This window comes from Xenopus laevis, chromosome 8L, assembly GCF_017654675.1.
Source record: "Xenopus laevis strain J_2021 chromosome 8L, Xenopus_laevis_v10.1, whole genome shotgun sequence".
Classification (NCBI taxonomy): Eukaryota; Metazoa; Chordata; class Amphibia; order Anura; family Pipidae; genus Xenopus; species Xenopus laevis.
In genome coordinates this window covers 11,090,256-11,378,613 of record NC_054385.1, presented here as the reverse complement: position 1 = coordinate 11,378,613, position 288,358 = coordinate 11,090,256, and the positions used below count along the sequence as shown (strand labels likewise).

Genomic DNA, 288,358 nt, shown 5'->3' with positions numbered 1-288,358 from the left:
TTGTGACCTGTTTCCTTGATACTTTCAGCAGAGGGGAAGTTTAATCTTGGTGCATTAGATACAAAGACTGACTTAGGTGAGAATCAAACTCACAACCTAAGAAAACCTTCCACCTTTAAAGCTAACGCACTAGTTATCCTGATAAACCCATCTATGATTATGACAAAACCTGTATACAAAGTATTAACCAAATTTAGAAAGTGCAAAAATGTCCACAAAGGTCTCAATCATACGTGCTCCATATTAGAAAAGTGTGAGTGCTTGATTAGATATACATATTAAACACATGTGAAAGTTCCCTGGTCTGGTGGAAAACGTTTAAGGAAAACGGCTGCCATGAGGGGGGACGGGGGGAGCACAAGTCTAATTAGTACCAATATATCAGTTGCAACACTGTCTTTCCTGGTCATCCCCGGCAGCATAATCAATTACCTTTGGGTTAGCTCTCCCCATCAGTAATACAGAAGAAACACAGGCCCCCAACGTGCATAAAGGTCCCCTCCCCCAATCCTCCCCGTCTTTTGTTTCTTAACAGACTCATCGATCCAAAAGGATCTGAATTACCGGGTGCAGTTCTTGCTGACTCTCTCCACCCAAAAAACCCAGCCTATAGCCTAGTTGTGCAGAGACCCCATGTGGCAGGTTTATCTTGTTGGTGCGCATATTAGCTTCAATTGTGACATCATCGGCGCACTTTTCCAAGTTAAAGCAGTTAAAGTATAGTTATTGTATAAATAAAAAGGCAACATATAACGCTAAATAAAGATAGATTTTAGAATAGTTAGATTTGGGAAACGTATACTGAGAATGAAGATTGTCATTAGGCGGGGGGGGGAATTGGTTGGGTTGCCTTTTAGTTTTGCCAATCTGTCTATGGTGCTCTCCTGTCCAATGGCTCAGGAATGGGGCTCACATAGGGACAACTGATTGAGAAGTTGGATTTTCTCTGCAAATGGCATCTAACAGGTGACTCAAACCCACAACCTTTGAATAGTTTCACCTGGTCAAATAGAAAGCCAACACACTCTCCATTGTACTACAGAAGCGGCTGACATAGCAATAGGACAACTCTGGGGAGCAGGGATGCAGTGGTTATAAAGTGGGGTCTATTGAGGGCCACTATGTTGGCTGTGCGAGTTTAATTCCCCTTTAACCATTTCATAAAACTCCACAATGCAAGTACAAAAATGACTATAATTTATTTCTGAACATAAGTAACTTTTTCACCAACTACTGTATATGTACAGATATGGGACATGTTATCCAGAATGCTGTGGACCTGGGGTTTTCCAGATAATGGATCTTTATGTCATTTGGATCTTCATACCTTAAATCTACTAGAAAATCATGTAAACATAAACCCTATAATCTGGTTCTGCTTCCAATAAGGATTAACTATTCTTATTCTTAAGGAGTGTAGGGGAGACGGCCTTTCTGTAATTCGGAGCTTTCTGGATAAAGGGTTTCCAGATAATGGGTCCTCTACCTGTATAACCTTCCATGACTTATGTTTAAAACAAAAGTCTACTGCTGGGAAATGAATATTCTGAAACTCAGGGAAGTCAGCAGAGTGCACTGTCATGAGACGACTACAGAACTGATGGCTCTAAGTACTGGCCATAAAGCGAGCAAGCTCTGTGGCGCAATGGATAGCGCATTGGACTTCTAAATGAGTGAAGGTGTTCAAAGGTTGTGGGTTCGAGTTCCACCAGAGTTAAATATTGAAATCTAAAAAAACAGAAAACCCTGTTGACTCAAGCTCAGGCCTGGACTGAGAATTAAAGTAGGCCCTGAAATTTCAGGTACACAGAGGCCCACACCAGTCCACTGAATTTTGCACTTTATAGCAGCCCCTCTGGCATTTGCCAGAACCAACAGATAGCCAGTCTGGGCCTGCCCTCGCTCTTATCACCAAAAAAAGCAAGTGCATTAGATGCCAGATTGGTTCTGGATTGTTCTAGAGTGCAAGCTCCTGCTCAGCAATCATGCAAGAGAGCGGAACTCAAGTGGCCTCCAACCCAACTGCACAACTCTGCATTAGAAAGGTGGGTGCAGGGAAGCAGGACTGTTTTGGGGAGCAAATTTGCGATGGTTTGGGAAGGGAAGTTCTTTGTTTGGTTAAGTGGGTTTTGTGCTTCTTAAATGAGAATTCAACCCTGTAATAAAAAACCCTGTACCCCCCTACCCCACGTAGACCCCCCTACCTCCTCCGCCCAGACTAACTGCCCCCCGGGGAAATGCCCCATACTTTATACTTACCCCTCAGGGCAGATTCAGGCAGTGGAGATCCACGCAGCCATCTTCCGGGTCTTCGGTAAGCTGACTGGGAGATCAGTATGGCGGCGCAGGCACAGTTGGAGCAATTTGCCGGTTTGTGACGACTGCGCATGCGCCGAAATGAACAGAATTTGGCAAAGGCTATACCCGGGCAGATTTATGCTGCCAATGCAATCTATTCAGTAGGCTACATCAGTATAGATACAAATTAAAAACGATTTAAAAAATGATTTAAACTCACAACTAAGAAAACCTTGCATTTTAAAGACTAAGGCAACGCTGTTGAAACAAAATAAAACTGGTTTGGATGAAAAGTATAGTATGACTAAATGGTATAGTTACATTTCAGCAACAGTTATTGTGGAAACACATACTGGAAATAAATTGGCAACATATAACACTACCAATAGATATTTCTGAGAGTTATCAATAATCATAGAATCCCTGCCTGAAACCAGCCAACTAAAAGCACAGAATATAAGCTGAACATGAGGAAAAGACACCTATATACAGAGAAAAGCAAGGACACCATCAGGAGGGACTCCTGTCAGGGATGTTATACACAAGTCTTATCAGAAAATCAGGTGGAAACCTTTGTAGTTTTGTCCATTTGTCTTTGGTGCACTCAGGAAGGGGCCTCACATATTGACCTCCTATGATTAACAAGCTGGGTATTACTGTCAAAAGTTAACTGTGGTGGGACTCAAACCCACAAGCTTTGAATGCCTTATCTTAATTATCTAGAAGCCACAGAGGAAAGGAGCCTCAGAGCTCTAGCACTCTAAGTGGTGCTAAGTGGCAACCAGTTTGGACACACAACCCCCCAATTTCAACAGCCTCCCCAACAGAGCTTACCTAAACTTCTAAAATCTCTTATTCATAGGGGTGTGGAAAAATAATAGGCACCACCAGAGAACTGAATCTCTAAATTTTCTTCCCCGGGTCAAGGAAGTTTTGCACCACTGTCATTCTTACCTTTCCTAGGCCTCCCACGGCACAAATAGACTCGACCATAGAGTGACAATTTCCACAGTGACTCAAAGAATGGGATTTCTTACCTTGTTTTCTAGAAGACTGAGACATGTTCCATTGTAGCACAGAGCTGCTTGCTGCAAGATAAATAGAATACTAAAGTCAGGCAAAGTCTAAAGGACCAAAAAGTTACTCTGCCCAATGGTACCCAATGGTATAGTGAGTTATCAAGATTCACACAGTCCCACTGAGACCAGACAACTAAGGACACAGAATACAAGTTGATGACTAAGGAAAAGGGTCCCATACATAGAGGAAAGCAGGGCCATCGGGGGGACATCATACACAAGTCTAATCAGGACATCAGTTGGAAAGCTTTTTAGTTCTGGAAAACTGTCTATGGTGCACTGCAGTCCTGGCTTAGGAAGGGGCTTATATATGGACCAATGATTTACCACGGTTAGAATTTAACTCTGGGGGATCTGAACACACAGCTTTGTATACCTTGCTCTAATTACATAGAAAGCTAACATACTGTTTGTTGAGTGTAATTGCAGATTATTCCGTATATAGCTCGATACAAAGATTGCCTCAGGCAGGAATCAAACTAACAACCCAAGAAACCTTAGATCTTGAAGGCTAACGCACTAGCCAATGTGCTATAGAAAACCAACAGATAACTCAAGTGTAACATAACTAACTTTTATAGCAACACTTCAACTGCAATTACTGATGAACCAAATAAATACTGAGAATAAATAGGGCAACATATAAAGCTACAGACACATCATTCTGCCAGTTTGCACCCAGTTTGAGCAATGTATAGTGAGATATTAATATTTACACAATCCCTGACTGAGACCAGACAACTAAGAAGACAAAATACAAGCTGAACACTAGTAAAAAGAGGTCCATACATAGAGGAACATTGAGCCCCATGAGGTAGACAGGTGGGACCCCTGGTAGAGACGTCATACACAAGTCTAATCAGGACATATATTGTAATGCTTTTTAGTTTTGACAAACTGCCTATGGGGCACTCAAAAACCAACTGTGGTTGGAATTGAACCCACAACCTTTGAATGTCTTAAGTTAATCACGTAGAAGTCCAAAGTGCTATCCATTGCGCCACAGCGCCACCAGCCCTCCATTGTGGCCCCAGGACCCTCACACACAAAGCGCGTACAGTACATCACATTTCTACTTACTTACTAAGTAATGTTATCATGCTCAGTAACACCGAGTTTGGCCATGCAATTCCCAATTTGGTTCATCTGTAGGAGCACCACAGAGTGAGCTTCTTCTGCTTCTTCATTCTTCACACCGTGGGCATGCATGTAGTAAAGTGAAAAGCCAAACTTAAAGCAAAAACCCAGACTTTTCACTCTACTGCACATGTACTGGCCAAGGCTGTCGATAAATGAAGAAGTGGAAGAAGATGGTCCCTTTGTGGTGCTCCTAGAGAAGAACCAGGGGTGGTGCAGTTTTAGCAAACAGGAGCACCTACCCAGGGTATAAGGTAAGTGATTACAACCAGAACACATGCGCGTCTAGTTATCTTAACAACATGACCAGTGTCTAAAGGTGGCCATACATGGGTCAATATAAAATGAAGACAGACCAAGTTGGCAGCATATTGGGCAGTGTATGGGGCCCTCTGAATGGTCTTCCTTGATAGATATCTGGGCAAACATTGTGCAGATGTCGATTGGCCAGGTTTAAAAATCCCATTGGATCAAGGACCCCATTGGTTCATTGATGCTGTTCTCAATCCGAACACCTGTTTTTCCAGTGTTGTGATCTCTAGGGCCCACGATCAGATCAGTCTGATATCTCCCAACTCAAGGTGGGCATATTGGGGTGATCTGCTAGTTTGACGACATTAACTCTGTGGGGGGAGGGTTCAAGGAATACAAGCAGAATGCTATAGAAATGGGGGTCATATAATAAGGAAAACTGATGCCAAGAGGGGGGACAGGAGGGAGCACTGTCACAGACCTCATGTACAAGTCCAATCAGTAGCCACACACACACTGTGAGACATTATGGCACATCACACTTCCATCTATAGTCACACCCTGATTTTGTTTTTCCATTGGACGAGGGGAGTTAAATACGGAAAACCATAAAATGGGGGTACATAAAATCAGACTTTTCCTGTAAAAATGGAATAAACTGCAAGAAAGAAACTTAAAATGAGGAAAAACTAACATTTGCAGGGGATAAACAAATGTTTATGTGAAAATGTCATGGCTCCACTACAATTATTGAGAATAAACTGGGCAACATATAAAGCTACAGACACATAATTCTGCCAGTTTGCACCCAACTTGAGCAATGTATAGTGAGATATTAATATTTACACAGTCCCACTGAGTCCAGACAACTAAGAAGACAAAACACAAGCTGAATACAGATCCAGTAGCCAGATAACAGATCTTTCTATAATTTGGATCTTCATACCTTAAGTCTACTAGAAAATCATGTAAACATTAAATAAACCCAATAGGCTAATTTTGCTTCCAATAAGGATTAATTATATCTTAGTCGGATCAAGTACAAGCTACTGTTTTATTATTACAGAGAAAAAGGAAATCATTTTTAAAAAATATGGATTATTTGGATAAAATGGAGTTTATGGGAGATGACCTCTGTGGATAATGGTTTTCCAGATAACAGATCCCATACCTGTATTGCACACTTAGGGCAACATTTCAGGCTATACAGACCTATCAAACTGACTGGACTACATTAAAAGCCATTTGTTATCCTGTTGCGCCATCTAGTGGTTATTAGTGTACAAAACAGTATACAAAGTCATTACAATTTAGAAAGTGCAAAAATGTCCACAAAGGTCTCAAACATACGTGCTCCATATTAGAAAAGTGTGAGTGTTTGATTAGATATACATATTAAACACATGTGAAAGTACCCTGGTCCGGTGGAAAATGTTTAAGGAAAACGGCTGCCACGAGTGGGGATGGGGGGAGCACATATACAAGTCTAATCAGTACCAATACATCAGTTGCAATAATTTTAAGTTTTGGAAATCTGTTTTTCCTGGTCATCCCCAGCAGCATAATCAATTACCTTTGGGTTAGCTCTCCCCGTCAGTAATACAGAAGAAACACTTGCCCCCAAAATACATAAAGGTCCCCTCCCGCAATCCTCCCCGTGTTTTGTTTCTTAGCAGACTGGACACTCACTGATCCAAAAGGATCTGATTATCGGGTGCAGTTCTTTTTGACTCTCTCCACCCAAAACCCAGCCGATAGCCTAGTTGTGCGGACACCCCATGTGGCAGGGTTTATCTTGTTGGTGCGCATATTATCTTCGGCAGTGACATCATCGGCGCACTTTTCCAAGTTAAAGCAGCCTCGGCGTCTTTGCCCTAGAGAGCACTTGATTCAGCATGGATCCGGCTGCCGGAAGATGTGCCGCCTCCAAATCATCATGGCCATCTCGACTGAAAATATAGAGCAGGTCATTTTGGAAGATTCTCCTAAGTTTATCCAAGTCCAAGAATGGATCGTTGCCCAGTCGCCTTTTCTGAAAAGGAGCGGAAGAGGAGTTTCGGTGAGTTATTTCTTAACAAAGGCTTTGCAGTTTTAAAATTTAGTTTGTCTTGGTGTTTTTTTTCAATGTATACAAAGTCAGTGTTGAGCAGGAGTCCCACTCACAAACTTAGGAAACGTTACATCAGGAGTCTAATGCACCACAGATACACCCGTATAGCAGGGACGTATAGTATCACTAACTGTTATATCAACATTTCAGCTTCAATTATTGTTGAACCAAATAAATACTGAGAATAAATTGGGCAACATATAAAGCTACAGACACACAATTCTGTCAGTTCCACCCAGTTTGGGCAATGTATAGTGAGATATTAATATTTACACAGTAGTCACCACTACAACTGCTTCTCTTTTCTTGCCAGTGCACCTGTTATCCAGAATGCTTAGGACCTGGGGTGTTCCAGATAATGGATCTTTTTGTAATTTGGATCTTCATACCTTAAGACTACTAGAAAATCATGTAAACATTAAATAAACCCAATAGGTGGTTTTGCTTCCAATGGATTAATTATATTTTAATTGGGATCAAGTACAAGATACTGTTTTATTATTACAGAGAAATTTTTTTTGGGATTATTTGGATAAAATGGAGTCTATGGGAGATGACCTCTGTGGATAATAGTTTTCCAGATAACAGATCCCATACCTGTATTGCACACTTAGGGCAACATTTCAGGCTATACAGACCTATCAAGACTGACTGAACACATAAAACCATTTGTTATCCTGTTGCGCCATCTAGTGGTTTATTAGTGTACAAAACAGTATACAAAGTCATTACAATTTAGAAAGTGCAAAAATGTCCACAAAGGTCTCAAACATACGTGCTCCATATTAGAAAAGGTTGATTAGATATTAAATACATGTGAAAGTTCCCTGGTCTGGTGAAAAACGTTTAAGAAAACGACTGCCATGAGGGGGATGGGGGGAGCACATATACAAGTCTAATTAAGTACCAATATATCAGTTCCAACACTTTTTAGTTTTGACAATCTGTCTTTCCTGGTCATCCCGGCAGCATAATCAATTACCTTTGGGTTAGCTCTCCCCTCAGTAATACAGAAGAAACACAGGCCCCCAACACACATAAATGTCCCCTCCTCCAATCCTCACTGTCTTTTGTTTCTTCTGTCAGTAAGTTATCAGGCTGGGAACTCACTGATCCAAAAGGATCCGATTACCGGGTGCAGTTCTTGCTGACTCTCTCCACCAGAAGCTCCGCCGATACCTAGTTGTGCAGAGACCCCATGCGGCAGGTTTTTTCTTGTTGGTGTGCATATTAGTTTTGGCAGTGTTGTCATGGCACGCTTTTTCAAGTTAAAGCCTCTGTCGTCCTTGTCCTAGAGAGCACTTGATTCAGCATGGATCCGTAGATGTGCCACCTCCAAATCGACTGAAAATATAGAGCAGGTCGTTTTGGAAGATTCTCCGAAGGAGAAAGTATGTGAAGCCATTAATGATCTGAAGGTGGCAGTTGCAGCTCGAGGGGCTCTATGGCTCTGCTCCTGGTATGTGGATACAGCATCCAAGAACACATTATGAAGGGAAGCTCCTCTTTGACAAGCAATTGGACAACATTATTTATAAATCCTCTGGAGGAGAGAGAGTGAATTCCTTACTCAGACAAATGTTTTCAACAGAAAAGGCAGACTGAGAGTTTCTCATCCAGGTGTAGGCATGAAGCTAAAGTCTACTGACTGGGAAAAGAATATAGGACATTGTTGTGTTCCGGACAGTCGGGATTTTTTCGTTCCTCCAAGTCCAAGAATGGATCGTCGCCCAGTCGCCTTTTCTGAAAAGGAGCGGAAGAGGAGTTTCGCTAAGTTATTTCTTAATAAAGACTTTTTGATTTTAACGTTTAATTTGTCTTGGTGTTTTTTTTCAATGTATACTAAATACTGCATTTTTTAAAACAATTTATGATGTTACTGGTCCTTTAACAAGTGGGGATTTTATCTCTTCCCCAGTCTCAAAATCCAACTCTGGTGGGACTCAAACCCCCAACATTTTAACTCGCTTTACTAGAAGTCCAATGCACTATCCATTGTGCCACAGTGCCAGTAGCCAACCACGAACCATGAGCCACACACACTGTGAGACCATACAGTACATTTGGTACAGTAGTCACCACTACAACTGCTTTTACTTTCCCCTCTCTATCTGCCCTAAGTCTTTGGTGCCCTTAAAGGGGTGGTTCACCTTTAAATTAACTTTTAGTATGTTATAGAATGGCTAATTCTAAGCAACTTTTCATTTGGTCTTCATTATTTATTCTAAATAGTTTCTGAATTATTAGCGTTATACACACACACAACTGGTCAGAGAAATGACCCAGACTCAGAAACTGTTGAACTCATCACAATACAACTCTCTCTGATTTGTTGAAGCATCAGGGCTTTCTTTTTTTTAGCTTTCAAAACTCGACTCTGGTGGGACTCGAACCCACAACCTTTGAATACCTTCACTCATCTAGAAGTCCAATGCGCTATCCATTGCGCCACAGAGCCACCTGACGATGTCCCCTATATTTACAGCCATTAGACTCTGTTCTGTAGTCGTGTTGTGACAGTGCACTCTGCTGACTTCCTTAAGTTTCAGAACATTCATTTCCCAGCAGTAGATTTTGTTTTAGACATAAGTCATGGAACAGGTAGAGGACATATACAGAATACTTTCCAATGGGTAGGAGCGTCTCTTGTTACACATATTCTCCAGTGCAAGTGGGATGATTGTGACACAGTCAGAGAAATGACCCAGACTCAGCAACTGTTGAACTCATCACGATACAACTCTCTCTAATTTATTGAAGCGACAGGGCTTTCTTTTTTTTTAGCTTTCAAAACTTGACTCTGGTGGGACTCGAACCCACAACCTTTGAATACCTTCACTCATCTAGAAATCCAATGCGATATCCATTGCGCCACAGAGACTTCAGACTATACGTTCTGTACTTAGAGCCATTAGACTCTGTTCTGTAGTCGTGTACTCGTGTTGTGACAGTGCACTCTGCTGACTTCCCTAAGTTTCAGAATATTCATTTCCCAGCAGTAGATTTTGTTTTAGACATAAGTCATGGAACAGGTAGAGGACATATACAGAATACTTTCCAATGGGTAGGAGCGTCTCTTGTTACACATATTCTCCAGTGCAAGTGGGATGACTGTGACACACACACAACTGGTCAGGGAAACGACTCGGACTCAGCAACTGTTGAACTCATCACAATACAACTCTCTCTAATTTGTTGAAGCAACAGGGCTTTCTTTTTTTTAGCTTTCAAAACTCGACTCTGGTGGGACTCGAACCCACAACCTTTGAATACCTTCACTCATCCAGAAGTCCAATGCGCTATCCATTGCGCCACAGAGACTTCAGACTATATGTCCTGTATTTAGAGCCATCAGACTCTGTTCTGTAGTCGTGTTGTGACGGTGCACTCTGCTGACTTCCCTTAGTTTCAGAATATTCATTTCCCAGCAGTAGACTTTTGTTTTAAACATAAGTCATGGAAGGTTATACAGGTAGAGGACCCGTTATCAGGAAACCCTTTATTCAGAAAGCTCGAATTACAGAAAGGCCGTCTCCCATACACTCCAAATTTTTAAAATTGATTTCCTTTTTCTCTGTAATAATAAAACAGTAGCTTGTACTTGATCCTGCATAAGAATAGTTAATCCTTATTGGAAGCAGAACCAGATTATAGGGTTTATTTAATGTTTACATGATTTTCTAGTAGATTTAAGGTATGAAGATCCAAATTACAGAAAGATCCATTATCCGGAAAACCCCAGGTCCCAAGCATTCTGGATAACATGTCCCATATCTGTACATATACTGTAGTTGGTGAAAAAGTTACTTATGTTCTGAAAAAAATTATAGTATTTTTGTACTTGCATTGGGGAGTTTTATGAAATGGTTAAAGGGGAATTAAACTCGCACAGATAACATAGTGGCCCTCAATAGACCCCACTTCATAACCACTGCATCCCTGCTCCCCAGAGTTGTCCTATTGCTATGTCAGCCGCTTCACTTCCGCACCCTCGCTCTTATCACCAAAAAAAAGCAAGTGCATTAGATGCCAGATGGGTTCTGGATTGTTCTAGAGTGCAAGCTCCTGCTCAGGAATCTGCATCAGAAAGCAAGAGAAGGGAACTCAATGGCCTCCAACCCAACTGCACAACTCTGCATTAGGAAAGTGGGTGCAGGGAAGCAGGACTGTTTTGGGGAGCAAATTTGCGATGGTTTGGGAAGGGAAGATCTTTGTTTGGTTAAGTGGGTTTTGTGCTTCTTAAATGAGAATTCAACCCTGTAATAAAAAAACCCGTACCCCCCTACCCCACGTAGACCCCCCTCCCTCTCCCCCCAGACTAACTGCCCCCAGGGAAATGCCCCATACTTTATACTTACCCCTCAGGGCAGATTCAGGCAGTGGAGATCCACGCAGCCATCTTCCGGGTCTTCGGTAAGCTGACTGGGAGATCAGTATGGCGGCGCAGGCACAGTTGGAGCAATTTGCCGGTTGCGACAACTGCGCATGCGCCGAAATGGACAGAGGAATAATATTAGGCACCCCCAGAGAACTGAATCTCTAAATTTTCTTCCCCAGGTCAGGGAAGTTTTGCACCACCATCATTCTTGCCTTTCCTAGGCCTCCCACGGCACAAATAGACTCGACCATAGAGTGACAATTTCCACAGTGACTCAAAGAATGGGATCTCTTACCTTGTTTTCTAGAAGACTGAGGCACGTTCCATTGTAGCACAGAGCTGCTTGCTGCAAGATAAATAGAATACTAAAGTCAGGCAAAATCTAAAGGAGCCAAAAAGTTACTCTGCCCAATGGTACAGTGAGTTATCAAGATTCACACAGTCCCACTGAGACCAGACAACTAAGGACACAGAATACAAGTTGATGACTAAGGAAAGGGTCCCATACATAGAGGAAAGCAGGGCCATCGGGGGGACATCATACACAAGTCTAATCAGGACATCAGTTGGAAAGCTTTTTAGTTCTGGCAAACTGTCTATGGTGCACTGCAGTCCTGGCTTAGGAAGGGGCTCATATATGGACCAATGATTAACCATGGTTAGAATTTAACTCTGAAGGGATTTAAACACACAGTTTTGTATAACTTGCTCTAACTACATGGAAAGCTAACATACTGTTCATTGAGTGTTCATTATTCCGTATATAGCTAGATACAAAGACTGCCTCAGGCAGGAATCAAACTCACAACCTAAGGAATCTTATATCTTGAAGGCTAACACACTAGCCAATGTGCCACAGAATCACAAGCAAATCAAGCGTTTATAACATAACTAACTGTTATAGTTACACTTCAGCTACAATTATTGTTGCACCAAATAGAGACTGAGAATAAATTGGACAACATATAAAAAGACAAATAATTCTACTGGTTTACACCCAACTTGAGCAATGTATAGTGAGATATCAAGATTCACACAATCCCTGACTGAGACCAGACAACTAAGAACACAGAATACAAGCTGAACACTAGAACAAAAGGCCACACATAGAGGAAAGCAGAGCCACCATAAAGGAGACAGGTGAAAGGCCTATGAGAGAAATCATACACAAGTCTAATCAGGACATCAGTTGGAAAGCTTTTCAGTGTTGACAATCTCTCTATGGTGCACTCTTGTCAAATGGCTGAGAAAGGGACTCACATATGGACCAGTGATTAACAACTTGGAATTTTATCTCCACCCCAGTCTCAAAAGCCAAAACTGGTGGGACTCAAACCCACAACCTTTGAATGCCTTATCGTGATTAACTAGAAGTCCAGTGCACTATCCATTGCACAACAGAGCCAGTAGGCAACCACACACCATGAGCCACACACACTGTGAGACCATACAGTACATTTGGTACAGTAGTCACCACTACAACTGCTTCTCTTTTCTTGGCAGCGCACGTTCCCCAATGGCAACTTACCATCGGCACACAAATGCAGGAGCAACTGTAACAGCACCACATATTCATTAAATGCCTTTACAGGTATGGGATCTGTTATCCAGAATGCTCAGGACCTGGGGTGTTCCAGATAATGGATCTTTTTGTAATCTGGATCTACATACCTTAAGTCTACTAGAAAATCATGTAAACATTAAATAAACCCAATAGGTGGTTTTGCTTCCAATGGATTAATTATATTTTAATTGGGATCAAGTCTATGCTAATGTTTTATTATTACAAAGAAAAATTTTTTTGGATTATTTGGATAAAATGGAGTCTATGGGAGATGACCTCTGTGGATAATAGTTTTCCAGATAACGGATCCCATACCTGTATTGCACACTTAGGGCAACATTTCAGGCTATACAGACCTATCAGCTGACTGAACTACATTAAAAGCCATTTGTTATTATGTTCAATGTTATTAGTATGTACTACACATATATGTGCACTTACTTAGTGAAATTGTTATGTGATATGGCTCACTTCGGGAATAAAATAAAAATTTAAAAAAAAAGCCATTTGTTATCCTGTTCGCCATCTAGTGGTTATTAGTGTACAAAAACAGTATACAAAGTCATTACAATTAGAAGTGCAAAAATGTCACAAAGGTCTCAAACATACGTGCTCCATATTAGAAAAGCTTGATTAGATATTAAATACATGTGAAAGTTCCCTGGTCTGGTGGAACGTTTAAGGAAACGAATCCATAGGAGGGATGGGGAGCACATATACATTCTAATCAGTACAATATATCAGTTGCAACACTTTTAGTTTGCAATCTGTCTTTCCTGGTCATCCCGCAGCATAATCAATTACTTGGTTAGTCTCCCTCAGTAATACAGAAGAAACACAGGCCCCCAACAGCATAAATGTCCCCTCCTCCAATCCTCACTGTCTTTTGTTTCTTCTGTCAGTAAGTTATCAGGCTGGGAACTCACTGATCCAAAAGGATCCGATTACCGGGTGCAGTTCTTGCTGACTCTCTCCACCAGAAGCTCCGACGATTACCTAGTTGTGCAGAGACCCCATGCGGCAGGGTTTTTTCTTGTTGGTGCGCATATTAGTTTTGGCAGTGTTGTCATCGGCACGCTTTTTCAAGTTAAAGCCTCTGCGTCCTTGTCCTAGAGAGCACTTGATTCAGCAAGGATCCGTAGATGTGCCACCTCCAAATCGAGTGAAAATATAGAGCAGGTCGTTTTGGAAGATTCTCTGAAGGAGAAAGTATGTGAAGCCATTAATGATCTGAAGGTGGCAGTTGCGTCTCGAAGGGCTCTATGGCTCTGCTCCTGGTATGTGGATACAGCATCCAAGAACACATTATGAAGGGAAGCTCCTCTTTGACAAGCAATTGGACAACATTATTTATAAATCCTCTGGAGGAGAGAGAGTGAATTCCTTACTCAGACAAATGTTTTCAACAGAAAAGGCAGACTGAGATTTTCTCATCCAGGTGTAGGCATGAAGCTAAAGTCTACTGACTGGGAAAAGAATATAGGACATTATTGTGTTCCGGACAGTCGGGATTTTTTCGTTCCTCCAAGTCCAAGAATGGATCGTCGCCCAGTCGCCTTTTCTGAAAAGGAGCGGAAGAGGAGTTTCGCTAAGTTATTTCTTAATAAAGGCTTTGCAGTTTTAAACTTTAATTTGTCTTGGTGTTTTTTTTTTCAATGTATACTAAATACTGAATTTTTTTAAAACAATTTATGATGTTATTGGTCCTTGAGACTGGGGAATTTTATATCTTCCCCAGTCTCAAAATCCAACTCTGGTGGGACTCAAACCCCCAACATTTTAACTTGCCTTACTAGAAGGCTAATGCACTATCCATTGCTCCACAGTGCCAGTCACTAAATTCCTCACACACACTGAGAGACCATACAGTACATTACATTACTGGAATTATTTATTCTCCTTTAATTTATCTCATAGCAATCTGTACCATTAGGGCAAGATACAAAGTCAGTCATGAGCAGGAGTCCCACTCACAACCTTAGGAAACGTTACATCAGGAGTCTAATGCACCACAGATACACCCGTATAGCAGGGACGTATAGTATCACTAACTGTTATATCAACATTTCAGCTTCAATTATTGTTGCACCAAATAAATACTGGGAATAAATTAGACAACATATAAAGCTACAGACACATAATTCTGCCAGTTTGCACCCAGTTTGAGCAATGTATAGTGAGATATTAATATTTACACAATCCCTGACTGAGACCAGACAACTAAGAAGACAAAATAAAAGCTGAACACTAGTAAAAAGAGGTCCATACATAGAGGAACTTTGAGCCCCATCAGGGAGAGAGGTGGGACCCCTGGTAGGGACGTCATACACAAGTCTAATCAGGACATATATTGTAATGCTTTTTAGTTTTGACAATCTGCCTATGGGGCACTTAAAAACCAACTCTGGTGGGACTCAAACCAACAACCTTTGAATGCTTTATATTATCTAGAAGTCCAATGCACTATCCATTGTGCCACAGAGCCAGTGAGAACTTATCCACCAGCCCTCCATTGAGGCTCCAGGACCCACACACACAGTAAGACTGTACAGTACATCACACTTCTACTTACAAGTAATGTCTCATATAACAGAGCTACAGAGCACATCTAGTTATCGTAACAACATGACCAGTGTCTAAAGGTGGCCATACATGGGTCAATATAAAATGGCGACAGAACAAGTTGGCAGCATATTGGGCAGTGTATGGGGCCCTCCGACCGGTCTTCCCTGATAGATATCAAAATTCTACAACAAAAATTGTGCAGATTTCTTTCGGCCAGGTTTAAAATCCCACTGGATCGAGGACCCCATTGGTTCATTGATGCTGTTCTTGATCTGACCACCTGTTGTTCCAGTGTTGTGATCCCTAGGGCCCACGATCAGATCAGCCTATCTCCCACCTCAAGGTAGTAAATAAAAAAAAAAGTAAATGAAAATATCATGTAGTGTTGCCCTGCACTGGTAAAACTGGTGCGTTTGCTTCAGAAACTCTACTATAGTTCATATAAACAAGCTGCTGAGTAGCAATGGTTGGAAATTGAAAAAAGGCTATATGGCACAGGTTAAATAGTGGATAACAGATAGCACCATTATGTCCTACAGAGCTTATCTGCTGTGTAACCTGAGCCTTTTCGCATTTAAATGGATGTCCCCATGGCTACACAGTAGTTTATTTATATAAACTATAGTAGTGTTTCTCAAGCAAACACACCAGTTATACCAGTGCAGGGCAATATTTGTATTACTTTAAAAGAATTACATTTTTTGATGTTACGGTTCCTTTAAGATATGAAGATGCAAATTATGGAAACATCCATTATCCAGAAGACCCCAGGTGCTCAGCATTTTGGATACCAGGTCCCATACCAGTACACTGTGTGGGGATTGCTAAAACCCTTTGTACTGATCTCTGAACTCAATGTATTCGTTTACAGATGCAAAGGGAATTTTTTAGATTTTCGCAGAATCCCGGCACTGTCCCTTCTCCCCAGTTGCATAATGGGGCAGTTTGGCCACTTCCCTTCCTGTCCCTGGCAGCAATCACATGCACACGTGAAGCAACAGATTGGCTTCCACGACCCATGCTCCTCTTAGGCAATCAGTAGCAGTGATGGGAAGTCTAACTGCCAGACATGGAACTTTCACTAAACATGCAGTACAGCTCTGCCTTATCAGTTCAGTTATGGGCAGGGCCATATAAGTGCTGCTATATTGCTGGTCATGGTTGAGGCATTATTCGTCATTGTTTGTATACTGGAAAGCAGGATCAAAGGCAGTGGTGGCCAACAAGTGGCTCACAAGCAACACACTGCTCACCAACCCCTTGGATGTTGCTCCCAGTTGCCTCAAAGCAGGTGCTTATTTTTACATTTTTCAATTCCTGGCTTGGAGGCAAGTTATAGTTGCATAAAAGCTAAGGATGCACAAATCCAGGGTTTGGCATTTGGCCTTTTTCAGCAGGATTCGGCCGAATCTTTCTGCCTGGCAAAACTGAATCCGCATATGCAAATTATGGCCGGGGAGGGAAATTGCGTGACTTGTTGTCACAAAACAAGAAAGTAAAAAATGTTTCCCCTTCCAACCCCTAATTTGCATTTGCAAATTGGATTTGGCCGAATCTTTCGCAAAGGATTTGGGGGTTCAGCCGAATCCAAAATAGCGGATTAGGGGGATCCCTAATAAAAAGCCTGTTTATAGCCTCCTGTAGGCTGCCCTCCACATAAGGGCTAGGCAATCATAGCCGCTATTTGTCATCCTTAAAGGGATCCTGTCATGGGAAAAAAATTTTTTTTTCAAAATGAATCAGTGAATAGTGCTGGTCCAGCAGAATTATGCAGTGAAATCCATTTCTCAAAAGAGCAAACAGATTTTTTTATATTCAATTTGAAATCTGACATGGGGCTAGCCATTTTGTCAATTTCCCAGCTGCCCTGGTCATGTGACTTGTGCCTGCACTTCAGGAGAGAAATGCTTTCTGGCAGGCTGCTGTTTTTCCTTCTCAATGTAACTGAATGTGTCTCAGTGGGACATGGGTTTTTACTATTGAGTGTTGTTCTTAGAACTACCAGGCAGCTGTTATCTTGTGTTAGGGAGTTGTTATCTGGTTACCTTCCTATTGTTCTTTTGTTTGGCTGCTGGGGGGAAAAAGGGAGGGGATGATATCACTCTAACTTGCAGTACAGCAGTAAAGAGTGATTGAAGTTTATCAGAGCACAAGTCACATGACTTGGGGCAGCTGGGAAATTGACAATATGTCTAGCCCCATGTCAGATTTCAAAATTCAATATAAAAAAATCTGTTTGCTCTTTTGAGAAATGGATTTCAGTGCAGAATTCTGCTGGAGCAGCACTATTAACTGATTCATTTTGAAAAAAAAAATTTTTCCCATGACAGTATCCCTTTAAGGACTTTTTTCATGCTTGTGTTGCTCCCCATTTACATTTGATTGTTGCTCAAGGGTAAAAAAAAGTTGGGTGTAAGGTGTACTACAAACTGCTGGAGAATGCTTCTACCCCAGCAGCTGATCTAAAAATTCTAGAACTGCAGGTTATACCAGCTGCTTCTCATATCTAGTTGTGTTTTGTCATCACTAATTCATACAAGTAAGTAATACATTATTATTATACTTTATTTATATAGTATTCCATAGTGCTTTAGAAAGATTATAGGTCATTCCCATCAGTCCCTGCCCCAGTGGAGCTAACAATCTAACACACACACATTAGGGTCAATTTTATCAGGAGCCAAGCTGGTTGTATGTATGTATATATATATATATATATATATATATATATATATATACCCAGCGCTGCAAGGATGAATGATCGGCTTGGGCTTGTTTCTAAAAAAAAATCAAATGGCTAGAATGGAGTGATTCCAATGGGAGTTTTAGCAAAACACATGTTTATACACTGCCAATCTTGGTGCATCTTTATCCTTAGAGCGGAAAAGACAACAATATGGCGCCACAGACAACCTTGTCATTTCTTTATTCATACGGTCGTTGACATTCAGGAATGAGTTGCAGCGTCAGTCCAGGAAGCCAAGGTCTGCGGCTTCTGAATACTGTGGGTGTAGAATCCGCGTTGCTAGCCGTTCTATATCATCCAGGCTGAGAAGGGATAAACTACGTTCATAGTCCTAGGAGGAAACAGATTTTGGATTAACACTTGAGAAGAGAGGGAAATCAGGAGGTCATATTGGCCGTGACAAGCACACCTCTAGTTTATTCTTTTTGAGCAGAGGTCTTCAACCTGATATACAGTATCAATAGGGGCAGATTTATCAAGAGTCGAATTGAAAATTTTAATTTGAATTTTTGAGGTTTTTTTTTATGGTCAAAACTTAGAATTAGATTTCCGAGATTTATCATACTCTAAGAACTCAAATTCGACTATTTTCCACATAAAACCTGCCGATTTGCCGAACCTGCCAAAGTCAATGGGTGAAGTCCAGGGATCAATTTTAAGTTGCTTGCAGCCTTCCTGACATTCAAGTTTTTTTCTGAATTCGATTCGAGTTTTCGGGTCAATTCTATTCATCCGAGTTTTGAAATTACATTTTATTAATACATTTTGATTGTTGGAATTTTGAGTTCATGGGAGTTTTAATAAACTCACATGAATTCGAAATTCATATCTTGATAAATGTGCCTCTAGGTGTCCGACCCTAACCCACCCTTAGGATACACACTCTCACAACAGGAAGGTCAGAAGCACAACTTTTTCCACTGTCATTGTCATTCATCACAACCCACAGCATTCCCTACTTCTTATTTTTCCTTTCCATTATCAGTACGGATCAATGAGTCCGCCTCACCTTCTGTACATATTCCAGCACTCTCTCTGCATCAGCTGGGCTGAAATGCTTCCTCAAGATTACACTCAGAGATTTCCATGCTGTATTATTCCCACTGTGGCCCTCTGGAGCCACTTGATCTTTCACCATGAGGTTTAGCCTTGATCCAGGACCGATAGAGTAATGGGAGAGGCAATGCTCATCTAATAGTGAAAAAAAGAAAATGGTTTGTTAAGCTGCTTGTCCCTGAAATGATGTATGAGACAAAGCATGAACACGCAAAGCTCATCGTTTTCACAAAAGTCCTAGAAATAGGCGTTACCATATTATTTCCCTAGCTGAGGAACTGTCTGTACCGCTTTCGGATACCTGTAAAGTCTAGTGATAATACAATCGTATCCCAGGGTATAAAAAATGCAGTGAACCAAGGAGAGTGATTGGAGATGGTTCTGTACCTGCTAAGGATTTGCCTCTGAATAACAAACGTTGCTGTGACACCGGCACTTGCAGCTTTTCTTCCACTAGTCGTTTCACTGCTAGGACTGTGTCCCCTTCCGAGACCTGCCAAGCGAGAAGATGGAGAATCTTCATTAGGCAGTATTTATAATTAACACGACTAAAGCAGTAATAGTTTTATTTTACTTGCCCTATAAAAACTAGGTCTCACTAGCAGCTACTATAGGCACTATCTGTCCCTACTATACCTGCTATCCCACAGTCACACTCCCTTCCCAGAGACTATTATTTCACTGTTACTATAGGCACCATCTCTCCCTACTATACCTGCTATCCCACAGTCACACTCCCTTCCCAGAGACTATTATCCCACTGTTACTATAGGCACCATCTCTCCCTACTATATCTGCTATCCCAGTCACACTCCCTTCCCAGAGACTAGTATCCACTGTTACTATAGGCACCATCTCTCCCTACTATACCTGCTATCCCACAGTCACACTCCCTTCCCAGAGACTATTATCCACTGTTACTATAGACACCATCTCTCCCTACTATACCTGCTATCCCACAGTCACACTCCCTTCCCAGAGACTATCATCCCACTGTTACTATAGACACCATCTCTCCCTACTATACCTGCTATCCCACAGTCACACTCCCTTCCCAGAGACTATTATCCACTGTTACTATAGGCACCATCTCTCCCTACTATACCTGCTATCCCACAGTCACACTCCCTTCCCAGAGACTATTATCCCACTGTTACCATAGACACCATCTCTCCCTACTATACCTGCTATCCCACAGTCACACTCCCTTCCCAGAGACTATTATCCCGCTGTTACTATAGGCACCATCTCTCCCTACTATACCTGCTATCCTACAGTCACACTCAATTCCCAGAGACTATTATCTACTGTTACTATAGGCACCATCTCTCCCTACTATACCTGCTATCCTACAGTCACACTCCCTTCCCAGAGACTATTATCCACTGTTACTATAGACACCATCTCTCCCTACTATACCTGCTATCCCACAGTCACACTCCCTTCCCAGAGACTATCATCCCACTGTTACTATAGACACCATCTCTCCCTACTATACCTGCTATCCCACAGTCACACTCCCTTCCCAGAGACTATTATCCACTGTTACTATAGGCACCATCTCTCCCTACTATACCTGCTATCCCACAGTCACACTCCCTTCCCAGAGACTATTATCCCACTGTTACCATAGACACCATCTCTCCCTACTATACCTGCTATCCCACAGTCACACTCCCTTCCCAGAGACTATTATCCCGCTGTTACTATAGGCACCATCTCTCCCTACTATACCTGCTATCCTACAGTCACACTCAATTCCCAGAGACTATTATCTACTGTTACTATAGGCACCATCTCTCCCTACTATACCTGCTATCCCACAGTCACACTCCCTTCCCAGAGACTATTATCCACTGTTACTATAGACACCATCTCTCCCTACTATACCTGCTATCCCACAGTCAACACTCCCTTCCCAGAGACTATTATCCCACTGTTACTATAGGCACCATCTCTCCCTACTATACCTGCTATCCCACAGTCACACTCCCTTCCCCAGAGACTATTATCCCACTGTTACTATAGGCACCATCTCTCCCTACTATACCTGCTATCCACAGTCACACTCCCTTCCCAGAGACTATTATCCTACTGTTACTATAGGCACCATCTCTCCCTACTATACCTGCTATCCCTACAGTCACACTCCCTTCCCAGAGACTATTATCCTACTGTTACTATAGGCACCATCTCTCCCTACTATACCTGCTATCCCACAGTCACACTCCTTCCCAGAGACTATTATCCACTGTTACTATAGGCACCATCTCTCCCTACTATACCTGCTATCCCACAGTCACACTCCCTTCCCAGAGACTATTATCCCACTGTTTCTATAGGCACCATCTCTCCCTACTATACCTGCTATCCCACAGTCACACTCCCTTCCCAGAGACTAATATCCCACTGTTACTATAGGCACCATCTGTCCCTAATATACCTGCTATCCCACAGTAACACTCCCTTCCCAGAGACTATTATCCTACTGTTACTATAGGCACCATCTCTCCCTACTATACCTGCTATCCCACAGTCACACTCCCTTCCCAGAGACTATTATCCCACTGTTACTATAGGCACCATCTCTCCCTACTATACCTGCTATCCCACAGTCACACTCCCTTCCCAGAGACTATTATCCACTGTTACTATAGGCACCATCTGTCTCCTACTATACCTGCTATCCCACAGTCACACTCCCTTCCCAGAGACTATTATCCCACTGTTTACTATAGGCACCATCTCTCCCTACTATACCTGCTATCCCACAGTCACACTCCCTTCCCAGAGACTATATCCACTGTTACTATAGGCACCATCTGTCCCTAATATACCTGCTATCCCACAGTAACACTCCCTTCCCAGAGACTATTATCCCACTGTTACTATAGGCACCATCTCTCCCTACTATACCTGCTATCCCACAGTCCACACTCCCTTCCCAGAGACTATTATCCACTGTTACTATAGGCACCATCTCTCCCTACTATACCTGCTATCCCACAGTCACACTCCCTTCCCAGAGACTATTATCCACTGTTACTATAGGCACCATCTCTCCCTACTATACCTGCTATCCCACAGTCACACTCCCTTCCAGAGACTATTATCCACTGTTACTATAGGCACCATCTCTCCCTACTATACCTGCTATCCACAGTCACACTCCCTTCCCAGAGACTATTATCCACTGTTACTATAGGCACCATCTCTCCCTACTATACCTGCTATCCCACAGCACACTCCCTTCCCAGAGACTATTATCCCACTGTTACTATAGGCACCATCTCTCCCTACTATACCTGCTATCCCACAGTCACACTCCCTTCCCAGAGACTATTATCCACTGTTACTATAGGCACCATCTCTCCCTACTATACCTGTTATCCCACAGTCACAATCCCTTCCCAGAGTCCCTCCCACCTGCAACAACTGAACTACAACTCGCACCTGCCCCAGTAACTGACTATACAAGCAAGTATATCGTTTCAAAGCTAACCCCAAAGCACCAAGCTATCCATGGGCACCTGAATATGGGCCTCTTTTCCTTTCAATGCTTTCACCGTCAGCTGCATCTCAGAATCTAGCCGAAATAACCATAGAGATTAGTGACTCCCTGTAGCAAGAGCGCCCTTCAAAAAACACAAAGACCGGCGAGTCCTCCAAAAGGAAACAAATGTAAGCCACTAGGTGGCGCGATAGCCGCAGAGTCCTTCCCTCTATGGTAGTTACGTCACTAGTGCAAGGCGCTTAGAAAATGCGATTTATTAGAGGGCCAAATAGCCTCGAATGTGCTATTTCTGTGGTGAAACATGTCAGTGTGCGCTTTAAATGGCGCTGCTTTAGGGGAAATTCGTGCATAGCTGCTGCAGTGTTTGAGAGATAATTCCCAAATCCCAAATGAGGTTTTATAGTTGGGCTTAGGACCGTGTAATAAACCTCTGGCCGAGGTGCTAATTTTAGTACAGGGCCCATTTTTTCTAACCATTAATTAGGGGCTTTTTGGGGTGTGGCAGAGAGGCTATTCAGATGCTACTCTCAGTTTACTTCATGTCAAGTTGGGAGGGGACTCATCCTTATTTGCCCTTCTCTCTCCTGTAGAATCTTCACAATCATTTTACTATCCCATCACCATTCACAAGGGTGGAATAGTACAGCGCTGCGATATATGTTGGCGCTTTAGAAATACATGTTAATGTTAATAGTGGCTAAGGCACCACTAAGGTTGCCACCTGGCAAGTAGATTACCAGCCTGGCCAGTAAAAACGCTGCTTGATGCCAATGTTATTAATAGGGGAAAACTGCAAGAATATGGGAAGGCCGTTATTTATTTTTTTCAGAAAAGGTGGCAACCCTAGGTACCACCAGATTTTAAAGGAGGCATATTGTGTAATAAAACAAGATTGTTACAATGCATTGCACAATTAAATAAAAGAGGAATGTGCTTCAAAAAGTAGCAGTGTGGGGTTACATAGTTAAATCAGGTTGAAGAAAGACCATCAGGTTCAACCCCTCCAAATGAAAACCCAGCATCCATACACACACCCCTCCCTACTTTTTACACATAAATTATATATACCCATACCTATACTAGGGGCAGATTTATCAAGGGTCGAAGAGAAATCAAAGGAATTTTCAAAGTTAAAAAATTCGAAATTCAAAGTAATTTTTGGATACTTTGACCAGCGAATAGGCTACTACGACTTCGACCTTCGATTCGAAGTAAAATCGTTCGTCAAGTCTTTCGTATTCGAAGGAAAATCGTACGATAAAATCGTTCGAATCGTACGATTCGAAGTACGATCGGAGTACGATCATGCTACGATCGGAATACAACCGGCGAGTCCTCCAAAAGGAAACAAATGTAAAACACTAGGTGGCGCGATAGCCGCAGGGTCCTCCCCTCTATGGTAGTTTACGTCACTGCGAGCATGAAATAGTGCAAGGTGCTTAGAAAATGCGAGTTAGTAGAGGACCAAATAGCCTCAGATGTGCTATTTCGACCGCCGTTCGACCATTCGATAATCAAAGTACTGTCTCTTTAAAAAAAAGGTTGACTTCAATACTTTGCCAACTTAAACCTGCCGAAGTGCTATGTTAGCCTATGGGGACCTTCCCGAGCATATTTTTAAGTTTTTTGTATTCGAAGGAAAATTGTATGATCGTATGATAAAATCGTTTTTAAGTTTTTTGTATTCGAAGGAAAATTGTACGATCGTATGATAAAATATGATACGATCGGAATACGATCGTACGATGCAAAAAATCCTACGAATTCGACTTCGAATTTCGTAGTATTCAATTCAATGGTCGAATGTACTAACTCATGTATCATTTAGTATCACAATAGCCTTCTGTCCAAGAAGTCTAAATGAAACGCTGATAAAAATAGGTCATTGTAGATGATATTAAATGTTGATTTAAAGGTAAACTTTCCTTTTAAATACTCATACAGTAGTAATTTGAGGAGAGCACTCAGTAGCAATTCTGCTGTGAACATTGTATTCAGAGACTACATAACACACTGGGGCTCATCTATCAACACTGGGCAAATTTTGCCCTGTATATAGGGCTTGCGGTAAGCCTGATGAGGATCGATGCACCAAAACTCTAAAGAACAACTTCTATTGTCTCTTTCCTATTAACTAAATACTGACACTGTATTAAACATCCTGCCCAGTACCTGGTATATTATTAGGAGAACAATTCCCATGGATGAAGGGTCCACAAAACAGCAATTTCTCACATCCTTATTATTTGTTTTAACTTAAATGGCACTTATCATAGCAAACTGTTTCCCCTACTGGAGTTGCAGGCTATTAAGAGTCCACGGTATGGTTGAAGGAAACACTACAATTTGGGCCAGAAGATGCCCCTAGTGAGTGAAATGTTGCCAAATATGAGAAGTCATGTTGAGGCATAACATATGCACATGATGGGGAGAGTCCCAGCTTGCTCATAATAGTTTGCCCAACCAAAGTGCAGGTTCTATTAGCCCGCTCCTCCAGTGGGGGAAACAGTTTTGCAGTGATAGTTGCCCTTCAAGTGAGCTCCATGCCAATGGCAGAGGATAGGGATACACGTGTATAACTATAAAATATCAGCCAGAGATAACTACTTACAGAGGTGCCTGTCTCTCCTTGCTGTTAAATGCACTTGTGCTCAAGCTCTTCTACTCACTCCTTCCACTCTCTACTCCATCTGGTCATATGATTGGAGCTGAAAACAGATTTATGCATAGAAACAGAAGTCATTAAAAAACAACAGCCTAAGGCCTTATTCCCACCCGCATTACCAGTTGGATTGACTGTTTGCATGTAAAATCGATTGCAGCCTGGAAGCCCATAGACTTCCTTCTTCTATTGAATTCAGATGGAAGTTCAGAAAGGATGCAGTGACTCACGTTACTATAGGGCCAATATTGAGTATCGGCCTATCAATATACCCCTGTCCTCTATATAAACAGCCATGACAAAAGTCCTCATTAACTTATAAATGGTATCCTCTATTATGTGAGGCCAAAAACATCCAACAGAGCTAGTCACACCACTGCAAACATCTACATGTAAAGTACATAGGCTTTCCTGTTTCTCTCATGATCTTTTTGCATTTGTAACTTCAAAATCCAAACATCCCTCCCAGTCCCAGTACAACAGTACAATCTGAAGCAGCGAGGTGGACCTGATAGAGAGCGAGAACTGAAGTCTGTCTTTACTTGTGTGACTGCAGGGCTGTGATTGGATATCCGTCTCCCACTGTGCTTCTGGCAGGGACCAATGGAACAAGTCCATCCCTCATTTCAGGGACAGTACAGTACATTATACCTAATTGCATTTAAAGGAGAACTAACCCCTAAAAATAAATATGGCTAAAAATGCCATATTTTATGTACTGAACTTATTGCACCAACGTAAAGTTTTAGCATCTCAATTGCAGCAATGATCCAGGACTTCAAACTTGTCACAGGGGGTCACCATCTTGGAAAGTGTCTGTGACAGTCACATGCTCAGTGGGCTCTGAGCAGCTGTTGAGAAGCTAAGCTTAGGGCTCGTCACTAATTATCCAGCAGAAAATGAGCTTCCCTGTAATATAAGCTGATGCTACAGGGCTGATTATTAAATTCTGATGCTAATTGCACTGGTTTCGGTGCTGCCATGTAGTAATTATCTGTACTAATTACTAATCAGCCTTATATTGTGACATTTCTATTTAATGTGTACTGTATATTGTGAGTGGGTACTAAGCTCAGTAAGTGACAGCAGCACAAAGCATGTGCAGTGAATCAGCAGAAAAGAAGATGGGGAGCTACTGGGGCATCTTTGGTGACACAGATCTTTACTGCTAAAGGACTGTGGTTGCCTTGGGCAGGTACAGAAACACAAAACATAATGTACAACATTTCTAGCTACTTCTTTAGTTAAGCTTTAGTTCTCCTTTAAAATCGGATTCCACAGGCTATTCTATTTCCATTTGTGCTGCAAGTTTGGGCTTAGTGGCAACCCACTAAAGTCACAATAAATATATTCTGCACATTTTCGGTTAGAGTCTGGGTGCAAGTGCTCTGTGTCCATGGGAGAACTCTCATTCATTTTTTCAATACAAGTAGTAGCAATGCTATTGCATATAAAACATATCTGTGCAGAAAGCTACTGAAGAGCAGCGCTGTATCTAACTGTGTGTGGACACCCGTTTATTTCTTCTTCTGTACTAAAGTTCCAAATTGTTGGTTCTTTGAGGCCATGGGGTATATTTATCAAAGAGTGAAGTTAGAGATCACCACAGTCCTTCCGCCACTCTCCATTGATTTCTTTGGGAGTATTTATCAATGGGTGAAAGTGAAAGTTCATCCTTTGATAAATACGCCTTTAAAAACCCCATAGAAATGAATGGAGAGTTTCGGAAATTTCACTCTAGAGGGCTGTGGTCATCTCTAACTCCACTCTTTGATAAATATACCCTCTGGGTTACTTGGCATAGAATCATTTTCTGCAGAACAGTAAAAAGTTATGGGGCCCTAGAATGGCGTACCTGTACATAATTCAGCACTGCTTATTTGTTACGGGTTTTGTTTAGGATTGTCACTGTTTTGGATTGTCACTAATAGAACGTGTAGTTCCCGGGTACAGGCCCAGGTCCCCTACCCCCTAATGCAACTGTTGACCCCAGCAACTAAAACAAATTGACTGTGAGGCTTTCATTTTATCATTATTCTTTATCCATTGCTTCTATTCCTCTTCGGCCCTCTTCCATTTATTCTACATTTGACTTCCACCCAGCTGATTAGCTGCTAGGGTAAACCCATATAACGATGGCTCAGCCTTAATAATAATAGTCAGTGAGTTAAAAAAAGTACACCGGACAGCCCTATGGTCGTGTATGCAAGCCTGTATTTATTATGAGGGTGATATTATCACCAAGTTCTTCACATAACAGGTCTAATCTTCATCTCAGAATGTTTATAGGAGTAGTGATAGCCCTTGCCAGAAGCCCAGTTGATACCATCAGCATAGGAACCGTGCTGTCCCAGCAGATATAATCCATTGAGGTTGGCATGATGACAGTCATTGTACCACCAGCCTCCTTTGTACTTTGCAACACATTTGCCTGGACTCACATCATTGTCCAAGGTGGAGAACGGCATGTTAAGATGAACATCCATGGAATTCCCTGGGAATAAAATCCATAAATCACTTATTGAAATAGATAATTTCAATACTCAATTTTATAAGACAGTTCAGCAGGGCTTCTTAACAAAGTCTACTCACTACTTCCTAGTGAGTTTAGAATGTAGCCAATGGGCATACAGTATAACAAACTAGATACTAGTGGGGACAGGGTGACTTACAGAATATAGATTAAACTGGTATCAAAGGGCCAGAACCTAGTAGGTAGAGCAATGGCATCCCTTCAGATTTTAGGATTCAGCCAAAGTACACAAATGAACCTAAATAAAAGTGGGAACATGCACAAGTATAGAGTGTAGCCTAATATGCTTCAGAGGGATAGTTCACCTTTGCCCTATTCATCTACTCTTGTTTGTAACGTCTATCTATCTTGGGGCATCTACTGTAAGAGATGTAAAATTTCCACGTGATGATGTTGGAGGCATGGTTATTGTGTCACAGGGAAGCCCATTAATTGTTTAATTGTTGAAACCACAATTAAACTCTATTTCTCTAAAACCACGAATGCCATGAACGTTTTTGAAAGCTCTGAATGTAAAAAGCACGGGGGGAAAAAAGGAAAAGCTGAATGATGCGCTAAATAATACAAATACCTCAAAAAAACTCTGTATATTTAGTATTTAAATCCTTGAGTACTCTTCTCTGCTCTCACTTACCTGTGTTACCTTCGTTAAGGTTTCCAAGCAATAATTTGTACTTGTCAGACTCTCCCAAAAGTTTGAAGGAGGAGTATTTGACAAAATGCTTCACATTTTCAAAATCTTGTAGATCAATACGCAGTTCCCATGTGCCTAGGGAGAATGAAAAGCATTTATAGTTTAAGATATGTGTATATTTTTTTTTCTCTCCTGAGCCCTGGCACGTATACCATACAGGAAGGGGATTTATTATACAGAATGCTCAGGACCTGGGGTTTTCCGGATTCTGTCATTTGGATCTCCATACTTTAAGTCTACTAAGAAATCATTTACACATCAAATACATCCAATAGGATTGTTTTGCCACCAATAAGGATTACTTGTATCTCGGTTGGGATTAAATAGAAGCTACTGTTTTATTATTACAGAGAAAAAGGAAATCATTTTTTAAAATTTTTATTTATTTGATTAAAATCGAGTCCATGGGAGATGGCTTCCCATAATTCAGAGCTTTCTGGATAATGGATTTCTGGATAACAGAGCCCATAGCTGTACAATATCAAGTCGTTTGCCTTCCTGTATATGTAATTTTGCAGTAGATGAAGTTCCTGTTCCCTGTATTGATTGATTTTGGAATCAGGGCCACCATTGAGAGAGGGGACGGGAGTCTTGTAAGGGCCATTGTCCCAGTGGAGCTCATACAGACAAATTGTGTAGATTCACAAAATGGTGGACTTTTCTTTGGTTCGAAATTGGAGGAGTTTGGCAAAATGTGGTTGGGTGTGTTCTGTTTAGATAACCCAGTTTTATCCCAGAACCCCAGAGAGGCTGTAGGCTAATTACCCCTGGTGACTGCCGATGATGGGTCATTGAGACACACCCTGATGAGGCTTTGCACCAGAGGTCCCTAACCTTTTTTCACCCATGAGCCACATTCAAATGTAAAAAAGCTGCAGAACATGAAAAAGTTCCAGGGGGAACAAAATATGAACTATGATTGGCTATTTGGTACCCTCTATGTGAAGGGCAGCCTATAGGAGTCTCTATTTGGCACCTGATTTTTATGTAACCAAAACTTGCTTTCAAGCCAGGAGTTCAAAAATAAGCACTTGTTTTTAGACCACTGAGAGCAGCATGCAAGGGGTTGGTGAGCAACATGTTGCTCATGGGTCAATGTTTGGGGATCACTGTTCTAGGGCAATTACAGTGGCGGAACTACCGGGGGAGCAGGGGGTGCGAGCGGGCCAGGGCCCGCACCCCCTCAGGGCCCCCCGGCAGTCCGTGCGCCACTGAGAAATGCGGGCTAATGCGGTGGTACGGAGGGGGGCTGGACCCGGCTGCGCGTCACGCATCAGGGCCCGCCCCCCTCAACGAACGCTACTGCGCAATTATCAGCAGTAGGAACTATTACCTGATGATGTCAGTTTATGAATATTTTCATTCCCCATCCAGAACTCATTCAGGCGGTTTCCAAACCCCATCTTGTAGGACTTCCAGTCACGATAGAAATCCACGGATCCATCCCAACGCCTCTGGAAAACCTAAAGTGAGGGGGTGGGGAGCATCTATGAAGATTTTCATTCATCCAGGTTTATGATATACAGTGTCTAGCAGAAATAAATCAAAAGCAACTGGACTTTCTTGAAATGTTTCCCCACTCATCCGAGCAGCTTCTTTGACAGTATTGCCTATTCACATAGCCAGTGTCGGACTGGGACACCAGGGGCCCACCCAAAAACCTTAGACCAGGGGCCCAACATAAAACCTTAGACCAGGGGACCACTAATATTCTTTATCTTCTTTATTTGTCTCTTTTCTTTATACTATAATCTATTATTCCATCTATTTAGCCTCTTTGTTCTCATAGAAATAGGGAATGGCCATGAAATAGGCCAAAATTTTAGCAGCATGAGGGCCCACTGACACCTGGGCCCAATGGGGGTTTTCCTCGTATCCCGTTGGACCAGTCCGACACTGCACATAGCACTGAATGCCAGGAGCCACAGTAAGGAATTATTTGTTTAAGCGTGAGAAGATACATTATAGGGATGTGCCTTCCAGAAGAAAAGGTAACGGCCAACGGAAGTAATTTCTCAAATAAGTGACTGGTTTTCTTCTCCAAAGCCCCAACATTATAATAGGTGCAAACATTTATTACATTACCCCTAAAAATTCCACTAATGGAACAATTGTGAAATATTAAACAGTTAAGTGGAAAGCCATAGCATCTTTAACACAAGCGATGGACTGTTTAGTGTATTGAGATATTAAATATATAATAGGTATATAGTGATATTGCCTTACAATCCATCCTCCTCCATCAGTGTGCATATCACAGTGCACCTTCATTGGGTCAGTATTTTCTGGGTATATTGTATACCAGTCACTTAGAATTTCCCCCTGGTCCAGGAGCTCCTTGCAGTTCTTTGCATCTGAAAGATAATGATCAGAAAAGAAAGAATGACTATTGTTACTTTAGTGAGGGCACTGTGTACCCCTGCCAAGCTGCTACTTAAACTACTGATTAGAGCAAGGCAGGTGTTGAGTGGTACAAAGTGCTCTCCAATTTGCTAACTAATTGCTTAACTGCAGATAAGCTTTTTGGGAACATGATAGGTCTATAAATGTAGCCTCAAGCTAATGCACTGGTTCATGGTGAAGAAGTACCGCATGACCGTTTATGAGTTGTTTTTTTAAAAAATTGTGGTCTCATTTTACTTGTTGGGAGGCCCACCACCAGCCTACCAGGTGACTGATGGGTTAATATTTGGGGCCCCTGGGGAGCCATTTAATTTAGTAGGATTACTGACGGCCACCACGTTTAACACAGAACTGTATATACTGTAGGGTTCCAATGGCATAGCACTATAGTGATTGCTATACACAAGTAGATACACACATTTGTATAACTAGAGATGCACTGAATCCACTATTTTGGATTCGGCCGAACCCCCGAATCCTTCACGAATACCGAACCGAATTTGCATATGCATATGCAAATTAAGGATGGGAAGGGAAATTTTTTTTTACTTCCTTGTTTTGTGACAAAAAGTCATGTGATTTCCCTCTACATCCCTAATTAGCATATGCAAATTGGGAAGCCTTAATTTGCGTATGCAAATGAAGAATCCTTACTTTGCATATGCAAATTATGTATCCTTAATTTGCATATGCAAATTAGGATTCGGATTGCTTTGCCCGAATCCGAATCCTGCTGAAAAAGGCCGAATCCCGGCCAAATCCCGAACCGAATCCTGGATTCGGTGCATCCCTAGTTATAACCCCATACATATCCATGGCCAATGAGATTTCCAAACCTTCCTTATGATTATCTAGCACAAAACAGGTCAGGTCAGGGAGGCCACTCAACTAGGCTCAGATTTGCGGCGAGGCGTGCACTCAACTCAAGCAAAGATGCAATAAGCTTCTGACTCAAGAATCAAGAATGTGCAGGTTGAGCCAATAAAGACTTAGCTATGGATTGACACCTTTGTTTCCTCACAAGTTAAGTTTGAGGGTAGTAAATACTACAAAAACTGGAAGAGTTAAGGGACTGCACACATTATCCACTTACCATACAATTGGTCAAGTCTCCCACTGTCACCTTTTTCTCCTGTTGGGGAATAACACAGTCCTGTTAAAGGGCCACTATACACATACAAGATCATTTTTTACTCTGGTTTCAGATTGCTCCTTTGCCTAAATTGTCATTGTATGGATCATGTGGATTTTGACCCATATGGATGGCCAAAGTACACTGGCTAAATGGTCCAACTTAATATTATTATACAAGAACTGTCAAGGAAGGTGCAGAAGCTGATTTTTTGTTTTGTCTCTGGCAGTTTGAAGTTTTAGCTAGTGGACCATGCAGATCATGTGATTCTTATTACCCTTTGGTTAGGTTTGGGACAAACTCAGGTCTGGTTATAGTAGTGCCTCCCAACCTGTGGGGCTGGACTCCCTAGGGGGCCCTGCATAGTAACTGGAGATGGGGGAATCAATGACATCAAGTGTCTGAATTGGTGGAGAGTTCTTATTAGTTCTTCTAAATATACCAGGAAGCCCAGTTCGGGGTGAACATTTTTATGCCACCCTGTATATTCTTGGAACTAGTTAAATGGGTGATTCACCTTCAAGTAAACTTTTAGTATGTTACAGAATGACCTATTTTTAGTAACATTTGAATTTGTCTTTATTTTTTCTTCTTCTTAGTTTTTTAATTATTTGCCTTCCAATTCTGATTATTTCCAGCTTTGAAATGGGGGTCACTGACCCTAGAAGTCAAATAAACCTATTGCTCTGCGAGGCTACAATTTTATGGTTATTGTTTAGAGAGTTCACTATTTTAGGATTTGGGAAAATCCCGAATCCTTTGTGAAAGATTTGGCTGAATACCGAACCGAATCTCAACCCTAATTTGAATATGTAAACTACGGGGAAAGGGGGAAGAAAAGAACAAAATGTTTATAAAAGAAACCCTCAAATATTTTGCACCTGAAAAACAGTTAAAGTGGGCATAACATGTGTTTGATTTATAATTGAATATATTAAACAAAATCATCATACAACTTTATAACTATAGGTATTATCTATTATACAACAACCCATTATCAAGAAGATATGGCATGGTGTATACTAGTGTTTCAGTGGCAAATTAAATTGCATATGAGCACCTCTATGCATATTCTGCTTAGTACAGGTATGGAATCCGTTATCCAGAAATCCGTTATCCAGAAAGCTTTGAATTACAGAAAGGCCATCTCCCATAGACTCCATTTCATTCAAATAATCAAAATTTTTTCAAATGCATTCCCCTTTTCTCATAATAATAAAACAGTAGGTTGTATTTGATCCAAACTAAGGTATAATTAATTTCCTTATTGGAATCAAACCCAGCCTATTGGGTTTATTTAATGTTTACAAGATTTTCTAGTAGACCTAAGGTATTAAGATCAAGATTACGGAGATCCATTATCCTGAAAACCCCAGGTTCTGAGCATTCTGGAGAACAGGTCCCATATAAATATTTATTATTGTTTATTTATAAATTTTACAGCCCTCTGACACTCACCTTTTTCCCCTTTTAGTTTTTCACCAGGTGCCCCTGATATGGAAAGAAAAATACAGAATACAAACATAGTGGTATAATTCAGAGAGGATATGTGATTATAGGGAGGCATAGAGAAGTCCATTAGCTCTAGGTAAAATAGCTGATAGGATATGCACCAATGACTTTGTAAAACAATGGACCACTTATGTTAGTACAGCCTCTTTTTTTAAATTTTTTATAATTCATTTTGACATATTTGTAGCTAACCTTTCGTTCCTGGTGGTCCAATCTTCCCTGGAGGTCCAGCTGGTCCCACACTACCTGTGGAATGAACATGTACCTACAGTTTTTATTATGGTCTCACACCATCTAAAGATTCATACATGCATCTACTGCCCACTATGGTTTCATTATCCATCATTGCTGTTGCTGTGGTAGATGTACCCTGATACTTGCTGCCATTATAATTATCATTTATGGAAGCCAAAAAGCCTATACTGAGGCCTATGTTCTTTATGTATTGTTGTCAGTTTAGGTTTCCATAATGTTGGGAGTGCCCTTTTGGTACTATCACCCACATACAGCTCCCCTTCTCTAGAATTCTGGGGAAATAGCATTGTGGGTAAAAACATGGCTTATTACTCAGATCATTGCCTTTTTAGTAGGTTAGTCCCAGGAACAGCAACTGTAATACATTTTATTTAGGTATAGGTAGTTGTGTTGTTGAGATCAGGACAATGCTGAAAGGATTACTCACCATTCTCCCCCTGTTCTCCTTTTTGGCCAGGAGAACCAGGGTTCCCAGGGCATCCTCGGATGATGGACAACTTGTCTGATTCTCCGATTCCTACAACCTTCACTTCTGTAAATATACAAACAGGGTGTATAACCATCAAGGCAGCTATCAAAGTGTCCGGGCTTCAAAAAAAGAGTCACGGTGCACCAAGGAGGGAGGAACTCAAACTTCAATAATCATTAAAAGTCCATATTTATTTGTTCCATTAAAACAGGCACTCCATATCATAAGGAACCATTGCTTGATGCGTTTCGTGGCTATCCAGCCACTTTCTCAAAAGTGTCCGGGACATTCAGTTAACCGAGACTACTTGAAAAGACAAAGTTTCTTTGGCAAAAGCTCCATGGATTCTGAACTCACAAAGAGTCAGAACCCTAACAAAAGGAATCACAAAGTTTTATAGACTTTTAAAAGGGTGTTACCATTGGGAAAGCATAGATATAATGCTCCACAGCACAGAAAAACAAAGAACTTCTCTTACAGCCAAACAGGTGGCTCTGCCTCAAGGCCAGGGTATTAGTGACCAAGGCAAGCTTGGTAACAGAATCCATCCAAGTCAGGGAGCTCCTGGAGAAAGGTACACTAATTACATGATATACCCAGAGATTGAGAAAGCAACTCGTAAAGGGTAGACATGAAAGACAAGAGACCCCTGTCTGTAAAATTTCACTCACTGTGGGTAATGGTGGGTCCAGGTGCACATGCCCCAGATTTTCAGATTAGGGGAATAATCACACGACCATGTAGAACAAAGGCTGGCACAAAAATTCCGCTTAATTAAAGTTTTATTAACAAAAAAATATTACATCATATTGTTTTGCAAAAACTTTATTCAAGAGAATAAGATGTAATATTTTTTGTTAATAAAACCTTTTTTAAGCAGCATTTTTGACTGAGGTCCGGTTTGTGCCATTCTTTGTTCTACATGGTCATGTAATTTGTATAGGAGTTGCCTTGTTTTTTAGCTCTCTTAACTCTGAAATAACACCAAACATCTGACTTACTTTTTGGGTATGGTAAACTATGAACGTCTGCATCAACAAAGATTAAAGGCATGAGGCTGCAGGCTAATTACCATGACCTGTATACAAGCACTCAGCCTTCAGATGATGGTCATATGGTCATGGAACTCCTCTGAGACTTATAATATCCTTGTATATTACAGCAGGAGCAACATTATTCATAAAATAATTACTTATTAATTCAGCAAAGTAACTAGGCTCATTAAGGCTCGCGCTGTATATTGATCCCTTACCTGGACAGGTGTTTGTAGTTTTTCCCAGAGATACTGCAACCCAAATTACCCAAAGTGCCACCCAAAAAGTCCACATATCTGTTAGGTTTCTCCGTCACTCTATAACAGTTTGGCAGAGAATCGTTGTCATTAATAAGAATGCCATTTAGCCCCTCCTATCCGCCGACCTCCCTTTTATTTAACTACCCATGAAAATCTCATTAAAGGTCAGTACCATACAATTACTTCCCTCTGGGAATAAGAATGTTTATTTGCCCTTGATATTTTCAAGGTTGCCAATATTGCAGGTGGGAAGGGTTGTGTGGTTAAAGGTTCAGTAAAGGTTTTAGAATTTCAAATCTAGAATATATAAATATATTATTTATAATATAAATTCATTTCAAATTGACATATGGTTCTATAAATACTTGTATAGTGCAGTGAGTAAATTTGACTCTTCCTGCCTTACTTTTTGGTAGGGATCTGCCAAACCCATAAGTTATGTAACTAGACACTTATAGAATGCTGTATAAACAGTGTAGGACTGGGCTGCGGGACACCACGAAAAAAACCCTGTGGGCCACAGCGACCTAACCTGCTCCCCTGCCCGAAACATAGCCTCTCCCCCACCCTGGATCCAATAACGGCAAAGAAGGAGAAGGTAAGCAGGTGGGGGGGGGACCTAAGATGGATGCTGGGAGCCTGAAAGAGGCTCCTTCGGCCACAGTCCTGGTGGGCCCCGGATGACCCAGTCCAATAAAAAACAACCAAATGCAGTCTCTAATTTGAGAAATATTAAGCAATAATGTATAATTTCTGTAAAGAGCTGTGGAATGTCTCAATGCTATACAAATAAATGGTAATTGCTGAATAATCTGTGCACATCTGTGCTCCTTCCTTTATACAGAGCTTGACATTTAAGGTATCACTATAATCCTGTTAAACACTAATGGTCTGGCCAAATCCAAATTCTGCTGTTCAGTCCAGTCCAGACAAAAGCCTGGCTGTTCCCAGTATTACATTGGATAATGTCCTGATGAATATGGTTCCCTATTAGTAGTTTTTTGCACCCATCCAACCCAGGCCAAGGTTGAGAAGGAACTTTTCTACTTGTGCCCAACCAGTGTTCCGTGGGAGCATCAGTGATGACCTAAAATTGGTAAAGTTTTGGCATAACGACATCCCACCAACTATTGGTGTCTTCTAGTGGTTTTCATCCACCTAAGAGCTCCTCATGTGACATAGTCCTTATTCCTGAAGCAGTGTAAGGATGCTGCCATTCCTTTACAAGAGAGGAAAGAGAGTCACATGAGTAAAGTTGGGCATATATGGCAAGGTCTGATAGTTGACCTTGGGTGCCAAGATTAGGAAACCACCATAAAAGGCTGAAGGTTTGAGTCTTTGCACCCAAACTCCACTGTACACCACCACCCTTGGGGTTCATTTTTTTTTTTTTTTGTAAAAAAAATAATTCTGAAAGGAAAACAGCAATGAGTCATTTAAGTTTATAATTAACCAAACACAGCTATTAACTGTTTTATTAGGTGCCAGCGGCACTTATGAGAGTAAATGATTGCTAGTCTTAAATTTCAGACTTGTTGGGTTTCCCACTGGTTCTTTGCAATTGGCCAACTTACTGATCTGTGTGTGGTTTTTTAACTCTCTGTGGTCCCTGTCTCCCCTCTGCATAAGAAACCTAATTGCCTACTATTTCAAAAGCTATTCTTCTAACATAATATATATACATTATATGCTGGTTATGTTTTTGTTCTGAATATGTATTTCTCCTCCCAGGCTCAGAAGAGTTTTGCTTTGGTAGTTCTGTTTGCTTTTTGGTAACAAGATACTTCTAGGACCCAAATGTCTCTTTTTCACACACATATATATTACATGCTGCCTTGCTACATTATAGGTCTTTGTTTTCAAGTTCCTGGTTCCTATTTGCTTTGTTTATCATCCTGCTTTGTATTGTGTAACTTTAAATGTCTGGTCTCCACCTGCCAGAACTTTTGATTGATTTTTCCCACACATATATTCATATATTATTATTGGTGTTTGTTCTTCCAGGTTCCTGGTTCCACCCGTCAGCTTGTTTTGCATTGGTGTAACTTGTTATTAATGGGTTCCAGACAATGTTCCTACTAAGCAGGGTCAGACTGGGGGATCATAAAATGGAAAACTGCGTTCCAACGTCTCTTTTGAATAATTTGGGGTCCCCAAACGAAAAGGTTAAAGGGGGAATTGATATGTCTGACTGCTACTACTGTTCCACTGATACTCTGCCATGATATTCTTTCCTACTTCTGAAAGAAATTCTTGCTCTGTGCATGTTGGAATCATACTTCTCTCCATCAAATGGTATCTGGAATAGTAGAAAAGTATTTGGTTAGGAGATGGTGTTGGAGATGGAGATAGTGTGCCATATAGTTCTAAGGTTTTCCATTAGTGCATGCTCCTGCATATTACGATTCTACACTACTTTTTAATTGATGTTCATTATTTTTTTTTTTATTGTATTTATAAAATATTTGCCTCCTTCTTCTGACTCTTTCCTGCTTTCAAATGGGGGGTCACTGACCCCATCTATAAAAAAAACAAATGAGCTGTAAGGCTACAAATGTATTGTTATTGCTACTTTTTATTCATTGACTTTCCATTCAGGCCTCTCCTATTCATATTCCAGTCTTGTATTCAAATCAGTGCATGGTTACAAGGGGAATTTGAACCCTAACAACCAGATTGATGAGTTTGCAAACTGGACAGCTGCTGAATAAAATGCTAAATAACTCAAAAGCCACAAATAATAAATAATGAAAACCAATAGCATGTTGTCAAAGAATAGCACTCTCTACATCATACTAAAAATTCATTTAAAGGTGAACAACACCTTTAACTGCAAGTACCATGACTGCAGAAATGCTACACCTTCCATTTAGGGCCTGGTGTTGGGTTGAACTGGACAAGCTCTGTAAGTGATTAACAGTTAGTTAATAGAATAGCCGCCAAATAACTTCATGTTGGGTGGCATCGTGTGTGAGCAGTAGCTCGGGCTCCTCAGTGTTGGGCTCTGAGGTTTGATGCCATCTGCACAATTCACACATATTGAAATGATTACAGTATATCAGGTCTGTACTGGGAGTAAAAATAGGCCCTGGCATTTCAAGTACACAGAGGCCCAAACTGTGCCCACCAGCCCAAATAAATAGTGACTGTCTATGACATCTTACAGCAGCCCCTCTGGCATTTGCCAGAACCCACAGATTGCCAGTCTGGGCCTGCAGTATATATCTAACAATAGCATCTCTCCATCTGTTTGCTAAGGTAAGGGAACCCAGCAAGCAGATACTAATGAAGATGGATTTTTATTGCCATCATTTAAGTACAAAAAAAGCCAAGTGGAATGAATCACAAGTCATAAAAATGTAATTGCAGAGTGGTGCAGAAGGGCATTGTCTCCATCGTCCTGAGAAGTAATTGAAAATTTAAATTTCCTTGTACCCTCCAATTTAAAATACAGCGAGCCAAGACATCAGAATTGTTTTATTCCCTTCCTTTAGAAGTGGAACATGGAGATAAAACCACATAGAACAAAGCCGACCTTGAAAGCAAAGTCATTTCTTATTTGCTCACTGCAGTGCCTTCTGCAACCCTGCCACTAGGTGACAGTCAGGTAACAGACATATTATGGGAACTCTATGGTTACAGCAGAATAAATATGTATACTCCTGATAAAATACTTACTGTTATGGCTGTAATCAATGTGCCACAGATATTTACTGGAATTACTACACCTTGCAACAAGGTAACATAACTGAACGGGTGCTGCAATGTAAATATTTTGAGGGTTATGTTAAACTGTCGGAAGGTTGCCCTGGTCATCTAAACCATAGTAAGCAAACAGCCGTTCACTTTTACTGTGAATATTAAAAGCAAGAATTGGATTGGTTAGTGTACGTTTATGTGCTATGGCAAATGTTGCCTTTAGGCTAGGGCCAAATGATGTTTACCATTGTGCAGTGGTCCCCAACCAGTGGCTCCTGAGCAACATGTTGCTTACCAACCCATTGGATGTTGCTTTCTGTGGCCTAAAGCAGGTGCTTATTTTTCAATTCCAGACTCAGGGGCAAGTTTTTTAGCCAATCATATCCTTTATTTGGCACCCCAGGAACTTTTTTCATGTTTTTGTTGCTCCTCAACTATTTTTACATTTGAATGTGGCCCATAAGTATAAAAAAGAAAAAAGGATGAGGACCCCTGCCATAGTGGATTCATTGCTGCTTTGCTGCTCCCCTTGCCTATTCAACTGCGGACAGAATTCAATGCGAAATGCAAAATTATGTGTGTCAGGGCCAAAACCTGCCCCGTCTGCCTGCACCCAAGAGGAAAAATGCTTCCAGGTATAGGCAGAGCAGGAAGATAATTTGCACAGGAATCGTTTCTGGGCTGGTGGGGCCAACAAGAGACGGGTTTTTTGTCGGTGTCCCACTGGGCCAGTCCGACCCAGAGCGGTCTGGCTGGAGAGTTAGGTGTTTAAATTGGCCCTTGTGTTTAAATCCCCTTGCATTAATCAGGCACTGCAGGTTTAAATTTAGAGGATCTTACTAGGGCACATAAATATTGAAATTGTCACTATTTAGGTGTGATAGTTTTGACTCATTGACACTACACAATGGGTGTTGATTACCTAATGGTGGTGACATCGGTGGTGTTTTTTTTAAAAAGCTCTTTATTTTGAGAGGTGCCCAGTGATATAACTATAGCCCCAAAATTTGCACCACCACCTCCACCTTACATTCAAACACACATCATATCCTCTTCCTTCCTTACCTTGGTGCAGTCTCACCAGGCCCGGACTGGCAATCTGTGGGTTCTGGCAAATGCCAGAGGGGCTGCTATAAGGTCCCATAGAAAGTCAGTATTTAGTGGGCTGGTGGGGGCTGTTTGGGCCTCTATGTGGGCTGATTGGGCCTCTATATACCTGAAATGCCAGGGCATATTTTAATTCTCAGTCCGGGCCTGAGTCTCACCCCCATGGTAGTTTATGTCACTGATCCTGCCCCCAGGTACTTCTTGGTAGTTGGCTCTAGGGATTATAACAGTTGTTAAAGCTTTTCCTAGGTCATTGTGTTGTATACTCGGATTAACAAATTTCTCCAGCAGAGGACTGGGCCTCCTGGGGCCCATCAGAGAACCTGAAATCCCAGGCTCACAAACATAGAAAATGATATAGGTTTATGGTGGAAGTTACAAAGGGTTACTATAAATTTCCCTAGTCTGGGTCCACTACCAATTATGCTGTTGAACTTTACCTTCAAGAATACCCTTCAACAGCCATAGGCCTTAACAGCTAGGTCGCCATCTAAGTTCCAAAACTGAATTCCAAATTAAATCAGAACCCTAATCAATTATCTCTTTTAATTGCCATAGCTGAACAGAAAGCGCTTGACCCAATCCTGCAGGAAAAAAAATACTGGGATCCGGGCAGTTTCTATATGAAGGATGGATTTAGAGCATCCCTGGTGGGATGTGAGACGGGAATGAGAATTCCTGGAAAGCCACATTACAATAACCCAGTTCAGCAGTAGGACAAATGGATACAACTGGTGCATGATTTAGACGGAAAATAAAGAGACACTCTTTCAAATGTAGCTGTACCTTTGCAAAGCAACACCCAAAGGTGACAGTCACCTATATTCTAGTAGACAGTAGCCGGAGAATAAACAGCCCATACAGTGGCATACTGGGCCCCACAGCAAATTATTTTTCAGGCCCCTAAAATATCTAGAATTTGACCTGTTTTACCAATATTTCTTGTCGGGCCCCTATATGGTCTGGGCCCCCCTGCAGTCACAGGGTCTGCTTCCTCTATAGTTACACCCTGAGCCAATAGCATTTCATGTTATCTAAATTATTCCATGGATTCAGCAAACTATGAAGTACAGACAGGGGCCAGGGTTAAACTGAACCACCAGAAATAAACGCCGCTGGCCCCGGGCCCTGCATGCCTAGCTCTGCCCATGATGGGAGGATTGTTTTTTGGTGACGTGAAAATTTGTAGGCATTTCTGACTTCTGACCTTGAAGTGGTGGCTCCCAGTTGGCCCCGGACATCCCAGTCCAACACTGAGATGGGTATAAATATAGGAATTAGACTGGACAACTTCTGGGGGGCCCAGTGGGACACTTATTAAGGAAATTTAGGGGGGACATTTTTGGTCACATCCCAGCAGTACTTGGGTTTGGGCTAAACAATTACGTTGGGTCCGTGTTGGGTGTGGGTAATAATGGTGGTGCAATTTCCTTACTTCTTTGTTGGTGGCAAAGTATTGCTTATGTCAGCCTGGGCTGGTTTTCCAGGTTTTACTAGGAAAGTAAATAAGAATTTAGCCCAGATCCTCAATAGGCTTCAACTAGTAACCCCACCCCCACCCCCCTATCCTGGCAACCCCCCTACAAGTTCAGGAGGAACCTACGGCTTTGACAGTTCTACAGAGGCCCGGTTAATGGACAAGTGGGAGAGGGGGTCGGGAAATGTTCAGCAAATGATCCCCCAACAAAGTATGTTTTGTTCCACCATATAACACAGCCCTAAGCACACGCATTTTACTTTTACCTCTGGAACGGCTGCGCCTTCCTTTCCAACACATCATGTGATGATCTGCCCCCTTGGGGAACGGTGCTATTTCCTGCTCTGCCATTACTGGTTTTTAAATTATCTCCATGGAACAGAAGGAATGTGCACTTAGCACTGAGCCCAGTTCTGCTCCATGGCACGTAGCAGCCGATACAAACTGTTCTTGTGCTGTTTGTCTCTCACAGTCAATTATACAGATTTAAGGGCAACTGAACTTCCCCTGTGACTTAATTACCTTAAGCCTAGCATTTTTTTTCTATCATCAGGATGGGCCAATGGCTTCATAAACTCAGACACCATTATTTTAATACAATACAATACGACCCATAGACTTTTGGTGTGCTGGATCTACACCGGCATGTTGTAAAGAAGCTAAATGGTCAAATATAAGCCTTTGTAGGAGTATCATCAACATTACATAAAGCAAACATAGTGGGACACATTTACTTAAGTGCAAACATTAGGGAAATACTTCATCTTATTCCCACAATGCCATATTTCTAGCCCAGAATGTCAATGCACCCTATTGTATGTGAATGTGTTAGTGACCTTAGATTGTAAGCTCCACTGGGGCAGGAATTGATGGAAATGACTAGAGGAGACAAAGGAGGGCCCACCTGTATATATTCCAGTATCCCGGCAGGCCAGTCCGAACCTGCTGAGTGTATCTTGCACTTAACTGATGTTATCTACCAATATCGGAACTGTCAGTGCTGGGGACAACCCTCACCCAATGCATCGACATACAATTCGAATTTTTGGGTCGTAACCATTCGATCGAATATTACCCATTCTAATTTTTTCTTAAATAACCTCACAGTCGAATTGTGAGTATGTTCGAATTAATAAAAATTCACATTGATTCCTTTGATAAATGGGCCTCTCTGTGTGGCCAAGGCTTTAAAGCAAACTTACATATTGTATTATTTGATGCAGACATGTTTTTTATGCAGATACCTCAAGCTGTTTCCTTAACTCCATTAATATGTTGTTTCCAGGTTTGATATTGATTTAATCTTTTTGCGTCATTCACCCTGGGTTGTCCGCCTTTGAAATGGGCTTTGCATTAACTGGAGTCTAATAAACGGCATTAGGATTACCGACTATTAATCAGCTTGTGCAGGTTCCAATAGCCGTCACGTGGTGTAATGATTTTCTTTAGTGACTACACAACTCGAGATCTTATTCCAGTTGGATCAGTTTTACGTTAGGCTTCTTGATCCTGGAGGGACCATGTACCCATGTTGGAATTGAAAGGGTCAATCAAGGGATGAATGTAAATTGTCAATGACTCAACTCTTTAAACCCTGGTCAGTGGTACAATGGTGTCTGCTTGACCCCATCACTTTGCAGTTCATAATGGCATAGTGTAACCAGAGTTTATCAGTGGAACATTCTATGTTGTAGATGTAGAGTGAAGGGTTGGTTTCCATTGTATATTTTCTGAAAGATGTTTGATGTGCTATTGCCTTATCTATGAGAATAAAAGGGGTTTGCAGTTATTAGCAATGGGTGTTAGAGCTTAGTGTTGCTCAGCTACAACACTAAACACAACCATTTACATCAGGGATCCCCCCAACCTTTTGAACCCATGAGAAATATTTAGAAGTAAAAGGAGTTGGAGAGGAACGCAAGAAAGAAAATGTTCTTGGGGTGCCAAATAAGTGCTGTGATTGGCTATTTGGTAGCCCCTATGTGGATTGTCAACCTACATTGAGGCTCTGTTTGGCAGGACACCTGATTTTCATGCAACCAAAGCTTGCCTCCAAGCCTGAAATTCAAAAAGAAGCACCTGCTTTGAGGCTACTGGGAGCAACATCCAAGGGGTTGGAGAGCAACATGTTACTCACAAGCTACTGGTAGGGCATCACTGATCTACAGCAACATTAACCACAAAATATGGGGTCAATAACTAACACATGTGTATTGGGCAAGTTTGAACCAAATTATCATGATTTTTACCCAGGGTTGGACTGGGCCAGTGGGACACTGGGGAAAAAAATAGTAGGCTTCGGCCCTCTTGGGCCGCCGTTCCAGACCTGGAAAGTATATTGAGAGAAAATGTTATGTAGGAAAAGATCACTCATTTATATGGACAGTATGCATTAATATCCCATGACACAATTGTGGCGGACACAACTTGGAGCACGGCCCAAAATGTTGCATTATGGGTAAAAGCAGTGTTGAACTTGGGGGGTACAGGGCCCACCACTGCCTGCTGAGAACCCCCCCCCCCAGACTCCATGCCCCAGTCCCAAGCCCCCTCTGGTCCCCCCCTTTTTTTTATCTGGGGGGATGAAGGTACGGGTGTAGTGCCCAGGGCTGACAGGAGGTCTGGGTCAGAGGGGGCCCACAAGGGATGGGCCTACTGGGTTTTTTCCCAGTGTCCCAACAGCCCAGTCCAACCCTGGGTAAAAATCATGATAATTTGCATCCAAAATTGCCCAATGTACATGTGTTGGTTATTGACCCCCAATTTTCTTTCACCAACCTTTGATTTTTATTTGTAGCTACCTTGGTCTGGACTATGTAACCCAAGTCCCCTGAAAGAGTCAAAACAGACAAATAAAGACACACAGACGCTCCATAGAATATCCCAGCATAGGTATTTCCCTGTACTAAGCACATTTGGGAAAATGTCAGTGAATAGGATCCCTTTAGCAATGCAGAAAAACAGGAAATGTTCAGGATGTCTTTTACATCATCGGAATGCACCGTGATTTATAAATCTCCCAGTGACCTCTCTCTTAATTAAGGCAACACATTAGAATGTGGCCAGAAGGAGGAGAGGCAGTCATCTGCAAGGCCTTATTTATGCCCATTTCTGCACTCACAACTGCCCAATCAACCGCACAATGACGCATTTTACCGTCATTGCTGCTTGTCAGAGCCATGTGCATAAGATGGATATGAGCATATGACCATGGCATGATCTGTACTCCCTGTAGTTCCTCCACAGCTTCATTCCCAGGCTCCCTGTCTTCTTAATCTTCTACAGGTTGGTAGGGTTCAAGCTGATGTCCTGGCTACAGGAATGCCATAAGAAATAATTGGACCCTATACTAAATAATATAGATGGTCCAACATCCTCAGGAGCCCCCTGGGCAATGAGACCTGTCAACTAAGTAGAAGGAGGTCCTGCTCCAACACTTTAATGAATGTAGTTTTGACGATCCAAAGTCTGGGCCCCCTACTCCCATGTGGCTTTTACAGGACTCCCCCCCCCGTTGGTGGCCTTGGGAGTGGGTCACCGACCAAACTAATCACAAGACCCATCTAGAGTTGGCGCCTTTCAAAAATAATTTTACCAGCTGGGCTGTGGTGGGTGGGTGGTGAGACAAGGGGGCAGCGATGTAAAGGGGCAGAGTAATGACACAAGAGCGTGTGACGATGATGTGATTCTGGATGGATCAGGGAAGGTGTAAGATAGACTTAGGGGTTTAAATAGGTATTACACGTTTCATAAAAATAACATAAACTGGTCCTGGTCTTGCCACCCTATGCCGTCAAAATACCAGCTGGGTGACAAACCCAGTTCAAACCCCATGATAACCTTTAATTCCCATTAACTCAATGACACCATCTCTGATATTATCAGAGGGGTGGTTGAGTGCAGGTATTCAGTGTAGTCCCCTGGAAAAGGGGCAAGTGCCAGGGCAGTATTTTTTACATAGTCACCCGAGGGTATGTGCCTCGGGCACCAGCCCTATGGGTGACAATTGGGTCCCTATAATAGAAAAACAAATCTAGATTTCTTGAAATCCCCACTGGGCATGTGTCTAAATCTTTCAGCAGAGCTAATGGGGTATAGGGGTACCCCTCTTTTATCCGCCTGTTAGGAAATCCCATGGCTACAATTGGGACTATATATATATATATATATATATATATATATATATATATATATATATATATATATATATATATATATAACACACACCATTTCCATTTGTGGCTGCAGCTCTTAGCGGAACTCGATGTGCTCCGGTCCGGCTGAATACATCAATAGAAATTAGGCCAATTTAATGAAATACTGTACAGGATAATAGATAGAATTGATACAGAACTCCGCTTCTTTGAAATAAATTGTAACAGAGCCGCCAGCAGCCCCGGAATTTAAAGAACATGGAATAATTCAAACAGATTTAACCCCCGGTGGTTATCTAATCATCTCACCTTTGTACAAGCAGAGACTCATTTTAAACTCCAGGCCAGTAATGGTTCTCCGAGGGCCGGTTAGAGAACTGTCAATACAGCTTATTCTCTTTATTAATCTTGCTAGAAAATGGGAAATATACAGTATAAATAAGCTGGATTTACTGCCCATTTTACCCCTTTGAGAGCGCAATTGAATGCATTAAACATTCCTTATAGTCGTATTTATACATATGGGTGAGAACTACAATATAGATTAACGAGGGTAATGGTAATTATGTACATTCCTTTTCTATAAAAGGTTGCTCACCTTTAGAGTGATATTCTCAGAGTATATAATTGGTTTTCATTTTTTATTATCTGTGTTTTTATTTAGCTATTTAGCTTTTTATTCGGCAGCTCTCCAGTTTGCCATTTCAGCAATCTGATTGCTAGGGTCCAATCACCCTAGTAACCATGCATTGATTTGAATAAAAGACTGGGATAGGAATAGGAGAGGGCCTGAATAGAAAGATGAATAATAAAAAAGTCGCAATAACAATAACTTTGTAGCTTTACAGAGCATTTCTCTTTTAGATGGGGGCAGTGATCCCAATTTGAAAGCTGATAAAAGTCAGAAAATAATTAAATTATAACAAAGACCAACTGAAAAGATGCTTAAGCTGGCCATAGACGCAAAGATCCGATCGTACGAATCCTGGATTCGTACGATTTTCGGACCATGTGTGGAGAGTCCCGACATTTTTCGTCCGTCGGAGATCGGTCGTTTGGTCGATCGGACAGGTTAGAAAATTTCTGTCGGCTGCCGATAATATCTCTGCGTGTATTGCCGATCGTACGATTTTCAGTGGGAGACTGTCACTAGTGTTGTCAGACATAAGTATCGTACGATTGCTGTCAGGGGCAGAACATTGGGTGATCTGTTCTTATTTGATCGGAATGGTAAAGACTTTGATCTGAATGGTTAGTGGAGGGTCGGGAGATGGGAAAGTCCGATCGTACGTTGATTCGTACGATCGGATCTTTGCGTCTATGGCCAGCTTAGAATTGGCCATTCTAAAACATACTAAAAGTTAACGTAAAGGTGAGCCGTTAAACTGGCCATAAATGGTAAAATCTGTTTGGCATGGTTCATTGTACTCACCTTTTAAAGATAAACCAGGGAGCACTGGGTGGGTGGGCTAGTGATGGAGGTGGGGCTAATATGTTTGGCCTCAATGCCAACAATCAGATTATAAAGGAGGCCTATGGAGACCTGTTGTTTATAAAACCTGCCCCATTAATATCAATGGGGCACGACCTCCAAAAGGCACGCGGACAGCTTGGTTTTCAGATGGGCCGTCCAAATGAAAACTGGCAGTTTTCCGAAGCCAAGTCATCCAACCAGGGAGCATTGGGTGGGTGGGCTAGTGATGGAGGGGGTGGGGAAATTATTTAGGGGTGGGACTAGTATGTTTGGCATCTTTGAATACAATCAGATTATAAAGGAGGCCTATGGAGACCTGTTGGTGATGGTGGCAGTCCTCATCCAACGGGTTTATCAAACCTGCTCCATTAATATCAATGGGACAGGACCTCCAAAGGGCCTGAACCTGGTTTTCAAATGGACTGTCCAATTGAAAACTGACAGTTTTCCAACAACTGGCAGATTGCCATGTCACCGATCCGCAAAACATCAGACCGCCCCTCACCCAGACCCCAAAAGCTGACAAAGATGGCAACCCTACCATACACGGGTCCGGAGGTGCCAACTCAGTAGCTGTGCTGTGAATTCCCCTATCCTTACTGTTAATAAATGTAATGGCATATTCCCATCCATACATCTCCAGAAGACAGTATGCATTCATTGCGCAGCTGTATTTGCAATGGAGTCAACAAAAGCAAGTCGTGTTGTGACAGTGTCTGATTTTAGGGGGAATAGGAACAATGTACTCACCAGGCTCTAATTACTCAGTGGGATACTAAAGATTCCGTATCTTACAACCAACTTATTTGGTGGGGAAGGGGGGAGAAAGGATGGAGAAGCTGACAGGCAATAAAAGCTGTTCGACTCCTCCGATGTTCCTTAACTGCTTTATATCAAAGTCTCAAGCAATTTGATGAAGCGACTTTCAGGCATTAAGAAAATTTCAGATTTTTTTTTTACTGTCTTTAAAAGCATAATTATGACAAAAATCCCTCTAGGTCTTTCTAAGTATTTATCTACCCAAAAACTATAACACTGTAGCTTGTTGCATGCACAGTTGTCTTTATGGGACCTATTATCGAGAATGCTCAGGACCAGGGTTTTCCAGATAAGGGATCTTTCTGTAATACAGATCTTCATACCGAGAAAATCATGTAAACGATAAATAAACCCAATAGGCTGGTTTTGCTTCTAATATGGATTAATACTATCTTAGTTGGGATCAAGTACAAGCGACTGTTTTATTATTACAGAGAAAAAGGAACGGATTCCATACCTGTACCTATGAGTGGGAGCTGCTTAGACAGAACAGTATAAGGGTATAACTTGCTGTGTGTATATTTGTATTTATATATAGGAATGGAAGCTGCCATATTGTTTCCCTGAGACAGTAGAGTACAATGTTGGACTGGAGTGTACTGGGGTGTACTGGAGCTCTTGTCCACCACCCCAGCTGTGGAGGCCCCCCAAACCTATGCAATCTCCCCCTCTGGCCCTAATGCACACTTCTTTATGCTGTCACCAACATTGTGGTTTATTTCAGTTTGTATGTTTTGGCATAATTGATTTGAATAAGAGGCTGGAATATGAATAGGAGAGGATCTGAATAGAAACAGTAATAAAGAGAAAGAGTAATAAAAAGTAACAACAACAATATATTGTAGCCTTACAGAGCATGTGTTTTTTAGATGGGGTCAGTGACCCACGTCTGAAAGACGGAAAGAGTCAGAAGAAGAAGGCAAATAATTCAAAAAATTATAAAAAATAAAATAACGACGATCAATTGAAAAGTTGCTTAGAATTGTCCATTCTACAACATACTAAAAGTTAACTTAAGCTCCCCGTAGACACAACGATTCTTCTTGCCGAACGACCAATTTTAGGGAAGCCCGACCAATCCTTCGAAATTATCGTGCGGTTAGTGGGATTCGAACGATCGTACATCTTACGATTTTTCGGCCGACATCTGTCAGGAAATTGGTCGGCCAGGTCAAAAAATCTTTGTCAGTCCCAGTGCAATCTATCTATGTTTGCAGGGCCAAGCAGGCAGCTCCCCTTTGTTTTCCTGGCAAATTAGTTTTTTTTAGTTGATGGTCAATTCGTACGATCGTACGATCGCTCTGAGAAGATCTCACGATCAGGATCTGATCTTTTAGAAATCTCAACATCTATGGCCAGCTGTAGAGTTGAATACCCTGTTAAAGTAGTATTGCCTCTATTATAAATGGCAGCACTGCTTGGGGTGCACATCAGGTTTTTGGGTTTAATAAATGTAGCCATGCTTTAATGTCTATGGAGTGAACCCCTCAAACAGGGTCCTTGTTCAGCCTGCGACCCTCTAGCAGGATAATGAAATTCAAGACAATATGGGCGCTCTGGACCCTTTTATTCCTGTAATGGTTACAGGGCCATGGGTTGGCTAACAGTTCCATGGTGTAAGGCAGGGGTGCCCAAAAAGTAGATCGGAATATACCAGTAGACCTTTAGCTGGTGATCAGTTGATCTCATTACACTGTCAACAAACAGCTTGTCTATATTACCCTCCTGTTTCATGCTTTTCATTCAGATATTTATTATGTTAAGGTTAAATAAGAAATACATGTTTGTTATATATAGCAATATATATTTTCTCAAAAATCAGTATTTAAGTTATATTTTCCATGAAACCGAATGCTAACAATGCTTTTATGGATGTAGATCCTCATGTGACAACATCACGAAGGGCTCTTACACACAGGCGTTTTTTCCTGCGCTCCCCTGCGTTGCGCTTTCTTCAGTTCAGCCACAGGGGAGCGCAAGGGTGCTGAACTCACACAGACGCATGTATACGCCGAACGCAGGTGAAATGCAACATGCTGTGTCCCACCTGCGTTTGGTGCTTCCATGCATCTGTACAGCCCCCTTCACAATAATTGAGTGCATCTACTCCTGCGCTCCCCTGAGGCTGATTGAAAGAAAGCGCCACGCAGGGGAGCGCAGAAAAATCTGCCCGTGTGTAAGAGCCCTAAAAGTAGACCTTGCATTAGAAAAGTATGGGCACTCCTGGTGTAAGGCAACAACCCTTACTATGATAATAAATCCACAGGCATTGGTGTATGGAGAATTCCCCCAGGGTGCCTGCTTTTCTGGTACACAGGAAGGTTTCAGATTCGGCCGCACCCCTGGATTCAGTGTCGGACTGGCCCACTGGGAGATCAGGAAAGGTCACGGTGGGCCCAGGTGTCAGTGGGCCCTCATGCTGCTAGACATTTCATAGCCATTCCCTATTTCAATGAGAACAGAGGCTAAATAGATGGACTTATAGATTATAGTATGTAAAGAAAAGAGACTAGGAGAATAGAGGTTGAGTGAGGAGAGGAAGAATAATAGTACTGAGAGTGGGCCCCTGGTCAAAGGTTTTTGGGTGGGCCCCTGGTGTCCCAGTCCAACACTGCCTGGATTAGTTCAAAACCTGAAAAGCTTGGTTTGATGCATCTCTAGTGTATATATATGTTACCTTTCCCCCCCCCCAACCTTCAGTAATAATATTATAAAATATTGTAGTTTAAGTCATTATCATAAGAGTAGGGTCAGCCGTATACCCCCTCCACGTCTCTCCATTCTGCCTCCACCTGCCCTTCACATTCTCCCCTTGCTGCACATATTTAGCAGTAATTACAGGCTGTAAAGGTCACGTCCAATTCCCAGTGTGATTTTTCCATGACACAGAGTAGCCTCGGCCCATCTCCCTGCAGCCTCTATGCACTGTGGGTTCCTACTGTGTAGCAGAGCCACTTCACATGGTCTCAGCCCAGGGGGCTATTATCTGATGTGAGTCAGTGTGAGTTAATGCGGGCGGGTGGGCTGCCAGTGCCGTGTGTAGGATAGGGGACGTTGTGCTTGTATGTGAGAATCTGCAATGCTAATGTACTCTCCGGGGATACATTACTCACAGACAAGCGTGTGCGTGTGCATGTGCGTGTGCGCTTACATGCCAATCAGATTGATGAGATTGTATTGGATAACTACAAGTCCAGTCCAATGTAATTATGCAGGTGATCAGAACATTCTTCTAATGGAGAGGAGTATTTATAAACCCTAAATGGAGAGACTGAGGATGAGTAGCTGGCTAAGCTACATTTGTATTTGAAGCCAAGCTCTCATTTGCAGGTACCAGGAACTGGTAGGTGTGAGGTTGGATAATAGTGCCAAGGCAGTGCATAGATTGCTAGGTATGGAGGACAGTTGGTGATCAAAGGATTAGTAGATTGGTAGTTGGGTGAGAGTACAGAGGTCTCAGACAGAAATATGTAACCCTTTGTCAGAGGCCTTACTTCTACCCCTTGGTGAAACTCACAGTAAAGATTTGTGCAGAGCTGCTTTCTGCCAGCGTGTGGGTGGGCGCAGACTTTTTTTTTTTCTTCACTTCTCACACCCCTGGCTTCCCCTCCCCTTTCTGCAGGCATGTGGGAGTTTGCACATTGTACTACTCTGTGCCTTCTCCCAGAGATTAGTGAAATGTAATGAGTATAGGACGTGGAGTAGCTCAAGAGCAGGAGAGGGGGGCAACAATCTAAATGCTCCCACAGTCCAGAAATATTTGGTATTGTTCATTGCTGTCTGTAGGGTCCAAGCCAGAGCAACATCCCTGCATTTAGTTGGACAGGAGGTGTAAGAGTCTGAGTGTAGGAAAGCTAAATAATAAGCCATAAAATTACCTCTTGAATGACTATGCAGTGCAGAACCTTACATAGTTCCTCAGGAGTAATAGTCTCTAGGAAGGGAGTGTGACTGTGGGATAGCAGGTATAGTAGGGAGAGATGATGCCTATAGTAACATTGGGATAATAGTCTCTGGGAAGGGACAGTGGCTGTCGGATAGAAGGTATAGTAGGGAGAGAGACTGTGCCTATAGTAACAGTGGGATAATAGTCTCTGGGAAGGGAGTGTGACTGTAGGATAGCAGGTATAGTAGGGAGATATGATGTCTATAGTAACAGTGGATAATAGTCTCTGGGAAGGGAGTGTGACTGTGGGATAGCAGGTATAGTAGGGAGAGATGGTGTCTATAGTAACAGTGGGATAATAGTCTCTGGGAAGGGAGTGTGACTGTGAGATAGCAGGTATAGTAGGGAGAGATGGTGCCTATAGTAACAGTGGATAATAGTCTCTGGGAAGGGAGTGTGACTGTGGGATAGCAGGTATAGTAGGGAGAGATGGTGCCTATAGTAACAGTGGGATAATAGTCTCTGGGAAGGGAGTGTGACTGTGGGATAGCAGGTATAGTAGGGAGAGATGGTGCCTATAGTAACAGTGGGATAATAGTCTCTGGGAAGGGAGTGTGACTGTGAGATAGCAGGTATAGTAGGGAGAGATGGTGCCTATAGTAACAGTGGGATAATAGTCTCTGGGAAGGGAGTGTGACTGTGGGATAGCAGGTATAGTAGGGAGAGATGGTGCCTATAGTAACAGTGGGATAATAGTCTCTGGGAAGGGAGTGTGACTGTGGGATAGCAGGTATAGTAGGGAGATATGGTGCCTATAGTAACAGTGGATAATAGTTTCTGGGAAGGGAGTGTGACTGTGGGATAGCAAGTATAGTAGGGAGAGATGGTGCCTATAGTAACAGTGGATAATAGTCTCTGGGAAGGGAGTGTGACTGTGGGATAGCAGGTATAGTAGGGAGAGATGGTGCCTATAGTAACAGTGGGATAATAGTCTCTGGGAAGGGAGTGTGACTGTGAGATAGCAGGTATAGTAGGGAGAGATTGTGCCTATAGTAACAGTGGGATAATAGTCTCTGGGAAGGGAGTGTGACTGTGGGATAGCAGGTATAGTAGGGAGAGATGGTGCCTATAGTAACAGTGGGATAATAGTTTCTGGGAAGGGAGTGTGACTGTGGGATAGCAGGTATAGTAGGGAGATATGGTGCCTATAGTAATAGTGGATAATAGTCTCTGGGAAGGGAGTGTGACTGTGGGATAGCAGGTATAGTAGGGCAGTGGGAATAATAGCCTGTGAGGATAGAAGGCAGCTGTGGGATAGCTGAACTATAAACAGAAACAATTCCACAAGGATCAGGATATTTCAGGGTACAAGCACAGAATGACCTCCAGTGTTGCATTTACAATGAAGTGAAGACTTCCTCATCCAAATTTTATATCTTTATCTGAAGAAGACACCTCAAGGTCATTTCTCAAGGGCACCCAGCAAGCAAGGTTTTCTGTTCCTTGATGCTCAGCACTTAAAGGGGAACACCCCCTTAGAATAACAATAGGAAATTGCAATTCTAAGCCAAAACAGTCCAGAGAAAGGGGTGAAACCCTGCTTATACAGAGCTCATTATCTACATTCAGCTCATTACAGGGAAGTTAGTAAATGTTAAAGTAGTCCATCACTCCACTTTGTCTTTAGAATGGATTTTTAAAACTAAAATAATAGGCAGTTCTAAATCTGGGGAAATCTGGGGACAGGGGAGAATATTGTGGCGCACGTGGCAAAAATTTTAGACTACGCCCACCCCACCCACTTACCACTCCCCATTTTACAAATACACCCTTGGTGAATATATTAATTAATTAATGTAGTGGCAATTCCGTGTATAATACCCCAGAACTCAGCAGGACGGCACAGTAGCAATTCCATAAATAAATACCCCCAGAACTCATAGCAGGATTGCACAGTGGCAATTCAATATATAAATACCCCCAGAACTCATAGCAGGATGGCACAGTGGCAATTCAATATATAAATACCCCCAGAACTCATAGCAGGATGGCACAGTAGCAATTCCATATATAAATACCCCCAAACTCATAGCAGGACGGCACAAAGGCAATTTCATGTATAAATACCCTCGGAACTCATAGTAAAATGGCACAATGGCAATTCCATATATATACCCCCAGAACTCATAGCAAGGAGTCATAAAGCTGGAGTAATTATTCTTACCAGCATTCTCTCTGTCTTTATTGATTTGTTGTTTTTTGGGTGGGGGGGAGAGAGGGGGAACTGCCAAGCTGAGAGCCACCAGGATTTCTCACATAGTGAGTGAGGAGCAAAGTTTTTCCCTCCCCTAACTAAAATGAAGCTCTTCTACTTCCTACTTCCCCAAGTTCTGGCTCTTCTACCGAATAAAGGCTCCCGCTTGCCCTCACGTTCTCTGCCCCCCTATTGGTAAAAAATGCAGTGCAGGCTCTAATAATATTTCTGCATGAGCCACATGGATTTTTTATAGTTATTCTGCCAGACGGGGACGCTTCATAAGGACCGAAGTCCTGAAACGGGGCCTGTCCCTGTGGGATGGGGACAGATAGTCAGCTTATCTTAGATTTTAAATAGATGTAGGTGCGTACTGCCCCTTTAAACTTTTATGCAGATCAGAGAACTCCTTGGAAACTACAGCACTAGCTACATTCTCTTCTGTATATATATATATATATATATATATATATATATATATATATATATATATATATAGATATATATATAGATATATATATATTGAAATGAACTTCTCTGACTGGGAAATAGAAAATATGAAACAAAGCAAGGCCAGGGAAATGAAAGACTGTTGCAGTGTTGTATACACAGAGGATAATTACATCTCTACACAATGAGCGCTTTGTTTCAGGGAGTATCCTGTAGCAATGAGACAGAATATACACGTTTAACGGCACTGTACATGTAGATCAGTTAATGCAATACTAGGCATCTCTTTCACCAGCTGCAAGCTGGCACATTAAACTGCCGTTTGCTCAATGGTAGAATGGTTACGATTAGAGGCATCCTGCTTGTCTGCACAGAAATCGGTGTAGTCTTCGGCAGGCAGCAAAGTAAAGTCAGTACATGAGTTAGACATAAAGGATGTGGTTTAACATGTCTGGCCTTAAAGGGCCGTGGTGTGTCGTGAATGAATAGATTTTCTTATTTAACAGTCTAAGCAGCTGTACATGGTGTTAGTGAAAACCAGCTTGTCTTACTGTCCAGAGCTAGGGTAAATAGCATTAGCCCCACCTACTCGGTAGGCAAGTGCTGTTGCTCTTTCCCCTGCACATTTTTTGATTACTGTTCCCCACCAGGCTTGGACTGAGATTCAAGTTAGGACCCGACAGCCCCACACAAAATAGTGACTGTCTATAGAATCTCAAATCAGGCATTTGCCTGAACAGATTGCCAGTCTGGGCCTGCACCCCACACAGAGTTGGCTGGACACTGAGAAAAAAACCCAGTGGGCCCTGGCCCTCACTGACCCAGAACGACTCCCCGTCTGAAACTCTGGGTGCTGCACCCTGACCCCGATTGCAACAGCAAGCAGAGAAAACAAAGTATGCATGAGGGTTGCAGCTGATCCAGGGTCAGAGGTGGTGGTGGCCCCCGGAATCTTGTCCCCAAAGAACCCTCTCCTCTTCTGCCGACCTTCTTAGTTCCAGCTCTGATACTATAACTATTTTGTTCTAATACACTAGGAATGCATTGAATTCACTATTTTGGATTCGGCAGAAACCCCGAACCCTTCAGGAAAGATTCAGGCCGAATACCGAAATGAATCCTAATTTGCGTAAGCAAATTTTTTTTTACTTTTTTTTACTTTCTTGTTTTGTGACAAAAAGTCATGCGATTTCCCTTTCCGCCCCTAATTTGCATATGTAATTTAGTATTCAGATTCAGTTCACCAGGGCAGAATCGGTTGAATCGGAATCCTGCTGAAAAAGGCTGAATCCTGGATTCAGTGCATCCCTATAATAGACGCATACATACATGGGGCACCAACCCACACCCTCAGCTCCCCCTGCTTGCTGCATATGATCAAAATATGGCTGGAGAAAATGTGGGTATCACAAGTTGTGCACCGGTTGGGGGTTCTTACTGGTCCCCTTATCTCTGTAGGACCTAGGGTTGCCACCAGACCAGTATTAAACACCTGCCGGGGCCGGTATTACAAATTTACCGGCAATGTAGCTGCCGGTAATTTGTAATACCCTTTACAAAAGCCCTTGCCCTCCAGTAAAAACGTACATTTCCTTTGGCTTCTGTGATGTGGCCCCGCCCCCTTTGCGGTGCTACCATGTGGCTCCGCCCCATTTACATCACTGAATGCCGGCTCCGCCCCCCTTTGCACCACGGCCCGCCCTTTATTATCCGCCCCCACCACTGGCCAGTATTTTTTTTTTTTAAAAGGTGGCAACCCTATTAGGACCCCACAAGTCTATAGCCACTGGCCACAGCCATAATTGCCTCTCACCATTGGTTAACTGCTCCCCTATTTGGGGGTGGGCCCTATTGACAAGTATAATTTTAAAAAAAAAAACATGCGTAAGTGACCACATCCCTGCCCCACCCCATTATGGTGAAACTCCACCCGCAAGCTACAGAAATCCCATCCACTTACTACAATCCCTTCAAACCCATCAGTTGGTCCTTTTTTGTCTTTTGGGGACCCCCCTCTGCAACAGACCCCCCTAACTGAAGTCCCAGCCCCGGGCATTTCAGGAACACATACATGAATATATCCTTGGGTCATGTGACTAACAGCCCAGGTCTCTTTAGGTTGGAGGAGGCTGTACTATGGGTCCAGTGATATTTGACATACCATACCTCCCATCATTTTGGAAATATTTTTTTGACCACGCCCATTTGTGTGGCCACACCCCTAATTACCATGTTCATTTTACAACATTTGGCAGGTTATGAAAGTTTGAACATATTTCTGTGTTCTTTTCAGTTATTACAGTTTTGCTAATGAAGGTGAATTGCCCTTTAAGCTGTGAGTCTAACGTCTTCCAAGGGACCTGTTATCTAAATTGTTACAATTACTTATTTGCTTATCTGAAAATTGTTACAAAAGTATCTTATCTGCGGCTGTTCTGGGCTCTCTGCCAAAAGCCAATTAAGTTAGAAACTTTGTTTCTTTTTCTGGCTGTTCAGTGCAGAGAAAAACGGAACTTTCCAGTACAAACGAGGGACTGCGGGTTGAGCTGTCAAAAGAGGGACTGTCCCTCTAAAAAACGGGACAGTTGGGAGGTATGAATTTTAACCCTGTCCTCTGGATGCCGCCAGACAAACAGGGGAAATTGCAGCATCTGATTCCAGGGGAGTTGCTGAGATCAGGGTGTAACTAAAAAGGAAGCAGAGGGGGCCCAGTAGGTATTAGGACACTACGAGCCCCTCATTAATATACAATTTCAATAAATATTGATAAAACAGATCAACCTCTAAACATTTTGGGGCCCCAATAATAATCGGCTGTGGGGCCCAGTGATATCTATCTAAATGAGATGCATTTGTATTACTGGGAGAAGGCCTTTCCAGCTGTAGCAAGCTGGGAGTTGTAGTTCGCACGCTGCTCCGCAACATCTTGCATTGACAGGTTGCACGCGAATTCACCCCCAAACCTTCCGAGGCCGGTGATTGGCTAAAGAACTTCCATGCGTCTGCCTTCCAGCTCCCCGCCTCCTTGTTATGATTAGCGAACGGCCAGCCTTTCAGCTCTGATTGGCTGTGTTCAAGGAATGACGCTTTGGCTCGCTCGCTCGTGGCTCCTCCCGCCTGTCAGCGCGCAGTGAGTCTGCAGCAGCCGCCGCGGTAACATCGTGCGCTCCTCCCCCGGCACCATGCCCGGCGGCCTCCCACCCTGAGCAGCCCCGCAGCATCGCTCCACCGTCCTGTCGTCCCCCAGCGGCTATGGAAGGGGGAGCCGGCTCTGGCTCTAACCCCGGCGGGCAGGAGTCGCCGAATCGGGCAGTGGAGTATCTCCTGGAACTCAACAACATCATCGAGAGCCAACAGAAACTGCTGGAGACCCAGCGGCGCCGCATTGAGGAGCTGGAGGTGCAGTTGGACCGGGTCAGCCAGGAGAACCGGGAGCTTCGCGAGCAGCAGCAGTCGGTCCGGCTGGAGAGGGAGCAGCACCGATCAGAGTACCGGGGGGAGTCAGGCGGGGGAGGATGCGGCACCTACGGGCATCACCATCACCACCGCGGGGGCGGCGACAATCCGCAGGGATACCACGGGCAACCGCACCAACATCACCGGCTCCCACACAGGGGCCCCACCCGCAGCTCCAGCCCCGGCGGAGGGCACAGCGCTAACAACAGTCCGGCCACCACCCTACAGAGAAAGTGAGTATTGTCGCAAGTGACAGGGAGGCGACAGAATGGGGTCAAGATTCTTTGTGGTGTTAGATATCATTAGGGGAGCACCAGAAGACAATTAACTATTAGGGTCCAGAAATTGTTAGACTACAACTCCCAGCGCTCTTTATTCTAGATCTATGCACAAGTGTGTTGGGAGTTATAGTCGGCATTGCTTGGGGACCCATGGGTAAGAAACATGGAGGCAGTGGTCCCCACATTGTGCAGTTACAGGGGGCAGTCTGATGACTAGTGTTGGATATTCCTGCAGTGATGGGGGGGGTTATATATCCATAACTACAGAGGAAGCAGACCCTGCAGGGGGGCCCTGGAGGTATAGGGGCCCTAATTCATATACAATTTCAATAAATATTGGTAAGCTGGGGCCCTACAATTAATTTGCTGTGGGGCCCAGTAACATCTAGTTACTCCACCGTCCATAACCTTACTATGAGCTATTTGGGGAGGCACATCCTAAACGTTTGTCCAAAACCCAAATACCTCTTGTAATCGGGTATGCCAACAGGGAGCCAACTGGCATCACCCGACTGTCCTGTCACTGGTGGGACCTATGGACTCCTCCTATCGTCTCCAAGGAGTTGAGTTACTGGCTGCGAGTAGATTCCTGCTGGCGAAACTGTCACTTTGCCATTGGGGGATCGGTTGAAAAATTGCCAGGCCAGATTTCAGCCTATGTGCAAGTATTTTTGTAATCCGCAGAGGAGTTGGGCAAATCTCAAGTGTGGTTTGTTCCTCTCTGTCTGCAATATGGGGCAATACGATGGGCGTTTCTCTGTGATAACGGCATGGAATGCTAAATTAGGCCAAACTGTCATATTACATTTAAAAAATGCCAGATATTGCCTAAACAGCTGGTTTCTATATAATCTGTCCCATCTGCAGCATTTGTACTACAATTCTCAGCATCCTTCTTTCAACGAAGCTGTTGAGATGAGTAGTTCAACAACACTGGGAGGGGGCTGCAAGTTAGGCAGCTGTAGAATAAAACTGTTGTGAAAGCCCTGACCCTGCTGTTTTGTACACGAGCTGGGCCTGCCCCCAAGAGATGTCGGTCCAGTTTACCCTGCATTTGCTAGAATTATACTGTGGGTTTTGTTATGTGAATACTAAATAATGGTGTTTGCGGTAGGAAAGCTGCTCGCTCTCAGGCCCAACCCCTGCAGGGGAAGTAACGATGCACAGGGGCTCGGGTTTAGACTTACACAAACATCGTACAATGAGCAAAAAAATAAATTTGTTTCAGTATGACCATATAGGTGGCTGATGTCACAATGGATCCCAGGTGGTGATTAGTATATGTCCCTATACCTGCCCCTCTTGCTGCTGAGACATCTTTGATAGTGATAAACTCAAAGCCTTGCCTGGGAGGCGGTGAGCAGAGGAATGCATTACTCACTGCTACATACAGGACATATGGTATCTGGCACAGTTCTGTGGATAACAACACTGTCACAGAGTAGGTTTGCTGGTGTTGCGTGCCACAGATTGTGACGTCACTAACTTTTCCCATATGGAGCTTTCAGCTTGTTGCGTTGACTGGTGGGGCCTGTGTGCCATTGCCGAGGGTACTGGTTGTTTTCACAGCTGTTGCCAATTTATTTTTTGGCACCCTTCAGAAGTGGAGGATCGTCAGCGCACAGTGGTTATTACATATAGCTGTGGGCAGGGGGGTGGAATGCAAATATCTAGGTGCCAATGTCTGCCCTCTACACCATAATGAACAAACTTGAAATTACTCATTCCAAATGGTGCAGTGCATCAGAGACTTGCATGTTCTGATGGCGTAATGACCTGTCCAGGTAGGACTGCACTGTGCTGAACTACAACTCCCAGAATCTTGCCTCGGAGTTTATGGTATAGGTTTGCCTGGAGATGAAAAACAAGTGTACACGCTATACTATTGGCTGTATATAATGGCCAATCACATGGCAGAGCAACCTTAGGCTGGCATGTATCTACTAGAGTCTATTTGCAGAATCCAGTATGTGCAGGAGTCGGGAGTTGTAGTTGAGGCCCTACTTCACCGAGCTACTTGGGGGAGAGTAGCAACATGGCAGCCACTTAGGGCAGGGGGTATCCAGAGAAGCAGCTGTATCGGAAGCAGTGGTGGATGCACAGCCTGACTCCGGCAATTAGCTGAGATTGCAGCGTTCCCAGCTGGGCTACTAAGGGCAACCCATAGCAGCAGCTTTAAGTAACCCCTTCCCTCCCGCCCCCTAATCCCTGACGACGATCTCTGTATGGTACGGTCTGCCTGTAAGCCGAGGTGGGTGACCAGAAAGGATGACACAAATAGACTCGAATAAGTTAGATTCTTGCAACTTTATCTGCTTGTTACCTGTCGCATCTGGAATTGTACCTAGTGTATCCAAGCTGGGAATGCACACTGGCCAATAACTGAGCTGGAAAACCAGATCCCTTTGCGGGACCAGTGCTGCCAGTTTGGCTGAAGTCCATTTGTGATTATTGTCCTATTTACCGACCAATCAGAAACTGGTTTGGGCCCAGGTATGGACAAGCTTTGGGAGAACTTCCCAAACAGGAGGCCATCATGAAAGTGGGGCAGTTGTAGAACCAGAGGCAAATCCATTCCCTCAATGAAGTCACGGTTGGGTTTGGGTTATATATAGAATAGAAGGAGTTTCAGGCCATTGAAGAGTGGGTTAAAGTTGAGCTTTTTCTGACCCTGTATCACTAATGAACAGTAAGAAATGGCTACTGCTACAGGTCACCTGTGTTGGTTTTCTGCACTGCAGGTTCTGACTTGAAATAGTGTAATAGAAGTCAGACCTGTGAATAAGCATGCCAATCGATGTTGCCTCGGGAGTTACAACCAGCAGTGCAGAAAGTGGCAAACAAACCCTGCTTTCAATTTTAAATAACTTTATAACCATTCTGAATTGTTTGTATTTACTGATCTGATGCCTAACTTGAATAAGCCCAAACGAGTTCTTCTTGGGAATGCACGATGCACAATTGCGCCCTCTAGCTGAGGTTAAAAACACAGCCTTTGCCATGTAGTATGATGGGAGAACCTACTGTACAGATCCACTGGCTCTACCATTCATTGGGAGGTGACCGCACAGAATTGGGAGTGTTGGTGACAGAGTGATGTACAACTGCTTGCAGATATATCGCTTGCCTTGCTTGAACCCATGAGTAATCCTCGTAGGAACAAGCTGCATTCATTTCTGTGAGCTGCACTAGAATTCAACAGCCACAATGCTACAGAGACACGACCCTGGCGCTATTATCCTATCACCACTAGAGGTGCTGTTGTTTGGAAGACTTCAGCCAAAATCAATGAAGACTTATTGAAAATTACAGGCTGGATCTTAAATGGGCTGTTCACCTTGTCAACTTTTAGTATGATGTAGAGAGGGATATTCTGTGACGATCTGCAATTAGTTTTAATTTTTTATTATTTGTGGTTTTTGACTTATTTCGCTTTTTATTCAGCAGCTCTCCAGTTTGTAATTTCAGCAATTTGGTTGCTAGGGTCCAAATAACCATTCGTTGATTTGAATAAGAGACTGAAATATGAATATGAAAGGGCCTGTATAGAAAGATGAATCATTTATGTAGCAACAGTAACAATAAATGTGTAGCCTTACAGAGCATTTGTTTTTTAGTTGGGGTCAGTGACCCCCCTTTTGAAAGCTGGAAAAAGTCAAAAGAAGAAGCCAAAGAATTAAGAAACTATAAATAAAGAAGACAAACTGAAAAGCTGCTTAGAATTAGCCATTCTGTAACATACTAAAAGTTAACTTAAAGCTGAACCACCCTTTAACATTGTCTGCATTTTAAAGGGGTTGTTCACCTTCCAACACTTTTTTCAGTTCAGTAGGTTTCAGATTGTTCACCAGAAAAAAAAGACTTTCTATTTTCTATGTGTCACCGTTTTTCTAATATTAAAATGTAAAGTGTCACTTTTCACCTTCTAAAGCGGCTCTGGGAAGGGGTCGCTGACCCTGTAAACTGTTCTGAATTGATTGAGCAGAATCCAAGTTTCATTACAGGCAGCTGTTAGAATTGATACAATAGTTGCTAATACTTCAGAGATGCTGCTGAGAAATGTATCCACTAAATGTTGCAAAATTGTAAGTCCAGAATCTGCACCTGAATTACTGAGCTGTCAGACTGAAACTAGTGATGTGCAGGCCGGCCCCATACCCAGGGGACCCACGGGTCGGTCGGGTTTGGGTCGTGGGCAGGTTCGGGTTGAGCAACCTTCCAAATGCCATCTTCCGTGTTGAACTTTTATAGACGCGTGCCTCTCGCCCTGCCCCATTTGTGACCAGTGGCGGAACTACCAGGGGAGCAGGGGGGTGTGATTGGGGCAGGGCCCGCACCCTATCAGGGCAGAAAATCATGTACGGAGGGGGGTCCGTCCCACACCGGGGCCTGCCCCCTCTAGTTACAGGTATGTTACTGTTTGTGATGTCATCAACGGGGTGGGTGTATAAAAGGAACCTGGAAGACGGGCTCGGGCTGGCGCAGGTGGCAACGGGTCGGGAAAAGCCGACCCGCACATCACTAACTGAAACACCAGAGACGGGGACATTAAAGGAAAAGGAATACCATTTTACCCTTGGTGGTGCCAAAAGTTAAGCACCCCCTAAGTGACTACTTTTACTTACCTGAAACCCTAGGCCTGTGCTTCTATCAGCAGAAAACTGCACCGTGTTGGGGTTCTTCTAGCAAGCATCACGGAACAATCCTCTTCCTGCTTCTTCGGTTTTTAAAATTCCCGGGGCAGACGCATGCGCTATAGAGTGAACTAGCCGGCTTTTCCGATAAAGTTTGGCTTTCCTCTCTACTGCGCTTGCGCAGCCTCTGGAAGAAAGAAGAAGCAGGAAGACGATTGCTCCGTGGTGCTCACTGGAAGAATTCCAGGCATGTGCAGTTTTCCGCCTCCTTTAAAATTTAGATTTTGGAAAAACGGTAAAAAATTAAAACGGTGATTGAAAAAAGTCTTTTTTTTCTGGTGAAAACCAATTGAACTGAAAAAAAGTGTTTGAAAGGTGAACAATCCCTTTAAAATGCAAACTAGGCTAAAGGGGTGGTTTAGTATGTTACAGAATGGCTAATTCTAAGCAACTTTTCAGTTGGTCTTCATTATATATTTTTTTTATAGTTTTTTCTCAATTTCCAAACTGTTTCCCACAGGTCCTATAAATAATGACAGTCAATGGCATCATCTTGTGTCCACGTGCCCTGGTTTATATTATAGAGCAGGTTTAAACACTGGGCCGGGTTATTTGGGTACAAAAGAAGTGGCAACTGCTTTTAAGCTCATGGCGGGTAGGTACAAATGCCCACATGATTGGACTTTTGACTTTCATAGCCTTTAGTCTTGTATTCTCATATAATGCCAGCGCTCGTACGAGGATTCTTTACAGGTAGCTATTGCACATAGGTGTGTGTTTCACCTAAGGCAAGAAGCACTGGTTGTGATCATCCAAATCCTTGTGTTTGTACAACACTGGCTCTGCCCACTTGTACATCAGTTTGTTTGCAGGTGTGTCATGATATAACTCACTCTGTGATGGAAAAACACACGTAGTTATAACAAACTACCCCGTCAAATGACATTTTTCTGGACTCCACCTACTTTTTTTTGGCTTGCTCAGGCAATGGAGACTGGAGACCAGGCAATTATTGCATGTAAATCAGAATAATTTGACTGCATCTAAATGTAGTTGATATGTTTCGTGCCACACAATGGGGATCATTTAACAACACCAGGCAGTAACCCATAGCAACCAATCAGTAGCTGCAACAATAATGTCATGGTCTTAGCTCCTTTTCATTTGGTCTTATTTTTTTTTAATTATTATTTTAATTAATTGCCTTATTTATTTTTATTTATTTGCCTTGGTCTTCCAATTGGGGGGGGGGCACTGACCCTGACAGCCAAAAACCTTTTGCTTTGTTAGGCTACAATGTGGTGGTGGTTCCTTTTTTAAAAAAAATCTTTTTAATCAGGCCTCTTCTATTTATCTTCTCATTTAAACCACCTCTGGGTCACTTGGGTAATGTGGACCCTAGTAACCAGATAACTACTGGAATTCCAGACTGGAGAGCTGCTGTGAGACTGATGTTACTTGACCTGAATATGCTGTAATTGGACAAATAGGAGATTTAATTAAAGGAGAACTAAACCCCCTTACTAATAAAAACACCTACCCTCCATAGTCCCCCCTCCCTGCCCCCCCGCACAGGTGTTAGCAGTAAATGCCCCATAGTCAGCACAGCGGAGCTCGCCGGCGCCATCTTCCGGCACTTTGGCAATCTTTGGGTCTTCCGGCGCTTCGATAATTTATGTCACTTTCGCTGCATGCGCACTTATCACGAATCGGAAGCACCGAAAGGCTGAAGATGGCGCCCGTGAGCTCTACTGTGGTAACTCTGCAACGAGGGGTAATTACAGGCTTAGGGGCATTTACTGCTGTTAACACCTGTGCGGGGGGGGGAGCAGGAAGGGGTACTATAGAGTGTAAGGGTTTTTATTAGCAAGGGGGTTTAGTTCTCCTTTAAGGTCCCCCTGATTTGGGAGCCGCAGAGAAGATAGTGCTTTTTGGGGGTATAAGCGCTATTTGGATGCACCATATTGGGGTGTTGCTGGGATGGATCTGACAAGTCATGGGCATATTATTGTTAGAGCCCCATTCTATTTAGTTGCCAATGCCTATGACCTGGGGGGTGGCCTGTGGGCCTCTTATGATTTCTGATGGCCATCTATTGGGCACCTTTGACATTCTCCACGGACAGAAATAGATGCCACTGCTTGAATGGCCCTGTACCCTGTATCCGACAGCTTGTGAGACCTGCCAGTCTGAAATCCCTGCCTTTAACAATATCAAAAGAGTGATTCAGACACCGTTTCTACCCCCCTTCCCCAGCCATTGTCTATCTGGACCCCCCCTCCCATCTGTCCCCTGCCTCCGTTCCTCCTCGCCTCCACACGTTTCCCCTCTTGCTTGATGACCCGTCAGCTGTAACCTATCACTAAAATTCACTCGCCATCCCACGCAGACTTCCTTCACTCCGGAGAAGCACTTTGCTGCTGAGATAGACACAATCGGTACTGACAGAACCAGCCGCTGAGAAGCTATCCAGGTGCCGTGTGTGCGTTTGTCATGGCAACTGGCACTGCGGGGATGTCATTAGCAACCAGTCAGTGAAAGAGCGAAAAAGGGAAAAATTACAGTGAAAAAGGAGAATGGCAGACTGAAAGGGTTAAAACGAGGCATGGACTCTATTTGGTGCCACCCAACAGCCTGGTCGTTAGATTGAATCCTTAAGGGTCACGGCAGCTAAATGAACATGCTTGCGACTTTATGAGATGCCAATAGCATGTTGTTCTCGAATCCTGGCACCCACAGAGAGACTGGTATTTCACCCCCTGCTCGGCCCGCCAATGAGATATGACATTTCTTGGGTTCCTGCCTTGGCAAGCTGTGAATTAGGAGGATAATAGGGTTCTCTTGCTGCCGCTGTTGCCTGGAGATGCTATTTTCATTTTGCCAAATGCTGCTTTTTATTTACTTGCCTTGGGATTTGGGGTATATTTTGTCTTAGAGTAATTTCCGTTGGCATCCCATCTTATTTTTCAATTTTGAACTTAAGCACTGCTGTGCCATGGAATCCTATAAAACTTTTTTTGTTGTTATGCACAGCTTGATCCGGGACCCATGGGTTTTACAGGGATAGGTTTAGGCCAACCAATTGCCCCAAAATCAAGTTTAGGGGAAGCAGTATTCGCCCCTCTACTGTTGTCTGAAGACATTGTGGTGCTTTCTTATATACTTATGCATATGCATCAGTGGTTAGGAGTGGGTATATAAATTAGTTGGCCTTTGCTTGGGTCAGAGTCATCCACTATTTGCAGTAGTATTCACCTGGCCTTGAGGGTGCAATCATTGGTCAGCTATAATCAAGCGACCCATGAATGTACGCTGGTCCAGGTGAGCTGGAAATCACTCTGACAAATGAACGTCCCAAATCGCCCATTTGCATTTCCCTATTAGAGCTATTAGTGATATTGTTCCTCACCAGTGTGGCAGTTTTGTTTGCCATTTTGTATTTTGTGGATGCAGGGGCATAATTCTCTGCAGGCCCTAGAGAGCTCATGCCTGGGGAATCGGCTTAAAGGAGAATTCAACCCTTTAAGAAATTAACCCGTGCCCCCCGGGGAAATGCCCCATACTTTATACTTACCCCTCGGCGGAGTTTCTGGCATCCGAGTTCCACGCAGCCACCTTCCGGGTCTTTGTCTTCTTCCAGCACGTCGGCAATTTTCGGTGCATGCGCAGTTGTCGCAAACTAGCGAATTGCCCCAACTGCGCTTGCGCCAACATGCCGATCTCCCACTCAGCTTGCCGAAGACCCGGAAGATGGCTCCGTGGAACTCGGATGCCAGGAACTGCGCTGAGGGGTAAGTATAAAGTATGGGACATTTCCCCGGGGGGGGCAGTTAGACTGGGAGGAGGTCTACGTGGGGTGGGGGTACGGATTTATTTCTTAAAGGGTTGAATTCTCCTTTAAGGAGAGGTGACCTTCTGGATAACGGATCCCATACTTGTAGTCGAAATGCCCAAAATCGACCCTAAGGCACTACAAAGCTTGTCCTGATTGGATGCAGTTATTTTTCCCAAGACTATTCTGTACATATAATATTCATATCTAATGCAATTCCCTGCAGTATCATCACAAACACTTTCCTCTTGTTACTACATTTCGGCGACTTTGTCCCACAATTACGGAATCTTGTTCTTACCCGGAGAAAAAAAAAGGCTAATGGAGCAGATTAATGGCGCTCAATTATGACTCGCTATAGAAATAAATTACGCATTGATGTTACCCAGCCATACTCTGCTCATAACCTTTTTTCCTTTCAGTATAATCATCATGATGGTTTAAGTGCACCGGGGATATGATTGGCCATTCACGTGTGATAATGCGACTAAAGTCTCTTTTGTCTGTGCTGCTTTTGCTCTCGGGCTTCATGTGCCGCATGTCTATGTAGTCTCTTCTCTCTTTTTACCTGGGCTTTTGTGTGTGTATTGTAAGGCAATGTGGCAGGGAAGATGCTTCAGGTATGGGACCTGTTATTCAGAATGCTCAGGACCTGGTGTTTTCCAGATTAAGGATCTTTCTGTAATTTGGATCTTAAGTCTGCTAGAAAATCATTTAAAACTTAAATAAACCCAATAGGTTGTACTTGCTTCCAATAAGGATTAATTATATCTTAGTTGGGATCAAGTACAAGCTACGGTTTTTTTTATTACAGTGAAAAAAGCAAATAGTTTCTACATTTTTTTTTAATTATTTGGATAATTTTCTGCTATCTACAGGTGTCCCCTGCATTAAACCTGCACATAATGGAGCTCATTTATGAACACTGGGCAAATTTGCCCGCGGGGAGTATCCCATAGCAACCAATCAGTGCTTGGCTTTTTTCAGGCAGCTGCAGGTAGAACAATGAATGCAACAATCTGATTGGTTGCCATGGGAAACTGCCCATGGGCAAATTTGCCCAGTGTTCATAAATGACTCCTAATGTGTATTACCCATAGGCAGAAAATATTTTAATTAGGGATGCAACAAATCCACTTTTTTGGATTCGGCCGAACCCCCGAGTCCTTTGCGAAAGATTCAGCGGAATACCAAACCGATTCCGGATCCTAATTTGCATATGCAAATTAGGGTTGGGAAGGGGAAAACATTTTTTACTTCCTTGTTTTGTGATAAAAAGTCACACGATTTTCCTCCCCTAATTTACGAATCCGAATCCTGCTGAAAAAGGCTGAATCCCGAACTGAATCCTTGATTTTCTCGACTTTTTTGCTGCAGTCAAAATAATTTCACCCTATGGGCAATATACATTATGTGCAGGGGACACTGTGCTTGTAGATTTCCGGGTTAGAATTGGATCCTGTTCGTTTTACCTTTTGCCTAAATACATCTCTCTCATACTTTTAATGTAATTGCTGTAGGAGGGTATCCGTGGGGGCGCAATTTGTTTTTTGTTTTTTTTCTCCCACGTTATATCATTCCATGTGGTTTATGAACCATCCAGTTTGGACGAGCGTCAATTTAACTGTATCCTGGAACTGTATCTGCCCGTACCTGGAAGATAGGTAGAAGCAAAAATGTAGGGCTAGGAGATGGTTAAAATGTGTCATTTGTGGGCACCTTGTAAGCCTGAGACGCACCTCCACAGAGGCCTTGATAAAAGCTGTTGCAACATCTGTTTCTGGCAAGTGAAAGCACAGAAAACATGCCGGCGCCTATTGTGCATACCACTCTGTTTTGCTGCGTTTGTAGAATAAAGCCGCCCAGGCTGATAAATGCTGCCGACTCACCCCTCTATACCACGTTAATAGCTTATTGACCTGTGTATGGTGTCCTGCCCAAACAATATTTCATGGATATCTGGATACCAGATATATATGGAGCAGCTTAGAAAATCCCATTGTCAAGGAGAGAATCGATGCATTAATTTGGTCCTCTCCCAATGGGTCCCTTAGACTTGGCTAGGGACAGACAATGCGGATCTCAACCTGAGGAGAAAGGCCAACAACCCTCTCTTTTGCTAGTTCCCTGCTACCCAATGTGCCTGCACCCAAATACACTGGGGTATATTTATCAAAGCGTGAAGTTAGAGATCGCCACAGTCCTCTAGAGTGACATTCCGCCACTCTCCGTTCATTTCTATAGGATTTTTAAAAGAGTATTTATCAATGGGTGAAAGTTTATCCTCTGATAAATATGCCTTTCAAAATCCCATAGAAATGAATATAGAGTGGTGGAATTTCACTCTAGAGGACTGGCGATCTCTAACTTCACTTTTTGATAAATATACCCCATTGCCTCAGGTACAGACACACACAACGGATTTTGTAGCAAAATCTTGTGTTTCTGCAGTGAAATCCACCCCTCTATACCCAAGTTGAGGCAATGTATTCGGGTGCAGGTACATCGGGTGGCAGGGCACCAGCGGTGGAGCAGATTCTTTCCCTAGCCTTACATTATGATCTGATCCTTGATCCGGAATCAAAGGATCAGCCTAATTTGCCAAGCATATTGCAAGCATGCCAAACAAGTTAATTGTAAGGTTTATGACCAGCATATGAACAATGATCCACTGGCTGGGTAAAAGGTGGCCATACTTGTGCAGCTGCAAATTCGGCCATGTATGGGGCCTCAACAGATCATCCATTGGGACCTATGGAGACCCATTGGATGAGGACTGCATCAACATGCCAATGGTATTTTTACACCTTGCCCAACTGATCCTTCTCCAACAGTTTTTTCCCCTCTGTGCTAACAAACAGGGGTGAAATCCGTAACAAAGCAGCAGTTGTGCTTTGTGGCTGAAATGCTAGGTTTTATTCTAATGAGGAATTTTTTTTTAGTTACCAAAAGCAGCTCCCCATAGGAAACTGGACTAGAGTGCAATGCGGTAATATTGCTTCTAACTTCAGGCCCTTCTTTACACTGGAGGAGTAATATGAGCAGCAGACAACTGTCCTATCCCCTGAATGACTTTTATTACATCTTTATGATTTCCTTGTTCTCTGAATATACTTAACAGCCGTGCATTTACCATTCCTTCCTTATTATGCATCAGAGGAGCCTTGCCTTGTGCCAGCCGTTTCTGTGCCATTGGCTTACCCTGCAAGGTGAAAGGCACCCGTGCAGAAAAAGGAATTTATTGCCATCCCTCTTGAGTTAATGTATTACACCCAATCCCATGATTTGTATTGGGAAGGGAGTATTCCAAGTCCATGCACAGAAGGGATATTCAGACAGTGGCTGCTGCTTTGTACGTATGGTTTAAGTATACTTCTTTATAGGCATGCAGACTAAAATAACTAAATAGCCGAGAGCAAAGGTTTTGCAGGAAATCTGACCTGGATTGAAAGCTCTGCATGGCAGTAGCTTACTTTTATAGCACCTCCCTGGATCTGGCTGACCGACTGACTTATACGTTTATGTGTAGTGAGTGCTGCACCTCCTGCCCTCCCCCAGCATAGTCAGCCATGGAAAGGACCTTGGATATCCTGCTTTGCTCTTCCTAAACTGTGTCCTGTACGCCCCCGAGAAGCCATTGAACAACCGGACAGCACAGCGATCACAGGTATATACACACTGACACCCAACCTAAACATGGCAGTAGGGGTAAGGAGCCAAGGTGGGGGGAAACTAATTTTCTGAGCTCTGACAGTCAGTGGAAAGTCTTTCTACAAAGGCCATAATAATAAACAGTGGGGATTTGCTTCCACTTATTTTTCCTTAAATGGTCAGTTAGTAAAGGGCATCGGCACGATGGGGGACTTCTGCCATGAGAAGAAGAAAGTTGGCCAGACAAATCTTAGAAAATAAATTGCAAATGTTTTATCTTCTGGCGACTTTCTGAAAGTCTGTAGCGTATAGTAACAACTTGAGAATATGCTGCAGTAGGCCCTTACGCTTGTGGATTTCAGTCCCTGGTCTACCAATCTAAGGTCCTTATCACATTCACACACACTAGGGTCAATTTTATCGAGAGCCAATGAACCTGTCTGTATGTTTTGTAGTGTGGGAGGAAACCAAAGTACCTGGGGGAAACCCATGCAAGCCCTGGGAGAATATGCAAACTCCTTGCAGTTCGTGCAGTGGCTGGAATTGAACCTAGGTCCCCAGTCCTGAGTTCAATTCCAATAAAACCACTGCAGCCTTACTGTTGTTTCTGAATTACAACTCCCATCCTCCAAACATTGATTGAACTTTCCACAGCTGGAGGGAAGCAAGCTAGTTCTAAATAAGAGCGGCCCATCAGCGGTTAGGGTCTATGGCTCCAGCGTCCATAGACAGACTTGCTGGAGGGATCCTGTATAGATGGCCCGGGCAATTTGCTATTCCCTGATGCTGTACTGGCTTAGGGTAAGCGTATGGCAGTTCCCAATTGTGTTTAAATACAATTATACAGAGGAGTAATGTACTGTTCTTTCCCTCCTATTGTTTTTTTACTGGCAAATAAATAGGTGATCAAATTGCTTAAAAAATGATTCTGCATTCCCTTTTTAATATTGGACTGTATGAATACTTTGAATTTAGTTGTTGCGTTTGCAGAGCGCCTTCACTTGTCAGTTTAGTTCCTAAGGTGAGCAAATATTTATTGCTATTTTGCATTTTTGTGTGGCCCCCTCCCCATTGCTGGGCTCCCTATGTGGCTCCCCTGACAGCCCTTCGCCTTGCTGATTTGCATCATGGCAAGACCGCTGTCAGGCTGACTCTAATTGGCTCTGCCCGAGTGAGTGAAGGGTCTGCTGAGCCAGTGAGTTTGCTTTGTGCCAGCTTGCTAAAATCAGGGGAAAAAAAATAATTAAAAAGAAAAATAAAATCAATGTTTTTTTTCTTTTTGCGGATGTCCTTAATGAGCTTCAAAGTTCTTTTGGCAGTTTGTGCTCAGCACTTAAATACCTGCACTTGCTCTCTGATAATCAGGGTATAACAGACAGGGAACCCCCTTAGTTTGCTGGCCAATAGGAACTGACTTGAGTAGAACTGCTACCCCATTGCATCATAATACTGTGATGTAACACAACATCACTAAGTTATTACTTAATTTCTAGATATAAGTGGGTAGCAAAGTATTCATCTTAGGTTGGTAATGTATCTGGGACTCCATTTCTTTGGTGGCTGTATGATTGGCAGTTGTCCCACTCTAGAAAGATGGCCACCAAATCCACTATTTGGAATTCGGCCGAATCCTCGAATCCTTCACCGGAATACTGAACCGAATCCAATCCTAATTTGCATATGCAAATTAGGGTCAGAAAAAAGTGGAAAATAATTCTTCTTTTGTGATGAAGTCATGTGATTTCCCTACCCGCCCTAATTTACATATGCAAATTAGGATTCAGTTCGGCTAGGCACAAGGATTCGGCCGAATCCTGGATTCGGTGCATCCCTAATTATCAGGTCTAGTATTTGCCACCCATCTACTTTCAGATCTGCTCATGACCCTTACTACATCTCAACTGAATTTGTACTTTACCTCCATGTAAGAATATAGGATATCTGTCCAAGTTGCTCCATCCTTGAGATTGGAATCAACCAAACCTGTCCATGTATAGTTCAGGACTGTAGAGTTTGACTCTAACTCAGACTCCACAGCTCTGGGCTGTAGAGTTGGTATATAAATCCTTTGATTCCCGACTCGTTAGTTTATGGTACCTTCGACTCCGACTCCAGGTACCCAAAAATGCTTCAGACTCCGCTGCTTTGGTATAGTCGTCTTAAAGGGGACCTGTCAACCAGACATAACAAGTAGTATAATAAAAGTCCTTTGCAAAATAAACATGAAACACATTTTTTTAATTAAAACACCCATACCATAAATGTATTTAAAAATCTGAGCGGTCAATCATATTTTGACTGCCCCGCCTCAATGCCTCAGGCATACAGTATAGAAGTGTGACGATCAATTCCATTCACTTTCCACTCACATTCCCCCTCTCTTTTCACATTCTATAATTGTGTAGCCAGTGCATGGGCATTAGGTCCCCCATTCCAAGATTTTGGGGTGATACAAAAGTGTCAACAAAATGGCCCCTGCCTGTATGCCAGGATTGGGAATTCCAAGACTGAAAGGAACAACATTTAATTCATGTATATAGTGTAAAGTAATAATAAAATCAAATTTTTTAAACTCGGGTGAATAGGACCGACCCGTAAACTTGAATTCTATTCGAATTTTAAAACTCAATTTGGATGTCAGGAAGGCTGCAAACAACTCCAAGTTGATCCATGGATGTCTCCCATTGACTAAAACATTAATTCGGCGGGTTTTAGGTGGCGAATAGTAAAATTCGAGTTCTTAAAGGGCCAGAGTATGTATCAATCTCTGAAATCGAATTAGAATTTTTTTTTAAAAAAAATTTGAATCAAATTTGAATAACTCCCTAGTCAAATTTGACAGTTTTGACCATAAAAAATTTTCAACATTCGAATTTTCAATCAACCCTTGATAAATCTGCCCCTTAATGATTGTTTTTCCTTGGGGTAGATGTTGCCCAGTTTAATTGGCTTATACAGGTCCAGCCTCATTTACAAAATAGGCCCTGACATTTCAAGTACTTAGAGGCCCAAACAGTTCCACTAGGCCAAATAAATAGTGACTGCCTGTGACATCTTACACTACAGCATCCCCTCTGGCAATACAAATTGCCAGTTCCGGCCTGGAGCTTACTGTCTGCATGGTGATATAAGGCACATGATTGTCGTTTCCCAGCGCCCTTGCGGAGACTTCCCCTTCCACTTGTCACCTGGCAGCCGCCCATTGTGACATTAACCACAAGTTTGCTAAATACATAGAGGAAGCATCACTTCTCTTTAAAGTTATATAATATATTAAGTGAATGCTGTTAGTTTTAAAAAAGGGGAGTAGAATTTTTTTTAATTCCCTAGGGGTTCCTAGCAACCCCCTCCCCAATGAATTTGATTTCTCCTTTAAAAGGCCATCAATCATTTGAACTAGAGCTTTATCATTTCTGCTCACTAGGGAGTCTATGATGTAGTGAGTAGCATGTGGATTTTATCTCTGCATCAACTAGCAGGCACACGCCATACTTTTACTTAATTCAATCAAGGCCTCTCCATGCTGCAGTGCTGCAGGAATACAGATCCCGGGTTTTACAGGACAAGATTCCTGTATTATTATTATTCCCTGGCGCATGTTTTTCCACTGCAGCTATGGCAACTAGATTCCTTCACTTGCAGTTTGCCCGTAATGCAATCGGTCGCCTACTACCCGATGCTTCTATTGATCTCCATGGGGGAAAAAAATCGGTTATAAGTAAATGGGTATTTTTTGCAGTGTACTTTTATTGCTCAGTGATATAACATAGCTGGAAATGTGTCCAAGCAGAAGGGGTTAATGAGGGAATTTGCCCAAAAGGAAATGTGTCTGAATGTGATAGAAGAAGGACATCCAAATGGCAGCCGTCCAGCTGTACCTGATGTACAGCCGCTCTTACAAACAGCTGGGGGCCCCTGGCTGGAAGGTCAGACTCACAGCTCGGTGCTGTCAGACAATGCTTTTATGTGCTTATAAATGGAATTGCCGCTGTCAGGATTATATAGGGAGGGGGGCGCCACTCAAGCAGAGCTTGGAGAGAAGATTAAAGGGTCCTTAACCCATCTGCATGCATCGACTTTGTTTATCCTATAGAGATATAGGGCTGGTTTATTGGAGGAAGCACCTTTGAAACTTCTACTCTGTTGCTCTGATTGGTTACTACTTGTCTCTTCCATGAATAGGATGCTCAAGCACTGTGCTCCTGATGAACATTCTATTGCACCTGGTTATAGCAGGGTTTTACTTTGTGAATATACGATTGCGCTAAATAGCTTCAAGTTAATTGCCCTGAGATCTGTGAAAGTCTTTGCCCTCTGAACCTTCTAATGCTCTGGCGACGAGCGTTTTGCCCCCTGAACATTCTATTGCATTGCATGTCTTCTGTAGGGGTTTGCCCTCTGGATCTTCTAATGCTCTGATTGGCGACAAGAGGTTTTGCCCCATGAACATTCAATTGCATTGCTTGTCTTCTGTAGGGGTTTGCCCTCTGAACTTTTACCGATTGACTATAAGAGGTTTTGTCCCATAAACATTCTATTGCATTGCTTGTCTTCTGTAGGGGTTTGCCCTCTGAACCTTATAATGCACTGATTGGCTCCAAGAGATTTTGCCCCATTAACATTCTATTGCATTGCATGTCTTCTGTAGGGGTTTGCCCTCTGGATCTTCTAATGCTCTGATTGGCGACAAGAGGTTTTGCCCCATGAACATTCTATTGCATTGATTGTCTACTGTAGGGTTTTGCCTTCTAAACCTTCTAATGCACTGATTGGCTACTAGAAAGTTTTGCTTCATGAACATTCTAATGCACTGATAGGCTACAGGAAGATTTTGCCCCATAAAGAGTATAATGCACTGATTGGTTATAGGTAGCGTTTGCCCTGTAGACAATTTAATGCACTGATTGGCTACAGGTTGGTTTTGCTCTCTGAGCATTCTAATGCACTGATTGGCTGCAGGTTGGCTAGTTGTAGTTGACAAGTGTAGCTGCTTGAATTTGCATTGGCTACCAGTTTCCCCCCTGCTTTTCCAAGTTTGTGGCTATGTTAGGTGCTGGCACTCTGTAAAATGCACATAGCATGACTTAATACCTCTTTGGGGAGACGGGAGAAGTAGCAGCAGGGAACATCAGAGATGGTGGGAGACTGATACATGAAGCCATAGCCGCACACTAAATGCCACAGTAATATAAGGATTAGTCATCAGAACTGGATTCTTTTTCTGTTTGGCCATATGTGAAGATCATTAGATACTTTGGCAAGTGTGGTGTCCTCTGAGTAGGCTGCTCAGTAGCCTGGTGGGAATAATGCTACAGTTATTGAGTATGAAAAATAGTGTGCTTAAAATAACGCCTGTGTGTAGCGCAGCATGGTATTTTTAGTACATTGTACTACTGAATAGAGAGGAGAATCTAGGCTCAATGGAACAAGTAAATATAGAGTTTTATTATTCATGTACAAGAATTTGCGTTGGGCGAGCTGATTAGAAGGGAAGGGCCCAAGCTTAGTCTTTTCCTGGGTTCTGGCTTTTTATTTTGCCCTAGAATCATCCAATCAACAATGCAGGCATTTGGTGGATAGTTAACTATGTTGTGAGTAGGATCCTGATCATTTTTCAGGCTAAAACTGGAAGGGCATTTGCTCTACTGCTTTCAGGCCAACTACCTCCCTATCTTATGTCTACCTTCAGGTGATATTACTTCTATGTTTAAGTCAGCAGTATATGGAAAGATCTGCTTGTTTGGCAGAGTTGACTGGTGACCCAAATGCTTTTATATTACGCCAATTCCTAGTTGAGGTTGGCCAGCATGTCAGGGACAACTCTCTTGGGTGGTGTAGTTATGCTTAAGCTAGTACAAAATGGTGGTTGTGTTTTTTTTCTATTTCTATGCTCAGCTTCTCTCAAGTCAGTCTCTGCCCACCTTCAGGTGAATTTATGTCCATGTTTAAGCTGGCTATACACTGATAGATCCATTAGTATGGGTGGTTGTTTGCCTGGTTTGGACATCCATGTTGTGGTTCAAATAGGACTTATGCAGATGCTTGGCCACTGGACCAACAATCTGATCATATAGAAGCTTGCAGAGATCTGTCAGAAGAGGATCTCCTCAACACAGCCAGATATCAATTGAACAAGCTGATTGGCGGGCACAAAACACAGGTTGATAATCTGCTGACTTGGTCTTGAATGGCCAAGTCGGCAGCTGCTACTGGCCCCGTATGGCCAGAATTAAGATAATTCTGCCTTGTTTCAGGTTGGCCATTATGTCAGGTATAGCTATTTTGGGTAGCACTGTGTGTCCGAGCTGTTAAATATGGGAGTCTTCTCCAACTCTTCTTATATCCAATATCCACATAAGGTAAATGTATCTCTGTCTGCTGTGCTTCCTAGTGTACATTGTCAAAGTACGATATGAACAGCACCACAATTGTAATAGAAGTTAAAATGCCTTTATTGCTTGAGCAATAAAGGCATTTTAACTTCTATTACAATTGTGGTGCTGTTCATATCGTACTTTGACTGCATTTGCTGGTGGAAAGTGGCCACTGGAGAACTTGCACCCATCTAAAGAAAGTAAGAAGATTTAACAAGGTTGTGCTGACTATTTTTGTCTGCTTCCTAGTCTACATTGTAGCACTTGTGTTTCTAAACATTGTAGCACTTGTGTTTCTAAAGTGTATCCAGGAAAAGTAAGCGTTGTATCGGTTGAGTTTTAAATAGTTTAAATGTGTCCATACACAGAATAAAATGTACCCCCTATAGGGAGTTTATTATAGTATAAAATTTGCCATTGTGCTGCAACCAATCAGCAGGTTACTAGATTGCTTCCTACAGTTGCCAGGGTCATTTTGATTGGCTGCTAGCAACAGGGCCGCCATTAGAAATCACAGTGCCCCGTACAACAAATTTTCAGGGTCGCGCCCACCCAAGCCCCACCCCAGATCCCGTCCACCCCACACAGACATCAGCACTAAAAAAAATTAAACAGTAAAACCCCCCCCCCCACACACACACAAGTTATAAAAAGCCATTGATGGTCAGGGCCTCCCTATAAGTAAAAAAAACTGTGGCATCAGGGCCCCCATAAAAGTTTTTCAAAAATCATTGGTGGACAGGGCTCCCATAAGTTAAAAAAAAATGTTGGTGCCAGGGCCCCCCATAAAAGCTATTTTAAAAAAATTTGTGCCAGGGCCCCCCTCACAAGATAAAAAAAAAAAACATTGGAGCCCCAGAGAAATTTTTTTTAAAAAAAAAACATTGGTGGCAGGGGCCTGTAGAGTTTTAAAATAATACATTGGTGGCTAGTGGTTTAAAAAAAACCACACATTAGTGTTCAGTAAAACTGAACTCGTGGCTTCAGGACTTCAACGTCGCCTCCTCTCGTGACTACTGGTCTTTGCTCTTTCTGTGACTTCGGGTCTTTTCATGGTTTCAGGACTTCAACTTCAGCTATTTTCTTGCTACGGGTCTTTTCGCAGCTTCAGGACTTCCAGTTTGGCTGTTTTGTGACTTCAGGTCTTTTTGCGGACTTCAAGTTCGGCTCTTTTCATGACTTCGAGTCTTTTCGTGGCTTCAGGACTTCAACTTCAGCTCGTTTTGTGGCTTCAGGACTTCAGCTGTTCGGGACTCAGGTTTTCGGCTCTTCGGGACTGAGACGGTTTAAGAAGAGGTGGCAGGGCTTCATCACTGTCAAGGGGGCCTGGGCCCTGTACAGGAGTACCCCCTGTCCCGCCCTGATGGCGGCTCTGGCTAGCAATTTAACCCTGCAATTAACTTAAAGTAATACTGTCGTGGGAATTGTTTTTTTTCAACACGTATCAGTTAATAATGCTGCTCCAGCAGAATTCTGCACATTTCTCAAACAACAAACAGATTTTTTTTTATATTTAATTTTGAAATCTGAAATGGGGCTGGACATATTTTCAGTTTCCCAAGAGCCCCCAGACATGTGACTTGAAATTCAGCCACTCTTTACTGCTGTACTGCAAGTTGGAGTGATATCACCCCTTCCCTTTCCCCCCCAGCAGCCAAACAATAGAACAATGGGAAGGTAACTAGATAGCAGCTCCCTAACACAAGATAACAGCTGCCTGGTAAATATATGATGTAGAATGCTTGCACATGATATTCAACTCTATTGGTGAGTTTGACAGATGATCTTTTAGCCCCCAGGCCAATGAATGAATCATTATTTAACAAAACAAAAAAAACACTCCTGTAAATAGTTATGTTAGCTGTGCTGCAGATTGGCACATGCTGGCACCAGCTGGCATTTGTCTTGGCAGCTATATAGCCATAAGCAGGAGCTGGTCAGTATCTGGGGGCCACAAAAGACCCTGCTGTTTCCTTCCACACCCTATTCCCTTGCTATAGTATATAATATCTTCTGTTTCTCCTAATCTATTCTGTCAGCAACGTGGCTCCCTAACCCAGGTGGCAGTACTTTCTTGGCATCAAGCTTGTGTCCTTTAATTACCAGTTATTCACATTGTTCTTTGGGGAAAGGGACCTGAAAGACTGAAAGCTTATGCTGAAATATTCTATTCTCATGAATAATATAGCCCACTCTCATTTCTGCTGTAAAGCAAAAGTACCACCAATGTATCCTTGTTTTCCAGCAACAGGTCAGGTACCCACAATGATGTTTTGGGGGTATGTTGTGGGTAAGGATGGATGCTGGTGAAGGGGGGTTAAAAATAGGTGTCTCCCTTCCCTCCTACCCTGCGCTCAAATGACATCACTTCCAGTTTATGATAGCTGGTTGGGTTGCCGCTAAATCAGGTAGGGGGTCGGAGAGGGTAAGCGTGGGTTTTCTGGTATATGTTCTTGTCCCTGTCTTCCAATTAGACCCATGCAGATCTCTATTGACCCAATTGTGAGTGTGATCGTGAGTCACAGGTGCGCTCTAATGCTACAGGCAGTGACAGTCAGAAACGGAGGTGATGTCTAAGTGCAGGTGCAAGCAGTCTGGTTTGATTTTTCCCATGAGAGCAATTACACTTATAATATAATTATGCCTTTAAAATATAAATATATTCTTGTAAATGGTGCTAAGGGAGTTCATCTGTTATAAAAGGTGCTGAGTGATAACCCATGGCTGGTGTATTATAACAAATACTGTGCTATTTGTATATAAGGACTACTGTAACCTGTATAAAAGGGTTTCAACATGTGACCTTGCAGCCTTATGATCATTGTTGCATGTGGCAAAGCTCATTGGTCTTTGTCTAAGGGGAACAGTGTGACACCTCCCACCCATAAATATAAATATACAGAAAATGAATAATCTGGGCACACGGTAAACTAAACCTTTATACTGTAATGTCTAAGGCAATCAATATGGCACCTCCCTCCCATAGGTATACAAATATACAGAGACAGAATGTTCTGGGCACACAATAAGCTATACCCTCATACTGTACTGTCTAACTCTAAAGCAGTGATCCCCAACCAGTAGCTCGTGAGCAACATGTTGCTCTCCAACCCCTTGGAAGTTTCTCTCAAAGCAGGGGCTTATTTTTGAATTCCAGGCTTGGAAGCAAGTTGTATTTGCATAAAAACTAAGTATACTGCCAAGTAGAGCCCCTGGTAGGCTGCCAGTCCACATAGGGCCTACCAAATAGCCAATCACAGCCCTTATTTGGCACCCTAAGGGACCTTTTCATGCTTATGTTGCTCCCCAAATCTATTTACATTTCAATGTGTCTCACGGGTAAAAAAAGGTTGGGGATCTCTGCTCTAAAGAAATCAATATGGCACCTCCTCCCATATGTATAAATACAAATATACAGAGACAGAATGTTCTGGGCACACAATAAGCTATACCCTCATACTGTACTGTCTAAGGGAATCAATATGGCACCTCCTCCTCCCATATGTATAAATACAAATATACAGAGAAGGAATGTTCTGGGCACACAATAAGCTATACCCTCATACTGTACTGTCTAAGGGAAACAATATGGCACCTCCTCCTCCCATATGTATAAATACAAATATACAGAGAAGGAATGTTCTGGGCACACAATAAGCTATACCCTCATACTGTACTGTCTAAGGGAAACAATATGGCACCTCCTCCCATATGTATAAATACAAATATACAGAGAAGGAATGTTCTGGGCACACAATAAGCTATACCCTTATAATGTACTGTCTAAGGGAAACAATATGGCACCTCCCTCCTCCCATATGTATAAATACAAATATACAGAGAAGGAATGTTCTGGGCACACAATAAGCTATACCCTCATACTGTACTGTCTAAGGCAGGGGTCCCCAACCTTTTTTACCCGTGAGCCACATTCAAATGCAAAAAGAGTTGGGGAGCAACACATGCATGAAAAAGTTCCTGTAGATGATAAAAAAGGCTGTGATTGGCTATTTGGTAGCCACTATGTGGACTGGCAGCCTACAAGAGGCCCCGAGTGGGAGCACACATGGTTTTTACGCAACCAAAACTTGCCTAAAAACTAGGAATTCAAAAACAAGCACCTGCTTTGAGGCCACTGGGAGCAACATCCAAGGCGTTCGTGAGCAACATGTTGCTCGCGAGCTACTGGTTGGGGATCACTGGTCTAAGGGAATCAATATGGCACCTCCTCCCACATGTATAAATACAAATATACAGAGAAGGAATGTTCTGGGCACACAATAAGCTATACCCTCATACTGTACTGTCTAAGGGAATCAATATGGCACCTCCCTCCTCCCATATGTATAAATACAAATATACAGAGAAGGAATGTTCTGGGCACACAATAAGTTATGCCCTCATACTGTACTGCTAAGGGAAACAATCTGGCACCTCTCACTCGTATGTATAAATGCATGTATAAATGCTTATGTGCAGAGAAGGAATGTTATGTGCACCTTTAAACTGTACCCTCTAAGCAGGGGAGCAATATGGCAGCTCTCAGTTACATAGATAAACACAGGGCAGGAATGTTCTTTGTTTGCAGGAAAAATAATATATAGCCTCCTTATAAATTTTCTACTTTAAGATAAAGCAGCTGACATTCCCCATACCCATGCATTACCATTGTCAGAATTGCTTTTAATTAATTGGCAGGTTAATATAAATCCCACTAATTGGAAGTAACTGGTACCTCAAAAAAAATCTAAGGCAATTAATTTGCCAATTATCCAGTGTTCAACAATAATGATGTTTGAGTTCCTTGATACAATTACCAGGCCAATATAAATGCCTCCACCTGCCAGGACTAATAATAACAGTGCACCTCGGCACAATTACCCGCATCACAATTACCCGCTGCACCAGGGCTCCTTTGTCTGGGGGAGAGTTTCCGGAATAGAGGCGCCCCGGGCCACCTGCTTTCCATATATCACAGATGAACATTCCTAAATTGTTAGAGTTTAAGGAGCAGTGGCTTAACAAGAAGATACCGGCCCCGATAACAAATAATATTAGGGTTCCTTAAATTTTGGGAATAAGACAGATTTCATAAACATATATTGAAACTGCTGATCAGTCAGTATCCCCTATACCCCCTGGGCTCCCAACAGTGGAAGGTTCTGATTCTTTATAGATATAGTTAGGGGTTAAAAAAGGCGACAATTGCGTCCAAAATTTGCACTTTGTGCTCTACGTCTGCGCTTGGAAATAAGCCCTAAAACCTCTGCATCTGGTCAACAGACTGCAGAGAAGCACTTCTTGGTTAAAGGGCTTGTTCACCTTTAAATTATCTGTTAGTATGATATAGATATAGAGAGTAGTATTATGAGACAATGTGCAATTGGTTTTCTTTTATTTTTGTGGTATTTGCTTGGAATTTTAGCTGCTGGTTGCTAGGGTCCAAATTGCCCTAACAACTGGGCAGCAAATAATGTTTTGACTCTGGAATCAGTGAACCCTATTTAAAAGCAGGACAGAGACGGCAGAGGAAGGTAAGTAATTTAATATTAAAACATTCTATAACATAAACGTTAACTATCCCTTTAAGGGTATTTTCATTTTCTGATAATACTGAAAGTGTCAGACTGGAGTTCTTGGGACCCTCATGGGCCCACCTCCTCAGATGTCCAATGAAACACATATTTCTCGCTTGCAGTTGTAGAGACGGAGAAGGATTTCTAATAACCCCCCAATCTTATTAGGGGCATAAAAGTGCTGTTGATGCATTCGGAAACATTTCCTTGTCCGCTGCTGGGGTATATGATTTTGCTGACACGCACCCAGGTGTTATATGGTGTCCATTTCTATCAGCACAAGCTCAAATTGCTTTGGGATGTGCATACACTCGGCACAGAAATGGGGGCAACGGGGCATAGGGTTGGGTATGCCAAGCATTGTGCCGAACAGAGATTTAAAGCTTCTATTACTGTCCCTGCTGCTATTCTACATCGGCTCTTCTTCATCTGTCTGTGTCATAACCTTTGAGTTAAAGGGGCTGTAACTGTACAATAGTTTGTATAATAAGGCGGCTGTGTTTGGGAAAGGGACAGTAAGTGTGGCTTAGATGTGCTTAAAGGACAAGGAAAGTTAAACTAAAGAAGTAGGTTAAAAATGTTGTACATTATGTTTTGGGCTTCTGTACCAGCCCCAGGCAACCAAAGCTTTTTAGCAGTAAATATCTGTGTCTCCAAAGATGCCCCAGTAGCTCACTGATTCACTGCACATGCTCTGTGCTGCTGTCACTTACTGAGCTTAGGGACCCACTCACAATATACAGTACACATAGAATAGAAATGTCACAATATAAGGCTGATTAGTAATTAAAACAGATAATTACTATATGGCAGAACATAAATGCACGCAACTAGCATCAGAATTTAATAATCAGCCCTGTAGCATCAGCTTCTATAAGAGGCCAACCAAATTTTCTGATGGATAATTAGTGACGACCCCTAAGCTTAGCTTAGGACACTTTCCTAAATGGTGACCCCCTGTGACAAGTTTGAAGTCCTGGATCATTGCTGCTATTGACAAGCTGAAACTTTAGGCTGGTGCAATAAGTTCAGTGTATACAACATTGCATTTTTAGCCCTATTCATTTTTAGGGTTTAGTTCTCCTTTAAGTTTGTCGCTTAAGGCAAGATGTTGTACGAAATGCTTTAACCTTTGGATAGTACAGGTATGGGATCCGTTATCCAGAAACCTGTTACCCAAAAGCTCCGAATTATGGGAAGGCCGTCTCCCATAGACTCCATTTTACCCAAATAATCCACATTTTTAAAAATGATATAATTAATCCTTATTGGAAGCAAAACCAGCCGATTGGGTTTAGTTAATGTTAACATGACTTACTAGTTGACATAAGGTATGAAGATCGATTATCCGGAAAACTTTCGGTCCCCGAGCATTCTGGATAATACGTCCCTTACCTGTAGTTCAGTTATTTAACTACAGCTGGGGAGGAGGCGCTGGTTAGAAATACATTGTTTATATTGGACATTACCATTACCGCAGCGCCTTCACGATTAAATGACATCCAATTTGGAGTAACCAATTACTAGTAATTAGTGCAATTAATATGAACACCAACATTAATTACAAGTCACTGTCATGGTTTCGATACATAGATGTGTCATTATATGTGGATTTACCTTAAAGGTGAAACTAACCTTCTGCATGGAAGTTTAAGACAGTCTTAATTTGGTTATATAACATCAGTCCACTGCAGATATGTGCTGCTGCTATGCTTGTGGGTATCTCCTCTTCTGTATCTGTCAACTTACTATCCTCTGCTGTCTGATATAATCATAGGAATAAAGCTACAAACTTTTCTGAGCCCATAAATAGATTTTGGGAGGGGATTAAGGGCTAACATGTTTAATCCTGTCTTAAATCAATTTTTCATTGGCAGCTGGGTATCTGATGTAGGCACAGGGTTAATGGCACTTTTAACCCTATAGTCTAGAGAGTGTTGGTCACTAGCAGCAGCACTGTAATTAGAGCTCCTTTGTTTGCAAAGGGTTACGTTTTGTTCCCTGTGCTGTTGATTTGGTAAGAATCCTGTGCTCCTTGCAGATTTTCTGGAGTGCCAAGGAGTGACTCACATTTATTTATATCATGCTGAGCATGCCTCTGCCATTAACCTCATATCTGCCATGTAGCTCCATCAGCATGTAGGGCTTGTTCTGCACATTTCTTCACTAGAGTCCCAGCTCTGCAGGTAGCCAGTCAGATTGCATATCGCAGAGCCTATCACTGGGTGTCTGTGCAGCATACTCACATTTAGATTAGTCTCTTTGGGGTCCTCAGATATAGTGTTGCTGCACTGCTTGCTGTCAGCTCATTACTGCTAGCAGTGCATATAACAGCAGTGGGATAATTATCTCTTTGGAAGTTAATGTGACTGTGGGATGGCAGGTATAGTAGGGAGAGATGGTGCCTATAGTAGTAATGGGATAATAGGAAAGATGTTGCCTATAGTAGCAGTGAGATAATAGTATCTGATCTGGGAAGCGACTGGTTGTGGGATAGCACGTATAGTAGGGAGAGATGGTGTCTATAGTAACAGTGGGATAATAGTCTCTGGGAAGGAAGTGTGACTGTGGAATAGCAGGTATAGTAGGGAGAGATGGTGTCTATAGTAACAGTGGATAATAGTCTCTGGGAAGGGAGTGTGACTGTGGGATAGCAGGTATAGTAGGGAGAGATGGTGTCTATAGTAACAGTGGATAATAGTCTCTGGGAAGGGAGTGTGACTGTGGAATAGCAGGTATAGTAGGGAGAGATGGTGTCTATAGTAACAGTGGATAATAGTCTCTGGGAAGGGAGTGTGACTGTGGGATAGCAGGTATAGTAGGGAGAGATGGTGCCTATAGTAACAGTGGATAATAGTCTCTGGGAAGGGAGTGTGACTGTAGAATAGCAGGTATAGTAGGGAGAGATGGTGCCTATAGTAACAGTGGATAATAGTCTCTGGGAAGGGAGTGTGACTGTGGGATAGCAGGTATAGTAGGGAGAGATGGTGCCTATAGTAACAGTGGGATAATAGTCTCTGGGAAGGGAGTGTGACTGTGGGATAGCAGGTATAGTAGGGAGAGATGGTGTCTATAGTAACAGTGGATAATAGTCTCTGGGAAGGGAGTGTGACTGTGGGATAGCAGGTATAGTAGGGAGAGATGGTGTCTATAGTAACAGTGGATAATAGTCTCTAGGAAGGGAGTGTGACTGTGGGATAGCAGGTATAGTAGGGAGAGATGGTGTCTATAGTAACAGTGGATAATAGTCTCTAGGAAGGGAGTGTGACTGTGGGATAGCAGGTATAGTAGGGAGAGATGGTGTCTATAGTAACAGTGGATAATAGTCTCTAGGAAGGGAGTGTGACTGTGGGATAGCAGGTATAGTAGGGAGAGATGGTGTCTATAGTAACAGTGGATAATAGTCTCTAGGAAGGGAGTGTGACTGTGGGATAGCAGGTATAGTAGGGAGAGATGGTGTCTATAGTAACAGTGGATAATAGTCTCTAGGAAGGGAGTGTGACTGTGGGATAGCAGGTATAGTAGGGAGAGATGGTGCCTATAGTAACAGTGGATAATAGTCTCTGGGAAGGGAGTGTGACTGTGGGATAGCAGGTATAGTAGGGAGAGATGGTGCCTATAGTAACAGTGGGATAATAGTTTCTGGGAAGGGAGTGTGACTGTGGGATTGCAGGTATAGTAGGGAGAGATGGTGCTTATAGTAACAGTGGATAATAGTCTCTGGGAAGGGAGTGTGACCGTGGGATAGCAGGTATAGTAGGGAGAGATGGTGCCTATTGTAACAGTGGATAATAGTCTTTGGGAAGGGACTGTGGCTGTGGGATAGCAGGTATAGTAGGGAGAGATGGTGCCTATAGTAACAGTGGGATAATAGTCTCTGGGAAGGGAGTGTGACTGTGGGATAGCAGGTATAGTAGGGAGAGATGGTGCCTATAGTAACAGTGGATAATAGTCTCTGGGAAGGGAGTGTGACTGTGGGATAGCAGGTATAGTAGGGAGAGATGATGAGTAACAGTGGGGATATAAGGCTCTAAAGGGATGAAGGGAAGTTAAGTAGCAACTGATGCAAGGTTATACTTTATATACATTTTGGGCTCTTAGATTCCATGAATAGTATGTGTATATTCTCCATAATGTATCTTCATTTATTGGTCACTTAGTGTATGTCTCTGGGTGCCATGGGCATTCACAGAAATTTTTTGGGGGGGGGGGCGAGGAAGAAAACATATTACACAAATTACTTGTACTCGCCATATTTTGGTTTCCACACAAACCTAACAGCTTTTCTCTATATATATATATATATATATATATATAAGTAGTAACATTGCCGTTCTATGATACAAACTCCTTGTTTGCCAGGACCGCACTTGGTCTTTTCTACTTTCTTAGCACATCGATTTTACATACCCTCATGTTAAGTTTTTCCATATGTTATACCATTTTTTGTGGTCCCACCAATGTATAACGCTTATGACATTTCCCTGCCTTTATACCATTTTTCTGGTCCCCTGAAAAATATAAAATGGGGGGTTCTACTGTACATAAATTAGAGTAACAACAGCAGGAAGAGGTTGTGAACAACAACATATCACTAGTATAGAGTCTATGTTTATACATTCTATTTCAGTCTAGGGGAAAGCTGTTTTGTTTTCCAGAGTGGCAGAATGGCCAAAAGATAAGTTGCCCAAAATGTAACAAGGAGGTGGATACAAGACAGGAGCAGGAAGTGAGGTCCAAATATATATATTATACTATTATAGATATTTCTATCTATACAGAGATATATAGAGTGAGGCAGAGAGGGTTATTAGAGACAGAGAGGTGAGTGTGAGGGTAACTAGGCAGAATGAGAAGGGAAGGAGTAAAAGAGGAGAGTGAATAGAGTGAGACAGAGAGTTATAAGAGGAGAGTGAATAGAGTGAGACAGAGAGTTATAAGAGGAGAGTGAATAGAGTGAGACAGAGAGTTATAAGAGGAGAGTGAATAGAGTGAGACAGAGAGTTATAAGAGGAGAGTGAATAGAGTGAGACAGAGTTATAAGAGGAGAGTGAATAGAGTGAGACAGAGAGTTATAAGAGGAGAGTGAATAGAGTGAGACAGAGAGTTATAAGAGGAGAGTGAATAGAGTGAGACAGAGTTATAAGAGGAGAGTGAGAGAGTTATAAGAGGAGAGTGAATAGAGTGAGACAGAGAGTTATGAGGAGAGTGAATAGAGTGAGACAGAGTTATAAGAGGAGAGTGAATAGAGTGAGACAGAGGGTTATAAGAGGAGAGTGAATAGAGTGAGACAGAGTTATAAGAGGAGAGTGAATAGAGTGAGACAGAGAGTTATAAGAGGAGAGTGAATAGAGTGAGACAGAGAGTTATAAGAGGAGAGTGAATAGAGTGAGACAGAGTTATAAGAGGAGAGTGAATAGAGTGAGACAGAGTTATAAGAGGAGAGTGAATAGAGTGAGACAGAGTTATAAGAGGAGAGTGAATAGAGTGAGACAGAGTTATAAGAGAAGAGTGAATAGAGTGAGACAGAGTTATAAGAGGAGAGTGAGAGAGTTATAAGAGGAGAGTGAATAGAGTGAGACAGAGTTATAAGAGGAGAGCGAATAGAGTGAGACAGAGTTATAAGAGGAGAGTGAATAGAGTGAGACAGAGAGTTATACGAGGAGAGTGAATAGAGTGAGACAGAGAGTTATAAGAGGAGAGTGAATAGAGTGAGACAGAGTTATAAGAGGAGAGTGAATAGAGTGAGACAGAGAGTTATAAGAGGAGAGTGAATAGAGTGAGAGAGTTATAAGAGGAGAGTGAATAGAGTGAGACAGAGTTATAAGAGGAGAGTGAATAGAGTGAGACAGAGAGTTATATGAGGAGAGTGAATAGAGTGAGACAGAGAGTTATAAGAGGAGAGTGAATAGAGTGAGACAGAGTTATAAGAGGAGAGTGAATAGAGTGAGACAGAGTTATAAGAGGAGAGTGAATAGAGTGAGACAGAGAGTTATAAGAGGAGAGTGAATAGAGTGAGAGAGTTATAAGAGGAGAGTGAATAGAGTGAGACAGAGAGTTATAAGAGGAGAGTGAATAGAGTGAGACAGAGGGTTATAAGAGGAGAGTGAATAGAGTGAGACAGAGTTATAAGAGGAGAGTGAATAGAGTGAGACAGAGGGTTATAAGAGGAGAGTGAATAGAGTGAGACAGAGTTATAAGAGGAGAGTGAATAGAGTGAGACAGAGAGTTAAGAGGAGAGTGAATAGAGTGAGACAGAGAGTTATATGAGGAGAGTGAATAGAGTGAGACAGAGAGTTATATGAGGAGAGTGAATAGAGTGAGACAGAGAGTTAAGAGGAGAGTGAATAGAGTGAGACAGAGAGTTATATGAGGAGAGTGAATAGAGTGAGACAGAGAGTTAAGAGGAGAGTGAATAGCGTGAGACAGAGTTATAAGAGGAGAGTGAATAGAGTGAGACAGAGAGTTATAAGAGGAGAGTGAATAGAGTGAGACAGAGGGTTATAAGAGGAGAGTGAATAGAGTGAGACAGAGTTATAAGAGGAGAGTGAATAGTGAGGACATGTATAGGTGGGGGGGATACAATGGAGCAGTGGGGCAAGGAGGGGTTAATGTGCTTTGTGGAGAGAATAGTTGTAGACAAAAGCCACAGACAACCTGTACCAATAAGATTGAATAATGAATGTAGTTACACAGCTATACACAGGTTCATTATAGTCTCTATAACTCACACACACAGTCTGTCACACCTTCATTTTATACACACTCACATACACTGCCATTGACACTCTAAGCTAAACACACCTGACAAATTCACTCTCCTCTGCCCTGGGAAAGAAGCTGCTTCCTCATGAGGAGATGCTATACTCTGATTCTCTCATTCCTCACACAGGAAACAGGAAGTTTCTCACAGAGGGAAGGGGCGGAGCTAAATCCAGACTGCAGCTCTGAGCAGTAGAATAGGCATTGGGATGGTCCATTATTTGAAGGGGTGCTGACCATAAAATAAGCCTTTTATAAGCTTAGTGTAGGTTCTTATTGGTAATTTTAAGAAATGTGTTCATATCAAAAGAACAAACAATATAAATATATACATATAGCAAAAGAAAATCATTTATTATGTACATGTACAAATCCAGGGAGGGGCAAGTGTCCCTTGTCCCTATCTATGGACGCCCATGCTGGGTGCTGAGCCTGTTGAAACTGCTGAGTCTAATGGTTTAAACTGAAGTTGTTAAATGAAAACTTTACACCCAAAATGAATACTTGAGTAACAGATAGATAGTTTATATCAAAATAAGTGGCATATTAAAAAATCTTATCAAACTAGAATATATATTTAAGTAAATCTCGCCCTTTTACATCTCTTGCCTTGAGCCACCATTTTGTGATGGTCATTGTGCTGCCTCAGAGATCACCTGACCAGAAATACTACAGCTCTAACTATAACAGGAAGAAGTGTTGAAGCAAAAGACGGAACTCTGCCTGCTAATTGTCTCATGTGACCTATTGTGTGCACCGTGAATCGTACAATCCCAGGGGGTGGCCCTTATTTTTTTAAAATGTTTTCTGTTTATGATTACCCAATGGCACATACTACTAAAAAAGTATATTATTATGTAAATGGTTTATTTACATGAAGCAGGGTTTTACATATGAGCAGTTTTATGCAATATCTTTTTATAGAGACCTACATTGTTTGAGGGGTATAAGTTTTCCTTTAAAGGAAATGTAAAAAAAAAAAAAGGCTCTTTTCTCCATCCTCCGTCTCGGTGTTGTTTTTCCTTTAAATTCCAACATACTAGCAGGCTTTATGCATACTGCTGCACAGCACAGTGGACAATACTACCCTGACTGCCTGCCCCTCTGCATGGTCGCAACTCCCCAACTGTCATCTGCTTGCTTTTCCACTTCTTTTGCTCTGTCTGCTGGATTCCAACATTGGAACTGTTCCCCAGCTGCATCCTAGGCACAGATATAATGGGGTGGTAAAGTTCTCTTTGTCTTTACAGCAGATGCCACCTTGGATGAACACAAGGTTATCCTCACCTCATGGCAGAAATTGCACTGGTGCCAATTAAAGTACATATAAATAGAGGCAATATAAGAAAGGACTCTCATGATGCCCCTTATGATATGGATTTAACTGCTGGATGCACCTGTATTTTCTTGGTGCTTCCGGCTAGCAAAGGGCTTTGAGAAACTGGAATTTGCAGGGGGGGATGCGTCTTAGAAGGCAAAAAGCATTGCGATTTGTGCCAATTTTCTGCACCTTTTGAAAGTGTCCCACTATCTTGTGTATTTGTCCATCATAGAGTTTGTAATTGAACTATACTTTCCATGTGGTTGAGAAAATGGGTAGTTGTCCTTAGGCAACTGCGAGTTTGAGTCCCTGTTTGAGGCAATGAAGAGTAATGTGAGCTGAAAGCATATACCCAAGAACTATGTTGTGCTTATCGGAGCAGATGCCCGCTCTGCCGGTGGCCTGCAGTAATTAGCAAACTTCGCTGAGCACTGTCTTCTGCTATCCGCTTTACCTGTGTCCTGCCTGTTCGGAACAGATGGTGGGGGACACTGCCAGCAAGGGAAGGTTGAGTGCCGTAACTGCCAACCTCCAGCAGGGTGTGCGAAGACCTGGCGAAATCTGCATCTGTTCTGCAGTTATTTGCCAGCCTATCTGCCTGACAGCTTGGGAGGATGCCACAGGCCAGAAAAACACATTCCTGTAGGGAAGATGCACATGTTGCTCTTTGATTCGGCTGGGTTACATAACCGAGCCATCAGTTTGTAATTACATCATGTTTAACGTCTTGGAGAGGCACATCCTGTGCCAACATGGCAGGAACTGGTTGAAATTTTGTGGCACTCGGAAAGTAACATGTCATTTCCTAATGGTTCTTGAGAAGTTCTCTGCCCTTGCTGGGGGCAATAACTAGGTTAAAGAAAATGTATTAACATTATATATTGGTGCCTTATAAATTGGTTGAACTCCCCCTTTCACTGAACATAACTAAATTCCTTTAATGGTTGGCAAAGGTTGACATAATAATAATTTGACCACACTTGTGGTGGTCTGGTGAACCACATTGTATTTCAGAGAACTGAGAGGAAGGTACAACCTCAGGGATTTCAGGTTTGCATGGTCTTAAATTCTTGCCTTTGCAGATGGACAATCTAGACTGCCCACCAAAGCAAAGGGATTTCTGTTAAATTCAATCCAAAATGGCCAAACTGATGACCATATTGTTTACTTGTATGGCCATTTTTTTCTTGGCTAGTGTTGAGGCCAGGCTGTATCTGCCACATGTTTCTTTTTGCAGCTATATTACCTTCTTGCCAATCCAAATTGCCTAATTTCTTGCTTTCTGTGATAAGACCTGCCAAGAAAAGCTCAAATCCCCCTTCCTGTGTTCTAAAATGTGCTGAGCTTATGTGCCGGTATTGTAATTGTTAGTGACTGCGTCATGCCTCTCATAGCAAGTTATTACTTTCCAAGCCGTAAAATATATATTGCAACCACAAAAGTACATCCACTCTGCCCAGCTGCAGATGCTTGGCCATTCACTCTGTGCAACTGTCTGTTGCATTCATTTACTTGCCGTGTTTTGTTCCCCTTTAATTGGTTTCCATCCGCCGTTGCTGGCAGCCCTTTCTTTTCCTTAATATGAACATTTGGCTGTGCGGCTCAGCCAAGCTGTACAGTACAACAGTGAGAATTGCATTCTGTGTGTCTGAGATGTGGGCAATGCCAGCAACGGGCACTGCTCTGTAGGACCCTGGTATAGTTACATTGACAAATTAACACCCACGTTCGCATTTTTATTGTGATTTAAACTAGGCTTTTCCTGTACAGCTTCAGTCTGCCATAGTGGCTTCAGGGTTTTCTTTCTCATCTTGACAAAAGGACCTTGTTGCACAGAAATATGGGTGCTATATAAGCCGATTCTTCATGAAAAGACTTAAGCTGGCCCTACATGTGCCCATGACCAACCCCCAACTCTCCGAGTCTTGCCTCTTGTGCCCTCTGGACCATCTCATGTTCCTCTGGGATTAATATTTAAATTGATACATTGTCAGCCCTTCATGGTACCCCCTGCCTGCATGTGCTGCCCCTTTGTCTGATGCTATCCAGTGACCCCCCCCAACAAAATCTTCAGGAAGCCGTAGGGCATTCCCGGTTATTCCTAAGGCAAGCCCAGTTATACGTAAGGCAGGCCCAGTTATTCGTAGGGTGTTCCCAATAATTCGAAGGGCATTCCCAGTTAAATTGATACTTTATTGTCAGCCCTTCATGGTACCCTCTGCCTGCATGTTCTGCCGCTTTGTCTGATGCTATCCAGTGACCCCCCCCAACAAAATCTTCAGCAAGTTGTAGGGCATTCCCAGTAATTCGGAGGGCATTCCCAGTTACTGTATTTGTAGGGCATTCCCAGTTATTCGTAGGGCATTCCCAGTTATTCGTAGGGCATTCCCAGTTATTTGTAGGGCATTCCCAGTTATTTGTAGGGCATGACCAGTTATTTGTAGGGCATGCCCAGTTATTCGTAGGGCATTCCCAGTTATTCGTAGGGCATTCCCAGTTATTCGTAGGGCATTCCCAGTTATTCGTAGGGCATTCATAATTATTCGTAGGGCATTCATAATTATTCGTAGGGCATTCATAATTATTTGTAGGGCATTCATAATTATTCGTAGGGCATTCCCAGTTATTCGTAGAGGCAGGCTCAGTTATTAGTAGGGGCAGGCCCAGTTATTAGTAGGGGCAGGACCAGTTATTAGTAGGGGCAGGCCCAGTTATTCGTAGGGGCAGGCCCAGTTATTCGTAGGGGCAGGCCCAGTTATTCGTAGAGGCAGGCCCAGTTATTCGTAGAGGCAGGCCCGGTTATTCGTAGAGGCAGGCCCAGTTATTCGCATACAATCTAATAATAACTAAATGCATTAGCTCCTCTCCTCGCTTATCAGCCCCTGGATCCGGCCAAGTAATTTCCTGATGGGCCAATCTGTGCTTTTAGCACTGTTCAATATTCTATTGATCCTCCTGAGACTGCTGCCGGAGCATTTAACCTTGGGGGTATAGTACTCTGTTGGTACAGGGATAGGCTTTATAAACGACCCTCAGTGATGTGCAAATGCTCGGGAAATGTGATTTATTATGGAGATTATTTTGACGTGTTTTATGCTGCCTTTTATGCTTTTGCCGTCATTTCGTGTGTTTCTTTTTTTTTTTTTTCTTCTAATTCTCACCTACATTTTATGATGGTGTGAGTCATGAGTTTGATGCTTATTTTTTCCTGCTGCCAGTCTATGCACGAAGATCTGTTCCAGTAATCTGTGACCGGTGGTTCACTGGCAGCAATGGGGAAAGACTGCAGAACCCCTGCCTGTTATTCCTGATTCCAGGTTCTTGATACATATTTGATCTAATGGTAGGGTCCTGCTTAGGCCGACCCATGCCTGGATCTGATGACCCCAACTCTCATTTGCCTACACTCTTTGACCGCATGCCCACTCCCCACAGGGGACCCAAAAAGAAATGACATAATTTTTCAAGGCGATCAACCATTTCCTCAGAAGTGAGTTGGGCAAACTTACCCAGATTGGAATCCACACTTTACCAGCATATCTAGAGACCGCCCGCACAGTCAGTCATTGATTTTCCAGAATCCCGCAGGTGCCTCTAATGCAGGCAGACCTCATCAGCAGTGCATGCAATCCACCACCAGCGTACTCTAAGAGCCACAACGTTTGCTATGAGGCCTTGTAACCCATAGCAACCAATAAAAGTACATTTTTCCAGAGGCATAACAGTAAATGGTACCTCCTCATTGGTTATGGGGTTGTTCATCTTTCAGTTAAAATTGTTGTATTACAGAGAGAGTGATAAAAACGTTTTGCAGTTGGTTTTATTTTGTTTGTGTTTTTTGAGTTATTTAGCTTTTTATTCAGCAGCTCTCCAGTTTGCAGTTTTAGCAATCTGGCTGCTAGCGATCAACCGCGCATTTATTTGAACAAGAGACTGGAATATGAATAGGAGAGGGCTGAATAAAAACATGTCTGATACAAAGTAGTAAGAACAATACATTTGTAGCCTTAGGGTTGGGGCACACACTCAGATTCAGGGAGATGAGTCGCCCGGCGACAAATCTCCTCTTCTTCGGGGCGACTAATCTCCCCTAAATGCCTTCCCGCCGGCTAGAATATAAATTTCTCATGAGGCAACTTCGGAAAACAAAGCGTTCCGAGTGCCATCCCACTGGCTAGAATGTAAATATTCTAGCCGGCGCGAGGCAGTTCAGGGAGATTAGTCGCCCCAAAGCAGGAGGATTTGTCTCCGGGTGACTAATCTCCCCGAATCTGAGCGTGTGCCCAGACCCTTACAGAGCATTTGTTTTTATTTTTAAAAGGGGTCAGTGACTCCCATTTAAAAGCTGGATAGAGTCAAAAGAAGAAGGCAAATAACTCAAAAACGATACAAAAAAATTATGAAGACCAATTGAAAAGTTGCTTAGAACTGGCCATTTTATAGCATACTAAAAGTTAACTTGAAGGTGAACCACCTTTTTAAGAGAACTGGAGTAAGCTTTGCTGCTGCTAAAGTTACCCCCCACAAATACACACAAAGAAACTTAATGAGACTTGCCTTAATTGCCCATTTGATCTAGAACAAAAGGGGTACATTTTGAACCCATCCACTCTGACAGCGGGGGGTATTCATCCAAGGTTAATGTCATACCCTATTCTTGGTTTTGTAGCTTGAAAGGGAGGCTGCGTTCTAACACACGCAGGAGCTGCAGCCCTGCTATTATTAAAAAGAATAAATATATTGGCTTTAATTGCCCTTTAAAAAATAGGATTGTCTTTCTTTCATGCCAGTTCATCCTTGCATGGTCTTGATCATCCCAGCGCTCCTATCCCTACCCGTAGGCACACTTTCATTTGCTACATTGCTGCCTCATGAAAACGCTGCCCCTCTGAACTCCGTTAATTTCTCAGGCAGCAGAGGTCCCTAAGTTGCATATGTAAGTAGGCAGCAAATGCCTATTGATTCATTCGGAGCGATGCTAATCTATTAGCGAGCTGACCGCATACGTCTTCATTGGCTTTGGGGGTAATGACCTCATTGCAAACTGTCGGCCGTCCGTCACTGCCTGACACACGCTTTGTGACCCCCCTCCCCGACATTCCCATAAATGAATATCGATTTGCTGGCAGCAATCACCATATATATAGGTATCACATTCATGTCAGCCCTGGAAGCTGGAGTCACCTATAAATCAAACTGTTTAAAGGAAAAGCAGCCATGATGCTATTCAAAAGACTCAGGACCTAACTAAAGGCTAACCTAACCCTAAGAAATGTGTGCCATGTGGTTTGGAACTGTCTCTATACATTAAACTTATGCTGATAGTAAGTAATTAAAGTTCCTCTATACTTTTCTTTATTTTCCCTTTATATTTGTCAATCATTCTGGTTGACCACAAGCTTTCTTATTGCCCATAGTCCTCCTATTGTGTTCCAGTCTGCCAGATTGTATCCCCTGTTCTCTTGATGTATTTTTTTTTATTATTTCTCTTTATTTTAAACTTTTCCAAATAAAGACAATCTCTTGATGTTTTTTAAGCCATTTGACTGCTGAATGGTGATCAAAATGTGCCTATTGATGCCAGGGAACTACAACTCCCAGCATCCCCTGAGAACCATTGTGGTTCCACACTGTGGGTTCTGTAGACCTCAGTGCAGCTAAACCCTTGGCAGCCTTGCATTGTGTGATGCTAAAGCCACCTTCCCCTGTACTGTGAGTGGTGTCGATATGAATATTTATGGATGTTTTTATGCTGCAGGAGTGGGAGTTGCTTGCCTGTCCTAACGCCTACACTTCTCTTCTCCAGGCACAGATCTGCATGTGCGCTTGCGTATCAATAGACGTTTGTTGCTCTAGTGATACACATTTCTTCCTATGTACTGGGCCTTTCCCACACCTTGGGAGGGCATCTGCCCCTTCCTTTGCCATGTATTTGTAATTATTACCCTTTAAATAGCATGTGTGCAGGAGGAGTTCATGGGAAAGCCACCTGATTATCACTACAAGGCAAATGATGTCTAGAGGTGCTGGGAGTTTTAATTTAGCAAGGGCACCTAAATCTACATACTCCTAATTTCTTTTATTTTTTTGGTTGGTGAAGCCTTACAAAGATATATGTCATCGGGCCAGCAGAGGGCATATTTTACACTGGCATCTGAAGAAGATATTTCATTTTATCTCTGCAATTAAAACAGACTGTCCGCTCCCAGGCACAGATTATATAAGACATATAAGTGGTTCATCCAAAGTCTGTATTTTAAATATTGAACTTACTGTTCCAGCCCAGAGGTTCAGCAGCCTTTTAACAGTAACAATCCAGTTGTCCCCAGCAGTTGTCCATCTTCTGATCTTATGGGGTATTTTGTGTGTCAGTGGCACTGCACATGCTCAGTGTGCTCTGGGCTGCTGCTGTGAAGCTAATGTTCTTTTCTCTTTGTGGCACTGTGGTTGGGTGACAGTTCATATCAAGGTTAGCAAGGCGCCCAAAAGAAATGTTGGACTTCAAAAGGTATTCAAACCAAAAACTTATTAAAACCCTGAATAGAGAACGTAAAACCATCTATTGGTGAAGCAGGCAGGAAAGCAGTATACGTTCCATTTCCCACCCTTCCTTATGTACAATGCTCATTTGGCCCAAAGGTTTGTTTTTTGTATCATGAAGCACAGAGAACAGTTTTTTTCTAAAGGGGTAGCTATAGTTTTAATATGTTATTGAATGTCCTATTCATAGCAACTTACAGTTGGTCTCGCTTTGTTTTAAAAAATATTTGAAAGAAAAACAGTCAAAAACGATTGCCCTGTGAGCACGTCCTGTATACAGCATTGGACTGGGAGTCTGGGGCCCACCAGGATTTCCATCTCAGGGGCCCCCACGCACCTGTATTTTCTTATAATGGTGCATTCGGGGGGCTAGTGGGGGAAGTCAGAAGTGAGCAGTGCCTAGGGTTACTGCCACTGAGTTATTTCTCTGTATCCTGATTGCCCAGTCTGACCATCACTGCATAACCCACTTTGCCCCCTGACCCAAATAAATTGGAAGTGATGTTTCTTTGGGCCTGATGTCCCTTTGGGACATGGATCAATCAGGTTACCAAAAGTTCCTTTTCATCAAGTGGGGATGGGAGGCAAATTCCCCAGGTTAGGGGTACCTAGGACAAGTAGATAGGGAATTAAAAGTATTCTATGGGTAACCCAATGCAGGACTCCTTATCTGTCTGTCCAGGCCCTCTTCTATTCATATACAGTCTTTTCTTTAAGCCACTGCCTAGTTGCTTTGGTAAACTATGCCCTAGCAACCAGATAGCTGCAAACATCTAAATATTAAAAAAAAACATAAAGACCAACTGCAAATTGTCTCGGAATACCACTGCATCATAATAAAAACAAAAGTATCTTAAGCTCAGTGGAATCCATTTTGTGCTTCTGGTTTTAAACCACATTGTGCATCTTACAGCAAAATAATCTGTCTGCCTCCCCGACTCTCTGATAAGTGATTAGGAAAGCAGAGTGTCTGCTGACTCCCAGCTGCCACAAGTCTCTTGAGTGTACTTTATTTTCCAATGCTTGCAGTAAGGGAAACTCGAAATTCTTCCCTGGGCACTCTAGTCCTATTTAAAGGAGATCTGTAAATTTTAGTAATGAAAGAAAATGTCATTCTAAGCAACTTTCCAATATACATTCATTAAACATTTTCTGTGGTTTCAAATTGATTTGTAAATGTAATTGCCATTGAAAGCTGTGGCTTTATATTTTCTGAATTCTGACTTCTGAAACAATGTAGTTTGGAGATTTATAGACCTAGAGAAGAACTAACTAACTAGTGAATAGGGTAGGCTCCAGTTTGAGTGAGATCTTCTGATAGGAGTATGATGAACGCCAGAGTTTAACAGGCCTGTTGCTGTTGAGATGCACAAAAACCATAAGGTTAAAAATCTTTGTGTTTTCTCTGTTGGCAGTTGGACCAAAAAAAGTCACCCAAACTCCTAACTAGTCTTTAGCTTTTCCCTTAATATCCTATTGCCCTGCTTTGAGCCCCAATTAAGGGGTTTGTCATACAGTTTGGGAACTTGTACATTGGTATACAGATAGTAGACTAGTCACTGATGGACCTGGTCAGGGCTGGGTCTTCCTAGATGCTATGCTTGCTCCCTGGAGGACCTGGTTGGCACTAGGTATTTCAGGCGTCTTTAAGTTACAACCACCATCTGTTATAGAGTTGCTCGGACCTGTAGGGTGTAGCTGATGGTAGATGACCTGCAGTGACCTGCTATTGAGGAATCTTTGGAATTCTAGTGCACAACTGATGGTTGCTGTGTTCCTTGGATGACTTGGTCAGCACTAGGTCTTCCAGGCTGTTTTTTGATTTACAAACACGGAGGTGTTGGTAGGTCCTGAAATGCACAGCTGGTGGTTGACTTGTTTCATGTGGAACCTTTCAAGAACGCAGCCTTTCATACAATTTTTGAGTTTTTGGTACCTCTAGTGCACTAGACTAGACCAGGCCATTTTTCAACTACAGCCACCATCTTCTGGGACATATAATTCACAAGTGATAGTAGACTTGTTCCCTGGGGGGCCTGGTCAGTGCTAGATCTTTCAGCCAATTTTACCAGCTGTGGAGTTGCTGGGACCTGTAGCACACAGCTGATGAAAGGACTTGTTCCTTGGGTTGCCTGGTCCACACTAGGTCTTCCATGCTATTTTTGAACTATAACACCAGCTGTTCGAAAGGGACCTTTAGTGTCACTTTCAAGCTATGACCACCATTTATAAGTTAAGAGTTGCTGGCATCTAAAGTGCAATGGCGATGTTAGACTTGCTTGCTCGAGCACGTGGTAAGGCTTATGTCTTCCAAAGTCCAGACCATTTTTGAGCTAACGGGAACAGCTTCAGGTCTAGACTTGTAAACTGTTCTTTATTACTCCTGAATTTACAGACGCGGCAGTGACCTTTTTCTTGTTGTCTCTTTCAGGTCTGACGGTGAGAATTCCAGGACAATGAGGTGAGTGCTGGACCTGTCCCTCAAGCTTTCCCTTTCCCTAAGCCAATGCCAATGAACTTTTGCCTTCTCTATCCATGTAACTAAGCTCATTTTAATTGTACAATCATGGGGTCTTGGAAACCCCTTCTAGAAAGACCTGAGAATGAAATATCTTTTTTTATTGAGACGTGTTTGGTGGCCATTATTTTAGAGGTATCTTGTAAGGGGCCAGTTCCCAAGCTGAAGTCTGTTGTACTAACACATTGCTTGGCACATTTGGGTTCTTTTGTTAACACATTACCTTGGTGTTCAGTGGGACTTCTCAGTAGTGCATAGCAGATCTTAATTTATATGGAACTTGCTAACTCATGTTTATTTTTGGCCTTGGATTGATGTCATCTGTACTATAAAACAAACAGATAAATATCCAGAATTAGAATTGTTATCTTAATATTTCCTCTTGTTTCTGGTAAGCTGCAAGTGTTTGTGTACCCCAGAAAATGCATTTAGGGTGGGATTCTAATAACTACACACAGTTTTTTTCTACTCGGGGCACGTCATTTCCGTAAATTACTGCTTGTAGTGGGCCGCTGAGGGCCAAGTGGGTTCCTAAAAGAATTGCCCTTTTTGCTAAATGCACAATGTCCTTTCATGGAAGAAGGTCGACTGGGCAAAGAGAACCTGTAGTAATAATAAAAATTAAATATTAATAACGTGAATGGTAGGTGCACTCTCTGATTATCCTCAGCGGCAGCTGCTGTAAAATCATGTGGCCATAACATCACAATGCAAGGTAAAGATTCTGTAGTTCTGTTCTAAGCGCCCCCCCAGTTTTCTGTACTGGGTGGCTGTGCCTATCTTTGGCATTGTGTTGCTAAGAGCATCTGTGCGGTGTAAATGGATGTTGCTATGAGAATTGAGACAGAAATGCTACATGATACAGTGGGAGTTATGTGAAAATTCCAGAGCCTTCCGATCATGGAATTCATCCAGGAAATTGTAGAACATATACCTCCTCCACCTCCTCCTTCTTTTAGTACCTGTTCGAGCAGCACATAGAGTAGCAATAGGGTGTTTAATAGCACAGCAGCACCTATAGTTGCAGTGAGGATAATAGCACAGTAGCACCTATAGTTGCAGTGAGGATAATAGCACAGTAGCACCTAGAGTTGCAGCAGGGATAATAGCACAGTAGGACCTATAGTTGCAGTGGGGATAATAGCACAGCAGCACTGAAAGTTGCAGTGAGTATAATAGCACAGCAGCACCTATAGTTGCAGTGAGGATAATAGCACAGTAGCACCTATAGTTGCAGCGGGGATAATAGCACAGTAGGACTTATAGTTGCAGTGGGGTTAATAGCACAGCAGCACTGAAAGTTGCAGTGAGTATAATAGCACAGCAGCACCTATAGTTGCAGTGAGGATAATAGCACAGCAGCACCTATAGTTGCAGTGGGAATAATAGCACAGCAGCACCTATAGTTGCAGTGAGGATAATAGCACAGCAGCACCCATAGTTGCAGTGGGGATAATAGCACCGCAGCACTGAACGTTGCAGTGGGGATAATAGCACAGCAGCACCTATAGTTGCAGTGGGAATAATAGCACAGCAGCACCTATAGTTGCAGTGAGGATAGTAGTACAGTAGCAGCAGAAGCGATGTACAGATTTTTGTTTGCATGACTGTGTGCAACAGTTCTCATATACATAATTAAGAGATCGTTATCTTAAGTGAGCAATCACTTCTACTGTCTGCTTTGTAAATTGCCACTGAAATGTTAACACTCAGCTAGATGGCAGTTTAGTGCTGAGCTGCACTTGGCATGGCATCCAGCCTGTCCACTGCAAGTCTGATGGGTAAATCAGGGGATTTGTAACCTTGCCAGCTGCAAATAATCACATTTTTACTGTCTCAAGGCATTACGCCTGTCACCACCCCTGCTGCCTTTGACTTGAATGACAACCGCCTGTCACCAGCGGTGACAGGCGGTTGCCATTCAAATCAAAGGCAGTCAGCGCGGGCACAAAACGAAATGTGTGCTATGGGCCTAAAGCTAATTTTATCAGTATTTTTATAATAAAGCCCTTATTGTGCTCTCTTGTCCCTAGGAAAAATACATATGGAATCTAGTATTTATTCTATTAATATCCTAACTGGCATTTAATATGTGAACTGTAACATTATTGTAGTTTCATGGATACTACTTGTTTGGTAGGCCGTATATGCGTAATAAGCCTGAGTATTAAATTAGCAGGTATGAAAAGAAACAGAACTGTTCTATATTTTTAAAATTGAATAATACAGACATTGGGGGGAAAAAATAAATCAATATTAATTCATTTTAAATACATTTTTAATAACAAATTTTTTTTTTTTTTTTAATATTGCTTGGCACTCTACAGGGGAGGGGGAGGAACCACACAAACCATAAAAGCTGTCGGAGGGAATTGAAGTCTGGGCCCTCGCTCTACAAGTGAGGCACCATGCCATAAAAGTTTAGGGTAATGAGGAACAAATCATATCCTTAAAATCATTGGTTTTTTGATACAATACTTATTCTGCGAGAACCTTCATAACACAGTTTGGTTCTCAGAAGGTCACTCCTACAGCAGCCAATTCTAACCACTGCTGTTACCTTCTGGTTCTTTGTACTGTCCTCATTTATGCCACCATGGAGACTACAACAAACTCATAAGTAGAAAGTACAGATATGGGACCTGTTATCCAGAATGCCCAGGACCTGGGGTTTTTCCAGATAACTGATCTTTCCTTAATTCGAATCGTCACACCTTAATTCTACTAGAAAATCACGTAAACATTAAATAAACCTAATAGGTTGGTTTTGCTTCCAACAAGGATTCATTATATTTTAGTTGGGATCCAATACGTTAAGTTATTGTTTTATTATTATAGAGAAAGAAAATCGTTTTGGAAAAATTTGGATTATTTGGATAAAATGGAGTCTACAGGAGATGGCCTTTCCCGTAATTCAGAGCTTTTTTGATAACGGATTCCATACCTGTACTGAGCCACAATTTCATGATATTTAGGGGTAATGAAGAATACACCCTATCATTACAATCATAGGGTTTATGTACATGTAAGTGGCTTACTGGGAGGGGGGTTCACACCAAATGATCTAGTTCTCAGAAGGTGACCTCTGCAGTGACCAATGCTAGACTGTGCTTTCACCTTATGGTACTTTGTGCTCTCCTCATCTCACCATGGGGCAGACCATAAAAGAATAGTATATAGAATGTACTGGGACCTGGCCTATCCTTGACATTTAGGGAATTTCATATGTTTTATGTAATCAGCCTCAGGCCCTCTATATTTGGGGGTTCCACTGCAGCATGTGGTTCTGCACTGCAGTCTTTATTGGTGCACCCCTGTCTGTGTGGAAAGCAATGGAGGTGCCAATGAAAGCTGATGGTCTAAGCCAGGGCTGTTCAAGATTTTCCATGCTTTGGGTCAGTTATTCACTATTTCCTATGTTTATTTCCTGGATTATTATACTAAAAGATGTATGGAGATCTTGGGTATGTTGGAGGGGTTCCATCACATCCATGGTCTCTAGTTGGACAGCTCTGCTCTAAACCTTGGTCTTCCTCTGCCCCACATATTAGCTGTTGAGGGTTTTTCGGGGCTGTGTAATGCAGACGCATGCTAATCATTAGATGTATTCCATTTCAGTCTTATTGTTGATTTTTGTTTGAATTTCATTCTGTCTTCTTTGGAGGTCAGATGATGGATGGTCCTCATTTACCAATTGTAGGCACCCACATTTCTGTAGCACACGATAGAGGGCACCCGTGCATTAAATGAAGGAAATGAAAGTGTTTTTTATTAAGGATCCCTTCTCGGCATCAGAAAATCTCTAAATAATGACTAACAAGCAGGTTCTTGCTGATAGGAGCCTCCTATATGGTACACAATAGGCTTGGAGCCATGAAAGTAATCTTGATAAGTACAAGCTAAAGCTGAACTCCATAGATGGGCTCTCGTGCTCTCAAGAGCTGGCTCATTGACTAGTGGAAGAGTCATGCCCCTACATGGCAGCCCTGGGACCTCCTCAATGCCCGAGTCAAGACCCTATCACTGGGATTACTTAGGAACTGATGGAATTCACTGGTAAAGAGTTAAGAAAACTATCCTTCTCTTCCATGTTCTGCTTTTATTCGTTACCAACGTTGCCTTGGAGACTGAAGCTGGTAAACTGTACAGGAAAAAAAGTCCTTTTTTTTTTTTTCTAAAATAGTCCCTCCTCCTCCCTTCCGTGTTAATTGCTGGGTGTGAGTCATTCTGCAGCTGTACCAGTGATATCTGTAACGCCACCCTCTGCAACATAGTAGGCACGGGCAAGCTTGGCACTGCACTGGAAATAGATATATTAAATGAGGAAACTGCTTATGTGCCCTAGTCAGTCCCCCTAGCAGTCACAGGGTCTACAGCAGTTCTATATATAAATATACATTTTTTTTCAAGTCTCCTTCCGTCTTTACAACCAGTCCTAGAACCAACAGCAGATAATCCAATAAATGTCATCAAGTTGGCACCAGGTCTAGTAACCCATAAACAACCAGTCAGATGTTTGCTTTCAGGTCAGGTGGTCAGTAAATGCAACATGTTGGTTGCTATGGGTTTCTAGACATAGAAACTACAGGTATGGGATGTGTTAACCCGAAAACCCCTTATATTGAAAGTTCTGAATTAGGGAAAGACCCTCCGCCATAGGCTCCTTTGTTATCCAAATAATCCACATTCTTAAAAATGATTTCCTTTTTTCTCTGTAATAATAAAACCAATACGAAAAACTTGATGCAAATCCAGGATTCGGGTCAGGATTCAGCCAGGATTCTGCCTTTTTCAGCAGGATTCGGATTTTGACAAGAAAGTAAAAAAAGTTTTCCCCTTTCCACCCCTAATTTGCATATGCAAATTAGGATTAGGTTTGGTATTCTGCCGAATCTTTCGCGAAGGATTCAGGGGTTCGGCCGAATCCAAAATAGTGGATTCGGTGCATCCCTAGTAGCAACTGAGAAAAACTTGACCCACACCAGACCCCCGAGATTTCCCCAACCCTTACCCGCCCTCCATTAGCCCGTGCCCGCTCGCATCTGCGCTTCCGGGTTGCTTTTATAGACCAGTCCCAACCCGCCCCGCTGATGATGTCACAGCAGGCTTAGCGTCTATAAAAGACAAACCTGGAAGTTTGAAGCCGGCATTTGACAGCGGGGATAGCAGGAGAAGAGCTCAAACGACACCCACCCGCGAAGAAGTGTGCGAGGTCGGCCCCAACACACCCGACCCGCGGGTAAACCCGCGGGTCCTGCTGGTATCGCACTTGCCGCGTGATGTCACAGAAGGGAACAGTGGGGTACTAGAAGGTTGCTGCCCACAAACTTTGTGCAGAAGTTGACCCGGGGGCTTCGGGTCGGCTTGTACATCACTAGTGCCCATTTGGTAACCAGTAACATCTATGGTGTATGTCGGCCTTTTTACCAATCTAGTATCATATGTGAGTACTGTGTACTTAACTGTTGCATCTGTGTACCGAGGGCTGTCACCAAATCATCGGGCTGTGGGTTACCAGAAATGACAGGGCCCCATACTACAAGCTAGGAGTTATTAATTCAGTGGGCCACACCCCTGTTCCACCCAGTCATGTCCACTGTTCTAAAACTCCACCCATGATCTGTAAAAAAAAAAAAAAAAGGAAAAAAGAAAGAAAAAATATATACTATCTCATGCTATACAATAATACATTATCAATGTTCCAACATCCCTTAGGCTCCCAGTGTAATTCAACCTCCACTTTCACTTTATTCCATTTTGAAGTGATGGATTCTGGGAGCTTAAGGCTGCTTTGCTGAGAATCTGTGCATCACCCATCATGAAAAGCAGAGGGTCTTCAAGTTCCAGAAATCACTTCACAATGGGATAAGGTGAAGGAGGGGTGGGATGAGTCTAAAGGGTGGGCGGGGCAGTGGTCCCACTGAGCACACAATCAGACCATCATGGCTTCACTCTATGCAATCCAGTATGTCTGCGTTAAAAAAGACATTTATGTTTCTATCTCGAAGTTCAGAACGTGTTTATGCCTTTTTGACATAACCCAACTGAATGAGCTCATGTAAAAAGGGGGGGGGTCACATTTTCCCTTAAAGAAGCAAAAAAAAAGTCAGCAGAGACAGAAATGCTTCTCAGAAGCGATAACAATGCTGACCGGTTTTCCTCCCCAGGATGTCACACTTCCTGATATCGCTCTGGGTTATTTAGGGTTGGTGAGCGTTGCTTAGAAATAAGCAGCCTTTCGTTCTGCTTAAAGGAAAAAACATGGATTCTCAAGGCTTACCAAATAGAATGGTAGGACAATATACAAGCTGGTGTGGGGCACAGTAGGTGTTTGGTGAGAATTGTGCCCCTTGTTCGTTATTGGCAAACCCATTATCCAGAAAGCTCAGAAGAAGGCCGTATCCCATAGACTCCATATTAATAATTAAATGTTTTAGAAACAATTTATTTTTCTCTTTAATAATTAAGCAGTATGGGTAAGGGATCCGGAAAACCCATTATCCAGAAAGCTCCGAATTACGGAAAGGCCATCTCCCATAGACTCCATTTTATCCAAATTTTTAAAAAAATGTAAAAACGATTTCCATTTTTCTGTGTAATAATAAAACAGCAGCTTGTACTTGATCCCAACTAAGGTATAATTAATCCTTATTGGAGGCAAAACCAGCTTATTGGCTTTAATTAATGTTTACATGATTTTCTAGTAGACTTAAGGTTTGAAGATCCAAATTACAGAAAGATACGTTATCCAGAAAACCCCAAAAGTCCCGAGCATTCTTGATAACAGGTCCCATACCTGTACCTTGTATTTGATCCAAACTAAGATACAATTAATTCTTATTGGAGGCAAAGCAATCCCATTGGGTCAAATAAATGTTTAAAAGATTTTTTTTTTTAAGCAGACTTACGGGAGAATGTAATTAAAGTCGCAAAGCGCAAAACAATTTGCGCCAATAAGACGAAAAAGCCACATCTTGCAATGTAATATTGTTCCTTAAACTGTTATTGCATTGCGAATTGTAATTGCGCACTCTTAAGAAGAGCTTGAAGGTGTCGTAATCTTTTGGAGCAAACATAGCGACTTTTTCAGTAAGAAGTTTTATTACATTGACTGCGCATTGTCGCAAACTATAAAATTCGCAAACTGTTTTCCACTGTCGGAGGTGGTCGCTAAACAGTTTCTGCGTTCGCAAAAGCTATATATTAAATTCGCGCAAAGCAAAATTTGTCCGTGCAAAGGCATAACTTTTCACATTGCAAATAGTTTTTCCGCTACTTATATTACATTCCCCCCTTAAGGTATGAAGATCCAAATTACAGAAAGACCCCCTTATCTGGGAAACCCCAAGTCCTGATCATTCTGGATAACAGGTCCCATACCTGTACAGTTCCTTACAGAGTTCCACCTACTCCGTATACCCTTAGAATAAAAATAGATAACTGCCCCACAACCCTTCCCTCCCAGCATTGTGGTTGCAAAGGTCTAGAATACCAGCAAGATGGTACACCAGCAAATGGGAATTCTTATTTCATGGTGCCTTTAAAGGGATAAACGTGCTATGAAAATACCAATTGAAATTCTGATATGTTCCAAATCTTTTCATAGAGTGGGTTAAACTGCTGGCTGTTGCTATAGCCCAGACGGGACATTAGGAAGTGAATTAGTGTTGGCCTCTGAGTAATGATTAGATGTCAGATTTTATTGGACAGCTTTAAAAAGAAATGATCTCTGTGGTGTAAGGGCTATGGCATTTAGTGAATAGAAAGCGGCCATCTGACACACACATGGTGAATTCATAGGGGGTCAGTGGAGTTACTAGATGTTACTGGGCCCCACAGCAAATTAATTTTAGGGCTCCCAACATATCCAGAGATTGTCCTGTTTTACCAATATATGTTGAAATCGCTCATTTTATTGGCCTCAAGGGGCCCCCTATACAGGGTCGCCATTAGAAATCGCCAAGCCCCACCCCAGATCCCGCCCACTCCACACCACAGTTAAAAGACCACACAGACCTCAGCGTTAAAAAAGGTAACCCCTCCCACACACATGCTGGTGCCAGGGCCCCCCGTAAAAGTTTTTTAAAAAAAAAAAAAACATAGGCGCCAGGGCCCTCCTTACAAGTTAAAAAAAATAAATAAATTGGTGCCCCGGAGAATATTTATTTTCTGGTCTCCTGAAAAACGTAAAATAGGGGCTCAACTGTAATACATTGGTGGCCAGGGGTTTAAAAAAAATTTAAAGAAATACACTTTGGTGTTCAGTAAATTTGAAAACGTGGCTTCAGGACTTCAACTTCACCTCCTTTCGTGACTTCGGGTCTTTTCGCGCTTCAGAAATTCAATTTCGCTGTTTTTTTTGTGACTTTGGGTCTTTTTGCTGCTTCAGGACTTCAATTTCAGCGCTCTTTTCGTGGCTTCGGGTCTTTTCGCCGCTTCGGGACTTAGGCTGTTCGGCTTTTCGGCGGTTAGGGACTTCGGAAGAGCGGCAAAGCTTCAGCGCTGTCATGGGGGCTCCGGCTCTTTTGAGAATGTGCAGCACAACCGGGCCCCTCTTCATGCCCAGGACTGATACAGTTGTACCCCCTGTGCCCCCCTGATGTTGGCCCTGCCCCTATAACTTCTGCCCCCCTGCAACCGCAATGCCTGCTTCCTCTGTTGTTACACCATCTGTTTTTTGTTGCTATTTGTCAATATCTCTATTATGTAACATCATGCTTAACAGAGTTGGACTGGAGACCCTTGGACCACAAGAAGACCTGATGTTCAGGGCCCCACAACTGACTACCTGCCGCACGGCTTTGGTTGGGACCCACTGGGATTTCTCAGGGCATGCCGGTGGGCTAGTCTGCACATCAGGGCGGCACAGTGGGTTAAGAGAGGGCAGGTTAATAAACTTAAACCCTTGCATTATGTATAGCTGGGAGTAAAATCTTGCACAAAATCAGGTGACAGTGTTGAGCATTGCCACTTTTTACACCTACATTTTTCCCAGATCTGGTGGCTGGAGTCTGATGTTAAATGGTATTCACAACTTCTTAAATATCACAATTAGCTATTATTTAAGTTATTTTCAAAAACGGCAGTGCATGGCGTTTATTCAGTACCGCAGCGGAGCGTTTATAAATACGTCCGTTATCTTACGCCACTTTTTACACTGGCTTAAAAAGGTATGAATTTTTTCACATAAGATTTATAAATATGCCCCCTTAAAGAGTACTTTACTATTCACTGTTCCTATTCACATGTATAGCATTGAGTGTCAGTGTCCTGTTTTATTCAGTATTAATAGGACTGAAATTGCCTTACTAGCTGTTCTGTTTATTAAAGGGGAACTACAGCTGGATTACAGGGCCTTGCTGCTCCGTTCACCCATTCTTGTATGACTTGGAAATTGGGTTGCCACCTTTTCTGGAAAAAAATACCGGCCTTCCTATATATTTATCTTTTTTCCCATTAATAACATTGAGATCAGCGGCCAGGTGGCAACCCTACTTGGAAACTGGTTGAAGTGGAAGCCGTTTCAGATTATATAAATATCATTTCATCAGAAGTTGAAATGGAAGTTTAACCATCTTTACATGTAAATGCATTTGTTTTTTTGCTGAATTTTCGGGAAGTTAACCATGCTTAGTTGTGCTCAAAGCGAATTGTAAGGTGTTGGCTCCCTCTAGTGGAATTCTTTGGCAATATAAGTTCACAGGTATGCAACTATCCTACAGCTGAACAATAAATCCTGCCAGTTTCGGCTGACATCTTAGCCAGGTAGACAGAGTTAAATGTCCATAACTTTTGTTAGGATGTATAGTCCCTTTAATAGCATACCAGTACATTGTACAATATATATAGTGCTGAAGAATTATTTTACCTTTTGCATTAAAGGGGTTCTCCACCTTTGAGAAAACTTGTAGTATGACATAGAGAGATTGATATTCTGATAACAATTTGCAATTGGTTTATTTGTGGCTTTTGAGTTATTGAGCTTTTATTCAATGGCTCTACATCTTGCAATTTCAGCAATGTGGTTGCCAGGGTCCAAATGATCGTAGCAACCATGCATTGATTTGAATAAGAGACTTGAATATGAATAGGAGAGGCCTGAATAGAAAGACGAGTAATAAAAAAAAGCTACAATAACAAATACATTTGTAGCCTTACAGAGCATTTCTTTTTTAGATGGGGTCAGTGACCCCTATTTGAAAGGTAGAAAGAATCCTAAGAAGAATGAAAATAATTCAAAAACTATACAAATAAAAATAATGACAACCAGATGAAAGGTTGCTTTCTAAAATTCAACTTACAGGTGAACCACCTCTTTAAATGGTGTTGTGCCTGAGTAGTGATGCCCAACCTCTTGATGACCAGCTGAACTATAACTCTTGGTTTGGGTCTGTTACACATAGGGAGTTTTATGGTGCAGGTATGCCACCCTACCAAACACAGAGGCCTAAGAAGAATTATCCAAAAAGCTCCGAATTACGAAAGGGCTATCTCCCATAGACAAATGGATAAAATGGATTTTATCAAAATAGTACAAATTTTTAAAAATGATTTCCTTTTTTTGTTTAATAATAAAACAGTAGCTTGTACTTGATCCCAACTAAGATATAATCAATCCTTATTGGAAGCAAAACCAGCCTATTGGGTTTATTTAATGTTTACATGATTTTCTAGTAGACTAGAGGATCCAAATTACGGAAAGATCCATTATCTGGAACAAACCAGGTCCAGAGCATTCTGGATAACAGGTGCCGTACCTGTATTTTTTTTTTTGGAATCTATGGCAAAATGGCTGATTCAGCAATGTTTTTCTATATTTGTAACCTTATTATAAGCTAAAGGAGGGCCAGCGTGAAGGCCAATTAAGAGGAGATTTGGGATGAGTGCTTATTTGTTCCTTGGGTACCCCTGGAACTATAGCAGGGTGACAGATAGATAGATAGATAGATAGATAGATAGATAGATAGATAGATAGACAGACAGACAGACAGACAGACAGAGGGTGTATGTAACCTCATAAGCTAGTGGGACCCCAACAAAGGGGGTCTGAAAACTATTGTAAATTCCCTCATCTAATAACTGAATAATTTAGGTATCCCCTCTGAATTCCCCAACCCTCCATTATAATTATTCATGTTAGGTTGTTGAATGAGGCCCAAAGTTACAGTACCCAACCATCCCCAAAATGCAGGTGTTTTGCATAGTTAATTTACACCAAAACTACAAAATATCAATTTATGTCCCCTCCCAGTTCTGCTGAGCTTTGATTGGAAGTCATCCATGAATGCATTACTGTGATTGGCCCTATCCTAATCTCTTGCTTGCCCCTCTGCCTTCCATAGATCATGCTTCTTTCTCCTTCACATCCCATTCCCTTTCCCCGTTTCTCCCCTTAATAATTGCTGATTGCCGTGGTGTTTCTTTCCATCCTGGAGCTGGCTTGTTCTGTAGGCCGTATATGTGTGGGGGTTGCCGTCACATCCTCCATTTTGTCAGCATTTTTAATTGATTTGTCAAGTGCTCCGTTCGTATTGGTCCCAGCAGTAAGAATCTTGTATGGTCCATCCAAGACCCCTGCTGATTACTTGGTGATTAAAACCGTGACCTTGTTGAGATATACTGTATTTTAATTGTTCTAATTAAACTGAGATGCGGAAACGCATTCCCACAAAGCAACACCTGTCATATAGATTGATAGCTCATAAACACAGCCTTATTCCATCCATTAGTCAAGTCTTGGCCCTCCGTTACAGCCTGCAGCCCTCTTCCTGTTCATCACTGATCGTTCTTGGGAATATTAGATTCATTTCTACAGCACCTTCAGCAGTTATAAGAGTGGCTTAGAATACCAGATTGCTGAGGTCCTATGAGACTGTCCTTACTGATATTCCCTTGTCCCTATATTCTGCATGCATGGTGGGGCGGGTGCCGTGCCTCTGTGCCATCTAGGGTTGCCACCTTTTTGGGAAAAAAATACCGGCCTTCTAGTATATTTAGATTTTTTTCCCTATTAATAATATTGGGGTCAAACATCATTTTTACCGGTCAGGCATTTAAAATACTGGCCAGGTGGCAACCCAAGTGCCACCTCCTGCACTAGCTATTGAGCAGATTAAGAAGCCATCTGTCACCCTAGTCTTCCCAGCTTGTTCCTAGCCCTGTGGGGACAGACGCTGTTCTGATTGGACCTCTGTGTGTGTATGAGTGTGTGCTCATGATCACTTAGGGGCCCATGTCTGTTTTCTTGGGGTCAAAGCTGTCACTGTTGTCTTTGTGTTTGAGTTCTGTCTTTTTCTTGACTCTGTGTTTTTTTTTCTTTTTCTCTTCCCTTTCCCCTGACTCTCTCCCATTCTGCTTGTCCTTTCTTCTTTCACCATCTTTTCTACCAACCTCTCTCGACCCACCCTTTCTTTCTACCATTCCCCTACTCTTTTTCCCTTCATCCCCCACCCTCTGTACCCTGTAGGTCCTCCTCGTCTCACACTCTCCACCAGTACTGCTGCCCCGCTCAGTCGCAGCTCTGCATGCAGCTAGCTCCCCCCGTCAGGCACACTGAGTGCAGGTAAGAGCGAGTGCAGCAGCCTCCACACTGCCCCCAGTGGCAGCTTTCACCCCAACAACACCAGTCACATCACTCCGCACATGCTTTCCTGCATCAGAGTACGGTCTGTGCCCCATTCATTGTGTCCTTGTGTCTTTCATTCCTTTCCACGCATCAGTCTCATGCTCTTCTTCCTACTGCCCTGAACTGATGCCCCAGGTCTCTGTCACACCTGGCCTAAGGGACATCTTTAGCCCGATAATAGATATAAAGTAGGACTGACCAAAACATAACTGTGGATAGCTAAAATATAAAGGCAAAAGTTTATACTCCCACAGTTTTATGCTGCTATACCTGCTAATTAACTTTTATATGTACTACAAGTATCTTCTGACAATACTCTTTCTGTCACACAACCACACTCCCTTCCCAGAGACTATTATCCCACTGTTACTATAGGCACCATCTCTCCCTACTATACCTGCTATCCCACAGTCACACTCCCTTCCCAGAGACTATTATCCACTGTTACTATAGGCACTATCTCTCCCTACTATACCTGCTATCTCACAGTCACACTCCCTTCCCAGAGACTATCATCTCACTGTTACTATAGGCACCATCTCTCCCTACTATACCTGCTATCCCACAGTCACACTCCCTTCCCAGAGACTATTATCCCACTGTTAATATAGACACCATCTCTCCCTACTATACCTGCTATCCCACAGTCACACTCCCTTCCCAGAGACTATTATCCCACTGTTACTATAGGCACCATCTCTCCCTACTATACCTGCTATCCCACAGTCACACTCCCTTCCGAGAGACTATTATCCCACTGTTACTATAGGCACCATCTCTCCCTACTATACCTGCTATCCCACAGTCACACTCCCTTCCCAGAGACTATTATCCCACTGTTACTATAGGCACCATCTCTCCCTACTATACCTGCTATCCCACAGTCACACTCCCTTCCCAGAGACTATTATCCACTGTTACTATAGGCACTATCTCTCCCTACTATACCTGCTATCTCACAGTCACACTCCCTTCCCAGAGACTATCATCTCACTGTTACTATAGGCACCATCTCTCCCTACTATACCTGCTATCCCACAGTCACACTCCCTTCCCAGAGACTATTATCCCACTGTTAATATAGACACCATCTCTCCCTACTATACCTGCTATCCCACAGTCACACTCCCTTCCCAGAGACTATTATCCCACTGTTACTATAGGCACCATCTCTCCCTACTATACCTGCTATCCCACAGTCACACTCCCTTCCGAGAGACTATTATCCCACTGTTACTATAGGCACCATCTCTCCCTACTATACCTGCTATCCCACAGTCACACTCCCTTCCCAGAGACTATCATCCGCTGTTACTATAGACACCATCTCTCCCTACTATACCTGCTATCCCACAGTCACACTCCCTTCCCACAGACTATTATCCCACTGTTACTATAGACACCATCTCTCCCTACTATACCTGCTATCCCACAGTCACACTCCCTTCCCACAGTCTATTATCCCACTGTTACTATAGACACCATCTCTCCCTACTATACCTGCTATCCTACAGTCACACTCCCTTCCCAGAGACCATTATCCACTGTTACTATAGACACCATCTCTCCCTACTATACCTGCTATCCCACAGCCACACTCCCTTCCCAGAAACTATTATCCCACTTTTACTATAGGCACCATCTCTCCCTACTATACCTGCTATCCCACAGTCATACTCCCTTCCCAGAGACTATTATCCACTGTTATTAAAGGCACCATCTCTCCCTACTATACCTGCTATCCCACAGCCACACTCCCTTCCCAGAGACTATTATCCACTGTTACTATAGGCACCATCTCTCCCTACTATACCTGCTATCCCACAGTCACACTCCCTTCCCAGAGGCTATTATCCCTTTTGCTGCTATAGGCAATGCTGCAGTGTTATTTACTGATACTTTAGGTCCCACTACACTTTCTTCACAGTCAAGAGTGAAACGTATTGAATGTTTTTGAGCTTTTCTATGCTTCTGCCTAAAATCGTGTTTCTGTGTGGCCCCATATATACATACCACACATATATATATCTAGATATATATATATATATATATATATATATATATATATATATATATATATATATATATATATATATATATATATATACAGTATATATATATATATATATATATACGGTGCCCAGAGCACTTGCTTATGCTTAGAATCGATCTGTCCCTCTGTACCAGCCTAGTAGAGCTAATCATTCTCTTAGTAACCCAATATAATACACAAAAGCCATGAATATCCTGTAAATTATATCCTTATAAACGGTGAGTAGTGATGTCATCAGTTATAAACGGTGAGTAGTGATGTCATTTCTGTCACATGACTCACTAAAATTTGTGTATTATAATAAATAAAGTACCCCCAGTTGTAAAATATGAGGATATTAGAAGTTACTTCGGAGTTCCATGACCTGTATAAAAACACTCGGCCTTCGGCCTCGTGTTTTTATATGGTCATGAAACTCCTCGGTAACTAATAATATCCTTATATTTTACAAGAGGGGGTACTTTATTCACTATATAATGTACAATATCCTCGAATGTTATGGCTTTCTATATCTGAATTAATTGCTAGTTGACTAATAACTAGATTATGGAAGGATGACTGCATAATCCTCCCAACTGTGTTTTCATTTACCTGCAGGAAAGACTACACAAAATCTTTTCTCTCCATTCCTCGTCAAACTGCACCATTTGCACACTGACCGTTTTCTGTAGACCATCCCATTGGGGCATGCTGAGATATCCAGATACATTCATAGAGACAATGGCTCAGTTTGTGGGTTAATAATACTTCTCTCTTCCTCCCACCGCGGCATGTACCCAACTCATCCTCCATTGCTGCCGTCCATCTTGTGGTTTTTGTTGTGTTGCCTTTTTCACTAATCGAGCATTGTTTACACTGTGGCCTATACCCTTTCTCTCTGCTGCCCATCTGTGTCTCTCCAGGGGTGATGTTGATGAGGAGGAAGTTGTCCATCAGTTTTGCTGCCCCGCCTCTGAGTGCAGCAGTCCGTCCTCCAGGTAACATGGAGAGACAACGGGTTCCTTGCACCAACACCCCCGCCCCCCCACTCCTGCCCCAGCCTGGACTTCTGCCATCTTGCCCCACGATACCTGTCCTCTTGACCACAGGTCACTTTGTAGGAGTGGACTCTCTCTGGCACTTAAAGGGTGTTCGTCAAAAAACACTGAGAATGGACCTGGTGCTTCAGCTTTGGATGTGACACTGACACCTTTCCTGCAGGGGGAGCCGTGCTGTTGAGCGACCACTCCTTTCATTTGTTCAACCTCTCTGTGCCTCCTGCTTCGACACAGCAACACTGCGACAAGATCTCAGTATACAAATATATATATATATATATATATATATATATATATATATATATATATATATATATATATATATATACGCACAGTCACTGATAACACTCTGCCCAAACCCTCCCAAGTTCCTGTCAAGGCCATAAACATGGGGACTGGAAGGACCTGAGACAGATCCCTAGGCCTCATGATTCCCTACTCTCTTCTCTCAGGGGGGGCTGCCTCTGGCTCATCCTGCTGTGATACCAAATGGTGTGAGGTGTTTTTGTGATTTCCCTCAGACTACCCCTCGTGGGCAGAGCTGTGATACTCTGCGCGTGTCCTATGCAGTTACATGGGGAGAGGCTGCCTGCAGACCAAGCCTTGTGTGCATGAATCTCCAGCAACACGATAGCCTATCTTAAAGCCTCTGTCTGTGGGTCCTGCAAATGCCTCTCAGTCAGTGTCCGCGCTTTTGTCTGCCTAGTCCCTGATATTGCTGTCCTTCCTAATGTCTTGCTTTCCTTTCTTCCAGTCTGCTTCATTGAGTTTGAAGCACCTCCACGGCGGCCATTTTGTCTCCAGTGTTTCCCTATGCACCTCTTGTCTGGTCCTTTTTGTGTCCCGCAGAGCTTCTGTTTGCTAAAAGTGTCCTTTGATGCTGCTTATTTCTTCTCTGATGCTTTTTGTTGGGACCCCATAGGCTCTTCTTTTTCTGTTCCCCCCCATACCCTCTCTGTAAATAGCTATTTATGATACACTCTCTCCTATTTAAGAATAATTTAAAATAATGTTTTAAAAGCTGCTTCAGTCAAATAAAGAAAATTTAAACCTGTCTGAGCATGCTCATTTTGTCCTTCCTAAGTATTGCCTTCCAGACTGGAGGCTGACTGTTACAGGTATGGGATCTGTTATCTGGAAAAATGTCTGAAATGAGTTATTCTGCATGTTTTATGGATTATTTGCTGTGTGCTATTGGACCCTTGCACAGTGCTCACTTGTAGGTGCCATATATTCCAAGTTTAAGGTATATTTATAGTCTGTTAACCAGGAAACCAGTTATCCTGGAATTACAGGAAGGTTATCTCCCATAGACTCCAATTAATTCAAACGTTTAAAAATAATTTCCTTTTTCTCTGTAATAATAAAACAGTACCTTGTACTTGATCCAAATTAAGATATAATTAATCATTATTGGAAAAGTGATTCTGCTTGGTTTAATTGATGTTTAAAGAAGAAGGAAAGGCTAAAATTAAGTAAGCTTTATCAGAAAGGTCTATATAAATATACCAGTAAATCCTCAAAGTGATGCTGCTCTGAGTCCTCTGTCAAAAGAAACAACACATTTCTTTCTTTCTATTGTGTACTCATTGGCTTCTGTATCAGACTTCCTGTTTTCAGCTTAAACCTCCAGGGCTAGGGCTTGAGCATGCTCAGTTTGCTCCTCTCTCCCTTTACCCGTCCCTCCTCCTCTCTCTGCTGTAATCTGAGTCCAGAGCTATGAGTGAGAAGGGAGAGACTCAGGCAGGAAGTGATGTCATACCAAGCTAACATGGCAGCTGCTATCCTAAACAAACAGAGAAAGCTTCTAGAGCTATTAACTCGGGTATGATAAAGCATTCTACAGAATAATTAGAGTATTATACCTTGAACTATTGTGGCCAATTTATTGGCAATAAACTGCTTTGGTAGCTTTCCTTCTCCCTTAAAGGGATTCTGTCATGATTTTTAAAAAGTAAACAGTTACACTGTTTACATTGCAAATAATTCATTATACAATGTAAAATGTAATTCCTGAACCAGCAAGTGTATTTTTTCAGTTGTAATATTGGTGTGTAGGAGCCATCTCAGGTCATTTTGCCTGGTCATGTGCTTTCAGAAAGAGCCATCACTTTAGGATGGAACTGCTTTCTGTCAGGCTGCTGTTTCTCCTACCCAATGTAACTGAATGTGTCGCAGTGGGACCTGGATTTTACTATTGCGTGCTGTTCTCAGATCTACCAGGCAGCTGTTATCTTGTATTTTCCTTGTCTCCACTTTTAAATTCTGCATCATATTTACAAATTTAGAAATCGTGTTCCTTTTAATGGTTGTAGGGATGAAGGTACATCCCATATACAGCATAAATGAGTAACTTTTAGCCCTTCAGATGTTGAACTATTGTTTATTGGGTCATTTCTGCTTCCTTGCAGTGTTAAAGGGGTTGTTCACCTTCCATCACTGTTTTTCTGCTCAGTTGTTTTCAGATAGTTCACCACAAATAAAGGCTGTTTTCAATTACTTCCTATTTGTGATTGTTTTCATAATATCAAAGTTTACATTTTTATTTTTTTAACCTCCTTATGTCTTTCTGAAGCAGCTCTGGGATTAGGGTCCCCGACTCTGTAAACTATTTTAAATTGATATATTTATCCCTGAGTTTCACTAATGTAGCAAATTCTAACAGTTTTGAAACTGCACCAGGATTAATAAATTGACTGACTATGGGCTAAACTACATGTGAGATTTGAACCGATTTATATGGTTCAAATTGTATTTGATCGTATTGGATCCTAAAAAATCTGATCCCCATAGCTATAACGTAAAGTCGGATCAGATGGATGGTGTGGTTTGTTCTCATCCGACATTTAGGGGTTATGTAGTAAAGTCTGAATGACAAAAACTTGAAAAATTCGTTTTTTTTTGTTTTGTTTTGTTTTACTATAAAATCAGAATTTGTAGTGGGAAAAAAAGTATTTTTTTTTTCGAGATTTATTATAACTTGAGGATGGAAAAAGTCAGAATCAGAAAATCCGGCATCTCAGACCTACCGAGGTGGTATATAAGTCAAAGGAGAGGTCCCTATTCTATTTGGAAGTGTCTGTGGTCTGCGCTGGACTTCCTACTATTTTGGACTTTTCGGGCAAAATTCAGGCTTTTCGGGAAAAAGCCTGACAAAACCGAGCGATTAAAACTCATAAAAAAAAAGGTATGGATTTTCACAAGATTTTTTAGTGTTTGTCTCCGATCCGATTAAATTGTGCTTTTTTGATAATAAATAAGGTCCAATCGTGGATTCTAGTTTGGTCGGACTTTTTTTTAATGAAAATACTCATAAATAAGGCCCTTCATGTATTTCTATGTCGTTCAGACACAATTCTATAAAATCTGAAGCCCTGAAGCAAAAGTTAAAAGTTTTTATTTCTGGCAACAATCTGAAAACCACTGAACTGAAAAATTGTTCGGAAGGTGAACAACCAAGTGAAATTTCTGTGGCCCAGTTCTGACATTCACTTTTTTGCAGATATTATATAATTTAATTTTTTAATGATGGGTGTGAGATTTCTCCTCCTTAATTTCTATTCTATGGCTTCTTAAATCGATGACTATAACACCCTGTGAAACACTTCTTGTATGTATGTATGTATGTATGTATGTATATATATATATATATATATATATATATATATATATATATATATATATATATATATATATATATATAAACATATACAGGTATTTTTTTTTTTTTTAAGAGCTTCCTGCCTATTCTACCCCAGCGATTGCAGCCATTGTGCATATTACATAAGGGCTTTATATGAACAACAGGGCACAACTGTGGGCGTAGTTTCTCTCGGTTTCACAACTTTAAATAGAGATGTAAAGGCCAGACACCCAACAAAGAATCAAGAGAAAATATGTCTGGAATATATAGACAACTACTGTTGCATAACACTGTTTAGCAAGGTCAGTTTGCCTTGAATACATCTGTATATTCTGCATTAAAAGACAGTGCTGGCTTAATAGCTACATTTCTACTATTGTTTATCAGTTCATGCCCTGTCTTGGTCAGTAGATGGGGCACTGGCCGCACCCTCTATTCAGTTCTACTTCGATCTGTATATTTGGACCATTGGCCCAAGCAAACAGGTTGCTGCCATGAAACCAGCAAAATCACACATTTTATCACGTCTCTAGCTGTAAACCTCTTTAAAATTAATTTTAGTATGTTATAGAATGGCTAACTCTGAGCAACTTTTCAATTGACCATCATTTTTTTCTTTTTATAGTTTTTGAATTATTTGCCTTCTTTTTCTGACACTTTCCAGCTTTCAGGTGGGGTCACTGACCCCATCTAAAAAACAAATGCTCTGTAAAGCTACCCATTTATTCTTATGGCTGCTTTTTTTATAACTCCTCTTTCCTTCATCAATCCTTCTCCTATTCAAATGCCAGTCTCCTATCCAAATCAACACACTGTAGCTAGGGTAATTTGGGGCCTAGCAACTAAATTGCTGAAATTGCAGACTGGAGAGCTGCTAAATAATTAAAAAACGCATTTAAGAATGTCATACAAAGAAGTTGTCTGTGGAGCCCTGTGGTTGGGTCGATACCATAAAAATGTCTGAGGACCCCCCAAAGGACAGCCCTTCAGAAGACTTGGGATGGGATTGTGGGCATTGGTCGATATTACACTTTAATTGATATGGAGTCACTTATTAAGGGGAAGTGTATTCAGCTACTGTATGTGCTACGGTCACTGAAGGGAGAAGAGGTGTTTAGTGGCAGCAAGTGCTTCATTACCAAAAGCTTGATGGATGCGTGAATTGTTTGCACAACCCTTGTGCAAAGCTCGCGCCTTGTTTCAATGGTTGAAGGGGATAAACTTGTTTGCAGGCTGGTATTTGATAGAGCGGTATGTGAGGAGGGAGTGTGCTTGATAGAGAGGGGATAACCAAAGGTCCTGCAATGTAGTAAGGTTGAGGATGAATAAAGACAAACGATCATCAAGTTCAAACTTTTTGACTAAGGTGATGATCCACAAGAAGGTGGGAAACCCCACCTGAGCCCATTTGGGGTGATCTTTCATTCTCGCTCCAAGAGGCAAACATCAGTAACCTTGCATTTTATCACATTACAATCTTTTTTGAAGCCATCTATGGTATCGGTAAAACCAATGGCATGTACCTCCTCTTTCTGCCTGTCCCTAGTTCAGAGTCCTGGAGGAACCCTGGACCCCTTTCCTCGGTCATACTGCCTGCTCCCACGTATGAGTGTGCATGCACTCTTGGAGGTGGGGCAACCAGTCGAGCCTCAGAATGGAGTGCATTAAATTATAAGGGCTGTGACATAGGTCTCAATACTCTGCATTTTAATGCACAAGATGCTATAGTTGCAGCCAGATAGACAAGGGCCTATCTAGGGCAGAGAAAAGTTGCAGTGCACACTTGGCACCAGGCGGTGGTGGGTGGCCCATGCCCAGGTTGACTGTACTGGTGCAACCAATTGCATTGAGCTTTTAAGCAAACTCAGTAGTCATGAGACTCATGTGACCAACCTGATTCTAGTCTTAAGTTGCCTTCTCCTACCTATCAGCTGGACTGGGTGAAAAATGCCATCGGCTGAGTACTGAATCAGACTATGGATGCAGTTGGCAGATGCCCTTCATCTAATTAAGATCCAACTGAGATCCAAACTTTGTAATCATATTAAAAGGTCCACTCTTTACCTGTGGGACTTCCTTGCTTTATTTAAAGCCACTTACTTGCAAAAGAATATATGGCACTGCCCTTCAATAGCCAAGGAGCAATTCACCAGCTCTGGACATTGTCTGGACTGCTCATAGGAGACACGTAATAGCTCAAGCAGACATACCTAGCCTTCCTGTTATGTCATTATTGACAAGAACAGGTCTTACTTCCCCTTTAAGGAAACAAACTGCAGCAGTGGAGCGTAGAAAGTGAATATGCTCATTAGAAAGCCTCCAGCCTGCAATCATAAAACATTATTGCAAATACAGACTGGCCCTTAATAGCTGCTAATAATAAAGAAGAAAGGCCTGTTCCTCTGTCTCTATATCTTCCCATCAATTATTTTTGTATGCAGCAGATGAACCTGTATAAAGAACTTGTTTTTTCCATGACACAGATCAGAACATAACGGGTCATTTACTTTATTTCTTTGCTGGTTCCCATAGCTCAGGGCTGCCACTGAAACACTACCATAAACCCTGGCTGAGCCCTCAAATACCTCTTAAGATCCCAGATCCGCTATCCTTCGTTCCCTTTTAGACATTAAATGTATTAAATCTAATACTGATCAGCTGCCAGCCAATCACAAGCTCAGGACATAAATCAAACACAGAGGATGGAATTTGTGTTGCCTTCAGAAATTCTGAGATTGAATAAATTAACCTGTAAATCCTATTTTTGGTGTTAGAAATGGCAGTGCATGAATAGTATGAAGCTATTGGTTTTAAACAGACACAGCTGGGAATGGAATGTAGAGCACTCCTTTAATTGTCCTTAAATGTTGTCTAAATACGTCTTTATTGCGTGGCACAGTTTAATCTCAATCAATATCCAACAGCACAGATGCCAACTTCATTGTTTACGATATTCTCTGTTTTATTGCGTAATGAGAGGGGAATGGAGAATGTGTCTAGTGCTCGTCATTCATTTATTTCCCCTCTAATGGACAGTGAGGTTATTAAAGGGTAAATAACTCCTTCCTTAAGAATCCTCAAGGGTTCAGGATTTCGCACTGGTGAGAAAAATCAAGAACTTTTTAGAATTTTTTGATTCATCTGCCCTTCAGTCTCATTAAAGTGGGAGAAATGGGTGGGAATTAGGCAGCAGTGCATCCCTTTACCTGCAGATCCAGGGCCGGATTTACATGGTGGGTGCCCCTAGGCCCACTGGCGTTCGTCGCCCCTGTCCCCTCCCCTTTTTTCGTGCATATTTTCATCATCTGGACCAGAGCAACAGGGATTGTCGCATGGGAAATTTACTTCAGTGCATCGCCTGTGTTTTTGAACCAATGTGGGTGTAGTTGGGCAGCATGCCGCCCCCCTAAAATCCTGCCGCCCTAGGCCCGGGCCTAGGTGGCCTTTCCACAAATCCGGGCCTGTGCAGATCTACAGGCCAACTATTCATACCGGAACTTTGATAAGCTGGCAAACTGTCAAGTGACCCAGTCAATAGGTCTACTGTAGGAATGCAAGCCATTCCAGGCTCTCTCTGAGATATGAGCCCATTGTCATCATTGTGATTCACTTGTGCTAATTCCTGAGCCTAATGATTTAGTTGTATGGGTCCTCAGATTTCTGATGCTGCTGCATGAAAAAGAACAGTACCTTTTGTTCCAAGTCTGTAACAAGGGTACGAGTCAATAATTGGGGTATTGTAAATGGTCCAGTGTGAGGGTAATGAGTAAAAGGGTTAATGAACACTATATAGAGATCATTTACTGACACAGCACTATGTGCAAAGGGCAATAATTGGTTACAAATAACCGTATATATTTTTAACCTGCGGTTTTTTTCCCCAGAATTCCATTATCATTGCAGGTGCCCGTTAATATTGTGTATGTTCAGTTTGCCCAAATTGGAAGAAATTGGCGGCTGCTTGGTGGCATACAGATTGAAGCATTTTTGCATACATTGTGCCCATAAGAGCATGGATAGCTGGTCAATTGTAAAGGCCCCCATACACGGGCCTATAAAAGCTGCCGACAGACCGAATTGGCAGCTTATTGGCCCATGTGTGGGCCAACCGACGGGCATACCCGATCAATATCTGGCCGAAAGTCGGGCAGGTTTAAAAATCCCATTGGATCGCGGCCACATCTTTTCATTGATGCGGTCCCGCCTGTTTGGCCTCCATTCTGATCCGATCGTTGGGCCCTAGGGGCAGGGCTCATGATCGGCTCAGCCCGATATCGCCCACTTCAATGTGGACATATCGGGGAGAGATCCGCTTGTTTGGCGACATCCCCAAATGAGTGGATCTCCCTGTCTATGGCCACCTTAATTGGTCTTCATTTTTTTTTTCATTTCGTTTTTTAATTATTTGCCTTCTTTTTCTGACATTTTCCAGTTTTCAAATGGGGCTCACTGATACCATCTAAAAAAGCAAATGCTCTGTAGGGCTACAAATTTATTGTTAGTGCAACTTTTTATTGCTCGTCTTTCTATTCAGGCCTCTCCTATTAATAATCCTGTCTCATTTAAATCAATGCCTGATTGCTAGGCTAATTTGGACCCTAAAAATTTATTTAAACATCAGTTAAACCGAACAAAATCGTTGCAGCATTTTTTGCATACATTGTGCCCATAAGAGCATCCATAATTGGTCAATTCTAAGTAACTTTTTAACTAGTCTTCATTTTTTCCCCCCTTTTTTTTAATTATTCGCCTTCTTTTTCTGACACTTTCCAGTATTCAAATGGGGGTCACGGACCCCATCTAAAAACAAATTCTTTATAAAGCTACAAATGTATTGTTAGTGCTACTTGTTATCACTCCTCTTTCTATTCATATATCCTATTCATATTTCAGTCTCTTTTTCAAATAAATGCATGGTTGCTAGGGTAATTTGGATCCTAGCAAACTGCTGAATTTGCAAATTGGAGAGCTGCTGAATAAAAAGCTAAAAAATTAAGCGAAAACCACAAATAATAAAAAATGTAAAACCAATTGCAAATGCTTTCCAAATATCACTTTCTACATCATTTCATTTAAAGATGAACAACCCCTTTAAGTATTACTAGCTATTCAGATTTGTTCCTTATTAACAATATATGCATTTTCCCCACCAGTTTGCCTTAAAGTTATTCCCTTATGTTGAATTCAAGCTGTTGGTCTCATGAGGTTCCTGTAATTTGGCTCAATTTATTCTGGGATGTAGAATTCACTGTAGTTCCTGCCCTTAGGAATGGCTGCTTTCTACTTTCTACTAAGTGTGCTCTCCTGCCCCCGGGGTCTGCCATCTTTAGCCCTCTGGCAGGAGAACAGCACAGAACTTAATGAGAGTGACACACAATTCCCAGTAAGAGAAAGTACAGAGTGTATTATATCCCCATGCCAACAAATTCACCACTTTCTATTATACTAAACTTATTTTGGTTGACTGCCCATTAGTATGGAGGCAGGATGGTTGTTGTGTACAGGAGGTCATGCACAGCAGTTACACTGTGGATAAGGCCGCTGCTGCTGCAGAGCTTAATTAATAGTTCGGCGGTCTAATTCCCAAGCCGATTGATCTGCCTGTATGGGAAATTACTGCTCGCTAATGAGCCAAGATGCAAATCATATTTCTTGTAACTTAAAGGCCAAGTTCACATGTTCGGTCCATTAGGGATTTCAACAGAAACATTACTAATAACCACAGGGAGAAGGAACTACTCTGTGGTTATATTCTGGGTGAGATCTGGGTGGATTCCTGGTGACGTGTCGTGTGCCAGTTTTTTGCGTCTACCTTAAATTAGGTTAAAGGAACACAGGGGTTTTTTGACCACTTCTGGCATTTGGCAGAGATCTATAAGAAGTCAAAACCTTTCTGTCTGCCTGTCACCACTTTTAATAGTAATGAACAAACATCCAAACAAGGAATGCTCTGGGCACACATCAACTATATAATCATACTGCATCTAAGGGATATACAAATAAATACAAATATACAGGGAAGAAATGTTCTGGGTACACAATAAGCTATACCCTCATACTGTACTGTCTAAGGGAATCAATATGGCACCTCCTCCCATATGTATAAATACAAATATACAGAGAAGGAATGTTCTGGGCACACAATAAGCTATACCCTCATACTGTACTGTCTAAGGGAATCAATATGGCACCTCCTCCCATATGTATAAATACAAATATACAGGGAAGGAATGTTATGGGCACACAATAAGCTATACCATCATACTGTACTGTCTAAGGGAATCAATATGGCACCTCCTCCCATATGTATAAATACAAATATACAGAGAAGGAATGTTCTGGGCACACAATAAGCTATACCATCATACTGGACTGTCTAAGGGAATCAATATGGCACCTCCTCCCATATGTATAAATACAAATATACAGAGAAGGAATGTTCTGGGCACACAATAAGCTATACCCTCATACTGTACTGTATAAGGTAAACAATCATCTCCCACCAGGCCGGGCAGGCAGAAGAGGCCTTCCTTGTCAGCTACCCATAGTCACGCATGTGTCCCCAGCGTGATTTCCATTCGCTTATGTGTCCCACTCATATGTATGAATACAGAGAAGGAATGTTCTGGGCACACAATAAGCTATACCCTCATACTGTACTGTCTAAGGGAAACAATCGGCTCCCAACAGGACCGGAACTATGGGTAGTCAGAAGAGGCCTTCCCTGTCGCCTACCCGTAGTCTGGCATATTTCCCCAGTGCGTTTTCCGTTCACCTATGTGTCCCACCCATATGTATGAATACAAATATACAGAGAAGGAATGTTCTGGGCACACAATAAGCTTCATACTATCCTGTCTAAGAGAAACCATAACGGGCACTCCCACACACGTATATACAAAGAAAGAATGTTCTGGACACACAATAACCAATACCATAGCATTTTTCTGCTTCAATGAAAATAATGGACGAGATGCATAACTTAAATATAGCCTTTATTTTCTGCCGTTTGTGTAGACTATGAAGTTTAGACCTGGCTGGTGGACATTCAGCTTATAGGAGAAGTAGCACCCTGGCTGGGGGGGGGGGGGGTTTCAACGCTGCTTCCCCCATTATAAATGGGAAGCCTTTGTGGTGCTTCTCTGGGTTCATTTAGCAGCCTTTGTATTTTAGGGAATGCTGGGAGCTGTAGTTCAGTCCTTTTTGGCCAATCAATAACTAGTTTCTGAGCACTAAACACATGGAAATCTTTCCCCAGTATCTTATCTTCATTTCCTTTTGTTCCCGCCTTATGTCCACACCTACTCAAGCCACCAATCACAGCTTCAGCTGTTTATTAACCCTTATTTCTCTTAGTTTTAACTTAAAAAAACCCAGATGTTTAAATAATTAAAAAAAAGAAAAAGTACAGAAGTTGCCATTTAAATTAAGAGAGAGATTTTGGTCTTTAGGGAGTGGAGAGAAGGGGTTAAGCATCTTCTGGCAAGTTCAAGCAGAGTCTAAATAAAGGGCCCTTTAACCACATATATTTGCTACGTGTAAAAATAACTTGCGGTATGTGTGTGTGTGTTCTCCCTTACTGTACGGCAGAATGTTTGGCCAAGTCATACCCTGCATGAATGCAGCTATGTGTTGTGATTGTTCATGTGCTAATCACTTAAAGGAATGCAGTCGGGGCCACATTCTGGCCCTAAAGGATGTTACACCCTTACGTCATGCTCAGCCTGTGCCTGTGGCTGCACCACAGATGCTTATTTTGACTCTTCATCGTTCTGACAAGGCATTCGGTTCATTCCTGCACCCGGGAAGAAGATTCCTTCTGAGTGATGGACTGGAACTTTGATCATTATCTAGAACTACAGAGCCTGGTAAGTGGCTGTATAAAGGATTGGTAGAGGTTGGGGTGTGTGGTTTAGTTGGTTTGGTTGATCTGGGGGCTCATGGTTGGATAGCTTAAAAGAAGCATGGAATGGTTGGAGATTTCTTGTGCTAATCCAATGGCCGGAGAGGTTTTTGTATTGCAAGAATCCATGACCTTTGATTATCCTGATGGCCTGGGTAACAGTTGAGGAAACAGAGGCTGGGGTAATGTCTGTATATAGGGAATGCCGAAATCAGTCTCTGATAAGACTAGTATTTGGGAAATGCTACCTCTGGGAAAAGGTAAACCTTAGGAGTTTATTTAATATCCTGTGTAAAACTAAATTTGCTGAAAAAAATCTGAGTAAAAAGCTGTGTAAAATAAATGGCAAATTTATCCTGCGTAAGTCAGAAAAAACCCGTAAAAATGTTATGCCGTTTTTTTTAACGTGGCGAAGCCTGGAGATGTGTGATGTATTATCCCGCTGTTTTTTTAACACATAATAAATACGCCCCTAGGTGTCTGCAGGAAGAGACATGGAATTAATTGCTTAAAGGGTTTTTTGTGTTGGTGATATTGAAAGAGGTCCACATGGATGCTGGGACGCAAACCCATGAAAGCAGGGCAGTACAAGTTGGTAGCTTTCAGAGATGGGAATATTTCACATCTCTTGTGGGAGGTTCTCCAAGTCGCTGGCATGGGCAGGCCCTGACTGGAAATCTGTGGGTTCTGGCGAATGCAAGAAGGGCTTCTGTCAGATGCCATAGAAAGTCGCTATTTAGTGGGCTGGTGGGAGGCTGTTTGGGCCTCTCTGTAATTGGAATGCCAGGGTCTGTTTTGACTCTCAGTCCAGACCTTGGCATGGGCCATGTAATGCTTACGACTTTTTATAATTTGGGAACAATGGTACCTATTAAAGGACACATCACATAAAAACTGTCCCCTCCCTCACGAAAGACGCAGGCCCACACACCAGCTCGGGAGAAACAGTAGTACAGGTCCGTTATCCAGAAAGCTCAGAATGATGGGAAGGCAGTCTCCCTATAGACTCAATTTTCATCAAATAAGCCAGATTTTTAAAAATTACTTCCTTTTTCTCTGTAGTAATAAAACAGTACCTTCTGCTTGGTCCAAACTAAGATATGATTTATCCTTCTTGGAAGCAAAACCAGCCTATTGATTCAAACCAATATACTGTATAATTCATCTTTGTTGGAAGCAATAACAGTTTATTAGGTTTACTTAATGTTTACAAGATTTTCTAGTAGACTTAAAATATGAAGATCCAAATTACGGAAAGATCCGTTAACCGGAAACCCCCAGGTCCCGAGCATTCTGGATAACAGGTCCCATACCTGTACATTTTGAAGAACAGCACCTTGCCCTGTGCACTGGATGGGAGCTCCTGAAGCGGGTGGTCATGCTTGGGTACATGCATGCACATAAAGAACAAGCGCCCCAGCTCACTCATTATACGTATGCATGTCACACACATGCACATAATAAACAGGCAGCTCATTAAGTGGGTTCGGGCCAGGGTGCATATCTTTTACATGTGTGTGCATGGGGTTCTTCCTTGTACTGCCGTTTCCTCCCACCCTCCAAAAACATACAGACAGGTAAATTAGCTCCTGATAAAACTTATCCTAGTGTGTGTGAATGTGATCGAGACCTTAGATTGTAAACTCCACTGGGGCAGAGACTGATGTAGATGGCATATAATCTCTACTAATGCTGTGCAATATGTGGGCACTAGTGATGTGCACCCGACCCTAACCCGCCCTCCCTCAGCCTGCGCCCGACTTCCGAGTTCCTTTTTATAGACCTGCGCCAACCCGCCCCACGGATGACGTCACAAAAGGGGCAGGGTGAGCAGGTGCTCGGCTATAAAGACAGAAGCCGGCATTTGAAGGTGGAGCTCAACCTGCATCTGCCTGACACCTGCAAAGAGAGAGTGCGAGGTTGGCCCGAACCCGCCCGACCCGCAGGTATCGGCCTGTCCCGCACGTATCGGCCCGTCCCGCACATCACTAGTGGCTACTGTATAAATAAAGATCAAGTGAATGGGAAATTCAGGCCTGGACTGGAAATCTGTGAGTTCTGGCAAATGGGGCAGCTGTAACATGCCATAGACACCCACTTATTTAGTGAATAGGTTTGGGGCTGTTTGTGCCTCTGTTTACTTGAAATGCCTGGGCCTATTACGTAATCCGAGTCCAGACCCGCAGAATTCACTGGTATGAAGAGCACAACTGTGCCCTGCGTCCCAAAGTATCACAAGGAGTGGATGTTTGCCACCTTGTCACATGGGACAACGGGCACTGTTGATGGCACTGATGGAGTATGTGCCACGTGTACCATAGCCCTAAGGGTTTCTTCTTAATCAACTGAGAAAAAGCAGCACAAGAGCTGCAAGGGAATTTCAGAGATGCCTTTGTGCATTTTTGTATGGGTTTCCTAAGGGCTGCATTGTGACAGCCATGTGACTAGGGAAGTCTACAGTCAGTAGTCCATCTCCTATGCGACCAGCAAACCGCATGATTGATATTTGATGTTTGCCATTTTAAATATGCTTATGTCTTCCTCGTCAGTTGTAAGCTCCTTGGGGTGAGAAAGGGGTGGTATACCTTTAAATTAACTTTTAGTATGTTATAGAATGGCCAATTCTAAGCAAATTTTCTATTGATACTCATTGTTTTGTTTTTTTTATAGTTTTCCAGCTTCAGATGGGGGTCACGGACCCCATCTAAAAAAAAAAAAAACAAACAAACTCTCTAAGGCTACAAATGTATTTGTTAATGCTATTTTGTATTACTCATCTTTCTACGCAGGCCCTCTCCTATTCATAATCTAGTCTCTTATTCATATCAATGCATGGTTACCGGGGTAAGTTGGACCTTAGCAACCAGATTACTGCTGAACAAAAAGCTAAATAACTCAAAAACCACAAATAAAAAAAAATTAAAACAAATTGTCTCAGAATATTACTGCCTACATCATAATAAAAGTTAACGCAAAGGTGAACAAACCCTTTAACCCCTGTTCATGTGGTATTATAAATACATCCATTTCCATGTTTGTGTCTACATCATTGGGAGATAACCTTTAAGTAGGGTTCATATTTACTAGTTAGTCATATCAGACTACCATTAGCTGTCAGAACCTTATCAGTGCAACCTAACCCCCATCACACATACACACACACCTCTCCCTCGTTTTTTCCGTAGCTCCATCAACCAAAAATTTAAGGACTGGGATCCTAATTATAAAGGCAGCAGACTTGAAACTTCAAGGGGGCTCAAATATAAAATTTCAATATATATTCGAAAAACAGGTCAGGCAATTGCAACCAATCAGCATTTTATTTTTGCATTACTTCCTTTGGGGGCATTTACAGACTTTTTTCCATCAGTGCATTAACCCACAGCAACCACCCAGGTTTTGCTCTCAATTTCTAATTTGCAGTAGACACCTCAAACAAAGTTGATTGGCTGCTGTGGGTTAATTCACTGGTAAAAATTGGACAGTGTTTGCAAATAAGCCCCTTTGTATTTTGTAGTACAGCTTTTTTCATATACAGGTATGGGACCTGTTAACCAGAATGCTCAGGACCTGGGGCTTTCTGGATAACAGATCTCTCCGTAATTTGGTTCTTCATACGTTAAGTCTACTAGAGAATCATGTAAACATTAAATAAACCTAATAGGCTGGTTTTGCTTCCAATAAGGATTAATTATATCTTAGTTTGGATCAAGTACAAGAAATTGTTTTTTTATTATTATTATTATTATTATTATTATTATTATTATTATTATTAAGAAAAAGGAAATCATTTTGAAAAATCTGAATCTTTTGGATAAAATGGAGTCTATGGGATACAGCCTTTCCATAATTCGGAGCTTTCTACATAACCGGTCTCATGTTTGAACTAAACCATAAAAAGGTGTATTTGTATTGCATTTTAAATCCAAAGATACAAAGGAAATCTATTATTGGTACACCTATTGCTCAATTTGGCGGCATATTACTGTTGTATGTAAATATAGCTCATAATATTTACCGATTGAAGTAAGGCTTGCGATAAAGGAGCGGGTCATGTGATGGGCAAAGGCGTTGTGTGGGTAAACGTCTCGTATGGGTGGGGAGACAATTGGGTTTTTGTTAAGTGTCTTAAAGCATGAAAAAGGATTTCGGATTTAAGGTCTTTTTTTTTTGTGGGGGGGTTGTGATTGGGAAGAAAAGGAATATGTTAGTGGTTCAGTTCCAGGACTTTGATTCCTGGCAAAAACACCTTGGCAAATTGCCAGCGACCCTCCTATATTGTATTTAGCTTTAATGGACCCAGTCACCATAAACATTCCCTGGATGAATTTTAGGGCTGGAAAAATAAATGTGTGGGGTTGCTGCTTTTTTCCCCAATAAGCTTTATTTTAGGGATAACAGCAACCTAAACTTGTAGGCAGCAGTCAACCCAAATCGACGTTGGTTAAGTTAGTACTCATTCATGTCTGGGGCAGTGCCCATGACTTTGGCACACACACACAACCAACAGCAACAAAAATGGTCCTTACTTTTTCAATGTGGGAATTCTGGATGGGGTAATGGCTGTGCTCTGTACTTTGGGGGCACTGGGTAAACTGTTCTTTGTACTTCATGGGCACTGGATAAGGGGCATGGCCTGAAATAACCTGTGCAGAGCAAGGTGAGAAGCCCTATTGCAGATGATGGAGCGTGGAGGAGAAGCAGAAGAAAAGACATTTCTACATTACAGAGAGAAACTGTCAGTTCACAATGCCGCTTTCATGGCGCTCCAAGCCTGAAAGGGTTTGATCAGGGTGACAGATCCGGGATGTTTCCATGTGCAGAGGCAGCTGAGAGTCACGTTTTTTGCTTCTCATGGATTCCATGAGCTGTCAGGGCCCAAAGCCGCCGTGACACATCCCTTGCACTTCAGACTGCTTATGTCTGGCAGCACAGACACGGGAGACCTGTACATCAATACTGTCCCCTGTGTGTGCCTAGATCTAACTACTCTGTGTAATGGGACCACTGCAGGCTTCTGGGAGTTCCTACCCCCCCCCCCTCTGGAATTAAAGGGCTTACAGTCATGCCATTTCTTTAATAAACCCTAGCAGAAATGAATAACCAGTGACAACTATTTGAATCCCTCGAGGTGGTGGAGCCACCCCCTCTGGCAGTTAAAGGGTTACCTCCTGGCTAGTAGCAGAGAAAGGTCAGGCAAGGGGGCTGTCTATATTAGGCAGGTACTGGCCCCTTCCCCCCCCCCCTTCTCACGCCACCTGCTGTTGCAGCTTATACTAGACATTGCAGGTCTCAGCTGGTGGAAGTGACAGTTAGAAGGGAGGCAGAGCCGGGGAACAGGAAGAGCCGGCAGAACACGGGGCCGACACACACACACATGGATGCAGGATGGTGGGACTACACACCTTTCTCACTAGCTGCCAATGCAGCTGTTACTTCTTCTGGCTCCTGCTGCGCCGCCTGGCTGCACGGTATAGTGACTTGTGCCCTCTGTGTAACCCCCTGCACTTCTCTGTTGTTACCTCCGTCACCTTATTACTCCTCTCCATTCACTTTCACCTTCTACTTTATGTCCTCCTTCCCTTTCCCAATCTTGTGCTTAGTTCTGATTTATTCCTCTGCTCCCCTGGCGTCCTGAAGGGCAGCTGTTCTACATTCTCCTGCTGAGCCTTGTAAACTTCCACTGGTGATCCACTTGCCTTTATTAATGAGAACCCAAATACCCTGGAGTGAGAGAGACTCTGCTCTGGGCATAATAAGTGCACTGAACTCATAGGGAAAGCTAAAGGCAAGAACAGGCTGAAAACAAAAGTGCAAAGTGCAGTTGATCCTCACTGTCACTAATCCGGGGGTATATTTAGATCCTAGTGCAAGGCGTGGGGGCTGCTGCTGCTTATGGTGCCTTCTTGGACCCAAGCTGGCACACTTGTCCCCACTGTGACCAGGGTAGTTTGCTTTGAAAAGTACAAGAATGTGTGTGTACATTTGATATCAGCTGAAGATTCATTGATGGGACACTATTCCAAGCTCAAATAACATTTTACAGATAACCTATATCATTATAAACTGCACTTAGTGATGTAATCAGTTCTAATCAGTGCTCATAGGCATGTCTTGTGTCACATGACTATATAATAATATAATAAATACCCCCTACTTTACATTATGAGGATGTTAGAAGTCATTTTAGAGTTACACAACCTTGTGTTTTATATGGTCATAGAACTTCTTGGTAACTTCTAACGTCCTTATGTTATACAACAGGGGTACATTGTTCCGTCTCTCTCCACTCCCCCTTGTACACCCTGTTCTATGTGCATATTTATATATCACTCATGTCACCATCAGTTTTCCAAGAAATAATGCACCCTTTATAAGAAATTAAATGTGTTATTTTATATTACCTGTGCTGCTCAGCCTGGAGCCCTCAGCAATATATTGGAATTGCCCTATAAATACTGTTTCTGTTTATTGTGTGTGTGTATGTGTGTGAATATATATATATATATATATATATATATATTATATATATATATATATATATATATATATATATATATATATATATATATATATATGTAGGTAAATATGTATGTATATGTGTGCAGTTATATTTGCTTACACGTGTGTGTGTGTTTATGTATGTGTATATATATATATATATATATATATATATATATATATATATATGTGTGTATATATATATGTGTGTATGTGCGTATATATATATAATATATGTGTGTGTATATATATGTGGTGTATATATATATGTGTATATATATATGTATGTGTATATATATCTATATATATATATATATATATATATATATATATATATATATATATATATATATATATATATATATATATATATATATGATTGTGTGTCTTGTGTTGGAATATATATATATATATATATATATATATATATATATATATATATATATATCATCTTGAAAAAGGTCCCAATGACGGGCGAAACGTTGGATTACCATATAATAATAAAGAAGTGAATTATTTGTACATTGGTGTGCCGGTTCCTTGATGTTTGTGGATATATATATATATATATATATATATATATATATATATATATATATATATATATATATATATATATATATATATATACACATACAATCACTACATTTCAAACCTTCCGTCGCTATGGTAATGGGTACTCTGAACCCTTCATGTCTATCCTTCCTCCTCCTTGTACTGGCTCCATGGCAACCCTATTCATCCCCATGGCAACTGCCTCCTCGACTGGTTGATGCTCTGCTGCTCCCTGACCCCCCCTTTCCCAGTGGGTGCATTTTAGGGCTGCAAAGTGCGGGGGATTCAGTTTCTCACTGGTTGGATGTACTTTTCTATTTGCCTCCATTTACACTGGGCTTATTCTCGTCAAAGCCTCAGGCTTTCATGTGGATTGTCACATGTACATGAACTTAATGATGCTCGGCTTGAGCTCAGTGCCAGTTAGCTGAAAACGGGCACATTTTAACCATCTATGGCACTGAATCATCATATTGTTGAGTTCTTATGTCACTGGAAAGTCCTCTAGACATTGTTAAACTGCAACCCTCGGTATCCCACAGACAGACAAAGCTAGTGAGGGGATGCTGAGAGTTGTCGTTTTGATATCATCTGTAGCTTGTATTTTAAACTCTGTTTCTTGGTATAAAAAAAAAATTCTAAATGCTGGAAATTACGTCTAAAAAAACAAAAATTTTTTTTTAATTTTTATATTGTTATTCAGCAGATCAGTCCCCTTTTCTTATATTTATAGGGGGGTGCATGTTGCCCTTTGGCCATATGATTTCATATCATCTTACAATTTGACAGCGTCAGTTCTTCCCTGTTCTATTACCATTGCCTACCCCACTACCTCCCTTTTCTATGGGCTCTCATGGACTGTTCCGCCCCCCTTTCTGACTGCTGTCACCACCACTGTGTTCAGTTCATTGGCGGCAGTGCCGCCGTTCTGTAAGGAGGGTAACATCTGTATCCCGGGCATCAGCACGGGGGTCACTGAGCGGGGAACATCCAGGGAAGCCAGGTTGAAGCCCTTTTATCACCAACAGAATGTGGTGCCTACACTGCGCTTCCGATCGGACGCACAGGATCCTGCAACATGGCCTCTGGTATGATAAATAGCTATATATTTATTTCATTCCTCTTAAATGCAAAGCCTTCCAACATACTGACAGATAATTGTGAAGGCTGTGCCTCTGCTTTGTGTTGTGGCCAGGTGACTGTATAATAGCTGGCAGCCTGTCACGTTATTTACACATTGCAAATTAATGGAGGTAGAGAATTAACCCATTGCAAAGCCTTTATTCTCTCAGGATGGTCATTTTACAAAATGTAGTATAAACCTATTCAAATAACAGTATCAGCCTCGCTTGTTTGTCTTATTGGGAGCCTATATGCTCTCATTTGTGTCTGGAACCTCAAAAAACAGTTGTAGCTTTTGTGGGCATTTGATAGACCTGCGGCTGTAGGGGCATGCTGGGCATTGTAGTTCTTTTGTTCCTCATGTTTCAGGGCATTCCTATACAGTCCTTGCTGGCAGCATATGAGTTAACTACCCACAGCTGTATCCAAACTCCCTCTTCCATTATTAATGCCAAGCCTGCAGGTTGCGCTGCCAAAACACACAATTTCAGCAGAAGGGAAAAAAAGGATTTGCATCCTCAGAGATATCTAAATGTTGCATTTCCCCAGCGCTGACCTTGTCTTGGTCTGCTTTCAGCTACTCAGTATTTTTAATATATTCGAGGTTATGGGGCATGCTGTGGGCATGAGATCTGGAATGCTTGGGACCTGGAGTTTACCAGATAAGGGGATACAAATTCCTTAGCAGTTGGGGTTCTGTGTTTGTGAGAAACTCTAATAGTTGGCTAATGGGGGGGGGGTAATACCCTCTTTGCAGCAGCTTAAAAAACTGCAGCACGCATGGGGGTAAAATTTTGCAAGGCATACTTCCCCTTTAATGAATTAGACAGGTTGATTAGGTGCCTACATTTGTTTGAAAATGTAGTGCTGAAACGGCACAATGATATGCCAATGTCTGGGGAGCCCAATCAAAATGTGTTAGTATCGATTGTCTTGCCAGTTGTCTTTGGAATGCCAATCCAGCGATGCTCAGTTTGGGCAGAGGCCGCCGCTGTAGGGATGCCAGGCATCAGATTGTGTTTTCCTTGCTGCTGGGTTTGTTTGGGTGCAATGAAGTAGGAGGCCCTGACATCCCTATGTGGGCCAGGAATATTCTGTAGCTACAGTGGGTCAGTCTGGTGGCTCATAAGTCCAATACTGTGCCATAATCAAGACTGCAACTTTGTTGCAAGATAAAATACACAGCTAATGAATAGAACCTTATCAAAGGCACAGTAAATTAAATTGCTCCAAAACTGCACGTTGCTTTCAGGTACATACAATTTAGACTCATGATTTTTTTTATGACCCCTGTGTAATGTTGCTGACCAGTTTGGTTGGGTTTTAGATGCATTTTAATCCTGAGCTGTAACCTTTCTTCCAGAGCTAACGAAGCAATTGGAGTTAAATATTTATCCAATTACGGCCCAAGAACAAGTACCGTAAAATCACCACCAGTTACATTGAAGATAAAGGTTAAATGATTTGAGACCTTTATAGGGGAATAATTACTCCTGCAGTTTGGATACTAAAGAAGAACCCTCCTCCCCTCCCAATCTTGTAGACAGTAATGAATACTATATGGCGCTGGTTTCATTCTGGGATAAAAATTATCATTAACTTTAAAAATGACCCTTTATTGGAGCTCCCTATAGATCTGATACTGTCCCAGTCTGTGTTTGAAATGTGGGGTGGGTTTGTCCTAAAGGTCCCTGTCAGAAGCACAGTAGTTGGGGGATAGCCAATCACAGCCCTGCAGTCATACAAGCAATGACAGGCTTCAGTTCCCTACCAGGTCCTCCTAGATATTGATTGGTTCCTATCCTAAGCTGAGTGCCTCTGGGACTCTTGCACAGTAGTGATGTGTGAAACCTGTGAGTTTGCCCACAAGTCAGTCAGGTTCTTGCCAACATCCACACATTCTTGGTGGCCTTACCATGCCCCAGTTCAGCCTCCAGTAGCCTGGTTACAGCCTGAAAAAACGGCCGCAGGATGTGGAATAGTAGGGTTTTGGGGGAAATTTTTGTAAACTTAATTAAATGTTTTCAAGCACATTACTTCTATGTTTAAAAGAGTATAATGCACTAGCACATTTTGTGTATTTTTACACAATATGTCCCCTTTAAAACACAACTAGCCCATATAACCATGCAGCTGCAGCACCATTGAAGTTGTAGGTTTCCATAATGATGCCCTCGCCCACATGACAGCAATAGAGTATAGTCCTGCACTGGGTTAGCATTTTATATTGTTCTTACTTTTTATTTTTAATGGTTCTTTGAAATTAGTCTTCCTATTCTGTCTCTTTTTGGCCTGCAGCTGACAATGCTGTATGGTTGCTGGGAACAAGTTCTCCAGAACCAGACTTGTGAGACTTTTAATTTTATTTTCCTTTTTTTTGTTAGTGGGTATCTCTACTATTCAGCTTTCATTCTGATTTCCCAATGGCCTCCTGGTTGCTAGGGTAATTAAACCCTAGCAACCAGTTAGCTGTTGAAATTCTGTACAAAAATAAATATATATGTAGAGAGAGAGAGATTAAAAGATAGATAGATGATAGTAGATAGATAGAAATATGGATAGATAAATAGCTAGATTAAAAAATAGATTAAAAATGGATGATAAATAGATTAATAGATGATACAAAATGGTTAAAAGATAGATGATACTAGATAGATGATAGTAGATTAAAATTATAGTAGATTAATAGATGATAGTAGATGATAGTAGATAGGTTAAAAGATAGATGATAGTAGATAGATGATAGTAGATTAAAATATATATAGATATATAGATAGATTAAAAGATAGATAGATATATATAGATTAAAAGATATATATATGGGGCGTGGCCTGACGCTGTACCTGTGCAGTCGCATGTGTTGAGAGCTCCCGAGACAGAGGCCTCCAAAGCCGAGATAATTGCGATATATTAAGATGACTAAACGTGGGAAACAGAAGGCGAAATCCCCTCGACAAGAAGCACCCTCTAAGAGCGGAATACCATCCTTCTTTACCGCCAAGGAGGGTAATGGCAGTCAGAAAGACCGCCAGCGGCGGCCATCTTGGGAAGCCGGCCTAGATGAGGAGGCGGCCCGGGAAAGCGGCAATTCTACCTCCACCTCCACGACACCTCGGCGCAACCCACAGCCGGATGACGGTGCAGTCTCCCCAACACACCACACGGCAAGTACTGTTGTTCCTCATACGCATATTGCTGAGGGTTCTCTGGAGTGGCAGCAGTGGCGACGGTGGGGAGTGGGGCAAGGCCCAAGAGTCGCAGGCCTCACAGTCAGAGTGCTGCGCGGCCCGACCCTCCGACTGCTCTGAGGCAGTGAATATTCACCAGTCGCAACCCCCACTTCATGGCTCCTATGCTTTGGCTGAGTCGCTAACTGGGGCCATTGGACCAAGACACGAGGGGGCGACCCTTAATGGCGGACGCTGTAATGGCACAATCACACCTGCCACCTACACCTGATGTTTATTCCGCGGATATGCAAGCCATTAGGAAGCCTTATTGGCAACCTCCCCACGAAAACTGATTTTACCATGCAGATGGCTCAGTTGGAACAATCTTTACGGGGTGAGATTACGACTATTAATAAACACATCCAACATTTGGGCGCTAAAGTAACAAGGCTTGAGGATCAACATGGGGAACACTCCAAGAAGGCGGAGTCCATGCAAGCAGTGATTGACGCCCAGTCACGGCAACTGCTCCAGTTACAGCAGCACCTAGATGACCAGGAAAACAGGAGCCGCCGGAACAATATCCGCATTAAGGGCTTGCCAGAAGCTACAGGGCCGGAGGACTTGCGTGTCTCCGTCCAGGACATTTTCAATAGTTTACTGGGTCGGCCAGACGGTACCCACCTGGAAATGGACCGTGTTCACCGGGAACTACGGCCTTTCAACCCGGAGGCTAAATATCCAAGGGATGTCATTTGCCGGGTCCATTTCTATGCGGAGAAGGAGATGATTATGCGGAAGGCGAATGATAAAGGTGAAATTGACTTTGATGGTGCCAAGCTCAAGTTGTTTTCTGACCTCTCCAAATACACGCTAAGGCAAAGGAGAGCGCTTCGCCCGTTGTTGCAGGCCATGCAAGACAAGGGTATCAAATACCGGTGGGGGCTTTCCATTCGCCTTAATTGCATCTGATAGAGGGCGTACGGCGGTGCTGCGATTCCCAGCGGACTTGGAGGATTTCACGAAAACGGCTCGGCTTACCCAAGATCTCAGTTCCGGATTGGAATCAACTTGCCTGGGACCCGCAGAGGAGACCACCCTGAAAGTTTGGAGCCTCCGACCTTGTCTGAGTCATCGACCCTTCTTTACAGCTCTACCCAGGACTGTAATATTGGCCAGGACTCCTGTTTGCCTATCCAGTGCCTTGGCCGACTCCCTCGTTGGGATACCTGTGTGACTGTACTAGTAATCGATGGCAGCTCTTCCACCGTGATCTGGGAGACGTGAGATATTAATGCTTATGCCTTTATATCTAACTTGTTAGTTTCTGTCTTTTCTCCCTCCACTTCTCTCCTTTTGTTTTGCTGTCTGCAACTTCATCTGCCTATCTCAATGCTCTGTATGTTAGATCTGAGAGAGGGTCCTGTTACTTCTGCTGTTACTAGGTCTGTGCCTACTATATGTGCCTACTATATGTGCCTTTTATAATTGCTACAAGTGGCCTGATGGTGGGTCTGCACGGGAGGCCTTAGACTGCCTCCATTTCTCTATATCCTTAATCATCCTGAGTGACAGTGCGTGTGCAGGGGCACCTCAGGCTCCCGAGTATTTGTGACTCTCAGATGCCTGTTAGCCTTCTCAGTAGCGATCCCCCACGGTGCTATGCCTGTTTCCTATTTTTCTAGTTAAAAACTTTTATTTAGAAAACAAAAAAAAAAAAAAAAACAAAAAAAAAGAAAAACAAAACAAAAAAAAAAAAAACAAAAAAAAAAAATGTTATTCCAGTTTGTACTTGGCGGCTTGGAGGCCCCTTTTCCTCTTACACACCCCTCTCTAGTGTGCTCTCCAGTCCGACATGGTACTGGCGCCCGACCTTGCTCCCCACACTAGGGAAAACATGGGCATGAGACCCGTGATCACAGTTGTGTACTTAGTTTTTTGTTTATTGTTTGTATGTGAAATCCCGATTCCCTTGACACAGTTCCAACTAACTCATCCCCCGAGTCTGAGGAGTTCATGCCCTGCAGTTTGGTTTTTGGTAATTTTGGATAATGGCTAATATTAGAATCTCCACTCTAAACTGCAGAGGCATGAACACTCCAGAGAAAAGGTCACAATTGCTATACGAAATGCATAAGTCTAAAACAGATATCCTACTTTTGCAGGAAACGCATTTTAAGGAAGGGCATAGGCCTGTGTTCACCAACAAATACTATACTACCTGGTTTTTTAGTGACAATCCTGATGCTAGGACAAAGGGAACAGCGATAGCTATACACCGTAACTGCACCCATCACCTGATTGATACCAAGAAAAGATGATTCGGGGCGTATACTTGCAGTAAAAATTGAGATACAGAAATCTGTTATAACCATAGTCAATTGTTACGCTCCGAATGTTCATCAGCCCCAATTCTTAGAGAAGTCGTTTCAATTTCTGTCCAATTTGATGGAGGGAGTTGTGGTTGTGGGGGGTGATCTGAACATAGCGCTGGAGCCCCTATTAGATGTATCCACTGGGAAATCGAGTATCCCCTACCGCCAACTGAAAAAAGCTAAAACTATGCTACATTCCCACCAATTAGTGGACAGTTGGAGGTTTCAACACCCGACCGTTAAGGATTATACCCATTATTCTATTCCACATAACCAATATAGTCGGATTGACTACCTTTCATCTCCCATCATGTCCTGGATTGGGTTAGAAACACGGAAATCGGGGCTCAGACTTGTTCAGATCACCACCCGGTCCATTTAGATCTGGATGTCCCTGACCTTCCCATACGTGCTTGGTCTTGGCGACTTAACGAATCCTTACTGGATGATGCCCCTTGTCTTGCTGAATTAAGAGAGGTAATTTCTAATTTTGATTCCGATCATAAAGAAGACCCTACCCCGTGTCTAACTAAATGGGAAACTCTGAAGTGTATGTTGCGGGGCTCGTTAATTAAACACGGAGCGAGACTTAAGAAGCAACGGGCTAAGGATATGCAGGAGTTAATCCTTAAAATTCAATCCTTGGAACGATCCCACAAACAATCTCTGTCCCTACAGGTATTTGGTGAGTTGACTAAGGCTCGTCAGGAATTACTAGCCCTCACTCAACAGCGATATAAGAAATTCATTGAACGGTGTAAGGGTCGGTTCTATGAGATTGGTAGTAAATGTGGGAGTTTACTAGCTAGACAGTTAAAGAGGAAACATTTGGCCACCTACATTCCTCATATTAACACTCCAGATGGCTCGACCACTCACCTCTCCTCGGAGGTGGCGGAGACCTTTAAGCAGTACTATCAGGCACTATACAACATCAATAACCCCGCCGCATCCAACATTTCCCCACAAATGTTGGATTATATCAAACACTCATCTCGCACAACGAATCACGACCCGTCCCTGCAGGAAGCATTAGCTCAGCCTTTTACAGCAGAGGAACTTAAGGCAGCCATTACCACAACTCCGAGTGGAAAGAGCCCGGGTCCCGATGGTTTCTCAGTGGGAATATACAAATCACTGGGTGGGAGTTTGGCCCCGGCAATGCTAGCAGCTTATAATTCTATCTCAGATCTCTCGCCTCCTTCCCCGGCATTCTTGGAGGCTACCATCACCTTGATTTTAAAACCGGGTAAAGACCCGAAGAATTGTACCAGCTATAGACCCATTTCGTTGTTGAACGTAGATACCAAATTGTACGCAAAAATTGCTGGGTAACAGAATTAAGCCGTTGTTGAATGATTTGATACACCCAGATCAGGTGGGTTTTGTGCCCGGGAGGGAGGCGAGAGATAATACCTTGAAGGTCTTCTCTCTTATACAGACTGTTCAAACGGGGAAATCCCGGTGCTCTTATTGTCACTAGATGCGGAGAAGGCCTTCGATAGGGTGAGTTGGGCCTTCCTTAAAGCGGCAATGCTGCAGGTGGGATGGGGTGAGCGGTTTATCTCTAAGGTAATGGCCCTTTATACTGTTCCCACTGCTAGGATTAGAGTTAACGGGATCCTGTCTGAACCGTTTAGTTTGGCGAATGGGACGCGTCAGGGGTGTCCCTTATCTCCATTGTTATACATTCTGGCGATGGAACACCTTTTGCAAGCAATTAGATCGAATCAGCTGATACTGGGGCCCACGATTGCGGGCCAGGAGGTCAAGACTGCCGCATTCGCAGATGACCTCTTAATATTTCTTAAATCTCCATTCCTATCCACTCCGCCCTTACTTGCGGAATTGGCTAATTTTGGGAAGTTCAGTAACTTTAAAGTAAATGTCACAAAATCTGAAGCTTTAGATATTTCGCTGACCCCGGGAGAAGCCAGGCGAATACAGGAGAACTTTCCGTTTTCCTGGCAGTCTCATTCGCTTAAATACTTAGGCATTCAAATCCCCACAGATCTGAGCCAGACGGCAACATTGAATTACACTACATTGTTAGCCCAATTGAAACAAGATATCAGTTCTTTGGGGGTTGTTGCATCTGTCATGGTTTGGAAGGATCAACGCAATAAAAATGGTTATTTTGCCAAAATACTTATATTACTTCCAGACCATACCTCATCCACCGCCCCCAGGGATGATCCAGAAGGTTAATACTGTTCTGATACGATTTGTTTGGGACAACAAATCGCCGAGATCAAAAAGGTCTATTCTATTTACCCACAAAAGGAAGGGAGGCTTGGGGCTTCCAGATTTGCATTCTTACTGCCAGGCGGCCAATTGCCAGCGTATAGTGGACTGCTTCCATCACACCACTTGTAAACTATGGGTAAAGCTTGAGCAAATCCAGATGAAGCAGCCCATAACAGCGCTCCCTTGGCTGAAAGTATCTGACAGACTTAATAGACAACTTCTCCCCCTAGTTACACAACTTACGCTCTCTGTGTGGGATAAATTATCCAGATCGATCGACATCTCCAGCAACCCGGGACCTATGACCCCGCTGATTGGTAATCCTAGTTTCCCTCCAGGTACTTTGAGTAAGGGGTTTTTACATAAACATGGGCGAGACACTTTGCCATTTACCTCGGTCAGAAGTTCCAATGGCATAGCCCCCCTTCACGATATTGTTGGTGAGCCAGGGAACTCTTTCTCCTTTCAATTTATGCATCACCAGTTAGTACATTGGTTCCAAACACACTCTGACAAGTTAAGTTATTAACGGATACAACGCCATTTGATGAGCTATGCCTAGCTAAGACCCCACCACAACATACCATCTCGCAGATTTACAATATCATTCGCAATCTGAAACAGTTACAATTACCTGGTTACACTACGAAATGGGCAGCTGATATCAAACGCAACATTACCGAGAAAGAGTGGGACGTAAGTTTTAAGCTAACACATACGATGGCAACAGCCTGTAAAGCGCAAGAGACGAATTACAAAATTTTGTCCCGATGGTATCGGTGCCCGGTGGTCCTTCATAAGATGTTCCCAAACTCCTCTAACAAATGTTGGAGGTGTAATTTACATTTAGGGGATATGCTGCATATGTGGTGGGAATGTCCTATGATTCGAACCTATTGGGTCGCTATTATAAAATGTATCTCTAAAGTAACGGCTATGGACCTCCCCATTGACCCTGGGATGGCACTTTTATCAATACCTCCTCCACAAACCATTATTGTGCGGAAGGCATTGGTTGCATTCGCCCTAACGGCGGCAAGATCAGTTATCCCCAGATATTGGAAACAAAGTGTTACCCCGCCCGTAGGGGACTGGATAAAGGAAACTAAATTCAATCATGCGCAATGAAGAATTGCTCTCCTATTCCAACAAAACTCAGGATAATTTTGTCTGTACATGGTCGACGTGGGTAGTCTTTAGGGAATCGCCTGATTATACTAATATGCTGGTCAGTTAATGGCATACTCTGTTCCTATGTCCCTCTACATATATGTCCCAGACAGTTCAGGGTGACCTTGTGACAACTCATAGGATGCTAAATACTCGGGTTTAGTATTCCCCCTCGTTTGCTGAGAGGGGAGTTAAAGGTTTAGCATGGGAACTGTGTCCCCCCCCCTTCCCCTTGTTATTGATGTATACCGTGCATGCATGTCTCTACTTTGAGGTTTGTGGTTAAAACTTTCTGTACTCATTGCCATGGACACTATAAATGTGACTGAATCTGCAATTCGATTACTACCTTGCAACGTGCAATAGTCCATGAATGTTTCTTCCAAGATATGTATGCATGTAACTCTTTTATATCAGTCATGTTGTTTATTATGTGTATTTTGTTTTTTAAAAAAACGAAAAATAAAGAATATATAAAAAAAAAAAGATATATATATAGATTAAAAGATAGATAGATATATAGATAGATTAAAAGATAGATAGATAGATAGATAGATAGATTAAAAGATAGATAGATAGATAGATAGATAGATTAAAAGATAGATAGATTAAATGATAGATGATGATGAGATAGATGATAGATAGATAGATAGATAGACAGATTAAAAGATAGATCGATATAGAGAGATAGATAGATAAACAGATTAAAAGATATATAGATGATGATAGATTAAATAATAGATGTTGAAATGATGATGATAGATAGATAGATAGAGGCATAGTGGAGCACAATCCTGCAAAAATGTAGTTAACTGCCTGGGTGCTGGTCAAATAAAATAAATAAATAAAGTATCTCACTCACTGGGACTTAATATAAAAAAAACAAACCCTAACCAAACAGATTTGGCACCAAAAGCAGTGCTTGGTAACTAAGGCAACCAATGTAAAACGGGTGCAGTAATTAGTGAGTGGAAGGAAAGGAGAAAAGTGAAGCTCACAAATGAACATTATTTGAAGCTAAGAAAATGAGACGTCAAAATAAAACATCAGTAACAAAACATGTATAGGTATGGACCTATTATACAGAATTCTTGGGACCTGGGGCATTCCGGATAATGTATCTTTCCATAATTTGGATCTTCATACCTTAAGACTACTAGAAAATCATTTAAACAATAGGCTGGTTTTGCTTCCAATAAGGATTAATTATATCTTAGTTTGGATCAAGTACAAGCTACTGTTTTATTATTACAGAGAAAAAGGAAAATATTTTCTAAGGTTTGGATTATTTGATTATAATGGAGTCTATGGGAGACAGCCTTTCCATAATTAGGAAATTTCTGGATAATAGGTTTCCAGATAACATATTCCATACCTGTACAATGTTGTTAGCTTATTAAGTGAAAGGAGATAAGGCAACAGCGTTCAGTGTACACAAACTGCTACAAAACTGTACAAAATGTGCAAAGCTCTAAATAGTAAGGTGGGCAAACCCAGAGGTATCCCTGTATAAGAGCCTGATCTGACATGGCCGCCCTAGCACCTGACTGGTGCAGTATCATAGAAGCACAGCAAGCCAGACACAATCACTTATGTATAGAACGTGCAAGAAAGTAAAAACAGTAGACTGGGACAGTTAGGGAAACAAACAGAAAGCATTTGTTATCAGCACATGTTCAAAATGGAGCTGGCAAGGACTCTCTGTGTAGAACCTGGGCAAAGGTGATAAAGCCCGTCACATCATCGGTCCGTAATGTCGATCAGCTGGCAAACATGGGCGTTAGTATTAGAAACAGCTTCCAGTGGCCACTGGAGAACATGTTGTAGTGTAACTGTAACTACCAGCAAAGCGGCAAATGATTAGCAATAGTGTATAACGCATACTGTTAGCCGCTGCAGTGAAAATTCAATATGTAAAGGACAAGTGTAACGCCTTACAAAGTGGTTTCTCCTCATATTTGTGCTGCTTTACACACACCACCATTATTATTATTAACTATTATTGACGCACGAGGAATGCTGGATCGGATAAAAAGCAAGTTGTCCCCACAAGGAAAATGGAAATAAAAAATGAAAAGCACAAAGATAGAATTGTAAGGTGGGCAAGCGGGGATACCTCTGGGTTAGCCCACCTCACAATTTAGAGCTTTGCACATTTTGTACAAGTTTATGTACACTGAACGCTGTTGCCTTATCTCTTTTCACACAATAACGACATTGTACATGTTTTGTTACTGATGTTTTATTTTGACGTCTCTTTTTTTGCGCTTCAAATAATGTTCGTGGTCCCTTAATTTGTGCCCTTCACTTCCACTCACTAATTACTGCACCTGTTTTACATTCGTTGCCTTGGTTACCAAGGGCTGCTTTTGGCGCCAAATCTGTTTCAGTCTGAGTGTGGTACTCTGTTTCTTTACACAAACACAAACCCACACTCTCTCTCTCACTCATACTCTCACTCACACACTCTCTCTCTCTCACCCACTCTCACTCACACACTCTCTGTCACCCACTCTCTCTCTCTGTCACCCACTCTCAATGACACACTCACTCTCTCTCACCTCTCTTTCTCACTCTCTCTCTCTCTCTCTCTCACACTCTCACTCTTTCTCACTCTCTCACACTCTCTCACTTACTCTCTCTCATACTCTCTCACTCACACTCTCTGTCACCCACTCTCTGTCATCCACTCTCTCTCTCACCTTCCCTCTCTCACCCACTCTCACTGACAAACTCTCTCTCTCACCCTCTCTCTCACACTCTCACTCTTTCTCATTCTCTCACACTTTCTCATTCTCTCACACTCTCTCTCTCTCACACACACTCACTCTCTCTCACTCACACTCTCACACACCCTCTCACTCACTCTCTCTCTCTCACATACTCAACACTATGGAATATTAGTACTAGCTTATTATATTTGCCTTGCCATTAAGGGTGTGGGTGAGTGGGTATTGTACAGTGTAAATATGTTAGTCAGCTATGGCAGTCAGCTTATTTCTAGCCCTGCCTACCCGCTGAAAATATTGTGTTTATAAATACCTCCCTGTGCCATCCCACTTCATTGGCTTCTCCCGGCCTACGCACTTGGGGGCTGATAGAGAAGAGCTTAGAAGGAAGGCAATGCTAGCCTCTCATTAGAAGAATGGAAGGACTCAAGCTATTTATGTACATTCTATGAAATCCACCAGAGGGAGTGACATTGGAAGACTTTAGAATGTGCTTTTTAAAGGCCACTAGAGTAGGCTAGAGGGCTACACCTTGTGTGTATACTCATTCATTGGGGCTGAGGGGTGTAAAATTGTGCCAGTGGCAGTCAGTCAGCAATTAGCTCTGATCTGCCTACTACAGGCCCGTAATTTGTATCTTCATACCTTAAGGCTGGAACTACACAGTGTGAGTCCTTCCGATCCGACGCAATTAGAGGAAGCACAGGCGTCACGTTGGATGCATGGAATCTAATGTAAGTAATACAAATGTTGCATCTACAAACTGATTGCATCTGACACGACTGTCGGATGAAGACGCAACGTGCGGCGTTTGCTTCGTGTCAGATACAATCAGTTTGTAGATGCCACATTTGTATCACTTACATTAGATTCCGTGCATCCGACGTGACGCCTGAGCATCCTCTCATCACGTCGGATCGGAAGAACGCGCACCGTGTAGTTCCAGCCTAAGACTACTAGAAAATCATGTAAACATTAAATAAATCCAATAGGCTGGTTTTGTTCCCAATAAGGATTAGTTATATCTTAGTTTTTTATCTTACTACAGGGAAAAATGAAAGCATTTTTAAAAATGTGGGTTATTTGGATAAAATGTAGTCCATGGGTAATTATGAGCTTTCTGGGTGACGGGTTACTGGATAACAGATCCCTTACCTGTATTAGAAAATGAAATCCCCAGTAGGTTTTAGATCAGTTCTGTCCATCTCTTTGTGCCTAGTAGGCCAAATAGTTGACATTCTAGAAGATGCTTATGGGCCATATTCTATTGAAATTATGTTATACACAGGTCTGTGGAACCCATAGATAAATAGGGGGCTGTTAAAATAAATTAGTGGGCTTCCAGGTGGACATAACTATTATCATCTCTATTTAGAATGAACTGACCCTGATAGGCACACGTCACACGTCGGACTAGAGTGCCTGGGCACCGGGAGTAAACCTGGTGGGCCCATTCCTAATGGGCTTCACGATCCACTATTAGGCAGCCTGTGTAGTGCAGTGTTGGTACGAGGGAGGCCAGAATGCAATGATCAATAAATTGTGGAGAAAATAATCGGCAATGGAGGGGGGTGGCATCGGGGGGTTGTCAGAGGGGGCCCTTAGCCTTAACTTGGTGGACCACACCTCCCCCAGTCCAATACTGGATAGGCACACATCCAAATTGTATTTGAATGCCCTTATGGTTTGTATATTAGCATATATAGCTTTTCTTCCTGTTTGTGCTCTCCCTATGTTAAAAGACCTGTATACCGGTATGTTCTTTTTTTTCGGAAAAAAAATTTTTTATCCAGAAATTTCAGAATTACATAAAGCCCATCTCCCATACACTCCATTTTATTCAAATAATCCACATTTTTAAAATGTATTTCCTTTTTCTCTGTAATAATAAAAACAGTACCTTGTACTTGATCCAAACTAATCCTTATTAGAAGCAAAACCAGCCTATTGGGTTTATTTAATTTTTACATGGTTTTCCAGTAGACTTAAGGCATGAAGATACAAAATTCCGGAAAGATCCGTTATCCGGAAAACTCAAGGTCCTAAGCATTCTGGATAACAGGTCTCATACTTGTATCAAATCAGAAAGCATTTTTTTTCCCGAACCCTCAAAAAAAGACTCTTTTTCTGCCCTGTATGCGAATGATGTCTGTGCAAAGTGAAAGCAAAGCGGCACTTTGACAAAGCCCAGGGCACATGAAACTCAGTATAGCCTTGAACATTCCTGTATTTAATATGGCCTTTCTTGTTCTATTTATGGAGCAGAATTTGTCAATCATTGGCCAAGTCATCACTCAAATTAACCTGTTTACCTAAAAGCGCAGCTTTATATCTTTGCTGGTTTCTAGATAGGCCTACGGGTTAGTAAATGAGCACAGAATTGCTAATTCCTCTCCCTATTTATCCTCAATTGCTGCCTGTTGATGCAGATTGCAGCATTCTGCAATTTTTAGCCTGCTGACGGAAGAGAGCAGAGGCTTCGATGCCGCATTACCCCATACTGTGCTTTTGCCTGCATTGTGTTATTATAATAATGGTATACTCTCCCACGTATCACCCCTTCTTTAGCTCATTCGATTGAGTGAATGATTTTTTAGTGGAGCTGATGCCGCAAAGATGCTTTAAGACTGGGTCCTGTCCTGTTTCAAAAAAGTGACTGCTTATATTTCATTAGGTTGCATTTCCTATTACTAATAGCAATGTGATCTGTCCCTAAGCAGTAACGTTTAGCAAGCAATCAGCAGTTCGCATTGACAAGTCTTCTGGAAGTGGAACCATAAAAGCACATTTTTAATTGGTTGATGTGTGTAAATGAGTTTACACATCGTAAATGAGCTCCAGTTAGGCCTCAGGTTAGGTTGCTTGCACATAGCAGTGCAGTTACTGGTCTGTTGTTTGACAGTAAAGCTTTGATTGGGTGCAATGATTAGCACTGCAGCACTGGGGTTGTAGGTTTGATTCCAGCCAAAGAGTTTGGATTTTGACCATTAGATTCTAGAATAATGGCAATAAAGGAGAATGGACCGAAAAAAAAAACAATTGGCCAATGTCCTGGAAACAGCTGCAATTGTTGGTGATGCAATTGTTTAAGATAGCGGCTGATTTGTCAGTTCAGAGATTTTTCTTTATGCACGTGTCCAAATTGCTCCAAATCAGTTATGCCATGTTGCATACATGGCCCAATGTTTTCCACTGTGCCAACGCTGAGCCTGGTGTCTGTTGACAGGTATCTCTCTGACTTTGGCACTAGGTTTAGAAGGTCATCCATTGGTTTTATGCAATGTTAATCCCAGTGGGTGGGAGGGATTACGGCTCACACATATTCCGACTGGAGCATGTAAGTAGGCAATGCCGACATGCTTTGCTGTGTAACGACATGTTCCTGCTATATCCATGTGCCTTGGCATCTGTGCTGGGAATAGGTAAGCCATGCCAGGACTGTATTTCATGTAAAACCTTGGGACTATTGATAATGTGCAGCAGAGGTTCTGGTTCATATATTTGGAGACTGAGAGAAAGATCCAGATTAGCAAGAAGAATATGTAGATGCTAGGGGGGCTCAGGGAATTATGGACAGTCAGCTGGGTACTCACAAGAAGTTTCAATATGTGTTCAGGGGCCCTAAAATGATTTTCCTATGGGATCCAGAAACTTTTATTAATGCCACTGTTACCAGTCATCCTCTGTAACCTTCTACTTGTTATGTAAACTCTCTGATAGGGCACAGTCTGCACTCTCCCCTCCACCTTCAAACACTGTATGCAAAATACACCTTCAAAGGAACCATGACATCATAAATTGAGAGTTTATTTTCACTTATTTGACCTTATGCAGACAATATATATATATATAGATAGATAGATAGATAGATAGATATATAGATAGATAGATAGATAGATAGATAGATAGAACGTTGTGTGATGTTAAGCAGGATTTTGTGTTGCAAACAGAAATGGCAAGTTTGAGGCAAGTCTTTCATCTTTAAGTGAAAGTGGTTCATCTTTAACACAGGCAACATAAGGAAGGCAGAGTATGGCACACGCAGGTAGGCAGAGTATGGCACAGGTAGGCAGTGTATGGCTTACACAGGGAGCATAGGGAAGGCAGAGTATGGCATACGCAGGTAGGCAGAGTATGGCGCACACAGGGAGCATAGGGCAGGCAGTGTATGGCTCACATAGGGAGCATAGGGCAGGCGGAGTATGACACACAGGGAACATAGGGAAGGCAGAGTGTGGCACACATAGAGAGTATAGGGCAGATAGAGTATGGCACACACAGGGAGCATAGGGAAGGCAGAGTGTGGCACACATAGAGAGTATAGGGCAGATAGAGTATGGCACACACAGGGAGCATAGGGCAGGCAGAGTATGGCACACACAGGGAGCATAGGGCAGGCAGAGTATGGCATACACAGGGAGCATAGGGCAGGCAGAGTATGGCATACACAGGGAGCATAGGGCAGGCAGAGTATGGCATACACAGGGAGCATAGGGCAGGCAGAGTATGGCATACACAGGGAGCATAGAGAAAGCAGAGTATGGCACACACAGGGAGCACAGGGAGGGCAGAGTATGGCAAACACAGTGAGTGAGCATAGGGAATGTAGAGTATGGCAGACACAGGCAGAGTAGGTCAGGCACAGGCAGGACAGGACATAAGGAAACCTAACAGGAGCATGCAACTAACCAATCAGGACCACTCTAAGTAGCGGCTACTATATCTGTGAATATTCTCATTCATCCAGGTCATGGTATAGCTGTAGTAGTAAGTCAAATTGAATTGAAAAAGGCAGTCAGATGAATTGTCTTCAAGGAAAAAGAAGCCCAGTTGATTTGACTTACTACTAGATATAGTTGATACAAGTAGCAGCTACTTTTTTGTGGCTACAAAGTGCCCTGCCATAGACAATACTGAGCACTGCCTCTGCTAAAACACACGTAGTGTCTTAGTAAAGCCACTAAAGTATCACTATTGTCTATTTTGTAGCCATGGCAAGTAGCTGCTACTAATAGCTCTGTGTGACTTCACCCTGGCAGAGACACACGGTCAGATTCAGGGAAATTAGTCGCCCGGCAACTCCCCGAACTGCCTTTCTGCCAGCAAGAATGAAAATCGCCGGCGCACTTTGTTTTCTGAAGTCGCCTCTTTGGGCAACTTTGAAAAATTAACCGCTCGGATTGCCATCTCGTCGTAGATTTTCATCCTAGCCAGCGGGAATGCAGTTCGTAGAGATTAGTCGCCGGACGACTAATCTCCCCGAATCTGACCGTGTGTTTCTGCCCTTAGAGTGCGTACTGCATTATGTACAGTGATACAATTCCTGTACCCCTCCTATAGTCTGTGTGTCAACAGGTGAACAATATGGGCGCTTTACAGTCTGGGTGTAAAATGTGAACAACACGGGGGATTACAGGTACGAACAATACAGGGATTATTGTGAGTCTAGGGTGTGAACAATGCCATGGGCCAGTTAATCTCGGCACCGATACCTTTTAAATCTAATGCAAGGTAAGCAGTCACAGCAGCTGGAATTTAATGGGGGGTCACACAAGAGGGGGTGCCAGCTGGACAGCACTGCAATACAGTGAATTACTGAAATTAACGCTTTAGCAAAAATGTGACCCAGAGACAGGTCCGATAGACCTCTTTGAACCAGGAAGGAATTTTATCCCAACTCTGAGGACATTGGAGAAGCTTCAGGTGGTTTTGTTAGGTAGGTATTATTTAGACAAAAAAAAATCATTGGACGTGTCTTATTTCAAGCTAAATTTCTATGTCCTAATGGGCATAGTGCAGCTTTTTATTCTATTAAATTGTATAAATAATATACAAGCCAAGCAGTGTGTGCACAGAGTTAAGGTATACACTAATACTAAGCAGCAGCGCTGGCCAAAATGTGCCCGGTGGAAAAATGTGGCCCTTGTTGTGCTGTGGTATCACCAACATTGTTTAATCAGGGGCCACACACACAAGTGCCCATCAACTAAACACAAAATTTGTAATTATACTGTGCCAACGTCTCAACCTTTCCCTGGAAAAGCATTTATAAGGACTTTAAAACATAAATCTCATAAGATGAGACAGGCCAGTGCGATGTTTTTCTTTTGTCAGATTCTATTTTTTTCCCTTTAGCCTAGTGGTGTCAGTTTATGGCCTTGGGGTAATTTTTCTGCTCTTGTCTTTTTCTTGTTGTTAAGAACAACAGCATTATGAAAAATTATCCATTTCTCCTCACAGACCCCTTATTGCCCAATGGCATCAATAAAGGGGTGGTTCACCATCAATTGCCTCCTTCTTCAGACTCTTTCCAGCTTTCAAATGGGGGTCACTGACCCCCATCTAAAAACAATTGTTCTGTAATGCTTACAATTTCTTATAACTACAAATAATAGAAAATTAAAAGCAGTTGCAAATTTTGTCAGAATATCACTCTCTATACATCATACTTAATTTAAAGGTGAAAAACCCCTTTAAATACAGAGATCTGAGACTGGAGAGGCTTGCTATTAAGTGCCAATGGCCAAACATTGGTTGAGGGGCGGTCAGTTTTTTTTTGTTTAGATTTATGCAGCCTTGTCATGTAGCATCAGGGTCAGAGAAGCCGAAAATGATCCTCTGTTGGTGTAACGCTCTTGCAAAGGACAACTACTGGTCAAAGGCACTAAAAAAGGCATAGCCTGCTTCTGTGTAATGGTTGCTTTTTGTTATTCAATACATCTTTGTTTTTTATTCCCCCTTGTATTTGTATAATAGGGACATTTGTATATATCACTAGGAACTGCGGTTTCAAGCTTGCCTGTGCATCCATTGTTTACTAGCCAGCTGGCCATTCTCCTGATTCCTTCCGGGAGTATCATAATCCCCTTACCAGAATCTAGAGAGGGGTGTTTCCTAATCACTAGGGTGTGGCTTAATGTCCCGGGAGGTGTGGGCAGCCTAAAATAGCCCCTTCGAACCACAGGTATAACTGCAGAGGAATCTACCCCATACCTGGGTCTCCCTGTATTGTAACATTTAGTGGGGGGGGAAATTATTGAACATAAAACATACATTTGAAAAAAAGTGTGTATGTGTGTGTATATATATATATATATATATATATATATATATATATATATATATCTATATATATAGATATATATATATCCGTTATCCAGAAAGCTTTGAATTACAGAATGCCCGTTTCCCATAGACTCTATTTTTTCGAAATAATCCACAATTTAAAAAAAAAAAAAAACCTATTTCCTTTTCGTCTGTAATAAAAAAAACAGTAGCTTGTACTTGATCCCAGCTAAGATATAATTAACCCTTATTGGAAGCAAAACCAGTCTATTGGTTTTATTTAATGTTTACGTGATTTTCTAATTGGGAGATTTAAATTACAGAAAGATCTGTTATCCAGAAAACCCCAGGTCACAAGCATTCTGGATAAAAGGTCCATACCTGAATAATAAAAAGAAAAGCATTTTGTGTGATAATGGTCAGTGTTCTAAAGAGGAACTTCCCCTTTTATCTTTTAAGTTCTTTTAAGATGGTTAATTAAGGTTCAGTCTCGTTCTGTTCCACTAAATTAAAGCCCAAAGGAACAGTGGAGGGGATGGCACCTAATTGGCTTGCCGAGCCGTCTCCAGTGTTTCTTCTGCTGATGTCAGTGGAAATATTGCTGGTGTGTGACAGGGTTTTGCTTGTTCCCAGCTCTCTCCAAGCCTTTACCTTCATACCAGCCATTGTCTCCTGCCCCTCTGCCCCCCTGGGCCTGCACGTGTTGCCAAGGGAAAAACAGGTTGGTGCAGTTTCGTATTGCCGAGTTATGTCAGTGCTTTATATAGACGCCGAGATTGATAATTGTACATAAGTGTTGCACCCTGTCTTTCTGCACTTTACTTTCTCTCTGCACACTTTTACCTTAAAGGAGAAGCAAACCCAAAAGTTAAAAAAACCCTACCCTACATAGACCCCCCCTCCCTTCTTCCCCCAGCCTAAGTGTTACCCCTCCATGCAGATTCTGCACAGTGGAGCTCACAGCAGCCATCTTATTATCTTTGGTAATCTTTGGAATGAGAGCGGTGCATGCACAGTTGGAGCAATTGTCTGTTTCGCGACAACTACACATGCGCCGGAACTCACGGAAATTGGCGAAGCGCCGGTCTCATTTCAAAGATTAACGAAGCAGCTGAAGATGGCGCCCGTGAACGCCGATGCCTGAATCTGCACCGAGGGGTAAGTAAAAAGTTAGGGTCATTTGCCCGGGGTAGCACTTAGGCAGGGGGGAGGAGGGAGGGGGGTCTATATAGTAGTGATGTGCGGGTCGGGCTTTTCCCGACCTGCACCGCTCGAGCCCGACTTTCAGGTATCTTTTATAGAGCCGCGCCAACCCGCCCCTCCGATGACGTCACAAAAGGGGCAGGGTGAGAGGCGCACGTCTATAAAAACTCAACCCAGAAGTCGGAAGCCGGCATTTGGAAGCTCGCGGGTGGGGAGAGCTGTAAAAGAGCTCAACCCGCACCCGCCCGCAACCCCAAGTGTCCCACGGGTATCGGGTCGGCCCGCACATCACTACTATGTAGGGTAGGGGTTTTTTAACTTTTGGGTTTGCTTCTCCTCTAAAGGAGTCCACCCGAAAATGAAAGAAATAGCAATTTTAATAGCTTTCCAGTATACGGTCATTTAACATGGCCGATCTATATCGGCTGTTGAAAGCAGTATCCGTCTGGCTGTTTATATTCGCTGCACTGCTGGCTCTGACTCTTGAAACAGTGGCCGGAGATATTTCATTAACAGCCCTGAAGGAGAACTGGTTTTCTACAGCCGGAAAGGGCAAACATGACATTCTATGTAACCTTATATTTAGAATAGTAAATACTTCCCTATAGTATAGTATATAGTATTTAGATATGACTTAAGCTATTGTAACTAGGTCTTTCTTTAGGATTTATTATCTTACTAGACAACATGCTCTGTGAGGGTGCTGGAATGAAAGGGGTGGTTCACCTTTAAGTTAACTTTTAGTAACTCTAAAAGTTCTAAGCAACTTTTCAATTGGTCTTCATTATTTATTTTCTATAGTTTTATAATTATTGTCTTCTTCGTCTAACTCTTTCCAGCTTTCAAATAGGGGGTCACTGACCCCCCCATCTCAAAACAAATGCTCTGTAAGGCCATACATTTATTGTTATTGATACTTTTTATTACTCTATTCAGGCCTCTACTATTTATATTCCAGTCTCTTATTAAAATCAATGCATGGTTGCTAGGGTAATGTGGGCCCTAGCAACAAGTGCCACATTTGCATAATGGAGAGCTGCTGAATAAAAAGCTAAATAACTCAAAAACCACAAATAATGAAAAACTCAAATTGCAAATTATCTCAGAATAACACTCTGTACATCATACTAAAATTTACTTTAAAGGTGAACAATCCCTTTAAGCGCTTTCTCCTTGCCGTATGTCATCATTTGGTGTAAACAACAGTCAGCTGAGTAAACCTGTATGATAATGTAGATTTCAAGGAACAGTCGGCCTCTAAGATGCTTATATATAAACCACAGAAGCTCTCCCATATGCAGTTTCAGCAATCTGGTTGCTAGGGTTCTCATTCCCCCTAGGAACCATGCATTGATTTAAATAAGGGATTGGAATATGAACAGGGGAGAGTCTGAATAGAAATATCAATAATACAAAGTAGCAATAACAATACAACTGTAGCCTTTCAGGGCATTTGTATTTAGATGGGGTCAGTGACCCCTCATTTGAAAGCTGGAAAGAGTCAGAAGAAGAAAGAAATGATTAAAAATCTAATGAAGACAAATTGAAAAGTTGCTTAGAATTAGCCATTCTATAACATGCTAAATGTTAACTTAAAGGCAAACCACCTCTTTAAGGGGAATGGTTGGTAGGTGACATCTGCCTTTACCTGGCAGCCACCTTAACGTTTGTCCCTATGACATTTTCATTGTATTTCTTGGCTGATGCTGCAAGGTTTTTATGGACCCCGACCTTTGTGTTTAAAGTCGTAACATACCTTAAAAGGGCTTGTTAGTCTTTGAGTTAACTTTTAGTATGATGTAGAGAGCGATATTCTGAGAAAATTTGCAGTTGGTTTTCATTTTTTATTATTTGTGGTTTTTGACTTATTTAGCATTTTATTGAGCAGCTCTCTAGTTTGAAATCTGGAGAGCAATCCGCAATTTGGTTGCCAGGGTCCAAATTACCCTAGCAGCCATGCATTGATTTAAATAAGAGACTGGAAAATGAATAGGAGAGGGCCCAAGTCGAAAGAGGAGTAATAAAAAGTAACAATAACAAAAAATGTGTAGCTTTAGGGTCAGGCCACACTGGGCGTTTTGGGGAGATTTGGTCGCCTGGTGACTAATCGCCTCGTTTTTGCAACTGTTTATATGATTAAAAAACAATAAAGTTTCTATTGCTATTGTACCTGGAGTTCTGGAGGGGGAAACAATGCAGCAGTTTGAGTGAAACACATTGTGTTGTGTGTGTGATTACTGTAAATAGGAGCAGGCGGGGCTCAGAGAGGGAGGAGCAAATCTAGGTGTTTGTGAGCACCTTAGTGATTGTGCTTTCCGTCACAAACATCGGCTGCAGCTTCACCCACCTGCTCTCCTTAATGCCTCCTTGGCTTCTCATCTCCCTTCTGGCACTGCCAGGATTCCTGGGTGGTGTTAGGGTTAGACTCTCTCACTATGCCGGCCTTGCCCTGGGAACTGATTATGAAGATGAGGAAGAAGAGAGGGGGGCCACAGAAGTGTTTCCCTGCTCGCGCATCTCTATACATGTGAGTGTTTTATTCTATCGCTGTGTAGTGGGAGGGTTTGTATTAGATGGGGCTGTCTGCAGTGGCACATATACAATAGCCTTTTTGCACCCATATATATCTATATCTAGCTATCTATATATATATATATATGTATATATATATATATATATATATATATATATATATCACAATCCATCACATAAGATCCCGCACTCACATGTCTTAAAAAACGTAAAAAGTCCTCTGTTCTACAATAAATTTTTTAAGACCTGTGAGTGCAGATCTTATGTGATGGATTGTGATTTAAATTTGATGATGCTGCACCCAGGCAAATGACCCTCATTTTCAAGAGTGCCGGCTTTTCGGTGGACTTACTATTTATATACTTAATTACTTCCCAGTTTTGATCTGCACTTGCTCACTCCAGATCTCCAAACTAACACTCTTCCCGGGTGCCGCTTAATGACGAATCATACAACTATATAACGATATAAGCGCACTCCTGAGTCTTCATATAAAAAAAAAGAAATTGATTCATGCCAGTATCGTATATCATACCCCCCCCCAACTTTTTGCTGGACAGTCCCGATTTTGACAGCTCACCCTGCAGTCCCGGATTGTTATTGAAATGTCCCGACTTTCTCTTTGATCTCCTGCACTGAACAGCCAGAAAAAGATACAACGTTTCAGAGATGTAATTAAATAAGAGGCTTTTTGCAGAGAGCCCAGAATACGGCAGCTGCACTTAGATACATTTGTAACTATTTAAGATAAGCACAGATAGAATTGTAACAATTTAAGATCTCTTGGGGAAACTGTGACTTGCAACTTAAAGGGCAATTCACCTTCATTAGCATAACTGTAATAAAACATAAATACCTGACCCAGAAATGTGTTCAAACTTTCCAAAATCTGTCAAATTTTTGGTCAACATTTTTTTGGCTGTGCTGTGTGCAGCAGATCATTTTCTTCCTCTTTCTATTTTTCGCAGCACACAGAAGCTTACATGCACATATATAGCACACCTACTTCACACACTACCCTATTCCCCTAGGTAGGAACAAGCCTCACTTGGTAACAGTGCACCTGAGCTGGGTGTAATGCTGAACTGTACTTCTTAGCTCAAGATGCACAACATATTATTACATATCTGTTAATTATGTCTTATGACAGTGGGGTGCCGTCATAAGGCAGAATGCTGTTAGTAAAAGGTGCACTAAATTGCACTTTTGCCAGGTGATTGTGTAAATGGGATTGCTGAATTCTGTTCATTCTGTTCAAAATATGTTTTAGTGATCTCCTACACCCTTATGATCTGTGCTTAGTCTCATGTAACATCTTCTCCTTACCCTCTTTGCTGGCACTGTCTTCTCTCTGCCATCTACTGCCATCTACAGTGTCATTGCCCCTTTTTGTTATGCTGCTGTCTGTACATTGTTGCTGTCTTCCTGCTGAGCCTCTCCACCTGCCTTTGCACTTCTAGCCACACTTCTTGCATTTGTTGCCTTTTATTTTTTGCATTTTTTTCCTGTGATGTTTGCACCTTACTGCATCTAAGGTGGCCATAGACCTTACAATTACAATCTTTCCAGGAAAGCTCATTCATTTCAATACATACGTGTAGAGCTGAATCATCAGATATACAGATAGAAACAATAGAATTCTACCTGTATCTGACAATTCAGCACCAACAATGGGCGATGTGCCTTCAAAGGAGCCCAATCAAAATTTTCAGGCTGGATTGTCTTCTGCCGATATCGGTCGGCTCGTCTCCCACCATACATGCACCAAATATGGTATGAAAATTTGTTTTGTACAATATTATGTGTCTATGGACACCTTTAGGCTTACACTTGATTTAACCCCTTATATTCCACTCTTTGCCTCTCTTGCCTTCTCTCTCTGTATCTCTCTCTGTTCTCTGTGGTCACCCCCTATCTCTTTATCTCAATAGCGTTGAAGGTGGAGACTCCCTGGGCAGCGAGTCTGGAACCATCGTGGACAGCCCTGGCCAGCAACCTCCATACCGTGGAGAGGTGAAAATCGACCACTACGATCTGCCCTCTCCCACCCGCCATACCTCGCACCCGGGGCTCCAGTGGAGTCAAAGGGCCCGGTTGCAACCGGCAAGTGTGGCACTGCGCAAGCAGGAGGAAGAGGAAAACAAGAGATCAAAAGCTTTGTCTGATAGTTATGAGCTGTCTACAGACCTGCAGGATAAAAAGGTAACATCCCCATGTGAAGCGTTGTTGTTATTACCCCAAATGGACTATATATATATATATATATATATATATATATATATATATATATATATATATATATATATATATATATATATATATATATATATATATATATATATATATATATATACACATACATACATATATATTCGCAAGCTGTTTTATGATAACCTTTATCATCAATAACCTTTATCATTTTAAGTCCTGAGAGTGCTGTTCTATATGGGATGGATGTATATATATATATATATATATATAAATATGTATCATGGTAAGATCGGACATTGACGCATTTCAATCTGCTAGGGACCGTTGTCAGGTCCCTAGCGATTCGAAACACATTGATCTTGTGAGTGCTTTCATTTCGTATATGGTATATGGCTGCTTGGTTAGTACCTGGCTAATGGCATTTAAAAAAAAAAAATATATATATATATATATATATATATATATATATATATATATATATATATATATATATATATATATATAAAATATATACCTCCTCTATTATTGTTTTTATCTCTATAGAGGCTCAAGTTGTATATTAGTTGAACTCTTGTCTTATATAACTAGTATCATCCCCCTTGTTTCCCCTGCAGGTGGAAATGCTGGAGAGGAAGTATGGCGGTTATTTCCTTAGCCGGCGTGCCGCTCGAACCATTCAGACAGCTTTCCGACAATATCGCATGAACAAGAACTTTGAACGCCTGCGCAGCTCTGCTTCGGAGAGCCGCATGTCTCGCCGGATCATCCTATCCAACATGCGCATGCAGTACTCCTTCGAGGAGTACGACAAGAGCCATAACACTCCGTACTTCCAAGGGAAGCCCGTGTCGCTGGATGAGGGGGTAGCAACGTGCCATGTCCAGGGGGAACGGGGTCTCCAGTATGGGGAATCGTGCAGCGGAATGGACGGAGATTCCATCAATACCTCTGGAGAATTCTGCAATGAGATCACTGAACTGGAAGACTCCTTTTCCAAACAGGTATGGTGCTAGTTGGTGCTACCTTGCTATAGGTGTGCAGGGTGGTATATGCATCCCACAAGGGATTCATAAAAGTGTTGAATTGATTTAACAGGATCCTACCTGTTGGATCTGGCTGTTAATTGGAGACAGCAATTGAAATGAGAAGTAGGTGTGGAATGATAACTAAACGTGGATAGTCTAGTCCAGTGATTGCCTTGTATTTCAAGCTTATCCTGAAAGGTCTATTTAAATCAAAGCTTTGCCCCCCCCCCCACCCCACCTTGTGCATTACCAGTGCTTTATGCTTTACACTTGAGCTGGCACATAAATAACACCAGTCCTTGTAAAGCACCCTTGCTCCCCTCCTTCTCCTCCTTGCATTTTAATTGTCTGCCACCTCCGCATTCCTCTCCTTTGCAGCCGCTCCACGCTCTGTTTCTTGCGACAGCGGTCAATAAAATTCCTGAGCAGCTCTTAAACGGAAAGGTTCACTTCACCCTGAACCGACCTGCGTCAGTGCTCCCTGCTTCACCCAGATTTGTCATCTGCACTAAGGAGAACCGGGGCAGCCAATAGAATTCAGCCTTCCTTTTATTCGAATAAAACCATGTTAATGGGGGTTGTTCACCTTTGAGTATGATCAGAGATAATTTGCAATTGGTTTTCATTTTTTATTATTTGTGGTTTTTGAGTTATTTAGCTTTTAATTGAGTAGCTCTCCAGTTTGCGGTTTCAGCAATCTGGTTGCTAGGGTCCTTTTTACCCCAGCAACCATGCATTGATTTCAATAAGAGACTGGAATATGTATATTACATATATATATATATTACAGAGCAATTTGTTTTAAGCTGGGGCCATCGACCCCAATTTGAAAGCTGGACAGAGTCAGAGGAAGAAGGCAAATAATTCAAAAACGATTAAAAATAAATAATGAAGACCAATTAAAAATTGCTTAGAATCGGCCATTCTCTAACATATTAAAAGTTAACTTAAAGGTAAACCAATAAATCAATAAAATGAATCAATAAAAGCTGCCAAATTGTTGCCTCTAAACCAGTGGCTCATGAGCAACATGTTGCTCTCCGACCCCTTGGAAATTGTTCCCAGTGGCCTCAAAGCAGGTGTTTATTTTTGAATTCCTGGCTTGGATGAAAGTTTTGGTTGCATAAAAAACAGGTGTACTGTCAAACAGAGCCTCCTCTAGGTTGCCTACCTGCTTGTGCTGCTCCACAACTCTTTTTACAATTGATATGGCTCACGGGTAAAAAAAGGTTGGGGGTCCCCTGCTCTAGACCTTTGTAGGGATGAATAGTCATTGTATAAGACCTTTCCCAAATGATATCTGGCTGCTTAAAAAAAATCCCAGTGGATGAGGATTGCATGAGCAAGTTATTGGCAGTCCTCTCCAGGTGGTTCTCAAGAGGCCAACCATATATTCCAATGGATTGAAAATCAGTTTAGCAAGAATTTCCTACAAGGACATATGCATCTAGGTAATTTTAAGAATGCTGCTTTGCTGCATTTTTAAGCAAACAGAGCAATTAGCTTGGGGCTGCATTTGAAGGCCTATCAAGGTGCCACAAATAGCACCGCTCAGGTATGCTGATTGAAATTATTTGTGGCACAAGTGAACCCAGCAGCTGCCTCACCAACATGCCAACACCAGTGCCCTCTCTCACAACAATTAGATGGAGACAGTGCCTCGTGTTACAGATGTCAAATAGGCTTATGGTGGAAATAAGAAAGTACTGATGAGAATTGACCAAGGAGCTAAGGCTGGAGCACACCAGGTGCTCCCTTTATCCAACCCTGTATTTATGGCTAAACCACACGGCAGCAAGTGAGCCTTGCACTGCACAAAGCACTTGAACAGGTCACACAGTGGGTGCTGGAAGGGGGAAAGGCAGGGGGAATGCCTTCTGGGATATATAGTTGTGCAAGAAGTTTGTGTGCATCCACTGGCAAAAAGGGTTTGCATAAAACCATGGGGGTATTTTATCAAAGTGAAGTTAAGGGGACCATACATGTAGAGATATGCTCGTTTGGCGAAATATGCCCACATTGAGGTGGGTGATCTCGGGCTGATCCGATCGTGGACCCTAGATCGGATCATAACGTAGCCAACAACGGGTGGTCGAATCGCGGACGAATTGATGCGGCCGCAATCCAACAGGATTTTTAACCCTGCCAGATATCGATCGGGAAAGCCTGTTGGAGGGCCTTACACGCGGGCTGATAAGCTGCCGACTCGGTCTATCGGCAGCTTTTATTGACCTGTGTATGGCCAGTTTAAGAGATTGCCGCAGTCCTCTAGAGTGAAATTCCGCCACTCTCCATTCATTTCTATGGAATTTTAATGGTATTTATCAGTGAGTGAAAGTTCATCCTTTGATAAATATGCCTTTCAAAATGCCTTCAAAAGTGGCTGAATTTCACTCTAGCGGACTGTGGCGATCTCTAACGTCACTCTTTGATAAATCTACCCCCATGTCTGTATCTGTACAGAGGTAAGCAGCATGACATCTCCCACCGGTGATATACATACAGTATGTGTAAAATAGGTGTCTTACTGATGTGCTGTCAGTTAATGCCTCCTGTGCTCTTTCTGCCAGGTGAAATGTCTCGCTGAATCCATAGATGACGCCTTAAGCTGCCGCTCGATGCACTGCTCGGACCCCCGGGATGACAAAGGCTGCCTGGAAAAAGGGGAAAGCAGGGATCAGCATGGAGACAGCACAGCTACTTCCTTTAGTGATGTTACACTTTACATGGACGAGGGTGTCCCTGTGTCCCCTATTTCTTTGGACCGGCCCCCCAGCTCTGACCAGGACACCCCTCAGGGAACCAGCTCCAGGCAGGAGTACTGGGCCACGTCCTCCTCCAGGGAAGACAGCAGGGAGAATGGCAGCCGTCGGAGCACGCCCTGCATGGAGTGTCGAGACTTTCGCATGCGGGGGGCGCACCTTCCCTTGCTCACTATTGAGCCCCCTAGTGACAGTTCTGTGGATCTGAGTGACCGCTCAGACCGAGGGTCTCTTAATAGGCAAGTTGTTTATGAGCAGGAAAACTGCAGCCCTCATGGGACCCTAAAGCAAGCACCTCACAAAGGGCCCATCCGCTCTCCAAATCCTCACCGCCACTACCACCCGGAACCTCCACCTCCTCCAACGGACAATGTAGGAGGAAACAATGGCACCCCTGGCGGAGTGGGTGGGGGTGGCATGGGAGGGGTGCGACATATGCCTCACGGGAAACCAGAACTTGGGGAAAATTCTGATGGTGATAACGAAAGCCTAAACAGCACCACCAACTCCAATGAGACCATTAACTGCAGCTCAGGCTCCTCCTCCCACGACAGCCTGCGGGAACCCACCAACACCCTCTGCAAACAGACGTACCAAAGGGAGACTCGGCACAGCTGGGACTCCCCCGCGTTCAACAACGACGTGGTACAGAGGAGGCAATATCGCATCGGACTCAACCTCTTTAACAAGTAGGTGCTTCTATTGGCATAGGAGCCTCTGTGTTGTGTCATCTGGCCTGCCAGCAGGGGGTGCTGCCATAAAATAATACCCAAAATACTGTGCATAAATGTTATGTACCTGCAATTCCAATTCCTTTCAAAGGTGAGGCGCTTCCCGAATCCCTGTAAACTACTTCTTGGGGGGTTGGGGTTTGAGGGTACAGGGAACAGTAGTTCTTCTGCAAAATTTGGATTGGCAATGGGAAGATCCATCTTTATGCTATACAGTTTGAGATCGGCTTTATGCAGAAGTGACCGCATTGGGAATAGATGTATACACTAATGTTAAAAGAGATACAGAAGGTGAGCAGTGCCATCTGCTGGTCAGGGATGGGAGTGCATTCCCTTTCGATCAACACTGTAGCTTTAAAGGGATTGATTGAGTTAACTTTTAGTATGATCGTAGTGATATTCTGAGACAATTGCAATTGTTTTTCATTTTTTTATTATGTGTTGCTTATTAAGCTTTTTACTTGGCAACTCTCCAGTTTGCAGTGTGGTTTCTCGGGTCCAAATAACCCTAGCAACTGTGCACTGATTTGAACAAGGGAATGGGATATGAATAGGAGAGGGTCTGAATAGAAAGATGAGTAATAAAAAGCAGCAGTAACAATAAATTGTGTAGTCTTAAAGAGCATTTGTCTTTTTTGATGGGGCCGCTGACCCCCATATGAAAGCTGGAAAGAGTCAGAAGAATAAGGCAAATAATTAAAAAAAAAAAATAAAAAATGAAGACCAATTAAAAAGTTGCAATAGTGGCATTTCCAGTCAGTGCATTTGTTGCTATAGTAATTTTCACCCTAGCAACGAGATTGCTGAAATTGCAAACTGGAGAGCTATTAAATAATAACACAAACGATTCAACTCCTCTCCTATTCATATTGCAGTGTCTTATTCAAATCAATGCATGGTTGCTAGGGTCAGTTGGACCCAAGCAACCAGATTGCCGTAGCCACAAACTGGAGAGCTGCTGATTAAAAAGCTAAATAAGTCAAAAATCACAAATAATAAAAAATGAAAACCAATTGCAAATTGTCTCACAATATCACTCTCTATATTATACTAAACGTTTATTTAAAGGTGCACAACCCCTTTGTCATTGTGCTTTGTGGGCAGTGACATCATTGTGCTCCACACTTCAGACCTTCGTATGAACTTTTGCTATCAATTAGAAAAGGATATGTTGCAATTGGTCTTCATTTTTTTGTGGTTTCTGAATGATTCGGCTTGTTTCTCACCACCTCTACTGTTTAGAATTTCAGCAGCAGTTTACCCTAGCAACTAGTCAGTCGAATGAGAGAACAGACTATGAATGGGAGCGGGCCTGGGAGATGGTAAGGATGGGGGTACTGTTCTTCTGTACATGGGAAGTATGAAGCAGCTCTAATTAGTTTCCTTAATTTGAATTGCTGCAGGAACATTCTCCTTATACACCACCTATCCCTATTAGACATATTAACTTCCATCCTTGGCCTCTCCCCTGGGGTAATACAGAAGCTTCTGCTTGGGCCGGCCAGGTCCTGCACTAACTTACACTCACCAAGATGTCTGCTCCACTATATTGGGCCAAGATTTACTAAAGGAGACATTTAGTGTAAAAAATAAGAATGTATCAGCAGCTAGCAGGACCTGATAGGGAACTGAAGCCTGTCTGCGCTTGTGTGACTGCAGGGCTGTGATTGGCTTTCCCCCTTCTGGCAGGGACCGTTAGGACACGCCCACTCCTCATTGAAACACACAGGGACCAGTAAACATCTATAGGGAGCTCGAATAAAGGGGCTATTTTTAAACATAATATTAATTTTTAGCACCATGTAAAAGCAACACCAGATATTACTCATAATTGCCTACAAAACTAGGGTTTTTTCATTTATCCTATACGTCTCCTTTAATGTTCTTCCAAGCCTTGGGGCAGTCTATCGGTAATAGAGACTGGTGACCATGGAAGGAAAAAGATTGCAGTCACAATTGTTTCGTCTGTGTATGTGTTAAAGGGGTGATTCACCCCTTTTAACTTGTCATAGAAAGGCCAATTGTAAGCAACTTTTCAATTGGTCTCCCTTATTTATTTTTTATAGTTTTTTTTTTTTTAATTATTGGCTTTTTTCTTTTGACTTGTTGCTTTCAAATGGGGGTCACTGACCCCATCTAAAAAAATAAATGCTCTGTAAGACTACTAATGTATTGTTATTGCTGCTTTTTCTTACTCGTCTTTCTTTTCAGACCCCCTCCTATTCATATTCCAGTCTCTTTTTCAAATTAGTGTATGGTTGCTAGGTTAATTTGGACCCTAGCAACTAGTCTACTAAAATTGCAAACTGGAGAGCTGCTAAAGCTAAATAACTCAAAAACCACAAATAATAAAAAATTGCAGAATATCACTCTTTACACTACTAAAAGTTAATTTAAAGATGAACAACCCCATCAAAGCTAAATATCTGATTCCTTACTGCCATTCTTGCTGCTAATAATTACCTGTACCCCAAGTTCTCTGTCAGCTCTGTTGACCTGTATCCCTGTTTATATTTCAGGAAGCCAGAGAAGGGGATCCAGTACCTAATTGAGAGGGGCTTTCTCTCTGATACCCCCGTCGGGGTGGCGCATTTCATTCTGGAGCGGAAAGGCCTGAGCCGGCAGATGATTGGCGAATTTCTAGGAAACCGGCAAAAGCAGTTCAACCGGGATGTCTTAGAGTAAGAGGACTCACTAGGCTTTAATGTATGAATATGTGATCTTAGAAGGCATGGGCATAACTACAGAGGAAGCAGACCCTGCTGCTGCAGGGGACCCAGGAGGCATAGGGGGCCTCATGAGGCCCTAATTAATGAGTAATTTTAATATATATTATAATACAGGGAAACCTCTGGATGTTTTGGGGGTATAAAATTATTTTGCTGTGGGGCTTTGTAACATATAGTTATGCCACTGTTAAGAGGGTTATTATTTGGTGGAGTTCTGGGGTCCACCAGGGCTACGACTTCAGGGGCCCACACACGGCCCCCTACTCCAACCTCAACCCCCCTCCACCTCTAGGTCCCCTGCCCTGACCATAATTCCCCTTCGCCTCTGGGTCCCCTGCCCCGACCACAACCCCCTCCGCCTCTGGGTCACCTGCCCCAACCACAACCCCCTCCAACTCTGGGTCCCCTGCCCTGACCACAACCCCCCCCCCACCTCTAGGTCCCCTGCCCCAAACACAACCCTCTCCATCTATAGTTCCCCTGCCCCGACCACAACCCCCTTCCGCCTCTGGGTCCCCTGCCCTGACCACAACCCCCCTCCACCTCTAGGTCCCCTGCCCCAACCACAACCCCCCTCCGACTCTAAGTCCCCTGCCCCGACCACATGTATGGATGTGGATCTGTGGGTCACGGGTTGGGTTGTGGGTCATATTTATAATTCTTATATTATCTATATTTTACTCCTTTAAAAATTTTGTATGTTTTGCATTGTGGGTAGCGGGTCTGGATTTCAAAAATTGGTTCTGCACAGGACTCTAGTATGTGTTTCACGTCAGACGACTGCTAACATTGAATAAAGTGTATAAATGACTGGGTGGTATTCAAGCCCACTGACGGCAGTGTATTTGCAGCTGTGTGGTGGACGAGATGGATTTCTCCAACATGGACTTAGATGAAGCGTTGCGGAAATTCCAGGCACATATCCGAGTCCAGGGGGAGGCCCAGAAAGTGGAGAGGCTCATCGAAGCTTTCAGGTGAATTTACTTTTTTTTTTCTTTCAGAGGTTTGTGCAAAAGACAGATAAGCATTGTATTTCAGATAGTCACACACACTTACACAATCTAGGAAAGCCCTTCAACAGGAATAATATTATGCATGATTCAGAATGGAAAAAAAAGCTGTTCCTTTAATTATGGCCGACTATTTTTATTCTTTCCCTAATCGTAATTTTACCCTTATAATTCAATGTTCCAGTCAGCGTTACTGTGTGTGTAACTCCGTGCTGGTGCGGCAGTTTCGCAACCCGGACACGATCTTCATCCTGGCATTCGCCATCATCCTGCTGAACACGGACATGTACAGCCCTAATGTAAAACCTGAACGCAAGATGAAACTGGACGACTTCATAAAAAATCTGCGAGGTGAGGAGTCTTGGGTTCTCCCTTTCCATGTTCTCTTTGATTCTGTTGACCTGTTTCCTGTTTTTCTTAACGGACTGTTGGCCATTTTCAGGGGTGGATAATGGAGAGGACATTCCCCGGGACCTCTTGGTTGGGATCTACCAAAGGATTCAGGGTCGGGAGCTGAGGACAAATGATGACCACGTTTCTCAAGTGCAGGCAGTGGAGAGGATGATCGTAGGAAAGAAGCCGGTGAGATGCCATTCTCTATGCACATCCCTTACTTCTTGTATCATGCTATCTTCATAAAGGTCTCCATCTCCCTAATTTCTTTCTCTCCACTCTTTCACTTGTACTTTCCTTCTTCTCCATAACAGCATCCTTTTCTTCCCCTTATCCAACCCTTTCCATATGTAACTTGTAGGTTCTGTCACTTCCACATCGACGTCTCGTCTGCTGCTGTCAACTCTACGAAGTTCCTGACCCAAACCGCCCACAGAGGATGGGTCTGCACCAGCGTGAGGTCTTCCTCTTCAATGACTTGTTGGTGGTGAGTTAAAACCTGGTGGCAGAAAGCTATCTATCCTCCCCTTCATGTCATAAGCATTTGCCTAAGGGTCTTTTTCAAACTTGCAGGTAACGAAGATTTTCCAGAAGAAGAAAATTCTGGTGACCTATAGCTTCCGGCAGTCCTTCCCACTGGTGGACATGCAAATGCAGCTCTTCCAGAATTCCTGTAAGTGGAACTATTGGTCAACATCTCCGATAGCTTTGTTACATGACAAATGTGTGATCCGGATATTACAGTTCTCCCTGCCTGCCACCGTCAAATTGCGCCGTCCGACTTCCAGGCTCTTCTCTTATAGATGATGCGCCTGCTCGCCCCGCCCCTTTTGTAACATCATCGGCAGGGCGGGTCGGCGCGGGTCTATAAAAGGAGCCCGGAAGTCGGGCGCGGGTGGAGGGAGGGCAGGTGCGGGTCGGGATTTCCTCACTATTACTCTCCCAGTCATGGTTGTACTGGCAGATACAATAGATAGGTTTAAGTAAGGGTTTTATTCTATTTTCAGCATTTAAAACAATGAAAGCTGTGATTTGTTAATACCCTGTGCTTCTTAATTTCAGATTACCAGAACGGCATTAAACTGCTCTCAGCTGTCCCTGGTGGGGAGAGGAAAGTGCTTATAATATTCAATGCCCCCAGTTTGCAAGATCGCCTGCGGTTTACCAGTGACTTGCGGGAGTCTATTGCCGAAGTGCAGGAGATGGAGAAATACAGAGTGGAGTGTAAGTTTTGCTTTTCCAACCTCCTTTTATCACAGGCAGTGATCCTATATTCACCATCATCATAGACAGTGATAGACAGTGACCATCATTGTAGACAGTATTAAGGATTCAATACTGTCAGTGATCCCATATTCATATGTAGTATCTGTAGTAATAAGTCAAATCAACTGGACTTAATGAAGTTCAGTTGATTTGACTTATTATTACAGATATACCATGACCTGGATGAATAAAAATTGTCACAAACATCATATGATTCCATATTCACGACTGATATCAGGCAGTGATCCTGTGGATACACAATTCATCACAGGCACCAATCCAATATTGACAGGCAGTGATATTGTATTCAGGATTTATATTACAGGTAGTGATCCCATATGTAAGATTCCACGCAAGGATTCATCATAGGCAGTGATTTCATATTCATGATTGATCATCTCAGATTCATGATTGATCACAGGCAGTGATCCAATATCCACAGGTAGTGATCCACAAACAGGGATCCCACATTCACAATTGAACACAGGCAGTGATCCAATATCCACAAGTAGTGATCCACAGACGGTGATCCCACATTCACAATTGAACGCAGGCGGTGATCCAGTGTTCAGTCAGTGAGCCTATATTCACAATCACACACTGATCCCATATTAATGAGTCGTCCTAGGCGGTGATCCGATATTTACAGCTAGTGATTCCCATACTCAGGGTCCATCACAGGCAGTGATCCCCTTATTTACAATTCATCACAGACAGTGATCCCATATTCATATTTAAAGGACCAGTAACACCATTTTTTTTTATTCAAAAAATACAAACTACACCCTCCAAATAATACTTATGTCCCACTGCATGTTGTGTATTTACCTCAGATTTAGCATAAAATTGACCAAAAAATGTCGCCTCCATGCTCTTCAATGCATTTTGAAAAAAGGCGAAAAGGCGATCAGCGCGCACCCGACAGCTCTCCTCACAGGACTTCCGGAAGTCGCGTCATGAACCAGGCAATTGAAGGGCTGCTTCAGTGGATCACGCAACGGCTGGGGGAGAGGCACACACGTGTAAGGGCTGCTTCAGATGATCGCGGGGGAGAGGCACAGCTGATGGAATGGCTGCATTTAAGGATCGCCAAAGTATGCGGGAAGAAAGTTGAGAGAGATAGGAGGTGGGGGGAGGCTGAGAGAGACGGATACAGAGGTGGGGGAAGGCTGCTGTATGTGAAGGGCACTGCTGGGAGACAGGAACGGGGAAGGCTGCAGCATGCGGAAGAAACGACTGAGGGAGACAGTAACGGAGGTGGGGGCAGGCTGCTGTATGTGAAGGGCACTGCTGGGAGAAAGGAACAGAGGTGGGGGAAGGCTGCAGCATGCGGAAGAAAAGACTGAGGGAGACATAACGGAGATGGGGGCAGGCTGCTGTATATGAAGGGCACTGCTGGGAGACAGGAACGGAGGGGGGGAAAGCTGTGGTATGTGGAGGAAAAGCTGAGCGAGAGAGGAACGCTGAGGAAACATAAGGAGAACACTTAGACTTTGACAGCCAAGAAGACGCTTACAGGTAACTAATGGTTGCTATGTGACGTCACTTCCGGAAGTGACGTCACAAAACAGGAAGATGGAACCCGAAGAACAGGAAGAGGCTCACGGCGGCGCGCAGGCAGGGGTGAAGATGCTTTTCTAGTGCTACAAGATGGCGTGGCCCCTTGGACTCCATGAGAAAGCTGCGGTTTCAATTTTTTCCATTTCCCTTACTAGAAAGCAGGATGCAGCTGCAAATTGGGTGTTATTAATGTAAGTACTTTGACTTTGTCTGGGTTCTCTAAAAGGTGTTACTGGTCCTTTAATCACCGTCGGTGATCCCTTATTCACATTCAATCACTAAGTTTCCTCTATTGACCACAGGCAGTGATCATCTCAGACAGTGATCCAATATTCATGATTTGTCAAGAGCATTGATGCAATATGCACAGTTCATCATGGACTTCATTTATCAATTGACCCCAGACAGTGATCCCATAATTGGTCACAAGCAGTGATCCTTTACTGTGTGGTTCGACTAGTGATGTTTCTACCCCTGTCATATCTACTGTTTTCTTCCTCAGCTGAGTTGGAGAAACAAAAAGGAGTAATGCGACCCAGCACATCTCCCGGTCCAGGGATGAAGGAAGCTGTGAATGGGACTTTGGGACGGCCCAGCCTGGATGATACTTATGCACTAGGGGAAGGGCTAAAGCGAAGTGCACTGAGCAGTTCTCTAAGAGACCTCTCTGAGGCTGGTGAGTTCCCTTCAATCTACTTCCAACATCAGCTTCACCTTAATCATGGTCATACCTTGTCCAGCGATGCCCACGCATAAACTGCAGGATTACCAGTTCAAAATCATAAATTAATGAGGTGTAAGAGGTTTGTTAGAACTTATAAATTGGACAGTTGCTTTGGGATGGTTTGGGGGTTGCATTACTCATGGAACGGAAGCCCCCAGGTGATGACACAGAGAGGTTTTTTAAACCGCCTATAAAGTGCAGACACCATAAATCTTGTATAAATAGTTTTATAAAACATGGGTAACACTGTGTGAAGGGCTCCTATATTTGCGAGCCAGTGGGGAGCATCCAGGTTTACTGCAATAGGTGTATTGCTGGATATTTTTAGTATTGCACACAAAACCTAACAGTGCTGCACCTTGGGATACAGAGTAGCAATTGGGGTGTGGGCAACTGCTTTTGCTTAGCATTTCATATTTCTCTTTGCTTGTCTTTTAAATGCTTTCCTCCTGCCTTGTCCATCCTTGTAACTGTCGCCTGTCTCTTCCTTCTTCTTTTTTCATTGGTCTTTCTCTTTATGGAATTGCCTTCCCATGGTCACTGCCCCTTCCACTAACCCCCTATTCATTCATCCATTAAACCCATCATATTTCTTCTACTTTCTTCCTTCACTTGCCCTTTAATGCTTGCTTGTTACTAACTTGGTGCTTAGGTAAGAGAGGGAGGCGGAACAGCGCTGGATCATTGGACAGTACCATTGAAGTAAGTGGTGAATGGTTAGCTGCTTGCCTTTTTGTGATGTGATGCCCCATTCATGGTAGCTAGTAGTGTTTTGTTTAACCCATTACTGGTTTATGTTATGCATGGCCATCTCTCCTTGGATTTGTAAAGGGGAAGTCAAACTAGGCACATATGGCTTATATATTTTTATTTTACTCTTAGGGATCTATCATTAGCAGCCCTCGCCCTCACCAGCGGATTCCACCTCCTCCACCAGCCCCTCCAGAGGAATACAAATCTCCCAGACCGGTCTCCAATTCTTCTTCTTTCCTGGGATCTCTGTTTGGAAGCAAGCGAGGGAAGGGCCCCTTCCAGAACATGCCCCCTTCCTCCTTGCCCCCTCACCCACACACTCCTCCGGGAATGACTGAAGGACAATCCAAAATCCAGGCTTTGCATGCCCAGTACTTCCACAATCAGGGTGTTTTGGCTCAAGCTCCACCACCTTACCACTCTCAGCCGCCCACAACTGCTCCGCCCCCTCAACCGCACCAACCGCCCCCTCCACCTTCCCATCGCTACCATGTGCCACCTGCTTCCGCACAGTTTACATTGCAGCGCCAGGGCCAGCAAAAGAGACAACCTCCGGTGGGTGGGACACCTATGACGCCCAGCTCTCCCCATCCGCAATACACCCTACATGGCAGGCACCCAACTAACCAGCCTCAGTCGCCTTTACCCATGTACGGTGCAGTGCCTCAGCATGCCATGAGTCACACTTACCCCCAGCACATGCACCAGACCCAACACACGATGCAGAAACAGCCCCCAAAGCATTTTGTGTTTAGCCATCACCCTTCTGCCATGCCTTCCCAACCTCAACGGCCCTCCCAGTACAATCAACCACACAACCAGTCCCCATGTTCCCCTATCTCACCCATCCCTCCTCACCCATCATATCCTCCACTGCCCCCTCCATCTCCCCACACACCACACACACCACACACCCCCCTCACCCCGCATTCACCCCTGCCCCCAACGTCCCCATTGCCCCAGCATGCTTCTCATCACCCTATGGGTTCTAATACAGCGCCTGGCAACCCCAAACAGAAACCAGTCAACAGAATTAGCACAGTGGTGTGATAACCAGGTATCCCCCAGGCACTCAGGGGCAGGCGCATGTACTGAGAGAGCAAGTCACTGGGCATGCTCATGCAGCAGATAAGGGTCCCTGCTGTTTTCAATCTGTGGCCGCATCCGCTCACTTCCACCGCTTACTGGGACAGAACCTTAGCGGGCAGTTGCACCACTCGGACATTGCTCTCAGAAGACCAAATGTGGCATTTGTACTTGTAGGCGCACTGCATACCTTGTCTAATCTGCATGGGAACCTTCTCAAAGCAACATGCATGGGATGACAAGGTCAATAAGCTCCTCCCATCCGGCAAGGGCATGAGAATGCTCACCCGTGGCTCATGAACAGTGGTATCACCAGGGCAGTTTGTGGCGCGTTGGGAGGGGGGGGCTGTTGTAAAGGTGATTGTTATTTTTTCATATTTTTTTCCAGTAGGTCCTTTTCCCTTATTGACATGTGTGGGTGTGTATGTGTAGAGTGTAAGCTGGCGTGGCGTGACGGAAGCTCCACTTTTCTGCTGCTATGAAGGCATGCAAGAGGGTGCAGGACACATTGGCGTGGTACAGAACACGCATAAAAACCTTAGGAACTCCTCATGGGTAGGACGCGGTAGGTCCGTCCCCTTATTTGCCTCACTTGTGGGCTGTGTAATTTATGTTTATAAAGGACTTCATTTAAAGGTATCTGGTTTTCCCCATATATACTGTATGTGTGTGTGTTAGGCCCAGGACACAAACCACTGACTCACACAATGGAATTGCAAATACATGTATATAGTAATCAAGCTGTCCAATGGACACGGCACTCGCTCTGCCCTGCCGCCAAGCACAAACGGAGCCAATGCTGCTTTCTTTACAGAACTATATACAGAATGCTATATAAATATCTATATATATATATGTATAAATACATATAAAGAGATCTATATTAATATATATATATTTAAAATGTATAAGCCCTGTGTGAGACAGGAATTTATTATATGTAGATCAAGAGAAGAAGATATATTGCACCGTAAGTGCGTAATGTTCACTCCGTAACTAGATTGCCTCTTGACCTGGACAATAACCGTGTGTATCAGATTCTAGACAATGGCTGTCCTCAAATGGGTGCTGCCTCTGAACCTTCCCATTTAAATGTGACCATCCTAGGGCTCTGTAACACCAGCTTTTTCTGCTTGACTTCATATATATATATATATCGACAAATGTAGACACTCCGTATTATTAAAGGGGTGGTTCACCTCGAAGTTAACTTTTAGTATGTTATAGAATGGCCTATTCCTAGCAACTTTGCAATTGGTCTTCATTATTTGATCTCTATAATTTTTGAACAATCTTTTTCCAGCTTTCAAATGGGGGTCATTGGCCCCAGCAGCCAAAAACATTTGGTAGTGTAGCTGTGAACAATTGAATTCACTTCTACAAAATATAATTTAGTTTACAAAATAACAGCAGTCCTGTCTTGTTTTATGGCAGGGATGCTAGATATATACTCAGGATGAGAGCACAAGTCTCATAATGCAGGATCACTTACCCTTTCACTGCTGCCTTGGGTGGTATAAGTAATTGATTTAACTATGAGAGCTAACCACATACTGCAAGTTAGGTGAGATAACTATGTATAAAGGTCTTTATCCCTTTAACACCAGGGTTTCCAAACAGTAGATCGTAATCTAGCAGGAGATTCTCAGCCAGCGAATCACATTTTCATGGCAGTGTAGACTTTGAAGTTGTAGATAATTGCACTAGAAGTAGAACCTGCATCACCAAAATCTCAGCACCTGTGCTTTAAGTGCCAGCTTTTCTTGCCACACCCCTTTTACTGGCAATATCTAATTTTCGCCATTTGTCTCCTGCGCTTATATAGCACAAGGTGCCCATTGGACTAGGATAGTTATTGTGCTTGATATTGCATGCATGCAGACTGTTATTCCGGGCCAATGTGACATTACACTCCTGTGCTAAAGCCTTTAGTGAACAAATAATCCTGGCACACAAACGATTTTTTAATTTTTGTGCCTCGAGGACTAGTAACCCATAGCAATCAATCAGCAGTTTGCTTTCAATAAATGCACCCTGCTGGTTGGTTATCAGTTATTCCATTAGCCCTGTATATTAAGTTTGAAGCCACCGTAGGGTCATTTATAAACACTGGGCAAATTTGCATGTGGGCAATAACCCATGGCAACCAATCAGAGGTTGGCATCGATTGTTCTACCTGCTGCTGGCTGGGAAAAGCTAACCATTGATTGGTCGCTATGGGTTACTGCGCAGCTACAAATTTGTCCAATGTTTATAAATGAGGAGAACCATCTGAAGCTTTCATTGGTTCATCGCTCAGGTGGAAGATCCGATTTGAAACGCTCAGATGTGACATGGGCATTCTGAGACATGATTGATCAGCTATATCTATTATGTGAAGGATATAGGCCGAGATCTAAACCTTTTATGCAAGTGTGACTTAATGTTGTATTCCAGAATTCTAACTTGGCCTGTGACAGTCGGTTTCTTGGTTGAACTATAACTTCCACCTGGCTAGTGTGGCATCATGGGAGCTGTAGTTCAACAAGAACCAAAATTTCACAGGGGTTTACACCTTTGATCTCTCTTATGAATGGCTTCTGTGCCCTTTTTTTTTTTTTTTTTTAAATTTTGTATGCTCCCAGCATGCTTGTGGTGTGCTGATTTAAAGGCACAACACTACTGTACAGACCTGGATGTGTGTATAGACTATATATTATAAATATTTCCTATGGAATGTTGATCCAGCCTGTGCCGCGTTGGGGGGGTTGGGAATTGGGGGAAGTAGCTCCTGTGGGACAGGTATCTTGTCCTTTATTTTATTTGCTTAATTAATGGTTCTGTTTTTACACCCAATTTGGGACTGAATTACTTTTTTTTTTTTTTGTGTTAGCCGTGTTGGGCTTGGGGAGGGAGGGGATGACAACCTATGACGTATATATGGAAACCAGATGTATATATTGTGTATATTTATTGCTTCAGAAATGAAAAAAAAAAGTCTGTTACTTGTGTGCACACCGCTGCGTCCTGTTTTATTTGTCGTTCGCCCCTGAGCGGAATTGCCTGGGCCGGAATGGGAACTGGGGTGGGGGTCTCCATTGCTAACACCCACTGTTGGTAGGGTTGCCACTTTTTCTTGAAAAAAATACCGCCCTTCATATATTTTTATGCATATTGTGCCTATTAATAACATTGGGATCAAGCTTCATTTTTACAGGGCAGGCCGGTCAATTACTGGGCAGATGGTAACCCTAGTAAACTGCTTGCTGTCTTGGTCTTACATCTGGTGCCAGCTGTCTCCTTTGCAAAGGTTGTGCTGCGCCTCCTACAGAGGAATATAATTGGTTAGGGCAGTGTTTAGGGTTGCCACCTTTTCTGAAAAAAAAATACCGGCCTTCCTATATATTTATTTTTTATTAACAACATTGGGATCAATCATGATTTTTACCAGGCAGTTGGCAACCCTAGCAGTGTTGCAGCAGCCCTAGCAGGAACATGGCACACTGATTAATCCAGATTTATATAAACAGGTATGGGACCTGTTATCCAGAATACTTGGGGATAACTGATCTCTCTGGTTTTGTTTCCAATAATTGGGCGATATCAGGATGATCTGATCGTGGGCCCTAGGACCCAACGAACGGATCATAGCGACAGGTATACTTTTGGCCAGATATCGATTGGGGAAGCTTGTCGGAGGGCCACACACATGGACCAATAAGCTGCAGGGGCCAATTGGCAGCTTTATCAGCCAGTGTATGGTGGCCTTAAGCCTTCCCAAACCTGGTTGATAATAAATAATCAAGAGAAGGAAAAAAAGTGCTTTACTTTCTTTTTTTCCACCCTCAAGATGTAAGTCCCGGTACAGCCTCAATTGGATTGGCTAGGCTGGTGGAAGAAATTTGGAGCTTCCTGCAAGCTAGCCAATCCCCTAGTGGCAGAACCGGGACTTGCACTCTGAGGGAAAAAAAGCTGAAGTTTAGTCAGTGCCTGCTGGCTGCTGCCATGATTTAACTGTTCCTGAGTTACTGTATATATATCAGGGCAGCACCCAGCTACCTATAACTTTACTCCTTTGCTTTAATGCCCTTCTGCCCCTTTCCCCACTTGACTGGAAACAGTAAATAATAGTAGTTTAGGCATAACAAGTTAGAGAAACAGGAAGTCCGTGCACAGAAATATGGAGGGAGGGGCCAAAATGCAGGTTACTACTAGTAAAACATTGCAGTGGGACCTGTAAAGTGATAGAAGAGAGGATGGATGGAAAGCAGTATAAAAAGAGAGAGAGAGAGAGGCAAATTGAAAAAGAGGAATAGAGTAGTGGTACCTGCACATGAGAAACTAGTAAGAGAGCAAAAAGATACAAATAGGAGGGTACATGGGACAGCAGAGTAGGGGGGCATCCTGAAAAAATGGAGTGTCAGGTTTCAAATGCACCTCTCCTATTCATTAAACACTGTCTCTTAGGTGGCAGACGAGGCTACTGGGCGAGATTAGTCGCCCAGCGACTAATTGCCTCTTCTTTGGGTGACTAATCTCCCCTAAATGCCTTCCCACCAGCTAGAATGTAAGGTGACTTCGGAAAACAAAGTGTTCCGAGTGCCATCCCGTCGGTGATTTACATTCTAGCCGGCAGGAAGGCATTTAATTTAGCTACTTACAGTGTTCACCCTGCAGCCCCAAGCTGGTGTTGTACTACACCTCTCAGTATCCTTAGATACGCAAAGGAATTAAGTGGGTGTTGTCTGAGCATAATAGAAGTTTAAAGGGGAAACTGAAGCTACTCCATGTCTGGTCCTTGCAAATCAGATAATTAAAATTCCCAGTTTTCCCTTTGTTTTCCCTTTGTTTTCACTGTTCTCAAAGCAGCACTCTTATTATGCAGTAGGAATAAGCATTACACATACCCATCTTGCCACTATCCAGAGGCAAAGAAGTGTCTTGGCATTATTTTTTACTGGGGTTCGAACAGCGGGTCATTATAAAAACTAGAACAGCTTCTTTTATTCCCCTACCTGCCAGAGATATTGAATTCTAGAGAGTTAGCTATCATAGACTTAATATAGTACAATACAGTAATTGCGCTTTCTTCTATGACATGCCCTGTGTTTACAGGACATAAGCAGAGAGGTAAAATCAAAGCATCCTGGCAAAGAATGGGTTAAGTAGCCTTCCCAAGCCCAAAAATCACCCTCTGTACAAGGTACTCTTATTTTACAGAGAAAAATTATCTAATATTTAAAAAATTTGGATTTTAGATAAAATTGAGTCTATGGGAGACGGCCTTCCTATATTTCGCAGCTTTCTTTATAACAGGTTTACAGATAACTGATCCCATACCTGTATAATACACAAGTCATGAGTTCTCTATAAATTTTATCCTTAGAAATGGAGCTTGGTGATGTCATCAGTCACTGAAACTTGTGTATTGTAATAAATAAGTACCCCCCTGTTGAAAAATATGAGGATATTGGCATTTCAAGGTGACTTCTATCACCTGTATAAAAGCACTTGTCCTTAGTCCCTGTGCTTTTATGTGGTCATAGAACTTCTTGGTGACTTATAATATCCTTGTATTTTACTATCCACTATTTAGGATTTCATATGAAAATCAGTGATGGGGAGGGAAAAAAGAGAGAGAATATTTTACTTCCTTGTTTTCTGATGAAAAGTCACATGATTTTAAGGATTTGGTTCGGCCAGGCAGAAGCATTCGGCCGAATCCTGCTGAAAAAGCCCGAATTCTGGCCGAATACTAAACCAAATCCTGGATTCAGTGCATCGCTAATCCAGAGAGACAGAATAATTGTGTATTCCGAAAAGTTCAGACACAATAGTACAAGTAGCACATAGCATTTATTAAAACATAATGGGAGGTGCAGAAATAACCAATTAAAGCAAAACTTTTTTTTAAGACACTTTGGAGAGAAAATAATTCTGCAATATATATTATTGTCTGGAATGGCCCCCTTGGGAGTTTTTTTCTTTTCATCTCGTGTTTCTCCTCCCCAACCTGTTTCTCCTACTCAGCATTTACAGGGCAAGCACCTTTAGCAAACTCCAAACAATTGTATGGTAGTACAGGTATAGGATCCATTATCCGGAAACCCATTAAACAGAAAGCTCCGAATTATGGAATGGCCATCTCCCATAGACTCCATTTTATCCAAATAATCCAAATTTTTAAAAATGATTTCCTTTTTCTCTGTAATAATAAAACAGTACATTGTACGTAATCCAAACTAAGATATCATTAATCCTTATTGGAAGCAAAACCAGTCTATTGGGTTTATTTCATTTTACATGATTTTCTAGTAGACGGAAGATATTAAGATCCAAATTACGGAAATATACATTATCCGGAAAACTCCAGGTCCCGAGCATTCTGGATAACAGGTCCCATACCTGTACTAAGATATATTATATACATTGTAAAGAAATTCCAAAGCCCATGGATTTAACTATGGGGGAGAAGATCCCATGACTGCTGGGAGACCACTGAGGTATAGGAGCCCTCAGCCCTGCAGGACACAGACTGTTTATTTTTATAGGTTTATGAAACATGCCATAGCCTATAGTTAAGGTGGGTCCTTAAATGATTTTGCTCTAAGGGCCTAGTACCTTCTAGTTACAGCATGAGGCCTTGTACATTCAGATTCTGTTGTGTACCTAAAGTACAAGGAAAGTGTCCAACACTGTAATGGGGGGGGTATAACATTAGACTTTTAGACCATTTAATACATTTATGGTAAGATTTGGATACACCTGCCAGCATTGAAGGTCAGCTTGGGAAAGAGTTGGGGTAAGAGCTTATTTGCACTCCTAGATATTTATTGTTGTGTCTAAGATGTTCTTTATATCTACCTGTATGAGATGAGGGGACCCTGAAAAAATGTTGTACCTCAAAGGGGGGAAGGCTGAAACAGGAAAAAAAATCCAACAACCACTGCAACAGAATGACTGGTAAAGTGATATTTTTATACTGCGATTGGCTCTGTCAAAGTTGTACAATTAAATGGCTCAGTGGGACTAATTATTACATACAGTGTATAAACAACTGTGCTTATGCATCCCCACACCTTATGTCTCGTACCCCTTTCGCCTTATTAGAATGTAAGCTATACCTCCTGTATTGGTCAGTACCCGCCACAAGAGATTTAGGCAAATACAGAAGGCTCAAAATTCTGGATTAAATGGAAAATATTTATAAGAACTATATCTGAAACTGATAAAGAACAGCTGGACAAGATTCTCTATTCTCCTTAGTTTCATACAATCTATTCTAGCCTTTGCAAGTCAACCTCAACTAAGTTATAACTGATCAAAATGTATTTGCATTAGCCACATATTATCCATCGTACTACATTGTTACTTACAATTATACAACATTCAATATTAAAGGTTTCATGTACACCTTACCTTAATTATACCGTTGAGGATTTTGATTTGTCATGCTTTGTTGCATTTACCTAATTCAAATAAAAAATAAAAAAAATGTATATAAATATAGGTGCCCTGTTAAAGGAAAGCAATACTACCATAATGAATACTTAACCCAGCAGTTTATCATATTCAGTAGCATCTTAGAATCTTACTGTGTGTATATACATATTTATATTTATATATACTGTATATATATATATATATATATATATATATATATATATATATATATATATATATATATATATATATATATATATATATATATATATATATATATACACACATACATACACACCTCTCTTTCTTGTATCAATGCACCAACATATGGAGGCCTCTTCTTGCAAAAGTTATAACCATGGACCTAACCTATTTAAAAAAAAAAAAAGTTATACCCAAGAAATTCTGCAGGTTTTGGCTACTTCGTTGAGGTCTTTGACTAACTTCATGGGCTTGAAAGAAACAGAGGAATGGACCACATAACATGGCAAGGTTAGTGAACAGTGCACTCGCACAAGAGGAGGTAGTGTGATAATCATGTAGAAGTTGACCCTCTCTGCCAAAGCCTGTTTTATAATAAATAAAAACTGATAACCAATTGTCTCACTTTCAATGTCTACTTTCATGCTGTTACCCCTTTAATATAACCTATGCCTGTATCCTTTACTAACCAGTCAATGCTTTATACATTGTGGTTTTTCTTTTTAAAGGGGTGGTTCACTATAAAGTTAACGTTTAGTATGTTATAGAATGTCCTACTAAATTTTATATATATTTATATACTTTTTAATTAAATTAAGATGAATTATATCTTTAGTTAGAATCAAATACAAGGTACTGTTTTAATGTTATAGGGAACAAGGAAATAATATTTAAAAATTGGAATTATTTCATTAAAATAGAGCTATGGGAGATGTCATTCCAGATAAAACTGAGCTTTCTGGGTAATGGGTTTCCGGATTATGGAACCAATACATGCCAGTGCATTAAGGCTAGTTATTCAGTAGTGTCCTATTAGTGTAATCAGCCCATCTGAATGTAATGCTTCTCCTGGGGGTGGCAATGAGAGTCTTCCATCTGTCCCAGAGAGTCTCATTAGGGATTATGATGGGATATGTTTTTTCCCTTAATGCCTTGGTGGTAATTAAATCTGTACACCCCCAAATTATTGATTGGCTTTGTGTTGACAGGATTAACACAATTGAATTCTCCCTACCTCGCTAGACGTATGTGCTTCATAACCAAGTGTGGGCTGTGTGCTATTTCTTATAGAATACTGAATGAATCTGTGACACAATAGCCTCTGTACAACAAAGATTTCATTGTTCACGGGGACCGTGCTGCTCTCTCTGAAAGGGTTTTTTTTTCCTGAACTAAAATAAAGTAGAACATGCATTATATGCTGCGCTGATGAGCAATTTAGAAACGAACTCCCCACCATCAAGCAGATGGATAACTAAGAATGAGTTATAACCAGCAATCACCAATTATTTGTGATCAGTATAAAAAAACGATATCACAATGTACATGTATTATATGCACCCGTATTGTGACGTCCCCCGGTGGTTGCACAGAATAGGTTTTTTTTGTCGGTGAACACAGTATAAGATATAAGAAGTTGCCTACCCACAAAGTGCTTCCTGAATTAAAAGTTCCAGGTAGGTACATTCATCATACTTTAAAATATTAAAAATATAAGTAGAGTGTAATATCTAGCAACCATGCATTGATTTGAATAAAAGACTGGAATATGAATAGGAGAGGCCTGAATAGAAAGCTGAGTAATAAAAAATGGCAATAATACCTTTGTAGATTTACACATTTTTAGATGGAAAGAAGTCATAAGAAAGCTGGAAAGAGTCAGAATAAGAAGGCCCTTGGGCCCACGATAGGCTCATAACGAGGAGAAAACGGGCGGTCGGTTTCAGAACCGCATCAACAAACCTATGCAGTTCACTATCTGACGGGATTTTTTAGCCCGGCCGATCCACATCTGGCCAACTTTGACCAGATATTGATCGGGGAAGCCTGTCGGAGGGACCCCATACACTGGGTAATAAACTGTCAACTTAATCAGCAGGTTATATCTGCCCGTGTATGGAAGCCTTTAAAGTTAACTTGAAGATGAACCACCACCTTTATAAGCTGATTAATCATAAAAATGAACACCACAATACAGAGGTAAATGTTAGCCCAAATGAGGTTTATCCTATAGATATAGATTACACAAGTCACAGGTTTGTGCCGTATAAAACAAGTGCAAACTTCCTAGATTTTTCGGGAGTCCGTTGTATTTCTACCCTTGGCAGGGGCACAGCAAGTAGTGCACATCATTTCTTAGAAGACTCAAGTTGGTCATTTGACATTACTAAGCAACACATAAGGATTTATTTTACAGAATATTTTACAGAATATTCATCTGTATTATACAGTGCTGCCATTTAGGTCAAAGATAGACGGAGAGCTTTAGGATTGTCCATAGGAAACCTCCAGCTGAAGAAGTGCCCTGTCTGTCTGCCCTCTCTACTGGATACACTCATTGCTGAATTCTTCTGCTGCACATTATTTGTCTATATGTATTTTTCTGCTGCACAAAGCCAATTCTTCTGCTGCACAATATTTGTCTATATGTATTTTTCTGCTGCACAAAGCCATTCTCTCGCTTGAACTTGGTCACATTGTCATTCTTATCTTCTCTATGCTTACACATGATCTACACCCTGTTGGAGCCTATCTTCCCAGCACATTCCATGCCAGTTCTGCTTTATCTACCCCTCTTTGTGCGGCTCTCCATCTCATTACTTTTGTTCACCTTCCATTTATCCTATCTCCATTTATCCTTCTTGGCCTGCTGCCACCCTAACCACCCCCATCCATTGAGGGCATTCTGGATAACAGATCCCATATCTGTATTTGCTTTGCAGCCGGGGGCGTAACTACAGAGGAAGCAGACCCTGCGACTGCAGGGGGGCCCATGAGGTATAGGGGCCCCCATGAGGCTCTAATTAATAAGAAATGTCAACACATATTGGTAAAACAGGACAAGCTCTGGATATGTTGGGGGCCCTAAAATGCATCTGCTGTGGGGCCCAGTAACGTCTAGTTACGCCAGTCACTACAAGATTTTGAACCCTACAAACAATAGCACATAGAGAGATTTAATTGAGGTTTATATGCTCTGTAAGAATGTATTGTTATTGCTGCTTTGTATTACTCATTTTTCTATTCAGACCATCTCCTATTCATATTCCAGTCTCTTATTCAAATCAATGCATGGTTGCCTGGGTAACTTGCACCCTAGCATCCAAATTGCTGAAACTGCAAACTGGAGAGCTGCATTTTGAGTGTTTTGCGGCACAGTATCCTGTTTGCCACATGCCATGGGCATGAAAACTTCAAAAACCACCTCTTGTGCCATGGGCATTTTGTCTGCCACGTTTCTTCCTTGCTAAAAACATTAAATACCTATGTTCAGTTTTTAGGTAAGAATCAAATGAAAAGGATGTGTTTTTGGGCAAATCACATAGCAAACAATAGGTGGCTTTTGAACGGACAAAAGGTCTGACTCTTAGCCCAAAAGGATCAATGAACAGAGGGACTAAGATATAGACGCAAAGATCCGATCGTACGAATCGAGGATTCGTACGATTTTTGGACCGTGTGGAAAGTCCCGACATTTTTCGACCGGTAGAGATCGGTCGTTTTGTCGATCGGACCGGTTTGAAAATTTCTGTCGGCTGCCGATAATATCTCTGCGTGTATTTAGTGGGAGACTGTTTCCAGCTTTGTCAGACATAACTATCGTACGATTACTGTCAGGGGCAGAACATTGGCTGATCTTTTCTTTAACTACTTTATTTGATCTGAATGGTAAGACTTTGATCTGAATGGTTAGTGGTGGGTCGGGAGATGGTAAAGTCCGATCGTTGATTCGTACGATCGGATCTTTGCGTCTGTGGCCAGCTTAAGGTGGCCGTACACGTGGAGATCGCTTGTTTGGCAATTTCGACAAACGAGTGGTTCTTTCCCAATATTCCCACCTTAAAGTGGGCGATATCGGGCTGATATGATCATGGGCCCTGGGACTCTCGACCAGATATCGATCAGGGAAGCCCGTCGGAGGGCCCCATACACAGGCCAATAAGCTGCCGACTCAGTCTGTCGGTAGCTTTTTATGGCCCGTGTATGGCCAGCTTTAGAAATTGCCGCAGTCCTCTAGAGTGAAATTCCGCCACTCTCCATTCATTTCTATGGAATTTTTAAAAGAGTATTTATCAGTGAGTGAAAGTTCATCCTTTGATAAATATGCCTTTCAAAATGCCTTCAAAAGTGGCTGAATTTCACTCTAGCGGACTGTGGCGATCTCTAACGTCACTTTTTGATAAATCTACCCCCATGTCTGTGTCTGTACAGAGGTAAGCAGCATGACATCTCCCACCGGTGATATATATATGTGCAGAATAGGTGTCTTACTGATGTGCTGTCAGTTAATGCCTCCTCTGCTCTTTCTGCCAGGTGAAGTGTCTCGCTGAATCCATAGATGACGCCTTAAGCTGCCGCTCAATGCACTGCTCAGACCCCCGGGATGACAAAGGCTGCCTGGAGAAAGGGGAAAGCAGGGATCAGCATGGAGACAGCACAGCTACTTCCTTTAGTGATGTTACACTTTACATGGACGAGGGTGTCCCTGTGTCCCCTATTTCTTTGGACCTGCCACCCAGCTCTGACCAGGACACCCCTTAGGGAACCAGCTCCAGGCAGGAGTACTGGGCCACGTCCTCCTCCAGGGAAGACAGCAGGGAGAATGGCAGCCGTCGGAGCACGCCCTGCATGGAGTGTCGAGACTTTTGCATGCGGGGGGCGCACCTTCCCTTGCTCACTATTGAGCCCCCTAGTGACAGTTCTGTGGATCTGAGTGACCGCTCAGACCGAGGGTCTCTTAATAGGCAAGTTGTTTATGAGCAGGAAAACTGCAGCCCTCATGGGACCCTAAAGCTGTTAGTGCTGTTGAATATGCCTAGTGTTACCCTAGACTAAAGGTAAAATAAACAACTCCACAGTAGTTTTAATTGCATAACCCAGTAGCTGCAACTCTTATAACTGCACCAGGTACAATAAGGTAAACAGCCCCTCACATGCAGGAACAGTAGATAGTTTGCACATCTGGCCTCCGCCTGTTGCTTTGACTTATTAATTTGCTGTCAGGGAAACCTAAATGGATTCTCCCATCCCCACCTGTCTAGCTGCCTTGCTTGCTGTTCAATACCCCACTCTTGTTGTTGCCTGTTCTGTGGAACCCACCGCGAGCCACACCCACTCTCCCTCACTGCCGTCGCTCTTCCTTTGTCAGAGGAACTAGTGAGTGCAGCAACTCTGTCCACTCTCCATACAACCCCCTCTACACTCTTCTATACAATCTCCTTCCCATGTCTCTTTTCAAAACTTGGTGCCCTCTGTCATGATTCAGGCCTGTAATCGTTAATAAAACAGCTTAAGTATCATGAAAAAACATTTCTTCACCTAAATCAGACACATAACAGGCCTCACTTCACTAAGGTCTGGAATCAGCCATGTTGAAAGGTGTCACAGCCTGTGATGTCCTTCTCTAAGCCCGGGCTGATAACAGCCATTCCATGTCGAGGGGGAAAGTCCAAGGATGGGTTCACAGCAAGGTCCCTCACAGGTGAAATGGAGGTCACACATAACATGTACACAAACATATTTCTCCTCACAAACCCTGTTTTACCAACAGTATAAAAAACTGGTAATGGTTATGAGCTTTCAAATGAGTCCAAACATGACTATGTGAATATCTGGGCAGAGGCAGGTCACACAGTATTGATGTTTAGCATCTTTGGAATGCCGATTAATATAATATCATCTCTCTCCTATGTCCTTATAAGAAGTTATGGTCATTATATTCTTGGCCCGGTTCCTACTCACAAGAGGTCATAAAAATAACTAAATCTGTGCCCTGCTAGGCCATACCCCCTTGTATTCATGAGGAAGGGGGAGTGTGCAGATAAATTGTCAGCTCTTCTGACTAAGAATTGGATTTAATTGGTCCAATTGCAGTTGGAAGTTGATGCTGTGTGTGAGTGTTAACCATTCGAGTACTGGTAGGAAGTGTGTGTTTCAAACAGACCCAGACTGGCAATCTGTGGGTTCTGTATGGCTCCATAGAAAGTTACCATATAGTGGGCTGGTAGGGGTCTGTTTGGGCTGGTAGGAGGCTGTCTGGGCCTCTGTGTACTTGGAATGACAGGGCCTATTTTGACTCCCAGTCCAGGCCTGGTTTCAAATACATTAACCACTTCACTACTAGAGTACCTGGTTTCTCTCAAAGCCAGTGTGAAGTTTAAGAGTGGTCGTGACAGTCTTCAAGGACAAACTCAGTGCATACTATTTTTTTATTAAGAGCAAACTGTTTCCCTTCCCTTCTTGTTTTTCTTTTCTATCTTTTGTTTTGGTAGAGAGTTGCAAGGTGGCAGCATTTTACAAAAGGGAAACCAAGGAGATGCTCATCAAACTCTGTGAGCAAAACGGGATTAATGCAGCGGACAAATCTAAGGAGATGTTGATTTGTGCCTTGGTGGAACAGGAGCAGCAGAATTACACACCTGAGTCAGGAGACTATGATGAACTCTTAGTGACCCCTGATAGCCACACCTAAAGTCACCTACCGTAACCATGACACCCTCCATATCGGGTGTCCTCCTATGATAGGGACATCACGTGCAGGCACCCCTAGATGGCCATTTGAGCATGCTCCCACATAGGTAGGAAAGGTAACTTTGCAGAATGGTGACAAACACTTCTGTTGACAATGGTAGCTACACACAATTGTGTACATTAGCAACCCACGGCAATGTTTGTTTACTTTTCCTGGGTTTACTTTCCTATTCTTAGTGTGTCCAGACCATTCCATGGCAAAGGCTTCTATCTACAACAGGAAGTTTTTTTTCATTTTTGAAGGACCGGGTAGGACCACCTTTATATTCAAGCTCATGATCTTCATTTGATGTGAAACCACTGTACATGCACGTGGTCTTATAACCCAGTTCTGGACAGGACAAATCTTTATCCTACAGCACAGCTGGCCAACTAAAGGCCAGGTCAAAGCTAATGCTGCTTTTTAAGGGACCACTCACCGAGACCCTTATTGTTTCTACAGAATCCCCTACTTAACTGGGGTTATATGTAATCTGTAGTATTTGACCTGGCAGCTGATCCACCATAGGAGCCAAAATGAAGACCAGTATCTGGTTGACGGCTGACTAGATACCTATCAAGCATGTTCAAAAATCCCACCAGGCATGGACTGCATTAGGGCTCTAGATATGATCACCTCCTAATACAGGGATCTCCAACCACCGGGCCGCGGCCCAGAACCGGCCGTGGACAGTCTTGAACTTGACCACCGAGCCTAACCCGCTGGGGACTCACGGCGCTTCAATTTCCGAAGTCGCCCGATGTTTCCTTGTGAGGCAACTTTGGAAATCGAAGTGCCGCGAGTGCATTGGCACTGGTATTTTCTCATTATAGCAGGTGGAAGGCAGTTCGGGGAGATTGTTGCCCCGCAGAAGAGGCGATTAGTCGCCAGGCGACTAAATCTCCCCGAATGTGCCCCTGCCCTAAGAAGTCTCTGTGCATGTGAAATGCAGGTATATTTGCAACCTTCATCTGGACAGCAACATAATTATAGATCCATGGTGCAACAGGACCCCCACACCAGTACCTGCTACACTGTACCTAAAAAGTAGTTTACAACACAGAGTGATAACCTGAATGGTCCCATGGGAAGTGGGCCCTGGTGTAGTCATATCTGTTGAGGGCAATGTCACATTGGGCACTTTCTCCTAACATGAATATAACCCACAACTGCCCAATGTGTGCAGAAACTGTCATGACTGTAAGCTCTATGGGGCAGGGACCTCCTTCCCACCATGTCTCTTACCATATAGAACTTAAAGTCCAAATCCTATTTTATAATGTTAGTCAAGCAAAATTAACTTTAATTTCATTGTATAAATTATTTGAATGTTGTTTCCATCAGTCTGGGAACTCATAATTATAGCAAGCAGGCAGGAGCCATTTTGTGGACACTGTTATTAAGGCAAGTCTTGTATCATCTCAGAATCTTGTTTGTACACCAGAATGGGGGACCTAATGTACAGGGCAGACAATATTTGATTGACACGGACACTTTGATTGACATGAATACTTTTTTTTTAATGAACATTTTTTCCCATGACATTATCCCTTTAAGGTTTACAAAGTCCTTAATAGGATAATCTGATTTTCCCCTTCACAAAAATACCATTTAGGCTGAGGGGTGACATATAAAACTTGATCCCACCCTTCCTCTATGCGCAATTATAACTATAAAGGGGCGGTTCACCTTTAAGACAACTTATGTATGTTAGAGAATGGCCAATGCTAAGCAACTTTTCAATTGGTATTCATTATTTATTTTTTTATGGTTTTATAGTTATTTGCTTTTTTCTTCTGACTCTTTGCAGCATTCAAATGGGCGTTGTGGACTCCCTTCTAAAAAACAAATGCTATGTACGGGTACAAATGTATTGCTTTTGCTACTTGATACTCCCAGGGCAATATTTACCTAGCCCCTAGGCCCGCTTCCCGTCCCCTCCATTTTATTCGCTCAAATGTCATCATCAGGACCGGAGCAATGGGGATTGGCGTACGGGAAATTTAAAAATCTTCTGTGCATCCCCAGTGTTTTTGAACCAATGTGGGTGTGGTTAGGCAGCAAGCCACCCCATAATATCCTGCCACTTTAGACCCGGGCTTTCTACAAATCCAGGCCTGGATACTCCTGATCTTTCTATTCAGCTCCTCTCCTATTCATATTCCAGTATCTTATTGAAAACAGTGCATGGTTGCTAGGGGAATTTGGCTCTAGCAACCAGATAGCTGAAATTGCAAACTGGAGAGCTGCTGAATAAAAAGCTAAATAACTAAAAAAAAACCACAAGTAATAAAAACAATGAAAACCAATTGGGAAGTGTCTCAGAATATCCCTCTCTACATCATACTAAAGGAGAACCTTCCATTTTAATTTCAGTGTCCCTTTAAACAGCCTCTTTCCCAACGTGCAGGCACAAACTTCCGGGTGTAGGCGAAATTACGTCAGCTCGGAGGTATTCCCCCTCCCTTCGCCTACCTGCTTCCTGTGTGGCCACGCATGCTCATTTGGAACTTTTAAACGTGCAATTGGACGGGAAAATCAAGTCCGGCTCCTTTCCCGGCTTGCTTGTGGTAAGTGTAGAAATTCTTCCGCCAAAGGCAGGGACTCATTAACACGCTAAGACTTAGAACTCCCCCCTATACCCCGCATTACTTCACACACCCTTCTCCAGTGCCGGTCTTGGTTGACCCTCCTTTGCACCATGAGCCTCGCTGCGTAGGGCTGGGGTCACCAGAACACCTGCAAAGGGCGGGGTCACCGGAGGGGGCGCGGAAGGAGACGAGTAATACGTACGCAAGATGGCTGCCGCGGAGGCTGAGGGGGAGAAGCGATTCTGAAGAAGGAAAACAACAATAACAAGGCGGAAATTGACCCAGTCAGAACGGCCTGTCCGTGCCCGGGAACAAGGTGGAGGAGGAGGTGTGTGCAGGCATGTAGAGAAGGCCAAGCAGTCAGGTTCCCTCATCTGTGCCCCCACAGTCATAAATCAATTTATAAGCAGCTGCTATAGGGTTAATCCTGAGGGGAGGGGGGCTCTGGAGATAAACAAGGAATAACCAAGCAGCTGCTTTACAGCTACAGAATATACCATAAACCTGGCTCTGTACAGTGATCCTTTCATAGGCAGGCATTTGGTTATAATGACCTATATTGTATTGTTACATATTCAATTCAGATTAGGGATGGGCAATGGCATGGATTCCTGTAGTCACTAGAACTACAAGCTTGACATGAGCTGTCAGCCAGAGAGGATGCTGGGACATATTGATCTACGTCAGCTGGAGGGCCTCAACTTGGCTTTCACCAGTTCATGGTTGCTATGTGGCCGTACTCCATGCCAATGTTATTGGTGGAAATGTAAAGCAGATAGGAAGGCTGTCATTTTTTTTTACAGACAAAGTGATGTAAACAAGGGTGGGAAACGACAAGGGACCCAGTCTAGGAACAGAGGTAGCAGAAACCATGCCAACCGAACGTGGTAATTAGTATTTACCCTGCGCTCGTCGTGGGCATGCTGTTCCCGTAATAGAATTATTTGCAAGCCGGTCGTAACCTGTTCTAACGAGCCTTTTGTTGTATTGTCAATAAAAAGTGATGAGGACACAGGACTCGGAACTTTCTGTCTTACCAGGATGAGTCGGAGGTAAACAAGGGACATTTTTATGGTTCCCTGTGATCATCGCCAGTTACTGTAGACAGCGACTGCCAAATGGCAAATATTTATTAAGTGTAACTTCGTTGAACAGTCTACCGACGTTCTTATGCGCCCCAGTGGGGACCATGCGTGCAGACACACAGGGGGCTGCATGTTGTCAGTATTTTTTAAAAAGCGCCAAATTGTCATAGCTTGTAAAAAAACGAGGCCTGTCTGCTTTGTGAAGGAGCACCCAGTGTTGCATAGGTATTCTATATGAAAATAAATCCAGGGCAGATGGAGGTGGACTCTCCAGAGAAAGGAAGCCTGCTATTTAAAGATCTGATGTCAACCTTGTTTTCTCTTTGTTTAAACAGGAAGAAGAGTCCCTGGATCTCACAATCTAGCACAGGGTCGATGAGGGGGTGTCAGGCCTAGTGGCTCATGCTGAGACCCCTGTATTTCTTCCATATGTTGGAACTGTTGGACTGCAAGATAACTGCGTGAGACGACTGCTCTCCTGTTGGGATTTACAGTACGTGCTTGTTTGGATAGGGGACATGTTGAACATGGAGACTGAAGACTTTGTGCCTCCCCCTGAGTGCCCTGTTTTCGAGCCGACCTGGGAAGAGTTTCAGGATCCCTTGGGATATATTGCTAAAATCAGGCCTATTGCTGAAAAGTGCGGAATATGCAAAATCCGCCCGCCTGTGGTCAGTATTCTCTCTATCTCTCTCTCTCTCTCTCTCTCTCTGATCAACACTCATAAACATCATTTCTGTCTAGAGGGAAGTTTTTGTCTGTACAGTTTACAACTGGTTGTCACACATGTGGCCCCTTCGTATCATGTGAAAGGTTTTTGGGTAATTCTTTTCAACTTTAAAGCCTCCTTCCAGGAATAGTAAAGCAGATTGTAAAGCCACTGCATACAAGATGGCCCCAGGGAGGGGCATGTGTTCCTTCCTTCCTTTCTGCCTGACCTTTGCTTGTATCACGAGCCTTTCTACCGTGCGGCAGTATAATAGTTCTCACGCTCTTGTAGGAACGGCATAAATTGCCTTTTAGGCCAAAATGAAGTTTTGCACACTGTGCTAGTTGTAATGATATGGCTACAGTTTGCCTTGCATTGTTCATCTCTCCTGCTACTCAGAGGACATTATACACTTGACCATATCCATTTAAAAGCCATAAAACAGTGTTGATAAGGATGTAGACAGACAGACATAGGAACAGGAGTCAGGAGCATCTTATCTCTGTCATTCTGCCTATAGAGGAGCAGGCAGCTGTGTGTATTTGTGCCAATCCCTACCATCCCCCTGTTACTATCCTGTATTAGCTTACAATGTATGACATGGCTGCTGTGTGTGGGCCTTTGTCTGCAGAGCAGCAGGAGGGAAAGACGAGGCAGGCAGAGAGCTGAGCTCACACTGACGGTGACACAGGGGAAAACAGACAAATATTTATACTTTTGTAAGGTCTTCAGCAACTTTTATTTCTAAGTCAATTACACTTTGAAATCTTCCTTGTCTTCAATCATTTGTCTACAGTCATGTATAAAGCAGTTGTATGTTAAACCATGACCTATGGCCTCTCCGACTCCTGTCTCCATGTAAGGACAGGATGTTTAACTTGCTGATTTCAGCTTTTCCATGTGTCGTCCTACTAGAATATCAAGTTATGTCAACCATTCTTACCACGACTGGATGCACGTTTAAAAGGTTCAAGAGCCAGCTATAGTTTTAGGAATTTGAAGGGCGGAACTTGTAAATACATCCATATAACCTATTCTAAACTGAAGCCATTTTGTAGCAATGGCTACCATAGGAATGAACTGCCTTCCCCCTTAGTAATGTAGTGCCTTCCCCATTAAAGTTAGTAGCCCTCTTCCACCCCCCTCTCTCTGGCTATGTAGTCCATAGCCACTTTTGTGAATGTCTTTGTGATTGTGTCATAGGAACTTTTCATTTCCCCCATGTTGGGTTAGAGCGAAACATCTTTAAAGAGATTTCACCGTACGACACTAAAATATTTTAATTGGACTTTGTTCTCATAAAACAAAATTCTTTGGTAAGCTTCTGTTTGCACTTCTCCTATGTTTATTTATTACGGCTTGGTGCCTTTATGACACCTGGTGGTACATGAACAGTCATAAGCCTGAATGAGTCCTCTCTGACTGATACCAGTCTTCCTTCAGCAAAAAATTGACCTGAAAGTACTGAATGCTGGCGGTAATCCCCTAACTTCCTTGCAGGATCATATCAAGCTGGTCATACATGTAGAGATCTGCTCATTTGGCTAGGCTGCCAGATAAATCGTTCTCTGTCCTATGTGACTACTTGCAAGATGAACAAAACCCTTACATTTTAGTCTAAAAGGGATAGTGTCATGGGAAAAAAATTATTTTCAAAGGCATCCGTTAATAGTGCTGCTCCAGCTGAATTCTGCACTGAAATCCATTTCTCAAAAGAGCAAACAGTGTTTTTTTTATATTTAAATTTTGAAATCTAACATGGGGCTAGACATATTTTCAGTTTCCCAGCTGCCCCCAGTCATGTGACTTGTGCTCTGATAAACTTCAGTCACTCTTTACTGCTGTACTTCAAGTCGGAGTGATATCACCCCTCCATTTCCCACCCAGCAGCCTAACAACAGAACAATGGGAAGGTAACTAGATAGCAACACCCTAACACAAGACAACAGCTGCCTGGCAGATCTAAGAACAGCACTCAATAGTAAAATCCAGGTCCCACTGCAACACATCCAGTTACATTGACAGCCTGCCAGAAAGCAGTTCCATACTAAAGTACTGGCTCTTTCTGAAAGCACATGATCAGGCAAAATGACCTGAGATTGCTGCCCACACACAATATTACAACTAAAAAAATACACTTGCTGGTTCAAATCATGACAGTATCCCTTTAAGTTTGCTGAATGAGAGTGGCTCTATCTGGCAGGTCCAGTATTTTGGACATGAAAATCCTATTGGCCATGGAACACATTGTGTAGTGGATTTCTTTCTCTCTCAAGTGTTGTGCATGGGATCACAATGTGATCTGATTGTTAGCCCAGGTGCTAATCAGTTTTTGGATTTGGATCTCTTCTTGTACTCTACATGCTGTTTCAGCGAACTCAATACATTTTAGACTGGCCATATGGATGCTTCTGACCTTGATAAGATGTTATTTTTGCAAACAGTCATTGAGAGAATCCATTTAAATCTGCATGTCATTACTTGTGAATTGCACTTCCCTATATATGCTGAGGCAGCAGATATGCATTGTCCTTTGCTCGACTCATCATCTCTCACGTAAGCAGTGACATTTGATGACGTGCGATTTCTCCTTCCTATACTTTACTAAGGGCAGGGGACAGCCCTTTGATATGTCACATTTTTGGTACAAAAACACATTTCTGTGGATTTTGTTGCTTTTAATAGCATTTTTGATATGCCAGTCAGTCTAAAATGTTTGTATTTGATACAGCTCATCCCTTCCTACTTTGTATGGTTGAAGTTTTTAATATAAGCAGAAGCTGCCATATTGCGTGGCAGTTATACAGTAAAAAGGACAGCATTATTGTTTATATTGCCTTACAATATTCCACATCTATTTACAGAGATTATTCATCATTTATATCAGCCACTGCCCCAGAGGATCTTATAATATAAGGTCCCTATTACGTTCACACACTATTGTCCCTTTTATCAGGAGCCCTTAACCTGCCTGTATGTTTTGGGATTATGGGAGGAAGCCAGAATACCCAGAGTAAACCCAAACCAGCACGTATGACAAAATGAGCCAGCTGATATACGCAGGGCAATTTCAGCACCTACATGGGCATTAGCTTGCTCTTCTTTTCACATCCGGAACCATTGTGTTGGCTCCAGCGTGAACACACTGCTGATTCCGGCAAAGAAACGCAAGACTTTGCATTCACACCAAAATCAGCCAGTACTGCAAGGCAGGAGTGCTAACCCACTGGTAGTGTTTTTTTTTTTTGTATGACACTGTTTTATTTAGGTGTATAGTTACTGAAGAAATATATGTGGTAGCTTCTCTTTGTTTTGTTCTTTCTGTAGCACTTTTTGGACTGTATTCAGTCATTCACATCAGTGCTTGCCCCAGCAGAGTTTGCAATTTAATTTTTCTTCCATGGGCATTATAACCCATAGAACACTGTTAGGGAGAACATGCAAACGTTAAAGAAACAGTGTTTTGGTTGGAACTGAACCCATTACTTTAGTTCTTCGAGACAGCAGAAGGATTTAAATATAAACAAATGAAGAGATGTTCTCTTGCCTTGTACAAAAATACACATCCCTACTTACATCTAGAGTGCTTCTTAACCTGTCCTTGTGCATTATAACTTCCTGCACAGGAAGCCGTACATATGGAGAAGGGGGTAATTACGCCTTGTTTGCAACCTTCTCTTTCAATATTTCCCTATCCTGCTTCTAATCCTCCTTTGTTTTTCTTGTTCTACAGGACTGGCAGCCACCATTTGCAGTAGAAGTTGACAATTTTCACTTCACTCCACGTATTCAGAGACTCAACGAACTTGAAGTAAGTGATACATGGCTGAAGATTTTCTCAGGATGTGCTGGGTTGCTTATTAGGAGAGTCTTTCCTACTATACAAGGCTGGACTTTGGCATGATCTTCCCATTGGCTGGGGGACTGTTCCCCGTCTGTTAAGGTAATCATGCCACCCCCAGCATGACTGTTAGGTGTAATTTTCCAGGAGGTGAACTTTAAGGGTACCAAAATATCACAGCCACAAAGTACTACTGCGCTGATCTTGGTAATGGGGCTGTTTAAATAATGCCCTTGAATATGGCATGGGTGCCAAACGCATTGATAAGGATGTTATGGTGGACAGCAATTCTCTGTGGTTTGTCAAGAAGTCTTTCCTGAAAAGAGTTGGGTAAACTGTGTGACATTACCTGTGGGCTTAGGACACGTGGGCACCTCCAAGCCACTCTGTTAAAGGGATTGTTCCCCTCCTATACTTTTCAGTTCAGTTGATTTCAGATAATTCCCCAGAAATAAAGACTTTCTCCAATTACTTTCTATTTTCTACATGTGACTGTTTTTCTAATATTGAAGTGTAACGTTTCATTTTTCACCTTCTAAAGCTGCTCTGGGAGAGGGGTCGTCGACCCTGTAAACTGTTCTAAATTGATAAGTTTAGTTGATACATTTCTTATCTTTGTCCCTGCTGAGTAGAATCCCTGCGTTTCATTAAAGGCAGTTGTTAGAATTGATACAATAATTGCTAATACTCCAGAGATGCTGTTGAGCAAAATATCAACTAAATGTTGCAAAATTGTAACTGTTTAGAATCCGCACCTGATTAACTGAGCTGCCAGATTGAAACACCAGAATCAAAGACATTAAAGTTAGATTTTGGAAAAATGGTAAAACATTTTTTAAATGGAAAGCAATTGAAAAAAGTATTTATTTCTGGTGAACAATCTGAAACCAAGTGAACTGAAAAAAAGTGTTTGAAAGGTGAACAACCCCTTTAACTTAAGTTACTTGGAGTTTGCAACAGTAGCTTTTTGGAACAGTACCATAGCCCTAAGATTGGTGCTTGGCAATCTCTGAATGTAATTCCAAAAATGCATTTGGTGCTATCATACATACAAGTCAGGCTAACATTTTTCTCTCCTTCTCTACTCACAGGCAGAGACTAGAGTCAAACTAAACTACTTGGACCAAATTGCCAAGTTTTGGGAGATCCAAGGATCCTCTCTGAAAATTCCAAATGTGGAGCGCAGAATCCTGGATCTGTACAGCCTGAGCAAGGTAAGGACCAATTCTGGCAAGAGCTGGCTGTGCCAAAATCAAATGATTTAAAAATGGATATTCCACATGGTTTATAACAACCAGATACCAATTTAAATTCCATCTTGGAAAGCTGCAGCTGAAAAATTAAAATGATAGGGATGGGGTAAACATCGCAAAGAAACCATTGGTGTCATGTTTTCTCTCTTAAACTAAACCAGATTGTCCAGGAGGAGGGAGGTTATGAGCCAATATGCAGAGAACGGAGGTGGGCACGTGTTGCACAACGAATGGGATACCCCTCAGGGAAAAATCTTGGCTCGCTTTTACGTTCACATTACGAGCGCATCATCTATCCCTTTCATATGTACCAGTCGGGAGCAAACATGGTGGTAAGCTGCATGGTTTTAAGAGATTGGGCTGGATAAGGTGCTCGTTAAGAACAGCTAAAGGAGATTTGGTCTTGTTCTAGGACTACAGAGACAGACCACGGTATGACAATGAGGAGAAGGATAAGGAATACAAGCCTCACAGTATCCCATTGCGGCAGTCGGTACAACCCTCTAAAATTACCAGCTATGGACGGCGAGCCAAGCGTCTAACTCAGGAGGTGAGTGGAACCCTCTTACTGGTTCTTTCCTACCTGTCCTAAAAGTATATCTCCATATTGACCTTATACCTGGCTTTATACCAGTAAGGTGCTATTGAGAGGGTTCAAGACACTCTGCGGTAACTACCTGGCTCCCACGTGATGCTGGGTCTCAACATATTTTCTATTCTTGTCATTTCATGCAGGATCCTGAGAATTCAGATCCTGCCACACAGAGCTCCTCTCAGCCCACTGAAACATCTCCATCCTGGGTATACGGTCCTGTGTATTTGTGTTTTACTGCATTCTGCCTACACTGGGTTTCCTTCTGGTTTCTGAAGTGTATTGTGAAAGGGGTGTCTGTACCCCCTTGAGATCAGTTTATTGTGACCTTAATCCTGTATGTTTTATGTCTTATACTGTACCCAACCTTAAGTATTTCAGTATTGGAGTGCATCTTTTTGCCTGCCTGCTCACTTCTCTTTCTGTCTAATACTTCCCTACTTGTAGTGTTTATTACTAGTAAACTCCAAAGCCTGGTCACTGTATGCTTTAACGAGCAGTGGTATATTTGTTAGGTTTTTGTCCTGATCTTTTTTTTTAATTCATTAATATATACTGTACATTCGTAGATTTATGTTGTGCATTAGAAGCTTGCAGTTACTATTATACGATGCACCTTTCATGTTAACCCCAAATAGGAATCACTGCCTGGGCTATTAATTAGGACCACATCATCATCGTACCAATGTGGTCCTTTCTTAATGGGAGACTCTTTGAGAGAGAGAGAGAGAGAGAGAGAGACCTACACCATTGTACCACCTGGTCCAATGGTCCAATAGTCAATTGCTTATATCTGCCCATATATTGGCAACTTAAGAAGATTTTGGCGGTAGTTCATCTGCTCAGTAAACACTTTCTCTGCCTCTTTGGGTTATTTTACCTTATGTGTGAGTGCCCTTTTCAGTAGACAGCAACTGACTGCCGACGGCTTTGTAATTGTATGGAGCTGCAGACTTCCAATGCATATATAAATACTGCACTGTTCTATAAAGGTCTCCTTTCCTTTTAGCTTTGTGTATATCCTGCATCTGGCTCTCTTGCTCAAGTATGTCCACTGTTTATTCTTAAAGCCGGAGCCAACAGTCGAGGACATAGAGAAGAATCCAGAGCTGAAAAAGCTCCAGATATATGGCGCAGGCCCCAAGATGATGGGATTGGGACTGATGGCCAAAAATAAGAACTTGCGCAAGAAAGGTGAGCTGTAGTAAAACTTGTATGCAGGGATTTCCCAGTAATTACTGGTCTGCAGGTCCAGTCCCATAGTGATTGGTGGGATAACAAGCTTAACAGGCTAGACTTCAAGACAATACCATTAAGTAAGTGCAGGAAAGAATGAATGATAACTTGTATATCAGAGCCTTAAAGTACTGGAAAGGTCAATAAACAGTTAAACAGCAAGAGTAAGAAGCAAAAAGGATCTTTTGATCTTGGGATAATCCTGATCAGTTTGCTAACTACAATCCCTGTTCACTGTCTCCAGACAGCGATATCCCAGAATGCCCTCCGACACTTGTGGTTAAGGAAGAGGTTATGGTCGAAGGACATGGAGAGCCAGGGGAAGTACACGTGCATGTGAAACAGGAGCGCTCCCTCAGCCCAGAGCCATGCACAAAGATGACCATGAGGCTACGCAGGAACACCATCACCAACAGCAATCAATTTGTAAGACATTGCTTTGGCCCTTGCTCTTGTGTAACATCCCCCTCATATTTTGCAAAACATTATCTCTTTTGTCCTGCTGTTAGCTAAACGGTACCTTTTCTATTGAAGGTGGATGCCTACATTTGTCGCATTTGCTCCCGTGGTGATGACGATGACCGATTGTTACTGTGTGATGGATGTGATGACAACTACCACACTTTCTGCCTACTTCCACCTCTTCCTGAACCCCCAAAGGGTATCTGGCATTGCCCCAAATGTGTTATGGCAGTAAGTGGCAACTATTTTGCTCTGTTTTAGTGGTGCCAATCAGAGTTGAAAGTTTTGCTGCATTTATGTGCTGTTCCAGCTAAATAGTTGATATTATTTCCTTTAGGAGTGCAAGCGGCCTCCTGAAGCATTCGGCTTTGAGCAGGCAACACGAGAGTACACACTACAAAGCTTTGGGGAGATGGCTGATGCATTTAAAGCTGATTACTTCAACATGCCTGTACATGTGAGTATTGCACTTGATATAGCTGAGTGCTAATGAAAACAACATTGCAGAGGGTGCATGTGGATTAACAGCTCTTAATAATGCTAAATCAACCTTTGCAGCTCTGGTGTTGGTACTCTGAGGCGTTCAAGAGCAATGCGAGTGCTAAAACCCATAGAAAATGAATGTGTATCCTGCCAAATTGACACCTGTCTGCTTTGATAAATGTGTCTGTTCAGTAACTTTTTTTTTTTTTTTTTTTAAAAAAAGGTTTTATTTTGCATTTCTAAAACATAAAACCAAAAGACAAAAATAAGCAAACAGGCTTGACACTTACTTGACTACTGTTTACAATTATATCATATGTACAGTGACAGTTTTGAAGCATAGAGGAGTATGTAACATAGTTACCGTTTATCCGCATATATTTATGGGCAAACCTATAGTTCAATCTGGTAGGGATGCATGAGGTTTGGCATCCAACCAAGGTTCCCATATTTTCTCAGATTTGCCGGTTGTTCCCCTATCATTGTACTTCAGTTTGATTAGAGGTAATGTACCATTTATTAAGCAATCTATTGCTGAAGTGTATTAACTTTTTCTCTGACGTCTCTGGGGGACACAGGAGACCGATGGGGTAAAGCACCATCCTTCAGGAGGCAGGACACTTGATTGACAGATCAAAAGAGGGCGTGCCAGGACTCCGGCTTTACCCCTAGCATTTCCTCTTTTAACTCAGTTTTTCAAGTGTCCTGTCCACAGGAGGATGGACCCATCGGTCTCTAGAGAGACACAACGAATACTACAGTCCCGGGGCCAAAAGCTCACCTTTAGGGAGCAGCCTTCCAGATCTAAACCTGCCCCCTGAGGGGGGTACAGGGACTCTGGCCGGGAGACACATGCGGATAAGGTAAGAGGAGGCTTACTCCTGACGCATTGTCCGCTATTTCTTAACTAAGTGTGTGTGTGTGCGCACGCGCGCGCACAGCGTGTCTGTGAAACCCCTCCGCACCGCAGCTACTCATATGCTGGCCGCTCGTTTTGTTTCTGCTGGCATTACAGTGCTGTGAAGAACAGCGCGGTAGTGGTGAGGGAGGGGAGAGAGCACATCTCGCGCACATCTCGCGCACCTGTGAGTCCCATCGGCGGCCATCTTGGTACCCAAGGCGCGAAACTGAGCTCAGCTTCAAGCGGCGGCCATTTTGGATTTCTGAAGTGCGGCGAATCGGAACAGCTTCCTCACTGCGGCGCACAGACTTGCCGGTTACACTATTGTCCGGTATCCACACTCCGACTTCACCCCTAGCACTACTACTATGGCTGAAGGTAGGAAAGGGGGACTATTTACTCGGAGTGGAGGGGGACGTGCTGCACTAGCAGCAGGGCTGGCACAGGTTACATATTTGGCGTGTAATATAGAGAAGCTCCGGTCAGTGAATAGCACTGACACCCGGGGCCAGACTTGGGTTAGGGTTCACCTACACCCAGAATAGTTAACCCCCGACGTGGGGTTCGGCTATTCGTCCCGCGTTAGCCACAGCATGGGTCGGTAGAGCAATGGAAGCTTGGTCCACATCCATAATGTCAGGTCTACAAGATGGGACATCCAGAGCAAGTCTCATGGACATAGCACGGGACATGGCAGAAGCCAGCGCATATATTAGCGAAGCTGCACTTGACACAGCACAACTGACAGCACGTTCATCCGCCCTAGCAGTTGCCGCTCGCCGGACACTATGGCTCAAAAACTGGTCAGCTGACCTCAGTTCAAAAAAGTCATTAATTGCACTGCCGTTTAAAGGCCAACGCCTTTTTGGAGAGGAATTAGAGAAAATAATTTCTCAGGCCACAGGGGGAAAAAGTACCTTCCTCCCCCAGTCAAAGTCCCGCTCAGCTAATACATTCCGTAGGGGAAAAATTTTTCGTGGCCAAAGTAATAGAACAACAAAACGTTCAACCTCTCCACGCAGAAACAATTTTCGCAATCGATTCTCTGACAAAGCAACCAGACCAAGTTGGAGATCTAATAAATCTCAAAACAAGCCCGCCCAGGACAAGTCCAATTCAGCATGATGGGGCGAGCCCCTTGGGGCAGCAGGGGGCAATAGGGGGCAGACTACGACTATTCCAGGAAACATGGGTTCAACACACTTCCGAATCCTGGATAAGAGAAATAATTACAGAAGGATATCACCTCGACTTTTGGGCTATGCCCCCCAGAAAGTTTTTCATGTCCACAATACCCACAGATTCGAACAAAGCGCAAGCTTTCTACAACTGTGTGACAACCCTTCAAAGAACGGGGGTAATAATTCCAGTACCCCCGCAACAGAAATTTTACGGGTTCTACTCCAATTTGTTTGTGGTTCCGAAAAAGGAAGGGACTTTTCGACCTGTCCTAGACCTAAAGGACTTGAACAAGTTTATCAGAGCCGCGAAATTCAAGATGGAGACGTTACGATCAGTCATCAGGGGTATGGAGCCAAACCAATTGCTTATGTCTCTGGACATCAAGGACGCTTACCTACATGTTCCAATTTGGCCGGCCCATCAACGCTACCTGAGATTTGCATTCCGCAACCAACACTACCAATTTGTAGCACTACCCTTCGGACTGTCGTCCGCCCCAAGGGTATTCACAAAGTTGATGGCAGTCACAACAGCGTCAATGAGACTCCAGGGAATTTCAGTGACTCCATACCTGGACGATCTTCTCATCAAGGCCAATTCAATGGAACAAGCACAAGCGGCCCTGAAGCGAGCAACAGAGATAATCCAGCAATTTGGTTGGTGGATCAATTGGAAGAAATCACAGGTACATCCATCCCATCGGATGATATATCTGGGGTTGGAATTCGACACTGTAGCTCAGAGAGTGTTTCTGCCACGGGACAAGCAGATCAAGTTGAAGAAACAAGTATCCAACTTATATCAATCTCGCCGTCCAACTATACATCAAGCCATGAAAGTTCTAGGTTCGATGGTGTCAACCATAGAGGCAGTTCCATTTGCCCAAATTCATCTGCGACCCTTGCAGTCCGACATTCTGCGCTGGTGGAAGAGGGGATCACTAATGCAAACCTTTCCTCTGTCCCACGAGACCACATCCTCTCTGAAGTGGTGGCTTCATCCGAATACACTGACCAAAGGACAATCATGGGCAACTCCAGACTGGACTATCCTGACAACAGATGCCAGCCTTTCCGGATGGGGAGCGACATGGCAAAGATACACAGCACAAGGAAAATGGTCACTAAAAGAATCCAAGATGCCAATAAACCTGTTGGAACTGAGGGCAATCCGACTGGCTCTAAACAATTGGGCGTCGGAACTGAAGGCACAGGCGGTCAGAATACAATGCGACAATGCCACAGCTGTGGCCTACATAAACCGTCAAGGAGGCACCAGAAGCAAGGGGGCCTTAAAAGAGGCAGAAATGATTGTTCATTGGGCAGAGAAAAACCTAGTACAGTTGTCAGCGATCCACATTCCGGGAGTATCCAACATCCAGGCGGACTTCCTCAGCCGACACCAGATAGACCCAGGGGAGTGGGAGCTGCATCCCGAAGTATTCGAGGAACTTGTACAAAAGTGGGGAACTCCACAGATAGACCTCATGGCGTCAAGAACAAATCGCAAGGTCAACCAGTTTTTTGCTTGGTACAGGGATCCACTAGCAGACGGGATAGACGCCATGACTCAGTTGTGGAGGTTCGACCTGGCATATGTGTTTCCACAGATTCCCATGTCCTCAAGAAGATTCGCCACTCAGACCTCCTGGCAATTGTAATCGCCCCCTTCTGGCCGCGAAGAACTTGGTTTCACGACCTTCAAGATCTGTCGGCAGACGCATATATCCCTCTACCTCGCAGGGGGGATCTACTACTGCAAGGTCCCATTCATCAATCCAATCCAATGTTCTCCATCTGGAGAAAGAAGGGATTTTCTGAGGAAGTAATTGCTACATTACTGCAGGCCAGAAAACCAGTTTCGGTACGAATTTATCACAGAATCTGGAGGAGTTACTGGTTATGGTGTCAAGAGAAAAGCATCGATTTTGAGACTCTTTCCATACCATCTATCTTGTCCTTCCTACAAAAAGGTCTCGATATGGGTCTACAGCTAAATTCGCTCAAAGTACAAATTTCAGCTCTGTCACTGCTTTTTCAACATAAGATTGCCTGGGATAACACAGTTAAAGAATTTCTGCAAGGAGTAGCTCATATAGCTCCACCACGTCAACGTCCAACACCTAGCTGGGATCTAAACGAGGTGCTCACAGCACTTGTGGATCCTCCGTTTGAACCGATTTCTTCACTTGACCTGCAATGGCTTACTTGGAAGGTAGTCTTCTTGGTAGCAGTATCATCCGCACGCAGAGTGTCAGAGCTAGCAGCACTTTCATGTGATCCCGAATTCCTAGTGTTTCACAAAGACAAAGCGGTGCTTCGAACTAAGTCTTCATTTCTTCCCAAGGTGGTATCCTCCTTCCATATCAACCAAGAAATAGTTGTACCGTCTTTTTGTCCGGATCCCAAGAATCCTAAGGAAAAGAGACTGCATGGCCTAGATGTAGTTAGGGCGCTGAGGATATATACCAAACGTACTAAAGAAATCAGACAATCAGATTCTCTTTTTGTTATTCCATCGGGACCACGAGCAGGTCAACCAGCATCCAAGACAACCATATCTAGATGGATTAGAGAAGCCATTGGGAGAGCATATATAGCGAAAGGAAAGACTCCACCCTTTCGAATCAGAGCACACTCAACGAGAGCAATGGGAGCCTCTTGGGCCTGGCGAAACTCTGCCTCAGTGGAACAGATCTGCAGAGCAGCGACCTGGTCCACAATTCACACTTTTACAAAATTCTACCGCCTAGATACATTTGCATCGGCGGAGGCGGCATTTGGCCGCAAAGTTCTACACGCAGTGGTGCAAGCCTAAAGGCAAGCATTCACAAATCTGTTGCCCTCCCTACTGTTTTGTGGGGCTGCTTTGGTAAGTCCCCATCGGTCTCCTGTGTCCCCCAGAGACGTCAGAGAAAATAGGATTTATTTACTCACCGTTAAATCCGTTTCTCTGAAGTCGACAGGGGGACACAGGACATCCCACCCGGTTCATGCTTGTACATAGTTATAAGTTAAATAGTAAACCTGTTCTACCTTGTTTTTTGCCTGGTGGCCAGTTATTTGGTACCAACTGAGTTAAAAGAGGAAATGCTAGGGGTAAAGCCGGAGTCCTGGCACGCCCTCTTTTGATCTGTCAATCAAGTGTCCTGCCTCCTGAAGGATGGTGCTTTACCCCATCGGACTCCTGTGTCCCCCTGTCGACTTCAGAGAAACGGATTTAACGGTGAGTAAATAAATCCTATTTTTGCATAAAACAAAACAGACTGTAAAAGTGTTCTGGGTTTTTGTAGGGGCACTGCCTCATCTACAATACCAATAAGCAAATCTCAGGGGACTTGATTCCAGGAAAGGATAGGAATATATTAGTGTAGCGAATAACTTCTGTCCAGTACGCTGCTACACTAGGGCAATCCCATATCAAGTCAGTTCATTAACACTTTACTGAGAGTCAGGAGGATGATGTAGAAGATAATATTGAAACTGCTGGGAGCCTTAAGGTGGCCATAGACTCAAAGATCCACTCGTTTAGTGACATTGCCAAACAAGCCGATCTTTCCCCGATATTCCACTAACGGGCATGGCTATATCGGGGGTGATCTGAACGTTCGGCCCTATGGACGAACGATCGGATTACGATGAGAGCGCAATGGGCTCGGGTGGGACGGTCGGGACAGAATCAAACCTGTCTGATCGACCAAACGACCGATCTCTGCCGGAAAAATGACGGGACTCTCCACACACGGTCTGAAAATCGTACAAATCCTCAATTCGTACAATAGGATCTTTGCGTCTATGGCCACCTTTACTGGTTTCACCAGTTCAATTAATAATAAATCCACCCATTATTTTTTCTAAAGCTAGTATGACATTTTAACCGTTAATGGACTAACTGCCTATATGCCAACGTGTGGGCTGTAACTTGTACTTCTCATAAATACATGCGCTGTGTGGATGAATGCATTAAAAATCTGACACACTACTTACACTAGATGGTCCCAACGGAGCTGGTGGAGAGGGAGTTTTGGCGCCTGGTTAACAGCATAGAGGAGGATGTTACAGTACAATATGGAGCAGACATTCACTCCAAGGAGTTTGGCAGTGGCTTCCCCATGTTGGATGGAAAAACAGAACTCTCCCCTGAGGAAAAGGTTGGTTCTGCTGATCTTACCCTGGCCTCCTGCTAAATTTGCCATCTAAGTCTCTAATGCTTATTTATCCCACTCGCAGGCATATGCAACCAGTGGCTGGAATTTGAATGTGATGCCAGTACTGGAGCAGTCTGTGCTATGTCACATAAATGCTGACATCTCTGGCATGAAGGTGCCCTGGCTTTATGTGGGAATGGTGTTCTCTGCCTTCTGCTGGCACATTGAGGATCACTGGAGTTATTCCATCAACTACCTTCACTGGTCAGTACATCTCTGGCTCCACAATAATTATGCTGTGACTTATCTCCGAATTTATTGTTCCTTATAAGTGCTCAAGCTTACTCTTTTGTTTTTAAAGGGCTTGGCACCTTCCAAACACTTTCAATTGAGCTGTTTTCAGATTGTTCTCCAGAAATAGAATACTTTTTTCAATCGCTTTCCATTTTTTATTTTTTACCATTTTTTTTTTTTTAGTTTAAGGTCCCTGGTGTTTCAGTCTGGCAGCTCAATTTTGCAATTTTACTCTCTGGAGTATTGGCAACTATTGTATCAATTCTAACAGCTGCCTTTAATAAAACTCAGGGATTCTGCTTAGCAGGGACAAAGATAACAAATGTCTCAACTAAATGTATCAATTTAGAACAGTTTAAAAGGTTAGTGACCCCGTCTCCAAAAGCTGCTTTAGAAAGGTGAAAAATTAGACTTACACTTCAAAATTAGAAAAATAGAAAGTACGGTAACTGGAAAAAAGTCTTCATTTCTGGTGAAGTAGCTGAAACCAACTTAAAAGAAAAGTTTTGGAAGCTGAACAACCCCTTTAATAACATATAAATTTGTGTATTTTCTCAAAATTCTTAGTGACATGCGACAATGGTACACTGGGGTAAAGTCTTTAATTCCAGGTGCTATGATACCTATAGGAAGAGAGCAAACCTAATCCTTTCACAGTTTTGTTCAGTTGCCTTTTTCATTCATACAGTCTTAAGTAATGTCAGCGCAGCAACCATAGTGCTGCCCCTTATAGATAAATGACATGCTTACTATTCTTGTCTATGCAAATACCATAAAACAAGAGCTGCCACAGGAAACACAAAGCAGCAAAGCTTTATAACGTTCCATTCCTCTGGGGATACAATTTCCCCTTATGTGCTCAAATTAACCTCTTTTTTTTGTGCCAGCACCTGCAACATTGCTCTGCATTTTAAATATAGTGGAAGTTGGTCTTGTTTTTGGATTAGTGAATCTCAAAATAGTCATGCGCCAGACACATTATTTGAGTTCTGTAGTAACAAAGAGTTTTCCCTGGGATCACACAGCAGAAATCCTAGATATCTTTACATTCTTTTGTCTTTGCAAACTTTTCAGGGGGGAGCCAAAGACTTGGTATGGGGTGCCATCGTCCTCGGCTGAGCAACTTGAAGGTGTGATGAAGAAGTTGACACCAGAGCTTTTTGAAAGCCAACCAGACCTCCTGCATCAGCTGGTCACACTTATGAACCCCAACATTCTCATGGCACATGGGGTGCCGGTCAGTGTCTTTTTGTACATTGTATCTTTAGCTTGTTGTCTGTTGCAGTATTGTTAATGCATTGAACAGAAGCAAACTACAGAGGATTAAAATGGAACTGGGGAGGGTGAGACAGAGAAGACAGAGCAATGCAATGAGCAGCTAAACAGACACAGAGTAGCAATAGGAGGATGGAGGTGCTAGTGGCTGAACAAATGCACCAATGCAGGGGGTAAATTGGCAGGGTGAGAATAAGAGGCAGGAAAGCTAGCAGAGTGGAGATAGTAGGGATGGGTGAAAGAACCCTGTGTGAGGTGGGAAGGGGCTATAGAATTGTAGTCTCTGCTGTTCATTTGTGAGTTGGAGGCGTTGCATGTATATGTCAAGATTACAAATAACCTATGCTGTCCTCCCCTGCCATCTTTCTCTTTAAATCATTCATTGTTCTTGGCTCCATGTGTCTGCAGGTGGTGCGCACCAATCAGTGTGCAGGGGAGTTTGTCATCACATTTCCAAGAGCCTATCACAGTGGCTTTAATCAAGGCTACAACTTTGCAGAGGCTGTCAACTTCTGCACTGCTGACTGGGTAAGAGATTGTAGATCCTGACATGGTGCTCTTGTACAAGAGAAGTTTTCACAGATTTATAAAGCGAATACTTTATAGATCTGTGAAAATGTTTGAAGGAAAACTATATTCCCCAAACAATGTAGGTCTGTATAAAAAGTATATATGAAATAGTGGGCAATGGGTAAGAAGGACAATGACTCCTGCCCCAGATGTGGAACTCCTGAAGCCAACTTTCTACACATGATCTGGTCTTGCCCAATTATAAATATTTACTGGTCGCAAGTAATGGCTTCGCTAGCAAACACACTGGGGTTCCCACATATACTCTCCCCCACTGTGTGTCTTCTGGGCGTGGTGGAACACCTTGTACCCACTGTCAGTGCAAGATTAAGGTTTAGAGCGTTATTATTCTATGCTAAGAAATGTGTGATTATGCACTGGATGGGATCTACCCCTCCCACAAAGGACTCCTGGATTAACCTAGTTGATTCAACTATACCCAAAATAAAGCTTACCCATGAAGCAAGAGTCACAGCAGATAAATTTCAAAAGATATGGAGTCCTTGGTGGGAAATGGGCCCGGGCGTGCAACCTAGAAATGATCCTGCAACCGGTTAATACATATGCTTACATGGTACCCGTAATGACTTCTGATGTTAATTAAACCTCAATCTAAACTGCAACATTTGAGAGCAACTAATTCAGGACCAGTGTCGCATGTTTTAACTGTACACATGTTTATTGATATATTACTATAATAGTGGGGACTGCTCTGACCACACTGATTTGTTCACCTTTTGATATTTCATGGCTTCTAAAATGCATATTAGGTGATCAGTACATATGTATCACATACGTCGCCACATGCAGAGCACTGGGTTGTTGCTGGCAAAAATGCTCCCACCCACTGGTGGCCGCATGGTGCAGAAAGCTGAAGAAAAAAAAAGCAAACCTAAAAATGCTCATAAAGCTAATATTTTGCAATTTATAAATAGGTTTGATGCTGTATTTATAGGCACTGATTGAACATAACTGAATACATGCATCTCTGCTAGACTATACCTGATTGCTTTTCTCTCACTTGTACCCAGCTCCCAGCCGGCAGGAAGTGCATCGAGCATTACCGGAGGTTGCGGCGATACTGTGTCTTCTCTCATGAAGAGTTGATCTGCAAGATGGCTGCTTGCCCCGAGAGGTTGGACATGAGCTTGGCAGCTGCTGTACACAAAGAGATGTTCCTTATGGTACAAGAAGAAAGGCGACTGCGCAAAGCCCTGTTGGAACAGGGTGTCACTGAGGCAGAAAGAGAAGCTTTTGAGCTGCTTCCCGATGATGAACGGCAATGCCAGAAGTGCAAGACCACTTGCTTCCTCTCTGCTTTGGCTTGTTATGACTGCCCTCAGGGCTTGGTGTGCTTGTCCCACATTGAGGACTTGTGCCAGTGCCCACCATCTCGTCAGTATCTCAGGTAAGACCCCCTTGATAATCATTGCTGCTTAGATGCCCTTGCTTGTGTTAATTTGGAGTGGTGCATGAAATCTTTATTTTGCACATTGTTTATTTACTTGTCAGGTATCGTTACACCCTGGATGAGCTTCCGGCCATGTTACATAAGCTGAAAGGTCGGGCAGAGTCCTTTGACACGTGGTCTAATAAAGTGCACCTGGCTATAGAATTAGATGGGAAAACAAAGAAAGGTAGGTGGCAACTGAAATATTATTTATGGCTGGCCCCATTCCTCCATACTGCTGAAAACCAGCGATGAATTGGCACCTTTTAAATCCTGAACCAAATCTTATGTATATACATAAGACACAATAGGTTTTAAGAAAGGTGCAACATTTTTTATGGGTGACAAAACAGCATACATATGTTGCTATGCTTTGGAAGTAATGAAACTGCGTAATGAGATAATTTAGGCTCTTGCATTTTTAACCCGGCAACATTGTTCATTCTTTGCTTTAGAACTGGTCGATCTGAAGGCTCTGGAAGCTGAGGCTTTGGAGAAGAAGTTTGTGGAGAATGAGCATCTGCAGCTATTGAGGGGCTCCATCCAGGAAGTTGAAAGCTGCATTGCAGAAGCAAAGAAAGTATTGGGCTACTCCAAAGCTAGTAGGTAAGTAACCGGGTATTGTCTTGGTGGTTGCTTCATTTATGTCAACTAATGGGCATACTGTGTAAGGAGTTCCTATCTTTTTCTGGGTTAGCCTATGACCCCAGTGCCCCCATCTTAATATCATCTCTCTTGCAAATAGGAGTCATTCTACAGTGATCTCTTTGGAGAATTTGATCAAACTTGTTCAGCGCATACAGTCTGTCTCTTGTGTGGTCTCACAGCTTTCACAGCTTCAGGTATCAAGCAATTGGTCTTGTGATTTACTATTCTGTATTTTGTGCTGATTCTTATGTTGATTGTCTTTTTTTTTTTTTTTTCTTTTTTTTTTGTGCCCTTCTCAGTGTTTGCAGGAACAGGCAGAGGCCTTGCAGGAAGAAGCACAGAAATGCTTGCAGGCTCTCCCTGATAGTGCATCCCAGCTGCGGGAGGTACTGGAGCGTTGCTATGCTCTGTCAGTGGATCTACCAGCGGTCAGGCAAATAGAGAGACATTTGCGTCAGGGGGAGTGGTTGGAGCGAGTACGCACAGCACTGAGTTCAGGGCGCTCTGGCACACTTCAAGAGATGCGCTCCCTGTTGAAGGAAGCTGAAGAAGTAGCTGAGAGTCCTGCAGTAGAAAAGGCACGAAGTGAACTGCAGGAGCTCATCTCTATTGCTCTGCGCTGGGAGGAGAAGGCCAAGATGTGCCTGGAGGCAAGGTACAAGCAATTCATTAGCAGTTTTCTGCTCATCGGTTCATTGTTTTCTCTTGCTTAATTCTTCTTTACTTGCATCCTGCAGACAGAAGCATCCTCCTGCCATGTTAGAGGCCATCATAAAGGAAGCAGAACATATTCCAGTGCAGTTACCGAATACCCTGAGTCTGAAGGATGCTCTCTGCAAGGCCAGAGCTTGGAGTGCCGATGTGGAGGAGATACAGGTGAGGAACATTGTTGACATGAGTATTGAATAGGGACTGTTTTGTGTTTTATGCTTGTGTTTGTTACTGTGTTGATCTAGGTGCATTTTATCCCTAGAAATGTTTGTTGTAAACAGAGGGTGTGCTTAAAAATGGAATGTGGGGCTATAGCTAGGGTTGCCATCTTTTCTGGGGAAATATCTTCCCTGTTAATGACATTGGAATCCAGTATCATTTTTACAGGCCAGGATGTTAAAATACCTGCCAGGAGGCAACCCTAGGTGCAGCATTTTCAGAGGGATTAGAAAATCTCAGCAGGAGTTGATTTTACAGCAGTTGGGATTAACTGTGTAGTTTGTGAGGGTGCAGTGTATGCTTTGCATGTGATTTGGCAGCCATCTGTGTGGTACAGAGCTGTAGAGGGTGCAACATTGGTAAGCAATATTTAAGTATATCATTGGAGCTCCAACCAAATGTCTAGTGGGAGTTTTAATGGAGTCATCTGTGTTGCACCAGTAAGGTAGGGATCTGTATTTTAATTCTATTTAATATTTTTATCTATATTTTGGCTCATGCACAGAATGAGGGCTGTTTTAGGTTAAGCTATAAAAAGTATGCTGTAATTTCCTCTTTCTGGAACTAGTGTAGCGTGTACAATGTGCTGTGTATGTATTTACTGCATGCTTCTCTGCACATGGTTTCCTGCAGAGTGGTGATCACTACCCATGCCTGGATGACTTGGAAGGTTTGGTGGCTGTGGGCAGGGATCTCCCAGTGAAAATGGAAGAACTTCATCAGCTGGAGGTGCAAGTGGCAGCAGCTCACTCCTGGAGGGAGAAAGCATCAAAAACGTTCTTTAAGAAGAATTCCTGCTACACCCTCCTGGAGGTAAAGGCCCTTTGCTATTGCCATCTCAATAATATAATTGCTTAACTACCTTTTAACATTGTTTTACAGACATCATTTTATCATATTCTGTTATTCTGTGTCAGATAAGACTTTTTGATTTTATATATTTGTAGCGTGCAAGTTCATTGCTTCTGTTTACTTTGCCTTTGCTAAGATTCTTCATATTTTTTTTGCTCTCATTGTTCATCAGTTGTGCTGGGGACACTATATTCTTGTTGCACCCATAGTGCAGAATAGATCAAAATGAAACCTGGAAATGTAGAATTGTCATTGCCATGAATTTTACATTGCATAGTTAAGGGTTTAGTCTGCCAGAGGCATTCCATGCAGAAATGAAGTAAATGTTACTTATTCTGAGTCTCCTGTGGGACAATGGCTGTTATGCTAATTGTATGTCTAGACTTGCTTCCCTCTCCCTTTGATATGTTGCTATACTGATTTTAGGGCTATATCCCCTATAGTGGCACTATTATTTGTCTGTGATCATCAAATTGTTTCTGTAGGTGCTGTGCCCAAGTGCAGATGTTTGTTCAGACACTGGAAAGAGGTCTCGGTGGAAGAGAGAAAAGGAGCAGGGCTTGTACAGGTCGGACATTGAGAGCCTAGGGCTGTCTGCGCAGAACCTGCGGGACCCCGGTTGTATAGTTAGTACATTTTGTGATTTACCATTATATCCAGGCTAATTATGCCTCACTAGGTCACGCAGAGCTATTCCTAAAGGCTCAGCCATCATTGTTTTCTTTCAGGTATTGGCATTTAAGGAAGGGGAGCAAAAAGAGAAGGCTGGAATCCTTAGGTTACGCACTATGAATTCCTCTTCAGAAAGAGGCTGTGTATGTGTTTGTGGGGAGCCGCCAGATGAGCTCATGCTGCGATGTGAGCTGTGCCAAGACTTATTCCATGGGCTGTGTGTTCCCAGCCCCAGGCTCTCAAATCACCGTGGGGCACACACTCTTCCATCACTTATTTGGTGGGAATGGGACAGCCGTTTCTTGTGCTCGCTCTGTGTGCGCTCCCGGAGACCACGGCTGCAGACCATCCTCTCTCTGTTGGTGGCCCTCCAGAAACTGCCTGTGCGGCTGCCAGAGGGAGAAGCTTTACAGTGTTTAACAGAACGAGCCATGAGCTGGCAGGATCGGGCTCGCAGGATCCTAGCCACACCGGAAATTTCTTCTGCCACAACAGCACTTGCAGAACGCAGAAAAAGAATGCAGCAGCATTGTAAAGATCCACAGGCACTGAGAGAGACAACTCGTAATGAACAGAATCCTGTAAGTCATGGGAGGGGGGGTGATTGCTGGGTTGGGCACACTGGTGTATACCTGTAATTCAGTGCTTGTTTGGGTCAATATTTTCTTGTCAGTTAGGTGACTCCCTGTGTATCATACAGTTTGTTATGCAGTGGTCTATTGAGACACGACTAATGGTGACCATTTCTCTGTGTGGTGTTAAGTATCAATCTGAGGTCAATGCAACCTGGTTGTTCAGTGCTACTCTTATTAAAGAGCCTCCCATTTTATTCACTGAGTTTCCTGTGCAGAACACTGCTACTCCTGTGCAGATTCATTGCTCTCTAATGTGCTGTCACTGCACCTTGTAGGCCAAAATGGAAAAACGGCTGGTTACAGTCCCATAATGATTGCTTGGTAAGTAAGCCATTGTATGGCAATTGTACACAGAATGGAAATTTGGGAGGCTTATGGCCATGCCTTCAACCTACACTGACTGCTTGATGCACCGAAGCTTACTTTGGTATGCCCAGATCCTGCCTACTTTTGGATGCACTTACATTGCTGCTGCTATAAAGCTAAAATGTCCAGTCAGACCCCACAACCTGGTGGCTATAAAGTGGACAACCCTTGATCAAACCAAACAGATGGATAATATATGACTGCCCAGAGACAATGATGCTATCATTGCATACGTTTATGTCCTCCAACCCGTTGCCTACTATCCCCAAGCAGTTGAGTCGTGTGTTCAAAATCAGCTGAATTGCCCTGCCAAATGGCTAAAGTCTGGGAAACAGACAGGTTAGAAGTAAGGAGGGGTCCAGTATAGAGGCCCCCTTTTTGCTCATCACACCTACATGAACCTTGTTTTGCTAAAGGTAATAAGACTTTTGAAACTTTTCTAGCTGTGCGTTAAATTAAGGGTGCTGGCTCTTTGCAGACTGTGGGGGGTAATTTTACTTTGAAAGCTCTAGGGTTCACTTAGGGGGTTATTTAAAGGATCAGTAAAATCAATTTTTTTTAAAAAAAAATAATTTGTTAATATAGAACGAAAAAAAAAAAAGACATATTAAACTTTTAAATTACTAAGTCTTTATTAAGAAATAACTTACCGAAACACTGCTAGCGCTCCTCTTCAGAAAAGACGATCCATCATGCGGTGATTGATTTCTCCTCCCTGGCTATCTCCTATAAGGATTGCATTGAGGAGAAATCAAGCACCGTATGATGGATCACCTTTTCTGAAGTGGAGCGCAAACGGAGTTTCAGTAAGTTATTTCTTAATAAAGACTTAATGATTTAAAAGTTTAATTTGTTCTTGTGTTTTTTTTTCCATTCTATACCAACGCATTTTTTTTTTTTTTTTTTTTTAAATTGATGTTTACTAGTCCTTTAATAAAAGGCACTAAGTTTGCCCAGGAGTAGTAACCTATATCGGCAAATCAACAAGTAGCATTTACTGCTCTCCTGTTTAAAAGCAAACATTTTATTGGCTGCTATGGGTTATTTATTGCTACTGGGCAAACTTAGTGCTTTTTATTTCATATGGGGTTAGATTGTCATAACATGATGGTATCTGCTGCATGCAAACTGTCTCTGCGTGTAACCCCTACATGTTGTATTTAGGCTAATCTTTATGCTAAAACTAGGATGTTCTATTAAGCTCATACCTAGTTAAACTGACTCAGCTAATCAACAAAAAGATGGTAAGCATTGAAGGAAAACAATTCTTTATACAACAAAGAAAGGAGTTCTGTTTATTCTGCTTATGTTGAACAAGGGATATACTACCCCTTTAAGGTGCAAAACGTTTGGTGTACAGTGAGTGCAAAATTGTGGGATTAAAGCAGTTATACTGGCAGATACATTAGACGGCTTCAACCGAGGGCTGGATGCCTTTTTAGCAAGGGACAGAGGAGTGTTTCACTACATCCCGCTGCTCATCTTGTGTTCAGTTTTTCCTGCTCTGTGTTTGCTCACATCTAAATGGATGGTTTGATCATTGCCAGGTTCCGCATGAGAATGGAGACCGTCACTCAGAGAATGGTACTTGCGCAATGCCAGGTAAGTGTATCCCCATTTTCCAAGTGTACGTCACTGTAGGCTTTGTGTATATTGCTTACTTTCTTATACCCGTCCCTTTGCCTCAGATCTAGATGCAATGGCTGCCCTTCTCCCGCGTATAGAAAAGGCAGCGGTTCTGGAGTTGTCGCTGGGCTCCCGAGCGCTACTGGAAGACTTGATGTTGGAGGGGGACCTTCTAGAGGTGACGCTGGAAGAAGAAGCAAGCATTTGGCGACTGTTACTGGCATCACAGGTGCCCTGTATAGACCGGCTGCGCACCCTGATAGAGGTAAGGCTTTTTCGCTTGTCTATCTGCCAACTTGAAGCTCGACTTGCATTTGGTGTGAAAAGGGAACAATTAAAATAAAAGGTGAAAGGGAACAATTGGGGGGGGTAATGGTACAAGCTGTTGTGGTATAAATGTGATAAAGATCAAATAGACTCCGAAATGAAGATATCCTTGCTTTTTTTTTTAGTATAAGGGCATACCACTGCAGGGCCAATGCTATGGCCTGCAGCCTTATAGCTTTTGGGTTACAGCTGTCTGTTTAGCCCTTAACTTATAGGTACTGCTGGTGTTGCCTCCTTCCCGGAACCAGTTTGCCAGTCCCCATTGTATAGGGTATCAATGAACATGCACAGTGATGCACATAATTTAACTCATGTGGGCCATTTCAGACCCTAGTGAATGCCAAAAAGAAGGTTGAGGCGAGCCAATCTGTTCACTGTCTGAGGATTATTTTACATACTGATTGGAAACTGCTCCTGGTTTCCTGTATTAAAGCTATAGTGAAACACAACTAGAGATCATTGTAACCTTGAGGCTAACTAGTTCGTGGACTCTAGAAAGTGGAAATTAATTTCTCATTAAGTCAAGCTGAGCCAAAGCTTGAAATATTAAAATTAATGTGTGATAGGTCCAAGCAGAGGGCAGATATTCGCTTCCTTGTAAGGGCGAGTGCATTCGCATAAAGGGACCTCCACATGGAATTCAAAACAGGATTATCCCGGACAAAGCAACTAATCCCCTCCCTGAAGGTGTATTTATGTTTGGCCAGGACAGTGTAAAATGCCTCCTCCTTCACCCTGGGGGGCAAGATTGCTATTAAAGGGGAACTCCAAGCCCTGTTAAAGCAGAACGCACCTGTAGGGGTATTTGGTTTCTTCATACAGATGGCCACTCAGGATAGTGGAGAGTCTGCACGAGATTGCAATGTTTGTGTGACCCAACCTATAATGTTAGCATTTCAATGTGTGGCCTTTGTTCTGGGGTTCTGAAGCAAAGCTTGGGGCTGTAGATTTGCAGATTGTTTATAATAAATGTGCAGCCAATGAAACACAGTGTGATACTGTTTTCCTTATCTGGTCCAGTGGAACATAGACGGTGAAATTCCCATCCCAGCTTGTGTCATTGATTCCTTGTTGTGGCTGGTACACTAGTACTTAATATTGGGGAGACTAGAGGTCTGTTCGCCATTATATTCAATTGAAGGTGATGGTCTGGTGATCTGCTATCCCCTTCCTCTAATAGATTGAAAGGTGTGAACGGAGGTTGGCTCTGCAAAAAGGCAAAGACCCGGAGAAGAGGAAGAAGAGGAGGAGTGAGAGGGGTGATAGCTACTCTCCCCCCATTCACCCAAAAGAGGAGTTGGGTCCAAAAAGGTGCCGCAGCGACAGTCGAGCGCAGGAGACCCTCTCTGATAAAGAGAGCCCCAGGAAAGGAGGGAGTGAATGCAGCCAGAATGGAGGAGAGGTGAGCATAAAGGAACTGTGAATCCAAACATGATCTTTTGTACGTCTTTATTAGCCCTGACACTGCGCTGTCCTGCCCTTCATACACCATCCATCGCTGAGACACCAACCATGAATCTGTAGCCACATGTCGTGTCCCTGAACAGATGCCAGCATTGAACAATCCTCGCAACTAGTCAGGCTTAGGCTAAGACACCAGCATAATTCAATATTAGCCACTGTGGCCTTTAAAATGACAAAAGCTCAGTTGCCTATAGAGAGAACATGCACAGAACTCCATGTGGCATTTCACTTACTGTCAATAGGGGGCAGAGCATGCGTGCCATTTACTTGGCTTATTGTAAGCATATACTGGACATTCAGTAGCTAGCTGACCCCGACATAGGCAATGGCTCTCTAATAGAGTGGTTTGTTTGGGATGTTAGGAGTATGTTGCAGTGCACTGCTGTGGGCCAAATATTTGCATGGAAATATATGGAATATTACAAAACCATGTCATACAAAGAGGCATTTGGTGATATTTGCCATTCTGGTGGCCATAAATAAATAATGGACATTACCTATCATTCTGTGTTTCTGAGAAGTAGTTTGCTTGGATTTAACCCCTTGCCTGTGATCCTCTCCTGAGGCTCATGGGAACATTAAGTAACTGTTCCTGCTGTAGCTATGTCTATATAAACCCAATAGCTGATTTTAGCCTGCTAGTGTTCCAATAAAACAGTCCTGTCTTTTTAATATCATAATTTATATATTTAAATAAAACAAAACAAAAATGTAATTATTTTCAGTACTTTTAATAGAGTTCTGCTGGACTGGAAAGTAGAGTCCGGGCCCAGATAGCACCTGGGAAGGGATCAAGTTGCATTGCCCCGAGGCCGGGGTGTAAGCCAATGCAAGAGAAGGATATCCAGTTACACAGTCATTGGCACACATTGCCTTGTGCAGTCAGCCTTGCACTCCTACTGACATGAACAGTGGGGGAACACACAGTAACCAGCACCCCAACTGCATATTCATCTCTGTATCCAAGGCTGCTTTTTTTGCTGCACAGTTTCCCTTCTCTTTGGTATTCAGAACAACATGGCCGCTGCCTATCACATATCTAATAAACAATAAACAACCACAAACCCAGGGAGAGGAAAAATGTCTCCTGCCTCAAAACGTAAAACAAACAAGTTTAAGCGGGGCCCTCTTTACTCTTTTTGTGTGATACATGATAACTTTCTTACTGAGATGATCCCTGTACCTTAAAGGGGAAGAAAAGTCTAAAATAGAATAAGGCTAGAAATGCTGTATTTTGTATAATAAACATAAACTTACTGCACCACAAGCCTAATCAAACAAATGATTTATGCTTTCAAAGTTGGCCACAGGGGGTCACCATCTTGTAACTTTGTACATCTTTGCAAGACCAAGACTGTGCACATGCTCAGTGTGGTCTGGGCTGCTTAGGGATCCTCATAAATTATCAAAACAGCACAAGTCAAATAATATCTGCCAGAAGCCAATACATTAAGACTGATTAATAATCAAAATATACAGTCTGTACTGGGTCCTGTGTTGTCAGGTAATCTAATGTGGATTTTATAGGTTTTGTATTGTTTAATACAAACTTTCTCCAACTCTGCAGAACCAGTGGCTACAGCAAAATAATCCTCCAAATAGAATCCCAGTTTATCTGTTTAAATCTGGCTCCATGATTATTGTCCCTGCAGCTGGAGTTGGAAACAGTAAAGGGGATGTAAAGGCAAAAATAAAATCCAATACAAATCTCTACACAGTCGCCGACTGCTTTACAGGGAAACAAACAAAGCTGCTTGAGTTATGCATGGCTAGGAAGTAATTCGGGGGCTCCCCCTGCTGTTAAGTATGATTGTTTCCCTGCAGAGCAGTTAGGGACCGTCTGACAATTCCTATCCACAGCAGTAAATGAAGGGAGAATTTCACTGCATACAGGCAGGTCTCATATAAAAACGGTACACATTTATTAATTAAAGTATATTAAAGTATATTTTCATTAAAGAAAGTAAAAATTGGATTTTTTTTTTTTTGCCTTTACATGCCCTTTAAAAGGGCGGTGCATTCTGTTTAAAGAGGAAGACGACAGCTATGCATTGGATGGGAACTACACCTCCAACGTCGATAGCCTGGAAACAACTAATCAACAATGTGATTCCGTCGTATAAATCAACATATGAAAATATGGGATCTCACATCAAATTTGATATGGTCTGGTGTGATCATGATGAACTAGGCAACGAGTAAATTGCTTACTTGTACATAGTAACATAGTAAGTTAGGTTGAAAAAAGACACACGTCCATCAAGTTTAACACTGCCAGTTGATCCAGAGGAAGGCAAAAAAACCCATCTGAAGCCTCTCCAATTTGCCTCAGAGGGGGAAAAAATTCCTTCCTGACTCCAAAATGGCAATGGGACCAGTCCCTGGATGAACTTGTACTATGAGCTATCTTCCATATCCCTGTATTCCCTCACTTGCTAAACACCATCCAACCCCTTCTTAAATCTATCTAATGTATCAGCCTGTACCACTGATTCAGGGAGACAATTCCACATCTTCACAGCTCTCACTGTAACAAACCCCTTCCCAATATTTAGGCGGAACCTCCTTTTTCTTAACAGAATGGGTGACCTTGTGTCAGCTGGTAAATAAATCATTTATGATCCCCTTATATATTTATACATAGTTATCAAATCACCTCTAAGCGCCTATTATCCAGAGTTAAAATCCCCAACTTGGCCAGTCTTTCCTCATAGCTAAGATGTTCCATACCTTTTACCAGCTTAGTTGCCCTTCTCTGTACCCTCTCTAATACAATAATATCCTGTTTGAGCACTGGAGACCAAAACTGTACGGCATATTCTAGATGGGGCCTTACCAGTGCTCTATAAAGTGGAAGAATAACCCCTTACTCCCGTGAATCAATGCCCCTTTTAATATAACTCAAGACCTTATTTGCCCTTGATGCTGCTGACTGGCATTGTGACCTAGGAACTAAATATTCTCCTTCGAGTGTGTCGTTTTGTCTAATTTTGTTTCCTTTTGTTATAAATGTCATTTTGTTTGTTTTAAAAATAAATTAAAAATCCACCTTTAAAAAAAAAAAAAAAAAAAAAAAAAAAGGAAGACCGCATTTGTCCCTGTGACTGCCCATGGTCTGTTGTCTTGGGCCATGGCATCTATGGGTGGGGGAATACCGGGTGACGCACAGCACTTCCTGTTTAGGCCAATGTCCCTGGATCTGCTTCATTTAGGGGACAGTTTAATGTGTAGCGCTCATCAATGTGCTGACTTATGTGCATTTGTTTCCATGCAGAAGCGCTTGTGACATTCAGCCGGGGGACCTGACCCTTTGACGTTGGGACAGTGACACTCCTCTCCGGACGGACGCTCAGTTTTACCTCGCTAAAGAATAGTGACAGGAGGATGTATGGGAGGCCAAAAAACAAGGTGCCCCTCCCTTCTACACTGCATTCTCTGTTCTCTTTCTACCCCCTCCTGTCTGGAAGCTGGGGGGCATATTCCTCAATCTGGGGGGGTGCATTGTATTAACTGGTGCTGTGATAGAAAGCAGAACCACTTGCTGCTCTTGTAAGGACTGAAGGATTGTGGGTGAGCGAGGGGGGAAAGACTTTGCTTCTCTTCCAAGTGTATCATCAAGCAAAGCAAATGAAGACCCTGCACCGTTGCCTGTAGGGGGGATACGAAGAGCAGACATTTTGGTTACCCCCAGACACAGGACTGGAGACGCACATTTTATTTTCTAGGTGTCCAGTACCAGCATTTGGGCATCCCCCCTCAGTGCCCCAGCCAGTGACGAGGTTATGGGGGTAGCGTTGGTTTTAGTGGGACACGTTCAGTTTATTTATTCCCTTCTCCTTATTGGACTCTCACTAACTGCCCCAGCCCTTCCCTCTGTCTCCCCTTATTCAGGTTCTCTGCACCCCACCCCAAGTCACCTGTTCACTTTGTCCGGAACACTTTGTTTAAAAAAAAAAAAAAACTAAAAAAAGTTTCTAAAAAAAAAAATGTACAAAAAATTCCATTAACTCCGCGCTGGAGGGTTCTCTTTTTTCTGACAGGTAGAAATAAACTTAGAGGTTTTTGAAAGCGCCTCTTCTCTTGTTTTCTTGTTACACTGCGGCGTCCGTCTGTCCAGCTGCAGGATTATTCTCTAGAACGGGGAGCTGACTTGTTGTTGCTGATCTTTACTGATGCTGCTTGCATTGCAAAAGAACAGCCAACCAACATGGCAGCTTCTGTGCACTCCTAATAATTCCCTGTGCACCTGGTAAGTACCTGCGTTAACATACGCCACCAACGTGCTGTGAAAAGTAATTCAAGGGGTTGTTCACCTTTAAATTAACTTTTAGTAAGAGAGTGATATTCCGAGACAATGTGCAATTGTTTTTTATTATTTTGGGTTTTTGAGTTATTTAGCTTTTTATTCAGCAACTTCCGCATCCAAATTTCCCTAGCAACCAGGCATTGATTTGAATAAGAGACTGGAATATGAATAGGAGAGGCTCTGAATAGAAAGATGAGTAATAAAAAGTAGCAATAACAATAAATTTGTAGCCTTAGAGTATTTGGTTTTTGATTTTTTAGATGGGGTCAGTGACCCCTTTTGAAAGTTTGCAAGAGTCAGAATAAGTAGGCAAATAATTTTAAAACTTTAAAAAAAATAAAATGAAGACCATTTGAAAAGCTGCTTAGAATTAGCCATTTTATAACATGTTAGAAGTTAATGTAAAGGTGAGCCACCCCTTTAACTAACCCATGGTTATTGTCGCTTCCACATTGGTCCCTCCCATATATCCATAGCCAATACCCATCACCTAATGATCCACGTGGTCTGGTTGTAGGAGTAGTAAATGCAGCAGCAGCGCATTTGCCTGATACAATTATTAGCATAGCAAGGGAGTGCCCTCCTCTTGGGTAAGAGTTTGTGCCACTAAGCAGATCGTGCCCTAACTGGTATTGAGCCAGAAGCCAAGCAGTAAATCCAATACCTGTTTTGTGGCATTACCCTCCTTTTAAATCTTGTTCCTCCTTTGATCCTATTTGTTGCAAAGCAAAGGTGTTGCTACTAGGGATGCATGGAATCCACCATTTTAGGATTCGGCCGAATCCTTTGTGAAAAATTCTGCCGGATACTGAACCCTAATTTGTACATGTAAATTAGGAAATGAGGGTGGGGGAAAGAACCACACAAACTACGTGTGAGTAAAAACTGTTTGTCTTTCTTTTAGGGATGCACGAATCCAGGATTCGGGCTTTTTCAGCAGGATTCGGATTCAGCTGAATCCTTCTGTCCGGCCAAACCGAATCCTAATTTGCATATGAAAATTGGGGTCAGGGAGGGTAACCGCGTGACTTTTTGTCACAAAAAAGGAAGTAAAAAAGTTTGATGAAAAATCGTTGATGTAAAAAGGCCGGATCCTGGATTCGGTGCACGCCTAGTTTCTACCTGTACCTGGCTCCTAGCTTTGCCGCTGTCTTTCCGGGTCCAAAGAAACCACACACAGAACACGGATACAAAATAGACTTCATTTCTTAATTAGAATGAGTTAAAAAGTTACACGTGTGCTAATTATTCATTCAGTAACCGGGCGGATGGTGCAGCCGTCGCTCCTTCCACTGTCCCTCTCGCTGGAATAGGAATCCCCTGCCCGTGGCACAAAGCACAAGTGGAGGGGGATTGTGGGAGAGTCCGGTATCCAGCGCATTTGATAAATTAATATGAAACAGAGCACACGGCATCCCTCTCTACACACAGTTCTCTGGAATGTCTTACTAATACTATCACCTCAACACATGGTGGCGCCGCTGCTGCTGCTTGAACCACTTCTGTGCCAGCCCGACTGCTAGTGAGCTTGGGTGGCACCTCACCCACATTCTCCTGTACTACGGAGTCCCTTGAGTGAAGGAGAGGGAGGCCTGGAATGGCCACTGACCAGTCCTCTCTGTTTTGCTTGCCAGGCACCAAACTGTCAGTTACGCTCTGTCTGAGATGCCCTTGGTCTGGGTCTCCGAGGCGGCAGGCACTGTGCTGGCATTGGAGCAAGAGTTGGTGCTGCTGTTAGTTTTTCTAGCAAGTCTCGAGGCAAAACATTCAGCCGTATTTTCCCACGTGATCGCCGGAAACCATTCTCTGTGCCTGTGCAGGTATAGACCCCTGCGTCGCTGGCTTGTACTGAGCGCAGCACTGCGCCCCCGTCAATGCCCGCCAGTCGCACCTGAAACGGAACAGCTCAAGTCAGATCACGTGGGTGTCTATCAGCAGGTTAAAGTATAAGAATAAGAGACTGGAATATGAATGGGAGAGGCCTGAATAGAAAGAGTAATAAAAACTGGCAATAACAATACATTTGTAGTCTTACAAAGCATTTGTTTTTTTTAAAAGGGGCCAGACAGTGACCCCCATTTGAAGGCTGGAAAGAGTCAGAAGAAGAAAGCAAATAATTCAACAACTATAAAAAAAAAAAAAAGAAATAATGAAGATCAACTGAAAAGTTGCTTAGAATTAGCCATTTTATAACATACTAAAAGTTAACTTAAACCATCCCTTTAAACGTTTTCACTTACCTCTCTCCGATGCTGGGAGCCCTCTCTCTGCAGCAACCAGGTAACGCTCTCGAGTGGAGAGTGAGTATCGCACTGGAGGAAAACGCTGCCGCCTTCCACGCCGATCTGCAGTCGCTCTGAAATTCCTCGGTCCACTTGGGAATAAACACAAGAGATGTTACTCACTGGCAAAGCGAGACCAACTGTGGCCATTATTATCCGTCATCATTATTACCTTGTGTATTGTATCCTCTGCATTGCCTTAGTGGGTCTCCATGTTTAACGTCCTGTCTCCGACTCCTCCTGCACACATAGCACCGGGTTAGGGCAAAAAATATTTAATAAGAACTGACAGTTGGGTAGGATAGGAATTGCTTGAGCAAAGGCTGTGTGTTTTGCAGCCTCAATGCCCCAGCCTATATAAGGGATATATAAGAAATATAATATGTAATAAATCTACTTACTACTATGTGTGTATGATACATATAGACTATAGACTCAGCAAAGCCAGGCCCCCAAATACAAGCACATTCAGTGCTCTTATACTACTCCCAGTCTGGTAGGATCAAATGACAGGGTACTCACCTGCTGGGTGAAGGGGTGTAACGCACACAGCCCTTTCCATCCCAAGCACAATATGGGTCCCGGGCCAGGCAGCAGTCAGCGCAGGAATCTCCGTAACGGCTGCAGCGATGAAGAGACAGCTGGGTGACCCCAACATCTGATGAGACGTAGAGCTGGTGCTGGAAATAGAAAAAGATACTGATGTTGACTTACAAAAAAAAAAAAATCTCCTTATGGCCACTAGATGGCGATGTTATACTACATTTAATACAGAATGGCTCTGCAAAGGCAAATGTGAGCTGCCATACATATTAATATTCCAATAAAGGCACATTGTTTGTTTGCTCTAAAGGTGGCCATACACAGAGAGAGCCGCTTGTTTTGGCCCACCATGATGTGGGCAATATCACGTTGATCTGATCGTGGGCTCTAAGGCCCATCTATCGTATTAAAACGATGGGTAAACGTGCAGTCGGATTGCGGGACCGCATCAATGAACAGATGGGGTCCGCAGTCTGACTGGATTTTTTAGTCCCGTCCAATCGACATCTAGCTGACTTTCGGCCACATATTGATCGGGGAAGCCGGTCAGAGGGCCCCATACACGGGCCAATAAGCTGCCAACTTGGTCTGTCGGCAGCTTTCATCTGCCCGTGTATGGCCACGTTAGAAGTGAGATAACCAGTGTTGGACTGGGATGCCAGGGGCCCACCAGAAAACCTTAGGATGAGGGCCCACTTTCCATATTTATTATACCTCCTCACTCAACTTCTTTATTTGCCTAGTCTCTTTTCTCTAGATACTATACTCTATTATTCCATTATTAAGCCTCTTTGTTCCCAGAAAGAAATAGCTAATGACCATGAAATAGGCCAAAAGGTTAGAAGCAAGATGCCCACTGACACCTGGGCCCACCGGGAGTTTTCCTGGTTGGCCAGTCTGACACTGGAGATAACCTTCCATTCATTTCTTTTTATATCACCAGAATAGCACGAGAGCACAGCTTAAGGTGGCCATACACAGGCCGATAAAAGCTGCCGACGGGCCAAAAGGTCAGGACTAATAATCCTGCCGGATCGCGGACCGCATCTGTTCGTTGATGCGGCCCCGCGATCCATCCGCCAATTTACCCAACGTTATGATCCGATCGTTGGGCCCTAGGGCCCACGATCAGATCAGCCCTATCGTCCATCTCTCTCTAACCCACAATACTTTGCAGTAACGGAACTAGGTGGGGGCGGGCCCTGGTGCGGGTCATGCAGCCGGCCCCCTCCGTGCTGATTTTTTTCAGCGGCTGCAGTCGAGTGCAGACGGAATCAGTGGTGCGCGATGTGCTGGGGGGGCCCTGCGGGGGGTGTGGGCTCTGGTCCAATTGCACCCCCTGCTCCCGCGGTAGTTACGCCACTGATACTTTGCAGCACAGGCTACTGTTTACCGAATATTCCATTTGTAAGTGTACTTACATGTTGTGATGGATCTCCTGCCCCTGACTCGCCTCCCCCTACCTGTTATACCTCCCTCTGCCCTTGTAGCGGAACTATAAAATAACCCTTCGCTCTGCAAACTGGGTGACCCATAATAAGCCACTCACCCTCTTTGATGATATCCTGAGGTTTCTAATAGGAGACGGCACCTGTGAGCCAAGAAGCAGAAGTGAGAATGTTAATAAATGACAGGATAAAAGACATACGTGTTAATATATAAGAGGAGTCTTGCTAGAGGGCGTAGAAAGGCTCCGAGGTAGGTGCCAATGGAATAGGAAGTGGCATAAGGGGTATACGTTTTTTTCCATAAGCAAATATTACTGCTCTCCAGCTACAGAGCCCCTAGTTAACTTCTACCCAAACAATCACATGTGCCCTTCGCCACCCTCAGAGCCAATCACATATTTAGTGTGGACTGGGCTGGAGTCTAAGTGGGTTGGAATAACTGCAGGCAGTGGTATAACTTAATGTGGGCCCTGCAACAAATTCAAATCAGGGCCCCAAAACATTGGTAAGTTGACCTATTCTACCAATATATATTGGACCCCTGCAACCACAGTGTCTGCTTCCTCTGTAGTTATGCCCTTGGCTGCAGGGGTTCCTTTGTGTTGCCAGTTGTTGCAACTAGTCAATAGTGACCCCCTTCTGTCTCTGATTCAGCTGATCATTATTATCCTGTATGCACAATGCTCTGGGCACGACACAGAGTGTGTATATATAATGTACTGCTTGGGAATGAGTAACTGCACCCTCTCCAACTTACCTTGAACACCTCCACCTCCTCCAGAGTGATACTTTCTGTTTCCTTGGTGCCCCGGGGCAGGATCATCACTTTCTGAACAGTACCACGGTCTGAGCAAGGGGGTAGGGAGAGCAATATTAAAAGCAGGAGAGAGTTGCATCCTATCACTATTAGTATTTGCTCCAGCATCACTCCGTGCAGGAGTAAATATAAGGCTTTGATGTTAGGGGTACAAATAGGCGCAAACAGCCTCCCACAGGCCCACTACATAGTGACTGTATATGGCATCTGACAGCAGCCCCTCTGGCATTTGCCAGAACCCACATATTGCCAGTCCGAGTTTATATATAGCCAGTCCGAAACTGTATATAGGAGCCTGTATATAGGAGCCTGTATATAGCCAGTCCGAGGCTGTATATAGCCAGTCTGAGCCTGTATATAGCCAGTCCAGGCCTGTATATAGCCAGTCTGAACCTGTATATATAGGGTTGCCACCCGGCCGGTGAAAATGATGGTTGATCCCAATGTTATTAATAGGAAAAAATTATAAATATATAGGAAGGCCGGTATTTTTTTCTGGAAAAGGTGGCAACCCTATGTATATAGCCAGTCCGAGCCTGTATATAGCCGTCAGGAATACTCATGTGATGGTTTCTCTCTCACCTGTGCCCAGGAACAGGACGGTATACTCCCCATCAGCAGCAGGCACCCTGTCCACAGCAATGCTGGTGTAGGTGTAAGAGGCGTCTGAAAGCAAGAGGAGGGGTCTGCGGTTGACGGGGTACACGGAGCTGTACATCAGGGGGTGAGTACGTACGAATCTTAGAACATCCTCCCCAAAGTTCCTGCTGGAGCGATTCCTTGGGACGGAGAATCCCCCGGCACACTGTATGGCAGAGCAAAGAAATAGCATTAGTGCAGGAATAGTATGCAACTGTCAGGGGGAAGAAGGTGACATTTGGCATCAGCTTTATTGCCTCCCTGGGACTGATAGGTACAGTCTCTATGACAGAAGTGCCCATACTAATGCGGGGTCTACTTTTATTGAATATACCATATTTTCATGATATTAACATAATAAATATCTGAATGAAAAGAATGAAACAGGAGGGTGATATAGACAAGCTGTTTGTTGACAGTATCTTGAGATCTTCTGATCACCAGCTAAAGGTCTACTGGTAGATCCCAATCTATCTTTTGGGCACCCCTGCTCTATGACAACACCCTAGCATCACTGAATAAAGGCCTGAGCCTGAGCCTGGATCCCCTAGGCTGGTTCAGTAGATTTTCCCCCAGGTCTCTGTCTGCCAAACAGTCCCCCCCCTTTCTGTGTCCAGTTGGGTCTGCAGGTATTCTCACCGCTCCAGGTCGTGGGTAAGGAGTTTTCCCAGAATATGCAGTCATCTGGTACCCGTGTCCCTCCTTGTGAGCGAAGGGCCCATTGAAGGCAGCACGGACGTCAGCCAGAGAGTACACACAGACGGCGGAGCCCCGGAACACGGAACTGAGAGGCGGCACAGAGACAGGGACATTAGGGACATGAACCCCGGGAGAGGGAGCAAAACAAATGGGGGGTAGAGTAACAACAGATGGGGAGCATTGTACATATTCACATGGTAAATGATATCTGTCTGTCCAGTGTGTGTGCCAATAAATATCTGTCACCTGCTGTGCAAACCCAGCCATAGCTGAAAGGCAATCCATCAGGAATCACAGGACCCTCCCCCAGGATGCCCAAATTATTAACCAATTGGTCACCTGGATGAAGGCACTGCCATTAAAGAGGTTGTTCACCTTTAAATTAACTTTTAGTATAAGAGTGATATTCTGAGACAATTGGTTTTCATTTTTTATTATTTGTGAGTTATTTAGCTTTTTATTCAGCAGCTCTTCAGTTTGCAATGTCAGCAATCTGGTTGCTATGGCTCAACTTACCCTAGTAACCATGCATTGATTTGAATAAGAGACGGGAACATGAGCAATGAAAATTCGCAACAACTATAAAGAGCATTTGTTTTTTAGATGGGGTCAGTGACCCCCCCCCCGTTTGAAAACTGGAAAGAGTCAGAAGAAGAAGGCACATAATTAGAAAACTATAAGGGCAGAGGCACATGCTCAGATTCGGGGAGATTTAGTTGCCCGGCAATAAATCGCCTCTTCCCGAATCTGAGCGTGTGTCTCTGCCCTAATAGCAAACCCATAGTCTGAGTATAAATAGCATTCCATTAATCTCCTGAATAGACAGCAGAGCTTTAGCCACACGCAGAGCTCTTTCTCAGACTCTCCCACCGATATATTCTCCATGAGTGATTATTTAGGGGGGCTGGTGTGATTGAGGTCAATGGGGACATTTCAGGCTTCTGATACAAGTAATATGGCAGCTCCCATATGTATATAAACACACAGGAAATAGTCATATAAAGTACACACAGCACAATGTCTCACCCCAGGGTAGTGAAGACTCCATAGATCAGTGGATTCTGTTTGTCGTGCGTTGGCTGAATGAAGACGTCACCTGCGTAGTTACACAAGATACAACAAATTTTACATTTTGCTTGACCCAAGCAAACCTTTTCCAAGGTAACATTAGTCAGACCAGAGTGGGACTGGACCAGCAGAATCCCTAGTGAGCATGCCACCTTATGAATTCTGCCCAGCATGGGGTTAGGGTTGCCACCTTTTCTTGAAAAAATATCCTATATTTTAATGCATGTTCCCTATTAATAACATTGGGATTAAGTTTAATTTTTAAATGAGAATCTGGGAGACCCATTCCAGTAAAGAGACTTCCCAGCTTTTATATATGGAGCTTTATCTGTCGGCCGCCGTGGCTTCTCCCAGCTGTTCCAACATTCTAACCAGCAGCCCCTGCCACGGTGCAAAGCCCAGAATCTCTGACCTTTAGCAATGTCACTTTGTTTTTACATTCATTAGGCCAAGCACAGGGGATTACAAATAAACCTGGGTGTAAAATGTGCGCACAAGTGTGTGATGCTGGCGGATTAGTCTTTTAACCCACTCGCAAATACAATCAAAGGCACTGGGAGATAGGAAATCAATATGTTCCCAAGGAGAACAAAGGAGAGACACAAGGGACAAGGGAAAGGCAGATATAGATCAAGTCCCTGAAAGGCCCTTAATTAAGACACAATCCGTTAGAAAGCACCATCATCTCTCCAAGGGCCACACACATTCTATGGGTCCCAGAGGAACTGTCCTGTCTGCAATGTGGATGGTTCTGCCCCTGGTAAATTTGATGGAACCCACAATCATTTCTAACTAGCAGCAGCAGTTTTATAGCTGTAACATGCCCACCCTGACAAGCCCCCAATTCTTCCAGATTGGCACATGTGCAAAATTCTATAGGGTAAATATACTATTAGGAAAGCATTGGGCAAAAAGCAACAAGCTGCCATTTTTTTGCCCATTGCACCCCGCCTTCCTCTTTGAATTGCACAGACACCTGCACTGTCCCAATAAAGACTGAGCACCCACTGTTTGACTAAGCACCTGGGCCCACCAAAACTGCGGGCATCAACCAATCTACTGACCCCCTGCATGCTCAACCAACCTACTGACCCCTGCATGCTCAACCAACCTACTGACCCCTGCATGCTCAACCAATCTACTGACACTATGCATGCTCAACCAACCTACTGACCCCTGCATGCTCAACCAACCTACTGACCCCTCTTGCACTGCCCCAGATCAACATAAATAACCCCTTCTGTACATGTGCCAATTGGATCGGAGAGCTCTGCAGCAAGTATCCAGTGGAGGGCTTTAATAAAATTGGGGGATAGGTGGGAATTTTTATATAGACCCATGCAAAACAGCAATCCTACGCATTGGCATTTGGGTGCCCATGTAAAATATAAGACCATGTTTCCAGAAGAAAATAATGCAAACTCACGGAGCTGATCAAATGACGTCTCCACGCCGTCCTGGCCAATCACAGAGCACACAAGTCGGGCCTTGAGATAAGAAGTCCACTTCCCCACCAGAGACCTCAGGCCCCCCTCATCGTTCTGCAGAGGCACAAAGAACAGGGATCTGACTTTACATAGAGAGAAATGGCAGCCTGTGCTTTGCTCCTATTGGTGGAGTACACATATATCTAACATATACATTCTTTCACTGCCTGTCCCAGCAAGTCCTCACTGTGTTTAATTACGTTATTCCCATATCCGCTTTCCTGTGCCAGCGGGTACATAGAGTTGGCATCAAGCTCTCAGCTCAGTTACCTGGGGAAGAAGCGCTCTACTACATCTCACGTCCCTGTCTGGAAGTGACAATTGTTTGGAGAAACACTGGTTACCACTGATAGTTCCCATATAATTATTTATTCCAGCAAAGCCAGGAAATCAGAAATAATTCCCCGTACTGTCTATACCAATCGGCTATTACTGGTACCAACAGGACAGGCCTTAATGAATGGGGGTAAACCTTAGGCCTATAGTAGCCACTGGCAGGAACCAATCAAAAATGACAAATTGACCAGCATCTGCCATTGAATGAATGGAGGAGATGCCAGGGGTAGATAGTCATTAGTGGGTAATGTAAATAAAAGGTGCAAAATCTGCTACTGAACTTATAAGCCATATCAACCAATCAGCAGGTGTCATTTGCTGGACATATGATTGGTTGCTATTAGTTACAAGACCTGGTAAGCTTTGTATGTCATATGTAAGTCGTGTTCTTACCAAGCAGACGCGAGCGATACGAGACAGTACGGCCGGCCCGTTCTCCCCTTCCAGACTTCTCTCCCGGAATAAGATGTACAGTTTGTCGTCCTCTTTGAAGCTGCTCTCTGAGACCACCAGTGACCCCACAAATAACGGGTCTGAGGGAGAAAGAAGAAGATGCTGTTGTCCCACTGTAAGTCCCATAAAAGATCCAGATGACAAACAACTGATTGTATTGTATTCGCTCTGTGTCAGCCTTATCTGTGCTGCTGTTGGGCTATAAAAACTGTGTATACACAGGTGTTCCCTTGCACGTTCTGTTTATTGTCTGTCGGACAAGTGACCCCTATAAACGTACACACGGGGCTGTATGTGATCTGTTAATAATCAGCCATTCATGATGGCAGCCATGGAGAGTTTACATGAAATACTGCCCAGTGCTATAAACGCAATGGACAATAGAGAAGTTATATAGATCGGCAGACGGATGTGGGTCAAGCTGCTCGACCGGAGCAGTCGGCGGAACGAGTGAAACCCTAGCGAGGTGCAATCTGTTAGGCAGCGATCTCTTACATAGGGACAAAGAAGTCATTCTGACCAGCGCTTCCCTGTGTCTAAATGGGGATCTTTTGGCTTTGTTTATTGATCCTGAACAACGATCAAATAGGAATATCAGGATTTTTGGGCCACACACATACACACGGATGTTGTGCTGATTCAGTTGAAAATGATTGACTTGGGTCTTATTGTTGTCAGTGTGCAGCTCGCATAGATAATTATAGAAGATAATTATAGAATTATAGAAGATGTAGCCCCAGTGGGCCCCAGACCAGGTTTGGACTGAGATTCAAAATAGGCCCTGGCATTTCAGTTACACAGATGTACAAACAGCCCCCACCAGACCACTAAATAGCGACTATGGCATCTTACAGCAGCCCCTCTGTAAGAACCCATAGATTGCCTGCTTAGGCTCAACTATTTGAATGCACAGATTGGAGCTTAAAGACTTGGCCATATCTCTATAAACAGTTCTCCCTATGCCTAGCAGTCCTGCTTACTGAAGAGGTGATATTTGGGCAGGGCATAGGAGTCCCCAGGCACGTACACAAGGTAAAAGGAAGGCCGTATTTAAAGCCTGCTTAGGGCAGACATTGGGGGATCTTTAAGAGACACCCCAGAGGTAAATGCATGCCCCTTGCTCACCCCTCATGAATAAAGTGCTGCCAAATGCAATCAGTGCTGTTTTCATCAGGCAATGTCATTTTTTCTTTGTGCAGGGCAGGACTCAGAGTGCATAAAAACATGTCGGTTTGCACCCCTTTGGTGGCAGCCTGCCCTGCACATAGGGTTGCCAACTTTTCAAGAAAAAAATACCGGCCTTCCTATATATATTTATATTATTTCCCTATTAATAACACTGGGATCAACCATCATTTTTACCTGCCAGGTGGCAACACTACCTGCACATAATAAATTACCCAAATTAAGCAAAGCAAAAAGTGCAATATACCAAACCAGAAGATCTCAGTCTAAAGAAGCGTTACCGTTCAGCCAGCGAGAGTCGTACTGCTCCGTGCGTATTGGAGGTTTGTGCCCCATTGTCCGGAAAATAGCAGAGTCCGTCCCCATGTAATCCACCTGCACGCCTGCATACAGCACTCCGTCTGTGTGATATAAAGTACAGAGTAACGTATATATATCACATGCACAAAGAAAATCAAAGGTAGTGTGTGTGTGTGTGTGTGTGTGCTGCATCACAACACTTCACTGGCTATAAGGTTGCACCTTTGCTGCAGTTGTGCCTACAGAAGCTGGAGGGTGCCACTTATTTTCCCAGCTGCACAGAGTTGTTTGCAGTATCTTTTTGGCTGGATAAGGGCAGCCATGGTGGAAGTGCAGTATACTGATAAGTGGTTATCAAGGGGTGAAGCCTAAGGGTGTGAGGGGCAATAGCAGATAATACAGGCACTTGTATATTCCATGAGTGTGACACAAGGCAGGCCAGCACACACTACATGAGATACTTTACTAGATACCGATTATATGTGTCATTGTGTCCTATGGGTGTAGATTGAGGGAAGGCAGCCATACATGCCTGGATTCAGTTGGTCAATTTAGCCAATTTCAACCACACTGCCCGAATATTTAAGTGTGTAAAGTACCTGGAAATCCAGTGTTAACAAGTAGGGGAGGACAACAAGTAACTGAAAACCAGACAGACAGAGCACCCTTTCACTGACATTTGGCTCATCAGGCTTACAACATCTTTTAACATTTAAAAGGGGTTGTTCACCTTTAAATGAACTTTTAGAATGAGTGATATTTCCGAGACGATTTGCTGTTTGTTTTCATTTTTTATTGTTTATGTTTTCTATTTAGTTATTTAGCTTTTTATTCTGCAGCTCTCCGGTTTGAAATTTCGGCAGTCTGGATGCTAGGGTCCAAATTCGCCTAGCAACCATGCATTGATTTAAATAAGAGACTGGAATATGAATAAGAGAGGGGCTGAATAGAAAGATAAGTAATATAAAAGTAGCAATAACAATAAATTTGTAACTGTGCAGAGCATTTGTTTTCAGATGGGGTCGGTGACCCCCATTTGAAAGCTGGAAAGAGTCCTAAAGAAGAAGGCAAATAATTGAAAAACTATAAAAAAATAAATAATGAAGGCCAATTGAAAAGTTGCTTAGAATGAGCCATTGTATAACATACTGAAGGTTAAGTGAAAGGTGAACCACCCCTTGGGGTTTTGTGCCATGGTGCCCCATGTGATATAACAAAGGCTGCTCCACCTGTGCCAATAGGAATACAAACTGTACAGAAGGCCAGATACACACCTATTAGGGTCGCCATGTTTTCCTGCTTGGGATCATAAGGACACCTTCCCTTTCCTGACTCCAATGAGCTGGGGACAATCCGGAACATATAATCCTAGGAGGGAAAACCAGTAGAGAATGAGAGGGGTTCTGAGAACTGCCCGAAGGAAAGGGTTCCCTGCTGTGCCAGAGCCGGGGGTTAATGGGCTGTTTCCAGAAATGTAATCCGGGATGCTGAAAAATGATGTCATTAAGGATACAGCAAAGATCAGACCAAAAGGTGACTGGGACAGGAAGGAATTATAGTCAGTACATTGCACAAGGCTAATGGCTACGAGAGGATCACAAGGCACTTCCAGCTGTTTTCCAATAAGTTCTCTCAGCATCGCTCGGACGGAAGCAGGGAGTTGTGCAACAGATATAACAAAGGGCACAAGGACTGAGTAACACCACTTTATCCATTACACAATGATTACAGTCACTTTGCCAATGTAATTATCTTATATAGTCTATTTAAAGGGCAACTATACCTTCTCCGATTTATCCTTTACTGACTTTCCCAGAGAAGAAAGCAGAAGTCAAGATGGCAGAGTATATTTTGTTTAAAGCTCATCTGTCTATAAGTACAACATAATGCATTATCCTCCTCACCTCAGATCTCCAACCCCTGTAGATAACGGCACATTGTGGCTGGTAGGCTCCCGTGCCACACGCATAGAGATGGGTGCGGTTCAGTGGCTGAATGACACGCAGGTAATTGTAGCACTCGTCCTGTGATGGAGAAGAGTATGGGAGTTACAGTGATGAGTACATTATCCCTTATAATACATGAGGTATACTCAGAGTTCCCTGTATAATTCAACCTGCAGCCTTGTGCCTTTATATGGTCATAGAGTCCCTCAGTGACTTCTAATATCCTTATCATTTACAGTAGGGGGTACATTATCCCTTATAATACATGAGTGATACTCGGAGTTCCCTGTATAACTCAGCCTGCAGCCTTGTGTCTTTATATGGTCACAGAACAACTCCTCAGTGACTTCTAATATCCTTATCATTTACAGTAGGGGTACATTATCCCTTATAATACATGAGTGATACTCAGAGACAGACAAAAGACAGCTCTGAAATAATGTTTTTTTATATATATATACACTCACTGCACGTCCCCTTCCTGCCATGAGACATTCCTTGTGACGGTTCAGTGGAGCCGGCCAATGAATCTGAAAAAAATAATTAAAATTAGATTTTTTAAACATAATTAGTGAAAGCTGATGTCACTTTTAAGGGTGCTGCAGCATTTAGTGCCCCCAACAGCAGTAAGACTATTGGGCAGGTCATATTGGGCAGCAAATACTTGATCGAATTGGAACAGCTCTTACAATCAGGGGCTCCCGGTTAATGTTTCCGAGGTCGAGAGACAGCACGTAGTCGCGACTCCCCACGTACATCCGGTCCTGGTCCTGATCCAGGAGAAGAATACGGTAGTCGCTGGTGTTAAACCCAAAAGTAAAGGAGCGCGCAGAGCGTGATTCCATGAGGTCTTTTGGGGAAGGAGAAAAAGAAAGTCACAACCCAATCAGCATTTTGATGGACAGTTGGACAAGTGGAAAATGGGACGGATGCCACAGGATGTTATCTGTGTGCAAAGCAGCGGATTAAGCAAGATCACTGGTTCTTATCTAAATCACTAATTATCTCTTTAAAGCCTGGACAGATAAGAAAATCCCATAGGATGCTAACATCATATGCCTTTGTTTGTTTTCTTATCTCCCCCCTCCTTTGCCCCAAGTGCATAATCAAATCAACAAAAACAAATGACTCTGGCAGAGCAAGATCACATGACTGGAACACACTAAATAGACACATAAAATAGGAAATATGCAGAATCATGTGACAGGGACACAATAGATAGACCCATATATAATAGGAAATATTCAGTATCACATTGCTGGAACTCAATAGATAGACCCATATACTGTATAATAGGAAATATGCAGAATCACAGGGCTGGAACACAATAGATAGACCCATTTATAATAGGAAATGTGCAGAATCACATGGCAACACATGAATATGGCATTGCCCGGGTTCAGACTGGACTGGAGGTACACTGGGCTGGTGGACCCCAGCGCTCATGGACACTGCCATCCCAGACCTGATCCCCACCCCATCACTCCCAGTTGACCTCCCTCCCACAATTTAAGCAAAATAAGTGTAAGGTGCTTGTGGGGGGGGGAAGAAGGGTCTGGCAGTGGGTGAGCTGGCAGCCAGTGGGAACCCAGAAGGCGTGTGGGGGCCCCTGTTGTAGCAGCCCCTGCAGGCCTCGCACACCCTAGTCTGACCCTGGCATCGCCTATATTTGTAGTCAGTGTATTTACGAAAGATGGGCAAGGGGAGGCATGTAGGCTTCGCCCCTCCTGCCCCTTTACTTGCATGTCATCCAAATTGTAATGTGGGCAAATTAGGGTCTGTCGTCGGCCACAGGCCGCAGCAAGGCCCTGTACTTACCACCAGTCTTATGGCAGTAAGGACAGGATGCCAACACTGTATTCTGCACCTTACACTGCATTTTTTATCTGCTGCAAGGTGCAGAGTGCTGTCAGACCTGGAACAAGGGTGCTCTTTGAATGAGTACTAAGGGGGAGTGCTGTTGTGCCCCTTACAGCTCTTGTACTTCTGTCCAGAGTCTAAGTAACCCTTATAACCTCTTCAAAATCAAGGAAAAAAGATATTTCCCACTATCGTGGCCGTTTAATGAAAAAATAATTAACTATTTTAATAGCTGTGACTCTTTAATATAAGCAGATCTATAATAAAACCTTCACATGGCATTTGTTTATTCACAATGAACATGAGGAATTACAGCCTGAAGGAACCCCTAATGACTGCACAAACATACGCCGCTCTGGGGGGCTCTGCCTTGGCGCTCCTCTGACTATCGGCCTATTCATGTGTAAATTAGGGAAATGAAATGATGAGCTGGGAAGGGCCCCGGGCCGGGTAACTTTCCCTAATTACTCTCACGCATCATTAGCTCTGTCACACACAATCAGATCTCGGTGTGGGGCTTTATAAGATACAAATGTATCACGGCCCTTTGTTCTGTAGGAGAAATTATAAAAAGATGATCACCAGTGCCCCTCGCTTCTCTGCAGGGCATCTCAAAGTGGCAGCTGTATGGGCAGGTTTTACGGCAGAGAGAATTGTAGGTGACCTTAAAGTCTCATAGCAGCTACAAATCATCTAAAATCTGTTCCTTTATTGTTAGGGCTACAGTCCAACTGTGCAGCCCAGGAGTGGCCATTAAACCCCCAAGGGAAGTTGCTTAAACTGTGACTAATTGCCCCGCGAAGGAGCAAGTCAAACAGGCAAGTGTTAGGCGAGACACTGACTCATGAGTGCAGTGGACTGAGGCTTCTTACAGATGAGGTCACTGGTCAGAGGAACCTTATGAGATGAGGCTCAGTGGGAAATTAAATCAATGCCTAGAATGTCTATTGCTGCTCTATACTCTATGCAAAGACAGCTTAATACAATACAATCCCTCTTTTGTGTTTTTTTGTTGGCCCCTGTGATGCTGGGGCCCATAACAAACACCATTTCTGTCTGTAGAAAGAGGTTTTATTGTTCTTATGGCCAACAATGCAAGGTTCAGTGCCTACTGTTAAGGTGAACATCAACAGGCAAATGAAAGCTGCTAAGACTAAGTAGGCAGCTTCTGCAGGCCTACCCTACTGATATCTGGCTAAAAAATCCCATCCGATGAGGAGTTTATCCAATGAGTAGTTTCTGTAGATCAGAGCTGGAGTCAGATGTGGCCCTCCAAAAGGATTATGTGGCCCCCAGGCATGCTCAAGATCTCAGCATAATGTTATTTCTGCCCTGGTAGGAGATATTTAACACAATAATAAGTGGTGAGCACTTCCAGTTTGCATCTCCTATACAACATAGTGTATTGTGACGCCTTTAGAACAAATGTCATGTGACAGGCTTGGGCAATGTTGGCCCCATGTTGCCAAATATTGCAGAGGAACCAGATTTATTTGCACCTTGCCTTCCTTACTTCCTAGTAAGTAACCTCCTTTTGTAAAGGGGGAAATTTCTATTTAGAAAGTAGAAGTCCTAAAGAAAAGTCACTTAACCCCCAACACGCACAACTTTTCTTTCTTTTATAGGGGGGGGGGCAGAACAAATATCTGTGTGTACTAAATGTGTGTGCCATTCAACCGTCTAACAATGCTGTTTAAACAGTCACATCTGGGAATCCCGTGAGCTGAATTACGGTTTCTTGGCACTGCCACCCCACCGGACAATGCCCCTATTATCTGCAAATTTAAGTTGGGAAATTCCAGAGTCTCAGCCCTTGGTACATGCTATATAGTGCCTGCTGTCAGTGCAACAGTGTGTAATGATTAATAACACTGGTGCAATCCATTCACATTGCATCTCCGTTTTGCCTGTTTGCCTGTTTGCCATGGTCCCATGAAGGACACAATCTCCTTTCAGTCACAGGAAGACTATGACCTGGGAGCAGCCGATGGGAGATTGAGAAACAAAAGGGCTCACCGCATACAGTCTGGCTGGAAGTTAGAGTTTACCCAAAAGCCTTCGGGACCAGATCTTTTTAACAATCCCCACAACATTCTGCATAGTGTGTTAGTAACCTTCATACACAAAGACAGCACTGTTGTACCTCAAAAGAAAAACTACATGCGGCTTTTCCAGAAGTTGGGGGTCAGATGCACTCAAGACCTCAAGTGTTTTGAGGATTTTGAGTTTGGTCAGGGCTATCCTACTGCATCACTAGGTGCAAGATCCTTTTACATTTCCAACAATAAATGAATTCTAATTGGCATTCAGGCTGGGTTTTTGGAACATATAGAAGAACAAATAAGCATCTAAAGGCAACCATATATGGGTCAATAAAATCTGCCAAATATTGAGGTTAACCTCTGGACATATTGGGGGCCTGAAAAATAATTTGCTGTCGGGCCCATTAATATCTAATTACATCACTAATCCGATCCTTGACCCTGTACCATCAATCGGATCATGTTATGTGCCTTTGGAGACCTATCAGTACTGCATAAAGGTGCCAGTATCTATTCGTCAGGTTTGAAAAAACCCATAGGGGGAAGACCATTTCCGCGAGTTCAATGACTGAACCACCCCCAATTTGGCTAAGCATTTGGGTGGCCAAACTGTGCAGAGAACCCAAATTTTATGGACAGCTCTTCCCTTTCTGGCCTTGAGGCTGAGGCCATACCATTCTCTGCATTTCTTCAGGGAATAAGGTACCAATTTCAGATCTTTGCCAGCTATATAAATGAGCCTCCGTCTGAACAGTGAGCAGTTTTCCTCATTAAACCTGACTCTGGATGGTTTTAATATACTTAATTATAATACATTGTAAATAAGTGATGGAAGAAAAAAAAAGAAAGAATGTAAAAAAGAGAAAAGAGGGGTGAAGATCTCATATAATAATAGCTAAACAGTGCTGGGAAAAGAATGAAGAGAGTATTAAAAAAAGGTGCTAGAAATCGGTTGCTGCACAGTCTTCTGTATATTATGAATGCTGTACACTGGCCAATAAAATAAATCCCTATTGGTATCCATGTCATTTGTCAGTCAGGATATGCCCCTTCCAAACGCTACCCTGCCTACAAATTGTACCCCTTTTGCAATAGTCAGTCCAAAGTGGTACCCCCGCCCGCCCCCTCCAAGAGCTTTAATCTCCATGCTAAAGTTGGACAGCAGGCAGTGAAATAGGAAGCAGGGAGACACAGCCATGCACTAGAAGCTCAGGCGCTCACTATTCAACATATCTGTGTGTTGCTGTAGTCCCTTTGGCCTCTGCCAAGAGCTGCCAAGCATTCTCCTGTATGTCACAGGAGCCAGAGCATGTAAGACAACTGCTAGACGTGCAAGGAGAGCAGCCCGTGCAATGCCTCACTTAGCTCCTCGTATGAACACTGGCCTTCTGGCTCTAGGGTCACCACCTGGTCGGTATTTTACCGGCCTGGCCGGTAAAAATTGTGTTAGTCTGAAGGCAGGGCAAATATGTTAGTTGCCCTAGTATTGGGGAGAAGCTCAACAACATATAGAGAGATGGTAGAGCTCACCTTGGCAAGGATAGAAGAGGTCCTAGTGCTTCTAATCTAATCTTACTGTCCTAAAGGCGTTTGCCATGTGCATCCAACAACTGGAACCCATTTCGGCAATATGAAGAGGTCTTAATGGTTTGTGCAACAAACATCCAATAATGGGAACATATTTTGAGAATAGGGAGAGAGGCCTTGGTAGTTTGTGCAAGACACATCTATTTACTGGTACACGAAACGGGAATAGGGAGAGGTCCTAGTGGTCTACACAGTACAAACAGCATAGCTGGGACATATTTTTGGGTGGGGAGATGTGCTCTTTGCTGAATAACAGTACTATGGGAATGGAAGAATGACAAACAGGCTAGGCTGGAACTCTTTTGGATAGTTATGTTGAAAACATACAACCATTTGGTCGGGGAACATGAGAGCTTTGAATTCCAGACAAGATGATGCAATTGGTAGAATGAGGAATACCATAGCGTCTGTTTACATGTTGATATATGAATGTGCCACGCTGCTATGTACTTCCTCAGATGTCCGTATGCCCTGCGTTGCGATACGATTTTGAGTAAGTGGATATTTTAACATAATGCGCCGGCATGAAAGATTCAAAGGTTTTCAGAGAGGGTCTTGACAGCCATTAGGTCTAATTATATGTCTACTCCAAAACCTGGGACTCCAATGTTACAAAGCTTCTGAACCATGTGCCCACACATTGTGGAACTGATGCATCCAACATGGGGCACCTAGCCAATCTTAGACTAAGCTGTGATGCACACTTTCATGGCTGGTCACCCAGTGATGGCTCAAATAACTCCTCTTCCTATAAGACACTTAGTTGCTTTCAATGGGTGCCTGAATACATTATTACTGATGTCAATTGGGTGTAGTAGAGTAACACCCATGAGCTGTGCTACTGTGTAGCTGCAGGCTTTGGCTGGAACCGAAGAATCGGCAAGCCACATCAGTAGCGCGAGCATTTGTGGTGTTGGGTCAGTGCCATATGGATAGCAAATAAATACAGACATCTGCAGCTGTAACCCCAAGAAAAGAATCACAACCAGGAAAGACTGAACTTGGTAATTACCAGCGTGACTCTCTTTTTAGAGCAGTTTCTGATTGGGTAGGGAGTCGGACGAAGGCTGCCTTGTAAACATCTCTGTGCACAGTAAACCATATTGGATAGATGTCTATAAAAATCAACGTGGCTGCCCTGTGCACTGCTGTGCATATAAACAGTATCTGCACAATGTAGGTGTGGCTGCACTATGTATTGCCTTGCATTGTTACAATTAAGAGAAATCAGAAGTGAAGTATCACAGCTACCTGCTGATATATTAGTCTGACAGGCATTATGGGTGTGAACGGCCACTGCCTACTAATCAAATCTGTATTTGGGACACAGCTATTTACATTTGCTTGTACACTACAGTATATATTTTATTCGCAGAGTATCCTTTACTCCAGTTCCCTCCGGTCACTTCTGTGTTGGTCTGTGGTTTACAATCAAAATGGTAGTCTCTTGTTCCCTTCCATGGGTTTGTTGACAGAAAGAATTATTTGGATTGTACCAATATACTGACCAGGAGCGAAACTTATGTTTGTATGTTTTACTGTTTATTAGGTTTAATAATGAATAGTTTCTGCCAGACCAGCTAACTTCTGTGTAAAGCTGGCCATAGATGTTGAGATTTTTAAAAGATCAGATCCTGATCGTGAGACCACGATCTTCTCAGAACGATCGTACGAATCTACCATCAACTAAAAAGACCAATTTACCAGGAAAACAAAGGGGAGCTGCCTGCTTGGCCCTGCAAACATAGAGAGATTGCACTGGGGCCAACAAAGATTTTTTGACCTGGCCGATCAATTTCCCGACAGATGTCGGCCGAAAAATCGTAAGATGTACGATCGTTCGAATACCACTAACCGCACGATAATTTCGAAGGATTGGTCGGCTTCCCTAAAATCGGTCGTTCGGCAAGAAGAATCGTCGCGTCTATGGGGACCTTAAGAATCTGAGCAGAATCTTTTCCAGACAACAGTCCTTAATGGACTTTTCCTAACCCCCCTTGTATGTCCTGTCATTTGGTCCAGTCCCTCCTCAGTGCTTTAGCTCCACAGAAGAGTCTGTGACTGCTCTAATCACCTCAAAAGTTTTAAGGTTTATTTCTTTGCTGAAGCGACTTGTTTACCTCCAGCTATAGCAACTTTAGCAGTTTAGTAGTGTGTAGCATAGTACCAAGAGTTTGTAATAGACACAGGCAGAGTACATGTATCTAAAATGGCTGCCGTGGGACAAAACTGGATGCTTGAGTCCTCACACTGCCTATTGTACTGTGCTGAGGTTGTTCTGTGTTAATGTGTGTTGTGTATATCAGCTATGCTGCTTTTTCTTCCAGTTTTATAAATCCTCTAATATGTTAATGGGGATATGTCAAATTAACTGCCTGTTGTAATGTAGGTGGGCTGGTGGCCTGTGATGTACCTGAAAGTGCCAGTGTTTTCCTTACTGTTTTACAGTTCTCCACACAGGTGTACATGAATAAAACGTTATCAAGTTATGGTGTCTCAGCCTGATGTGTTCAAGTCCTTATGCCTGTGCAGTGACTATCCCTACGCTGGCTGTGTGGACCAGAGGGTAACGTGAGTTGGTGTGACAGAAAGGCGGGTTACATAGGCACCATCTCTCCCTACTATACAGTCACACTCCCTTCCCAGAGACTATTATCCCACTGTTACTATAGGCACCATCTCTCCCTACTATACCTGCTATCCCACAGTCACACTCCCTTCCCAGAGACTATTATCCCCCTGTTACTATAGGCACCATCTCTCCCTACTATACCTGCTATCCCACAGTCACATTCCCTTCCCAGAGACTATTATCCACTGTTACTATAGACACCATCTCTCCCTACTATACCTGCTATCCCACAGTCACACTCCCTTCCCAGAGACTATTATCCCACTGTTACTATAGGCACCATCTCTCCCTACTATACCTGCTATCCCACAGTCACACTCCCTTCCCAGAGACTATTATCCACTGTTACTATAGGCACCATCTCTCCCTACTATACCTGCTATCCCACAGTCACATTCCCTTCCCAGAGACTATTATCCACTGTTACTAGACACCATCTCTCCCTACTATACCTGCTATCCCACAGTCACACTCCCTTCCCAGAGACTATTATCCACTGTTACTATAGGCACCATCTCTCCCTACTATACCTGCTATCCCACAGTCACACTCCCTTCCCAGAGACTATTATCCACTGTTACTATAGGTACCATCTCTCCCTACTATACCTGCTATCCCACAGTCACACTCCCTTCCCAGAGACTATTATTCCACTGTTACTATAGACACATCTCTCCCTACTATACCTGCTATCCCACAGTCACACTCCCTTCCCAGAGACTATTATTCCACTGTTACTATAGGCACCATCTCTTCCTACTATACTTGCTATCCTACAACTACAGTTCCTCCCCAGAGACTATTTTCACCCCTCACCAGTTTTCTAGCACATTATCAATATTGTGTGCTCTCACACCTAGGGGCATTTCAAGGAGGCAACTTTAGTTTACCTACCTATATACATATCTATATTTTTCTAAGAATATAAGCAAACAAGGGATACCCATTTAGTTTTCCTAAAACAGCTCTACTGGCAAAATACGCAAAGCCATGGAACCATACCAGAAATACTGACTGAAAGATTTCTCTGTTCTCTCCTATTTGGAGAAGACAAAAAATAGCAGTCACATGCTTAATTATTATGTAACATTTACTGTAAGAGCCTCATTGCGATCAGGAGCAATTACGGGAGCATCATGCAGAGAGGGCAGGCTTTCCTGAGTGAACAGAGTCCCAGGATTGCTAGTAAAGCCTTCAAACAGCCCAGTGACCCGGAGTGCCTTGGAATTAATGGAGCGGAAGAGAGAGAGAGAGGTAGCCAAACCCAGGCAAGAGCAGCTAGGAAGGAAAGCAGGCCACTCGAGAGGCGTCAGACTGGAAAAAGCATGAGCTGTCAGGCTGGGAGATATGAGGATCCTGAACCCAAACATAAATGACATTTTAATGGAAAATGTTCTGATTCTTACAGCCAGTCTCCACTGACATCTGTAATAAAGGTTCCAATGAGGAACAAAAATCAATAGGGCTGTCTGCAGAATGATGTCTGCGTACCTGTCAGGATGGAAGCACTTTAACCTCTTTGGCGGCAGTGGAGCCACGCTTGACTTTCACTGTGCCATAATGAAAAGGTTCTTAAAAGGTAAAGCACCAGTGGAAGATGGTAACTAATGTCTATGGCTGGTTTAAGGGTCAACAAACACCAGAAAGTAAAAGTACTTACATTTTAAGATTATTTCAACTGAAAATATCCCAGCATTTGCTATTCAAGCCAATAGCAGCTAATGCATGTCACCATGAGCCTAAAATTGTCCATACCCCAGAAGATAGTCTCCTCTGGTAATCTGTATGTGATCTGGGCACCCACATAAATGGGTAAAAAAGGGCAAATGTCCAGGGCCCACCATCAAACCCTTCAACTTCTATAACGCTTGCCTAAAGCAACCCCTAGAAGTGGTCATTTAAATTGGTATCAAGAACTCAACATAACCATTTGCTTTTACTTTCTAGTAGAACAAATGTCCCTTAAGGTTTGATATAATAAAAGTCTGGTATTTGTGATTATGGGTAATCTGCTTGCAATGCTGTTGGTCCACGGAAGAGCACCTGGATCTCATGTCTACTTCACGATTTCCTTATTTTCTTGCTTATTATATTCAAGTTCTCCTGCTTGAGGGTAGTCCTTTTACAACTATCTTGAAGTAGCTGTGGGGGCTCACCAATAAGATCTTTTGCCCACGGCCCATTGGTAGCTTAAAGGGGCACTGCTCCAAGCGGAACAGTGGAAGCTCAGAGCGAGGGCGAATCTTTCACCCATATGCCCACCTTGGGCCAATAATTGGATCATAATTGCCACTATGCCGGTTTTAGGATTGAGGACAACATCAACACGCAGATACATTCCTCAATCCGACTGAAAAATCAAACCTGCCTGATTGACATCTGCTCGATATCGTTCAGGCAAGTGTGTTGGAGGGCCCCATACCAGTCGAATTGGCTTTAAGGGCCTAAATTGTCATGTCCATGTATTGCCACCTTAATTACCCATTTTCAGTTTCAGTTTCCCCCTGTAAAATGCTCCATCTATAAAACAGCAGCTCCCATCGTCCTTGGCTTCCAGTTCGGGGATGGAACCTATTGGAGAGCTGTTGAATCAAAAGCTAAATACCTCAAAAACCACATATAATTAAATATGTAGACCAGCTGCATATTCTCAGAATTTCACTCTCTACATCATACTAAAAGTTAACTTAAAGGTGAACAACTCCTTGAAGTGTAAAATTAGAGCTCATCACTCGCCCACTTTCTATTCATTTCTATGGCATTTAAGTTGCCCTAGCTAATGTGACCCTATCCAAATGCAACAACACAAGGGGTTTAGTCAATTTAAAAGGTGTGACATAGACAAACTTGCTTCTTATATGTATAAGCCAATGGGGCTCATTTGTTAACACAGGGGTAATTTCCACCTGGGCAGTAACCCATGGCAACCAAATGTTTGCTTGCTTGCAATAACTGGCTGATGGGAATTCATTATTGATTGCTTGTTAAGGTTGTTACTGCCCATATGCAAATGTTCCCAGTATTGATAAATAAGTCCCTTTACTGTTTCTTAAGCTTGACTCCCAGGTACAGCTGAACCCCCCAAATGAATTCAGTCACTTGGGTGTTTCCCCCAGGAGGGTGCTGCTTTCTGCACTGACCAGGGGGAGGTTTCTTCTGCAGCACTGCCATCTTTCTTATAGAATGGTCTATGCTTAGCAACTTTTCCATTTCATTTGGTCTTTTTTTTTTTATAGTTATTTGACTTTGTCTTCAGGCAACTCAAATGGTGGGTCACTGACCCCAGCAACCAAAAAACTGCAGCTCTGTGAGGCTATGATTTTATAGTTATTGTTACTTTTTATTACTTATCTTTATATTTAGGCCTCCTCTATTCATATTCCTGTCTCTCATTTGAACCACTGCCTGATTGCTAGGTTAAATTGCACCCTAGCAACCAGATAGCAGTTGAAATACCAAACTGGAGAGCTGCTGAACAAAAAGCATTAGCGACACAGAAGGTTACTGGTTACATTAAGGGACATTGGCCTGGGACATAGTATTTGTACTTGGATAGAGAACTAGTTGAAGGATAGATCACAAAGAGTGGGGGTAAATAGAAATATTCTAATTGGACCAGTGTTGTTAATGGAGTACCCCAGGGATCTGTCCTCAGCCCTTTGCCTATTAACTCATTTATTAATGACCTGGAGGTGGGCATTGAAAGTACTGTTTCTATCTATCCCATTATGAAATCCAGTGTATCCCAACCATATTATTTATTAATCAAATTTCAGTTTAAATCAGAAATTCAGTTTAAATCAGAAATTCAGTTTAAATCAGAAATTCAGTTTAAATCAGAAATTCAGTTTAAATCAGAAATTCAGTTTTAATCAGAAATTCAGTTTAAATCAGAAATTCAGTTTAAATCAGAAATTCAGTTTAAATCAGAAATTCAGTTTAAATCAGAAATTCAGCTCTTCTAGTGCGGGGACGCAATTGTGCTCTCTGCACTAGTTATGTGGCCCTCCAGCGCATGAAAGGTAACGCCGAGGGGGTTAGGAGGGTGCGTTTTTCAGGTTGTACAAAGCAGGCCTGGACTGGCAATCTGTGGGTTCTGGCAAATGCCAGAGGGGCTGCTATAGGGTCCCATAGAAAGTCAGTATTTAGTGGGCTGGTGTGAGCTGTTTGGGCCTCTATGTGGGCTGATTGGGCCTCTGTGTACCTGAAATGCCAGGGCCTATTTTAATTCTCAGTCCGGACCTACTACAAAGGCAGGGTTGCCACCTTTTCTGGAAAAAAATACCGGCCTTCCTATATATTTATCTTTTTTCCCTATTAATAACATTGGAATTAGCCATCATTTTTACTGGCCAGGCCAATAAAATACCGGCCAGGTGGATGACACAATGATGAAATGGACGACAGACCCAAAGTAATTCCAGGTAAGGGAAGGTCACTGCTAAAAGAATATAACATGAGACCGGCAGGCGCAGACAAGGATATGGCATGTGACACCAGTCTCGATTTTTCCAAAACCGTAACGAAGGGACTTTTAATGAAGCTGTTAAATTTTCTCTCTCTCTCCGGCATGGAACACATACTTTGGATTTTCCATGAACGATGCCTTTGCCCTAAAGGATATCCTCCACCTGGCATGTGCAGGCTGTGAGCTCATCCAGTTCACACATAGATATCTACTGACACAAAGGATAGCTCGGCTCATGTATATGTATATATATATATATATATTTAGGGTGTCCCCAGGCTGAGCCTGCTGTGCAGATGCCCAGAGCTTCACACACACCCAATGACGCGAGGGATAAAGGCTCAGCTGTCACACACAGATAGAGGGGCTCAGGCCTCCCTATTAATAGGTCCCCACGTCTGTGGTGAGGTAAGACAGTATTTTTGGGATGCTCTTGTCTGGAACAAAGTACATCAAAAAAAGCCGATGAACTCCACCCTCTATATTCTGCTCATCTTTGGTGGTGACAATCAAGGGCATGCCACACTATATTGTTTTTCTCTTATTCTGACTATATTATATATTATTATTATGGCTATACGTCAGAGAACATACAATCGCCTTTCAGATCGCGCCCAGGTTAGAATTGAACCTGGGACCCCAGTCCTGTATCAGATTCCAGAGAAAAGACCCTTAAACTTAATGGTGTATATTAAGTACACACTAGGGTTGTGTAGGGCTGGCTAAAACCACAGGGACCATACAGTGGAGTGATTTCCCAGCCTGGTGGGAGGCTGATCTTTCTCCCTCACCCCACCACCAATGTCAAGGCCCTTTAATCCCCCCCCCTTCTGGTTGCCATCTTTTATTTAAATACTTACCCCTATCTGTCCCCTTCCCTGATGTCAGAGAGGGGCAGGATGGGAGTGAGTATATAGATAAGGACGGTGCACCAGGTCTAGTGGTTTTTGGGAGTGGGTGTGTTTGGTTTGGGTGTGCCAATGGGTGTACTAATATAAAATTAATGATAAATGGATCCAAAAGTGGGTGAATCTCTGTGTTCAAAAATCAGACAATCCCATAAAGGGAACTTGGGGGGTGAGACAAAATTTGGGGTGTTTTCGCAATGCCGCCCTAATTACTTAATATCATAACCCGCCTGATATCATCTTGAGCCCCCTTGCCCTTAGAAGCCAAAAATGCATTAGGGCACACTCATTTCTTGCTGAGCTCACTGCCTGCTCCAAAGGCCATCAGATGAGGTTTTCTTTTGATGTCTGCAGAGAACGCCCCACCAGACAAGATCAACATACACGCCTATGTATGAACGCATGCAGGCAATGCAAGAAATTAAAGGCTACGAGAAGAACCCGACTTATAATAACGTACCCTCTTCCTCAATTCCATATTTAGGTGTTTGATTCCCATAACTCTTCATTCACCAGCAAGTTATCTGCAAGAGCGAATGAAAGTGAAATTTGTTCCCTGTTGCAACATAAATACTTTAGCTATCCAATTAGCCTTGTGCCCCTGCCAACAATGTGTGAGTGTGTGCTCCTACCGCATGCGTGTGTTTGTACAGGGATAGGTGTTAAACAACCTGCTTTGTTCACAAACCCTAAATAAGGTCAACACCACCTCCTCCCCAAAAAAAATTCCATTAGGAGGAAACCTAAGGAGACAATTCCTCACCCTTCTGAGACCTTTGGAGGTTAGGGGTCAAATACACACAAAGCAAATACAAGCTAATCTCTTCCCCAGGGTGACCTTTAGGTAGCAGGGGCCACAAACACACAACAACGCATTTTATCACATGCAATAAGCAAAGTGCAAGAATCCGACCCCCCCCCCCAACTGGCTAATGTGCCCCGGGACAATACATTCTGGAAGGAGAGACACAAAAGAAAAAAAGACAGGGGCATATTCTTCCCTTTTCCAGATGAATCCCTTTCTCTTTCAGAAGCTTTGGCCAAAGAGTGGAACGCGATAACAAATTGTGGCTCCTGCTCGACAGTACTGTGCAAATTCATTTTAGGGCCCCAGACATATCCAGAGGTTGCTTGTTCTACCAATAGATATTGAAATTGCTCATTATTTGGGGCTCATGGGGCCCTTATACCTCCTGGGCCCTCCTGCAACCTCAGGGTCTGCTTCCTCTGTAGTTACGCCCCTGGTAATCTGGTTTCTTCCAACAAAGGATTGTGCTATGGAATAGGTCAGCACCATATAAAGGAAAATATTAACGCAAGAATTCCATTTAATCCCTTCCTAATGGTTCCTAACATTCAGCTCATGAATTCAACATGAATTCAACCAGCTTCTCGGCCCCCTCCACATAACAGAATTTCCAATCCCAAAAGCATGAACGCAAGGTAAAGATTGCATTTTAGATAACGGTTCCCACAGGCAGGAACGATCCCAGCATGCACTGCCGTTAAATATACCATCTTAGATTATCAGATGCACTGGCCACTATTATTCCCTTTTTTTCACTACATTTATATATATATATATATATATATATATATATATATATATATATATATTATATTATATATATATATATATATATATATATATATATATATATATATATATATATATAATAAAAGGCATTTCTTAAAGTAAAAAATTAAAATGGAAATGTTTTAAAGTGAAAATAAACCCTTAAAGGAGAAGCAAACTCTTCATACGACATTTCTTAACATAAAAGATGAAAATGGAAATGTTTTAAAGGGAACATAAACCCTTAAAGGAGAAGCAAACCCTTAATAAGACATTTCTTAACATAAAAGATGAAAATGGAAATGTTTTAAAGGGAAAATAAACCCTTAAAGGGAACCAAACCCTTAATAAGACATTTCTTAACACAAAAGATGAAAATGGAAATGTTTTAAAGGGAAAATAAACCCTTAAAGGAGAACCAAACCCTTAATTATTAAAACCTACCCCCCTACCCTACATAGACTGTTCCCCCCCCCCCAGCCTAGCGGTCACCTTCAGTAATTGCCTTTACTCTCTTTGCAGATTCAGCGTAGCAGAGCTCACGGGCGCCATCTTCTTCTCTTTGGTCTTCTTTGGGGAGTAAATGCAGTATCGGCGCATGTGCAATTGGAGCAGTCTTCGGGTTTTTGACAACTGCGCATGTGCCAAAAATGCCGGAAATTGCAGAAATACTGGAAGAATACCCAAAGAGCCGGAAGATGGCACCTGTAAGCTCCGCTGTGCTGAACCCGCAAACAGAGGTAAGTAAAGAGTTCGGGGCATTTACCAAAGGTGACAGCTAGGCTGGGGGCGGGAGAATGGAGGGGGTCTATGTAGGGTAGGGGAGTAGGGTTTTTTATAAATAAGGGTTTGGTTCTCCTTTAATGTGCAACGGATGAGGGCATAGCTTGTACACTTTAAACACGAACGGGAGCTGGAAAGATCTCCAGCTAGTTTGTAGACAGAAGGCTGAGGCCCTTACCTCTGTATGAAAGGTACACTCGAGGGGGGCGCGTCGTTCGCACACACGGGAGTAAGTTGAGAAGCAGCAGAAGCAGAGAAGGTAATGCCGATACCAGCATGGTGTCACCAGCCTGTGTACAAAAGGAGACAGAACACACAATAATTATTAAATATTGGCATCATTGTCGTCACGGATGTCATCAGGGAAGTGACAAATCAAAGCAACTCGAAAGTTCCAGGAACCCACTTTACTATCAGTTACATCTGGAACTATAAATAAACAGGTGTTATTTCAAGTAACAGGACTTTGGGAATGAAAAAAATACCACGGACAACCTGCAATGCAAAGGGAAACAGAAAAGCCCAATAATGTAAGTTTGCCCCGGAGAATTCAATCAACAGCAACCAATCAGCATGTCACATGGTTTTATCATAGTATTACAAGGATAAGGATAACAGTGGCCAGTTTAGGTAAAAACCCACCAATTTAGCAACTTTTAAGTTAACTGGATTTTTCCACCTACAGCTGACTTAAAGGGGTGGTTCACCTTTAAGTTAACTTTTAGTATGTTATAGAATGGCCAATTCTAAGCATCTTTTCAATTGGTCATGATTATTTATTTATTTTTCATTTTTTAATTATTTGCCTTCCTCTTCTGACTCTTTTCAGCTTTAAGGGTCAGGGCACAAGCTCAGATTTGGGAAGATTAGTTGTCAGGCGACAAATCTCCTTCCTTCTGGGAGGCAGTTCGGGTAGATTAGTCGCCCAGAAAAAGAGGAGATGGCGGGATGCCACTCGGAGCGCTTCGTTTTCTGAGACAACTTCGAAAAACGAAACGCTCCCAGTGCCATCCAGCCAGCAATTTACATTCTAGCCGGCGGGAAGGCAGTTCGGGGAGATTAGTAGCCCCGAAGAAGAGGAGGGGGACAAATCTCCTCAAATTGCAGCTTGTGTCCAAGCTTCCATAAGGAAGGAGTCAACCAGGCAACCAAGAGGATGATGATGCCGGTATTCGTCAGGCACAAAAATAAAACACGCATGTAGCGTTTATGGAGTAAAGGAAATGGTGAATGGTTATCTTGGTTGCTTTACAGGACACACACAGAGGAAGGTGTTTATGTAGGAACACACCATCGGATGGGTCATTGTATCTTCTTGCTTCAGTTTCCTTGCCCTTTAACCTGTTAGTTTAACCTCCCAGAAGCCCCTGGGGCTGGGTGCTCACAGTAGCATTGTGCGTCCCCCATTTGCAGACAAAGAGTTAAAGGCTTAAAGCTGTTATGATAATGGGCCTTTCCTTTTATCTGTGCCCACGGCCCGGCAGCTTTATTATATAAACTTGTTGACTTGACTCGTGGTTATCACCTTAGCCAGAAGGCTATTCATTTGTCGCTCCACTGAGCAATGCCCACGCACTCTAAGATCTCTTTTTTTCCCCCATCAAAGCCCATTCAGTCCTTTAGAAGCAAGTCATAAGATTGTGTTTAAAGGGAAAATACACCCTACAGATAGGTCTATTGTCTGTTTAAATAGAAATTCCAGCTACGTCACATGGTGCTGTTTGGTGGCTGAAGGTTACCCTTTGATAAATATGTATGGATGCAGGGGCCCTTGGCTGACAAAATGGGCCCCCTACCTACACCACCCCTACCTCTATTCCAACGACATAACCTGTATTCTCCTCCTATATGAAAATTATGCAAAAACAGGTGAAATTACGCACTTGGACCCCTAAAAACTAGGGACCTTTGTGACTGCCCTGATAGATCCTACAACCCTTGTATGCTGGTATATTATAATGGAAGATCTCTCTACAGCATACACGAATATAGGTATAGGATCCTTTATCCGGAAACCATTTATCCACAAAGTTCTGAATTTCGGGAAGCCATCTCACGTAGACTCCATTTTAATCAAATAATTAACATTTTGAAAAATGATTTCCTTTTTCTCTTGTGATAATAAAACAGAACCTTGTACAAGTATAGGACATATTATCCAGAATGCTCGGGCCTGGGGTTTTCCGGATAAGAGATTTTTCCGTAATTCGGATCTTAAAACCTTAAGTCTACTAAAACATAAGCATTAAATAAACCCAACAGCCTGTTATTGCTTCTAATAAGAATTAATTATAGCTTAGCTTGGATCAAGTACAGGTATGGGAACCGTTATCTGGAAAACTGTTACCCAGAAAGTTCCCATAGACTCCGTTATAATCAAATAATCCCCATTTTTATAAGTGATTTCCTTTTTCTCTGTAATAATAAAACAGTAGTTTGTACTTGATCCAAACTAAGATATAATTAATCCTTATTGAAGGTAAAACCAGCCTATTGGGTTTATTTAATGTTTAAATGATATTTAGTAGATTTAAGGCACAGAGATCTAAATTACAGAAAAACCGCAGGTCCTGAGCATTCTGGATAATGGGTCCCATGCCCGTACAATGAATTAATTTATTATTACAGAGAAAAAGGGAATAACGGGATGGAGACAACCATACTGTAATTCGGAGGTTTCTAGATAACGGGTTTCCCTTACCTGTACTTGATCCCAACTAAGATATAATTAATCCTTTTATCCTATTGGATTTAATGTTTAAAAGATATTTTTTAGCAGACTAAAGGATCTGGCCACACGAGCAGATTCGGGGAGATTAGTCGCCCCAATGACAAATCTCCTCTTCTTCGAGGCAACAATCTCCCCGAACCGCCTTACCCCTGCCCTCCGCCGGCTAAAATGAAAATCGCCTGGGGGAAGGCACATGCGGCATTCATTTTCTGAAGTCGCCCGAAGTTGCCTCACGAGGAAACTTCGGGCGACTTCGGAAAATGAATAGCCACGTGTGCCTTCCCCCAGGCGATTTTCATTGCCTGTGGCCAGACCCTAAGACATAAACATCCAATTAACAGATCACTTATTCGAAAAACGCCAGGTTCCGGAGCATTCTGGATAACAGATCCCATACTTGTATCTGTTGCATGAAGAGTAGCATTTGTTGATAACTGACACCAACTAACCCACTATCTCCCAACCCCAGCCTGGTCTGACAGGCGCAATTACTTATATACCCTTACCTGACCCATCAAAAGAGCATTAACAGCACAGTTGGTTGAGTCCCAAAATGAAAATCGGAGCGATTCGTTTTCCAAAATCGCCTGAAGTTTCCATTTGAGGCAATTTTGTTCCGAGTGCCATCCCTCCGGCAATTTACATTTTAGCCGGCGGGTAGGCAGGGGAGGCAGTTCTGGGAGATTAGCCTCCCCAAAGAAGAGGAGATTTGTAGCCTGGCGACTAATCTCCCCGAATCTATCCGTGTGCCCTTACCCTAAAGGTGAACCACCCCTATAATGGCACAGTGAGAAGAGTCCTGGGCCCTCCCCACCTAAAATAACAATTGCACCAATAACACCTACAAGACAAACAGATATACGCCCCTCTTATATTGTAATTAGACAAATTCAAAGGGAAAATAAAACATAATGAAAGTACAATGGATCTGTAAATGCTGAGGGCGATTAAGACAATTAAGTGGACATGCTCAGTGCCCTTGAATGCATGATAACATAAACACAAGGCATTATTAAAGGATCTGTTATCTTTCAGGAAAAAAAGATAGCATTACATCAGATTTTGGTCAAACTGGTGAAAAAGAAAACCCTTGAGCAGCTGAAATGATTCTGCCTGAGTCAGCGTGTAACACAATGCCCAGGAAGTCCCATGGCAGATTTCTGTGTCGAGTTCAATTCTAAGGCGAGTGCACTTTGTCCTAATAAACAATTGCACCTTCAGAGCCGCCCTTGCGAGGGATTTCAGCGTGCAAGCCGAGGAGCGTGAGAGAGAGAGAAAAGTGCCCGATGGAAAAGGGAAGTCTCTATAGCAGGGTGTCTGCTTGGAAGGGGAAATGCGAGGGAGCAGGGCTGTATTTATAGAATCAACATTTCTCTGGCTGGAAATTGGCTTCTTTCAAAGAACTTTTGGGATTGGGGAAGCAACATAATCTGGCTCCCGTTCCAGGGACCCCAGGGTCAGTTTGTTAAGGGGAAGATGGAAGTGAAGGAGTAAAATAGGAAAAATGAGCTTCCTGAGGGAGCCCTGAGGTTTTAGGTAGGCTTTGGTCATTATTTATCTAGAAACCCATTATCCCGAAAGCTCAGAATTACGGGAACAGACATTTTCGGCGAAAGAAAATTTCAATTTTAAATAACCATTCCCTTTTTCTCTGTAATAATAAAACAGTACAGGTTGCGGTCCGTTATCCGGAAACCAGTTATCCAGAAAGCTCCGAATTACAGAAAGGCTGTCTACCATAGACTCCATTGTAATCAAATAATCCAAATATTTAAAAAAAAATGTACCTCTTTCTCTGTGATAATAAAACAGTGCCCTGTACTTGATCCAAACTAAGATATAATGAATCCTTATTTGATGCAAACCCAGCCTATTGGGTTTATTTTGGTTTATATGATATTCTAGTAGAGTTAAGGTATGAAGATCCAAATTACAGAAAGATCTGTTATCCAGAAAACCCCAAGTCCTGAGCATTCAGGATAACAGGTCCCATACCTGTACAACATGGAATAATAAAGCTGCCTGCCCGAATGAGAAGAACAGTAAACAGGCACCCTTAAGGTCTACTGCATCTGTACACTTGGCTTCAGTCAGGCACCAGGCATGGTTGGCTCAATTATGGCCACTGTATCTTATAGGCCAAAAACTGGCCAACTAGCTGCCAACTTGATTAAGTGAGGACAAATCTGTAGCTGCTATCGGAAAAACTACTTGCATAGAATATTCCACCCAGCGGGCACCTAGGAATGGAAGGTAGTTCAAAAAAATCACATCCAACATCACAGGGTGCTATACCCAGGTGCCCAGGTGAGCTGAATCAGTGGTGCATTTCACAAGACTACAAGTCATAGCCAAAGCAGTCAGTCAACTCCTAGAGCAGGGGTCCCCAACCTTTTTTCCTCATAAGCCACATTCAGCTGTAAAAAGAGTTGGGGAGAAACACAAGCCTGAAAAAAGTTCCTGGGGGCTGCCAAAAAACTGCAATTTGTTAGACTGGCAGCCTACAGGAGCCTCTATTTGTCAGGACACCTTGTAAAAATGACAAAGATGGTTAGAAGATAAATTGAGCATTTGCCTTGTCCTTGGAAAACCGACAAATTCACATGTTATTACATTGTTAGCAATCTGTGGTAGTTATGCATGGGAATTCAAACTGCAGCTCTTGCCCCGCCAGCATGAATGGACAACTTGTAGCCCTTCAGCTGTTGTGATTCAACTTGCAGGTTGCCCCTGACTACTGGAGTGCTCAGTCGTCTGCAAGATGGACATTACCAATTCATCTCCAAAGATGGGGCTTCACTCTATCTATCTGTACTTCTCAGGGCCCACTGACTTCTCTAACTCCAGCCCTGGTTACTGATAGACTTTTTTATGGCGGCTCTCACCCAGACATTGACTAAAGAGTCTTCTCACCCATCTGCATGCTTAAGAAAATTGGTGTGTGCAATGCAGAGAGCAACCCTGCTCTGACCTGAGATGCTTGGTACCAGGCTCTAGATAGGGAGCTAATTCCCACCTTATACTGCAAGCTGAGGAGGGGAGCTGGAGGGAGCAGGGGGTGTGGGGGAGTGTTGGCTCGATGGCAGGAAGACAAATGGGCAGAAGAAAGCAGGAGAAACAAAGGCTTTGAGAACATTGGAGATCGACAGGAGGAGAAATAAGGTGAGACAAAATGGAGAGAAGCACATTGCAAAGCTGAAGAAAGGGCAAACAAACACGGGTAAGTACTGAACATCGATAAAAGTGAGGCAATTACTCAACCTGTGCACCTTATACGTAGTAATATACCTGCCATTCAATATTTATGCACTCTATTAAGTCAAGCTTTTTCACCTTACATCTCTATATTAAGGAAGAGCTAGATTATATCAATCTGATTTATTCATAGGCCGTTTATTTTAGATGGCCAAGATCTAGTTCAGAAAGGGCAACGATCTGGGTCCCACCCATTATCAATAGGGTATAAATTATATATTTAATACAGTTGACAAAAGCCACGAATAGCCTCTAAAACATATCATTATACATATTTCTCAGTGATGTCATCATTTCTAGTGATGTCACTTACTGGAACCTGTGCATTAGGAGAAAGAATATCCTGCTTTATATGTTAATTGAACTCTACAATGATTAGTAATAACCTTGTTTTTTTACAACAGGGATGAGACGTTATTTGCTATATGACAGATTATTGATGATAGACAGACAGACAGATAGATTGATTGATCGATAGATACTGTTTCAGGTGGTTTATTTTTGTTTCCCCTTAAATTATTATTTGCCCCACCTGATGATGATGGAGATGCCACTCTATGAAACCAGCCAGTGCCAATATTGGATGAAATATTATATATGTGCCCAGACAATGATGGCCTAAGCAATTTTGTCAGTAGCAGGTAAGGACACAGTAAAAAGGAGAGCAGAGCTGGCACAGCCAGGTACAAAAATACCAGTAACCGGCGCAGACTTGTATAAATGTCTAAGGCTCTATAATAAAAAGCCTGTTGGAACAGGGGGTTCGTTTCCCCGTTCCACCTTCGGCTCCACCACATTCCAACTGCTTCTACCTATCCCTAAATCTGTGCATGTGGCAATTGAGGGAAGTCTTAGTAAAATATTTAATTCTATATAGTCCAAGCCCTTCATGTCCCAGAACCTAGTTGGGGTGACAACCTCTGTACCCGATACAGTTACGCCCCTGGTATCCACCAGACAGATCTTTCTTCTACAAAAATGCACCCCAATCCATGATGTCATCTCTCCATGCCCCTGAGCCTTGTGCCAACTCAACTCTATCCATCTCCTTGGCACTTCCATATAATTCTTTCCCCTTTACCTGTTCACCTCCTCCCACCCAAGAGCTGACCATACACCGACTTAGAAGCTGGTTTAAAAATGGAACCTTTTAAGAAAGTTTCCACATTAAAGAGACACAGAGCCGACCGCTGAGGGCCACAAAGAAAACATAAAGCACAATTCGGATAATGGAAAACACAAATTAACAAGCAAGCAATGTAGGAAACGACCATCACAAAAGCCTAATGTAACAAAAATACTCAGATCACTGCTATACGCTCGGGGCTCCCATTGAATTGCGAGAGACAAAAGAGCACAATCTGTGAGAAATCTCTCCAGTTCTATAGAAGAAGTGAAGCATTTACTGGCTGGGGCTCTTTCACACTCAATGCATCGAACCCATAGGAGCGTATGGCCAAGAGACCTTTGAGGGTCCTAAAAAAGAGAGGAGGGGGGGTATCACATCGTGATCTGATTTAGTAAAACAATATACAATTAACCCTCACAGGAGACAGAGAGAAGCAGCGGTGGATTCAAGCAAAGCACAAAGGTATCACTTCTCCTTTATACTGAAAACTGATCTTTATGCAGGAGGACTTTTGTTTTAGAACTTTTTTCTGTTTTCCTTTTAATGGGAAAAACAGAATGTTCCCGGCCGTCCTGCTCGGCCGTTGGCACAGTCAAGAAAATGCAAAATAATCATCCAAAAAAGTGAGAGACTCGTGAATTTCAAAGAGTGAGTGAGAAGTCTTGGAAGGCAAACATTAAACAGAAAAACAGAGAAATGACCAAGAAAACAATGAAAACTACTGGGATTTATTGTCCCATTCCAACACATATTAACCCAACAAAAATACATATAAAATGAAAGATCTAGTCTGCTCAATTCCCAAAGGAAAAGACAAGAAGAAAGTTGAAAGAGGTCAGGCAGCTAGCTGTCAGTTGACACATTACTGCCGCCCGGAAGCCCTTCCAAGCGATGACTGCACAGGGGTGGCAGGTGTATAATAAAGGAGAAGGGTCACTCGTTCTTAAACTCCATAGCAGTGGAGTGAGTTGGCGTGCAAGAAATGAAAGCAGGTAGGTGAGGGAGAGGTAGGTACCTCTAGTTAGCGCTGACAGCCCCGCAGCAGGTAGTTAAAGTCCCAGTTCTCCAACCATGCCTGTGATCTTCTGTGAAACAGCAGCCTACCACCGGAACGGGCATCAGAGGCTGGGAAAGGGGGTGGTGGTGAGAAGGTGCCACACAGCCTGAATCAGTGCCACTGTGTGTGTGCCTGTGTGGCAATGTGGCAGGATTGTGTGTCTGTGTGAGGGAGGCTCCCAGAGTGACACAAGCTGACAGCTACACTTTCCATTCTGCTGGAGTGAGGAGAGAAGGGATAGACACACACACAGAGGGGAGGAGGATAGAAAAAAGAGGGGGAAGAGAGTACAGAGACATGCAGAGGGAGGGCGAGCGAGAGCGAATAAGAGTTGGGATAGAAGGTGGGGCTATGAAGAAAGAGGTATGAGGGAGGGGAAAAAGATTAAAGGCAGCTTAAGTGAAATACCTGAAAGAATCCACAAGAAGATAGTAGAAAAGGGCAAGGCATATTTGGGGGGCACCGGGGGGGGGGGGCAAGTAACACCTTGGAGACACAGCGAGACACAAAGGAGCGGGGTGGGATCACCAATTGGGACTGAGGGAGGAAAGACGGGACTGAAAGGGCAGGAGGAGGGAGTAATACCTGAAAGAAGAGCAGGGAGACAGGGGGTCCCCACACTGACAGCTGTTTCTGGGTCTAAGCTTAACACTGGCATTAGGATGTCTTTAACCTCTGACATAGCAACACTCAAACAGGAACAGATCAATGCCAGGGGGGGAATCTCATCAAATCCGAAATACAACAGTTCCCCGCACCCCAACACACCCACCCATAAGTGCCAAGAGGGAGTATGTTCCGCGAAACACGTCCCAGCCGTCCTGGAAACGCTCCTCTTGGCCTGACACACAAAATACCAAAAAAGGGGAAAGTTGTGCAATATTTTTGCCATTCCAGCTTGTAAGCTTCGTTCACTTTTTTGTTACGATGTTGTTGTTGGTCTCAGATTTGCCAATGTCCGGCTGCGATTTCCATGGGTGCCCATGAAAGGGACTCATTAGTTATGCCGTCCTTAGCATGTTCTCGTGACCTTGGGGGTGCCCTTTGTTCTACCAACCCACCCCTCCATTTATACACAGAGCAGGTACATCGCTGCCAGAGCACACCTACCCTCCCCTCGTTCCGCCTAACTCCCTGCAGTGCACAGCAGATACATATCTATGAATTATATAGACGTACAGCTACAAATCTGCTTCTCCTGTACCCCTTCCAGAGGTCTCTGCTCCAACCCGCAGGTTATTCTCTTGCCCAGCAGGACCCCAAAACATGATAAATAACTGGACACGGAGCAACCAGCAGGGACAGAGACAGCAACATTCACAATGGCTCAGACGGAGAAACAAAAATGAGCTGCTGGGTGGTACGTAGGGTCGCCACCTGGCCAGTATTTTACCGGTTTGGCCGGTAAAAATTATGGCAAATCCCAATGTTATTAATAGGGAATAAAAGATAAATATATAGGAAGGCCGGTATTTTTTTTCCAGAAAAGGTGGCAACCTTAGTGGTGGGTACATTACAGGTGCCCACAGGAGAGGTGAGCATTTTGCATTAGGAAGTTTGGGAGCCTACAGCGCTGTTCAGCAAATGACATTCAGATACAAGGGATAAAAGTGGGATCAATGGAAACAAGGGGGGGGACATGGGAGAGATGGCAGTCACACACAGAGAGGCCAGTGCCCACAGCATTACATGGAAACAACTCCAAACAGATCTGTCCCCTCCCCAAGGAATTCTAAACGCACGGCTTATCTGGGGTCTCAGAGGGATGGAGACCAGAACACAGAGACAGGGGTGATACCAAAACAAAGAACTGGAGAGGGACGGTCAGACCCGGAGCACAATGGAGTCGAACAGAAATAAAGGGAAAGTAATCCGCTTCCCCAGAGCGGAGACATAGACTGCAGCATGCCTACGCCTGCCCCAAGGCACCGGCGATGGAAATGGTATGGTTCATGCAATGTCACAGCCCTTGTCCTGTGATATGAATGGGGTAAGGTGTGTACACATACATGTACATACAAGCACACTCATGCCTACCATCATACAGCTCGCTCCTAAGGGTTGGCCTGGGCTCAACCATACTCCATAAGACTACAGTGACCCTAGTGGTAATAAATATATGACATGTCTGCTGAAGTCTAAGGGAATCAATATGGCACCTCCTCCCATATGTATAAATGCAAATATAGAGAGAAGGAATGTTCTGGGCACACAATAAGCGATACCCTCATACTGTACTGTCTAAGGGAATCAATATGGCACCTCCTCCCATATGTATAAATACAAATATACTGAGAAGGAATGTTCTGGGCACACAATAAGTGATATCCTCATACTGTACTGTCTAAGGGAATCAATATGGCACCTCCTCCCATATGTATAAATACAAATCTACAGAGAAGGAATGTTCTGGGCACACAATAAGTTATACCCTCATACTGACTGTCTAAGGGAATCAATATGGCACCTCCTCCTCCTATATGTATAAATACAAATATACAGAGAAGGAATGTTCTGGGCGCACAATAATCTATACCCTCATACTGTACTGTCTAAGGGAAATAATATGGTGCCTACCACCCATATGTATAAATAAAAAATATGCAGAGAAGGAATGTTCTGGGCACATAGTAAGTTAGATCCAGCGCAAGGAGTACAAATAAATTATCAAGTATTTGTCACATGACCTGATTCAGTTTGCCTGAAGACTTAAGATTCCCAGTGCAATTTGCAGAATTCACATTCGGACAAATTCCAAACCAAATCCTGTAGTCAGTGCGCCAGGCTTAGTTAGGCGAAGCTGTGCATGAAATCTGCCTCTGTCTATGTGACAATGTGCAGCCAAATCCATAGTTGTGAATAGAACAGAGCAGGGCACGGCGTATATCATCTCAGACGTTACCTTTATAAAGGCATCAACTCCACAGTCGGACAAGGTTCTGCCAGGGTTGCCAGTGACTTTCAGCTATCAGGGGCCAGTGGCTTCTCTCTTTCTCCAACCAACACAAACATAGCTTAGAAATGGACACAAAAGTCTGGAATGTACTGAGAGACTCATAAAGTCATTGAGACTCCCACTGTGAGCTGCTTGTAACCCAGTCACTGGGAACGTCACATTTATGGGTCTGTCTGTGGGTCCCGAGGGGAGGATGATGTGCCGCTCTGACTGAACACGACACCTGCACATGGTAGGGAAAAAGGACGGATACAAGTAATGCAAATAAAGCTAAAATAGGCGGCGGAGAGTCGGTGCCAAAACATTGCGCCGTGACTAAGGGGAGCAAAAGCATGTCTGTGTTAGGGTACAATAGCAAAAGTTGGAGGCTGCTGTATTTGGGCTGCTGTATCTGGTTTGAAATTGACTCCACGATTCACATTCAGCCTAATCCACAGATTCTGATTTCTTTCTCTGTTCACAGGCGATCCACTTTTTCTTGATTGATGTCACATTTAAATAAGAAAATTTAGGTTCGGGTTTTGATGAATGCAAACATTATGGCTGCATCACTAGTGCATGTATGGGACCTGTTATCCAAAATGCTCAGGACCTGGGGTTTTCCGGATAACATGTCTTTCCGATTTTTGGATCTTCATACCGTCTACTAGAAAAGCATGTAGAAATGAAACCCAATCGGCTGGATTTTCTTCCTATACGGGCATGTATATTAGTTTGGATCAAGTACAAGGTACTGTTTTACTATTAAAAAGAAAAAGGAAGTCATTTTTAAAAATTTGCATTTCTTGGAAAGATTGTTTGTTTCAATACACACGTGTAGAGCTGAATCGTCAGATATACAGGTAGAAACAATAGAATTCTACCTGTATCTGATGATTCAGCACAAAGGTGGCCATAGATGTAACAATTAGGATCTTTCTTGGAGAAGATCTTTCGTTTCAATACACACGTGTAGAGCTGGATCGTCAGCTATACAGGCAGATAAACAGGTAGAAACAATAAAATTCTACCTGTATCTGACAATTCAGTACTGACAATGGACAATGTTTGGGTCCCTTCAAAGGCACTAGATCAAAATTTTCAGTCGAGCCTGAACGACGAGCCGACCGATATCCAAGTCTTCTGCTGATTTAGGATGGCTCTTTTCCCACCATACATGCACCAAATATCATATGGAAATTCGTTTTGTACAATATTATCTGTGCGTCTATGGCCACCTTAACAATGGCTGATGTTTGGGTGCCTTCAAAGGCACCCGATCAAAATTTTCCGTCCAGCCCGATCCACGAGCCGACCGATATCCAAGTCTTCTGCCGATATAAGTTGAGTCTTTTCCCACCATACACACACCGAATATTGTACGACAATTATTTTTGTACCATATTATCTGTGCGTCTATGGCAGGGCCGGGCCAGGTCGGCCAGGTGCCCCAGGCAACCCAGCCAGCCGTGGCGCCCCTTCCACCGCGCGCTGACCGACCCGTCATCCCCTTCCGGTGTACTGCACAAACAGTACACATATTGAAGAGGAGAGCACTCAGCCGGACTAGGGGTAGGAAGCTGAGAAAGGTACATGCCTGGCGCACTCTAAGCTTTGCGCCCTAGGCACGCGCCTACTCTGCCTACCCCTAGTTCTGGCCCTGATCTATGGCAACCTTTAGCCTATTTAATCCTGCACTGAGAGTCCGTGATAAGAATCAGACAAACAGGCAGGGAAAGATGGGAGAAGGGGAGGGGAGGCAAGAAATTCAATGCAGAACAGCTTCCTTATCTCAAAGGCAGCATCCAACCGGGGGCCACAAGCAGATGGTGACACTGTCGAGAGAGTATGGGGGTGCCGGCATGCATACATATTGAATTTCTTCTCCCCACCCTCGGATAACCAATAGTCTGAAAGGCAGAGAGCCAAACGATTTTTAAATGTATTCTGATTCGTCGCCTTTAAGAACTTTTTTTTTTTTTTAAACAGATTTTGTAGATTTGGGGAACAAAAAAACAAAAACTGGAAACCAAATCTTGGTCGGATGAAGGACAAGTGTTTTATTTTCAGAAAGAGTTAAAAAAATGTTAAAAAGAGGTCCTTTATCCCCGGATGTCTTATTAGCATGTTTAACAGCGCTGACTTTGAGGTGTAAATGATTTGCACGTCTCGTCGTGCGAATATCTTAGAAAAAAAAACTTGTTTTCTTGTTTTATTTTCTAAATCGAGCTTCAAAAACATTCAAATGCAACCCCCCCCCCAACTTAGTGTCAGGGGATCAGCGGTCGCTATGGGAAAAGGCCACAAGCTTCCATGAATCCTTAATCTTATCCCTTGTAATGTCCCTGTTGGAAGGGCAAAATGAAAAGAAGACGTGAAAGCGGATGAAGTGCATATTTTGCTTGGGCAAATTATTGTGCAGCAAATTTGATTTTTCACTTTGGCACCAAATACAATACAAAATACAATGATCGGAATCTTAAGGATCACATATATATATATATATATATATATATATATATATATATATATATATATATATATAATATAAGTATTTATTTTTTAAAGAAATTCTGGTCTCGACGGCATCCGCAGGCACAAATAATGCGAGTAGGTAACAGCTGCTTCCTCTGTATAATTTATGCACAAAGGATAACACATCTACGTTTTGTCACAATCTGTTTCCGCTCGCATCTCATTAGGCGGCCACCGGTGTCTTATTTGATGGGAGCCCAGATCGCTGTGGCGATGCGGTTGCTAGGTAACCACCAAGATGGTGTGCACTCGTGCATTGTGCTGTAAACACTTTCAAGTTCTGCATGTGCTCTTCTTTCATAAAGTTGCATAAAGCACAAAGGAGGCGCCCTAGCTCTAATTTTTGGGTTGGAATGTGTGCTGAACCCTTCCCAAAAGATTTGGCTGAATAACAAACCATATCAGAACTTTAATTTGCATAGTCAAACCCCAATTTTAGGGGGAAGGTTTTGCACAGACTTCCTTTTTTAGTGCATTTCAACGGGAGCATTTCCTGGATTTTCCGGCATTTTACACCATTTTCCTTAAAATGTTGCCTGTAATTTACTTTTTGTGAAGTTATTCCACATTTTAAGCAGTTTTTTTAACACCGATTTTAAAGTAAAACCCTGATTTTACTCTTTTACATTTTTCCCCGTTATATGGAAGCTTTTTTGGACCATGGAATTGCAAAAATAATCACAGTTGCATATAATAGACCCCTACCCAGATGACGGGATCTGTTATACTGTATGGTAGTTCTCCAGCCACTTTTAACGCCAAACATTCCGCCCACTCTCATTTGCAGCAGCACAGGCGGTTTGGGTTCGGGGGGCTTGTGGGTGAGATTCAGACCACCACTCTAAGGATTTTTTTTACAGGGACGAAATTTAAGATACACCATTGGTCACATTTACTTGCAGAGCTTTAAAGCAACATGCCTTGTAGGGTTCAAATAAGCCAAATCCTACAAATTTTGACAGGATTCTATTTAGCTAAATCCAAAAAATGTAGGTACTGTAGGTTTTTATTTAGCCAAATCCAAAACTAACTGGATTCTGTTACCATGTTAAACATTTTTTTTTCCAGAATTCATTTTATCCTGGTCCCATTCAGGCAAGCTGTTTTGCATTGTAAATGGTTTCCTAGAATTTACTCCATTGTGCCATGGTCCACAGGGAAAACTAAAATGTGGGTTCTACTGGAGTTATTTCGTATACAGGTATGGGACCTGTTATCCAGAATGCTCAGGACCTGGGGCTTTCCAGATAATGGATCTTTCCGTAATTTGGATCTTCATACCTTAAACGACCCCATACAGGGGCCGATAAAAGCTGCCGAGTCGGCAGCTTATTGGCCCGTGTGTGGGGCCATCCGACGGGCGTCCCCGATCGATATCTGGGTGAAAGTCGTGCAGATGTTGATCGTGCAGGGTAAATAATCCTGTTGAATTGCGGCCGCATCTGTTCAATGATGTGGTCCCGCGATCTGCCTGCCCGTATTGCCTCCATTCTGATCCAATCGTTGGGCTCTAGGGCCCACTATCGGATCAGCCTGATATCACCCACCTCAATGTGGGCATATCGAGGAGAGATCCGTTCATTTGGCGATCTCCCTGTGTATGGCCACCTTAAGTCTAGACTTTGCCTCCAATGAGGATTAATTATTTCTTAGTAGGCTCAAGTACAAGGTACTGTTTTATTAGTAAAGAGAAAAGGGAAATCGTTTTTAAAAATGTGGATTATTTGGATAAGATGGAGTCTATGGGAGGTTTCCAGATAACAGATCCCATCCCTGTAGGTGGTTAAAATGGTAACCCCTTTGCTTAACAAAGGGGTTACGTCCCGAAATGTTGCATCCGCAATAAATGAGCAAGTGTTTTCCCCTGCTAGCATTACCCAAGTTGTGCCGGTGATTTCCTTCTCTTCTACTCTGATTTCGAGGTTGCCAATTCCTCTTTCACCGAGCACCGGGGATTCGTATTGATCAGGCGGCCAGGTGTGTGCGAGAGTAATTCTCTTTTTTTCTGGTGGTTAAAATGGCTCATAGAAGGACATGTCTTGCAATAAACCCCCAGCAAAGAGCAATGATTTCTTAATCATTAAATGTCTACAATGTCTGGACGCATTTCTACAGCTACGACAGTCCCCCTTTAAAATAACCCATAACTGTTCTTTTATCAACTATGGAACAGACAAATCCCAATGGTCTCCTGGAGAACGCTAAGTCTCCTATACAAGTGTTTGTTTCCCTTTGGATAAATACCCCCCATGTCTGTCTGACTGTATCCTACAGTGGCCTGCAATAAGTCTCCTACAGAATTAAGTGTCTGGGCTGCGTGTGATGCTGACAGAGATGAATGGGAGCAGAGACAGATCGCAGAAGGGAAGATGTCCTCCAAGTGACAAGTTAATGACGTTGAAGTGATTGCCATACTACTTGCAGAGAGAACCTTTTGTAAGTGGAGAAATGACACTGAGAGGAAGGGGCTCGTTACAGGGACACTAAAGTGCAATTTCCGTGTGAAAAGACGCGGGAGCATTAGTCGTGCGCGTTATAAAGGGAAAATAGATCCTATTTATAAGCAGGGGTTATGTACTATTAAATTGCACTTACTGCTTTTAAGCACACGCAAGGCTATGATCCATTTATAGCCATCGTGGCGGGGGACTGATGAACTTGTGTCTTCAGAGAATGCCTCATATAAAGCAATATGGCAGCTTCCGTTCTTGGCCAAATTAACCAAATAACCTCTTTGTGCAAATAAGGTGTAGCTTTTGTTTTTTTCCATTTAGACATCAAAACCAGAACGGACGACTCCTATAAGGCTCAACTCTTTAAATCCGGATAAGTCAAAAGCCTGTCCCAGATGCAGAAGAAGCCCCGGATGAGATCCAAGACTATTTGAGGCAGGTTTCCGCCTTTATAGCCAAAGTTATGGTACTACCCATTGAACCTACCCCAGCAACTGCACTACTAGGGCTAACCTCGGGAATCGTCTTCTCCAAAGAAAGCAGAGTGATTCTCCAGACTCTTTTATATTATGCCAAAAAAAAAAAGAAGATTGTTTTCAAGTGGAACAGACCAACTGCATCTACGACTGAGGCGTGGAAGGCGTTGGTCAATGCAGTTTTACCATTTTATAAAAAAGCCTATATAGCTCCGGGATGTCCAGATAAATTTATTGACATTTGGATTTTGAATTCTGAAACTAATAGCCCTAAAGTACTTTAGTTACTCTGCATACTAATCAATGTTGTGGGAACTGTACAGTAACTTTTGCCTCCTCTTTCACTTTCATACCCTGCTTCTATTCTATCAATGATAAAATGGAGTAATGTGCATGTAAATGTTTATGAAAAATCAAAATAAATGCATTAAAATAAAAAAAACAGAACGGACTGTTTGCCACTGCTCCGTAGAGCTGAATGGGGGATTTAATACTTGGTTCAACTAGTCGGACCGGACTAAAGTTATAGGATGCGACTGCCAGGCCCAGACCGGTTTTCAAAATAGACCCTGCCAGTCCAGGCTTGGTGACTGCCCAATTAATGAGCTGAAACGTCGGACCGGCTGATTCCAGGCCAGCCAATCAGAACAGTAAGCTGCATAAAAATGTGCATGTGGTCTAAATTAGAATGCGAGTGAGTATAACAATATGGATGTCGCTTCATGTGGTTTGTGGATGATCTTTGGGTGCAACATACGCCCAGAAATCTAAACATTCAATATCGTTTGTATGAGCAAAGACATTGTATAAACCAATGGAGTTCCAAAATGATAGCATTAGTCACTTTACAGCTGATTGTGTCGCATGTACAACACAACAAAGGCCATACGTTTAGATTGTAAGTTCAACGGGGCTGTGCCTTGTGCCGCTCAGCATCTGACCTTTCATGTAACTATATATATATATATATATATTTTGTTTTCTATCATCCACTTGCAAGGTTGTTCCCACATCTGTACTAGCACTATAAATAAGAATTTATATACAGTCATATAATTGGTTGCAGCTGGAGTATTTCAGCAGAATCCATCCCTCCAGGAGCCATTTGTTATACTTGTCACTTGCATAGACGCAGCACATACTATCTTATTACCATAGGCTTTCCTTGCATGTACCACTACGTATGCATTAATAAAGAAAAGAATAAATCTCACTGCCTGCGAGTGATTCAAAAAAGGCCCGATATGGATTGTGAATCATACCTGTATTATAATATTAATTAAATACCATTAATATAATGGTATGGGATTCGTTATCCGGAAACCCGTTATCCAGAAAGTCTGGAATTATGGAAAGGCCATCTCCCATAGACAAATAATTAATGCAAGGGATTCCCTGCAAGCAACAGCCTTGAGTGATGGTATCTTTATTCTACCGGATCTGTCATCCGGACAACTCCAGGTCCTGAGCATTCTGGATAACAGGTCACACACCTGTACTAGATTTGTATCTTCTTTCCACTAATGGCTAAGGTATGGGCTAAGGAAAAGCTGCTTGCCCCAGAAGTGAAAAACACGTACAGACATTAGGTTATAGGTGAGAAATTATAAACTGCCAAGCTATATTGATACCCTTTATACAACATAAAGGGGTTGTTCACCTTTAAATTAACCTTGAGTATGATGTAGACCAGTGATCCCCAACCAGTAGCTCGTGAGTAACATGTTGCTCTCCAACCCGTTGGATGTACTGCCAAACAGAGCCTCAATGTAGGTTAGACAATCCACATAGGGGCTTCCAAATGGGCAATTACAGCCCTTATTTGGCGCCCAGGAACATTTTTCATGCTTGTGTTGCTCCCCAACTCCTTTTACTTCTGAATGTTGCTCACGGCTTCAAAAGGTTGGGGATCCCTGATGTAGAGAGTGATATTGTGAAACAATTTGCAATTGGTTTTCATGTTTTATTATTTGTGGTTTTTGAGTTATTTAGCAGTTTTCCAGTTTGCAATTTCAACAATCTGGTTGCTAGGGTCCAAATTACCCTAGCAACCATGCATTGATTTGAATAGGAGACTGGAATATGAATTATGAGAGGCCTGAATAGGAAGAGGAGTAATAAAAAAAAAAATCAATAAGACTTACAGAGAACTTGCTTTAAGATGGGGTCATTGACCCCAGTTTGAAAGCTGGAAAGAGTCAGAAGAAGAAGGCAAATAATTCAAAAACAATAAAAAATAAATAATGAAGGCCAATTACTTACAATTAACCATTCTATAACATACTAAAAGTTAACTTAACGACGAACCTTTGGGGGGTGAAACACGTGCAAGTGTGTGCTGAGCGCTTACTCAATGTATTTCATTCTGTCTTTTCCACTAAGTTTTATTTTTTTCCCTTCCCAAAAATGAGAGTGAAGAGCAAACACACATCACCAAGGCTGAAGCTTTTATTAAAAAGTAACAACTTCTTTCCTGGAAGAAAAACATCATTTTAAAGAACAGTGAACTGGTTTACAACAGCACAGCAAAGAAAGCCGGATGAGAGTATGGGAGCGGGACTGGGGGGGGGAGAAACCTAAGAGCAGATACTTATCACATGACATATCAACTAAATCTCCCCCGCTGCCTTCAGGAGTGTATTGTTCTGGCAGCGGGAGAGCTAATACATGGATGAGCGGCCCTCCAGCACAACCCACACCTCAACAGCTGGAGGGCAAATCCCTGCGTCTACTGTAATCGCTCACGACAATTCCTGACTAGTAATGACTCCAGCTCATTCCGGAAAAGGAAAAAAAAAAAAAAGTAAAATCAGCAACATTTAGGTACCGAATGGAATTCTCCTATGGCTACGGGTATTCAGTGCACTAAAATCCTGAGCATTATACTGCCAAGCAGCAGAAAAACTAAACATTAACCTACTAAACCCCCTTCCCCCTTTCACACAAAACAGCCGCCCATTCACATTCGGATTTGCACACGAGCAACAGCTTAACCTACAAGAGACGTGAAAATCAAAGTGATATTTGCCAGATCTATTTCGACCACGTAAAACCCAACCACCGTCGACTCATTCGCCCCCAGGCCGATAAAAATTCGATTCCGCGATTCGTCAAAATAGAAATGCCTTCGACCTTACTGGATGGCGCTATTATTATTTTTATACAGCCCCGCTTCCCGTTCCAGTGGGATTATGAGAATCCCGAGCTGGGCTTTCTATGGGAAAGAATAGATATGGCATTGCTGTGTGCAGAGCAAATACGCAGCTTTACTGCCAAGTCTACGCTTCCACATATCTGCCAGCAAGGGGCGCTGTGCTCATAGTCATCTTTGCCATCCTCAAACGACTGCAACATTTTTGGGGTCAACGAGGAACGATATTGGTCATAATAAATTCAACTTAATGCACAGTCTAGCAGGAGAAGGCTACGTAATCTCTTTAGACCCCCACGTCTCTTCCTAAAAATGCACACACACACACGCCCGCACACAAACACACAGTAAGTCAGTGTACATACTATTGTGTTAATGGAAAAAAAACTATGGCTTTGACATGCGTTAATGAGGCGAAGAGGGACATTGAGGTTTGCATGGTGTGGTCCTCTTGCTTAGTATCCAGACCAAGACAATCCTTAACAAGGAAAGACATACCTTATTTAAAGGCATACTCTCATGGGAAAACATGTTTTTTTCCAAAACGCATCAGTTAATAGTGCTGCTCCAGCAGAATTCTGCACTGAAATCCATTTTTCAAAAGAGCAAACGGATTTTTTTATATTTAATTTTGAAATCTGACATGGGGCTAGACATATTCTCAGTTTCCCAGCAGCTGCCCCCCAGTCATGTGACTTGTGCTCTGATAAACTTCAGTCACTCTTTACTGCTATACTGCAAGTTGGACTGATATCACCCCCACCTCCCTTTCCCCCCCAGCAGCCTAACAACTGAACAATGGGAAGTTCACCAGATAGCAGCTTCCTAACACAAGATAACAGCTCCCTGGTAGATCTAAGAACAACACTCAATAGTAAAATCCAGGACCCACTGAGACTAATTCACTTACATTAAGTAGGAGAAATAACAGCCTGCCAGAAAGTAGTTCCATCCTAAAGTGCTTGCACAAGTCACATGACTGGGGGGCAGCTGGGTAACTGCCAATATGTCTAGCCCCATGTCAGATTTCAAAATTTAATATAAAAAAATCTGTTGGATTTCAGTGCAGAAGTCTGCTGAAGCAGCACTATTAACTGATGCGTTTTGGAAAAAACATGTTTTCCCATGACAGTATCCCTTTAAAGTATCTAGCTTCCCTTTATCAAACAGAAATAAAAGTGTAAAGGCATAGCTTATTACCTTATTTGCATATCTGATCATCAGAGAGAAAGAGCTGCCATACTGCTTTGCAACTGGCGTAAAAACACATTGGGCAAGCAGTATATACTGAAAGCTTGCGATTTATACCTTGGAAATCTTAATATTTTAGGACATGTCTCTGATCCCAATGCTTAAACAGGGATCTGAGACACTTAAGGGTCTGGCCACACGGGCAGATTCGGGGGGGGGGGGGGATTAGTCGCCAGGCGACAAATTTCCTCCTCTACGCGGCGACTAATCTCCTCGATCTGCCTTCCCGCCGGCTAGAATGTAAATCGCCTAGGGGCAGGCACACGGGGCGCTTTGTTTTCCGAAGTTTCCTCGTAAGGCAATTACGGGCGACTTCGGAAAACAAAGCGCTCCGTGTGCCTGTCCCCAGGCGATTTTCATTTTAACGCCCGAAGGCAGATCGGGAGATTAGTCGCCCCGAAGAAGAGGAGATTTGTCGCCGGGCGACTAATCTCCCCGAATCTGCCCTGACCCTTACAGAGCATTTGCTTTTTAGAAGAGGTCAGCGACACCCATGTAAAAGCTAAGAGTTTAAAGAAAAAGAAATAATTCTAAAAACACCCCGAATCTGCCCGTATGGCCAGACCCTAAATAAGGAACATTGGGAGGTTTGATACAATAGCTATGCCCCCAAACTTTACCATTTTCTTAAAGGAGAATTCAACCCTAAACTTAAAAAGACCCTACGCCCCCTACAAAGACCCCTCCCTCCTCCCCAGCCGAAGTGTTACCCGGGGCAAATGCCCCTAATGCTTTACTTACCCCTCAGTGCACATTCAGGCATCGGAGTTCACGGGCGCCATCTTATTCTCTTCGAAAATCTATGGACTTGTACTTCGACCCATGCGCAGTTGGAGCAATTTTCTGTTTCGCATCAACTGCGAATGCGCCGAAACTCGTGAAAATTGCAGAAGCGCCGGTCTCATTTTTATGCAGCTGAAGATGGCGCCCGTGAACTCCCATGCCTGAATCTGCAGCGAGGGGTAAGTAAAACGTTAGAGACATTTGCCCGGAGTAACACTTAGGCTGGGGGGGAGGATGGAGTCTATGTAGGTAGGGGTTTTATAAATTTAGGGTTGAATTCTCCTTTAAAGAGAATAAACACCATTTAGATATAAGATATATATTTCCTTTACTGACAGCAGTTGAAGAATAAAAGCCCAACTGCATAGACGGGAAGACGGAAAATGCACAAGTGATAACCAAAATTGATGCAGAGACTGGGCTGCTTTAATATACAAATCAATAAAATCCTCAGAAAGAAAGTCCTTTGGGCTTCATAATAAGAAAATGGCCCCTGGCAGTAGAATAAAAACAATTTTTTATTTTGCTTGAGGGACCTGGAAGGAACTGCCATGTAGGGCCCTCAGGCAAAGGAAGAGTTAAAAATGAAATTGGCCCATATATATAAATTTATATATATATTAATAAACTGCATGGGATATATATATATTTATATACGCATATATTTCTATTTAAACCTTGCTTTTGTATTGCTTACAGAAAAAAATACAATTTATCAATAACCTTTGTTTAAGGATATATAGCGGAAGAAAAAAAAAAAAAAGGGGGTTAAATTAAGAGCACAACCTGAAAGAAGCCAGTTGTAAAGGCTGCCTCTTATTGGGCCCAGAGTCGCCAGTGCAAATTCTATGTGGGTTACAGAATGGCATGCCGTCTCTCCCAATGCATGATGTAGGAAAGCATTTGTACTACATGGGCTGACTGAGAAGTTGTATGTGAGGAGCGCGCCATGCCCAGGGAGAAGCCTCATTTATGTTCCTATCTGGCTGAAGCACTCACTGTGTTTCCTGCACACCTGATTTGCACCTTGCTTCCTAGGAAGTTGGGGTGGAGCGGCTTCCCTGCATTTCCTAATCTCAGCTACCCATCTTCATCCTCTTCCGACTCTTCGTCCCCTCCAGAGGATTGCCCTGAATCATCAGGATCCAGCACGATATTTCCTGACTCGTGATCATCTACGGTTGAATCCACCGTTTCCTCGTGCACAGACTCTTCCTCCAGCACCTCATCATCATCCTCATCTTCTTCTTCCTCACCATCTGTGCCTAAAAGACAAACACTGTAACTTCCCAACCGTGAATGTAAACATTGTAACAGAGTAACATGCAAAACCTGTTCTTTGTGTTTCACTACAGGGTTCGGGATCTTCTCAAAACAGCACAAGTATGGACAGATATCTGCTTGGCTAGGTTTTGGCTCCACATGTATTGCCAAGATGTATTTTTGGTAAAAAGTGCTTTTATTGGTATAATGAATCAGAATCCAACAATAGAGAGGGAACCGACTAATGCACATTCCTGGCCCCAAGTTTTATCAGTCATTAATTAAGGGTCAAGTACATACAATCCATGCTGAAGGTATGGGAAGAAGAACCACATGCCTACGGCACAATGCTGAAAAAAATCCAAAATCAAAATGGCAATTGTAGGAAGCATCCCTGAGTGACAGCCATCAGCACTGCAAGTAATGCAGCAAGACCTGTGATTTCCCAGCACAGTTATAAGTTATGCACTATTATACAGCAATTCTATAACAAAGGAATATTCCCTGTGTTTGTTATAAGATCCATCTAGGCAAGGATAAAGCCCCTGAAAGTAACCTTTTGATAAATATCAGACAAAATGACTCACTGGGTATATAGATAGTTAAACGGAAGACAATTTCCCAAATATATTAATACATTTCCACTTTAAATGAGAACTAACCCCTAAAAATTAATATGGCTAAAAATGCCATGTTTTATATACTAAACGTATTGCACCAGCATACAGTTTCAGCTTGTCAATAGCAGCAATGATCCAGGACTTCAAACTTGTCACAGGGGGTCACCATCTTGGAAAGTGTCTGTGACACTCACATGCTCAGTGGGCTCTGAGCAGCTGTTGAGAAGCTAAGCTTAGGGCTCGTCACTAATTATCCAGCAGAAAATGAGCTTCCCCTGTAATATAAGCTGATGCTACAGGTTTGCTGATTATTAAATTCTGATGCTAATTGCACTGGTTTCTGTGCTGCCATGTAGTAATTATCTGTATTAATTACTAATCAGCCTTATATTGTGACATTTCTATTCTATGTGTACTGTATATTGTGAGTGGGTCCCTAAGCTCAGTAAGTGACAGCAGCACAGAGCATGTGCAGTGAATCAGCAGAAGAGAAGATGGGGAGCTACTGGGGCATCTTTGGAGACACAGATCTTTACTGCTAAAGGGCTGTGGTTGCCTTGGGCTGGTACAGAAGCCCAAAACAAAATGTACAACATTTCTAGCTACTTCTTTAGTTCGGCTTTAGTACTCCTTTAACAAAGGTGATGGCCTCCTTGTCCTACAACATTTAATGAATATTAGGCACACACCATGGGACTATTGCAGGGATTCTTGAAGTTGAAGGCCTTCTAAAAGCCTGCATAAGGTATCTTGTTTTTAGTATTGAATTAGTATTGAAGCATAAGGCTTCTGTACAACTGCCCCTGGAATACAGCCATACACAGATAATGTTTCCGGCCTTCGCTAATTCCTTCTTAACTCCAGGTGGTAGCATTCCTTATTCACTTCTCCTCCAGATGACACAGAGTGCAATCTCAGCTCTGCACTTCTTAATGTGCACTGGGTGCTTGTACCCCAGGGTGATCCACTGTACATGAGCTTTGCCACAGACAAAGAAGATGAGATATGCTCCTACCAGTGAAAAGTATATGGAGGTCAAGGAGCTGTAAATTTGTGCCTGTAAAGCTGTACAGCAGCTCTATAATCCAATACTTAAAACAAAAAAAATAACGGAGCTCAGTTTTTATAAACAGAAAAAATTCTGTTTGGCCAAATCCCAAAATAACCACTTTGGTGCATCCCAAACCAATTTGACTTCCCTAAAAGAAAAATGAATATATTCTCACGATAGATTTATTTGTACCTTCGGTTTGTTTCTCTGTGTTATCAGAGATTTCATGCACATCGTTTTCCTCAAAGTCATCTTCACCGTCCTCCCCCTCTTCATCGTCGTCAACAATTACCACGCAGTCGTCTGCATTATCAGAGTTGCTGTAAAACACCAACAACAATGAATGCGGGGAACATGCAGTGTGCGCTAGGCAAACAGAGTGAGCCAGGCTTTTCAACTCACCTGTCTTCTACTCCATTGTCATCACTCTCTCCTTCTCCAATGAGGTAATAATCGAGTGGGTTTGGCCACAAATCCTCTTTAATGATCTATGAAGTATAACCATTCATTTAATCAGCAGGTCCTGATAGAGATCCAAAATGGGGAATATTGAAGGTACTAAAGCCCAAACAGCCCCTACAAGCCCAATAAACGGTGAATGTATATAGCATCTTATAGTAGCCCCTTTACAGATTGCCAGTCTGGGCCTGCAACTGACAAAATCCTTTGCACATATATAAAAGTAAAATGCATGAAAGGACACTAACAAACCTGTTTCTAAAAAGGTCTGCCTACAGAGAAGAAAATATATACATTGTATGTGAGGAATGGAAATAAATAGAGAATTACCGCGGCTATCCGGTCAGCTGCAGGGAAGCTATGGTCGGAGAACCAGCTGAAGAAGCTTGGTGCAGAGCCACTAGATTTGCCACGGTATGCAGGATTCTGTCCTCGCCACCAGCGGATTGGAGTGGAACGAGAAACCAGGCGCCCTAAATTTTCAATGTAAAATAGAAGGTCTTAAAAATGTAAGAGCGATACAAGTCTATCCAAGGCTTTTGTAAAATACACACACAACCTACATGTGTTTTTTATTATAGGAACTATTTTTGTGCCATCTTCGCTTCCTGTTCTGGTAAAATAGATTGGCAAGGCAGAAAAACACTTGCATTTGGGGCTGGAAAAGTATAATAATAATTCGTTACTTGCTGTCCCGTCTCACTTCTGACAGCTCTCAATGAAATGCACTCTTATTGCATATTCTTTGGCCTAAATGATTGTCAAATCAAGAATACTGCATGCGCTTAAAATATAGGGCAAAAAACAAATATTTATAAAAAGACAGCAATTTATAAAGTGCTTTGCACGCTTCTGTTCTCCTCCTTGGGTCTATTAATTGTAGAATATGCAAGTCATTGTTGGAATTGGGAGTCTTGGCAGTCTACCCATGTATCATGGTACTAACAGTCATAAAAAGCAGGCAAGGAAGAAGCATTCAAAGGTAATTACATTTAGAGGTAACTTTATGACTGAACCGTCCTTTCAGTCCTAAGGTAGCTGCACATGAGCCAATAAAACTGCCGAAGATTAAAAAGAGGTTTCAAAAACCCCTAGGTATTCTTTGCCTTTAACACTATGTAAGGATATCACATGGGATGAAAGAGTTAGGTCAGTATGATTCTGCTAAATGGATACACGGAACACAAATAGTACTAGAACAAGTTGGATTACAGAGTACAACCAGCAGTACATAAGACATTAAAGGTAAGTGATTCTTCTCATTCAAATGCACTCACCGGAAGAGCCATATTGGAATTCTTTGACGATCACTTCATTTTTAAAGTAAGGGTTGGGATTGAAGAAGAATTTGATCTTGCAGCTAGCCTTTGTCAGTGTGAAATCATCCACCTAGTGTAGGTGACAGCATAAAAGAGGAACAAGGAGAATATTTAGGAAAATGTGGGATTATGAGAACACCCAGTCTAATGGAAAGGGATGAAGAAGTCAAAATCAAAAACATCTATTTACCATTAAAAAAAACAAACAAACCTTTTAGTTGCGTGTATCCTACCTACCTGAAGGTTGTTCATATAACTTAAGGTGTCCTCATCCCGGTCATCAATCATTGCAGAGAGCTGGGGATGATTGAGAAACTGTAGCATCAAGTTAAGGAATAAACAGAAATTGGGCATCAACCTCCCATTCAAAGGGGGCAAAGTAAATCAATAAAGAGCTCAATCCAGTGTTTTGGGAAAGCATTAAAAGCAACCATTTCCTGTGCTCCTTGTGACCTCAGTAAAATATATCCCCCTTAGTTGTACTAGTATGTAAATCTAGTGCCAATGGGAAAAATTAGTTTTCTTTAAACTCTGGAGCAGAAACCAATGGGAACGAACCTAGTTTTGATTGGAAAAACAAAAGTCAAGTGCAACCCCTACTAATGACCCCTGGTTCATGTGTGTCCATATAAATCTAATATATACACACACACACACATTATATATATATATATAAATATATATATATACACACTAACTGTAGTTATTCAGATCACAATAGCCTTGGATATTATATTTGGTTAAGAAATCATTAAGCCCCTCTTAAAGGCATTAATAGAAACTGCCATACCATCACCTAGTAGGGAATTCCACATGCTCACTGTGTAGAGACTCTACTCTGCTTCAGATGAAAGTCTTAAGGGAAGGAGGTCTGGTTCTTTGTTATTTTCAATGTGAACCCCCCTCCATATGTGTATAATGTCTTCTAATGTACTTGTTGACCAATCAGAACTAAGTTGCCAATATAGATCCATGTTTCAGATGAAGCTGCACCTGCTTGATGCATTTCCCAACTGCAGGACCATAGGATTGTAAATTTGCTTTACAATATCCGACTTGCTGATGAGCAATGGAATCTGCAATTAAGAGTTGTGCAGATGCATCCATTTGTTCCACTTTACCAGCTCCTGCAGCATTCTTATCACTGCACATATATTTCCTAGGCTTGAAAATGTGCTTCAAAATGATAAGGGTGGAATGGGCAGGGTGTTCTAAACACACCTTAACAAGCAATTGTAAGGCAGAAAAAACACCAAGTTCCATAAAGAAAAAAAAGTGTGTGTGTGTATATATATATATATATAAATTTTAAAAATTAGATTTCCTTAAAATGGAGTGTATGTGTATGTATAATAGGAGCTTTCAGTATACCATACCATATACAGAAATCTTCTATTATGGAAAGGCCATTTCCCATAGACTTCATCTTAAGCAAATAATTCTAATTTTTAGAAGTTATTTCCTTTTAGTCTGTAATAATAAAATAGTATCCTGTCCTTAATAGTAAGTAAGCTGCATGAAGACATATTGGTGGCAAAACAATCCTATTGGGTTTTAAATTACTTTTAGCAGACTTAAGTTAGAGTAATACTAACTAACTGCAGAAAGATCCATTATCCAGATAGAGGATAATAAATTACACACACAAAACTTTTTTTTTTCTGGGCAAATATCATCTTACCAGCAAAGCAGATATAACAGACAGAACTTTAAAAAAACAAATGCAAAATGAGTATATTAGGAAAGTCTTATGCCTTTACTACTTTCTCACTCTGCCTTATTAGCTCCATGCTATATAAACTTCTGTCTCGCTGTTTATTACGCATTTCTGTTTCCATTAAAGTGGACCCGTCACCCAGACATGAAAATCTGTATAATAAAAGTCCTTTTTAAATTAAACCTGAAATCCAATTTCTTTTTTTTAATAAAGCATTCATAGCTGTTGTAAACTCATTTAAAAATATCAGCTGTCAATCAAATATTGCCTACCCCACCTCTATGCCTAGGCATAGAGGCGGGGCAAGCAATTACTTTCACTTTCCATTCAGCACTTCCTAGATGTCACCGCTCTCCCCACATTCCCCCAGCTCTCTTAACGATTTAATTGTGTAACCAGTGCATGGTGATGGGCATTGGGTCCCTGTCCCCTGGTGCACAAACAAGATTCTGAGATTATGTAAGGATTGCCTTAATAACAGTGTCCACAAAATGGCTCCTTCCTGGTTGCTATAATTTTGAATTCCCAGACTGATGGAAACAATATTCAAATAATTTACACAGTGTAATTAAAGTTCATTTTGCTTGACTAACATGATAAAATCGGATTTGGAATAATTTTGTTTGGGTGACGGGTCCACTTTAAGTATATCCTTGGTTATTAATTAATTAGGGTTACATTAAGATGGCTCTGACCACTGAGCAAAGCTAGGTAGAGTTCTGTCTAGGTCTCTCTCTCTCTTAGTAACTGCACATGTAACTGATGTGATGGGTCACAGCAACAAGATGATAATTTCAAGTTGCTCCTATCCACAAGTCGTCCTATCCTGGTTCTTTATGATGGCAGACTCCATAACTAACGGTGTTTCACTAATATAGAATGCTTGTGCTGTTAACGTTCAGAATAGCTATGATAGAGTCACGATCCTTTGCTTTAATATCTCACATACGTAAATATATTCTAGGCATGAAAAACGAGTGCAGAGACTTTTGCTAGGTCACTGCTTAATGCACAGCAGAGTTATAGAGGATACAGCCGTGACCCAAAAGCCAGGGATCGTGCGAATGATGGCATTACGTCTCTGGATGTGCGGCCTCCGCAAATGCCCGTATCGCTTCTTGAGCTGAAGGAATGCTCTGTCAGCTCGCTCGTTCACTGTTCTCAGCTCCTTCTGTATGGACTCCAGAGCCTGCAGGGAACTTTCAGTGTTGGTAGGCTGAGTGCCAACAGAAACGATGCAGCACTCGTCGCCCTCACTATACGAGGGATGATCCGAATCGGAGGAGAGAGGAGACAGTACAGAAGGTTCTTCCTCCTCATCTGCCGCCCCTTGATCCTGCTGTACTCTCTCATGTTGGTCTATCAAGTCCCCAGCGTCCTCGGCATCTCTGAGCTTTGACGATTTCGGGGGCTTGCCCCCTGTTCTTCCTCCCTTGGGGCCATGTGGCGTTCCTCGTGGGCTTTCCCCAGTGTCCCCTCTCTCTGGGGTGCGTCTCTGCAGCCTGACATTATTCTCTTCAGCACCGCCATTGTCAGGAGGTTGTAGCATCACATTGGCTTGGTGGTCGCCGCTCGCTCCTCCGTTTTGACGCTGATCTCCGGCCTCCCTCCAGTTGGTCATCTCAAAGAGCGTTTGAGCAGCCTCGGCCTCTTGACTCACCTGCGGATCTCGTGCCCCATTCTCTCTCCCTTTTGCGTCGGTCTCCACGATACGCCGCTGTTTGGCTGGTGGAGGCGCGGACTCCTCGTTGTCCCCTTGGCAGCTCATGGCGAATGTTGTCTCAGCGCACACGCAGATTATTACTGCCACTATGCAGCCACATGTTCATACACCTGTCAAAGCAGATCAATAGGAGGTTTAGCAATGCAGCCAGGGTGACACAACACGTGATCTATGAACTATATCTATTTATAAATACATACACACGTCTATTTGCCACAAACACCCCCAGTGCTTAACACTCTACATCACTCCATACCGCCCATCGGGACAGCTTTCCCCGGGAGAGGCCTGATTTTCTGAACACAGCCCGATTCGCTGTTTAAAAGTCCCGCAGCACCGTTAACGAATAGGTTCTTAATTCCTTCCGGGCAGCTAATCGAGACGTCACAAGTCTCGTCTAGCGAGACAGCGCGGTCACGTTACAATATATGTATACGTGATGACGTTGCACGTAGCCGTCATGGGGGCGTGGTGCGCTCTGACAGGTTGTGTTTGTGTCGCTGTGCTGAGGAGAAAGAACGCGCCAAAACTACTTTCTCTTCTTCTGGTTACCTGCAATAGTTGCTGCCGCCGCCCACTAAAGTCTCTGTTCCCAATTAACAGAACTAGATATTTTTTTCTTGTTTGCCAATACTATCTGCTGACACCTGAGCCAATATTTGAGCCTCTTCTCTTAGAAGCACAAACAAGAGGCATATTTAGGAAAAGACTGAGTTCTTTCTCTGGACCTAAGTCAGTAGTGTGCAGGTTCCCTGTCAGTGCTGCAGCAGAAAGTTCCGGGGCCCCAAAAGGGCGTCGGTGAAGACCAGTGCTGGCAGGGGTTACGCCACAACTTCTGTCACCCGCAGGCAATTACCCACGAACAGACTTTTATTTTGGGTTCCAGTCCAAAGGCTAATGTGAAGACAGGGGCAATATTTTTTCACAATTTAGGGACAAACTATGGGCTCATTCAGGAGAAAACTGGGTGAAATGTACTTTTCATTTACACTGGACCTAACTCAGAAGGTTCCCTGTCAGTGCTGCAGCAGAAAGTTCCGGGGCCCCAAAAGGGCGTCGGTGAAGACCAGTGCTGGCAGGGGTTATACCACAACTTCTGTCACTCACAGTCAATTACCCATAAACAGACTTTTATTTTGGTTCCAGTCTAAGGGCTAATGTGAAGACTGGGGCAATACTTTTTCAATTTTGGGACAAACTAGCAGGGGTTACACCACAACTGCCATCACCACAGGCAATTATCCATGATCAGACTTGATTTGGGTTCCAGTCCAGAGAGTCGGTGAAGACCAGTGCTGGCAGAGAATAGGACGCAACTACTGTCACCCACAGTCAATTACCCATGAACAATTTTTTTTTGGGTTCCAGTCCAAGGGCTAATGTGAAGGCTAGGGCAATATATTTTCACAATTTAGGGGCAAACTATGAGCTAAGTGCTGGCAGGGGTTACACCACAGCTGCGGTCTCCACAGGCAATTACCCATAAACAGACTGTTAATTTGGGTTCCAGTCCAAGGGTTCATGTGAAGACTGGGGCAATATATTTTTTTCACAATTTAGGGACAAATAGTGGGCTTATTTAGGAGAAGACTGGGTGAATTGTAGTTTTTGTTTACACTGGACCTAAGTCAGTAGTGTGCAGGTTCCCTGTCAGTGCTGCAGCAGAAAGTTCCGGGGCCCCAAAAGGGCGTCGGTGAAGACCAGTGCTGGCAGGGGTTATACCAAAACTGCAGTCACCCACAATCTGTTACCCATAAACAGACTCTGTTAGTTACATTGGGTTTCAGTCCAAGGCTTTAAGTAAAGACTGGAGCAATATTTTTTCCACAATTTAGGGACAAACTTTGGGCTATTTCAGGAGAAAACTGGGTGAAATGTACTTTTCATTTACACTGGACCTAACTCAGAAGGTTCCCTGTCAGTGCTGCAGCAGAAAGTTCCGGGGCCCCAAAAGGGCGTCGGTGAAGACCAGTGCTGGCAGGGTTTACACCACAACTACTGTCACCCACTGTCAATTACCCATGAACAGACTTTTATTTTGGGTTCGAGTCCAAGGGCTAATGTGAAGACTGGGGCAATACTTTTTCAATTTTGGGACAAACTATGGGCTAAGTGCTGGCAGGGGTTACGCCACAACTTCTGTCACCCGCAGGCAATTACCCACGAACAGACTTTTATTTTGGGTTCCAGTCCAAAGGCTAATGTGAAGACAGGGGCAATATTTTTTCACAATTTAGGGACAAACTATGGGCTCATTCAGGAGAAAACTGGGTGAAATGTACTTTTCATTTACACTGGACCTAACTCAGAAGGTTCCCTGTCAGTGCTGCAGCAGAAAGTTCCGGGGCCCCAAAAGGGCGTCGGTGAAGACCAGTGCTGGCAGGGGTTATACCAAAACTGCAGTCACCCACAATCTGTTACCCATAAACAGACTCTGTTAGTTACATTGGGTTTCAGTCCAAGGCTTTATGTAAAGACTGGAGCAATATTTTTTCCACAATTTAGGGACAAACTTTGGGCTATTTCAGGAGAAAACTGGGTGAAATGTACTTTTCATTTACACTGGACCTAACTCAGAAGGTTCCCTGTCAGTGCTGCAGCAGAAAGTTCCGGGGCCCCAAAAGGGCGTCGGTGAAGACCAGTGCTGGCAGGGTTTACACCACAACTACTGTCACCCACTGTCAATTACCCATGAACAGACTTTTATTTTGGGTTCGAGTCCAAGGGCTAATGTGAAGACTGGGGCAATACTTTTTCAATTTTGGGACAAACTATGGGCTAAGTGCTGGCAGGGGTTACGCCACAACTTCTGTCACCCGCAGGCAATTACCCACGAACAGACTTTTATTTTGGGTTCCAGTCCAAAGGCTAATGTGAAGACAGGGGCAATATTTTTTCACAATTTAGGGACAAACTATGGGCTCATTCAGGAGAAAACTGGGTGAAATGTACTTTTCATTTACACTGGACCTAACTCAGAAGGTTCCCTGTCAGTGCTGCAGCAGAAAGTTCCGGGGCCCCAAAAGGGCGTCGGTGAAGACCAGTGCTGGCAGGGGTTATACCACAACTTCTGTCACTCACAGTCAATTACCCATAAACAGACTTTTATTTTGGTTCCAGTCTAAGGGCTAATGTGAAGACTGGGGCAATACTTTTTCAATTTTGGGACAAACTAGCAGGGGTTACACCACAACTGCCATCACCACAGGCAATTATCCATGATCAGACTTGATTTGGGTTCCAGTCCAGAGAGTCGGTGAAGACCAGTGCTGGCAGAGAATAGGCCGCAACTACTGTCACCCACAGTCAATTACCCATGAACAATTTATTTTTGGGTTCCAGTCCAAGGGCTAATGTGAAGGCTAGGGCAATATATTTTCACAATTTAGGGGCAAACTATGAGCTAAGTGCTGGCAGGGGTTACACCACAGCTGCGGTCTCCACAGGCAATTACCCATAAACAGACTGTTAATTTGGGTTCCAGTCCAAGAGTTCATGTGAAGACTGGGGCAATATATTTTTTTCACAATTTAGGGACAAATAGTGGGCTTATTTAGGAGAAGACTGGGTGAATTGTAGTTTTTGTTTACACTGGACCTAAGTCAGTAGTGTGCAGGTTCCCTGTCAGTGCTGCAGCAGAAAGTTCCGGGGCCCAAAAAGGGCGTCGGTGAAGACCAGTGCTGGCAGGGGTTATACCAAAACTGCAGTCACCCACAATCTGTTACCCATAAACAGACTCTGTTAGTTACATTGGGTTTCAGTCCAAGGCTTTATGTAAAGACTGGAGCAATATTTTTTCCACAATTTAGGGACAAACTTTGGGCTATTTCAGGAGAAAACTGGGTGAAATGTACTTTTCATTTACACTGGACCTAACTCAGAAGGTTCCCTGTCAGTGCTGCAGCAGAAAGTTCCGGGGCCCCAAAAGGGCGTCGGTGAAGACCAGTGCTGGCAGGGTTTACACCACAACTACTGTCACCCACTGTCAATTACCCATGAACAGACTTTTATTTTGGGTTCGAGTCCAAGGGCTAATGTGAAGACTGGGGCAATACTTTTTCAATTTTGGGACAAACTATGGGCTAAGTGCTGGCAGGGGTTACGCCACAACTTCTGTCACCCGCAGGCAATTACCCACGAACAGACTTTTATTTTGGGTTCCAGTCCAAGGGTTCATGTGAAGACTGGGGCAATATTTTTTTCACAATTTAGGGACAAATAGTGGGCTTATTTAGGAGAAGACTGGGTGAAATGTAGTTTTTGTTTACACTGGACCTAAGTCCGTAGTGTGCAGGTTCCCTGTCAGTGCTGCAGCAGAAAATTCCGTGGCCCCAAAAGGGCGTCGGTGAAGACCAGTGCTGGCAGGGGTTATACCAAAACTGCAGTCACCCACAATCTGTTACCCATAAACAGACTCTTTTAGTTACATTGGGTTTCAGTCCAAGGCTTTATGTAAAGACTGGAGCAATATTTTTTCCACAATTTAGGGACAAACTTTGGGCTCTTTCAGGAGAAAACTGGGTGAAATGTACTTTTCATTTACACTGGACCTAACTTAGAAGGTTCCCTGTCAGTGCTGCAGCAGAAAGTTCCGGGGCCCCATAAGGGCGTCAGTGAAGACCAGTGCTGGCAGGGTTTACACCACAACTGCTGTCACCCACAGTCAATTACCCATGAACAGACTTTTATTTTGGGTTCCAGTCCAAGGGCTAATGTGAAGACTGGGGCAATACTTTTTCAATTTAGGGACAAACTATGGGCTAAGTGCTGGCAGGGGTTTCACAACAGCTGCCGTCACCACAGGCAATTATCCATGAACAGACTTAATTTGGGTTCCAGTCCAGAGAGTCGGTGAAGACCAGTGCTGGCAGGGGATAGGCCACAACTACTGTCACCCACAGTCAATTACCTATGAACAATTTATTTTTTGGGTTCCAGTCCAAGAGTTAATGTGAAGACTAGGGTAATATTTTTTCACAATTTAAGGACAAACTATGGGCTAATTTAGGAGAAAACTGGGTGAAATGTACTTTTCATTTACACTGGACCTAACTCAGAAGGTTCCCTGTCAGTGCTGCAGCAGAAAGTTCCGGGGCCCCAAAAGGGCGTCGGTGAAGACCAGTGCTGGCAGGGTTTACACCACAACTACTGTCACTCACAGTCAATTACCCATGAATAGACTTTTATTTTGGGTTCCAGTCCAAGGGCTAATGTGAAGACTGGGGCAATATTTTTTCATAATTTAGGGACAAATTATGAGCTAAGTGCTGGCAGGGGTTACACCACAGCTGCGGTCTCCACAGGCAATTACCCATAAACAGACTGTTAATTTGGGTTCCAGTCCAAGGGTTAATGTGAAGACTGGGGCAATATTTTTTCACAATTTAGGGACAAACTGGGCTCATTTAGGAGAAGACTGGGGGAAATGTACTTTTCGTTTACACTGGACCTAAGTCAGTAGCGTGCAGGTTCCCTATCAGTGCTGCAGCAGAAAGTTCCGGGGCCCCAAAAGGGCGTCGGTGAAGACCAGTGCTGGCAGGGGTTATACCAAAACTGCAGTCACCCACAATCTGTTACCCATAAACAGACTCTGTTAGTTACATTGGGTTTCAGTCCAAGGGCTAATGTGAAGACTGGGGCAATACTTTTTCAATTTAGGGACAAACTATGGGATAAGTGCTGGAAGGGGTTACACCACAGCTGCCGTCACCACAGGCAATTATCCATGAACAGACTTAATTTGGGTTCCAGTCCAGAGAGTTGGTGAAGACCAGTGCTGGCAGGGGATAGGACACAACTACAGTCACCCACAATCAATTACCCATGAACAGAATTCTTTTTGGGTTCCAGTCCAAGGGCTAATGTGAAGGCTAGGGCAATATTTTTTTCACAATTTAGGGGCAAACTATGGGCTAATTTAGGGGAAAACTGGGGGAAATTTACTTTTCATTTACACTGGACCTAACTCAGAAGGTTCCCTGTCAGTGCTGCAGCAGAAAGTTCCAGGGGGCCCAAAAGGGCGTCGGTGAAGACCAGTGCTGGCAGGGTTTACACCACAACTACTGTCACCCACAGTCAATTACCCATGAACAGACTTTTATTTTGGTTCCAGTCCAAGGGCTAATGTGACGACTGGGGCAATACTTTTTTCACAATTTAGGGACAAACTATGGGCTAAGTGCTGGCAGGGGTTACACCACAGGCAATTACCCATAAACAGACTCTGTTAGTTACATTGGGTTTCAGTACGAGGGCTAATGTGAAGACTGGGGTAATATTTTTTCACAATTCAGGGACAAACTATGGGCTAAGTGCTGGAAGGGGTTACACCACCGCTACTGTCGCCCACAGTCAATTACTAATGAACAGAATGTTAATTTGGGTTCCAGTTCAAGGGTTAATTTGAAGACTGGGGCAATATTTGTTCACAATTTCGGGACAAACTGTGGGCTCATTTAGGAGAAGATTGGGTGAAATTTACTTTTTGTTTACACTGTACGTGTGCACGGTCCCTGTCAGTGCTGCAGCAGAAAGTTCCGGGGCCCCAAAATGACGTCGGTGAAGACCAGTGCTGGCAGGGGTTACACCAAAACTGCAGTCACCCACTACACTGGGTTACAGTCCAAGGCTTTATATAAAGACTAGAGCAATATTTTTCACAATTTAGGGACAAACTATTGGCTAATTTAGGAGAAGAAGTTTACTCTTCAGTTGCACTGGACCTAACTCATACGTTTGCAGGTTCACTGTTAGTGCTGAAGCAGAAAGTTCTGGGGCCCCAAAAGGGCATAGGTGAAGACCAGTGCTCTCAAGGGTAACGCCACAACTGCTGTCACTCACAGTCAATAACCCATGAACAGACTTTTATTTTGGGTTCCAGTGCTGGCAGGGGTTTACACCACAGCTGCCGTCACCCCAGGCAATTACTGATAAACAGACTGTTAATTTGGGTTCCAGTCCAAGGGTTAATATGAAGACTAGGGCAATATTTTTTCACAATGTAGGGACAAACTGTAGGCTCATTTAGGAGAAGACTGGGTGAAATTTACTTTTTGTTTACACTGTACGTGTGCACGGTCCCTGTTAGTGCTGCAGCAGAAAGTTCCGGGGCCCCAAAATGATGTTGGTGAAGACCAGAGACCAGTGCTGGCAGGGGTTACACCAAAACTGCAGTCACCCACAATCAGTTACCCATAAACATACTCTGTTAGTTACTGTACATTGGGTTTCAGTCCAAGGCTTCATGTGAAGACTGGGGCAAT

At 42.9% G+C, this 288,358-nt stretch overlaps 6 protein-coding genes, 2 long non-coding RNA genes and 1 other non-coding gene across 22 annotated transcripts; 3 read left to right on the top strand and 6 right to left on the bottom strand.

Moving 5' to 3' along the window:
• Window positions 1–9,248: 9,248 nt before the first annotated feature.
• On the bottom strand, window positions 9,249–9,334 carry trnar-ucu. The gene is given in 2 exon segments: window positions 9,249–9,284; window positions 9,298–9,334. It is a non-coding gene; the product is annotated as a tRNA-Arg (tRNA).
• Window positions 9,335–17,930: 8,596 nt separating this feature from the next.
• Window positions 17,931–22,881, bottom strand: ubl4a.S (ubiquitin like 4A S homeolog). The gene is made up of 4 exons (XM_041573244.1): window positions 22,716–22,881; window positions 19,573–19,678; window positions 19,139–19,320; window positions 17,931–18,460 (listed from the first exon to the last, which is right to left on the bottom strand). The coding sequence occupies exons 1-4, from the start codon at window positions 22,761–22,763 to the stop codon at window positions 18,350–18,352; spliced, it is 447 nt and encodes a 148-aa protein (XP_041429178.1). The 5' UTR covers window positions 22,764–22,881; the 3' UTR covers window positions 17,931–18,349.
• Window positions 22,882–27,558: 4,677 nt separating this feature from the next.
• On the bottom strand, window positions 27,559–35,722 carry fcn2.L (ficolin 2 L homeolog). 2 transcript variants are annotated; one of them, NM_001095196.1, is given in 9 exon segments: window positions 27,559–27,855; window positions 28,529–28,663; window positions 29,922–30,051; window positions 30,815–30,942; window positions 32,085–32,123; window positions 33,582–33,614; window positions 33,828–33,881; window positions 34,318–34,422; window positions 35,612–35,703. In NM_001095196.1, coding segments are annotated over 9 exon segments (945 nt in total). In that variant the 5' UTR covers window positions 35,688–35,703; the 3' UTR covers window positions 27,559–27,610.
• Window positions 35,723–58,068: 22,346 nt separating this feature from the next.
• On the top strand, window positions 58,069–175,599 carry iqsec2.L (IQ motif and Sec7 domain 2 L homeolog). 6 transcript variants are annotated; one of them, XM_041573159.1, is made up of 15 exons: window positions 58,072–58,662; window positions 99,832–99,861; window positions 159,780–160,050; window positions 160,674–161,060; window positions 163,655–164,535; window positions 167,097–167,258; window positions 168,158–168,280; window positions 168,501–168,667; window positions 168,759–168,898; window positions 169,071–169,196; window positions 169,283–169,382; window positions 169,772–169,933; window positions 172,038–172,211; window positions 172,912–172,961; window positions 173,142–175,599. In XM_041573159.1, exons 1-15 carry the CDS (start codon window positions 58,226–58,228, stop codon window positions 174,060–174,062), a joined length of 4,131 nt encoding a protein of 1,376 aa, XP_041429093.1. In that variant the 5' UTR covers window positions 58,072–58,225; the 3' UTR covers window positions 174,063–175,599. The 6 variants fall into 6 exon arrangements, with proteins under 6 accessions (XP_018096554.2, XP_041429093.1, XP_041429097.1 ...); XM_041573163.1 differs by lacking the exon at window positions 58,072–58,662 and adding an exon at window positions 70,488–70,843; XM_018241065.2 differs by lacking the exon at window positions 172,912–172,961 and having other exon boundaries at window positions 58,069–58,662; window positions 173,142–173,297.
• A 1,594-nt stretch (window positions 175,600–177,193) lies between these two features.
• LOC108704492 lies at window positions 177,194–190,846 on the bottom strand. Of its 2 annotated transcripts, XR_001933605.2 has the most exons (5): window positions 190,708–190,846; window positions 185,994–186,119; window positions 181,819–181,889; window positions 181,497–181,546; window positions 177,194–177,402 (listed from the first exon to the last, which is right to left on the bottom strand). It is a non-coding gene; the product is annotated as an uncharacterized LOC108704492 (long non-coding RNA). The 2 variants fall into 2 exon arrangements; XR_005963463.1 differs by lacking the exon at window positions 181,819–181,889.
• Window positions 190,847–190,995: 149 nt separating this feature from the next.
• On the top strand, window positions 190,996–221,891 carry kdm5c.L (lysine demethylase 5C L homeolog). 2 transcript variants are annotated; one of them, XM_018241062.2, is made up of 28 exons: window positions 190,996–191,151; window positions 192,244–192,579; window positions 196,351–196,428; window positions 197,550–197,672; window positions 197,873–198,043; window positions 198,124–198,261; window positions 198,447–198,512; window positions 199,374–199,497; window positions 199,784–199,965; window positions 200,074–200,232; window positions 200,339–200,458; window positions 206,559–206,717; window positions 206,797–206,978; window positions 208,083–208,245; window positions 208,692–208,811; window positions 209,885–210,261; window positions 210,366–210,490; window positions 210,759–210,909; window positions 211,049–211,145; window positions 211,251–211,606; window positions 211,689–211,827; window positions 212,515–212,694; window positions 213,219–213,359; window positions 213,462–213,986; window positions 215,954–216,008; window positions 216,095–216,297; window positions 217,540–217,761; window positions 221,098–221,891. In XM_018241062.2, exons 2-28 carry the CDS (start codon window positions 192,427–192,429, stop codon window positions 221,107–221,109), a joined length of 4,521 nt encoding a protein of 1,506 aa, XP_018096551.1. In that variant the 5' UTR covers window positions 190,996–191,151; window positions 192,244–192,426; the 3' UTR covers window positions 221,110–221,891. The 2 variants fall into 2 exon arrangements, with proteins under 2 accessions (XP_018096551.1, XP_018096552.1); XM_018241063.2 differs by lacking the exon at window positions 198,447–198,512.
• A 1,421-nt stretch (window positions 221,892–223,312) lies between these two features.
• sema3fl.L (semaphorin 3F like L homeolog) lies at window positions 223,313–262,367 on the bottom strand. Of its 4 annotated transcripts, none has more exons than XM_018241019.2 (18): window positions 262,263–262,367; window positions 251,367–251,478; window positions 236,022–236,182; window positions 235,800–235,862; window positions 235,291–235,410; window positions 234,661–234,754; window positions 233,368–233,487; window positions 231,842–231,981; window positions 231,052–231,166; window positions 229,584–229,653; window positions 228,498–228,642; window positions 227,802–228,024; window positions 227,160–227,248; window positions 226,504–226,545; window positions 224,934–225,091; window positions 224,584–224,651; window positions 224,370–224,503; window positions 223,313–224,020 (listed from the first exon to the last, which is right to left on the bottom strand). In XM_018241019.2, exons 2-18 carry the CDS (start codon window positions 251,464–251,466, stop codon window positions 223,775–223,777), a joined length of 2,088 nt encoding a protein of 695 aa, XP_018096508.1. In that variant the 5' UTR covers window positions 251,467–251,478; window positions 262,263–262,367; the 3' UTR covers window positions 223,313–223,774.
• A 10,976-nt stretch (window positions 262,368–273,343) lies between these two features.
• On the bottom strand, window positions 273,344–281,515 carry tspyl2.L (TSPY-like 2 L homeolog). Of its 3 annotated transcripts, none has more exon segments than NM_001127865.1 (8): window positions 273,344–274,209; window positions 276,071–276,198; window positions 276,281–276,366; window positions 276,668–276,810; window positions 277,615–277,726; window positions 277,894–277,971; window positions 280,407–281,206; window positions 281,353–281,479. In NM_001127865.1, coding segments are annotated over 7 exon segments (1,467 nt in total). In that variant the 5' UTR covers window positions 281,142–281,206; window positions 281,353–281,479; the 3' UTR covers window positions 273,344–274,024.
• On the top strand, window positions 281,503–283,187 carry LOC108704488. The gene is made up of 2 exons (XR_001933602.2): window positions 281,503–281,843; window positions 282,105–283,187. It is a non-coding gene; the product is annotated as an uncharacterized LOC108704488 (long non-coding RNA).
• Window positions 283,188–288,358: the final 5,171 nt, after the last annotated feature.

Bases quoted from the DNA above. Each gene is read 5' to 3' on its own strand.
- tspyl2.L (XM_018241021.2), bottom strand. From the start codon at position 281,141: ATGAGCTGCCAAGGGGACAACGAGGAGTCCGCGCCTCCACCAGCCAAA. The intron at 277,727-277,893 runs GTAGGTAGGATA...CACCTACACTAG, and splicing joins GTTATATGAACAACCTTCAG to GTGGATGATTTCACACTGAC. The intron at 276,811-277,614 runs GTGAGTGCATTT...TTGAAAATTTAG, and splicing joins ATTCCAATATGGCTCTTCCG to GGCGCCTGGTTTCTCGTTCC.
- kdm5c.L (XM_018241062.2), top strand. From the start codon at position 192,427: ATGTTGAACATGGAGACTGAAGACTTTGTGCCTCCCCCTGAGTGCCCT. The intron at 206,979-208,082 runs GTCAGTACATCT...CAAACTTTTCAG, and splicing joins TCCATCAACTACCTTCACTG to GGGGGAGCCAAAGACTTGGT. The intron at 216,009-216,094 runs GTAAGTGTATCC...CCTTTGCCTCAG, and splicing joins TGGTACTTGCGCAATGCCAG to ATCTAGATGCAATGGCTGCC.
- ubl4a.S (XM_041573244.1), bottom strand. From the start codon at position 22,763: ATGCAGCTGACGGTGAAAGCATTGAAAGGAAAAGAGGCCCATATTCAG. The intron at 19,679-22,715 runs GTGCCCATGGAT...CTCGCTTGGCAG, and splicing joins GAAAAGAGGCCCATATTCAG to GTCTCGGAAGGGGACACAGT. The intron at 19,321-19,572 runs GTACAGAACCAT...TTTCACTATTAG, and splicing joins CAGAGGCAAATCCTTAGCAG to ATGAGCATTGCCTCTCCCAT.
- iqsec2.L (XM_041573159.1), top strand. From the start codon at position 58,226: ATGGAAGGGGGAGCCGGCTCTGGCTCTAACCCCGGCGGGCAGGAGTCG. The intron at 99,862-159,779 runs GTGAGTGCTGGA...TTATCTCAATAG, and splicing joins GAGAATTCCAGGACAATGAG to CGTTGAAGGTGGAGACTCCC. The intron at 169,934-172,037 runs GTAAGTTTTGCT...TTTCTTCCTCAG, and splicing joins GGAGAAATACAGAGTGGAGT to CTGAGTTGGAGAAACAAAAA.
- sema3fl.L (XM_041571865.1), bottom strand. From the start codon at position 260,252: ATGGCAAAAATATTGCACAACTTTCCCCTTTTTTGGTATTTTGTGTGT. The intron at 234,755-235,290 runs GTGAGGAGGATA...TTTCCCTCCTAG, and splicing joins ACAGGGGTTGGAGATCTGAG to GATTATATGTTCCGGATTGT. The intron at 224,504-224,583 runs GTAATAATGATG...TTTATTCCCAAG, and splicing joins CAGAGGATACAATACACAAG to TGGACCGAGGAATTTCAGAG.
- fcn2.L (XM_041572115.1), bottom strand. From the start codon at position 35,687: ATGTGGACTTTTTGGGTGGCACTTTGGGTAATTTGGGTTGCAGTATCT. The intron at 30,052-30,814 runs GTAAGGCAATAT...CCCTCACTTTAG, and splicing joins CTGATGGAGGAGGATGGATT to GTTTTCCAGAGGCGTTGGGA. The intron at 27,856-28,528 runs GTAAGTGAGAGC...TTTTATTCCCAG, and splicing joins CCTTAACGAAGGTAACACAG to GGAATTCCATGGATGTTCAT.